Source organism: Oncorhynchus mykiss, chromosome 1 (assembly GCF_013265735.2).
Source record: "Oncorhynchus mykiss isolate Arlee chromosome 1, USDA_OmykA_1.1, whole genome shotgun sequence".
In the NCBI taxonomy this organism is placed as follows: domain Eukaryota; kingdom Metazoa; phylum Chordata; class Actinopteri; order Salmoniformes; family Salmonidae; genus Oncorhynchus; species Oncorhynchus mykiss.
The window spans coordinates 27,622,758-27,861,375 of NC_048565.1; the positions used below are offsets into that span (position 1 = coordinate 27,622,758).

Sequence of the window (238,618 nt, forward strand, 5' to 3'; positions counted from 1 at the left end):
CACCGAGCGCCTCCTGGCGCACTCGAGGAGGAAGCCTGGCGGCAACGGAGGAAATCATCGATCAGCGCACGGTCCAGCACGTCCCGAGAGGGAACCCAACTCCTCTCCTCAGGACCGTACCCCTCCCAATCTACTAGGTACTGATGACCACGGCCCCGAGGACGCATGTCCAAAATCCTACGGACCCTGTAGATGGGTGCGCCCTCGACAAGGATGGGGGGGGGGGGGGGGGAAGACGAGCGGGGGCGCGAAGAACGGGCTTGACACAGGAGACATGGAAGACCGGGTGGACGCGACGAAGATATCGCGGCAGAAGAAGTCGCACTGCGACAGGGTTAATGATTTGAGAGATACGGAATGGACCAATGAACCGCGGGGTCAACTTGCGAGAAGCCGTCTTAAGGGGAAGGTTCTGAGTGGAGAGCCAAACTCTCTGACCGCGACAATATCTAGGGCTCTTCGTTCTACGCTTATTAGCAGCTCTCACAGTCTGCGCCCTATAACGGCAAAGTGCAGACCTGACCCTCTTCCAGGTGCGCTCGCAACGTTGGACAAAAGCCTGAGCGGAGGGGACGCTGGACTCGGCGAACTGAGATGAGAACAACGGAGGCTGGTACCCGAGGCTACTCTGAAAAGGAGATAGCCCGGTCGCAGACGAAGGAAGCGAGTTGTGGGCGTATTCTGCCCAGGGGAGCTGTTCTGACCAAGACGCAGGGTTGCGAAAAGAAAGACTGCGTAAGATGCGACCAATAGTCTGATTGGCCCGTTCTGCTTGACCGTTAGACTGGGGGTGAAAGCCGGAAGAGAGACTGACGGAAGCCCCAATCAAACGGCAAAACTCCCTCCAAAATTGAGACGTGAATTGCGGACCTCTGTCCGAAACGACGTCTGACGGAAGGCCATGAATTCTGAAAACATTCTCGATGATGATTTGTGCCGTCTCTTTAGCAGAAGGAAGCTTAGCAAGGGGAATGAAATGAGCCGCCTTAGAGAACCTATCGACAACCGTAAGAATAACAGTCTTCCCCGCTGACGAAGGCAGTCCGGTGACAAAATCTAAGGCGATGTGAGACCACGGTCGAGAGGGAATAGGAAGCGGCCTGAGACGGCCGGCAGGAGGAGAGTTACCGGACTTAGTCTGCGCGCAGACCGAACAAGCAGCCACGAAACGACGCGTGTCATGCTCCCGGGTGGGCCACCAGAAACGCTGGCGAATGGAAGCAAGCGTACCCCGAACGCCAGGGTGACCGGCTAACTTGGCAGAGTGAGCCCACTGAAGAACGGCCAGACGAGTAGGAACGGGAACGAAAAGAAGGTTCCTAGGACAAGCGCGCGGCGACGGAGTTTGAGTGAGTGCTTGCTTTACCTGCCTCTCAATTCCCCAGACAGTCAACCCGACAACACGCCCCTCAGGGAGAATCCCCTCGGGGTCAGTGGAGGCTACTGAAGAACTGAAGAGACGAGACAAAGCATCAGGCTTGGTGTTCTTAGAGCCCGGACGATAAGAAATCACGAACTCGAAACGAGCGAAAAACAGCGCCCAACGCGCCTGACGCGCATTAAGTCGTTTGGCAGAACGGATGTACTCAAGGTTCCTATGGTCAGTCCAAACGACAAAAGGAACGGTCGCCCCCTCCAACCACTGTCGCCATTCGCCTAGGGCTAACCGGATGGCGAGCAGTTCGCGGTTACCCACATCATAGTTACGTTCCGACGGCGACAGGCGATGAGAAAAATACGCGCATGGGTGGACCTTGTCGTCAGAGAGGGAGCGCTGAGAAAGGATGGCTCCCACTCCCACCTCTGACGCGTCAACCTCGACAACGAACTGTCTAGAGACGTCAGGTGTAACAAGGATAGGAGCGGATGTAAAACGATTCTTGAGGAGATCAAAAGCTCCCTGGGCGGAAACGGACCACTTAAAGCACGTCTTGACAGAAGTAAGGGCTGTGAGAGGAGCTGCCACCTGACCGAAATTACGGATGAAACGACGATAGAAGTTCGCGAAGCCGAGAAAGCGCTGCAGCTCGACACGTGACTTAGGGACGGGCCAATCAATGACAGCTTGGACCTTAGCGGGATCCATCTTAATGCCTTCAGCGGAAATAACAGAACCGAGAAATGTGACGGAGGAGGCATGAAAAGTGCACTTCTCAGCCTTCACGAAAAGACAATTCTCTAAAAGGCGCTGGAGGACACGTCGAACGTGCTGAACATGAATCTGGAGTGACGGTGAAAAAATCAGGATATCGTCAAGGTAAACGAAAACAAAGATGTTCAGCATGTCTCTCAGGACATCATTGACTAATGCCTGAAAGACAGCTGGAGCGTTAGCGAGGCCGAAAGGAAGAACCCGGTATTCAAAGTGCCCTAACGGAGTGTTAAACGCCGTCTTCCACTCGTCCCCCTCCCTGATGCGCACGAGATGGTAAGCGTTACGAAGGTCCAACTTAGTGAAAAACCTGGCTCCCTGCAGGATCTCGAAGGCTGAAGACATAAGAGGAAGCGGATAACGATTCTTCACTGTTATGTCATTCAGCCCTCGATAATCTATGCAGGGGCGCAGAGACCCGTCCTTCTTCTTGACAAAAAAAAACCCCGCTCCGGCGGGAGAGGAGGAGGGGACTATGGTACCGGCGTCAAGAGCTACAGACAAATAATCTTCGAGAGCCTTACGTTCGGGAGCCGACAGAGAGTATAGTCTACCCCGGGGGGGGGTGGTTCCCGGAAGGAGATCAATACTACAATCATACGACCGGTGTGGAGGAAGAGAGGTGGCCCTGGACCGACTGAACACCGTGCGCAGATCGTGATATTCCTCCGGCACCCCTGTCAAATCACCAGGCTCCTCCTGTGAAGAAGAGACAGAGGAAACAGGAGGGATAGCAGACATTAAACATTTCACATGACAAGAGACGTTCCAGGAGAGGATAGAATTACTAGACCAATTAATGGAAGGATTATGACAAACTAGCCAGGGATGGCCCAAAACAACAGGTGTAAAAGGTGAACGAAAAATTAAAAAAGAAATGGTTTCACTATGATTACCAGAAACAGTGAGGGTTAAAGGTAGCGTCTCACGCTGAATCCTGGGGAGAGACAGGAGTAGTAGCGCTCACCAGTAGCCCTCCGCTTACTGACGAGCTCTGGCCTTTTACTGGACATGAAGTGGCAAAATGACCAGCGGAACCGCAATAGAGACAGAGGCGGTTGGTGATTCTCCGTTCCCTCTCCTTAGTCGAGATGCGGATACCTCCCAGCTGCATGGGCTCAGCACCCGAGCCGGCAGAGGAAGATGGTAGTGATGCGGAGAGGGAGGCGACGGAGAGCGCGAGCTCCTTTCCACGAGCTCGGTGACGAAGATCAACCCGTCGCTCAATGCGAATAGCGAGTTCAATCAAGGAATCCACGCTGGAAGGAACCTCCCGGGAGAGAATCTCATCCTTTACCTCTGCGCGGAGACCCTCCAGAAAACGAGCGAGCAAAGCCGGCTCGTTCCAGCCACTGGAGGCAGCAAGAGTGCGAAACTCAATAGAGTAGTCTGTTATGGATCGATTACCTTGACATAGGGAAGACAGGACCCTGGAAGCCTCCTCCCCAAAAACAGATCGATCAAAAACCCGTATCATCTCCTCCTTAAAGTCCTGATACTGGTTAGTACACTCAGCCCTTGCCTCCCAGATTGCCGTGCCCCACTCACGAGCCCGTCCAATAAGGAGAGATATGACGTAGGCGACACGAGCAGTGCTCCTGGAGTAAGTGTTGGGCTGGAGAGAAAACACAATATCACACTGGGTGAGGAACGAGCGGCATTCAGTGGGCTCCCCAGAGTAAAACGGCGGGTTATTGATTCTGGGCTCCGGAGATTCGAAAGCCCTGGAAGTGGCCGGTGGATCGAGGCGGAGATGGTGAACCTGTTCTGTGAGGTTGGAGACTTGGGTGGCCAGGGTCTCAACGGCATGTCGAGCAGCAGACAATTCCTGCTCGTGTCTGCCTAGCATCGCTCCCTGGATCTCGACGGCTGAGTGGAGAGGATCCGAAGTCGCTGGGTCCATTCTTGGTCGGATTCTTCTGTTATGGTGCGTGAATGAGGACCCAAAAGCGAATTAACAAACAGAGTACTTTAATGACGAACATACGTGGGCTCAGATGGACAGGTAGATTCCGACAGGACAGGACAAGGTTGCAGCACACACGATGATAGTCTGGTTCAGGCATGAGACACATAAACAAACAAACAAGAATCCGACAAGGACAGGAGCAGAAACAGAGACAGATATAGGGACCTAATCAGAGGGAAAAAGGGAACAGGTGGGGAACGGGGTGAATGGGTAATTAGGAGGAGACAAGGCACAGCTGGGGAAAAGAGGGGGAGAAAAGGTAACATAACAACGACCAGCAGAGGGAGACAGGGTGAAGGGAAAGGACAGAGACAAGACAACATGACACCGACGCAATAGCCATTCTACTGCCAATGTTTGTCTATGGAGATTGCATGGCTGTGTGCTCGATTTTAGACACCTGTCAGCAACTGGTGTGGCTGAAATAGCCGATACCACTAATTTGAAGGGGTGTCCACATACTTTGTATATATAGTGTATTTTCATTAAAACGTTATTTTGATAAGTCCTACAATTTAATTCTTCCACAAGAAGATATAGTCCGGACATAAATCAGGTTGCTACAGATTGCAACAGGTTGCTACAGATGCGACCCAGTTCTTCATTATCTTTGCATAGCTGCTATGCAAAATAACTTTCTAAACAAAATGGTTGCTACTTGGATATGTCCATGATTATGACGTTGATGCGTGATTTCGACTGGCTCAGAAAAAGTTGTCTCGTCTGGGAACTGTTCACTCTATGTGTAGTACTACAGACAGGCAGACAGCGAGGTTTATATTAACTAACCCCTGCTGTACCAAACTAAATGCTAGGCTGGAAACAACGGGAAATAATATGCAAGTTCAGATAAATACAAGAGATTATTTGGACAGCAACATGAACATGATATTCTTATGGAGGCACAGTGCTAATTTTAAGATGGAACTATTAGCAGGCATCGGTGTCTGTGATGGCCAATACAGCACAACTTGGAATGCTGCTCGTTCAATCAGCATCCAGGATCCAAATAACCAGTTATATAATTAATCAATAAGGCCTGAGAGGCAATGTTGCCAACTCCTCAGTAAGGAAAGTAGCTATTGGTTGTCCTAAAAGTCGCTAGAAGTTTCTAAATGACGGCATCACCTAATTTGCATAATTGGCCATGTGCATGTAATTGTGATGGACGCTGTAGGTCGTGGGAGAGACAAAAAGTGAGTAAAGAACACCCTAAATATGTTTAGAACTACAAATGAGCAAGCTGCTGGGTGTTGCACACACAGTGAATAAGAACCAGATATTTGAGGCCATACTCTTCCTTCAGCACTTTATGGACCCCATTGTTAATCCCCGTCATAACAGAGGCATTGTCAGTCCTTATTCCCAGGAGTTTCTCTTTTTTAAGACAACACTTCTCGAGGAAAGCCACAACAGCACGGGCTATAGATTTGGCATCTCCTCCTTCCAACTCAACAAGCCCCAGAAATGTTGTTACAATTGTCTGCTTGGTGTCACTAAAGTACCTTATCACAGCCCCCAGGTACTTAGAAACACTGAGAAAGCAGTCTGAGAAAGCAGCTGTACATGCTTCTCCAATGTGATCACATGCCAACATGGAACAGTGTTCAGCGATAGCTAATGCCATGGTGGCCTCAGCCTTTTCTGCAGAGTCAATTTTTTAACCATAAATGTCAGCTTGTTTTGGGTGGAACTGTTATAAGGCTTTGCCTTTTGAGTATGTTTTTGAGTTGTCATATGTTTTTTTACATCACTAAGTTTGGCGTAGAAATCAGCCTTACAATACAGGCAGTATGCCCGTATATCATCTCCAATAAACGGCTTCAACCAGCCTTTGAATTCAGGGTTTGATTCCCACTCCTTTCTGTATTTTTGAGAGTGCAGTTTAGACTGAGACATGATGAGTTAGCCAGCCAGATGTTTAGCTTATGTCACAGAGAGGCACACACAGTGGATAAGGTGAGTAAGTGACTGAGGCTGTGTGAGTCAAATGCAGTGATTTATTTTAGACAAAGAACATTTTACATTTACATCCCGCCCTGAATGTAAGTCAGGGCGGGATCAGCCAGCGGTGGCTTCCCGCATGCGCGATTCATTTTCAGTCTAGACACGGAGGGGTGAACATCTTCTGTTCTGACTGCTGCGCCGCCTGTGAGTGCTTTGGGGGTGGGGGTGGGGGTGGGGCCGTGGGTGGGGCCGTCGAGAAGAGTAAGAAGAAAGTCTCCAATAACACCAGAAAATGTCGCTAGATTTGTTGCTTGTCGATTTTTTTGAAAATGTGTCGCTAGAGGGGTCTGAATACTCGCTAAATATAGCGACGAAGTCGCTAAGTTGGCAACACTGCTGAGAGGGTGTGATATATTGCCAATATACCTCGGCTAAGGGCTGTTCTTAAGCACGACACATCGGAGTTGAAGGACTGATGGCAGGTTGACTTTTAAAAGATGCATCTCTCTTCTTGATCAATTAGACCTAACTGCATTATGAAAATGGCAGAGAGCTCATAGTGAGGATGACTACTGCTCTGGACTGATGTGTGGTGGGCTTTTTTGCGCTGTAGCAGCAGCAGAGGCATCACCCAAGTGGGTGCATGTTAGTTGTGGAGGAGTTGAAAGTCCAGGCTACAGAGAGACTGAGCTGAGGACGACATCAGGGCCAGCAAGCCAACCCCATCACCTGGCATCACAGGCTACAGAGAGACTGAGCTGAGGACGACATCAGGGCCAGCAAGCCAACCCCATCACCTGGCATCACAGGCTACATAGAGACTGAGCTGAGGACGACATCAGGGCCAGCAAGCCAACCCCATCACCTGGCATCACAGGCTACATAGAGACTGAGCTGAGGACGACATCAGGGCCAGCAAGCCAACCCCATCACCTGGCATCACAGGCTACATAGAGACTGAGCTGAGGACGACATCAGGGCCAGCAAGCCAACCCCATCACCTGGCATCACAGGCTACAGAGGCAGAGGATAACATCAGCTCCAGCAAGCTAACTGTAACACCATTATCTGGCATCAACTGCATCACCTTTATCTGGCATCACCATCATCAAACCATCATCTAACACCGTTTAGGAGCCTGAGATCGCTGATCTACTGTTCCAGGATGATTTTTGTGAAGTCAAGCATTTAAAATGAACGGCCTTCTGGTAAAACTATTAATGATCTTTAACTCTGCACTGTCTAAGCTCAAGTCTCTAATCAACAGATTAAGACACTCAACTGCAACTCAACACACCCCTGTATTTAATCTATCACTCAATCAATCACCCTGTCAATCTCCATCCCCGCTCACTTCCTATCTACCATCTCCCTCTTCTCAGCTACCATCATTTGCTCTCTCTCCATCTCTCTCTGTGCCATGGCTGAACCTACTGAACTTGCAGCCTCAGCAGTCTGCCCAATCAGAAACTGAGCCCCATTTATGGCATGTCTCTCTGGCTTATTCCACTAAATACTTCTCTGATTTGCCATGCTGTTTGTTCTTTTGCCCATCCATGAAAAATGGCAGAATTGATACTAGAATGTTGATGTGTTTTAAGTTACCATGTATGACCAGGGAACTCTGGGCTCATGGATAGTCTGTGTTTTAGTTTCATGGATGGTGTGTGTGTGTGTGTGTGCTCACATTGTGTGTGTATGTATGTGTGTGTGTGTGTGTGTGAGGGAGTCAGCGTAATGCATAGTGCGTGTAGCCTATGTGTGAGGTGTTGCTGCCCCCCCTAGGCTGAACCAGCTCCCTCTACTCCCATCCCAGCAGAGACGTCAGCTAGCAGCAGGACATCCTCCCTGCACGGGGCAGGAAGCAGGGGAATGGATGGCGGCGAAGTGATCATTTCATCCTCTCTCACCCTCCCTCCTCAGCCTACAAATATACTGCACTTAATATAGGCCACCATCACACACTCATTCTAACGTAAAATTCAGATCCAACCTAGTTTAACATTGTGGAATGATTGGTAGTTAGTTAGTTTCCTACATTCCTACTTTCCTCCCTTGTTCAGTTTGACAAGGTTTTGTATATCTTATTAGCTGTTTGTCAGTAGCCAGAAGATATCAGGTCTGTGAAGAAAAGGTGGTACTTATGAGTGACAATAAGAATCAGAAGGCCCCAAGTTGTAGTCATGAAAACTGTGGGTTTTAATGTAAACACTACATTCGATTGGTATTCCAGCACGAACATCCCACATGAAAGAACAACCATTCACTAAAAAGGAGTGAGAAAAAAGCAGCACAGAAAAGCATTCACTGGGATAAAAAGCCTGGATAATAAAACAGGAGGGGAACAAAGGAAAGGTAATGCCAAACTGGTTTGTGTAATACTACACAGTATTCTTTAAAAAAATGTAAATCAAGAAAGCAGACAGGTAGGAGAGATACATCTTTCCAAATCTTTGTGTGAAGTGAGAGCTGTGCTTTTCTATGAAGACCTGGAAAGTGTTTTGAGTACAATTCCCCAAAAGTAAAAGAAAGAGCTTGAATCTGTACAGCCGTGTGGACACCCTGCCCAGCAACGGGGCAGGATGTGCTCCAAAGTGGTTCTTCCAAAATAAAAATCAATTATATTATATATATATATATATATATATATATATATAAGTCAGGCTAAGTAAAGACACTGTACTGCATGGAGAACAGGCTAAAATAATCAGTACAGTTCATAAACATGGGTAAGTCAGTAAGAACAGCTCAAGAATGGATCACGGGAACCCTTGCCAACTGTTTTCTTTAAATGGAAAGAGAGAAATAAATGTTCTGTAGCTACAAAGCACAAGAAATATACTTTAATAATAATACAGAATCATCATTATCATTGATATTGTAATTATTATCATTGTCCTTTTCATTTTTGTTTTTATTGTCATAATCATACTTTTTTGTCGATTTTTTTTTTCTTGAATAGTTCTACATTGAAAAGATCCCAAGGATCTACAGATTTCTACCAAGACAACACAGCCAGCCCAATGACCCTTGACCTGAAATCTCCACATCACTGGTCAGCACGGCTGTTGGTTGGCCTCCCTAACTCCCTCCCGTCTCAGCCCTTCCCAGTCCATAAGATGGTTGTCTCTTTATGATGCTGTTGTCTTTAGATATTTTTCTTCTTCGGTTTTTCAATTTTCTTTGACCTTTGTTTTGGATAAAAAATAAAAAATCTCAACATTTTCTATGTGAAGCATTTAACTGTCTCTTTATACAAAGGCTGATGGGTCAATCATGCTATCTGTGTCAGGAGGAGTGACAGGGACACCACTACCAAGCAAGTGGACTACCCAAAACAAGAAAACCATGGGGGCGCTAGAAAAAAAATAAAGATGATAAAGTAGAGGAATAAAGTACAAGTGTGGTGTGTGGTGAGTGGTGTGGTGAGTACAAGGTGTGTGGTGAGTACAAGGTGTGTGGTGAGTACAAGGTGTGTGGTGTGTGGTGAGTACAAGGTGTGTGGTGAGTACAAGGTGTGTGGTGAGTGTGGGACAGATGATAAATGAATCAATGGTAATAAAAAAAGAAGTTCCTACATGCTAGTGTTAATAGGTATTCATTACAGTAACAAAGTGTTCCTAGGGCCATCTCCAAACCTGTCATTTTCAGGGGGTTGGCAGCTTTCAGATATCTGATTGGTTTAGAGGCTTGGGGTCACGTGCTGTGACTCACTGCTCCAAAATCCACACAGCCAATGGCAAAGGCCCACCGGAGTGACAGGAAGGGATTGGATAAAACAAAGAAAAAAGATGGGTGCTTCTGTTGATCTCAACGATCAAATAGCTGAACAGAATTTCTAGGATTACCATGACAACCAAGTCTGGTACATAAGAAAGTAAAGAGGACAGGAACACACAAACACATCAGCTTGTTTCAACTGATCTGGACTGTGGTACTCATGACCATCATACCTGTCATAGCCATTGTTAGAGCAAGAAATGTTTTTTAGCGTCATTACATCATTACTACAGTAACGCACTCAGGCAAACGTGTACAGGTCAGCCAATGGACTGAGATTCATGTAATAAATATACATATGATAAACAAAAACATACAAAAATGACAAAAAGAAAGACATTATGTAAAACAAGTGAGGGTTGTTTTGTTAAAAACAAAAAGACACAGTTGGGAAGTGGAGAAAACAAACATTAAACAAGTTCTCAACTTTGTTCTAAAACTTTAAAAGCTGGGTTTCTATAAGAAATCAGTTCTGTTGGCAGCTCTTTGAAGTCAAACTAAAAACATTATATATATATTGATATATACGTATGCCTATTTTAAAACAATCATTATTATTATTTACCAAGTTGCATTTTCAATTAGAATCATTTCCAGAGGTGAGGCGAGGGGCGGTCAGGGCTCAGTACAAACCACAGCCTCGCAGGTTGTTGGCGATGATGATGTCAGTGACAGCGTCAAACACCACCTGGATGTTCCCTGTATCCGTGGCACACGTCAGGTGACAGTAGATCTCCTTATTGGGCGAGCGGTTCTTGCTCTCAAATTGTGCTTGGATGTAGGCAGCTGCATCATCATAGGTGTTAGGACCTGTGCAGGGAGGCAGTGCAAAATGTGAAAGAGGGAAAAAAGAGGGAGGGAGGGAGGGAAGATAGGACGGAGAGAAAGGCAACAGGAAAAACTTTCAGGGCCTAAACTAATTCCATTGAATACGTTTTATATTCTCCTATGTAGATGATTACCTCTATTACAATCACATTCTGGTGTGGTAACCCATGTGACTTCAGTTAACATGAGGATACAGTCACAATGGCTTGGCTGTGTGTGTCAGATGTGGAAGGCAGAATAATGTGTCCCTGTGGGCAGCTCTCTAACGCCGGGAAAAGAAATGGTATGGTGACTGTCTGTCTGTCTGTCTGTGCCTAAGCGTACAGAGATGGGGACAGCTCTCACTGGTCATCCTTTCTCCATGACTGCTCAAGTGTGGCTGTGATTTTATTCTCTCTCGGGCTATGGTTGACCATCTCCCCTTGTCAGAGAGGGGAGGGAGGAGAGGCTGAAGGCTGAAGAAATTCGGCTTGTCACCAAAAGCACTCACAAACTTCTACAGATGCACAATCGAGAGCATCCTGTCGGGCTGTATCACCGCCTGGTACGGCAACTGCTCCGCCCACAACCGTAAGGCTCTCCAGAGGGTACTGAGGTCTGCACAACGCATCACCGGGGGCAAACTACCTGCCCTCCAGGACACCTATCCCACCGATGTCACAGGAAGGCCATAAAGATCATCAAGAACAACAACCACCCGAGCCATTGCCTGTTTACCCCGCTATCATCCAGAAGGCAAGGTCAGTACAGGTGCATCAATGCAGGGACCGAGAGACTGAAAAACAGCTTATATCTCAAGGCCATCAGACTGTTAAACAGCCACCACTAACATTGAGTGGCTGCTGCCAACACACTGACTCAACTCCAGCCACTTTAATAATGGGAATTGATGGGAATTGATGTAAAATATACCACTAGCCACTTTAAACAATGCTACTTAATATAATGTTTACATACCCTACATTATTCATCTCATATACTGTACTCAATACCATCTACTGCATCTTGCCTATGCCGTTCTGTACCATCACTCATTAATATATTTATGTACATATTCTTCATCCCTTTACACTTGTGTGTGTATAAGGTAGTAGTTTTGGAATTGTTAGGTTAGATTACTCGTTGGTTATTACTGCATTGTCGGAACTAGAAGCACAAGCATTTCGCTACACTCGCATTAACATCTGCTAACCATGTGTATGTGACAAATACATTTGATTTGATTTTGATATACTAAATACAGTATTTGTAATCCCCTCAGTTGTATGTACCACAATGTCAACTCACTTCAACATCACATGGTCAAGACCTAAGTGGATTTTGCAGACTAAAGAGCAGGCTTTCAGCTAGCAAATATATTTTGGCCAATTCTGACATTTACAAAGGTACAACATCTTACCTGTATACTCAGGGAAACAGATACTCAAGGCAGATTTCTTGATCTTTTCAGCAAATAGATCTTTCTTGTTGAGGAAGAGAATGATGGAAGTGTCAATGAAGAATTTGTTGTTACAGATGGAATCGAACAGCATAAGAGACTCGTGCATGCGATTCTGCAGTGGAGAGGAAAGGAGGATAGAAGCAGAGGGAGGAGGAAGAGAGAGCAAGGATGAAGAAGAGAGGGAGGGAGAGAGAAACAGAGAACGTGGAAAGGTTAGCCTCAGAGCAATAAAAACCAAGCAGGAATAGTTTAACCAAGCTTCATGACTTGAGGACAGTAAGCCGACAGTAGAGAGAGTGAGCATCGCAAAGCACCCGGATAGAGACTGCTACGTAGGAGAAGAAAGGGTCTATCGTGTGACTGAGTTGAACCAATCAGAACAATTGAGCTCTGCGATAAAGAACATGGAATAGTTAGAATCAGAATGTGGCATAATGAGAGGCAGCTGGCAGCTGCTGCTTTGGTCAGTGGATGTGTGTCTGACAATGATCCTGTTGACAGACAGGGGGCAGGGGAGAGAAAGAGACCAGACGACTTATCCATTCACTGCCATTCTTATCAAGATTCATACAGAGAGAGAGAAAGGAAGAGGATGGAGAGAAATAGTTAAATATTGTGTTTCTGTAAGTGTGCATGGTGTGTTACTGAATGAGGCATTGTGTGTTAGTGTAAAGTGTGTGTTACTGTGTGAGGCATTGTGTGTTAGTGTAAAGTGTGTGTTACTGTGTGAGGCATTGTGTGTTACTGTGTGAGTCATTGTGTGTTAGTGTAAAGTGTGTGTTACTGTGTGAGTCATTGTGTGTTAGTGTAAAGTGTGTGTTACTGTGTGAGGCATTGTGTGTTACTGTGTAAGGCATTGTGTGTTAGTGTAAAGTGTGTGTTACTGTGTGAATCATTGTGTGTTAGTGTAAAGTGTGTGTTACTGTGTGAGTGTGCTGTGCAAAGGACAGTAGTTCAGTAGCATTCCCATTAGACAAGAGAAAACAGAGAGCGAGAGAGTTTTTTAAATTATTTATTTCACTTCTGTTAATTATCTATTTCACTTGCTTTGGCAATGTAAGCATACATATCCCAAGCCAATAAAACACTTTGAATCGAAAGAAAGAAAATAAAGAAAGAAAGGAGAGACAGACAGACAGACAGAGACAGATAGACAGGAAGAGCAAAACATTCACTGCACAGTGCATACACAAACTTGATCAGAGAGGGGGAGGGGGAGGGGGAGGGAGGGTCAGACACAGTTTCATGGGCTGCTTTATCATTTCCTTCATATAAACACAGCCTTCAATAAATAATCACAACAACGAAAGAAGCGAATGAGCAAACAACAATAATTACAGCAGTGAGACACAAACAACACCTACTAGAAAACAGGTACTTCAATCATACCATGACGTACTGTACTGTCAGCATCCTAGTGCTGCTTGTGTGGGGTGTAAATTGAATTTCTTCATGGGGGTTGTGGTAAGCTCCAGAGAATAGTTTCCAATGTATTCCTCCCATGCTGATGCAGAGGCAGTCTTTGTGTAACACAAGGTGAAATGCATTCGGGGAAAGTCGAAGGAGGATTTAAGAATTCTGCTTTTCAAAGTTCTATTGTGCCGACTGTTTTATTATTTATGGCTGCAGTCAAAATACTGGTATGTTTTGCCTGCTGTGATAGGGAGCTTGTGTGTGTGTGTGTGTGTGTGTGTGTGTGTGAGAGAAAGAGAGGATTGGGACTCACAAACTGGGGACTCGGAGAGGCTGACACCCAATCAACTGTACTACAGCTACGTACCTGCGGTACATGAACTATCTCAGCCTTCACCAAGGTTGATCTCTATTACATCAGGGGACTTCACTGCTGTACATGATATTCACTACTATCTCTCTCTCTCAGTACCCACTAGACCTGAGATCCAGTTTAATCAGGGCAACATATTGTACCTCCCATCTGTTTCTCTCCAGCAGACAGACACACTTACAAATCTGTCTCTTTACCTTGGCCCTAAGACTTCATTATCCATCAGTCTCACTACTGTGGACATAAACTCTATTACCCAGCGTTCTCTCTGCCCTGGACATAGGCTTTATTTGCCATCAGTCAGGTTTAAGGCAATGCTATAAGATGAGCAGAGAGACAGACTGTCTGGGTGTGTGCTCTGGGACATACACATGCCCTCCAGAATCTGAATCTGATGGCTTCTGTCTTAGTTTAGTCTCTGGTAAAGAAGAGATTATAACTCCAGCTGGGAACCTGAGAGCTTGCTGACAGCGCAGCATGTACATGCTTCTTATCAATGAGTACGGTTACATCTACACAACAATTCCATTATCGTGGATAGTCAGATTCATATAATAGTTTGATTAAAACGTTTAAATGCTTTGCAAGAAGAACGATTTCCCTAATAAACCTTACATGAACAGATCTGAAATCAGGCTACCTGATGGCACTCTGATAAATGTAGAAAACCGCCAATCAAAACAAACATTCTACCACAGTGACCATGTCATTTTTGGGAAACATATTTTATTCTGATTTCAGTCATAAAAAGTTTGCATATGAAAACTACTTAAGGCGCTTACATTCAGTTGTTCCGCTCACTTCATTCGCGGAAGAAGGAGGCTCGCTTGGCAGGTGCTAGAACATGCACAGATCAAATACACAGCTGGAGCGCCGATTAAGATGTTTACATGTCCTAATAATTCAAAAGATTGCTCAGAAAACCAGGTGTTTTAATCAGCATATGCCTACTTTGATTTTGACCTGACACCGATTAAGATAAGCAGAGTAAGGTGTTTACATGACTATTGCAAAATCTGCCTACTGCCATAATCAGTTTAATATCTAATTATTAGTGTGCATGTAAACATACTCAATGACTGTATATATGAATGGACAAGGCCATTGATCATGTGACACCATTATTTAAGATATAGATATAACACAAGATATAACATGCGTAGTTTGAGCAACTCCAGGAAGTGGCATTGCAGGATAGCTCAGTGTTGCCCCCTCTCACTGAGTAACTCCAGTAGAAGGTCGACCGGGGTACTGCAGGCTGCAATTAGCAACTAAATTATACTTAGAACTTGTTCCGTGTGCGATTGTAAAAGAATCGGTTTAAGGACATACATCTGGTGTATTAGAAGCAATTATTGGTACCAAGATTGTCTTAAAAAATATGTTTCTTTACATGAAGATTCACCACAAGTACCACAGTAGGCCTTGAACTTCTGTGGCTTCAATGAGAGGGGGCAGTCATTCTCCCCTGCTTCTTATTGTTCATAAAATGTCAAATGTAGCACATGAACACTGTCTCAACAGATTTGGCACAGAATGAGAACTTGTCTGCTCATGACAATTTAGAGTTCATGTCCTGTTGTGGAGAACTAACTGGCCTGAGGGTTGGCACAAGCCTTTGCCTCCCATGTCCTGTGCATCTACCGAAGCAACACACAGTATCTTACTGCAATGACATTTTAGTGTACAGCAGTACAGTCAACAAATATTTGACAGAGCCCCTAGAATCACTGCAGTGACTAGAGTATCAGAGTCATCTAACACACGAGGCTGCACCTACCAGCTAAGGCAGGTGTGGTGCTAAGAACGATCATCATGGTAACATCTTCCCTACCCTCACTCACCCGGCACCTACATGGGTGTGATGCTGTGAGGCAGACAAATTAGTACTTTCTAAGAGATGGCGATTCCTACAGCCATGACAAGAAACGAGTACAGGTTTTTGTACAGCTAAACGAGGAGGGTGGTATCAGACCACCTCCCGATTTAGGAAGCGGCATATTATTTGGCAAGAAACCAAGAAGTTTTGACCCTTCTTAGAGTGGTTTGGCATTATTTGGCAGAAGAACAGGGAGGGTGTTGTGACATTTGGTGTCCTCCCTGAGGGTCTGTGTAATGGGGAATGGAACAGCTGTTTTCTGGATAATTATTCCACAGATACCTAATCCTCTCTCTTACAGTATACCACAAACAGATACTACTTTATCTGCTCTAACACACACAGAAACGTCCTGCTCCTTAGCCTATTCACTCTCCCATTAAATATGGCATTGGCACCAGTAAGATAAAATAGCTACTGACATAGCCAGGCCAATCACCATAAGGTAAACAACTCCAAGTGCTTGATTGAGACTGCTGAGGCACCTAAACTGCAACAGGAAATTATAGACTAAATATGACAGTTGAATATTTCTACATCTCTAACTATCAGCTCTAACTCAACTTCAGGCAGTGACTATGTTGATTGTCACTCCTGCCAATTTGCATTATAAATGGTCTCCATTTCTTACCCAATTACACTGTTTAGTAAAAATGTACCCTTCAGTAAGGCCACTACAGTGTAAATTAAATATTTGGTTGTACTTTCAAACCTTACACATTTCAAACCCAATCATTGAATCTCACAAAACTTCTAGTGACAAAAAAAAGCCTTCCAAGACTAAAATCTCAGAACCTACATGACATATAAGCAAAACAGAAGAAAAAAATCCACCCAAAAATTCACATTATTTATACAGTACCATCTTCCATTAGCCGCAAACAAATCCCCAACTCATCAACTCCAATTCCAACTTAAGTGTTTCACAAAACCTTCCAGGCACAAATTCCTTTCATATTAGATGACTATTACTCAATAAGCAAAATGCCAAATTACAATAGATACTTTGTTGGTAAAGATGAGCAGTTTTCCTTGTAACCTGTAGATGATAGTTTATCTCTGGTGGTGACCCAATGCCACTTACACACGGTTACACAACAGCAATAAATGCCTTAGTGTTTTAGTAAAACAGCATATCTTCTGAAATAACCTACCGCTAACACGACTTTGCTACAAATGTATCAAATGCATGTCTATAATCTCTGCATTCTTTCTTCGGAAATGTGATTCACCATGGATGTCCAGATTGTCTTGAACAGTTTTGCAGGTGAGTGATTGTCAAAATGTATATTCTTTATGACACTAAACTAATTGTTCCAGTCAAGGATTATATCTCTTTCCTGTATTCACTTCGACTGATGATGTTCAATGCCTGAGGCACAAAATACAGCTGTCTCTCTTTATACAACGGAATGTCTTAATATTTAACAAATCTAAAAGGTGAATTAATTTGATATGTGGGTGAGGGAAAAGTGGAGGAGAAGGGTCAATCCAGGGACACATTGGGTCTATCCTCGGGGTTAATACAGGCCACAACCACGCAGGTTGTTGGCGATGATGACGTCGGTGACAGCGTCAAACACAAACTGGATGTTGTTGGTGTCGGTGGCACAGGTGACGTGGGCATACACTTCCTTGTGGAGGGACTTGTTCCTGCTCTCGTACTGAGACTGAATGTGGCCCACTGCCTCTATGAAGGTGTCCGCGCCTGCAGAAAGGTTTGAAAGGGCAAGAGAAAGAGGAAATGGAGAAAATATATTTACAGGACCAGAGAGAGGCAGGATGTGGAAAGAAGGTGGGGTGAATAAAATAAAAGATAAATAGAAAGAGGAAAATAAAAGTGGAAGAAAAGCAGACAAAACAAAAGAAGGATATGAGGACAAGAAAAACTGAAGAATGGATTTAAAAAAATATATATAGTTTTTTCAAATATTTCACACCTAATGTAAAACCAAATGTCTTTCTAAGTGGCTGGATTATCGTGTAACTGTGGAGGGAGGCCTTGGTTTACACAGAGAGTACAGCAGGCCAGACAGACTCCTTGGCTGCTCTGCACTATAAGCCCTAAGATGATAACATGGAGTCATGCCAGGTAAGGGATGAGTAACTTCTGATTCCAAATGCTAATCATCCCTCTTCAAGCCTTTCTCCCTCCCACACTAGCCCTTCTTATATTTGTCCCTCCTGCTGCTACTACATCCCTCTCTTTTCTCCTAGCTCAGCAGCCTCCACTCTTCATCAATTACCTGTGTACTCCGAGAAGCAGATACTAAGGGGAGATTTCTTAATTTTCTGCTCGAATATGTCCTTCTTGTTGAGAAATAGAATGATGGAGGTGTCTGTGAACCATTTGTTGTTACAGATGCTGTCGAACAGCTTCATAGACTCATGCATGCGGTTCTGTGGGTAGAGAAAACAACATGTCAGTCAGTCTGCTGTGTGGCTCTCTTTCTAACTATGTCTCACACACACACACACAATAAGAGAAGAATCAAGTGAAGACAGGAAACTACAAAGCAGAACAGAAACTAAACTGTAGATGCCCTTTCCAGGAGTTTCCCGTAAGAGCCCAGAACATTCTAAAATACAGTGTCTACATTATTTCATTATCATTATCCTGTTTGTCACAGTGTCATGGTAATATGTTAAGTATGACAAGTACGCAGCATCCTGGGAGGTTAGCCAAGTTCATACACAATGTTATTAGGTGGGTCGTTCCACGAAAATAGTGCCTTTTGCGTCCCTTTAATATTTTAAGTAGAAATAGTGCACCAATATTGAATTTTAAAAGCCTATATATATTAAATTAAGTGCCCTTTTAATATAGACCACATGGAGAATTCAATGAATCGGGTTGTTTAAATATGAATAAAGGCTTGCCAAAGTGCCAAAATGTAACATCTTCACGTGTCCCTCCGTCAACACTGTGTCACTTCTAAGATTTTAACCCACGTCATCCTAAAATAAGTCACCATCACCCTACTTATTGTTGCTTTGAAAAAGTCATTTCTAAAGATGATGATTTATTTAATGTGATTAGTGATTATTTTCTGTCTGTCCCTCATTTTGAGGCCAACCCTTTTATGTGAACTGAACTTTCATTTTAATATGGTGAAACTTTTGAAATATATTAATCAAAAGAAACACTGAACATCTAATAGTCAAATCACAGTGTAAAAGCAGGTGAGCTGGTTCTACTCTTATTGGCAATTTTCAGGTGTTTTGTGGTGGAAAACTGTGCGGGTCAAGCATAACAGGTCAACCCTGTTACCCATAGATAGACAGCATAGAAACGTTTTACAAATAAAACATTTTGTGAAGCTTGCATTCAAGTAAATTAAGTGAAATCAAAAGTTTGTTTTGATCAAGTTATACTTCTCAAAAGACACAGAATTGGTGGAACGACCCAGGTAGCCTAAGTCTAGGACAAACCCTGTATGCTTCTCTCTAGAACAGAGATGGGAAGGCATGCAAATACATTTCTAGGTATTTTATGTTATTTCAAAATGGTGTTTGCCTGTTTAAATGTTAATTCAGAGTTGAAAGCAGACACTCTCTCTGATGTGAGTGAATTGTTGCCTTGTTCTCAATCACAGTGGAAAAGACAAAGAACACAGTCATGACGCCTCCTTCACAGCCAATCACAATCCACTTAGAGCACCAGAGAGGGCTCACACAGCCAATCAGATCAAGAGCAGAGGAAAGCCCTGAGACAGCCAATCAGATTAAATAGAGCAGAGGAAAGCCCTGAGAGAGCCAATCAGATTAAATAGAGCAGAGGGAATCACTGAAAGAGCCAATTACAGAACAACCCAAAAGAGTACATAAGATAAGTCAGAGACTTGAGTTCTTGTAGAAAATATAAGAGAAAGAAAGAGAGGAAATAAGAAAACTAATAACCATAATTAAACATGTATCTCATGAGGTGAATCAGCATCTGATGAGTAAAACTTTGAGAACAAGGCAACACATACATAAACCAGTGTCATATATACATTTTTACAAACACTGTTATCCAGAGCAACCTACAGGAGCAATTAGAGTTAAGTACCTTGCTCAAGGGCACATCCACAGATGTGTCACCTATGGCACAACGCTCTTAACAGTTAGGCTACCTGCCGCCCATTACATACAATCATATCCTCACAGTGACAATCCCAGGTAAACACACACACATGCTGAACACACACACATAATTACATCACAACCAAAAGGAGTGCTGCTTTCAACTCTTTCCAGATGATTTTGGATTCTTTGTCCTTGTGAAAGGTTTCATACCTGTGCATATGTTTGGTGGGAGGACCCTCTGTGGAACCAGGTGGGTTTTTAGCATTTGCCGATTGGTTAGAGAGGACAGCCGATGGCGAGAGATGACAGGAGAGGAGCTGAGACGAGAAGACGTTGAAGGAGAGACGAGAGCTGCTGGGGGGTTGGGGGAGCGCAGTGGAACAGAGATGGACATGCACGAGAGCCCAAATCAACTCATCTCCCCCCTCTCAAACACAAAGCATGTATGCACAAACAAAAACGCACGCACAGTCTTGTGCACGCACGCATGTACGCATGCTTGCACACACACACACACACACACACACACACACACACACACACACACACACACACACACACACACACACACACACACACACACACACACACACACACACACACACACACACACACACACACACACACACACACACACACACACACACACACACTCCCCCCAACGGTGAATGGAAAAAATTGTAGAGCAGGCAGGAAGAACCCAAACCAAACCTCACAGTCAAATTAATGGACAGAATTGCTGTAGAAAATCTGCACTGCTGTGCACATCTTTGAGGGTGTGCCAGTACTTGCATGAAGAGGAAAAACAGGAAAAGACAGCCAGAGAGCGAGAGATAAATGCAAATTTGTTTGTTGAAGTAGTGTGTGTGTGTGTGTGTGTGTGTGTGTGTGTGTGTGTGTAGTCGCACACGCGTGCGGGCCTGTGCATATGAGTCCAGGAGTAAACAAATATGACTTTGATTTAGGAGTCTGTCAATCTGTCAGAGGCATAGTTCAATAGAGACTGTCAGACGCATAGTTCATATTTCAATAGAGCCTTCCTTTTTTGGTATATCATGTCTGTAAATCTACTCTGATACATTTAGTTGTGTTTTCAAATAGGATTATCCTGACCTCGCTATATTAATATTTAAAAAATAAACCCATAAACGGACATCCCCATTCCAGTCAATCATGACATAATGGGTGGACTGGCGGCCATTGCCAGTGTACCGATAGCAGCAAAGCAGGAAGTAAAATATGAGCTGAAATATGTGCTGCGATTTCTTAATTCAACTCAACTGACATTACAAAAATACATTCAATTGTATGAGTCACATCAGTTAACATTTGAAAGAACATTGCATCGCAATACCAGGCAGCCATTGCAAGTGTACCCATGAGTTTACCTGTGAAATCAATAATGTCTATCTGCAGACAGTGGTTACTGCATGCTGTGCCCACAACATGCCGCGCCCACTGCTAGCGCTGTCTCTGGCCCACACTCCAGCACAGTAGGTGGCGGTAATGCACCAACCGCCCAAAAAACCCACAGAAGAAGAAGGAGGCTTCTAGCTAGCTAGGGGACACGGGTACGCCGTGTCTTTCACCCCGCCTGCAGAGCACTGCTTTCTGCAGTTCTGTTAACGTTACTGATAGGAAGGTAACGTTAGTTAGCTAGCTAGCGTAGCCAACCCAACTCTCGCATGGCACTACCCTCGCCTCAATCAATGGCAGTGGGCACGTGGTGGGCGTGGAATGTAGTTTTTATTTTTTTTTAAACATTTTTTTACCTTTATTTAACCAGGTAGGCTAGTTGAGAACAATTTCTCATTTACAACTGCGACCTGGCCAAGATAAAGCAAAGCAGTGCGACACATACAACAACACAGAGTTACTCATGGAGTAAATGTAACAGTTGTTAAAGTACTATGTGAATTTCACCAGGTTCATATATCAATATGTTGTGTTGATTTGTTATGCATGCCTGCATCCTGGGAGAAGGGGAGTGTGTACTTACGTTTTGCCCGGCGTGCTCGTGCTCAAATCATTTTGATGCACTGAGAGAGGTAGGCACGCTTTTTCTGTCTTCAGAAAAGTTTGATTATTTTAAGTACAAAGTCATACACACAATGTTTTGTTCATGAATAATGATGTATATTTAGAGGTTACTCATAAGTGGATGGTATTGTTAAGATGCACTTGTAATTGTACTTTTTAGGATGATATCAACATTCTGAATTCAACATGTGGTTAATAGCTAGCTAAGGTATTAGCAGGCTATTGTATGTGTGAACGATGGCTAGCTCCTCGAATGATCCCAGTCCCTCCTATTGTGCATCTGTTGTAGAAAGAGGCAACGATTCTCAGAACAGATGTGCTCTACAAATGTTTTATTTCCTTTTGGATGCAGGTATGTGGTTTTATCTATGTAAAATATGTTATGTATAATAAGGAGAGAGTGTATTCATTTTTGTATTCCAAAAATCATTTTGATGCACTGAGAGAGAAAGAGGCGACGATTCTCAGAACAGATGTGCTCTACAAATGTTTTATTTCCTTTTGGATGCAGGTATGTGGTTTTATCAATGTAAAATATGTTATGTATAATAAGGAGAGAGTGTATTCATTTTTGTATTCCAAAAATCATTTTGATGCACTGAGAGAGAAAGAGGCGACGATTCTCAGAACAGATGTGCTCTACAAATGTTTTATTTCCTTTTGGATGCAGATGCAAGATGCAGAGAGTCAGTTCTGCTTGATTAAAACTACCTGATCTCCAAAGTGCACGTTTATAGTCTCTATCAACCACACACAACGCAGAGTTACAGCGGTGCAGTATAGCACCGGCTACATAAACAAACATATAGTCAATAATACAATAGAAAAAGTCTATATACAGTGTGTGCAAATGAGGTAGGATAAGGGAGGTAAGGCAATAAACAGGTCATAGTGGCAAAATAATTACAATATAGCAATTAAACACTGGAGTGATAGATTTGCAGAAGATGAATGTGCAAGTAGAGATACTGGGGAGCAAAGGAGCAAAATAAATAAATAAATAACAGTATGGGGATGAGGTAGTTGGATGGCCTATTTATAGATGGGCTATGTACAGGTGCAGTGATCTGTGAGCTGCTCTGACAGCTGGTGCTTAAAGTTAGTGAGGGAGTCTCCAGCTTCAGTGATTTTTGCAGTTCGTTCCAGTCATTGGCAGCAGAGAACTGGAAGGAAAGGCAGCCAAAGGAGGAATTGGCTTTGAGGGTGGCCAGTGAAATATACCTGCTGGAGCACATGCTACAGGTGGGTGCTGCTATGGTGACCAGTGAGCTGAGATAAGGCAGGGCTTTACCTAGCAAAGACTTATAGATGACCTGGAGCCAGTGGGTTTGGCGACGAATATGAAGTGAGGGCCAGCCAGCGAGAGCATACAGGTCGCAGTGGTGGGTAGTATATGGGGCTTTGGTGACAAAACAGATGGCACTGTGATAGACCGCATCCAATTTGCTGAGTAGAGTGTTGGAGGCTATTTTGTAAATGACATCGCCGAAGTCAAGGATCGATAGGATAGTCAGTTTTACGAGAGTATGTTTGGCAGCATGAGTGAAGGAAGCTTTGTTGCGAAATAGGATGCTGATTCTAGACTTAATTTTGGATTGGAGATGCTTAATATGAGTCTGGAAGGAGAGTTTACAGTCTAACCAGACACCTTGGTATTTGTAGTTGTCCACATTTTCTAAGTCAGAACTGTCCAGAGTAGTGATGCTGGACGGGCGGGCAGGTGTGGGCAGCGATTTGTTGAAGAGCGTGCATTTAGTTTTACTTGCATTTAAGAGCAGTTGGAGGCCACGGAAGGAGAGTTGTATGGCATTGAAGCTGGTCTGGAGGTTAGTTAACACAGTGTCCAGAAAAGGGCCAGAGGTATACAGAATGGTGTCGTCTGCATAGAGGTGGATAAGAGAATCACCAGCAGCAAGAGCAACATCATTGATGTATACAGAGAAGAGAGCCGGCCCGAGAATTGTACCCTGTGGCAGCCCCATAGAGACTGCCAGAGGTATGGACAACAGGCCCTCCGATTTGACACGGCAGTCCGACCGCAGATAGACCCTACTCAGTCAAATTGCCAGGGTTAGAAGTTCCAAACCTGTTCTAGTCATTCTATTTCTATTTGTGATGCTGCTGCTTCATTCCGGGGGGAGTTGCCTAGGCAACCCAAGACTCATTTTCTTGTTTCAGCGAGGAGGAACAATTTCATCATCTCGAAAAGAGTCCATGTTACGACAGAAACGTACTCAAACGCATCGAATGCCCGGCCCTCCCGTCTTCAGTCAGCCCTTTGTTCCATACACACACAGCAAAAATGTTTTTTACAGTTATGACGGTTTATTTTATTTTAATGACGGTCTACACCATAACCGTCGGTTACAAGGTTATACGGTTATGCCAATCCTAGCACAAACACCAGCTGATACAACGAGAGGTTATGGTAGAGGACTGGGTGGAACCAGATGGGAAGTGTGACTGCTGTGTTTGCATGGAGAGAAATAAAGTAGCCTAACTGTGTGGTCTAATTTATAATGTTATGTTATGGACAGCACCTCACATATTTTACGTATCAAAAAATTGAAATTCAAAGTGAATCTACACTTACATGTAAATGGTCATAAGCTACTGTACATTTTCAATGCGTTTCATAGCAGAGCTAGCTAAACCTGTTTACAGTACAGGAAGGAGGATCCGCGGATAAAAGGCATGGTAATTGTGAACCCTAACCTCAACATGAGTAGCAGGAAACCAGGGATGTGTACAGTACAAAGCCCCTGCTGTTCATTATGTTGATGTCTTCAACGAAGGAAACATATATGACTAATATGCTGCACTACAGAGTGCTGTACGGAGATATGGACACAATTAATTAATGGTGTGTTTGCGTGTGTGACTTACCGTGGTCTCATCTTCATGCAGGACCTGGTCATACCCACTCAGTGCCACACAGAAGATAATGGCTGTCACGTCCTCAAAGCAGTGGATCCATTTCTTCCTCTCCGACCTCTGTCCTCCCACATCAAAGAGCCTACAGAACACACACCATACGTTACACGCTCACAGAAAAACACATTTGTATTTACAATACTAGGCCTACCCCAGCCAAACCCGGACAACATTGGGCGCCGCCCTATGGGACTCCCAATCGTGGCCAGATGTGATACAGCCCTGATTCGAACCAGGGACTGCAGTGACACCTCTTGCATTGAGATGCAGTGCCTTAGACCGCTGCACCACTTGGGAGCCCAATTTTGAGCCCCTCCCTACATCTGAAGAAACTTGGGGTTTCAAAGTGTTTGCAGTCACAGAAGGTCTCCTACTACTTATTATCTTTGCATTATTCGAGGTCTACAACACTACATATTTTTAGTTATATATGACCAGTTGTCATTTTCTGCAAATAAATGCTCTAAAAGACAATATTGTTATTTGGAATTTGGGAGAAATGTTGTCAGTAGTTTAAGGAATAAAACAACATTTTAATTTTACCCAAACACATACCTATAAATAGTAAAACCAGATAAACTGATCATTTTGCAGTGGTCTCAATGTTTTCCAGAGCTGTATATACAGTATTTAAGGTCAGGACAACCTCGAGCTGCTGGGGTAACTGGAAAAAGTCCTGGACCACTAAACTAAAACAGTCTTTCTTCAGTACCGGAACATTATGTTAGCGTTAGTAAAAAGCCTGTCAGAGAGACAGTCTTAGGATCAGGAATGAATGGAGCACTATAACCCGACAGCCCTGCAGCCGCTCTCTGCACACCACTGATTTAAACATATTATATTAACACGATATTTTCATCCTGTCTTTTATGTTCTCAATCAGCTGACTAAGTGAGGTGAAGGAGATAAACAAAGAGCTGCTTTGTGCTAGCACTTAGTAGGCAGTCAGGCAGGCCACTGTGAGGAACAGAGGAAAAATACAAGCTCTCTGTTTTGTGAGACATTTTTTTTATAGTAACATGATCGTGTTACACCAAGCTAAACAAGGTAAATTGCAGATTTATAAAAAAAATGTTTTATACATCCCACTTTTTTTTTATTGTACACCAGATAATACCGAATGATTTAAACTTGAATGTATCTCCAGATTTGGCAGTTCTAGAGTAATTAACTAGAGCATAGAATTAAAATGTAGATTCAGTCACAGCTTCTTTTCTCCCAGCGCACTGTACTGTTCCAGGTGCACATATATTTATAAAAAATAACATTTTAATTCCCATGGTACAATAATGGAAAAACCTATTAACGTAGGGTAGAATCCATGAATGTACAGTTGAAGTCAGAAGTTTCACGGTTGCGATGGTGTTCTTCGGCTTGCAAGCCACCCCCTTTAACATAACGATGGTCATTATGGCCAAACAGTTCTATTTTTGTTTCATCAGACCAGAGGACATTTCTCCAAAAAGAAAGATCTTTGTCCCCATGTGCAGTTGCAAACCTTAGTCTGGCTTTTTTTATGGCGGTATTGGAGCAGTGGCTTCTTCCTAATTTGCAAATAAATTCATAAAAAATCCTACAATGTGATTTTCTGGAATTTCTTTTCTCATTTTGTCTGTCATAGTTGAATTGTACCTATGATGAAAATGACAGGCCTCTCTCATATTTTTAAGTGGGAGAACTTGCACAATTGGTGGCTGACTAAATACTTTTTTGCCCCACTGTATTTTGATTTTCCCATGATATCAAGCAAAGAGGCACTGAGTTTGAAGGTAGGCCTTGAAATACATCCACAGGTACACCTCCAATTGACTCAAATTATGTCAATTAGCCTATCAGAAGCTTCTAAAGCCATGATATAATTTTATGGAATTTTCCAAGCTGTTTAAAGGCACAGTCAACTTAGTGTATGTAATATTCTGACCCACTGGAATTTTGATACAGTGCATTATAAGTGAAATAATCTGTCTGTAAGCAATTGTTGGAAAAATGACTTGTGTTATGCACAAAGTAGATGTCCTAAACTGACTTGCATAAAAATAAAGTTTGTTGACAAGACATTTGTGGAGTGGTTGAAAAACAAGTTTTAATGTTTCCAACCTAAGTGTATGTAAACCTCCGACTTCAACTGTATGGCAATCTCCATTTAAGCACACATACTGTATTTACCAAGTATTCCCTTTACATGGTTTCATGGAAAGATCAATGTAAATGCAGCATAACCAATGCATCTATTTTCTAAATACTGAAAGGAGTTGGAGTAGGGATCATCAACTAGATTCAGTCGAGGGCAGATTTCTTCTTGAGCAGATTGTCAGAACATAATTACAAATCATTTGTAGACTGCAGATTGACCGCAAGCACCCCAAACAGATATGTTTGACTAAAACAACAATTTGTATTGTATTTGTATATGCTGGGAGTCGGAAAGCAAGCGCAGGTGGTGAGTTTAATAACAACTGGAACATCGGACAATATAACAAACACGAGTAGCGTATAGACATGAAACACAAACAGAATCAATAATGCCCGGGGAAAGAATCAAAGGGAGTGACAGATATAGGGGAGGTAATCAGGAAGGTGATCGAGTCCAGGTGAGTCTCATGAGGTGCAGGTGCACATAACGATGGTGGTGTGTAATAATGAGTAAACAACGAATGCCAGAGAGGGGGAGTGGCTCCAGCCACAGGACGCTGGCCAAAGGGACGGTCCAGAAGGACCAGGAGCGGACCGGTCGCTTCTGCTGAGGTGCGGGAACCAGTCAACCCAGCTGAGGCGCAGGAACCAGTCGACCCGGCTGAGGCACTGGAACCAGTCGACCCGGCTGGGGCGCGGAAACCAGTTGAGCCGGCTGAGGCGCGGGAACCAGTTGAGTCGGCTGAGGCGCGGGAACCAGTCGAGCCGGCTGAGGCCCGGGAACTAGTCGAGCCGGGTGAGGCGCGGGAACCAGTCGAGCCGGGTGAGGCGCGGGAACCAGTCGAGCCGGGTGAGGCGCGGGAACCAGTCGAGCCGGCTGAGGCGCAGGAACCAGTCGAGCCGGCTGAGGCGCGGGAACCAGTCGAGCCGGCTGAGGCGCGGGAGCCTGACGAGGCGGCTGAGACGTCGGAGCCTGACGAGCCAACCAAGGCTTGAGAACCTGTCGAGCCAGCTGAGGAATGGAATCCTGACGAGCTAGCTGAGGCATCCCCGGTAGCTTCGGCAATGGAAGCCTGACGAGCCAACCGAAGCTTGAGAACCTGTCGACCAGAGGCTGGTGTTTTATGGGTACTATTTAATGAAGCTGCCAGTTGAGGACTTGTGAGGCATCTGTTTCTCAAACTAGACACTCTAATGTACTTGTCCTCTTGCTCAGTTGGGCACCGGGGCCTCTCACTCCTCTTTCTATTATGGTTAGATCCAGTTTGCGCTGTTCTGTGAAGGGAGTAGTACAAAGCGTTGTACGAGATCTTCAGTTTCTTGGAAATTTCTCGCATGGAATAGCCTTCATTTCTCAGAACAAGAATAGACTGATGAGTTTCAGAAGAAAGTTCTTTGTGTTCTAGCCATTTTGAGCCTGTAATCAAACCCACAAGTGCTGATGCTCCAGATACTCAGCTAGTCTAAAGAACGCCAGTTTTATTGCTTCTTTAATCAGGACAACAGTTTCAGCTGTGCTAACATAATTGCAAAATTATTTTCTAATGATCAATTGGCCTTTTAAAACTATAAACTTGGATTAGCTAACACAACGTGCCATTGGAACACAGGAGTGATGGTTGCTGATAATGGGCCTCTGTACGCCTAGCTACAATAGTCATTTACAACATAAACCATGTCTACACTGTATTTCTTTTCAATTTTATGTTATTTTAATGGACAAAAAAAAAAAAAATGCTTTTCTTTTAAAAAAAGGAAATTTCTAAGTGACCCAAACTTTTGAACGGTTGTGTATATATTTTTTTCTTTGCTAAGAAAACATGGGTGGCCAAATAAAATCCCCCATGGGCCACCAGTTGGGGAAACCTGCAGAATAAGAATATTTGAGAAGGAAGAGGAGCACTGAGCTAGTGTCTCACCTGAAGTGCAGGTTCTTGAAGACAAAGTGAGTTTCTACGATGCCAGTGGTCTTGACTCGGGTTCTGAGAATGTCCTGCTCTGTGGGCTGGTAGTCAGGAGCACCAATCCGGTCTAAACTGTCTAGGTAGCTGGGGAGAGAGATAGAGATGCCAGTTAGGATCAATGCATTGGACTCTGTTTTCAACCCTAAGCTCTGTGGACTGAGACAGGGGGTCTGAACTCTGTTCTTCTGGGGCCGCAAGTGCACAATGGTTTCATTCACCACAGAATTTAATGAATTTACTTAAATCATCGATTGGAGAAGGAGTAGTCTGCTCTGCTCCCCTGAGCCTGGATGAGGGACAGACAAAAAGCTTATAGCCTAATGACAACCTGGCATTGGAATCAGAAGAGCTGGAGCAGTGCACTACAGTTACGAGGGCCATCGTGGACATTTTGGATAGGAAATGTCGAAGACTATGCTACATTTGAGCTATGGGCCCACATCTGAGCTATGGGCCCACATCAGCTAGAGTAGCTGGGTTTGCTTAGGACTGTGTGCAAACCTGCTGCTCCACATGCAGGAGAGGTAACAATCAAGAGAGGGAAAATAGACAATGATGACATCCATCTTGCTAGGGGTCAACAAAACATTACAGTAAGTACCTCATGATGTTTCTCACACAAACGCACACACACACACGGAGACACATTTTTTACAAACATTTTCTATTTTCATTTTCTAATCACATAGGGATAATAACAAAACAATAACAATAACAATTCACAGAGTGCCTCACGTCGTTTCTCTCGCAACCACACACTCACTCACTCACTCACTCACTCACTCACTCACTCACTCACTCACTCACTCACTCATTCACTCAAATAGAAACATATTCTCTACCGCCATCTGTGTTTATGTGTAATGGTGTCATTCACTGATCTGAGTCCAGTTGAGAGCTGTGGGGCTTCGCTTGGCAGCTTCAGTATTCAGCAGCAGTGTGTGAACATTCCAACCTGGCCACAGCCTGGTGACACAACCAACCGAGGGGGGCATTTACACTGCATAACGCAACCATAAGCTGCATGGAACCACAGTGCAGTATGTTGCTGAATGGTTTTGAATGTATGTACACGTGAAATGAGTGATAAATGAGTGATAAATGATTAACAAGTCGATGTCCAGCGGTAGATGTGCTGCATCCGTTGCCAAGCTCTCAGTTCGGGTGGCAGGGTGCCAAGCACTAATGCAGCTCATTAACAGTAGTGCCTAAATACCTGGGCTGTGTCCACACTGTCTGCCTGTCTGTCCATGATATAGGGAGGGGGGCAGAGAGGATGACGCAGAGAGAAAAATAGGAAGAGGCCGAGGTCGGGGAGATAGAGGAAGATCAGTGGGGGAGACCTGTGATGTAACTGCTGGAGCTAGAATGAGATATGACATCTGTACAAAGTGTGTCCATAACTCACACTGACATGGTCATTTTAACCCAGATGAAACCACTCCAGAGAGTGGATTCACCCTGCCCTGCCATTACAGGCCAGCCAATCTGCTCAGAGAGATGTAGTAAACCTCAATGTCTTACAGGAGGCGACAATAAGACAACTGGGGTTATAGTCATTACTGCCGATGAATGTTTAATTCTGGCCAAATCATCCACATAGGGCTGGACGATATGGTCAAAATATCACATCACTGTATTTGACGTTTTTTAATAATAAAAGTTCTAAATGTGCTTCATGAGTATTGCGTGACCCTAGGGTGTCAACACATACATTCTAAGTGATTTCAATGGGTCTTTCTCCATTCTGATTGTTATATAGTGTTCATTTCAACCCCACAAATATTTCAGCATTTTCAATTCCTGCATTTCCTGCACTCATTTGAGATAATTTCCACTCTGCCACGTGGGGTTGCACTATATCTGCAAACAATCTAGGCCTTATTTTTAACCAAATGTTGACTTGCGATTTAGAGCAAAACTCTTGGGTGAACTGTTGGAATCATGGAAATATAATGATTATTTTAATTATATAGTTAGACTATAATAGTGAGCACTTTGAATACAGTATTGTTTGACATGACAACAAATTAAAATGCCAGGGAGGAGTTATTGTGACAGAGTAGGAACCAAAGTGTTGATAAGTGTTTCCTAGGGGATCCTATAATCTTTGGCTACATTGAATGTTTACTCTTAGCTACTTCATGTAGCTAACATGTTCTTGCTTTGTGTATTCCTCTTTGATTTAGAAGATACTGTTGCACAAACAACATGCTGATTTAAGCCTACACCATGTACCACTGGTATCATCAGGCTGTATAGCTAATTACGTTTGCTCTGACATTTATTAGCTAGCTAGCGAATAGCATTAGCGATTAGCATTAGGGGCTAACAGGATGTCGGCCCACCTTGCTAAGAAAATATAAACTAGCTGTTTGCAGATGTTGCTAAGAAACACAAACAAATAGTCAATTTATATTAAGAAGCAAAGTAAAAACAGCATCGTTGTCATCAACATTGTTGCATGTGCTGCATTGACCATGCAGATTGAACTCAATTGTTTTGTGGTCGAAGAACAACAAATGTGCTTCTTGAGGGGGCGGGGCTAGGTCTGTGTGAAAAGTGGCATGGTGAGAGATTAGGAACATTTTACATCTGGCTAGAATTGATTAAGGAAATTATTTCTCAACAGAGAACAATGTCCTCATGTATGCTACCTATATCCCCCCAATAGAATCCCCATACTTTAACAATGACAGCTTCTCCCTCCTAGAGGGGGAGAGCAAAAATGTCCAAGCTCAGGGACATGTACTAGTCTGTGGCGAACTAAATGCCAGAACTGGACAAGAACCCGACACCCTCAGCACACAGTGGGACAAACACCTACCTGGAGGTGAGAGCATTCCCTCCCGCATATGCCCCTCTAGACATAACTACGACAACATAACCAACAAAAACGGGTCACAACTTCTGCAGATCTGTCAGACGCTGGGTATGTACATAGTCAATGGTAGGCTTCGAGGGGACTCTTATGGTAGGTACACCTATAGCGCATCTCTTGGCAGTAGTACTGTAGACTAATTTATCACTGACCTCAACCCAGAGTCTCTTAGAGCGTTCACAGTCAGTCCACTAACACCCTATCAGATTACAGCAAAATCACACTCTACTTAAACAGAGCCACGCTCAATCACGAGGGATCAAAGCCAAAGGAACTGAATAATATTAAGAAATGCGATAGATGGAAGGAAAATAGGGTGGAAATCTACCAAAAAACAATTAGGCAACAACAAATTAAATTCCTTCTAGACAATTTCCTAGACAAAAGGTTTCACTGTAATAGTGAAGGTGTAAACTTGGCAGTAGAAAACCTAAACAGTATTTGACCTCTCAGCTTCCCTATCAAATCAAAAAAATCAAGCAGACAACCTATGACAATGAACAACAATGACAAATTGTTTGATGAAGAATGCATAAACCTAAGAAAGAAATTGAGAAACCTATCCTACCAAAAACATAGAGACCCAGAAAACCTGAGCCTACACCTTCACTATGGTGAATCACTAAAACAATACAGAAATACATTACGGAAAAAGATCAGTTCAAATCAGTTCACTTCTGGTCAAATTGGAAAACTCGAAACAAACAACAACACAAACAGTTATCAAAAACGGAGATGTATGGATAAACCACTTATCTAATCTTTTTGGCTCAATAACAAAGAACAAATAGTAAAAACATATACAGTGGGGCAAAAAAGTATTTAGTCAGCCACCAATTGTGAAAGTTCTCCCACTTAAAAAGATGAGAGAGGCCTGTAATTTTCATCATAGGTACACTTCAACTCTGACAGACCAAAAGAGAAAAAAAATTGAAAATAAGTATTGGGTCAATGACAAAAGTTTATCTCAATACTTTGTTATATACCCTTTGTTGGCAATGACAGAGGTCAAACGTTTTCTGTAAGTCTTCACGAGGTTTTCACACACTGTTGCTGGTATTTTGGCCCATTCGTCCATGCAGATCTCCTCTAGAGCAGTGATGTTTTGGGGCTGTTGCTGGGCAACACGGACTTTCAACTCCCTCCAAAGATTTTCTATGGGGTTGAGATCTGGAGACTGGCTAGGCCACTCCAGGACCTTGAAATGCTTCTTACGAAGCCACTCCTTCGTTGCCTGGGCAGTGTGTTTGGGATCATTATCATGCTGAAAGACCCAGCCACGTTTCATCTTCAATGCCCTTGCTGATGGAAGGAGGTTTTCACTCAAAATCTCACGATACATGGCCCCATTCATTCTTTCCTTTACACGGATCAGTCGTCCTGGTCTCTTTGCAGAAAAACAGCCGCAAAGCATGATGTTTCCACCCCCATGCTTCACAGTAGGTATGGTGTTCCTTGATGCAACTCAGCATTCTTTGTCCTCCAAACACGACAAGTTGAGTTTTTACCAAAAAGTTATATTTTGGTTTCATCTGACCATATGACATTCTCCCAATCTTCTTCTAGATCATCCAAATGCTCTCTAGCAAACTTCAGACGCGCCTGGACATGTACTGGCTTAAGCAGGGGGACACGTCTGGCACTGCAGGATTTGACTCCCTGGCGGCGTAGTGTGTTACTGATGGTAGGCTTTGTTACTTTGGTCCCCGCTCTCTGCAGGTCATTCACTAGGGTCCCCCTGTGTGGTTCTGGGATTTTTGCTCACCGTTATTGTGATCATTTTGACCCCACAGGGTGAGATCTTGCGTGGAGCCCCAGATCGAGGGAGATTATCAGTGGTCTTGTATGTCTTCCATTTCCTAATAATTGTTCCCACAGTTGATTTCTTCAAACCAAGCTGCTTACCTATTGCAGATTCAGTCTTCCCAGCCTGTTGCAGGTCTACAATTTTGTTTCTGGTGTCCTTTGACAGCTCTTTGGTCTTGGCCATAGTGGAGTTTGGAGTGTGCCTGTTTGAGGTTGTGGACAGGTGTCCTTTATATTGATAACAAGTTCAAACAGGTGCCATTAATAGAGGTAACGAGTGGAGGACAGAGGAGTTACAGGTCTGTGAGAGCCAGAAATCTTGCTTGTTTGTAGGTGACCAAATACTTATTTTCCACCATAATTTGTAAATAAATTAATTAAAAATCCTACAATGTGATTTTCTGGATTTTCTTTTCTTATTTTGTCTTTCATAGTTGAAGTGTACCTATGATGAAAATTACAGGCCTCTCTCATCTTTTTAAGTGGGAGAACTTGCACAATTGGTGGCTGACTAAATACTTTTTTTGCCCCACTGTACATGATCAAATACAAATCTTAGAATCAACTATTAAACTACCAGAACACACTGGATTCTCCAATTACATTGAATGAACTACAAGACAAAATACAAACCCTCCAACCCATAAAGGTCTGGGGGGTTGATAGTATCCCAAATTAAATGGTAAAATATACAGAACACAAATTCCAATTGGCTATACTTAAACTCTTTAACATCATCCTCAGCTCTTGCATCTTCCCCAATATTTGGAACCAAGGACTGATCACCCCAATCCACAAAAGTGGAGACAAATTTGACCTAGTTGGTATGTTGAATGTTACGTTCCTTTTGATGGCATAGAAGGCGAATCTTGCCTTGTCTCTCAGATCGTTCACAGCTTTGTGGAAGTCACCTGTGGCGCTGATGTTTAGGCCGAGGTATGTATCGTTTTTTGTGTGCTATAGGGCAACGGTGTCTAGATGGAATTTGTTTTCGTGGTCCTGGCAACTGGACCTTTTTTGGAACACCATTATTTTTGTCTTTCTGAGATTTACTGTCAGGTTCCAGGTCTGACAGAATCTGTATAGAATGTCTAGGTGCTGCTGTAGCTCCTCCTTGGTTGGGGACAGAAGCACCAGATCATCAGTAGACATTTGACTTTAGATTCTAGTTGGGTGAGACCGGGTGCTGCAGACTGTTCTAGTGCCATCGCAAATTCGTTGATATGTTGAAGAGGGTGGGGCTTAAGCTGCATCCCTGTTTCACCTCCCGGCCCTGTGGAAAGAAATTTGTATAGCAGACCCTCAAGCCAAATTGAATCGAAAGCTTTTTTGAAATCAATACAGTATGAGAAGACTTTGCCTTTATTTTGGTTTGTTTCTTTGTCAATTAGGTTGTGCAGGGTGAATATGTGGTCTGTCGTACAGTAATTTGGTAAAAAGCCAATTTGACATTTGCTCAGTACATTGTTTTGGCTGAGGAAATGTACGAGTCTACTGTTAATGATAATGCAGAGGATTTTCCCAAGGTTGCTATTGACACATATCCCCTGATAGTTATTTGAAAAACAGATGCTTCACAAGTCCTCAACTGGCAGCGTCATTAAATAGTACCCACAAAACACCAGTCTCAACGTCAACAGTGAAGAGGCGACTCCGGGATGCTAGCCTTCTAGGCAGAGTTGCAAAGAAAAAGCCATATCTCAGACTGGCCAATAAAAATAAAAGATTAAGATGGGCAAAATAACACAGACACTAGACAGAGCTCTGCCTAGAAGGCCAGCATCCCGGAGTTGCCTCTTCACTGTTGACGTTGAAACTGGTGTTTTGCGGGTACTATTTAATGAAACTGCAGGTTGAGGACATCTGAGGTGTCTGTTTCTCAAGCTAGACACTCTAATGTACTTGTCCTCTTGCTCAATTGTGCACCGGGGCCTCCCACTCCTCTTTCTATTATGGTTAGGGCCAGTTTGCGCTGTTCTGTGAAGGGAGTAGTACACAGCGTTGTACGAGATCTTCAGTTTCCTGGCAATTTCTCATGTGGGATAGCTTTCATTTCTCAGAACAAGAATAGACTGAAAAGTTTCAGAAGAAAGTTACTTGTTTCTGGCCATTTGGAGCATGTAATCGAACCCACAAATGCAGATTTTTTATTTCTTTTTTTATTTCACCTTTATTTAACCAGGTAGGCTAGTTGAGAACAAGTTCTCATTTGCAACTGCGACCTGGCCAAGATAAAGCATAGCAGTGTGAACAGACAACAACACAGAGTTACACATGGAGTAAACGATAAACAATAAACAAGTCAAATAACATAGTAGAAAAAAAATAATCTATATACATTGTGTACAAAAGGCATGAGGAGGTAGGCAATAAATAGGCCATAGGAGTGAATAATTACAATGTAGTAGATTAACACTGGAGTGATAACTGATCAGATGAACATGTGCAGGTAGAGATACTGGTGTGCAAAAGAGCAGAAACGTAAATAAAATAAAAACAGTATGGGGATGAGGTAAGTAAATTGGGTGGGCTATATACCGATGGACTATGTACAGCTGCAGCGATCGGTTAGCTGCTCAGATAGCAGATGTTTAAAGTTGTTGAGGGAGATAAAAGTCTTCAACTTCAGAGATTTTTGCAATTTGTTCCAGTCGCAAGCAGCACTGGAAGGAAAGGCGGCCAAATTAGGTTTTGGCTTTAGGGATGATCAGTGAGATACACCTGCTGGAGCGCGTGCTACGGGTGGGTGTTGCCATCGTGACCAGTGAACTGAGATAAGGCGGAGCTTTACCTAGCATAGACTTGTAGATGACCTGGAGCCAGTGGGTCTGGCGACGAACATGTAGCGAGGGCCAGCCGACGAGAGCATACAGGTCGCAGTGGTGGGTGGTATAAGGTGCTTTAGTAACAAAACGGATGACACTGTGATAAACTGCATCCAGTTTACTGAGTAGAGTATTGGAAGCTATTTTGTAGATGACATCGCCGAAGTCGAGGATCGGTGGGATAATCAGTTTTACTAGGGTAAGTTTGGCGGCGTGAGTGAAGGAGGATTTGTTGCGAAATAGAAAGCCGACTCTAGATTTGATTTTGGATTGGAGATGTTTGATATGAGTCTGGAAGGAGAGTTTGCAGTCTAGCTAGACAACTAGGTACTTATAGATGTCCACATATTCTAGGTCGGAACCATCCAGGGTGGCGATGCTAGTCGGGCGTGCGGGTGCAGGCAGCGAACGGTTGAAAAGCATGCATTTGGTTTTTACTAGCGTTTAAGAGCAGTTGGAGGCCACGGAAGGAGTGTTGTATGGCATTGAAGCTTGTTTGGAGGTCAGATAGTACAGTGTCCAAGGAAGAGCCAGAAGTATACAGAATGGTGTCATCTGCGTAGAGGTGGATCAGGGAATCGCCCACAGCAAGAGCAACATCATTGATATATACAGATAAAAGAGTCGGCCCAAGAATTGAACCCTGTGGTACCCCCATAGAGACTGCCAGAGGACCGGACAACATGCCCTCCGATTTGACACACTGAACTCTGTCTGCAAAGTAGTTGGTGAACCAGGCAAGGCAGTCATTAGAAAAACCGAGACTACTGAGTCTGCCGATAAGAATAAGGTGATTGACAGAGTCGAAAGCCTTGGCCAGGTCGATGAAGACGGCTGCACAGTACTGTCTTTTATCGATGGCGGTTATGATATCGTTTAGTACCTTGAGCGTAGCTGAGGTGCACCCGTGACCGGCTCGGAAACCGGATTGCACAGCGGAGAAGGTACGGTGGGATTCGAGATGGTCAGTGATCTGTTTGTTGACTTGGCTTTCGAAGACCTTAGATAGGCAGGGCAGGATGGATATAGGTCTGTAACAGTTTGGGTCTAGAGTGTCACCCAGGCTGGTAATAGGGGTTGCGACATTGGCGGCGGACAGTTTCAGAAATAGAGGGTCCAGATTGTCAAGCCCAGCTGATTTGTATGGGTCCAGGTTTTGCAGCTCTTTCAGAACATCTGCTATCTGGATTTGGGTAAAGGAGAAGCTGGGGAGGCTTGGGCGAGTAGCTGCGGGGGAGCTGTTGGCCGAGGTTGGAGTAGCCAGGAGGAATGGCCAGCCGTTGAGAAATGCTTGTTGAAGTTTTCGATTATCACAGATTTATCGGTGGTGACCATGTTACCTAGCCTCAGTGCAGTGGGCAGCTGGGAGGAGGTGCTCTTGTTCTCCATGGACTTTACAGTGTCCCAGAACCATTTGGAGTTAGAGCTACAGGATGCAAATTTCTGCTTGAAAAAGCTGACTGCGTGTATTGGTTCCTGACTTCCCTGAACAGTTGCATATCGCGGGGACTATTCGATGCTATTGCAGTCTAAAGAAGGCCAGTTGTATTGCCTCTTTAATCAGGACAACAGTTCTCAGCTGTGCTAACATAATTGCAAAAGGGTTTCTAATGATCAATTAGCCTTTTAAAATTAGCCTTTTACACAACGTGCCATTGGAACACAGGAGTGATGGTTGCTGATAATGGGCCTCTGTACGCCTATGTAGATATTCCATAAAAAAATCCAGCTACAATAGTAATTTACAACATTAACAATGTCTACACTGTATTTCTGATCAATTTGATGTTATTTTAATGTACCAAAAAAAAGGCTTTTCTTTCAAAAAGAAGGACTTCTAAGTGACCCCAAACTTTTGAACAGTAGTGTGTTTCCCATGTTAATAAAGCCCCTTAATTGAATTGAGAGCGGAGAGAGATGACCCAAGTAGCAAAGTAAACTATAAAAATGGACGTTACCCACGGCGTATCACATTTAACAAACTAAACATTCAAATACCGGTATAGAAGGTAAAGTAAAAACCCAAACCGTTCCGTGCATCAATACCGGCATATCGTAAAATACAGTATACCGCCCAGCCCTACATCCACATCATATTCACACAGCAATTTCCCCTCTGGAAGTTCAACTTGTAACCCCAAATCCAATAAACATGATGAGAATATAGGTTACAGCCTCCTGTGCCTCCTTGAATTTACTGTTTCATTATTCCAAGGTAGCACACTTTCCTCTCCAACCTCTCTGTATCTCTCCTTTCTGTCCATCACTGATATGTTCTCTCCTTTTCTGTTTTCCTCTCCCAGTTGACCATTCCTCTTATCTGTATTTGCCTTTCTCCCCCATTGGGATGTATTGTTTAACCTCAAATAGGAGCTGCCAATGCAAATTACAGCCGGCTGTAAGAGGGGGATTTCCATAAAGGACTGTGAGTGGTCTGTTGCAGTCTAGTCTCATACAGTGTCATAGTCTCAGTTCCAGCTACAGCAAGTGCTCTATGAAATTAAGTGTGAATCTCTGTTTACTTTGGAACAGAAAGGGCACAATCCAGTGAGGAGTAAGCAGCAGAAAGTGTGTTTATTCCTCTGCCATGACACAATTGACATGTTCTATCCAACTGGATATCAGTGTGCTCTTCAATGAAATACTATCTCTCCAGTGTCTTCCAGCCAAACCTCCCTTGAAATATCTACTGGAGTTCATGAAACCAACATCCATATTTTCCACCAGTAACTAATATGATGAATAAAATCCCAAGGGAAGTCTTGGGGATTTGAGGTCTGGTATTTTATGTCACAAAAATGTAGTTGCTCTGTGGCTCTGCAACCCAGTGGTGTTCTATAGAAATGAGGTTCTGTGCTGTTAGGATTAGGCTGGGTCATCTGGGGTCTGTTCAAGTGGTGTAGAGGTGGAGTGCAGAGGGAAGGGGGCTCTCTCTTTGGTATGGGGAACTCATATCTGTCCCTCACTACTTTGGCTCCCTGCCAGTAACATCCTCCCCCTCCCACACACCATCCCCCCTCTTCCCTCACTCTCCTCCCTCCTCTCCTACCCCTCCTCTTCATAATCCAGTTTGAGTGCTCTGCCTGGCAACACTTCTCAGCAACAAGCCTGCTGTCGGCTGCTTCCCTTACATAGCAGATCATTAATGTTGCAGGTTAGGATAATTAGGTTAAGGTTAGGGAAAGGGTTATGGTTAGCTAAAATGCCCAAAAATGCAACTTTTGACATCAATTTGACGTGACTCACAGACAGCGGGTAGAAACGAGGAAGATCAGAAAGTAGAGGACTTTAAGAGAAGAACAGAGAGAAAAGAGATCATTAAGTGTCCTGTGGTACACCACAGTGGCATGGTAGGGCTGGAGGTGGGGGTGGGCCACACATGGTTACAACTTATCTGATGGGTACCTCTGGTAAAGTTGAAAGTTGATGTGGTAAAACACAGCTCTGCTTCAGTGAAGCTGATGGGTGGTGAGCTCTGTAGCACAAAATGGCTGCCATGCATGATTTTGTTGGGAGCTATGATATGCTTGTTCTTTCAGTATCAGCTGATTGTTTTAGTTGATAAGATGAACACTGTATTATTAACTGGGAATCTTCAAATGGGTTATTTCTAATGAATATGCACATTGTGAATAAATGGGTCACAAATGAAGGGCATCCACGTGCCCGTACATGTCTGAGGACATATCCAGAGACATTCAGAGAGAGAGACAGAGAAGAGACAACTGTCATGTGGGCTACCTTCAGACATATACAACTCAATGAGTTATACAACGTTTTCATAAAGCAGACTGGGATAAAACAACCCAATCTAATCTGTACGATAACATAATCATGCCAGACATTGGCATATCAAAGTCTACATGGTGTGTCTTGAGTTTCATGTAAATGTGAAATAAATGTGTTTCATAAACATATTGTTGATTGAAAGAAAATGGAATGCGATACTATGGGCTTAAGCTACCCACCTCCTTTGAGAAGCTGAGCCACTCGCCACAATCATTGTCTCTCTCTCCTGCTCCGGTGTCACGGTGTATCGCTGGAGCTCTCCATACTAGTCCTCATGATGACTTACTGAACCACCACACTCACAAAGACAGCTGCCTTTAAATGTCTGATGTTTTGCACTTAATCAATGCAGCATTCATTGATGATTCAGATTGGGTTAGCTGGGATGGGAAAGGGGGATACCTAGTCAGTTGTACAACTGAAAACATTCAACTGAAATGTGTCTTCCGCATTTAACCCTCTGAATCAGAGAGGTGTGGGGGGCTGCCTTAATCAACATCCACGTCATCGGCGCCCGGGGTACAGTGACTCACAGATAGCACTGCCTTGCTCAGGGGTAGAACAGATTTTTACCTTGTCAGCTTGGGGATTCAATACAGCAACCTTTCGGTTACTGGCCCAACCCAATGCTCCTACCCACCAGGCTACCTGCCGCCCCAGGATAGGGTGGATGAGACGATGGACACACCTGGTGGTTGTTCTCTCTCTCTCATTTTGAGAGTTCACTAAAGTGTCATGAGAGAGAGCACCACAGGCTCCTAAATAAACTACATAATAGCTGATAGCTGATGCTAAATTCTCTCTAGGTCTTTCTCTCTCTCTCTTTCTTTCTCTCCCTCTCTCTCTCATTTTGAGAGTTCAATGAAGTGTCATGAGACGGATAATATCTCTCTGACTGACACACAAACACACACTGTTTAAGAAAATCCCAAATTCAAGCACTCAAGATCTCCCTCCAAAACCTACATGATTGTGTGTATGTGCACATATAAATACAAAATAAGTGTTTGATACAAATTCATATTTGTTGAATATGACTACAGTCACATGGACATAAATTAATGGAGTGAGTGGATGATGTTTATGTATGTGTGATCCACAAACAGGAGCATCATTTGAACAGAGTAATGAGAGTTGTATTGATCCTGTAGCACCCGGCCCTCCTGTAAGGGGCGGTAGAGGTAGAGCAGTACTCACTATTGGGCGGAGTCATTGAGCTGGTATTCTCGGGCGCGGCTGAAGCACTCCTGGATGCCGGAGTCGGACCACAGGTGGATCATAGCCCCCAGGAGCTCAGGAGAGTATGGCTCGGTGTCCTCCATACGACTCACCACGTCACACACCAGCTTAGCATCAGCCTGAGGAGGGAGAGGAACAACAGGTACATTACAGCACAACCTATAAACACTAGCCTGTAGAGAGGAAAAGGCAAAGCACTCACATTAAGTATTCATACCACAGAATAAAACCATAGAGGTATTTGTGCAGAGATAAAAAATACTCCTAAAATTACAGTGTAAATAGAAAATAGATACAGTTGTCGGAAGTCGGAAGTCGGAAGTTTACATACACCTTAGCCAAATACATTTAAACTCAGTTTTTCACAATTCTTGACATTTAATCCTAGTAAAAATTCACCGTCTTAGGTCAGGTAGGATCACCACTTTATTTTAAGAATGTGAAATGTCAGAATAATAGTAGAGAGAATTATTTATTTCAGCTTTTATTTCTTTCATCACATTCACGGTGGATCAGAAGTTTACATACACTCAATTATTATTTCGTAGCATTGCCTTTAAATTGTTTAACTTGGGTCAAACGTTTCGGGTAGCCTTCCACAAGCTTCCCACAATAAGTTGGGTGAATTTTGGCCCATTCCTGACAGAGCTGGTGTAACTGAGTCAGGTTTGTAGGTCTCCTTGCTCACACAAGCTTTTTCAGTTCTACCCACACATTTTCTATAGGATTGAGGTCAGGGCTTTGTGATGGCCACTCCAATACGTTGACTTTGTTGTCCTTAAGCCATTTTGCCACAACTTTGGAAGTATGCTTGGGGTCATTGTACATTTGGAAGACCCATTTGCAACCAAGCTTTAACTTCCTGACTGATGTTTTGAGATGTTGCTTCAATATATCCACATAATTTTCCTCCCTCATGATGCAATCTATTTTGTGAAGTGCACCAGTCCCTCCTGCAGCAAAGCACCGCCACAACATGATGCTGCCACCCCTGTGCTTCATGGTTGGGTGTTCTTCGGCTTGCAAGCCTCCTCCTTTTTCTTCCAAACATAACGATTGTCATTATGGCCAAACAGTTCTATGTTTGTTTCATCAGACCAGAGGATATTTCTCAGAAAAGTACAATCTTTGTCCCCATGTGCAGTTGCAAACCGTAGTCTATCTTTTTTATGTCGGTTTTGGAGCAGTGGCTTTTTCCTTGCTGAGCAGCCTTTCAGGTCATGTCAATATAGGACTGTTTTACTGTGGACATAGATACTTTTGTAACTGATTCCTCCAGCACCTTCACAAGGTCATTTGCTGTTGTTCTGGGATTTATTTGCACTTTTCGCACCAAAGTATGTTCATCTCTAGGAGACAGAACACGTCTCCTTCCTGAGTAGTATGACACGCTGCGTGGTCCCATGGTGTTTATACTTGCATAATATTGTTTGCACAGATGAAGGTAGCACCTTCAGGTGTTTGGAAATTGCTCCTAAGGATGAACCAGACTTGGGAGCAAGAGCTCTTGGCTGATTTATTTTGATTTTCCCATGATGTCAAGCAAAGAGGCACTGAGTTTGAAGGTAGGCCTTGAAATACATCCACAGGTACACCTCCAATTGACCTAAATAATGTCAATTAGCCTATCAGGAGAATCTAAAGCCATGACATAATTTTCTGGAATGTTCCAAGCTGTTTAAAGGCACAGTCAACTTAGCGTATGTAAATTTCTGACCCACTGGAATTGTGATACAGTGAAAAGTGAAGTGAAATAATCTGTCTGTAAACAATTGTTGGAATCACTTGTGTCATGCACAAAGTACATGTGCTAACCAACTTGCTAAAACTATAGTTTGTCAAGTGGAGTAGTTGAAAAACAAGTTTTGATGACTACAACCTAAGTGTATACAAACTTCCGACTTCAACTGTACATCCAATCTAGGCGCTGAAATTAAATAACTGTTTTCATTCCATTAGTGTCAACAAATGCAAGGGTCACAGTAGAGGATCATCCTGGAAGGAGTGACCAAACAGTAGTCACGATGCCCCGAACTACACACGGGTTCCGGGAAAGCTGAGAGTGTGTTAGCCCTTACTGCCGACTCTCCACTGCCTGGCCAGAGAGGCCTGCAACAGTAACTCAGTTACAGGCTGGGCATCATGTGTGTGTGTGTGTGTGTGTGTGTGTGTGTGTGTGTGTGTGTGTGTGTGTGTGTGTGTGTGTGTGTGTGTGTGTGTGTGCCCCACTACTCTGCCTCTCTCCTCTGCAGCTGCTAATCCCACCCGCTTCCTGTGGACTCGGACCCCTATTCCACACTAAAACCTGACACACACACACACACACACACACACACACACACACACACACGATACACAGATATAAAGGACACATGAAATAAAAATAAAAAATAGAGACACTGAGACAGTGGTCCTCTGTAGCTTAGTTGGTAGCGCATGGCGTTTGCTATACCAGGATAGTGAGGTCGATTCCTGGGACCGTCCATACTTAAAAAGTGTCTGCTAAACAGCATAAACAATATATACAGTGAGAGGGTCACCACGACAATAGAGTGCAGCTGTAATCTCTGTTCCTCTCCGAGGACAGAGTGAGAGAAGGCTGGAGGAGGGCAGACACTTGTTTCTCAAAGGCTTGAGATCAGAACCCAGTGGTTTCTCTGTAGTGAGTATTGGGGTGTGATAACATGGGAGTGTAGGGAGTCATTGACCTGTATGCCCTCTCTGAGTGACCATGTGCAGTTGACACTAGAGGTCGACCGATTAATCGGAATGGCCGATTAATTAGGGCCGGTTTCAAGTTTTCATAACAAACAAACATATTTTACATGGCACACATTTTTACATGGCACACATTTTTACATGGCACATGCATGGCACATATTGCATATTGGCACATATTACTTTCTTCTCCAACACTTAGTTTTTGCATTATTTAAACCAAATTGAACATGTTTCATTATTTATTTGATGCTAAATTGATTTTATTGATGTATTATATGAAGTTAAAATAAGTGTTCATTCAGTATTGTTGTAATTGTCATTATTACAAATAAAAAAAAAATAATCGTCCGATTAATCGGTATCGGCTTTTTTGGTCCTCCAATAACCGGTATCTGGCGTTGAAAAATCATAGTCGGTCGACCTCTAGTTGACACCAACCATAGTACTTGACTAACAGGCTCTAGTCTGTCCTGTGACATGCTCTCCAGCCTGTCTGCCACTCACAGCACCAATCAGGAGCGTAGTTACCAACAGAGCAAAGGTCATGGGGCATCACTAAGAAAAAAAGAAAACCCTCCTCAGCTTCTGTTTCACCACCTGCTCCTGCTCTGAAGCTGATCAATACCCAGTCATTGATAATGATCTACACACTGGATACACATGTTGTGTGCACACACACACCCACCTTCTAGCTGCAATCTCCTCTATAATGGTAGAGAGGATGAGGCAAGAGGATGTTACAGAAAAAAAAGATGGCAGGAGAAATGGCTCTTTCTCTCTTTTTCACTTCCTCTAATCTCCTCACTTGCTTAACACTTCCCCTCCTTACGTCATTTCACCAATGTCCTTCAGTCCTCTTTATGTAGCATCGATCCAAAGTTACACTCAAACACAAAGCCATGCAGTGTCTGCAGCCAAGGCACTGAAAAGAGGGTTTTGTTCCTTTAAGCAGGAGAGCCAGGCAGCTTAGCTTTGACAAAGCCCAGCATTTTAGGGTCAGACTCCCTCAGCAGTCCTAACCTGGGGGAGAGAGGCTAGGCCAGCCAACTGAGCAGGGATAGGGAGGAACACTTCAACCCAAATCAGCACAAAAACAAGTGTGAGAAATGGAAGATAGAGTGTTGATAGCAGAGAGAGAACTGAGAATCAGGTTGGAATCTGTGATCTCCGTAGATTCTCTACGCTATACAGTGTTATACCTGGTGGGAGAGTGAGACTGCATTGTTCACATCGGCATGAGAGCACTGGAGACATCTGGAGCCCAGCACAGGAGAAGTGACAGGAACTGCTATCACCAATTAAAGTCTGACACTAAAATACCTCTCACTGTGAGATGAACTGAGACTAGGAAACCAAGAAGCTGCTGTTGTAGCTTAAATGATTATACCACCTGTATTACCATATTACCTGTTCCAAGATGGCTGCTCAAATAAAGCTTGCCAATAGACATTCAGGACGTGTCTGAGAGCATCAAAACTGTGATGTATCATGGGTAAATTGTGACTGACTGACAAACAAATAATATTGATGAGTTATTTATGATGCAAGGTGATTTGACTCACCTTTAAAGTTGACTGCAATGTCGAAAGCGCCCAGTCTTTCGACAGATCAACATGGTGATTGATGACAGAGTTGGGTAAAATGTTTTTGATTGGACAGGGGAGACTCTCTCTCCTCCTTCCTAGTAATCCTAACCTTTAAGTACAGGACCTGTGAACTCTGTAGGTCGCACCTCTTCCACTATAGACGGTTTCAACAGTCAAAACAAAAACAAACCCACGCATGGCCTGAGAGGAACCAACTGCACTGACCCCTGACTGATATCAGCCTGAGTGGGCATTTATCCACATTCCTTACCCCAATCCTAAATGGATGTTTTCCAAAGTGAAGAGAAGAAACGTGAATAGCCCAATACAGGGAAAGGCTGATAGCACCTTCAAGCATAAACCTCATCCCACCTTTGCAGCATGGAAACCTAGGGACTGTGAAATGTAAAATTCTGGACTGTGAAATGTGGCGCATTATAAACTCCATGGGCCCAGTCTAGTCAAGATAGCCTCCATTGATTTAGTGTTAAGCAGTGGAGGCTGCTGAGGGGAGAACGGCTCATAATAAAGCTGGAATGGAGTGGTATCAAACACAAACAGGTGGTTTCCATGTGGTTGATGCCATTCCATTGACTCCATTCTAGCCATTATTATGAGCTGTCCTTTCCTCAGCAGCCTCCACTGGTGTTGAGGCAGCGACAGAGGCAACCTTTCCTTCCTAACTAGGGCAGGGCCATCAGAGACGATCTACTTACTGCTGAGATACTGTATATATGGTCCCTGGTCCCTTCCTGAGCCTGGCTGCTACCTGCACCCTGCCTGCCTCCTGGTCTTGTGTGGGCCCACATCAAACAGGTGCCTCCCTGCTTACCCTTCTCACCCAGCACCACTACACCCCAGCACCAGCACAGATTAGGATTAAAACAAGGCCGCAAAGTGCCTGTTTATTGGTATGATGATAATCCCTTCTCAGACTGTGTCATTACGATGCCTCGTGTCCTACTGTACTCCCATTCTAAGCTACTGCTACCTTGTTATCTTCAAGAATAAACCTTTTGACCACAGCTAAAAACAGAGGATTAGAATAGGGATGGGGATAAAGGGGTGCAGGTTAAACATAGTTTAGGATATGTTTAGGCTACATGCAATACTATACTAGCCTGGTCCCAGATCTGTTATGTTTGGCATAACAAGGACCATACTGTATGACTTGGCTATACAGCACAAAGAGATCTGTGATCAGGCTAGTAGGCTAGTACTTTACCCCTGGGTTACATAACTTCCTGTTCCACTGTAACAGTATGTGTGGTGGGTGAGCTGAACAGCACTCCATTCCATTGATGATCCTGAGAGGTTGTACAGTAATTATGGATGTGATGCTGTGATGACTGTGTGTGTGTGTGTGTATTTGTGCTTGGACATGGATCACTGGGCCTCATGGCCCTAAACAAGGTACAATATAGGGAGATACTGTGGCAGCCGCCTGCACTGAGCTCCTCAGAGGAGAGATGCTACTCTGATTACAGCACAACCACAGCAGAGGCTGTTAAAACCCCTGGAGCCTCCATTATTGGCCTGTAACAGATAAGGAAAACATTGATCACTTCAGTTTACGTCTCTCTCTTTACCACATGTTGTGTCCTGTACTGTACAGTAACTATACAAACATATGATTGGTCTGTGGACAAACCTTCATGACACATTACAATTAGACAGTGGGCTAATCAGAGCCAGAGAGATAGAGGGGTCAGCTATGGGCCATAGATGGGCTGGGAGCCTCTAAACCTAGAACATGCAGGAAACAGACAGACAGACACATACGCTTGGCAGGTCAAATGGCTGCTTCCCCTGCCTCTCCCAGGAGAGACCAGTGGCCTGATTCAATTTCCTGAGACCAAGCTCTGATACTACTGTTATTTACATAAACCTCTCCTTTCTCTGTCTTTTCCCTTTATTCCCCTCTCTGTGCTTGTGAATTTGGCCCCACAGCTGGAGTGTGAGGCCAATGAATGGATGTCTTTCTGTGAGCAGCACAGTTGAATTAGCCTTGGAGGAAAAGGTCAAAGATCAATGCTCAATAGCATTAGCTGTCCTGGGGCACAAAATGGGCCCCAAAATGGGCATTCTTCAGGAAGCTCCATATGAAAACAAAACTGCATTCGGTATCAACATCTATGATAATCACCTGGCCACACATAACTGTAGAGCATAATCCAGCAGAGAAGAACGTAGCTGAAGGTAAACCAGCATGAAGCCAGAGAAAGGCCACCCTGCCAGCATATTCAATAGAAAAGAACACAGTACATTAGAATACGGGTCATTCCATGTCATTTCAGCAAGCCATGACACCCACCATCTCAGATTGTTCTGAAATCGTTTCTGTAGTTAGAAACAGATAAGATTAGTATTCCTGCAACATTATTTTGTTGAAATATAATTGGATCTCTGAGAAATTAAGCTAATTGATTGCACACAAATTGGCATTTTTAATTTATAGGATTCATATAATATTCAATAAATATATTCCCTAACTTTTGATTTGGACCAAAGGTTTTTTCTAACAATGAGTAAGACGAGGAATCCAAAGAAATGGTCAAAAGTCCCCCATGGACTGATGAACCCATATACAGATAAGCATATGTTGGTCACAGTAGGGGCATGGAAGACCAGTCGGTATCAGAAAACCAGTCAGTATCTGGTGTGACCACCATTTATCATGCTGAAACATGAGGTGATGGTGGTGGATGAATGGCACGACAATGGGCCTCAGGATCTCATCACGGTATCTCTGTGCATTCAAACTGCCATCGATAAAATGCAATTGTGTTCGTTGTTCGTAGTTTATGCCTGCCCATACCATAACCCCACTGCCACCATGGAGCACTCTGTTCACAATGCTGACGTCAGCCAACCACACACCCACACATGACGCCATACACGCAATCAGCATGTCAATTGCACGCTCCCACAAAACTTGAGACATGTGGCATTGTGTTGTGTGACCAAATTGCACATTTTAGAGTGGCCTTCTATTGTCCCTAGCACAAGGTGCACTTGTGTAATGATCATGCTGTTTAATCAGTTTCTTGATATGCCACACCTGTCAGGTGGATGGATTATATTGGAAAATATAAATGCTCACTAACAGGGAGGTAAACAGATTTGCACAAAGAAATGTAGAGAAATACGCTTTTCGTGCATATGGAACATTTCTGGGATCTTTTATTTCAGCTCATGAAACATGGGATCCTAAATGATTTTCTAAATGAAATCGTTTTTTTCGGAACAGAACCATCAATGTTTTTGTTCCGTTCCACAGTTCCGACCAGCCAAATAAAGTTCTGAACCGGTTCGATCCCCCCAAAAAGTACATTTTGCATGACATTAAATGACATCACCAATCAGTGCAGATAGAGCAGCTTTCTATGGAGCGGGCAAGCTATAGTTGTTTACATGCATTGGACAAACAGAAGTGTAGGGTGCAAGATGCGACTAAAATTGTGTGGGTGGGGAGAGAGTGAGAGAAAGTGGTGGAGGAGGCTTTTCTTGAAGCGCCGGGCATCTTGTTATGACAAGCATTATCTGAATTAAAACCACACAATTATACCTAAGGAGGAGTGGCTTCTATGAAGGAACTTTGAATGTCTTTGAACTTCGGAGAGTTGACTTAACGTTGGACCAGAGCTAACTTGCTAGCTAGCTAACAAGCTTGTGTGTGCAGAGTGGCACCAGAAATGTAATATAAACACGTCTTACCTTTTTGTAGTTAATAAATCCAATGTGAAAAGTGATAACCATAGTATCCTTAACTAGTTAAGGTTTTCCTTCACTGGAACGAAGGGGCGTAGCCCAAACCATGGATAACAGCCCCAGGCCATTATTCTTCCTCTACCAAACTTTACATTTGGCACTATGCATTCTTGCAGGTAGCGTTCTTCAGGCTACCGCCAAACCCAGATTCGTCTGTCAGAGTGCCAGATGGTGAAGCTTGATTCATCACTCCAGAGAATGAGTTTCCACTGCTCCAGAGTCCAATGGCGGCGAGCTTTACACCACTCCAGGCGAAGCTTGTCATTGTGCAGCCATGGAAACAAATTTCAGGAAGCTCCCGACGAACAGTTCTAGTGCTGACTCTAGTGCTGATGTTGCTTCCAGGTGCAGTTTGGATCTTGGTACTGAGTGTTGCAACCAAGGACAGACGATTTTTGCACGCTACGTGCTTCAGCACTCGGCGGTCCCATTCTGTGAGCTTGCGGCTGAGCCTTTGTTACTCCTAGACGTTTCCACTTCACTTCACAGCTCTTACAGTTGACTGGGGCAGCTCTAGCAGGGCCGAAAGTTGACGAACTGACTTGTTGTAAAGGTGGCATCCTATGATGGTCACTGAGCTTGTCTATGGAGATTGCACGGCTGTGTGTTTGATTTTATACACCTGTCAGCAACAGGTGTGGCTGAAATAGCTGAATCCACTGTTTTGAAGGGGTGTCCACATACCTCTGAATATATAGTGTTCATATAGAGACAAGGACAAACCTCTTCTTCAACATGGATGGTACAGTATTGTGTGCTTTGAGAATAACTGTAGATACTGTATAGGTCATTCCACCTCAAAAAACACAAGAAAAAGGATTTCTACACCCACCATCTCAGATTGTTTTGAAATTGTTTCTGTTTTTGGAAACATAAGATTAGCACTCCTGTGATATTATTCAAACCAGAAAAATAACAAATATTTTTTTAAATCAGAACCGGGAACGAAAGTGATCTATACTGTTCCAGAACAGAACAGTTATTTAAAATCATGGGAACCGTTCTTTTAGGCTCCGGGCATTTTTTTCCAGCCCCCAAAAAGCGAGAAGGTCTATTTAAAGCCCTCACTCTGTCACTCAGAAACTTATTCCAGTGTCTGCCTGCCAGTTGGAAATCTTTACCAGTGTGTGTGCATGTGTAGGCTACCTGCTCCTCCCGCTCTGACGCATAGATTACTGTCGCCTACTGACATTACAAACATCATTCAGAAATTAGGGAGAGAGATTTTTAATTAGAGAAGAATGGATTAACAGCATACAATGACATTCTAGAAGATTCTCTGCTTCCAACTTTGTGGCAACAGTTTGGAGAAGGCCCGTTCCTGTTTCAGCAATGCCCCCGTGCACAAAGAGAGGTCCATACAGAAATGGTTTGTCGAGATCGGTATGGAAGAACTTGACTGACCTGCACAGAGCCATGACCTCAACCCCATCAAACACCTTTGGGATGAATTGGAACGCCGACTGCGAGCCAGGCTTAATCTCCCAACATCAGTGCCCGACCTCACTAATGCTCTTGTGGCTGAATGGAAGCAAGTCCCCGCAGCAATGTTCCAACATCTAGTGGAAAACCTTCATAGAAGAGTAGTGTTATAGCAGCAAAGGGTGGACCAACTCCATATTAATGCCCATGACTTTGGAATGAGATGTTCGACGAGCAGGTGTCCACATACTTTTGGTCATGTAGTGTATGTATGTATGGCGATAATGACATCACAGTAGGCTGTGTCCACTGAGACATGACTGGAATTCTGAAACAATACCAAGTGGCCTCCTTCATTCCCCATTTCTTCACCTTTCTCCCTCTATCGCTCTCTCTCTCTTCATCTCTATCCCTCATGTCCTTCTTCACCTGTCCCTTCTGCTTTCTTTCTTCACCCCTCCCTTTCCATGTGTGTTTTTTTCCATTTACCTCTCACCTCTCTCATCATCTTTGGATAGATTGTTATGTCATCACACTCCACGGGGCACTTCTGATTCACAGATAGGCGTCTTTTCTAAACGGACACTGAATTGAAACTCAGATATTTACTACCCCCCCTCGCTGCTGCCAGCCCTCCTCTTCACTTCATTATCGTGTCTCTCTTTCTCTGTCACTGGCTCACAGGTTCCACCCTCCATGCCTTCCTCTTCACTCCTCCGCATCATGTGACAGTCAGCTACAGTTGCCATGGTTACCAGGCCCTTCCTCTCTCTGTCTCTCTTGTCTTTCTCTCCCTCCCTCTCTGAATTATTGATCTGATAGAATATTTAACTGTTATTCTGCTTTCTTGCTGAATGGTCCAGTTGTGGCCTAATGGCTGCCAGCCAGGCCTTAAAGGCCCTGCCGTGTGGTAGGGTACTTGGCGTTGTGGCTCAGCCTCTGTTGCCACACTAAGTGGAGCCCATTGATCATGCCCACCATGGACGCCACTCATCTCACATACACAGAGCTGAGCTACAGAGCGCCAGAGCCACTGCCATCCCCGACCCCCACATTGCCTCACCATTAACCAGCCAGGGGTGGCTCCTTCTCCTGCCTCCCGCTGCTACGTCACCCAGCACAGGGAATACACACACTCCCCACACAATGTTCAAAAGGACATGTGGTGATGATACCTGTCTGCGTAGTGAGAAATGCCTGTGCATGCCTATGATAACAGGTATATATATCAAAGAGTGTCTCTAGCTAATTCAGGCACCAGATGATGTAGGGTTAGTAAAATGAGACACAGAAGCTAAATGGTGGAGAGAAACACATGAGCCAAATTAGTCTTCCATATGCCAGATGTTCACAATCAGAGCAATCCAGAAGCCAATATGACTGCAGACTGTTTTAGTGAAACATATCAAAGAAACATTAAGTTCATATTCAAACAGACCAGAACAAAACTAGAAACATCCTCAATGAAACGTCACAAGGCCAGGTGATGTGCTGTTTTTGTGCTGTTTGGTTTTCTGTTTCCATACTAACGTTAACCAAACGTTCATTCCACCATGCATGTCATGTCTTGTTTCACTTACTGTATGTACCAAGAGTTTGAACCTCTACTGTCAGATCTATGTCTCTTTCTCTCTGTAATAATAGAATCAGGGACATTATCCTCATTGTCAGAGACCTACAGTACATGCACACCACTGAGTGGCTGGAAACTAGATCTGGATCTGGGTCACACTGCCATGCTGCCTGCTCTGCTGCCCACTCTGCTGCCTGCTCTGCTGCCCGCTCTGCTGCCTGCTCTGCTGCCCGCTCTGCTGCCTGCTCTGCTGCCTGCTCTGCTGCCCGCTCTGTTGCCTGCTCTGCTGCTAGCTCCCTGACCTATGAGATGCCACAGAGAAACTTGTGGAACTCTGGACTTTTAGAGTTAAAGAGCGCTCCACTCTGCTCTGCTTGTCTGAGTCTCTCCACTCCACTGCTGTCTCCAACAACATCAGCCCGGCCCGCTCCTCCCCACTTCTCTCTGCTCAGTTTTCATTTCAGCTCCTCTCTGTCTCAGAGACTTCATAGACTTCACACAAGCTGCCACCTTCACCCCTCTGAAACACACCTCAGTGAGACTCCGGCCTTTTAGGTGTCAATCTTTCTCACCATTCTGCACAGGCAATAGGCTATGTGGTTAATATTACACCTACTAGTAGGCAGGTAGCTACATGGCTTCAGTAGGGTTGCTGGATGCACCATGAACATTACCAGAGGATCTCAGCTATCTCACTCCTCACTCTCTGTCTAGGCGCATGGCCAGAGTAGGTACAGCATGCAGGAAAAACACAACATCCTTTCTGTTGCACCCCCATACGGAGCTATCTCCAACCCTTAACCCCACCCATCTCAGGTGTCCCAGATAAATTTGAAGGGGGAAATCAAATTAAGCCTGCGAATAACAAACAACATGGGCGTTGGCTCATTGCTATGGCAGGCTGGCCAGTAATTAGACAGGCCTGTGTACCCAGCCAGGTGGAAATGACGTGCCCACAGGTGGGGGTGGAGTTGGCCCACAGTGGCGCCCGCCTGGCAGGACCCCCGGGACACCACACAGGGAGGGGTAATTAGACAGAGTGCAACAGGATCCATATCTTCTCCTGTCTTAACGTTACTGCTTTGTCATCATCCTGACCTATAACTTTTCATTTCATACTCAGGTTGTAGTAGTAGTGGTGGTCCATTAGTAAAGAATGGGTGAGAGACGAGTGCAACAATGGAGAAGGGATGTGTTCCCTCCCATATTCTCTCTATGTACAGTATGTAAGTATTGAGGTACCGATCACAGAGGATAAACCTTGGATTTAAAATGAATCCAATGCAATTCCACCCCTTAAACCACTTCAAATAGCACCAACAGGAAGCCATAGTATCCCCCCACTTAAGCCTCTGAGAGATATGGTGTTTTATAGGGAGAAGGAAAAATAAAAAAAAGCAGAGAAAATGTAAAAAGAAAGAAAGTCCGGGCCCTATTCAGAGCCATCCCGGCCAATGAAAGGCTGAGATCACATAGATGTACTGTTCCTGTTCCTCTTCAAGTGTCCGATGAGCTGTGTCTCTGTGGCAACCGCCTGTTTCCTAGCAGTACAGCACAGCTTATGGAAAAATGAATGAAAATCCACCCTGAGAGAGAGGGAAGGGAAGAGAGCAGGAAGGCCAGAAAACGAGATGTCCACAGTGTTACCGACAAACCAGGAAAAACAAGCTGGTGCTCCCTCTGTGTGGCGAGAGGAACATAATCACGCCCAAGACTAACAAACCACCAGTAGCCAGTGGTGTGGAAGAGAGGACTGGACACACAGCACACTTAAACTGGCACACACACACACATACACACACAGACAGCAGGGACGATTGCTGCTCATCAGCTAAATATACATCTCAGCTCTGAATGCATTAGTTTGATAGCTGTAAGATAAGAACTGTTGAATTAGATTCTTATTTTCTCAGTTTGTTAGATGAAAAAGTACACACAGTACCTTTACAGTAAGAATGCTAATGCGTCTATAAAACACTGAGAAAAGTAGTCACTCAAACCACCATTGTCCCAAGTGCTCTGTCTGTAACCCACACACAAACACACTAAAACACACATGCATATCTCAAATCAAATCAAAGTTTGTATGCATACCTGTGTGTATTTGTGTGTGTGTGTGTGTGTGTGTGTGTGTGTGTGTGTGTGTGTGTGTGTGTGTGTGTGTGTGTGTGTGTGTGTGTGTGTGTTTGTTTGTGCAAGCAGTGTATTCCTGCTGTCTTTGCGAAGCTCTCAGGCAGACAATTAAATACAGTATAAGCGGTTATTGCCACAACCACCCATCTCCCACACCAAGCCTAGCCTAGGCTACAGCTGCCTTTTCTGGAAGTAGCATTAGCCACACTGTGGCAGTCAATCACCAGTTGAACTGGAACATACTGTTGGGACCAGGGGAAACAGGACAGGATAGGACGTCTCCAGTGGACATCATCCATCTACTACTTTTAGCTACTACTGCTAATAGCCTACTGCTACTGTTACATCTGCCCTTGCCACGCCCTCTACTTCTCATCCTGTGTCTCCCTAATCTGCCCCCACTCCCCCAGTGCTCTCTCCCTCTCTGTGTGGGTGTATCTGATTGTGTGAGTGGAAACAGGTGTACTGGAGTCAGAGCAGATCACCACCAGCTGCAACATGTTCCATAATCAAGACCTCTACAAATACTCAGCCCTGCCACTTCCACGCTGCCAGATCGTAGCCTCTGCTCAGTCAGTCTGCATTTCAAGTCGTTTGTTCCTGCATAGATCTTGTTATCCTGTGGTGCCTGTTTTCCCTAGCCTGACGCTGCTTTTCTCTCCACTACAGTTTCGTCCACTCTGACTCTGGTCCCTGTCTCCAGTCCCTCGTCTCGTCAGTCCTGCTTCCTAGCCCTGGAACTCCGCTTTACTGCTTCCTTGGATTCCGCTCTGGACCTGCTTACCCTGCCCCTACTCCCCTCGCCCCGGCCGCAGACTCAGTTCCTGGTTCTCTGTTACCTGCCTGAGCTCCCCCTGCCTCCCCCCACTTGCAATAAATACCTTGGTTAACTTATCCCTGTCTCTGTCCCTTCACCAGCTACTATTACTACTATTACTAGTATTAATACTACTACTACTGCTAATAGACGATTACTACTACCACAACTGCTATTACTACTACTACTAATAGCCTACTAATAGCCTACTACTAGTACTACTATTACTTTGACTACTGCTAATAGCCTACTACAACTATGATTACTACTATTGCTACTACTACTACTATTACTACTACTACTACCATGACTAATAGTGCTACTAATAGCCTACTACTTTTACTACTACTACTACTAGCCTACCACTTTTACTACTACTACTACCACTAACTACTCGAGGTGCTAATACCCTACTACTACTACTACTGCTAATATCCTACAACTACTACTACTACTACTACTACTATGACTACAACTAACTACTCCTGCTAATAGCCTACTACAACTATGACTATAACTATGACTACTACGACTACTACTAACTACTACTGCTAATATCCTACTACCACTACCACTAATATTCTACTATTACTATTACTACTGCTTATAACTTATTTCTACTACTACTACTACTATAGTATTAGTAATCATAGTTGTAGTCATAGTAGGTTTGTTGTTAGGCAGGAAGGGTACCACATGAGGGAGGACGATGTCTTCCCTATAACGCACAGCATTGAGATTGCCTGCAATGACAACAAGCTCAGTCCGATGATGCTGTGACACACCACCCCAGACCATGATGGACCCTCCACCTCCAAATTGATCCCGCTCCAGAGTACAGGCCTTGTGTAACGCTCATTCCTTTGACGATAAACACAAATCCGACCATCACCCCTGGAGACAAAACCACGACTCGTCAGTGAAGAGCACTTTTGCCAGTCCTGTCTGGTCCAGCGACAGTGGGTTTGTGCCCATAGGCAGCATTGTTGCCGGTGATGTCTGGTGAGGACCTGCCTTACTCCCTGTAGCGCTGTCTTAGGCGTCTCACAGTATGAACATTGCAATTTCTTGCCCTGGCCACATCTGCAGTCCTCATGCCTCCTTGCAGCATGCCTAAGGCACGTTCACGCAGATGAGCAGGGACCCTGGGCATCTTTCTTTTGGTGTTTTTCCAGAGTCAGTAGAAAGGCCTCTTAGGTGTCCTAAGTTTTCATAACTGTGACCTTAATTGCCTACCGTCTGTAAGCTGTTAGTGTCTTAACGACTGTTCCACAGGTGCATGTTCATGAATTGTTTATGGTTCATTGAACAAGCATGGGAAACGGTGTTTAAACCCTTTACAATGAAGATCTGTGAAGTTATTGGGATTTTTACAAATGATCTTTGAAAGACAGGGTCCTGAAAAAGGGACTTTTCTTTTTTTGCTGAGTTTACTACTACTACTAATAATAATAACCTACTACTATTACTACTGCTAATAGCATACAACTATTTACTACTACTACTATTACTACTACTACTAGCCAACTACTAATAGCATACTACTACTACTACTATGACTACTACTATTTGCTTACTAATACTAATATCCTACAACTACAACAACAACTACTACTAGCCTACTGCTACTACTAATAGCATACTACTACTAACACTACTACTACTACTACTACTACTACTACTACTACTAACACTACTACTACTACTACTAGCCTACTACTACTACTTCTACTACTAATAGCATACTACTACTGCTACTACTACTACTACTACTACTACTAGCCTACTACTGCTACTTCTACTACTAATAGCATACTACTACTACTACCACTACTACTACTTCTACTACTAATAGCATACTACTACTACTAGCCTACTACTACTACTTCTACTACTAATAGCATATTACTACTACTACTACTACTACTAGCCTACTATTACTACTAATAGCATACTACTACTACGTCTACTACTAATAGCATACTACTACTACTAGCCTACTACTACTACGTCTACTACTAATAGCATACTACTACTAACACTACTACTACTACTACTACTACTAGCCTACTACTACTAATTGCATACTACTACTACTAACACTACTACTACTACTACTACTACTACTACTAGCCTACTACTACTACTACTAATAGCATACTACTACTACTGACACTACTACTACTACTACTACTAACACTACTACTACTACTACTACTACTACCCTACTACTACTACTAATAGCATACTACTACTACGAATACTACTACTACTACTACTACTACTAATAGCATACTACTACTACTATTACTACTACTACTACTACTACTACTACTAGCCTACTACTACTACTTCTATTACTAACAGCATACTACTACTACTACTATTAAGCTTACTAATACTAATAGCCTACAACTACAACACCAACTACTACTAGCCTACTACTACTACTAATAGCATACTACTACTACTAACACTACTACTACTACTAGCCTACTACTGCTATTTCTACTACTAATAGCATACTACTACTACTACTTCTACTACTAATAGCATACTACTACTACTACTACTACTACTACTACTAATAGCATACTACTACTACTAACACTACTACTACTACTAGCCTACTACTGCTATTTGTACTACTAATAGCATACTACTACTACTACTACTACTACTTCTACTACTAATAGCATACTACTACTACTACTACTACTACTACTGCTAGCCTACTACTACTACTTCTACTACTAATAGCATACTACTACTAGCCTACTATTACTACTAATAGCATACTACTACTACTACTAACACTACTACTACTACTACTACTACTAGCCTACTACTACTACTACTACTAATAGCATACTACTACTACTACTACTAGCATACTCCTACGTCTACTACTAATAGCATACTACTACTACTAACACTACTATTACTACTACTACTACTACTACTACTACTAGCCTACTACTACTACTACGTCTACTACTAATAGCATACTACTACTACTAACACTACTACTACTAACACTACTACTACTACTACTACTAGCCTACTACTACTACTAATAGCATACTACTACTACGAATACTACTACTACTAGCCTACTACTACTACTACTACTAGCATACTACTACTACTAACACTACTACTACTACTAGCCTACTACTACTATGTCTACTACTAATAGCTTACTACTACTACTACTACTACTAATAGCATACTACTACTACTACTACTAGCCTACTGCTACTACTAATACTCTACTACTACTACTACAAATACTACTACTACTGTCTGATCCTAAGTGTCTAATGGTAAGCCGAGCTGTCCCTTGATCATGGGCAATCCCATCCACATTTCATTGAATTCATTGTTCCCTTATGCTTATTTTAATCTGCAAACCATTTTGATTACACAGAGGCCAGATTTTTTGTGATGACAATTTCGATTTAATCTGGATGAAAGCATGGTTCGGCGATGGTATTTAACTGTTTAGGTTTAGCAATTGCTTTTTCATTTGGAGTGATTGTCATTGATTGCTGATGATGGCTTCTTTTCTCATCTGCCCATTGAGAGTTATGGTGCAGTAGAGCTGACCCTGGTAAGAATTTAGATATTGAATCTGCTGCTTTTCTAATGTTTCCATTGCATTTTCCATATTGAACATTACTAAACATGACTTTATTTGGAATACTGACAGAAAATGACTTAAACTGAATAAGTTAAGTGGGCTGAATAACATCTACTGTGGCTGCCAAACACAATGTAATTAATTGAAATAGTGGCACAATTTGGCTTGGTCAAAAACCCTCCAACAAAAACTATTGAGTGTGTCTGTCTCTGTGTGTGTTTACAGTATGTGTGTATGTGTGGTTTGCGCCCATGCATGTGGTTGTGTGTGTGTGCGTGCATGTCTGTGGCCGTGTGTGAGTGTGAGAGAGTGTATGTGTGTGTAGAACTCCTGGAAGACAGCCCAGGGGCTCAGCTCTCTGCAGCAAATGGTTAGAAAGCACCAGCTGGCCGGCTAGCTGGGCACTTTGAGACTACATCTAGCCCCACCCCTCCCAAACAAATTTCACATCTTCCATCCTTTTCTGTCCTTTTGCTTCCTTTCCTCTCCTCCCCATCCCCCGCTCCATTCCTCAGCCAACCCATTCACTCCAGCTCTATTCAGCCTGGGCCTCACACTAGCTACCCACACTCTCTATCCAGTCTGCTCTCAGCTGGGCTCTGCATGGAGCACTGCTGTCCGGGGCTAGATGGAGAAGATAAAAGAGTCATACATTAACCCATAGCTACTGGCAGGAACTGTTTTCACACACACACACACACACACACACACACACACACACACACACACACACACACACACACACACACACACACACACACACACACACACACACACACACACACACACACACACACCACACACACACACACACACACACACACAAATGCACACATTTGCAGAGCAGTGCTATTGTTCAATTCACTGGATGTGAGCACGAACAACTGACAAAGATAATGTTAAAATATTCGTTGAATAATGCAGAGAGATCATACTGCAGAGTGCCTGAGTTTTTCACCAGGGCCTAGGGTCTGGTTTTAAAATGATGGGTATGGCTGAGTTGATGTGGTGTTAGAACTGCTCTGCTCCTCTAGAAGTTTTAAATACAGCTTCTACATCAGCATAAACTGCACTTATCCTGATCTATAGTCAAAAAGCTGGCAGAGGGGATACATACTTACATAAATATTGTTGTCTTTTGGCGAGCAGTGGACAATTCAACCATGGCCGGCAGTATTGATGGCCCACTGAACCACAACTAGATCTGTATATCTATCACTATGCTGATGGATGGCTCGTATGGTTGACCAATTATTTCCATGTGTTTTAAATGGTACCCATGGGTGGCAACACGAGTCAGATTCTTTTCAGTTGCATATTTTCACGATCCTTTTCAGACTGGGCAAACTCCGTAAACCGTTTCAAGGAGACTGCTATTTGATTGTTTGCTCTTCCATAATTCAAACAGCATCTAAATAAGTAAACAAGTGGGGTCTAGCATCAGAAATCTGTGAATGGTGGCATGGATGTTCAGATAGGAGTGCAAACAGGTCAATGTAGGCCTGAAGGTTAGGAGCAGGTCACTGCCTGGTCTAGCTGCCTGTCATCAACACTGTCCAGAGCCTAATACCAGGGTGTGTGTGTGTGTGTGTGTGTGTGTGTGTGTGTGTGTGTGTGTGTGTGTGTGTGTGTGTGTGTGTGTGTGTGTGTGTGTGTGTGTGTGTGTGTGTGTGTGTGTGTGTGTGTGTGTGTGTGTGTGAGAGAGAGAGAGAGAGAGAGAGAGAGAGAGAGAGAGACAGAGAGAGAGAGAGAGAGAGAGACAGAGAGAGAGAGAGAGAGAGAGACAGAGAGAGAGAGAGAGAGAGAGAGAGAGAGAGAGAGAGAGAGAGAGAGAGAGAGAGAGAGAGAGAGAGAGAGAGAGACAGAGAGAGAGAGAGAGAGAGAGAGAGAGAGAGAGAGAGAGAGAGAAGAGAGAGAGAGAGAGAGAGAGAGAGAGAGAGAGAAGAGAGAGAGAGTGTGTGTGTGTGTACTAAAAAAAGCACAATGAGAAACAGAGAAAGAAAAATTGGAGAGAAAGTGAGAGAGAGAGGAAGAGGGTGAGAAAGTAAAAGGGAGGCGAAGTAGAGAGAAAGATACTTCTAGAAAAGCACTCCATTAAGAGTCCAGACATGTTGGGGCCATCTTCTTCTTATGTCATCTTACACTCCCCTTCATTCCCCCTTCAGCCTCTTCTCCTCCCCTTACACACCCCTTCCCTTCCTCCAGCCTTCCTCCAGCAGCACAGTACTCTACCATTTAACCAATAGCAACAGAAAAAGCAGCCAGGGAAAGGCCTAACTGCTCATTTTGCTCATAATGTAAGAGGTTTGGAAGGGAGGGATAGCTCTGAAGATGGAGTATGGAGGTGGAGTCCACACACCATCCTGAATGACGCTCCCACAGCTATTAAAAATTATTATTACCACTACTGAAAGGTCCATGATGATCCGGAGGGATACAAATATTGCCTACGATAGTGTAAATGCTGCTGAAGCATCATGATTATATTGGAGCATGTTTGTGTTGTTGTATACTGTCTATGCTGAGAAATTCTACTGACTATATTCAGTGGTAGTGTGTGAATCAGCAGCCAGCAGGTTTTCTAATTGTGAACAGCTCCACAGTTACACAGCATTGATATTATCTCAAACCACAACAATCAATAGCCTACCATTTATTATTCTGTTCCAAGGGCAATATCGGCTAATAGGCATTCTACTGGGTTCACTGGTTTAGATAAGCAAGCAAGGTCATTTATCTCAAACAGTAGGGTACTCAAATTAGCCAAATATCTGCCTTTGAATTATTCTGGAAAATGAGTCAGACTTAGAGCACAGATCTCTCTTGGTGTGGAGCTGTGGACTGGTGGTGAGAGCAGAACAGTAGAGCACCTATCTAAGAAGAATATTACTGGGCTCAGTAACGAAAGGCTGCAACATTCACACGTGTTTCTCCAGCCCTGTCGGCTCTGATCCGACCACCACTACCGCTAGATCTCCCTGTCTGCTGGGTGGAAGGATGGATGGAGATCCAGTATACAGTATATTCAGAAAGTATTCAGACCCCTTGACTTTTTCCACATTTTGTTATGTTACAGCCTTATTCTAAAATTTATAAAATGATTAATTTGTCTCATCAATCTACACACAATGACAAGATTTTGACAAATTTTGGAAAGAAATACCTTATTTACATAAGTATTCAGACTCTTTACAAAGAGACTAGAAATTGAGCTCACGTGCATCCTGTTTCCATAGATTGTCCTTGAGATGTTTCTACAACTTGATTGGAGTCCACCTGTGGTAAATTATATTGATTGGACATGATTTGGAAAGGCACACACCTGTCTATATAAGGTCCCACAGTTAACAGTGCATGTCAAAGCAAAAACCAAACCATGAGGTCAACGGGATTGTCCGTGGAGCTACAAGACAGGATTGTGTCAAGGCACAGATCTCAGGATGCGTACCAAAACATTTCTGCCGCATTGAACATCCCCAAGAACACAGTAGCCTCCATCATTCTTAAATGGAAGAAGTTTGGAACCACCAAGACTCTTCCTAGAGCTGGCCGCCCTTGGCCAAACTGAGCAATCGGGGGAGAACGGCCTTGGTCAGGGAGGTGACCAAGAACCTGGTGGTCACTCTGACAGAGCTCCAGAGTTCCTCTGTGGAGATGGGAGAACCTTCCAGAAGTACAACCATCTCTGCAGGACTCCACCAATCAGACCAGACGGAAGCCACTCCTCAGTAAAAAGCACACGACAGCCCGCTTGGAGTTTCCCAAAAGGCACCTAAAGGAGTCTGACCATGAGAAACAAGAATCTCTGGTTTGATGAAACCAAGATTGAACTCTTTGGCCTGATTGCCAAGTGTCACGTGTGCAGGAAACCTGGCACCATCCCTACTGTGGTGGAAGCATCATGCTGTGGGGATGTTTTCAGCGGCAGGGACTGGGAGACTAGTCAGGATCGAGGCAAAGATGAATGGAGCAAAGTACAGCAGATCCTCGATGAAAACCTACTTCAGAGCTCAGGACCTCAGACTGGGGCAAAGGTTCCCCTTCCAACAGGACAACGACCCTAAGCACACAGTCAAAACAACACGGGAGTGGCTTCGGGACAAGTCTCTGAATGTCCTTGAGTGGCCCAGCCAAAGCCCAGACTTCAACCCAATCTAAAAATCTCTGGAGACCTGAAAATAGCTGTGCAGCGATGGCCCTAATCCAACCTGACAGAGCTTGAGAGGATCTGCATAGAAGAATGGGAGAAACTCACCAAATACAGGTGTGCCAAACTTGTAGCGTCATACCCAAGAAGACTAAAGGCTGTAATCACTGCCAAAGATGCTTCAACAAAGTACTGAGTAAAGGGACTAGATACTTATGTAAATGTAATATTTCATTATTTTTTTATAAATCTGAAAAAAACTGTTGTTGCTTTGTCATTATGGTGTATTGTGTGTAGATTGAGGAGGGAAAAAACAAGATTATCCATTTTAGAATAATGCTGTAATGTAACAAAATGTGGAAGAAGTCAAAGGGTCTGAATACTTTCTGAATGCCCTGTATGTGGCTGGCTGATCCCCCTGGTACACCCTGCTCTTTTCTTCCTGCCACTCCTCCCCAGTGAAACACATTTTAAGAGTAAATAATTCATCTGCAGACAGATGTTGCTTTTTGTTGAGTTAATAATTCAAAGCCACTCCCACCAATGTAGATCTGTACTGCCTGAGCCTCGGCAGCAGCCCCCTATCCTAGTCTCTCCCTGGTGGGGCCTGCTCAGTGAGAGAGGGAATGCAGGCCTATTGTGCCTCAGAACTCACAACTCATAATGGTGCCCCTCCCTGGCTGCTGTTTCATTTCCCCTTTTAACTTCACTTGCTGCACGTAATGAACGAGAGGCTCCTCCACTTCTTTGTTACTCTGTGTTTCCCCTCATTTACTAGCTTATGCAAATACATCTGTGGCTTGTTATCGGACCAGAAAACACACACACACAGGCACAGGCACAGGCACACACACACACACACACACACACACACACACACACACACACACACACACACACACACACACACACACACACACACACACACACACACAAATGCATGCATAAACACACAGATACACAACAAGCATAATGCACCCATCTTGGTTAAGTCATGGTGAGCACCTGCATTTTTTTCACATAATACAACACTGTACAAGTGTGTGCATTTCCCAGCCATGATTCTGGGATGTGTCTATTGTGTCTATTGCTGACAAGCTAGTCAGATGGATGGGGGTATCACACACTGAAAGCTATGCATGAAACCAAATCTCAAGAGCAACTGCAGTCATTAACCAAATCCAATTATACAACACTGTAATGGTCCAATTCACAACTGCCATTTCCATGCAATTATGCACTGTCTCTCTTTTTCAATGTGGGAGTGTGTGAGTGAAGGAGTGTTTATTCTGACAGTGTGTGAGTGAGGGAGTGTTGACTCTGAAAGTGTGTGAGTGAAGGAGTGATGGAGTGTTTATTCTGACAGTATGAGAGTGTGTGAGTGGGAAAGTGAGGGAGTGTTGACTCTGATAATGTGTGAGTGAAGGAGTGAGGGCGTGTTGACTGACAGTATGTGTGGGAGAGTGAGGGAGGAAGTGTTGACTGACAGTTTGTGAGTGGGAGAGTGAGGGACTGACAGTTTGTGAGTGGGAGAGTGAAGGAGTGTTGACTGACAGTTTGTGAGTGGGAGAGGGAGGGAGTGTTGACTAGATTCTCACTGTAGTTGGTTGGATAAAATAATGAGAGATATACAGTTATTTATTCTTAAGCACCACTGACCTGGAATCGAAATGACAGCATGCTGACAATAGGTTGTCAGATTAACCTCACACAGTTAGACATATTGTGCCATAACTCTTAGTCACACAAAGACAAGGCCAGTCAGGTCCGTTCATTTGTCTTAACATCTCACCCTATGTCTCTATCTACATTTTGTCTATTCCTCTTCTCTCTCATTCCCTCCAATCTGAGACCCCCTCTAGAAGCGGAGGGCGAGAGAGAGAATGCTCCCAGGTGGTACGGTTGCCATGGAAACCACCAGCCATCAGAATGAATCATCAGTCACCTGCAGCAGGGTTTTTTTTATCCGTTTCTGTGCTGCTGCTGACACCGTGCAGCATAACAGTCCTATCACAGCCAGCAATCCTTATTCTCTGTGTTCTGCCCATTCCGTCAGCAGAGAATTGACAGCTCAAATTCATTTGTAAACCCCTGGATCACGTGACCAGCAGTGGTGAAGTAGCCCAGAAATAAATGGCTATGTAGCCTACACTGAGTGTACAAAACATAGAGGACACCGTCCTAATATTGAGTTGCACCGCCCTTTTTGCCCTCAGAAAAGCCTCAAAGCGTTCCACAGGGATGCTGGCCCATGTTGACTCCAATGTTTCCCACAGTTGTGTCAAGTTGGTTAGATGTCCTTTGGGTGGTGGACCATTCTTGAAACACACGGGAAACAGTTGAGTGTCAAAAACCCAGCAGCGTTGCAGTTCTTGACACAAACCGGTGTGCCAGGCACCTACTACCATACCCCGTCTTTTGTCCTGACCACTCACCCTCTGAATGGCACACATACACAATCCATGTCTCAATTGAGGCTTAAAAATCCTTCTTTAACCTGTCTCCTCCCCTTCATCTACACTGATTGAAGTGGAGTTAACAAGTGACATCAATAAGGGATCATAACTTTCACCTGGCTTCACCTGGTCAGTCTGTGTTATAGAAACAGCAGGTGTCGTTAATGTTTTATACACTCAGTATATGTATTGATTTCAAAGAGAAGGAAACATGTCATGGATATGAGTGTGTGAGGGAGAGGCTGTGGTTGGCAGTGTTCTGCTCTGTTCCACAGTGAGCACCGGCTCATGCTGCTGTTATATCTTAACCTTCCATTAGCAGCGCCAGGCAGCGCTGGGGAATGATTAGGTGCTAAATGCCAGCGCGCACCCGCACACCAGCTCTACACTCAGCCACACAGGCCATGCATTATTAAAGAGCAGCCACTAATTGCAGCGCCAGCGAGGAGAGCAGAGGCACGAACGCACACACACACAATAGCAAACAACAATACCAATACTAACATGCTCATCAACACATCATATCACATTCACATCTTTGAACATAACACAAAAAAATCACTTGCACTGTCAATCACAATACATGAATCACACAAACAAGCTGGCTTGAATGCGAGTGCTTGCGTGGCATTAGCCTCAGGCAAACAGGCAATGGATGTAAGAACCTTCCTTTTTACATTTATTATTTTTTGGTTTATTTTTTACTGTCATTTTACCCTTCACTCAGCAACTTCACTCCCACTCATCTACGGTTCCAAATTCCAACCCTCGGTTTCCCTCAGCCCATCCCACCTATTCCTGCTGGCTAGAAGATTCTTGTTTCTTTCTCCCTTACTTTAGAACCATCAAATGTGCTTCTATAATGATGTGTGAGGCGGATAGATAGCTAACTCTGGGGATGTACTGCATCTCATTCTGGACGTGAGCAGCGGGCCTTGGAAAGCACTGAGTCAGTTTGTTCATTACCTGCAGAAGCACAAGGCCAAGGATCATTAAACTGAATGTGCTGAATCAACTTTACACACACATGGTCTCACAAATGCAGGGACGAACACACACACACACACAAAACAGAAACAATACATACTAATGGTATCATCGGGGAAACTCTACAAACATCTTGATAACAATAAGTACAACAGAATATGCCTCATAAGACAGGCCCAAAGACTACAGAACCTGTGTTTAGATTCACTGAAGGCATCCTAGAAATGAATGATTCTGACATTGGAGAAATCCAGTGGAAGGTCGTATTAATAAAGCTGAAGTGTAAGTCAAGGCAGGCTGATCTGTTCAGAGGAAGAGCTCTAATCTCTGCCCTGTGGAAAGCTGGGAAAATGAACGTGTTTTCTTACCATGAAGGAAGTTTAACAAATGGTCACATGTTCAGTTCTCTTTTCCCCACAGAAGATGGTAAAGACCCCTCAATTTAGTCAAAAAACCAGACGCAGATGTTTCTACCGGTCCAATCTACAAAGACAGGATAGTGTCCCTTACTTGCCTACCTCCTACCCAGTGCAGTCAGACTGTTCAATATGCATATTGCTGCTGAGGTGTGTGTGTGTGTGTGTGTGTGTGTGTGTGTGTGTGTGTGTGTGTGTGTGTGTGTGTGTGTGTGTGTGTGTGTGTGTGTGTGTGTGTGTGTGTGTGTGTGTGTGTGTGTGTGTGTGTGTGTGTGTGTGAGTAGTTCTCAGGAGACTTGGAATGGCTTAGAATCCAAAGCAAAGACAAAAGAAAGAGCTAAGCGCAAAGAGTGTGGAGAAGTGGTACACAATGACTTATCCACTGTACTGCGGTTCAATAACAGTCAGGGTCTGAAAGTGATCCTGGCAAGATGCATTTGTTTGTCTTTGTCAAGGACGCTGATCTATCAATCAGTGTGGGAGTGGCAGAGGCGGTTCTAGCTTGTATGGCTCCCTGGGTGACCCCCCCCATTCTGCACTAATTGTCATTTTTATTCAGACATTTGGAACAACACAAATAAATAATCACAACATTTAAAACTACATAAATATATACAAAAATAAGACTCATTAATATCAAAAAGAAATAACAAAGACAAATAGAAACAAATGTGTGTTGATTTGGCACTGGAGCATCAATACATTACCCATCCTCCAACACTGTCAACCAAGAGTCAATACTACATTACCCATCCCCCAACACTGTCAACCAAGAGTCAATACTACATTACCCATCCCCCAACACAGTCAACCAAGAGTCAAGACTACATTACCCATCCCCCAACACTGTCAACCAAGAGTCAAGACTACATTACCCATCCTCCAACACTGTCAACCAAGAGTCAAGACTACATTACCCATCCTCCAACACTGTCAACCAAGAGTCAAGACTACATTACCCATCCTCCAACACTGTCAACCAAGAGTCAAGACTACATTACCCATCCCCCAACACAGTCAACCAAGAGTCAAGACTACATTACCCATCCCCCAACACTGTCAACCAAGAGTCAAGACTACATTACCCATCCTCCAACACTGTCAACCAAGAGTCAAGACTACATTACCCATCCCCCAACACTGTCAACCAAGAGTCAAGACTACATTACCCATCCCCCAACACTGTCCACCAAGAGTCAAGACTACATTACCCATCCTCCAACACTGTCAACCAAGAGTCAATACTACATTACCCATCCTCCAACACAGTCAACCAAGAGTCAAGCCTACATTACCCATCCCCCAACACTGTCAACCAAGAGTCAAGACTACATTACCCATCCCCCAACACTGTCAACCAAGAGTCAAGACTACATTACCCATCCCCCAACACTGTCAACCAAGAGTCAAGACTACATTACCCATCCTCCAACACTGTCAACCAAGAGTCAAGACTACATTACCCATCCCCCAACACAGTCAACCAAGAGTCAAGACTACATTACCCATCCTCCAACACAGTCAACCAAGAGTCAAGACTACATTACCCATCCTCCAACACTGTCAACCAAGAGTCAAGACTACATTACCCATCCCCCAACACTGTCAACCAAGAGTCAAGACTACATTACCCATCCCCCAACACTGTCAACCAAGAGTCAATACTACATTACCCATCCTCCAACACTGTCAACCAAGAGTCAAGACTACATTACCCATCCTCCAACACTGTCAACCAAGAGTCAAGACTACATTACCCATCCTCCAACACTGTCAACCAAGAGTCAAGACTACATTACCCATCCCCCAACACAGTCAACCAAGAGTCAAGACTACATTACCCATCCCCCAACACTGTCAACCAAGAGTCAAGACTACATTACCCATCCTCCAACACTGTCAACCAAGAGTCAAGACTACATTACCCATCCCCCAACACTGTCAACCAAGAGTCAAGACTACATTACCCATCCCCCAACACTGTCCACCAAGAGTCAAGACTACATTACCCATCCTCCAACACTGTCAACCAAGAGTCAAGACTACATTACCCATCCTCCAACACAGTCAACCAAGAGTCAAGACTACATTACCCATCCCCCAACACTGTCAACCAAGAGTCAAGACTACATTACCCATCCCCCAACACTGTCAACCAAGAGTCAAGACTACATTACCCATCCCCCAACACTGTCAACCAAGAGTCAAGACTACATTACCCATCCTCCAACACTGTCAACCAAGAGTCAAGACTACATTACCCATCCCCCAACACAGTCAACCAAGAGTCAAGACTACATTACCCATCCTCCAACACTGTCAACCAAGAGTCAATACTACATTACCCATCCTCCAACACAGTCAACCAAGAGTCAAGACTACATTACCCATCCTCCAACACTGTCAACCAAGAGTCAAGACTACATTACCCATCCCCCAACACTGTCAACCAAGAGTCAAGACTACATTACCCATCCCCCAACACTGTCAACCAAGAGTCAAGACTACATTACCCATCCCCCAACACTGTCAACCAAGAGTCAAGACTACATTACCCATCCCCCAACACTGTCAACCAAGAGTCAAGACTACATTACCCATCCTCCAACACTGTCAACCAAGAGTCAAGACTACATTACCCATCCCCCAACACAGTCAACCAAGAGTCAAGACTACATTACCCATCCTCCAACACTGTCAACCAAGAGTCAAGACTACATTACCCATCCCCCAACACAGTCAACCAAGAGTCAAGACTACATTACCCATCCTCCAACACTGTCAACCAAGAGTCAAGACTACATTACCCATCCCCCAACACTGTCAACCAAGAGTCAAGACTACATTACCCATCCCCCAACACAGTCAACCAAGAGTCAAGACTACATTACCCATCCCCCAACACAGTCAACCAAGAGTCAAGACTAAACCAATTCACCTTGGTGGTGTGTAGACTGGTTTTATATTATTCTTAACCATTTTGCACAAACCAGAAAAAAATGCAACAATATTTCTGTGAAACTATATATTCACAGTATTATGAATTAATTGTGGTTTATTTTTTACTTCCGAGAACACAGACACTCACATCTGTCATAGAGAACTAACGAGGGACGGAGAGAGAGGGGAGGGGCACAGTACAGACAGGTCGGCCACCGAGTCAGAACCGCAAATCTATCGGCAATCAAATGCTGTATTTTGTCATTTCTTGGCTTGCAATGTCAGTGAAGCAGAGTCTATCATCAATGAATAGGCTAGGATATTTTACACGCAACACACCGAAGACTTAACACATACTCGCATCATTAGCATAGAGAACGAGCAGGTGAGCAGAGGGATTTTTCTTAATGTTAAGGATCCCAATTTTGTTTAAATGGTCACACCCCTATTGTACACAGATACACGTACACATTAACACTCGTGCAAGTGTCTACATCCTGTATGGTTGAGGGCATTTCTTGGAAATTGTAGGTTACGGTAAATCATCTTCCATCATCATAATTTACATTTTTTATGCAATATTGGAACAGCTACTTAGTATTTAATATATTCAGCTCCTGTGAGTAACAATCCTCCTACTGTCATCCCCTGTACTGCATACCCTCTACACACTAATAATTCTACAGACATGTCATGGCACGAGAGGTGACAGCTAAGCATCATTTGGGAAAGACACTTCATACACTGGTTGTTGTTAGGTAGAAAGGCAGTCTAATCTGTGGGTCCGACAGAGATCATTGCAGCGCTGTCTGCATTTTATGCTGAGGTTGGGAGCAGGTGGTCAGAGTCAGACAGGATGAAAATACTTTTGTTGTCCCGCAGATGATTTGGAAACGGTTGTCCTTCTGCTTTGTACGCGTTAGCCTACCTATTGTATTAAATGCACATCTTCTGTCGCATTCTTCACACACTCAGAATTTGCTGCTTCAAGTTTGGTATCCTACCTTCCCTCCTCGTTGGGCGCGCCAGATCAAGAGCTCCTAATATATGTGTGGTCTCAATGAAATAGAGTATAGGCTGCCTATATGGGTGGAGAATCACATGGCATTTATCATTCCAAGGAAATGAACTTAAATATGATTAGACTATAGTTTACTACAGTGTCTGTAAATAAATACTGATAATGGAAAGGAGCGCTCAACATTTGGATCATCACTGAAAAGGAAAAGGCCTTCTCAATTTCAATAAATATTGATTGGCTACCCATTTGTTTGTCTCTGCCTGCAAATCCTCCCCATAAAAGGTAGGCAAGCTATATCCTACATGCAAAACGTAGCTAAAGAGAAAGTGCAAGTGTTCGCTCTCATCATTCTTGCTGCTTCAAGTTCACTAGCCTTAACATGCCACATCAGCTGTGCGTGTGGTCTCAATTAAATATAGTAGGTTATAGCATGGGCAGAGAAGCACGGGGCAGTTATCTTTCCAAAGAAATGTACTTCCTTAATATGATTAGGCTATAGTTTACTACATTGCCTAGAAATAAATATTGATCATCCATATTTGTCTCCTGAAAATCGTCCCACTCCTAAAAGGTTGGATATAAAACGTAGCTCAAGAGAAAGTGCAAGTCTCTCCAACTGTGCTCTCTTCAAACTAGGTCTAGCCTATTGGCTGATATAGTTCAGTAATACAGATAGCCTAATATAATGGTCTGCGTGAGAATCTTTGGTAGTTTAACCTACACTATATGTCCAAATGTATGTGACACCCCTTCAAATTTGTGGATTCGGCTATTTCAGCCACACCCGTTGCTGACAGGTATATAAAATCGAGCACACAGCCATGCAATCTCCATAGACAAACATGGGCAGTAGAATGGCCTTACTGAAGAGCTCAGTGACTTTCAACGTGGCACAGTCATAGGATGCCACCTTTCCAACTAGTCATCTCTGCCCTGCTAAATCTCCCTCTGGTCAACTGTAAGTGCTGTTATTGGGAAGTGGAAACATCTAGGATCAACAATGGCTCAGCCGCGAAGTGGTAGGCCACACACGCTCACAGAACGGGACCGCCAAGTGCTGAAGCGCGTAGTATGTAAAAATCGTCAGTCCCTCGGTTGCAGAAATCAGTCCCACGCAGACCTCTAGTCTGAGGCTCTCTGGAATAGGCTGGAGGGGAGAGCTACAATACATCACATACACATGCACTGTACACAATTGTTTACACATGCACAAAACCACATTGCCCAAAGTCCTTACTGTGTAGTGCATTTTGTGCCCGTAACAAATTAATCTTAGCCCCCACAAGAACACACAACATACTGACTGACAGAACACTCAGTCTGCCACCGTGACAGGGAGCCAACCTTCAGAGCAGAAACAGTACCTGACTGACAGAACACTCAGTCTGCCACCGTGACAGGGAGCCAACCTTCAGAGCAGAAACAGTACCTGACTGACAGAACACTCAGTCTGCCACCGTGACAGGGAGCCAACCTTCAGAGCAGAAACAGTACCTGACTGACAGAACACTCAGTCTGCCACCGTGACAGGGAGCCAACCTTCAGAGCAGAAACAGTACCTGACTGACAGAACACTCAGTCTGCCACCGTGACAGGGAGCCAACCTTCAGAGCAGAAACAGTACCTGACTGACAGAACACTCAGTCTGCCACCGTGACAGGGAGCCAACCTTCAGAGCAGAAACAGTAACTGACTGACAGAACACTCAGTCTGCCACCGTGACAGGGAGCCAACCTTCAGAGCAGAAACAGTACCTGACTGACAGAACACTCAGTCTGCCACCGTGACAGGGAGCCAACCTTCAGAGCAGAAACAGTAACTGACTGACAGAACACTCAGTCTGCCACCGTGACAGGGAGCCAACCTTCAGAGCAGAAACAGTACCTGACTGACAGAACACTCAGTCTGCCACCGTGACAGGGAGCCAACCTTCAGAGCAGAAACAGTACCTGACTGACAGAACACTCAGTCTGCCACCGTGACAGGGAGCCAACCTTCAGAGCAGAAACAGTAACTGACTGACAGAACACTCAGTCTGCCACCGTGACAGGGAGCCAACCTTCAGAGCAGAAACAGTACCTGACTGACAGAACACTCAGTCTGCCACCGTGACAGGGAGCCAACCTTCAGAGCAGAAACAGTAACTGACTGACAGAACACTCAGTCTGCCACCGTGACAGGGAGCCAACCTTCAGAGCAGAAACAGTACCTGACTGACAGAACACTCAGTCTGCCACCGTGACAGGGAGCCAACCTTCAGAGCAGAAACAGTAACTGACTGACAGAACACTCAGTCTGCCACCGTGACAGGGAGCCAACCTTCAGAGCAGAAACAGTACCTGACTGACAGAACACTCAGTCTGCCACCGTGACAGGGAGCCAACCTTCAGAGCAGAAACAGTAACTGACTGACAGAACACTCAGTCTGCCACCGTGACAGGGAGCCAACCTTCAGAGCAGAAACAGTACCTGACTGACAGAACACTCAGTCTGCCACCGTGACAGGGAGCCAACCTTCAGAGCAGAAACAGTAACTGACTGACAGAACACTCAGTCTGCCACCGTGACAGGGAGCCAACCTTCAGAGCAGAAACAGTACCTGACTGACAGAACACTCAGTCTGCCACCGTGACAGGGAGCCAACCTTCAGAGCAGAAACAGTAACTGACTGACAGAACACTCAGTCTGCCACCGTGACAGGGAGCCAACCTTCAGAGCAGAAACAGTACCTGACTGACAGAACACTCAGTCTGCCACCGTGACAGGGAGCCAACCTTCAGAGCAGAAACAGTACCTGACTGACAGAACACTCAGTCTGCCACCGTGACAGGGAGCCAACCTTCAGAGCAGAAACAGTACCTGACTGACAGAACACTCAGTCTGCCACCGTGACAGGGAGCCAACCTTCAGAGCAGAAACAGTACCTGACTGACAGAACACTCAGTCTGCCACCGTGACAGGGAGCCAACCTTCAGAGCAGAAACAGTACCTGACTGACAGAACACTCAGTCTGCCACCGTGACAGGGAGCCAACCTTCAGAGCAGAAACAGTAACTGACTGACAGAACACTCAGTCTGCCACCGTGACAGGGAGCCAACCTTCAGAGCAGAAACAGTACCTGACTGACAGAACACTCAGTCTGCCACCGTGACAGGGAGCCAACCTTCAGAGCAGAAACAGTAACTGACTGACAGAACACTCAGTCTGCCACCGTGACAGGGAGCCAACCTTCAGAGCAGAAACAGTACCTGACTGACAGAACACTCAGTCTGCCACCGTGACAGGGAGCCAACCTTCAGAGCAGAAACAGTAACTGACTGACAGAACACTCAGTCTGCCACCGTGACAGGGAGCCAACCTTCAGAGCAGAAACAGTAACTGACTAGGCACAGACGCACATGACTTTAACCTTGTCTCCTCTCATCCTCCTATTCAGATCCAAATGTATCAGCCAGTTATAAATAAGATGAAATCATTATAGAATTCTGTATTATTTAGTGCTACAAGAACAATCCTCTTCCATAGGCAGCTCAGTCGGGACACAAATTGGAGACAGGGGGAAAGGAGGAGTTTAGGTGGGATGGAGGCGGGGGATACGAGCGTCATGAAGTAGGAAACTAGGGTAACGGGACAAGCATTGCCAAAAAGCTCCTTCGCTCAGCGTGCTATCTCCTGGTCCCCATTTTCCCCATTCCAACTCTGGGTTTACTAGGCCCAGTCAGAGGGACGGGGGAGATTACTCGCCTCTCTAAACCCCTCCTTCCACCCCCCAATCCTTGCCTCAGTCTCAGTAATGGAGGAGAGCGGCTCTCTCCACTCGTCTTTTATCATTCCTCCCCACCTGCTGGGAGTTGCCTTCACTTCCTCTCTGTGATGTGTCGGCCGTCTCAGACTCCTCAGAGCTCCGGCCAACACCCCATCCCTGCCTCGCCCCGCTACCCCCTTCACCCCTCTCCTCAGCTTCCTAAACACCCCATCCCTGCCTCGCCCCGCTACCCCCTTCACCCCTCTCCTCAGCTTCCACAACACCCCATCCCTGCCTCGCCCCACTACCCCCTTCACCCCTCTCCTCAGCTTCCACAACACCCCATCCCTGCCTCGCCCCACTACCCCCTTCACCCCTCTCCTCAGCTTCCTAAACACCCCATCCCTGCCTCGCCCCGCTACCCCCTTCACCCCTCTCCTCAGCTTCCACAACACCCCATCCCTGCCTCGCCCCGCTACCCCCTTCACCCCTCTCCTCAGCTTCCACAAAACCCCATCCCTGCCTCGCCCCACTACCCCCTTCACCCCTCTCCTCAGCTTCCACAACACCCCATCCCTGCCTCGCCCCACTACCCCCTTCACCCCTCTCCTCAGCTTCCACAACACCCCATCCCTGCCTCGCCCCACTACCCCCTTCACCCCTCTCCTCAGCTTCCTAAACACCCCATCCCTGCCTCGCCCCACTACCCCCTTCACCCCTCTCCTCAGCTTCCACAACACCCCATCCCTGCCTCGCCCCACTACCCCCTTCCCCTCTCCTCAGCTTCCACAACACCCCATCCCTGCCTCGCCCCACTACCCCCTTCACCCCTCTCCTCAGCTTCCACAACACCCCATCCCTGCCTCGCCCCACTACCCCCTTCACCCCTCTCCTCAGCTTCCACAACACCCCATCCCTGCCTCGCCCCACTACACCCTTCACCCCTCTCCTCAGCTTCCTAAACACTCCATCCCTGCCTCGCCCCACTACCCCCTTCACCCCTCTCCTCAGCTTCCACAAAACCCCATCCCTGCCTCGCCCCACTACCCCCTTCACCCCTCTCCTCAGCTTCCTAAACACCCCATCCCTGCCTCGCCCCGCTACCCCCTTCACCCCTCTCCTCAGCTTCCACAACACCCCATCCCTGCCTCGCCCCACTACCCCCTTCACCCCTCTCCTCAGCTTCCACAACACCCCATCCCTGCCTCGCCCCACTACCCCCTTCACCCCTCTCCTCAGCTTCCACAACACCCCATCCCTGCCTCGCCCCACTACCCCTTCACCCCTCTCCTCAGCTTCCACAACACCCCATCCCTGCCTCGCCCCACTACCCCCTTCACCCCTCTCCTCAGGTTCCTAAACACCCCATCCCTGCCTCGCCCCACTACCCCCTTCACCCCTCTCCTCAGCTTCCTAAACACCCCATCCCTGCCTCGCCCCACTACCCCCTTCCCCCCTCTCCTCAGCTTCCACAACACCCCATACCTGCCTCGCCCCACTACCCCCTTCACCCCTCTCCTCAGCTTCCACAACACCCCATCCCTGCCTCGCCCCACTACACCCTTCACCCCTCTCCTCAGCTTCCTAAACACCCCATCCCTGCCTCGCCCCACTACCCCCTTCACCCCTCTCCTCAGCTTCCACAACACCCCATCCCTGCCTCGCCCCACTACCCCCTTCACCCCTCTCCTCAGCTTCCTAAACACCCCATCCCTGCCTCGCCCCACTACCCCCTTCACCCCTCTCCTCAGCTTCCACAACACCCCATCCCTGCCTCGCCCCACTACCCCCTTCCCCTCTCCTCAGCTTCCACAACACCCCATCCCTGCCTCGCCCCACTACCCCCTTCACCCCTCTTCTCAGCTTCCACAACACCCCATCCCTGCCTCGCCCCACTACCCCCTTCACCCCTCTCCTCAGCTTCCACAACACCCCATCCCTGCCTCTCCCCACTACACCCTTCACCCCTCTCCTCAGCTTCCTAAACACTCCATCCCTGCCTCGCCCCACTACCCCTTCACCCCTCTCCTCAGCTTCCACAACACCCCATCCCTGCCTCGCCCCACTACCCCCTTCACCCCTCTCCTCAGCTTCCTAAACACCCCATCCCTGCCTCGCCCCGCTACCCCCTTCACCCCTGTCCTCAGCTTCCACAACACCCCATCCCTGCCTCGCCCCACTACCCCCTTCACCCCTCTCCTCAGCTTCCACAACACCCCATCCCTGCCTCGCCCCACTACCCCCTTCACCCCTCTCCTCAGCTTCCACAACACCCCATCCCTGCCTCGCCCCACTACCTCTTCACCCCTCTCCTCAGCTTCCACAACACCCCATCCCTGCCTCGCTCCACTACCCCCTTCACCCCTCTCCTCAGGTTCCTAAACACCCCATCCCTGCCTCGCCCCACTACCCCCTTCACCCCTCTCCTCAGCTTCCACAACACCCCATCCCTGCCTCGCCCCACTACCCCCTTCACCCCTCTCCTCAGCTTCCACAACACCCCATCCCTGCCTCGCCCCACTACCCCCTTCACCCCTCTCCTCAGCTTCCACAACACCCCATCCCTGCCTCGCCCCACTACTCCCTTCACCCCTCTCCTCAGCTTCCACAACACCCCATCCCTGCCTCGCCCCACTACCCCCTTCACCCCTCTCCTCAGGTTCCTAAACACCCCATCCCTGCCTCGCCCCACTACCCCCTTCACCCCTCTCCTCAGCTTCCTAAACACCCCATCCCTGCCTCGCCCCACTACCCCCTTCCCCCCTCTCCTCAGCTTCCACAACACCCCATCCCTGCCTCGCCCCACTACCCCCTTCACCCCTCTCCTCAGCTTCCACAACACCCCATCCCTGCCTCGCCCCACTACACCCTTCACCCCTCTCCTCAGCTTCCACAACACCCCATCCCTGCCTCGCCCCACTACCCCCTTCACCCCTCTCCTCAGCTTCCACAACACCCCATCCCTGCCTCTCCCCACTACACCCTTCACCCCTCTCCTCAGCTTCCTAAACACTCCATCCCTGCCTCGCCCCACTACCCCTTCACCCCTCTCCTCAGCTTCCACAACACCCCATCCCTGCCTCGCCCCACTACCCCCTTCACCCCTCTCCTCAGCTTCCTAAACACCCCATCCCTGCCTCGCCCCGCTACCCCCTTCACCCCTGTCCTCAGCTTCCACAACACCCCATCCCTGCCTCGCCCCACTACCCCCTTCACCCCTCTCCTCAGCTTCCACAACACCCCATCCCTGCCTCGCCCCACTACCCCCTTCACCCCTCTCCTCAGGTTCCTAAACACCCCATCCCTGCCTCGCCCCACTACCCCCTTCACCCCTCTCCTCAGCTTCCTAAACACCCCATCCCTGCCTCGCCCCACTACCCCCTTCCCCCCTCTCCTCAGCTTCCACAACACCCCATCCCTGCCTCGCCCCACTACCCCCTTCACCCCTCTCCTCAGCTTCCTAAACACCCCATCCCTGCCTCGCCCCACTACCCCCTTCACCCCTCTCCTCAGCTTCCTAAACACCCCATCCCTGCCTCGCCCCACTACCCCCTTCCCCCCTCTCCTCAGCTTCCACAACACCCCATCCCTGCCTCGCCCCACTACCCCCTTCACCCTTCTCCTCAGCTTCCACAACACCCCATCCCTGCCTCGCCCCACTACCCCCTTCACCCCTCTCCTCAGCTTCCACAACACCACACTGTTTAAAATCTTAATATTTAGCAGGAATTCAGTTAGAGAGGTTTCATATCTTAATTATATTCCAGTTAGAGTTATCTTTAGGCTCTTTAATTAACGGCAGGCATTCAGATTCATTAACGACACACTGGTTTTATATTTAGATCGGCTGCTGGCTGGTTGAGGGCTAATGCATTATTAAAAATACATTTCTCTGTTGCCGGATTCTGGAAAATCCACTCTTTTCTGTTCTCCCCCCCCCCCCCCCCCCCCACACACACACACACACACACACACAACAAACACAGTTAGGCACTTAAGAGATCACAATGATCCATCTCTGTTTTGTTCTCTAGTCTTCTGTACTGTATTTTTCTCTCTCGTTTTTCTCTCATCCATCATCTCTTTCCCTCTCTCTCCCTTCACTATCTTCCTCTGCTTGCTCTCATCTTCTCTCACCCCCCCCCCCCCCCCCCCCCCCTCCTCTGTCCCTCTCTGTAACTCTCCTCTCTGTGTGTCTCATGGCTTCTCATGGCTGAGGCTGAGGGAGACAGAAGCGGGGCCCTGTAGTCCCCGGTGTGTGGAGCCGAGCGTGTAGATCCATTGAGAAAGCACTGTGGCCCCCTTGTCCTGACAGCTCTGGTTAACAGTGGGAGCCATGGAGGCTCAGCTGTTTTTTAGGGGGATTAATCCAGTTCAGCAGACAGCTCTGTTTCCCCCTGACCTCCTTGATATGACAGAGCCAGTCAGCAGCGTTGTGCGGAGCAGAGTTGTGTGATGAGGAACTGTTCGCCGGGCGCACTTAATTCTGGGACACCTGCCGCAGCCCAACCAAAGGCCTTACTCTTCAGAGGAATGGCCAATTGGGTTCTGAGCTCCATGTCTCATGGGAGAGAGCAATGTTCATCTTTCCCTGACTGTCGTCAACTACGACCATCCCTGATGGCATGTTATTCCCCATAGGTATCTTACCTGACATACACTAACACACACTGACGTCAAGACCCCACCACACATATGAAACAGACATGGGATACAAACCGGAGATGCTGTGTGCATGCCTTCTATGAATGACCAGAATACTAGAACTGACCACGTCTGACTTGCTACATCGACTGTTCAGAGCCAGAGACATTGAATAAATAATGAGGGTATCATGTTCTGTATAGATCTGGACCAACCTTAAAAGCTTGGCCACTACTATACACTACAACTCCATAGTGGGTTGGCGCCTGCGGCACTTTAATAACTCATGATAATGTGGATCATTTGGAAAGTCCTTCAAATTTCCAGTCTAATGAGTGACAGGGTGAAGGAAGGAGTGCCAGGCAGTGTCTCCTCCTACTTCTCCTCCTCCTGATCTCCCAGAGGTCCCAGCAGTAGTGATGTGGTGACAGAGAGGCCCCAGCACGCAGCGGGCAGAACTGGGCCTTGATCCACAAAGCGTCTCAGAGTAGGAGTGCTGATCTAGGATCAGTTTTACTTTTTAGATCATAATGACAAAATCCCAGATCAGCACTCATACTCTGAGATACTTAGTGGATACGGGCCCATCAATCTGTTGAGGAAAGGAGCTGAGGTGTACATCCTGGAAACAAAAATGTGTCATTAGGACGTCCCTGGAATGTCAAGAGGTTGTCCCCTGGATATCCTTAGGACGTCCCCTGCTTGCTGGGCAGTCACACTTCCACAGCCAGATCCTCTCTGATTGGGTCCTCTAAAGGTGATGATGAATCTTGTCTAATGGTTTGACTGAGCTGTGAGCCCACTGAGCCATGGGAGAGCTCTTCAGAGACTGAGCCACAGCACTGCCTCCAACAAACCCACCGCCACAGAGTAAACAAGGAAATAAAAAAGAACCAACTGGGATAAGAAGGAAAACAGGCGGTATCTGACAGTTAGTCCACACCCCCGCTCTACTCTGCCGCCCCCTCCCACAGTCTACCTCCTCTCCTCCCTCATCCCATCGCTCTGCTGTCCATTAGGATGCAGCTCTTCAGCTCACTCAGGCCACATGACTGATAGATGGCATGCAATAAACACAGGAGAGGCTCAGAGACCCTGAACACAGGGAACCAATCACATGGACATGAAGGCCAAGGTGGCTAATGAATGGAATCCATCACCTGGGGGATAAGCCGTCAAAGGAGGAAAGGGAAAGGGGGATACCTAGTCAGTTGTACAACTAAACGCATTCAACTGAAATGTGTCTTCCACATTTAACCCAATAAGGAAAAAGTGCCTTAAGGGAAACGTGCCTTAAGGAAAACGTGCCTTAAGGGAAACGTGCCTTAAGGGAAACGTGCCTAGATTAACTAAAAACTAACACAGTCACAACAAAGCAGTGGTGAAAAGGGGCTTGATTTACAGTGGGCTGAGGTACAGTACTGAGAGGGTTTGGAGCTTTGCATACCCCTCCTTATAAGGTGTGGAGAGTGACTGTGGCTCACATAAACATGTAGAGTGATGTAGAGCAGAACATCCACCATCTGCGGCACTAACCCATCTCCAAAACTTCCCTTCCTCTCATCTCCTCTCCAAAAAAACACCTCCTGTTTCTCCTCTGTGAACTCCAGCTAATTTCACCACCTTGTGATTGTGTCTGGCAAACAAGGAGAGACAGGAGAAAAGCATCAGGGGTCTGTTTTTAGCAGGAATGTCCACATTGGCTTGGGATGTACTTTTCATGAGTAGATCATATGATGTGAGCGGTCGTTCCTGGCAACAAAAACAAAGATGTCTCTCAGGCAGCTCCAAAGAATAATCCTAAAAAATAAGTCAGAGTTGATTCAACTCAACCTGGCCTCCAGCCGGAGGGATTGTTCTTACAGGATAAGTGTACATTGATTTCTGAATGAGGGCTGAACCCACCACAACCCAACACTCAAAACCTGTCACGATACTGACACTCAGCAGACACACAGGAGCAGATCTATGACCCAGACTGTCCATGACTTCAGCTACACCTGAGTTAATAACACCACAACCACAACCAAGGTGCTGCTGACTGATGAAGGTAACAAATCACTGTTTTTTCTTATTTGCATGGTATCTGTGCAGTGGTGGAAAAAGTACCCAACTGTCATACTTGAGTAAAAGTAAGAAACCTTAATAGAAAATGACTCAAGTAAAAAAAAGTCACCCAGTAAAATATTACTTCAGTAAAAGTCTAAATATATTTGATTTTTAAATATACTTAAGTATCAAAAGTACATGAAATTGCTAAAATATACTTAAGTATCAAAAGTAAAAGTATAAATATTTTCAAATTCCTTATATTAAGCAAACCAGACGTCACCATTTTTTAATTTTTTTTTACAGATTGCCAGGGGAACACTCAAACACTTAAACATAATTTACAAATTAAGCATTTGTGTTTAGTGAGTCTGCCAGATCAGAGGCACTAGGGATGACCAGGGATGTTCTCTGTTTAGTGAGTCTGCCAGATCAGAGGCACTAGGGATGACCAGGGATGTTCTCTGTTTAGTGAGTCTGCCAGATCAGAGGCACTAGGGATGACCAGGGATGTTCTCTGTTTAGTGAGTCTGCCAGATCAGAGGCACTAGGGATGACCAGGGATGTTCTCTGTTTAGTGAGTCTGCCAGATCAGAGACAGTAGGGATGACCAGGGATGTTCTCTGTTTAGTGAGTCTGCCAGATCAGAGGCACTAGGGATGACCAGGGATGTTCTCTGTTTAGTGAGTCTGCCAGATCAGAGGCACTAGGGATGACCAGGGATGTTCTCTGTTTAGTGAGTCTGCCAGATCAGAGACAGTAGGGATGACCAGGGATGTTCTCTGTTTAGTGAGTCTGCCAGATCAGAGACAGTAGGGATGACCAGGGATGTTCTCTGTTTAGTGAGTCTGCCAGATCAGAGACAGTAGGGATGACCAGGGATGTTCTCTGTTTAGTGAGTCTGCCAGATCAGAGGCACTAGGGATGACCAGGGATGTTCTCTGTTTAGTGAGTCTGCCAGATCAGAGGCAGTAGGGATGTTCTCTTGATAAGTGTGTGAATTGGACCCTTTTACTGTCCTGCTAAGCATTTAAAATGTAGCGAGTACTTTTGGGTGAATATATGGAGTAAAAAGTACATCATTTTCTTTAGGAATCCAGTGAAGTAAAAGCTGTCAAAAATATCAATAGTAAAGTAAAGTACAGATACAAAAAAAATGAAGTCATATTTTTACTTGTACTTTACACCACTGCACCTGTGGATACAAGGTACTGAATCCTGCAATCTTGTAGGTGTAGAGTTAGGCAGTATAAACTACCATGTCCAAGATGCTTCCATCCTACCCTGTCTGTCTGCCTTTCCCACAGCCTCTTCAGCGACTGACAAGACTCTAGTGGATGTTGACACGACCAGTGAAGAAGGTCTTGTAAAAACAAGAGAAATTCTCTCCTGTCATGTCCTTGGAGCACTAAAATGGCGAGCTCACGCCTACATCTATCGACTTCTTATTACCAGCAATTTTTTCTCATTTGTGTCATTCTGCTTTTGAAGCTGGGCCAGCTCTTGCCCACTCTCCATGACAGATGTATTTAATGCAGAACGTTGGTTAGCCTGGGGAAGGATGGAAGAAAGACCCTGGCCCTCGTCTACCACTAGGGCTGAGAATTTCCAGGGACCTCACGATACGATATTATCACGATACTTAGGTCCCGATAAGCTATGAATTGCAAATCTCACGATTCTCAAGATTCTATGTATTACGATTTGATACTGCGATTTTATTGCGATTTGATGTTCCAAACATATTGTTCACTGCATGTCTGATGCAGAGAGACGAGAGAGCATGAGAACATTTGTTTTGATCAGTCATGGAAATAAAAGTCCTGAAAACATGTTGGCTCACTTCTTTTTTAAAGTTGGAGAACAATCTATAGGACGAAAAATTCTGGCATTTTGGCGCAGGTACAGACAACAAGCGCAAGCTAACGCCACATTGCAAAGTTCTTACACGTTTTTTAAAACAAATTATTTCACCTTTATTTAACCAGGTAGGACAGTTGAGAACAAGTTCTCATTTACAACTGCGACCTGGCCAAGACAAAACAAAGTAGTGCGACAAAAAGAACAACACAGAGTTACACATAAACAAACGTACAGTCAGTAACACAATAGAAAAATCTATGTACAGTGTGTGCAAATATAGAGGAGTAGGGAGGTAGGCAATAAATAGGCCATGGAGGCGAAATAATTAGAATTTAGCATTAACACTGGAGTGAGAGATGTGCAGATGATAATCTGCAAGTGGAGATACTGGGGTGCAAAAGAGCAAAAGGGTAGGTAATAATATCAAATCAAATCAAATTTTATTTGTCACATACACATGGTTAGCAGATGCTGATGCGAGTGTAGCGAAATGCTTGTGCTTCTAGTTCCGACAATGCAGTAATAACCAACGAGTAATCTAACCTAACAATTCCACAACTACTACCTTATACACACAAGTGTAAAGGAATGAAGAACATGTACATAAAAATATATGAATGAGTGATGGTACAGAACGGCATAGGCAATATGCAGTAGATGGTATAGAGTACAGTATATACAGTGCCTTGCGAAAGTATTCGGCCCCCTTGAACTTTGCGACCTTTTGCCACATTTCAGGCTTCAAACATAAAGATATAAAACTGTATTTTTTTGTGAAGAATCAACAACAAGTGGGACACAATCATGAAGTGGAACGACATTTATTGGATATTTCAAACTTTTTTAACAAATCAAAAACTGAAAAATTGGGCGTGCAAAATTATTCAGCCCCTTTACTTTCAGTGCAGCAAACTCTCTCCAGAAGTTCAGTGAGTTGTAGCGATGAGACAAGATAGTTGCTTGGATTGGATACCACGAAATTGGGGAGAAAAAGGGGTAAAAATATATATTTTTTAAAAAGAATAACAATGATCCAGGGTTTTACCAGCCCTGGTTGCACAATCGATATGCTGATAGAATTTAGGGAGTCTTGTTTTCAGATTATCCTTGTTAAAATCCCCAGCTACAATGAATGCAGCCTCGGGATATGTGGTTTCCAGTTTACATAGAGTCAAATGAAGTTCGTTCAGGGCCATCAATGTGTCTGCTTGGGGGGGAATATATGCGGCTGTGATTATAATCGAAGAGAATTCTCTTGGTAGATAATGCGGTCGACATTTGATAGTGAGGAATTCTAAGTCAGGTGAACAGAAGGACTTGACTTCCTGTATGTTGTTATGATCACACCACGTCTCGTTAATCATACTATCCCTTATATCCAATAGCTCCTCCCGACTGTATGTAATAAAACCTAAGATTACCTGGGGTACCAATGTAAGATATAATACGTTAAAAAAACTAAATACTGCATAGTTTCCTAGGAACGCGAAGCGAGGCGGCCATCTCTGTCGCCGCCGGAAGTAGTATGGGGATGAGGAAGTTGGGTGTGCTATTTACAGATTGGCTGTGTACAGGTACAGTGATCGGTAAGATGCTCTGACAGCTGATGCTTAAAGTTAGAGAGGGAGATATAAGACTCCAGCTTCAGTGATTTTTTGCAATTCGTTCCAGTCATTGGCAGCAGAGAACTGGAAGGAAGGCGGCCAAAGGAATTGTTGGCTTTGGGGATGATCAGTGAAATATACCTGCTGGAGCACAATGGTGACCAGTGAGCTGAGAGCGGGGCTTTACCTAGCAGAGACTTATTGATGATCTGGAGACAGTGGGTTTGGCGACGAATATGTAGTAAGGGCCAGCCAACGAGAGCATACAGGTCACAGTGGTGGGTAGTATATGGGGCTTTGGTGACAAAACGGATGGCACTGTGATAGACTACATCCAATTTGCTGATTAGAGTGATGGAGGCTTTTTCGTAAATGACATCGCCAAAGTCAAGGATGGATAGTCAGTGTTACGAGGGTATGTTTTGCAGCATGAGTGAAGGAAGCTTTGTTGCGATATAGGAAGCCGATTCTAGGTTTAATTTTGGAATGGAGATGCTTGATGTGAGTCTGGAAGGAGAGTTTACAGTCTAAACAGACACCTTGGTATTTGTAGTTGTCCACATATTCTAGGTCAGAACCGTCCAGAGCATTTAAGAGCAGTTGGAGGCCACGGAAGGAGTTGTATTGCGTTGAAACTCGTTTGGAAGTTTATTAGCACAGTTTTCATAGAAGGTCCAGATGTATACAGAATGGTGTCGTCTGCGTAGAGGTGGATCAGAGAATCACCAGCAGCAAGAGCGACATCATTGATCTATACAGAGAAAAGAGTCGGCCTGAGAATTGAACCCTGTGGCACCCCCATAGAGACTGCCAGAGGTCCGGACAACAGGCCCTCCAATTTGACACCCTGAACTCTATCTGAGAAGTAGTTGGTGAACCAGGTGAGGCAGTCATTTGAGAAGCCAAGGCTATTGAGTCTGCCGATAAGAATGCGGTGATTGACAGAGTCGAAAGCCTTGGACATGTTGATGAAGGCGGCTGCACAGTACTGTCTTTTATCGATGTCGGTTATGATTAGGACTAGGTTATGATTAGGACCTTGAGCGTGGCTGAGGTGCACCCATGACCAGCCCGGAAACCAGATTGCATAGTGGAAAAGGTACGGTGGGATTCTAAATGGTTGGTGATCTGTTTTGTTAACTTGGCTTTCGAAGATTTTAGAAAGGCAGGGCCGGATGGATATAGGTCTATAACAGTTTGGGTGTAGAGTGTCTTCCCCTTTGAAGAGGGGGATGACCATGGCAGCTTTCCAATCCTTGGGGATCTCAGACGATACGAAAGAGAGTTGAAAAGGCTAGTAATAGGGGTTGCAACAATTTTGGCAGATCATTTTAGAAAGAGAGGGTCCAGATTGTAGCCCAGCTGATTTGTAGGGATCCAGATTTTGCAGCTCTTTCAGAACATCAGCTTTCTGGATTTGGGTGGAGAAGCGAGGGGTAGGGGTAGCCAGGTGGAAAGCATGGCCAGCCGTAGAAAAATGTTTATTGAAATTATCGATTATCGTAGATTTATCGGTGGTGAAAGTGTTTCCTATCCTCAGTGCAGTGGGCAGCTGGGAGGAGGTGCTCTTATTCTCCATGGACTTTACAGTGTCCCAAAACATTTTGGAATTCGTGCTACAGGAAACAAATTTCTGTTTGAAAAAGCTAGCCTTTGCTTTCCTAACTGACTGTGTATATTGGTTCCTGACTTCCCTGAAAAGTTGTATATCGCGGGGGCTATTTGATGCTAATGCAGAACGCCACAGGATGTTTTTGTGCTGGTCAAGGGAGGTCAAGTCTGGGGTGAACCAAGGGCTATATCTGTTCTTAGTTCTACATTTTCTGAATGGGGCATCCTTATTTAAGATGGTGAGGAAAGCACTTTTGAAGAGCAACCAGGCATCCTCTACTGACGGGATAAGGTCAATATCCTTCCAGGATACATGGGCCAGGTCGATTAGAAAGGCCTGCTGCTGAAGTGTTTTAAGGAGCGTTTGACAGTGATGAGGGGTGGTTTGACCGCGGACCCATTACGCATGCAGGCAATAAGGCATTGATCGCTGAGACCCTGGTTGAAGACAGCAGAGGTGTATTTAGAGGGTAAGTTGGTCAGGATGATATCTAAGATGATGCCCATGGTTACGGATTTAGGGTTGTACCTGGTAGGTTCCTTGATAATTTGTGTGAGATTGAGGGCATCTAGCTTAGATTGTAGGACGGCCAGGGTGTTAAGCATGTACCAGTTTAGGTCACCTAACAGTATGAACTCTGAAGATAGATGGGGGGCGATCAATTCACATATGGTGTCCAGGGAACAGCTGGGGGCTGAGGGGGGTCTATAAGCAAGCAGCAACAGTGAGAGACTTGTTTCTGGAAAGGTTGATTTTTAAAAGTAGAAGCTCGAATTGTTTGGGCACAGACCTGGATAGTAATGACAGAACTCTGCAGGCTATCTCTGCAGTAGATTGCAACTCCGCCCCCTTTGGGAGTTATATATTGTCGGAAAATGTTATAGTTAGGAATGGAAATTTCAGGATTTTTGGTGGCCTTCCTAAGCCAGGATTCAGACACGGCTAGGACATCCGGGTTGGGAGAGTGTGCTAAAGCAGTGAATAAAACAAACTTATAGGGAGGAGGCTTCTAATGTTAACATGCATGAAACCAAGGCTTTTACGGTTACAGAAGTCAACAAATGAGAGCGCCTGGGCAATGGGAATGATGCTGGGGGCAAAGGTCCTGGGTTAAACCTCTACATCACCAGAGGAACAGAGGAGGAGTAGGATAAAGGTACGTCTAAAGGCTATAAGAACTGGTCGTCTAGTGCGTTCGAAACAGAGAGTAAAAGGAGCAGATTTCTGGGCACGGAAGAATAGTTTCAAGGCATAATGTACAGACAAAGGTATGGTAGGAAGAGAGTACATTGGAGGTAAACCTAGACATTGAGTGACGAAGAGAGGCACCATTTAAGCCAGGTGAAATCACTGTATGAGCGGGGGGGTGGAACAAAAGGCATATTGAGCAGGGCTGGAGGCTATACAGTGAAATAAGACAATAATCACTAACCAAAACCGCAATAGACAAGGCATAATGACATTAGGGAGGGCATGTGTAGCCGAGTGATCATAGGGTCCAGTGAGTAGCTAGGCGAGCTGGAGACACAGCGATTCAGACAGCTAGCAGGCCGGGGAGAGCAGGCTAGCAGATGGGCTTCAGGGGGACGTCGCAACGGGAGAGGCTGTTGAAAACCCCTCAAACGGTTATGTCGGCAGACCAGTCGTGAGGGATCGGTGGGGCTCCGTGTCGGCAGCAAAGGATCCAGGCCAATTGGCAAAAGAGGTATTGAAGCCAAGGAAATGTCTGATTTGATTTCTTTGGCTAGCCGGGAGATGGGCCTAGCTTGAGGCTAGCTCCAGGCTAACTGGTGCTTGCTTCGGGACAGAGACTTGAAGTCAAAGTATTGATACAATTTCGAAAGGCCAAACAAAATGAAGAGATTCAAAAGGCCTCCAATAATGGAAGCAATCCAATGTTGAATGAATGCAGAGTAACCTTTACAGTAATTCCTGCTCCATAATTCCCATCACAAAGGCTCTACATCAGAGGTGGGCAAACTACGGCCACATCCGACCCGCAAGCGGATTGAACACGGCCACACTTGAACGTTTAAAACTAGATAGAAAGTATGTAAAATGATAATTGACCTATATATTTTCAAATAACTGCCTTTTTTCTGGCCCGCAAATTGTTTTTGACTAACAAATCGGTAAAAAATATACATCTGTGCGACCCACCGTTGAATCCTGAAGCCAAAAAGTTTGCCCACCTCTGCTTTACATTAACCCCATACCACAGAGGTGAATAAGCACCTGCCCTCTGATTGGTTGAAACGGTTAGATGTAGACCTAAGCCTGGGATGGTGGTTGCCTGGTGATAGCGCTAGTCTCTGTGAAGAAGGGAGGCCAACAGGAAATATTCTACAGAGTCTACTGGAGATATCAAACAGCTGCAGAAATAAGGTATTTCTTTCTTTAAAGCTACCTGTGTGCTTCTCCCTCGCTCCCTTCCTCTATCTCTCTCTCTTGCTCAGACATCTGAGAGAGAGAAAACTCTTCCTAAATGAAGCAAAACCGCACCCTCCATTTCATAGAGTGGTTGCTACAGTGGTACCATGACAAACACACACACACACACACACACACACACACACACACACACACTCGTCAGCACTCAGAAGACCATCTGGACGAGGTACCGTTTGTTGCTCTGACCGCTTTATTTTTGTCCCTCCAATTAAAATCCCCATGGCAGCAGCATCATCACTGGCAGAGTCCCATGAAAATCACTGAAGGTGCCTGATACCTAGCTGAGAAAATCACTGAAGGTGCCTGATACCTAGCTGAGAAAATCACTGAAGGTGCCTGATACCTAGCTGAGAAAATCACTGAAGGTGCCTGATACCTAGCTGAGAAAATCACTGAAGGTGCCTGATACCTAGCTGAGAAAATCACTGAAGGTGCCTGATACCTAGCTGAGAAAATCACTGAAGGTGCCTGATACCTAGCTGAGAAAATCACTGAAGGTGCCTGATACCTAGCTGAGAAAATCACTGAAGGTGCCTGATACCTAGCTGAGAAAATCACTGAAGGTGCCTGATACCTAGCTGAGAAAATCACTGAAGGTGCCTGATACCTAGCTGAGAAAATCACTGAAGGTGCCTGATACCTAGCTGAGAAAATCACTGAAGGTGCCTGATACCTAGCTGAGAAAATCACTGAAGGTGCCTGATACCTAGCTGAGAAAATCACTGAAGGTGCCTGATACCTAGCTGAGAAAATCACTGAAGGTTAATCTGTCGTTCTGCCCCTGAACAGGCAGTTCACCCACTGTTCCTAGGCCGTCATTGAAAATAATAATTTTTTCTTAACTGACTTGCGTAGTTAAATAAAAAAATACAATGTGTAAAGTCGGGCCTGTCTTTGTTTGCCGAACTGTATTATTTTTAATAAAACTTTCATCAAATCAACCACAAATGTTTTCTTGTTTCTGTTGTAAAATGTCAACTCAGCCTGAATGTGCATGTGCTAATTGAATCTGATTACGTAGAATCTGATTACTCTACATTTTAGAGACATTTTAGAGCAACAGAAACTAGGTAACGGTCGGTGGTTGTATTTGATGAACGTTTTGTTAAAAAGCATTGATTACTTAATAAATATGAATAGATCTAATGTAGGGTTAGGATAAAGGATTCTAGAATTAAAAACCTGCCTAGGCTCTCAATTGGTGTAGGCCTATACGATCCTAAAATAATTTGTGTCATTATCCTTTTACATTTAAAAAAATACATCTAAATAATAAAAATGTCAAGGAAATATTATTATTCCGATACACAATGGCAAATGGTTAGGTATTGTCAACGGGGTTATTGTCTCTATAAGTGTGTTTAACTGGTTAACTGGCTGGTTAACACTGGGATAAACTGATTAAAGTTAACGGTAGAACCAACACAATAACTGGCTTATGGAAGCACTTCTCTAAGCGAGAGGTATATTATATATTTCTATACAAGCTATTTAACACTACCTTTCTAAATGATCGATCCTAATGATATAGACCCAGGTGTAAAACAACCCAGGTGATAGAGCAACGACCCTGGAATATAAACAAGATGTGTGTGGGTGGAGAGAGGGTTGGTTTTTACAGATTTACTCGCTCTGGATTGTCAGTACTGCATGTATTCTTGGCTATCGTGCCATAGCTGTGTCAGAGTCGATTGTAAGTTCAACTTAGGTATTCCTTTATGGGTAGTGTGATGCCTAAGACACATTTTTACTGGTAGTCATTAGCGGCCGGGAGAATCTATGTTCCTTTTTCCTTCTACCTTTTTTGTCGGAATAAAACAGGATATAATGAGGACTACATGAAATATGTCTTGCATGTAATGGACATAAAGAACTGGTCTTGCGATATACAGTACCAGTCAAATGTTGGGACACACCTACTCATTCAAGGGTTTTTCTTTATTTGGACTATTTCCAACATTGTAGGATAATAGTGAAGAGATCAAAACTATGAAATAACACATATGGAATCATGTAGTAGACAAAGTGTTAAACAAATCAAAATACATTTTATATTTGAGATTCTTCAAAGTAGCCACCCTTTGCCTTGATGACAGCTTTGTACACTCTTATTATCTCTAATTATGACAATAACATATTAGGTATTGGATCGTAAAAAGACACAGTGTTTACACTACCTTGTAGTTTACCAGTAAAATAGGCGGATGGTGAAGACATACTTGGTATTCACATCTCAAAAAATATAAATGAACTTACCACAATCCATTTCAGTAGAAAGTTAAGATAGATAAGATTCTGCAACCATGGAGAGGTAAATACTTGTCTATTTATGGAAAAATCACATTGATTAACTCTTTGTTCCTATCACAGTTTACTTACTTACTAATGGCACTGCCTACTCCAGACAACTCATATTTTAAATCATATGAGCAAAAAGTATTTCATTTTATTTGGAATGCTTAGCCAGACAAAATTAAACGTGCCTATTTATATAATGAAAACGAGTTTGGTGGCTCACTCATACATAAGTTATACTTAAACCCAAAATGTTTCTTTAGTAGATTATTAAGAAAGGCTCATCCTTAAGGATCCACTCATTTCTTTCATTGTAGCTCAGGCCCTGAAGCAAGGATATGCATATTCTTGATACCATTTTGAAAGGAAACACTTTGAAGTTTGTGGAAATGTGAAAGGAATGTAGGAGAATATAACACATTAGATCTGGTAAAAGATAATACAAAGGAAAAAATAACCGTTCTTTTATTTTTTTGTACCATCATCTTTGAAATGCAAGAGAAAGGCCATAATGTATTATTCCAGCCCAGGTGCAATTTAGATTATGGCCACTAGATGGCAACAGTGTATGTGCAAAGTTATAGACTGATCCAATGAACCATTGCATTTCTGTTCAAAATGTTGTATCAAGACTGCCCAAATGTGCCTAATTGGTTTATTAATAACTTTTCAAGTTCATAACTGTGCACTCCCCTCAAACAATAGCATGGTATTATTTCACTGTAATAGCTACTGTAAATTGGACAGTGCAGTTAGATTAACAAGAATTTAAGCATTCTGCCAATATCTGATATGTCTATGTCCTGGGGAATTTTCTTGTTACTTACAACCTTATGCTAATCGCATTAGCCTACGTTAGCTCAACCGTCCCATGGATGGGACACCGATCTGTAGAGATTCTTATTAAGTAAATAAATGGCCTTTTTGCCTTCATACAGATTACAAATGACAATTTCCGACTAATTGAAAATGACATTTTGTTTAAAGTATCGCCCTTTCTTAATTAAACAAGCCAACCTGTACAAAGCTGGTTAAAATGTCAGTTTTATCCTCCAGAAAAGATAGAACAAATATTACAACAAATGTTATGGTTAAGCTCAAATATACTGACTAATAAAAAAACATTATTAATGATTTTTTTAAATTTATTGTATTATATTTCTGAATTATATTATGAATAGATACGGTGGAGTTATGTCACATATGCAGCTATAGAAAATATATGGGAATGTCTGCTCAATTCAAACTTACAACCAACTGATTACAGCATTACCACAAGTGGAAAAGGAAGAAGGTAGGGAACTTGTTTGCCTGCCATATATTAAAGATACAAATTGGCTGAAAGGAATTAGCATAAATAGACAAATATACCAGTTTCATTTGAGGACAAAAATGCTGGCAGCAAAATAAATGGGAGGAAATTTTCGATGTTCAGATTCTATGGCACATTGTTTATGAACTGGTATAAAAACACACCACTTGATTCAACATTTAGAGTTTTTCCATTTAAATTATTATACAAAATTCTTGCCACCAACAGAATGCTATATATATGGGGCATACAACAATCTCAGCTCTGTAGATTCTGCTGCGAAGAGACAGAATCAAGAGATATTCTGGTATTGCCCCTTTGTAGCTTGCTTCTGGTCACAGGTACAGGAATGGTTAAAAAATCACAACATTTACTGAGCAGTGTTTGGCCATTTGGATAGCCAGAGTCAGTCAATAAATAATATAATAATAATACTCGTAGGAAAGGTTTTCCTCTTTAGCTCACAATCTGTGTATACTATACGATTAGAAAGGTTCAACATTTATGTAAAACATTATAGCACAATTGAAAAATATATTGCACATGGTAACCAAACGAGGGTGGTCTATGGTGATAGGTGGGGTGGCTGAGGGGTGGGGTTAAAGAGCTTATGTTTGGTAATTAATTTTTTTTTTGTAATTGCTTTTTATAAAAGTATGTCAAATGTGTATGCAAAATGTAACTTTTTTTTTCAAGCAATGATTTCAGCAAATAAAGACCGGCCCGGCTTTACACAGGACAAATAGGTACATGGTAGGAATTGAAGATTTTAGTATCGACTGACAGCGACTCGATATAGTCGGAGCACCAGGGAACAGATGACCATACAGAAACTCAACACCAGTCATCCCCTGGAGGAATATTACGAGGGTCTGTGCAGCACCGGCTTAGCTAGCTGAGCTCCATACATTGGTAGGAATTGAACTCAACACCAGTCATCCCCTGGAGGAATATTACGAGGGTCTGTGCAGCACCGGCTTCGCTAGCTGAGCTCCATACATTGGATGAAACTATTCTGATAATTAGAGGATCTGTGGATTTCCCTCTCAACCCTCTTTTCATAGCTATTATAGCTATTATTATTTTACAACATTGTTGAGGGAGATGGCACAAGCATTCCACTGCACCTTTAATACCTGCTGTAAACTGTGTGTGACGATTTGATTCGAAATAAAACATCTAGAAGCAGTGGAAGGCAGGAACCTGCTCTAAACACCAGAGGTGATGGATTGATAATTGACTGATTGTTTAAAATACTATTGGATGAATGTAGGGACTGTGTGCTACTGTGGACATCTGGAACCTTCTCTGGCAGATAGCTGCGGAAGAGTAGAGGGGAGGAGAGGAGGAAATAGGAAGGCAGAGGAGCGAAAGGGAGAAGAGGGGAGGGAAGAAGGGAAGGATGGGAGGGAAAGGACAGATGAATGGTTCCCACCTCTGCTGGACTACAGCAGGTAGCACCACACACTTAATTTTAAAACAAACATGAGCTCCCTCAAAATGTGGAGGGCTTTTTCTTAAAAAATTACCTTCATTACCTGGTTAGAGAATCCATACTGCTTTCTAGGGATGTGCATCTCTCATTTCATGAATAATTCGATAAGTATCTAGATACACGGGCTCCGATACACTACAGGAACGATACGTTTTTTAGTTTGAAATGATTCGGTGCAATTCGGTCTGAATAGGGGAACAAATTGATGCGATTCGATTCACACATTAATTTTGCATGAACACATTGACTTTCTATTTTAAATGAATATCTGCTGCTAATTGGAGTTCAGGAGCTGGGCCTCTCTGAGCTGGGTCTGTCTTAGATTACTTCTCTAAACTGAGTGGCCCTCTTACTGTCAAATCTAATTTTAAATACAATTATTTTGTTGTCTCATGCTTCGTAAACAACAGGTGTAGAATAACAGTGAAATGCTTTTGTATGGGCCCTTCTCAACAATGCAGAGAAAACGATAAGCGACAGACACATATCAGTTTGCTACTAGCAAATTTTGCAGTCTGGTCGACATGGATCGATTTATTGTAAAAAATAAACATAAATCTATTGGCAATAGAACAACGTGACAGCTATGAACATACAACCACCGGAGAACCAGGAAAAATCAGGAAGATGGCGGAGGGGAAATGTAGCTATCTAACGTAGCTAACATGGCTCCAGTGGCTAAGAGAAGGATACGGTCGATTCAGGAAGAACACAGAAAAGTTCCAAGAGAAATGGACAGAAGTATTTTGTTGTAATGCATGATGGGACTTGATCACTGTCTTGTTTGTTTAGAACGAGAACATTTAGAGCAATTTCCAGTCACACCATGCCCACTTTGACAAAACATATCCAGCTCAAAGCAACCTCAGAAACAACTAAATAGCTCAACTCAAAGGACAGTTGAAAGGACAAATACCAATGATGGTATGACAGGTCTAGCACTGTTGCAGAGAAAACAACAGAGGAAACATGAGATTGCTTGGATACTCGCGAGAAACAAGGCCTTCACTGACGCAGAGATGGTCAAATAATATTTTTTGGCCTCAGCCGAAATATTGTATGCTGATTTCACAAACAAGGAAGCTATTTTAAATCAAATTAAGGGACTGCAACTCTCAGACTCGACCATAACAAAACGCATAGAACACATTGGCGAGGACGTCGATAAGCATATCCGTGGCGCCTGCTTTAGTATTGCGCATGACGAAAGCAGTGATGTAAGTGACATTGCCCAATTATGTGTTTGTGTCCTCTTCCCTCAAAACTAGCTGTTCAGAGAGGAACTTTTATGTTTACTGCCCCTTCAAGGACAAACACGAGAAGAGGCTATTCTGAAAGCCCTTGTTACATTTTTTGCTGATAATAATATTGACTGGTCAAATCTGGTATCTGTCTGCACTGACGGCGCCCCAAACATACGAGGGAAGGAGAAGCGACTAATAGGCCTGATGAGAAAGGGAGAGGATATTCCCGAATTTGTTACTTTTCATTTTATCATTCATCAGGAAGCACTTATGGCTAAACTCAAAGATTGTGACTTACAGAATGGACATTTTCGCTCATCCAACTACTGAGGTAACCCTTAATATGGGTCTTTATACATGTGATGTAGCCTATTTGATGTGTGTATGTATATATTTGTGAGGACCGGGCTGATGTCATGACCAGGCTGATGGAAAAGGGATATGCCGGTACAATTTCACAAATGCCGACAATTTGGCCGTTTGACATGGTGCGATCTTTTTGTGTCGGTAAAATTAATTATGCAAGAAACAGCAATGGCTTTATGCACAAATATTGATACAATAACCATCATATTGAAGTAAACTTGGAGTATGTTGTGTGGTCCTCCCACTACGACTCGGGAAACCATGTAGTTTATTAGGCTACAGATGGAATAAAATATGATGAACTTCAAAGGGTGTTGAAAGTGCACTTGATGAGCTTGATGCTTCTTTAAATATCAAGGGTCTTATTCTGTTGACATGGTCAATGCTTGGCTACCTTTTGACAAATAAAAATAATATTGCTCTAATCCATAACAATCTCATAATGTAGGTAGCCTACCCGCACTGTATCTGTGAGCTGTTGCCTGGAGTGCACGAGCCAAGACCAGAGTGGGGTCGTTTACTATATAATGCAACACTTTTTGTGACAAAACCATCAATTGCATTGAAAATACGATGGAAACCCATTTAACTTGTATTTTTCACTTGGTACATTGGAATTTAACCGCAGATTGATGGAAACACATATCTGGTGGGAAAATGTGCGTATTGTTTTAGACACATTTTTGAATATTCACATGAAAATCTATCGCAAATTGGATGGAAACTTAGCTAGTGACATAGCAAATTATGTTGATTGCCACTCAACTAATAACGCCGATGATTTGACATTGCGAAAGCCATTTGGCAAGCATCTGAATGCTGAAGGTACCGTGCAGATGCAGGAATAGCTTAGAACAGGGACAGGCCTACCTCTTGTTGGCCTGAGCAGCTGTCTCCTGCAATGAGCGAACACTTGCTATCTGGCAGTCATACGCAGTTACATGCCTAAATGTTTGATGGGCTACTGAACTGAAGGAGAGGACGCATCATTTCAGTCACAACAGATAAGAGGTATTTCCGGAATAAAACAATATGAGTAAGAAACATTAGTGAACCAACAATTCGTAACACATCTAACCAATGCGTTCTTAATTTCTTGGTGACAGGGGGGCAGTATTGAGTAGCTTGGATGAATAAGGTGCCCAGAGTAAACTGCCCGCTACTCTGTCTCAGATGCTAATATATGCATATTATTAGTAGTGTTGGATAGAAAACACTCTGAAGTCTCTAAAACTGTTTGAATGATGTCTGTGAGTATAACAGAACTCATATGGCAGGCGAAAACCTGAGACAAATCCAACCAGGAAGTGGGAAATCTGAGGTTTGTAGTTTCATTTAAGTGATTGCCTATCCAATATGCTGTGTCTATGGGGCCAGATTGCACTTTCCAAGGCTTCCAACAGATGTCAACAATCTTTAGAAAGTTGTTTGAGGCTTCTGTTGTGGAAGGGTGTCAACAAGTGGACTAGGCTGAGCCGCCGTTCCTTCTTTTTCCTCTGTAATGAATACGCTATTGTCCGGTTGGAATATTATTGAAGATTTATTATAAAAAGACCCTAAGGATTGATTGTTAACATCATTTGACATGTTTCTACAAACTGTAATGGAACTCTTTTGACTCTTCGTCTGGATTCTGCGCTCGTGCATTGTGCCTTTGGAATAGTGAACTAAATGCGGAGGTATTTGGACATAAATATGGACGTAATCGAACAAAACAAACATTTCTTGTGGCAGTGGGAGTTCTGGGAGTGCATTCCGACGAAGATCAGCAAAGGTAAGTGAAGATTTATAATGCTATTTATGACCTTTGTTGACTCCACAATTTGGCGGGTAACTGTATGGCTTACTTTTGTGGCTGAACGCTGTTCTCAGATGATTGTGCTTTTGCCCTAAAGCTTTTTTGAAATCTGACACAGCGGTTGCATTAAGAACAAGATTATCTTTAATTCTATATAAAACATGTATCTTTCATCAAAGTTTATGATGAGTATTTATGTTATTTGATGTGGCTCTCTGCAATTTCTCTGGATGTTTTGGAGGCATTTCTGCACATGGCGCCAATGTAAACTGAGGTTTTTGGATATAAATATGAACTTGATCGAACAAAACATACATGTATTGTGTAACATTGAGTCCTGGGAGTGTCATCTGATGAAGATCGTCAAAGGTTAGTGATTCATTTTATCTATATTTCTACTTTTTGTGACACCTCTCTTTGGTTGGAAAATGGCTCAATGCTTTCTGTGACTAGTTGCTGACCTAACATAATGAATGATATGTTGTGGTTTCGCCGAAAAGCCTTTTTGAAATCGGACACGGTGGTTGGATTAATAAGAAGTGTATCTTTAAAATGGTGTAAAATACTTGTATGGTTGAGGAATTTTAATTATGAGAATTCTGTTGTTTTGAATTTGGCGCCCTGCAATTTCACTGGCTGTTGGCGAGGTGGGACGATCCCAGAGAGGTTAATTTGGATCGGTTTGGGCTCCTTAAACATATCATGAACATTTGAACCTGGGACCGATGCGTAATGGTGAATAGCTACATCCCTACTATTTTCACTCCCACAGGGGGCCTTCAAAGCACCACACACACTCATCAATAGCCTCCACTGTCTGTCACACACACGCAGGCACGCACTCACACCAGGAGGACATTTTCCAGGTGAAAACTTGACTAATAATTCAACTCCTACAATGCAATTGGCACGAAGCATGGGTTTTCAGTAGGAGGCAGGATGTCAACAGAACAGTGATATATGAACCAATAAACACAAATTGGCTGTGTTCCCAGGGGAGGGACAAAAGTCTGGCTATACCAGGGAATTATATTTTGACAGGTTTTGCAGTATATGCACAAACAAAGCCTTGGTGATAACGGAAAAGCGAAGCTCTCATAACAAATAATAACACATAAAACAAATGTTTGCAAAATACAAAAGATATGGGGGCCATCTTTCAGGCTGAGCATGCAGTTGCTCTCAAAATGAAGACTGGGTTTGGTTGCTCTGACAGAGCGAGTTGTGTGTGTGTTTTTACCTCACCCTTTGTCTCTCTGTCTGTGGTTGTTTCCTCTAATGAGGAGTGGGATCATTATCAGCACCACGGTGTCCCTGTGACATGTGGGAATAGACAGCCTCCCCAGGCATGGCACCCAATCTGCCCTCCACCCACCTAAAACACGGGGGGGGGGGGGGGGGGGGGGGGGGGCAATGACAAGGAGGGGCCAGGAGCTAAAAGTCAGCAGCCAAGAGGGCAAGCAGGATCCAGGGGCAGGATCCAGGGGCAGTGGGGAGAAGAATCCAGGGGCAGTGGAGAGCAGGATCCAGGGGCAGTGGGGAGCAGGATCCAGGGGCAGTGGGGAGCAGGATCCAGGGGCAGTGGGGAGCAGGATCCAGGGGCAGGGGGGAGCAGGGTGGATTCTGCTCCAGATTCTCCAACCCCATAGCGCTGTAAGGTAACCTAGGCAGAGACCTCTGTAAATGTTGTACATATGGGGGGGTTTGGCTGCTCTAGGGTTTGATCACTATACGCTTGACACAGAGTTGCATGATCGTGATGGGAAAAGTCTAGTTTTGGCTTGATAGCTTTTGGATTCAAATAATGTTGCTTTTCGTTTCATCTGTTCGGAAGTATTACACCAAGGACTGCATGCCGTGTCCAGAGGTAGCAGAGGAAGTGCTATACATGTTCAAAACGGTATGAATGATTATTAGATCTGTTACCCAGTATAACTATTAGGCTAGGTCTACTGTGTCATCCTCGATGACTTTAAATGCATTATCCACTTCTGTGGTTGAATTGTGCTTTAAATGGTCAGATAAATCTATCTCTTCAATGTGTGTTTGTGTGTATGTCTGTGTATATCGGCAGGGGGGATAAAAGCAGAAGACACATTTCCATCTCACATGGACTAATAAACTATTGTTTATCTTACTATACCATTTAACCATCACACCACTCCCCCTTCCAGACCTCCACCCTAGACCACAACACCACTCGTCTCCAAAACAACAGCAGACACCCAGACTCCCTGGCTGGATGAGCCACTGGGGACGTCTGCCACCCCCTCTCCTCACTGGAGAGGCCACCTCTCCTCCCTCTGTTCACCTGTCCACAGGGTAAAGTGTATAAACAAGATAATAAATGGTGCCATGAGCAATTGCATGTTTCAGTCAGAGCCAGTGACTCTACTGGGGGAATTATTTAGATGGTGACTCTCTCTGAGTCAAACTCACAATTCAAGAACCGTTCCTATTATAATGTCAGTGCTGCCAGGTCTATTTCAGATCCCTTCTGCATATATTTGCATGTGGAGCACACAGTCTGGAGCTTCCCAGATGGGGGTGTTGGTCAAGTTAACCCCGTTTCCAGTGAAATGAAAGGCCATATGGATGCCATCGGATGGCCAGCAGTCGTGACCAGTGCCAGAGACTGGCTTTCTGACTAGGTTATCATGGCATGGCACCAGGCCACTACCACCAACGCAGGCAGACCACGCTCCAGGAATACAGAGTGAAAGTATAGGGGTTTGCCTCTCCTTAACTTAACCTTCCAGGGCAGATTTGCAGTCTTGAATGCTCCAGTATGGCTGCTTGAGTGAGCAGAGCCAGAACAGAGATGAGATGAATGTGAGACATAGTCAGTTGGCTGGACAGAGGCAGCGAGCCAAGGAGGAAATAGATGGAGGCTGGCTCATTGGGGTTTTATTATGTGTGGTGAGCACAGGGAAATGGATCATAAAGAGTGAAGCGCTCCGGAAGGTAGAACAATGGAGAGAGCTCGGCCAGCTATTGGACTTGAGCTATCCACAATCTCTAATGAGCAGGGAGAGGACAAACTGGCAGCCCACTGGGCAAAAACTGGTTGAATCAACGTTGTTTCCACGTCATTTCAACCAAAAAATGTCATGTGATGACGTTGAATCTATGTGGAAAACTGATTGGATATGCAAAAAGTCATCAACTTTTAACCTAAATCCAATGACACAGTGACAGTTTTGGTGGATTTCACATTGAATTCATGTTAATTAATGTAAATCAAAATTAGACATTGAACTGACGTCTGTGCCCAGTGGGCTCAAGAGTCAGAACATCATGACATCATGCTGATCGAAACACATCCAAGTATGTATGGCTGCATACATAGAGGAGTGGGTGTGTCATGGCTGCATACATAGAGGAGTGGGTGTGACATGGCTGCATACATAGAGGAGTGGGTGTGTCATGGCTGCATACATAGAGGAGTGGGTGTGACATGGGTGCATACATAGAGGAGTGGGTGTGTCATGGCTGCATACATAGAGGAGTGGGTGTGACATGGGTGCATACATAGAGGAGTGGGTGTGTCATGGCTGCATACATAGAGGAGTGGGTGTGTCATGGCTGCATACATAGAGGAGTGGGTGTGACATGGGTGCATACATAGAGGAGTGGGTGTGACATGGGTGCATTCATAGAGGAGTGGGTGTGTCATAGCTGCATACATAGAGGAGTGGGTGTGGCATGAATGCATACATAGAGGAGTGGGTGTGGCATGGCTGCATACATAGAGGAGTGGGTGTGGCATGAATGCATACATAGAGGAGTGGGTGTGTCATAGCTGCATACATAGAGGAGTGGGTGTGGCATGAATGCATACATAGAGGAGTGGGTGTGTCATAGCTGCATACATAGAGGAGTGGGTGTGGCATGCATGCATACATAGAGGAGTGGGTGTGGCATGAATGCTTACATAGAGGAGTGGGTGTGTCATAGCTGCATACATAGAGGAGTGGGTGTGGCATGAATGCATACATAGAGGAGTGGATGTGGCATGGCTGCATACATAGAGGAGTGGGTGTGGCATGAATGCATACATTGAGGAGTGGATGTGGCATGAATGCATACATAGAGGAGTGGATGTGGCATGAATGCATACATAGAGGAGTGGGTGTGGCATGGCTGCATACATAGAGGTGGGTGTGGCATAAATGCCAAAATAGATGGATGAGATACGCTTGTTCAAGCAGCACGAAGTGACTGCATGGCCTGCCTCCACAGTTTCAGGCCCGATTTTTTTTAGTGTTTTCTCCCTTCATGTGAGTGACATTGCCTTTGGACACGGACTTGCAGAATGTGTTGAGAGGAAGGCAAAACACAGGGTAGTCATGGCAACAGGCTTGGACCCAGAGAAAGGATAGGTTGAGAGATACTAATGAGGGAGGGAGACAATCAGAGATGATTAGTGAGAGGACGGGAGAGAGAGAGAGGCAAAGGATGAGGATCGCAGGAGGGGAAAAAAGAGGAGAGAAGGAAAGGCAGAGAGAGAGAGTGAGAGAGAGAGAGGCCAACCAAGGAGGGCCTACAGCAGCACCTAGATCTTCTGCACAGATTCTGTCAGACCAGGGTCCTGACAGTAAATGTCAGTAAGACAAAATAATGGTGTTCCAAAAAAGGTCCAGTCCCCATTCCATCTAGACACACCATTGCCCTAGAGCACACAAAGAAACTATACATACCTCGGCCTAAACATCAGCACCAGAGGTAACTTCCACAAAGCTGTGAACCATCTGAGAGACAAGGCAAGAAGGGCCTTCTATGCCATCAAAAGGAACATAAATTCAACATAGCAATGAGGATCTGGCAAAAAAATACTTGAATCGGTTATACAACCCATTGGCCTTTTTGATTGTGAGGTCTGGGGTCTGGTCACCTACCAAGAATTCACAAAATGTGACAAACACCAAATTGAGACTCTGCATGCAGAATTCTGCAAAAAATATCCTCTATGTACAAAGTAAAACACGAAAAAATGCATGCAGAGCATAATAAGATCTCGATAATTATCCAAATCCAGAAAAGAGCCGTTAAATTCTACAACAACCTAAAAGGAAACAATTCCCAAAACCTTCCATAACAAAGCCATCACCTACAGAGAAATAAACCTAGAGAAGAGTCCCCTAAGCAAGCTGGTCCTGAGGCTCTGTTCACAAACACAAACACACCCAGAGAGCCCCAGGACAGCAACACAATTAGACCAACCAAATTGTGAGAAAAAAAAAGATAATTACTTGACACATTGAAAAGAATATACCAAAAAACAGAGCGAACTAGAATGCAAACTAGAATGCAGAATACCTTACCACTGTGACTGACCCAAAATTAAGGACATCTTTGACTATGTATAGACTCAGTGAGCATAGCCTTGCTATTGAGAAAGAAGGCAGACCTGGCTTTTAAGAGAAGACAGGTTATCTGCACACTGCCCACAAAATGAGGTGGAAACTGAGCTGCACTTCCTAACCTCCTGACAAATGTATGACCATATTAGAGACACATATTTCCCTCAGATTACACAGACCCACAAAGAATTTGAAAACAAATCCAATTTTGATAAACTCCCATATCTATTGGGTGAAATACCACAGTGTGCCATCACAGCAGCAAGATCTGTGACCTGTTGCCACAAGAAAAGGAAATAAACGTAAACATACGTTTCCTATGCCAACAAAGCCCTTGAATTGAAATTGAATTGAAATTGAATTGAGAGAGACAGAAGGAGTGAGAGTGGCTGCTTGGCTGTTGAGAGAGCAGCTCCAATAAAAGCTTCACACTTCAGATTAAAGAGGTGTGAGCCAGCTGGCCAGCCCAGTAAGGAGCAGAGAGATAGGGAGAGAGACACAGAGAGATAGGGAGAGAGAGACACTGAGAGATAGGGAGAGAGAGACACAGAGAGATAGGGAGTGAGAGACACAGAGAGATAGGGAGTGAGAGACACAGAGAGATAGGGAGTGAGAGACACAGAGAGATAGGAAGAGAGAGACACAGAGAGAATGAGAGAGAGAAACAGTGAGAAAGAGAGAGAGAAACAGAGAAAGAAGGAGGGAAAGAGATAGCGAAAGAAGGGGCACTCTGTTCCATGCTGCCACACCCGTCTGCACATACAGGCTATATCCACACGCTGGAGAAACATTCACACTAGGCTTGGGCGGTATACCGTATACCGAGGTATTTGGAAATAGCCACAGGAAGGTTTTTCAATATTGTTAATACCGTTTAAACTACTTATTTGAAGTTTAAAAAATATATATATTTGTAGCTTTTTAGTAAATAACTGCAGACAACTTGTGCGATACGTTAGGAGATAAAAACAGATTGCCATCTTCATTTCTGTCACGCCCTGACCTTAGAGAGCTTTTTATGTCTCTATTTTGGTTTGGTCATGGTGTGATTTGGGTAGGCATTCTATGTTCCTTTTTCTATGTTTTGTATTTCTTTGTTTTGGCCGGGTATGGTTCTCAATCAGGGACAGCTGACTATCGTTGTCTCTGATCGGGAACCATACTTAGGTAGCTTTTCCCCACCTATGCTTTGTGGGTAGTTATTTTCTGTTTAGTGTTTTCTGCACCTTACAGGACTGTTTCGGTTTCATTCATTCTCTTTGTTATTTTGTTATTAGTGTTCAGTTTAAATAAAAAGCATGAACACTTACCACGCTGCGCTTTGGTCCGATTATTCTTCATCAGACGAGCGTTACAATTTCACCTGTCACATTATTTTACATTGTGAAGCTCATGGTAGTTCCCCTGAACAGTCAAGTGTTTGTTTGTAAATAGCACAACAAGTTAAAGTGGGAGCAGGTGGGTCCAGCTGTGTATTGACAGGGGTTGTGCTTTACATTGAAAGTCAACAGTGTTTTTTTGCTTCAATAGAGTGATCAGGGACGTGCAACTATAGTTATTCTTCACAGAATATACATTAGTGCAACACATTCGGCAGAAAACAGCTTCCTTTTCATCATATGACAACAGAAGCGCAACACTTTTGGCTGGCAGCCACACAAGTAAATAAGCTTACAATGAAAAAGCATTGTAATTGTAAGTATTTTTGGCGAAAGGATGCATGGCCATCATATTTCTATATTTCTAGAAAATAATGTAGCCAACTACATTTCCTAATGTTTTTCTTAAAGTTAATCTTGCATTTTACTGGAGAAAAGTAGGCTGGCTACACTGAGAAAACCGGAGTAGCTACACATCAGTTAGAGGGTTGTCTGCTGATAGAATGCCATTGGTGAATTCTCATCTGAGTGGAGAAGTTCAACTGAAGCACAAAATGTGTCTGATGCCGAGCAGAAATTACAATAAGAAGAATTTTAGATGCGTGTTTACAAAAGGCAGCAATATATTTCTTGTTTCTTTCCTGTGTGAAAAATGAAGAATTGTGCATTAACGCGACCCCTAAGTTTAACTTGCTAGGTATCTAACTAAGTGGCGAGATTAATAAGGTTAAGGGGTATCATATTGTGATAGCTTTCTGCTGTGTTTGAGAAGTCAAAGCCCTTTGGATGAGTTAGTTATTTGTACAGCTGCCACTGCTATCTTGATTTCCTTGCATTCTTTCTCCTTTCTGTTCTCGGCCTGTCTGCTCCTCCCCCATCTTTTCAGAGCAGAGCAGGAAGGCCCGTTGCCCTAGCGACTCCAGACTCCACACAGACACAGCATGTACACATGCTGCTCCAGAGCCAGCACTGTTCTTACTTCAGACAAGCATGAGTCAAAACTTTGTTCACTTTGTTCAATGTCTCTCGTTCACATTTGCTTGGAAATGTCCAAACGCACTAAAAATGACATTTGGTAGCTCCTATCTATATACAGTGCCTTGCGAAAGTATTCGCCCCCCTTGAATTTGCGACCTTTTGCCACATTTCAGGCTTCAAACATAAAGATATAAAACTGTATTTTTTTGTGAAGAATCAACAACAAGTGGGACACAATCATGAAGTGGAACGACATTTATTGGATATTTCAAACTTTTTTAACAAATCAAAAACTGAAAAATTGGGCGTGCAAAATTACTGGGTCGCATGCACAGACGCACACACGCACACACACTGAAGCACTCTAAATTATTTATCTGAGAATGACACAACCATAGAGTTTGTACACAACCCCTGCGGCTGTCAACTCTCAAGCACTCCAGTTTATTGGGACAGAAATACAGTTATTGTCTAAAGAAGCACTCTGGTTCTAGCAGAAGAAAGAGATAATATAACAATCAATAGCAGCTGGGTGTTTCAGACGACTTGTCCCAGGGTATTGATAGCATTGGTTTGATTAAAATATAAAGACCTTCCTGGAAAGGTCAGAGTCAGTGGTGTGCCTCCTGTTTTAGAAAGGGAACAGAACACAGCAGGGGAACGGATACCAACACAACACATGAGAGGAGGCATTAGGACAGCAGCTCACATATCCTACTGTACACCTTCCTTCACCCTGTTTGTCCTCTTAAGGTCACTCTGAGGCCATGTACTGACACAGCTGATGACCCATGACCCCTGAAAGAGGCATGACTCACACTCCAATCCAGCCTGTCAGCAGTTTGACATTGTGGACTGAACCAATAACCAATGCCAAACTATTCCCATCATCTTCATCATTCATCATCATCATTATTGTTGGCACCACCATCATTTAACAATGCTGTTATATACAGGGTACATGTATGTATCATCAACACTATGAATGTCATGTCTACTAAACGCATTCACCATCTCCACTGGAGCAGGGGGGTTCATTCATCATGGTCTGAATACAGTATTCCAAACCTGTCTGATTCCCTCCTTGGTACAGGATCTACATGTCCTGCTGCTCCCCTCCTCTCAGTGGGTGATTTATAGAAGCCAGTCAACAAGCTGAGACTAATGTGCTCTGTTCCACATCCTTTCAGAGCCTTGTGGCCAATTACCTGTTACAACACTGGGGTTATGGATTTTCATAGATGGATAAGGATGAATGGGTATGTTTGTGAACACTAGAACTCTAGAACCGCTGAGGCTCGAGGGTCCCGCCTTCAAGCTAATGAGCAGTCATTTTGACTGCAACATTCTAATGAATGTCATATATGCTACTGCAAAAATGATAATTTGGTTATGTTTATGAAGGCCTTAGGTAACATTAGAATAATACAAAAAATGTCATTAGTTTATGTTACTGTAGGCTTTATGTAAAAACAAAAAAACACAAATTAAGTTGAACCAACGTGGAATAGACATTGAATTGATGTCTGTGCCCAGTGGGATGTGTTGGAACACGGTAAAAACGTATTTTATAACCACAAAATAATACAAATTCCCTAACCCCAAAGACGAATGGTCAGCGAGGTCAAATTATGAAAATATCAGTAGCCTAAACATAATTATAAGCGCCAAGTGTGAAAATTAGCAGAAAAGCAATAATGCCATTATAATGAATATAAGTGTCGATATGACAGCTGTCAAAAATAGTACATTATTGTCAGCTCGTGCTGACATTGTGTACGTTTTCATGCAATGGCATCAGTTGGATTTAATTTAGCAGCGATCCCTTGTCCAAACAATGGACACAAATCTTTGCCACTTTCACTCGAATGACACACTTCCCACAAACACGTAGCTTGCAGGTGACACAGGTGTCTTGGGTTCTGTTCTTAGCTCATCTGTCCACCTGACACTGTCTCCTCCCCGGGAGCTGTGCGCAATTTGCCTCGCACAGAGGCTCGCGTGGAATCTTTGCTGCTGCCTTGGACCTCATATCTCTCATGCACTGCTGCCATATACCTCATATCTCTCATGCACTGCTGTCATATACCTCATGTCTCTCATGCACTGCTGCCATATACCTCATATCTCTCATGCACTGCTGCCATATACCTCATGCAACACGTGTGCATTGATAGCAACCAAGTCAAGCATGCTGTAGAACACAGCAACAGGCCAGCAGCGGGTGCCTCCTTTCACTGAGTACAGCCGTGCCATCTGATCCAAAACATTCACACCGACCAGAAATACGCTCTTTCCACTGAATGCTCCACGGAGATACAGGATTGAAATGAACGCTTCCAGCTCAAAAATTACACAGCTATCACTGTGTACTCCAAGTAGGCCAGAGTAGACTGATAAGATGTGTTGGACTGATACAGGGTACATACCATTTTGAGATTATGATAAGAATGTAGAATACCCCTTCTTCTTCTTCATTCACAATTGGTGATTACATAATTATAAATCATTCGCTTCCCCTCTCCAATCAACTCACCCATTCTCCCCCATCATGCTTTACTTCATCTGTTATATACTGTATGTGTGAAATTAATTTCAGTATAGTTTTGGTTCAGTTTCGAGGCAATTATCGAGGTGATTATCAACTGGGAACAGCACCTTCCACTGTCGGGAAAAAGAGTGGAGCTGGCCCTACAGTCGGGAGAAAGAGTGGAGCAGGCCATACAGTCGGGAGAAGGAGTGGAGCAGGCCATACAGTCGGGAGAAAGAGTGGAGCAGGCCCTACAGTCGGGAGAAAGAGTGGAGCAGGCCCTACAGTCGAGAGAAAGAGTGGAGCAGGCCCTACAGTCGGGAGAAAGAGTGGAGCAGGCCATACAGTCGGGAGAAAGAGTGAAGCAGGCCATACAGTCGGGAGAAAGAGTGGAACAGGCCATACAGTCGGGAGAAAGAGTGGAGCAGGCCATACAGTCGGGAGAAAGAGTGGAGCAGGCCCTACAGTCGAGAGAAGGAGTGAAGCAGGCCATACAGTCGGGAGAAAGAGTGGAGCAGGCCATACAGTCGGGAGAAAGAGTGGAGCAGGCCATACAATCGGGAGAAAGAGTGGAGCAGGCCATACAGTCGAGAGAAGGAGTGGAGCAGGCCATACAGTCGAGAGAAGGAGTGGGGCAAGCCATACAGTCGGGAGAAAAAGTGGAGCAGGCCATACAGTCGGGAGAAAGAGTGAAGCAGGCCCTACAGTCGAGAGAAGGAGTGGAGCAGGCCCTACAGTCGAGAGAAGGAGTGGAGCAGGCCATACAGTCGGGAGAAAGAGTGGAGCAGGCCATACAGTCGGGAGAAAGAGTGAAGCAGGCCCTACAGTCGAGAGAAGGAGTGGAGCAGGCCCTACAGTCGAGAGAAGGAGTGGAGCAGGCCATACAGTCGGGAGAAAGAGTGGAGCAGGCCATACAGTCGGGAGAAAGAGTGAAGCAGGCCCTACAGTCAAGAGAAAGAGTGGAGCAGGCTCTACAGTCGAGAGAAGGAGTGGAGCAGGCCATACAGTCGGGAGAAAGAGTGGAGCAGGCCCTACAGTCGGGAAAAAGAGTGGAGCAGGCCCTACAGTCAGGAGAAAGAGTGGAGCAGGCCCTACAGTCGGGAGAAAGAGTAGAGCAGGCCCTACAGTCAGGAGAAAGAGTGGAGCAGGCCCTACAGTTGGGAGAAAGAGTGGAGCAGGCCCTACAGTCAAGAGAAAGAATGGAGCAGGCCCTACAGTCGAGAGGAAGAGTGGAGCAGGCCCTACAGTCGAGAGAAGGAGTGGAGCAGGCCCTAAAGTCAGGAGAAGGAGTGGAGCAGGCCCTACAGTCGAGAGACGGAGTGGAGCAGGCCCTACAGTCAGGAGAAGGAGTGGAGCCGGCTCTACAGTCGAGAGAAGGAGTGGAGCAGGCCCTACAGTCGAGAGAAGGAGTGGAGCAGGCCCTACAGTCAGGAGGAGTGGAGCAGGCGCTACAATCAAGAGAAGGAGTGGAGCAGGCCCTACAATCAAGAGAAGGAATGGAGCAGGCCCTACAGTCAGGAGAAGGAGTGGAGCAGGCCCTACAGTCGGGAGAAAGAGTGGAGCAGGCCCTACAGTCGAGAGAAGGAGTGGAGCAGGCCCTACACTCGAGAGAAGGAGTGGAGCAGGCCCTAAAGTCGGGAGAAAGAGTGGAGCAGGCCCTACAGTCAGGAGAAAGAGTGGAGCAGGCCCTACAGTCGGGAGAAAGAGTAGAGCAGGTCCTACAGTCAAGAGAAAGAGTGGAGCAGGCCCTACAGTTGAGAGAAAGAGTGGAGCAGGCCCTATAGTTGAGAGAAGGAGTGGAGCAGGCCCTAAAGTCAAGAGAAGGAGTGGAGCAGGCCTTACAGTCAGGAGAAGGAGTGGAGCAGGCTTTACAGTCGAGAGAAGGAGTGGAGCAGGCCCTACAGTCGAGAGAAGGAGTGGAGCAGGCCCTACAGTCGGGAGAAGGAGTGGAGCAGGCCCTACAGTCAGGAGAAGGAGTGGAGCAGGCCCTACAGTCGGGAGAAGGGGCATGAATGACATGCCCTCCTAAAACTGGATATTATTCCAGTTCTGTTTGTGATATTACGATTCTAACAACGGCAGTGTGCTATATAGACTTATTTAGGAAAAGTCAAGGACAAAGGGGAGCATGACTTTAAAAATGGCAGTTATAAATAAAATACAATTATGAGCAATAAAAATAACTGCTTTAGCAGTTCTTGTGTTAAAATTCAGTGGTTGAATATATGGGTGTCTGTCGGTGTGACAGTTTGTGTATTTCTTTCAATAAATGCGTTTGGGAGGCCATCGCTACAGTAGAGTGGCAGGAGCACGCAATGCTCTGCTTACTAATGTGTGTGACTGTGTGTGTGTGTGTGTGTGTGTGTGTGTGTGTGTGTGTGTGTGTGTGTCCATGCTTCTGTCTGCCTGTCTGTGCCTGTGTGTGTGCAGTTGTAGTCCATTCCCACAGTGCTATACTCTACAGGGTGGTAGAGAGACTCACTTTTCTCTCCTTGTCTCCGTACTCCAGGCCAAGGGTGTCCATGGCACGGACGATGGCAGCCAGAGACTGGATTGTGTTGCTGTAGACCACAGGCTTGTACTGCTTCACATCATCACCAGAGAAGCCATCCTCATGGATAATCCTGCAAACATGAACATGATTCATAGGTCAAATAGGCATTTACCTAAACAGGGACATCATGTCCATGGCACACACTGTCGACAGGCACGCAGAGGCACACATGCTGTATCACACAAAAAGCACGCAGGCACAACCACATGCATGCCCCCCCCCCCCCCACACACACACACACAACCCTGAGCTCCTCTCCCTTCCTCAGCCTGGCTCCATTTTAATTCTGTTTTCCTTTCTTTTGCTCCGTTGCTGCTGTAACTGGCCGGGGGAGAAAGGGGCAGATCTGAGAGTTTCTCCCCCACCCAGCAGACAGAGACAGAACCAGTCCAGGACCAGATGTAGAGAGTGTGCCCCATTAGGCAGAGACACATTGACCCCAGGCCTGAGATCTCCTCTTCATGACACAAACAGCACAGCAGGGAGAGGCTCAGCCTATTAAACCTCGGCTCCACCAGAACACTACAGGCACCATTAACACCTGAGCCCCACCCTCCCATTGGCCCTGATATCCAGCCTCCCATTGGCCCTGATATCCAGCCTCCCATTGGCCCTGATATCCAGCCTCCCATTGGCCCTGATATCCAGCCTCCAGTCCATTCAATGGGTCAGATAGAGCATGATCTCCTATCAAGAAAGAGTAAAGTCTGAGCATTGTGTTTGTAAAAGTGAGTGTGAACTTTGTAGCAGGCCAAGCATATAAAAAGAAAGAGCAGAGAAATGTCAGTGCCCCAAGCCATGACTTACTGCGTGAGAGAGAGGGAGAGCGGCCCAGCTGTGGAGCCTGCCACTGCACACAGATACTGTTTGTGATCCTCCGACAGCAACCTGCTTGCTCTGCAGTGGCCTTTCCTGAGACTCTTTCCAATGACTTCCAATGAATCACTACTCTCTCAATACACTGACAAGCCTAAACGTGCCCTGTTCCCCTATTGCTGTGTGTGGGTGAGTATGTGTGTGTGCGTGTTCGTACGCGCATGTGTTTAGTGACAGCGACTTATCTACAGCTCAGTAGTAATGCTGCTGTGACTCAGACAGGTGTGTGTCAACGGCAAGGGGATACTGCCTCTTATCTCCCCTGTGCTTTCCCTTTCGTCTCTGTCTCTCTCTCATTCAATAATAATCACCCCATCATGAAGGCTTTATCTCTGGGTGTAATAAACAGCAGGGCACACACTGATCCTGCACTGCTGGGACCTGGGGACCTGAGAGGGGAGAGGGTTCCTACTCTTCCCAGCACAGAGCACATGTGGAAGGGGTGAGTAGAGAACAGGTGGGATGGGAGCCTATTGTCAACTGTGTTTAGTTGTGACTCATTACTTTGACATCACATAATGCTGTGGTCAATGACTCTGGTATCGATCGCATGAGCTTAGGTCCTCTCCAGGAGAAATGAAAGCTATGTAGGTTGGACAAACTGTTTTCCTTCCTCCTCAATATACAGTGGGGCAAAAAAGTATTTAGTCAGCCACCAATTGTGCAAGTTCTCCCACTTAAAAAAATGAGAGAGGCCTGTAATTTTCATCATAGGTACACTTCAACTATGACAGACAAAATGAGAAAAAAAATCCAGAAAATCACAGACACTGCTGGCACAGTGTCTGGTAGACCAGGTGTGCCCTGGCAGAGATAGGTGTGTGCCAGCCAAGCCTCTGTGCCAGGGGCAGGTGCAATGGTTTTCTTTTCGGAGGCTGTATTGAGCCATGCTGCACAAAGACACCCCTCCCTCCTATCGTTCCACTGGGGGAACTAAGAGGCAGGTTAACACCAACCAACCCTGAGTCTGTATACTCTGCTCTGAACAACATGTTCCAATGGACCACCATCACCCTGGACATTACATTTACTAAACAAACACTGCTCCTCAATGTTTTAACCACAGAAACAACAGAAAGCAGAATATACATCTCTTCACACTGACCCATTGGGGTGACCCATACTGACCACAACTCTACTTGGACCATGAACCCACACAACCACATGTCTCTAAATCACCATTAAAACAACCCTCTACAGCTGCCACCGTGCCAACTTTCAGTCAATATCAGGTTATATAGTCAATATTACCCAGCACTGCTGCCAGCTGTGCCTCTGTTTACCAACATGCTGAAACTGAAGTCAGCACACCATCTCAGGTGACTGATAAATGATTCAGTTAATAAAAATAAGACATGTTTAAGTCATCTGTAAGTCACAATAAAGCGAAGGACACGTCCCAGAGGTTTCTGATTCCCACAAGGGTTGACTGGCTCATTGATCTGTTTCTGATAGGAGACAATGAAAGGACTGCAAGGCCTTAAGGCGTCTTCATACTAGGTTGGTTTGCTCCTAACAGAACACGGCTAGGCGTAAGCCAACGTCTGTGCTTCCAAACTCCCTTAAAAGACCTCCCTCTTGAGACACAGTAGCAACAACATAGCCAGTAACACTTCCTCAAAATAGTCTGAATTAATGTAAGATAAATCAAGAAATCTATTTTTGCCGAGGTCTTGGTCACGCAATTTTACATGTAACTAAGATATTTGGTGCAGTATTTCGCAAGCAAAACATTTGCATGAAAACTAGTCATCTCTCGTTGAATGACAACAAACAATGAATTGAAGAATCTTCTCCGTAGTTCCTAACCCCTCTACTGTTGACCAATCACAAACGAAGAGTCGTAGACTTTGGCTACCAAACTTCGACTTGCCTCAAGAAAATCATGTGTGTGCGAACAGCTGAAAAAAAACCCTGCTGAACAACAAAACAAACAAAAACGTAACAAAATGTAATTCTAATATATGTCTGAACTGGCGCTCCCCGTTTCGACTGGGAAGCTTTATACCAGGCCACCTGAAAGAGCAGGCCCAGGCCCACACAGGAGAGCATCCTGACTGGTTGCATCACTGCCTGGTATGGCAACTGCTCGGCCTCTGACCGCAAGGCACTGCAGAGGGTAGTGCGTACAGCCCAGTACATCACTGGGGCCAAGCTTCCTGCCATCCAGGACCTCTATATCAGACCGCACAGCAAGCGGTACCGGAGCGCCAAGTCGAGGTTCAAAAGGCTTCCTAACAGCTTCTACCCCCAAGTCATAAGACTCCTGAACAGCTAATCAAAGGGCTACCCAGACCCCCCTTTTACGCTGCTGCTACTCTCTGTTTATAATCTATGCAGAGTAACTTTAACTCTACCTACATGTACATATTACCTCAATTACCTCAACTAGCAGAAGTGGCCTCGCTTGTTATTTTACTGCTGCTGTTTAATTATTTGTTACTTTTATTTTCTATTTTTTACTTATCTATTTTTTTTACATAAGACTTATTTTTATCGATATTTTCTTAACTTCTTAAAGCATTGTTGGCTAAGGGCTAACACCTGTTGTATTCGGCGCAGGTGACGAATAAAATCTGATCTGATTTGAAAGGTCAGCTAGCTGCAACACACAGTGCAGTCTGCAGAGAGCATGTCAGGAGCTGATACAAGGGTGATAACATGTTGCTCTACAAGGGTGATTACAGGTATTGTTTTTACCCCTGCGTCCCCTCACCCATCACTCCTGTTACAGATGTTTTTGTTTTGTTTCCGTTTTCACTGTTGTTGTTTTGTTTGAGTTTTTTTAGTTTTTTTTGGGGGGGGGGGGGGGGTTGCTATTAAAACCACACTTTTTAAATAGAAAAACAACTAAATAGGATGTTTTAAGCCCACAACAATGCTTAAACCACATCAGGAGACCACTTTTGAGGTCAGGAAACATTTTTAGAAATCAAGATTTTTGGGTGTAGCCACCCTTTAATTCCAGTGTGCACCAACCAAGCAAGAGGTTGTTGTTCAGCGATGTTTCTGTAGCAGACATTTTGAGAGCCTTTGTGGCTTTCATTAGAAACACCACAAGAGAGCTCAAATCATTATTACTGTCTTCCCTTCTCACCAAGTATATAAAGGAATCCTCATTAAGTCACGGATAGAGAGCGAGAGAGTGGGAGGAAGGAGGGAGTGGGAGAGAAAGAGAGGGAATATATGTACAGAGTAATGGCAGCGAAATAGCAAATTTTGGGGGTCATTAGGGCTGGCACGGTAATTGTATAATAGTGCAACCAATGATTACGGATGAGAACCGCCCTGAAAATGTACTATTTTAATAAAAATTATATATATATATATATATATATATATATATATATATACAGTGGGGAGAACAAGTATTTGATACACTGCCGATTTTGCAGGTTTCCCTACTTACAAAGCATGTAGAGGTCTGTAATTTTCATCATAGGTACACTTCAACTGTGAGAGACGGAATCTAAAACAAAAATCCAGAAAATCACATTGTATGATGTTTAAGAAATTAATTTTCATTTTATTGCATGACATAAGTATTTGATCACCTACCAACCAATTCCTGACATTTAATCCAAGTAAAAATTCCCTGTCTTAGGTCAGTTAGGATCACCACTTTATTTTAAGGATGTGAAATGTCAGAATAATTCCCAGTGGGTCAGAAGTGTACATACACTCTATTAGTATTTGGTAGCATTGCCTTTAAATTGTTCAACTTGGGTCAAATGTTTCAGTTAGCCTTCCACAAGCTTCCCACAATAAGTTGGGTGAATTTTGGCCCATTCCTCCCGACAGAGCTGGTGTAACTGTCAGGTTTGTAGGCCTCCTTGCTCACACACGCTTTTTCAGTTCTGCCCACACATTTTCTATGGGATTGAGGTCAGGGCTTTGTGATGACCACTCCAATACCTTGACTTTGTTGTCCTTAAGCCATTTTACCACAACTTTGGAAGTATGCTTGGGGTCATTGTCCATTTGGAAGACCCATTTGCGACCAAGCTTGAACTTCCTGACTGATGTCTTGAGATGTTGCTTCAATTTAGCCACATCATTTTCCTCCCTCATGATGCCATCTATTTTGTGAAGTGCACCAGTCCCTCCTGCAGCAAAGCACCACAACATGATGTTGCCACCCCCTTGCATCATGGTTGGGATGGTGTTCTTCGGCTTGCAAGTCCCCCCCTTTTTCCTCCAAACATAACTATGGCAATTATGGCCAAACAGTTATATTTTTGTTTCATCAGACCAGAAGACATTCCTCCAAAGTATGATCTTTGTCCCCATGTGCAGTTGCAAACAGTAGTCTGGCTTTTTTATGGGGGTTTTGGAGTAGTGTCTTCTTCCTTGCTGAGCGGCCTTTCAGATTATGTCGATATAGGATTTGTTTTACTGTGGATATTGATACTTTTGTACCTGTTTCCTCCAGCATCTTCACAAGGTCCTTTGCTGTTGTTCTGGGATTGATTTGCACTTTTCGCACCAAAGTACGTTCATCTCTAGGAGACAGAATGCGTCTCCATCCTGAGCGGTATGACGGCTGCGTGGTCCCATGGTGTTGATACTTGCGTACTATTGTTTGTACAGATGAACGTGGTACCTTCAGACGTTTGGAAATTGCTCCCAAGGATGAACCAGACTTGTGGAGGTTTTGGCTGATTTCATTTGATTTTCCCATGATGTCAAGCAAAGATGCACTGAGTTTGAAGGTAGGCCTTGAAATACATCCACAGGTACACCTCCAATTGACTAAAATGATGTCAATTAGCCTATCAGAAGCTTCTAAAGCCATGACATCATTTTCTGGAATTTTCCAAGCTGTTTAAAGGCACAGTCAATTTAGTGTATGTAAACTTCTGACCCACTGGAATTGTGATACAGTGAATTATAAATTAAACAATCTGTCTGTAAACAATTGTTGGAAAAATTACTTGTGTCATGCAGGGGAGGACAGAACAAAGCACATTAATCCCTCCTGTGTCTCTGACACGTGGAGATCTGTGACCTGTTACCTCTACAGTACCACCACATTACTCTCACTGCCTTTCACCAAACACGGAGGGAGGGAGGGAGGGAAAACTAAGGCTGAGGAAGTGATAAGAGTTCTTCCAGGAAGTGGTGGTGATTTTGCATTCTAGCCATGTACTGTACTGACTGACTAAACGCTATACTTGTTTTCCCCACAGGAAAAACTGTTTACATATTGCTTTTTGTCTTGCAGTAAATTAGAGCTTTGCATTCTGTTCAGGTTCCTTCGACCCATTTCACTGTTGGGAGAAGTACGAGGGGAGGAGTGTGGATTTTTGAGCCAGAAATGTTGAGTTTGCAAATCATCATGCCACACAAATATGCAGTATGCATGAACACACAAACACACCCACCGACACCCATTCAAGGGTACACACACACCCTCCCTGTTAGTCGTTATCAATCTTAGTGCCATGTGGTTTCCGTGCTGCTCACTAAGAAGACCCTTTGTCCTCACAGCGCGCTCGAGTGCTGTTGCTGTCATCAGCCCCAGGACACAGCTACTTATCCCCTGTTTCATTCCCTACCAGCGTGGGGGGGGGCTATTTATAACCTCTGCAATCAGAGGAGCGCTACCTCCCTAGCATCAGCTGCTCCAGCCTTTAGCACCAATCTGTCCCCCACACCCTGAGGTCGACCCACAGACACACACACAATGGCACCCTATTTCCCATTAAGTGCACTACTTTTGATCAGGGCCCATAGGGGTCTGATTAAAAGTAGTGCGCTATATGGGGAATACGGTGCCATTTGGGATGCACAACAGACACAGCCAGGCCTACGACAGCACCACACTAATCCCACGACAGGAACAGGCACACAGCATCACTCCCTCTCTGCTGTCAACTTCCATCTCACATTGACTTTCTGCTATATTCATACAAACACACAACACTAATTGTGTTTCGGGTGTTCCTAAGGACCCACTGTATTTTCTCCTTCCCCCATCTCTATCACTCACTCTCCCTCTCCATGACTGTGTCTGCTGATCCCTCCTCTCACCTCCCAGTCATCCACTTACACCACTTTGACAACACATATCAGTCCCAGGTAATGTACTTTTGTAGAAAATAAAATACAAATCTTCCCACGAGTGAATCTAGCTGATCACTGCTCTAGTCTCTCCCTAGATTTAAATTTCTCTTTGAGAGATGTCTTCCAGCCTACCTCCGGAGGTAGTGTTGGAGACATCTACACCACATACCCCCCTCTGAGTGGTATAGTGTAAAGACCATGGGGGTTTCTCGTTTGGGCAAAAGACCGTCCTCCGTCCTCTCTCCTCCGTGACCCAGGAAAAAAAGTGCATGAGTGGTCGAGGAGTGTGTCAATTCGTTAGTAGGCAAGCGGTAGTGTCATCCCCTTCTCGACAGCCACCTTCCATCAAGGATACTCATGTGTATCCTACTGCAGATCCGCCCCCCCCTTTGAATCAGCTTTTGTTTTGTCAGAGGAGAAAAACATGCACACATTTAAGAACAATATGCTACTTATCATTTTATCTATAAATGTCTTGCACAACTAATTTGTTTTGATCACTTTACACATTTATTTTGGGATAAGTGTTACAAATCTGTTGTTGAACAGAGATAGATCTTCCTACACATATTTTACTAATGTAAATCCACCCTAAGAGACAAATCCTGCAATTGAGATGATGAAGTGTCCTCCATCAGTTGGGACGTGGAAGCAGGGTGCTGGGTGCTAGAGAGGGTGACAGTGATTTGGAGTTTGCTTCACACTCGGCCTTGAACAGTCACAAACACTGAATAATTAGTCAGAGGTCTGCATGTGTACAGCTATCATTAAATACTTCTATCTCCCCAGCCCCTCCCTAAACAGCAGCTACTTGTTCCCTCATTCACAGTCCTCTGCCTCAACCTCTCCTCCTCTCCTCTCCTCCTTTCCCTCCTGGCTGTTTGTCATCCTGTAATTATATCTGCCATTGTCATCTCTCCTGGAACCCAAGGAGGAGGAGGAGCAGGGGGAGCAGGAGGAGAAATAGTCTGTGTATTGCTGAGACAGCAGAATGTCACCCTAGAGGCCTGCAGAGTTTTGGGCTCCAACCCACCAGCCTGTTCTAATCACAGCCATATTTAACCAGCGTGGAAGATCCAGGGTTCCATCTCAGCCCTGCAGACACCAGAGACCACACTGCCACATAGGAGGAGGATGAGGAGGAGGGAGCTGTTCACACCTACTCTGATGCCCATAAACAGGACATACCAGGCCTGGGGTGTAGAGGTGCTGGTACAGGGCAAAGCACTGTGACTCCACATAGAATTGACTGCCTCTGCTCTGCCCCTCACCACGCCCTCCTCTCCTCTAGGCTGTTCCACCTGCATCTGCAATTAACAATTAAATCAAAACAGCCAGAGCTAATTATAGCCCTCTCCCCTGGAGGCTAGGCGCTGCTGGGAGGGTGTCGCCTTCCACACAGGCCAATTTATCTCCCCCACACCCAGTAAACACAGTCACAACCTCCTCCAATTAACGCTTCTCACAGCAACACCAACACAGACCAGAACAACTAAGTAACTGACTATTACTCAGAGCAGCTACAGAAGCCTGTCAACACAAACATTTACACCATTCTGATTAGTCCACACCTGGAATGTCAACAATGTCAAACAGCTGTTAAAATTCACACAGTGATATAACAGCCCCGTGTTGTAATGTACCTCACTGTGTACAGCATATAATTAGACTATTCACAGTGACAGTAGGTATGTCCAGGCTAAGTTCAAACATCAGACATTACACAGCCATGTTCCGGATCACCTGACCTCAGATCAGCTGAGGGGCCCAACACAAACAGACATTCCAACAAGGCCCCTTTGTCTGGCCTGCACAGGACCTGACCTGGGATCTGCTGCGTGCTGCTTCCCAACACAAACACATCCCAGACCACAGACAAAGGCCCTTTATTCCCCTGCAGGGACCTGACCAGCACATGGACTCACTGACTGGCCGGTCGGTCAGCTCTGGCTCTGCCGTGTCGGCACTCTGCAAGCTACCACTGCATGTGGACTTACTGGACCCACCACAGTGAGAAAGGGAGGGAGGAAGGGAGAGAGGGAGAGAGGGAGAGAGATTTAACCATTTGTACATGGTTACAACACTGTATATATACATAATGACATTTGCAATATCTTTATTATTTTGGAACATCTGTGAGTGTAATGTTGACTGTTAATTTGTATTGTTTATTTCACTTTTGTATATTACCTACCTCACTTACTTTGGCAATGAGGGAGGGAGGGAGGGAGGGAGGGAGGGAGGGAGGGAGGGAGGGAGGGAGGGAGGGAGGGAGGGAGGGAGAGAAAGAGGAGAGAGATGTGAGGGGATCAGAGAGAGGAGAGAGCAGGAGAGAGGAGAGAGAGAGAGAGAGAGAGAGAGATAGGAGAGAGGAAGAGAGAGAGTGAGGGAGAGACTGAGAGGGAGAGAGAGAGAGAGAGAGAGAGAGAGAGAGAGAGAGAGGAGAGGGGGAGAGAGAGGATAGAGAGAAAGAGAAGGGTAGATACTGTAAGGGTAGACACAGGAAAACCTGGCTCCCTATAGAGGAAAGGCTGTGCAACCACTGCACAACAGCGGAACCTGAGACAGAGCTGCCTTTCCTGACAAAATATAAAAAATATAAAACAATTAGTGTCATATCCCCAAATTTGAAACCCTCATTCAAGGTTTCAAAGACCTCTCTGATGAGGATAGGCTACCCGTCCTGTTGGGGGAGGACACAGAGAGCTGTGGGTTGGCAGCGCACTACATTGTTGCCTGCCATAAGATGAGGGACAGTGTCTGACAGAAAAATCAACCTGCACATGTCCTCTACTGTATGCTTATTATTATTATTCAATGTAAGGTTATTGTTGTTACTGTTGTCCTTTTGGCAATTTTGATTCTTATTATTTTAATATTGTAAATATCCAAAGTAAGCTTTGGCAATATGTACATTGTTATGTCATGCAAATAAAGCAAATTGGATTGAATTGAATTGATTCACAGATTAGACCATGTTTATACAGTATGATCCACATTCAAACAACCCCATCTTTAACTATTTCTTGTCGGAATTCACCTTTTATATAGCTATTACATAGGCAGCAAGTGAGCAAGAGACATTCAACTTTGACCTTGTTGTTGCGACCATTGTCATGGTAACCTGACAGAGCAAGCAGCATTAATCAAGTTCTAAATTCCTCCGATAGGACAGAATGCAATGCACTGCTTTCATTTCTGCACATTCACAAACAGTAAGTCAGCAGCTCGAGATACTTCATTTGTAAATAATTACCTTGTAATGGGTTTTAAATTAAACTTATGGGTTTATTGCTATTTGGGCCAGGCTTCTGCATGCAGACTGCCATTTTGATTATACTTTTTCATAATGACAAGGACAAGTTTGATGTTGGAGAACAACTATAGAATGTTCCGGATTGAATGCATGCCAAAGCCGGTAAGATGATAGGGGTCATTTTGTACTGAGAGGTTAGCGGGATGTTTAAACATACAATATTACTGCAATCAGGACAAGGTCAGTTTGGCGGAAATAAATGTAAAGGTTTTATACCTTTCAGATATAAAGAAAAGTAATCAAAAGTTGGCGGCATGCTAATGTTGACGACAAAACATCTTGGTTTGAAAGATGTATGAGAGTGACACCCCACAGACACAGAGAGAGACAGTGAGAGTAGCAGAGATATGGGGAATATGACACATGCCTCTTGACCTTTCCAGGTACTAATCATATCCTCCAGGCAGCCTTCCCGACAGTAGCAGCAGCAACAGAGCCAGCCAGAAGTGAGTCCCCCGGCCCGGCCCAGACTTCAACACCCTGTCCCACTCCATCCTGTTACCAGCGCCTTGATTTACACACTGATAAATGAACTGTGATACGCTGTAGTGGAGATCAGTGGGGAAAGAGCATGGCCACTTAGCTAAACCCTCACAAGCAGTGTATCTCCTCACTCCGTTTAACCTATAGATGAGCGAGAGCATAATTATGAGCCTGATGAGGTAAAGCAACAGAGTGCAGGACTAAGCCTATATTGTACTGTAGCTCCTGGCTACAAATCTCACGTGAACTACAGAGGAAAACATTTGTCCACAGAATGAACGCTGATGATTATTGTGAGTTATCATGCAGTGCAGATAAGGGAAAACTCTTCAAGCGAATCTCAGATGAATATCTGGCTGAGGTGCAGTGAGGCCATGAGTGGCTCAACAGTTTAAGATTCCTTTGAAGCAGGGGTTCTCCACCTTCTTCTCTCTCAGACCTAATGACATTCCTCCAGAAACCTGGGGCCCCATTACGGACAACATCTTAATCCAAATTCTATGAATGCTATAAAGTGCTAGTTGAATTCATTGTTGGCCCAAAATGTGAGCAAAGATTGTGTTATTGTGATTTTCACTGACCCATTGAAACCCCAATCAGGTCCCTTAGGGATCTCTAGCCATCTGAGAAAAGGTTAAGAGGACAGGTGGCTGGAAAAAGTCCAGGTCTGAAGTGATGATGTGAGGTCTGGCGTGTTTCTGGTTCCACTATGGTTAGAATTAGTTCTAAACCAAACATTTATTGCACTGCGTTTTGCATGACTCTCTCTATGACAGTAGTTAATGCAAAGTGGATGCAAATAGGGTATGATACGGCAACACAAGGACAGCTATCTAGAAATACTGTATCTTACCATGAGGTCAGTGTTCTGTAGCCCTGGTGTCTGTTACTGAATCAGCAAACAAACACACACCTATGGGAGAACTGTGTGACGAGCATGGGACTGGTGACTCTGTAGATGCAGGGTGTGAGACAAGCATGTAGGCTACGTTCAATTTGTGACTTCCCTTTATGTAACACTGGAGTTAATGTGGCCATCCTGGCATACCATCACCCCACCCCCTCGCCTTCTTCCTGCCGTTAACCCAAATTTTGGAAAGAGGACAGACCCTCAGTGCCAGAGCGGATCAGCACCCGCTAACCCCCCACCGCTCCAGGCCTCACTGTGGGAAAATTACAGTACAGGGATGGGAATGGTGCAGCCGGGCCGGTCGGCTCTTGTTTGTTCTTGCTCCGGTAAGTCGCCTCCAATCACGTCATCAGAGGTGGTTGGACGGGCCCTCTTAACACGATTAGCATCCCCACACTGAGTGTGTGAGCGGCACGGAATGAGGAACAGAGAGAGACTACAAAAAGACACGGCCAGGAGCAGGGTTGGGGAGTAACGGAACCCTTTACATGTAACTGATTATCAAAAAACTGTAACTGTAATCATTTATGTTACCAGCAAAAATATTGCATTCAGATTACAGATACTAAACTAGATGATTACTTCTAGAATTATGTTTAAATACAGAAAGGATGTTTACGAAAAAGACGCTGTTTCTGTTTTCTCAATGACATTCAAATCGGCATTGAAAAAAGGCTCAATTGCTTGTTCCAACTGAGTGTAACAGTTTAGCTTCCGTCCCTCTCATTGCCCCTACCTTGGCTCAAACCAGGGACCCTCTGCACACATCGACAACAGCCACCCTCGAAGTATCGTTACCCATCGCTCCACAAAAGCCGCAAGGGGAACAAATACTTCAAGGTCACAGAGCGAGTGACGTCACCGATTGAAACGCTATTAGCGCACACCCCGCTAACTAGCTCGCCATTTCAGATCGGTTACATGAGCACCTGAGAACACTATGGATGGATCGCGGGAAAAGAGCAGGAATAGGCTTTTGTAGGCTACAGTCCAAGCTATGTCTTCCAATGGTATGACTGCTGTTGACATCCAAAGATTATCCAACTTGAATAAACGCTTGGAGGTAACGACGACAACACTGGTGTTGTGCCAGGACAACAACCTCTCCCTCAACATCAGCAAGACAAAGGAGCTGATAGTGGACTACAGGAAACTGAGGGCCCAACACGCCCCCATTCACATCAACGGGGCCGTAGTGGAGCAGGTCAAGAGCTTCAACACCATTCAACACCATTGAGAGCATCTTGACTGACTACATCACCACTTGGTATAGCAACTGCTTAGGTATTGTGTACGGCCCAGTACAACACTTGGGCCGAGCTTCCTGACATCCAGGACCTCTATACCAGGCGGTGTCAGAGGAAGGCCCTAAAAATTATCAAAGACTCCAGCAACCCAAGTTATAGACTGTTATTTTTACTGCAAGGCAAGCACTACATATGCACCAAGTCTGGAACCAACAGGACCCTGAAGAGCATCTACCACCATAGGAGCCATAAGACTGCTAAATAGTTAGTCAAATGGATACCCAGATTGGTAGCACCATTGCTTGTTTGCAAACTTTTTTTGTACTGCTTTGACAGTACTACTGATAGTAGTGGTGGTGCTTGGCTTGCACGTGCAAATTCAGCACACAACATTCTATAATGGAATTGTGTTATTTGACATGTCAAATTAAAAGCTTATAGAGTTATATGACGTGTATCTTTTTTGACACGCAAAGACCCAAACAGCGTTCAATGTGCCTCACCCTAATATTTTGGTCTATTTTCACCTCCTAATTTCGCCTACTGTTCTAACTTGGTGGTCCACATGTAGCTTATAACCTGTTTTAGGTAAATGGAATCATTGAATATTGTAAGAGCTTTCATTGTCTGTTTACATGCCCCCTTTATTTATCCTACAGTTCTGACTTGTTGTACAGAGAGTACTCTGTAAGAACGACCCATGTTCTGAATTCTGTCACTGTACATTTCAAAACTGCTGAACACATGCTATAGTTATATTGACTACGTCTGTCATGGCTCATTAATGTCTTAATGGGGACAAAAATCGTACTTTTTGGAGAAATGTCCTCTGATCTGGTGAAACAAAAATAGAACTGTTTGGCCATAATGACCATCGTTATGTTTGAAGGAAAAAGGGGGAGGCTTGCAAGCCGAAGAACACCATCCCAACCATGAAGCACGGGTTGGCAGCATCATGTTGTGGGGGTGCTTTGCTACCGGAGGGACTGGTGCACTTCACAAAATAAATGGCATCATGAGTAAGGAAATTTACGTGGATATATTGAGGCAACATCTCAAGACATCAGTCAGGAAGTTAAAGCTTGGTCACAAATGGGTCTAAAGCTTGGTCGCAAATCACAAAGCCCTGACCTCAATCCCAAAGCGTGTGTGAACAAGGAGGCCTACAAACCTGACTCAGTTACACCAGCTCTGTCAGGAGGAATGGACCAAAATTCACCCAATTTATCGTGGGAAGATTGTGGAAGGCTACCCAAAACATTTGACCCAAGTTAAACAATGTAAAGGCAATGCTACCAAATACTAATTGAGTGTATGTAAACTTCTGACCCACTGGGAATTAAATGAAAGAAATAAAAGCGGAATAAATCATACTCTCTATTAATATTCTGACATTTCACATTCTTCAAGTAAAGTGGTGATCCTAACTGACCTACAACAGGGAATTTTTACTATGATTAAATGTGAGGAATTGTGAAAAACTGAGTTTAAATGTATTTGGCTACGGTGTATGTAAACTTCCGACTTCAATTGTATGTTTTTTTAAAAGGCACTACATGAGGCTGAATGAACTGTTTGGCTGCCAGACAAGGCTCAGCTGAAAGCCAGGTGTCGCAGTGGTAAGGTGATGGGACTGCGTGGGGCCTCTGATGTTGAGCCTTAGGAGAATGGAAGAGTGACCGTAGAGAAACAGGAGGAAGAGAGGGAACAGAGGGAGTGAACGAGAGCAGAGCGAGTGCGTAATGAGAGCGAATAAAGCGCCAGGGAGAAAAGATAGGCGTTCAAGAGATGAGAGAGGTAGAGTAGGCATGGGGGAGTGGCCAGTGCTTAGTGACAGAGATAGCAGTGGCGTAGAAAATGCAATACAGACTTTACAGAACAGAGTATCCCAAACCAGCAGTATGCCACGCTGCATCTCTCTGCTTCCTTCTCATTCTGTATGTCAGCTCAGCTCAGTGAGTCAGAATTTCCTCTGAAGGCAGAAAGAGGGAGTGTTCCTACCGCCCAACCACAGCACCACCCCCCTCTCAACCCTCCACCCTTCACCCAGTAACTCTACCCAACCCAGGGCAGCTAGGCCACCCAGCCTGGCCACACACTGGTCCTCCTAGCCCTCTTTTTACACAGGGTCATCCAGATGAGAACACACACATTTTATGGTGTCTATTTGTTTTGTCCCTTGCACATTTCCCCATAGAAATGAGAAATGAGCTCCTGCTAAAGCATGCTGGTTCCACACTCCCACACGTCTTCACACAGTCTGCTCTCCACACAGTGTTCCAAAGCTTTTCATCTCGGCACTGCATTGTGGAAGGATTTCAATTCACATTTGGGACTGTCCTCTGGGACATACTAAAAAAGGGCAATTCCACGGTAACAAAGTGATGGCTTGTGCGGTTCGTGCCGGCATTCTGTTACCAAACTTTGTATCTGCACTGTTCTTCAACTAAATGTATTTTTGTAAACCTTTCAGGTTAAATTGTTAAAAGTCGTCCTTGTGCATTGAGTTGTATGGTTTGTTTAACTTTGCAATCATTGTTTTTTGTTTGGCATTCATTTTACAGTGAAAAATCTGAGTCTCAACATTACTCTGTTATTGTGGAATTTCCCAGAATCCACTCATTCCACAGTTCTCCTTTTTATACTCAAGAAAAGGGAACCATCCCCATTGTGTTCAATGAACTGATTCTTCAACTAGACTTTCTATTAGACAATAGGCAAACTAAAGTGGGCGAGTGAACAGAAGTGAGAGGATCGACAGGAGTGCGTATATGGAAAGCGAATCAGCTAATTGGGCAGATTTGTTGCCACTCAAGAACGTTTTTCTTTGCTGATTGTGCTGCACGACGAGTCGATTGTTGACAACTGTAGAATTTTAGCTAAGCCTAACTCTAACCCTTTTCCTAATTCTCCTAACCTGCCACGTTAATTATCCTAACCTGCTACGCATTTTAGCTAACCCTAACCCTAACCCTAAGCCTAACCCTAACCCTAACCCTAAGCCTAACCCTAACCCTAAACCTAACCCTAAGCATAACCCTAACCCTAAAAAACTCCAGCACGATGCACAGCCAACTATGGTTTGCATGCCCTGCCGAGGACTATATCATGAGGAATAGGCGGTTGGAGTTTATTGGTCCCCAGTGGTGGCGAGTATAAACCGCTAGACCATAGACCGCTGGTTATGTATCTGGTTAAGAATATTTTGATAATTATTATCCCTATCATCGCAAGCATACTTTGCTCTAGCTAGCCACCACCTAGCTAGCTGGCTAACGTTGGCAAACCTCAATACAATTCAGATTTGGGTTAGAAAACGATATAAACATGGTATTATCTTAGTCAGCTAACTAACATTGAGGGGACCACCGTATTTTAGCTTGCTAACATTAGCATTACTAGCTATATTTGACAAACTTAGCTACTAACAGTAATCAAAAAGTAAATTTGATGATATCTCAATATGGCCAAGTTGTTTAGCAGGCTTCCGGCGGGTTCAGGCACCGACAGAGATGGCAGCCTCGCTTCGCCTTCCTAGGAAACTATGCAGCATTTAGTTTTTTATATGTGTTATTTCTTACATTGGTACCCCAGGTAATCTTAGGTTTTATTACATACAGTCGGGAGGAACTATTGGATATAAGAGCAACGTCAACTCACCAACATTACGACCAGGAATACGACTTTCCCGAAGCGGATCCTCTGTTTGGTCTACCACCCAGGACAATGGATCGAATCCCAGCCGGCGACCCAAAACAACGACGCCGTAGAAGGGGCAGACGGAGCGGTCTTCTGGTCAGGCTCCGTAGACGGGCACATTGCTCACCGCTCCCGAGTATAGTACTCGCCAATGTTCAGTCTCTTGACAACAAGGTAGATGGAATCCGAGCAAGGGTTGCCTTCCAGAGAGACATCAGAGATTGTAACGTTCTTTGTTTCACGGAAACATGGCTCACTCGAGGCACGCTATCTGAGTCGGTACAGCCACCTGGTTTCTTCACGCTTCACGCTGACAGAAACAAGCATCTCTCTGGTAAGAAGAAGGGTGGGGGTGTATGCCTTATGATTAACGAGACGTGGTGTGATCATAACAACATACAGGAACTCAAGTCCTTTTGTTCACCTGACTTAGATTATAATCACAGTCGTGTATATCCACCCCAAGCAGACACATCGACGGCCATGAAAGAATTTCATTGGACTCTATGTAAACTGGAAACCACATATCCTGAGGCTGCATTTATTGTATCAGCATATCGATTGTGCTACCAGGGCTGGTAAAACCCTAGGCCACTGTTATTCTAACTTCCGCGACGCATATAAGGCCCTCCCCCGCCCTCCCTTCGGAAAAGCTGACCACGACTCCATTTTGTTGCTACCAGCCTATAGACAGAAACTAAAACAGGAAGCACCCGTGCTCAGGTCTGTTCAACGCTGGTCCGACCAATCGGATTCCACGCTTCAAGATTGCTTCGATCACGTGGACTGGGATATGTTTAGCATTGCGGCAAACAACAACGCTGTTGTACCCACAGCGTCTATTAAAACATTCCCCAACCAGAAACCGTGGATTGATGGCAGCATTCGCGCAAAACTGAACGCGTGAACCACTGCTTTTAATCAGGGCAAGATGACCGGAAACATGACCGAATACAAACAGTGTAGCTATTCCCTCCGCAAGGCAATCAAACAAGCTAAGCGTCAGTATAGAGACAAAGTGGAGTCACCATTCAACGGCTCAGACACGAGAGGTATGTGGCAGGGTGTACAGCCAATCACGGACTACAAAAGGAAAATCAGCCTCGTCGTGGATCACGATGCCTTGCTCCCAGACAGACTAAAAAACTTTTTTGCTCGCTTTGAGGACAATACAGCACCTGCGGGCTATCCTTCATTGTAGCCAACGTGAGTAAAACATTTAAACGTGTTAACCCTCACAAGGCTGCAGGCCCAGAAGGCATCCCCGGCCGTGTCCTCAGAGCATGCGCAGACCAGCTGGCTGGTGTGTTTACAGACATATTCAATCAATCCTTATCCCAGTCTGCTGTCCCCACATGCTTCAAGAGGGCCACCATTATTCCTGTTCCCAAGAAAGCTAAAGTAACTGAGCTAAATGTCTACCGCCCCATAGCACTTATTTCTGTCATCATGAAGTGCTTTGAGAGACTAGTCAAGGACCATATCACCTCCACCCTACCTGACACCCTAAACTCACTCCAAATTGCTTACCGCCCCAATAGGTCCACAGACGACGCAATCGCGATCACACTGCACACTGCCTAACCCATCTGGACAAGAGGAATACCTTTGTAAGAATGCTGTTCATCGATTACAGCTCAACATTTAACACCATAGTACCCTCCAAACTCGTCATTAAGGTTGAGACCCTGGGTCTCTACCCCGCCCTGTGCAACTGGGTCCTGGACTTCCTGACGGGCCGCCCCCAGGTGGTGAGGATAGGTAACAACATCTCCACCCCGCTGATCCTCAACACTGGGTCCCCACAAGGGTGGGTTCTCAGCCCTCTCCTGTACTCCCTGTTCACATACGACTGCGTGGCCATGCATTCCTCCAAATCAATCATCAAGTTTGCAGATGACACTACAGTTGTAGGCTTTATTACCAACAACGAGATGGCCTACAGGGAGGAGGTGATGGCCCTCAGAGTGTGGTGTCAGGAAAATAACCTCACACTCAACGTCAACAAAACTAAGGAGATAATCGTGGACTTCAGGAAACAGCAGAGGGAGCAGTCCCCTATCTACATTGACGGGACAGTAGTGGAGAGGGTGGAGAGTTTTAAGTTCCTCGGCGTACACATCACGGACAAACTGAAATGGTCCACCCACACAGACAGCATGATGAAGAATGCGCAGCAGCGCCTCTTCAACCTCAGGAGGCTGAAGAAATTTGGCTTGTCACCAAAAACACTCACAAACTTTTACAGATGCACCATCGAGAGCATCCTGTCGGGCTGTATCACCGCCTGGTACGGCAGCTGCTCCGCCCATGACCGGAAGGCTCTCCAGAGGGTAGTGAGGTCTGCACAACGCATCACAGGGTGCAAACTACCTGCCCTCCAGGACACCTACAGCACCCGATGTCACAGGAAGGCCAAAAATATCATCAAGGAACAACAACCACCCGAGCCACTGCCTGTTCACCCCGCTATCATCCAGAAGGCGAGCTCAGTACAGGTGCATCAAACCGGGGACCGAGAGACTGAAAAACAGCTTCTATCTCAAGGCCATCAGACTGTTAAACAGACACCACTAACATTGAGTGGCTGCTGCCAACATACTGACTCAACTCCAGCCACTTTAATAATGGACAAATTTATGTAATCAATTTATCACTAGCCACTTTATATCATATAATGTTTACTTATCTTACATTACTCATCTCATATGTATATACTGTACGCTATACCATCTACTGCATCTTGCCATCTTGATGTAATGTATCACCAGCCACTTTAAACAATGCCACTTTATACAATGTTCTCATACCCTACATTACTCATCTCATATGTATATACTGTACTCTATATTATCTACTGCATCTTGCCATCTTTATGTAATACATGTATCAACAGCCACTTTAAACAATGCCACTTTATATAATGTTTACATACCCTACATTACTCATCTCATATGTACAGTGTCTTGCGAAAGTATTCGGCCCCCTTGAACTTTGTGACCTTTTGCCACATTTCAGGCTTCAAACATAAAGATATAAAACTGTATTTTTTTGTGAAGAATCAACAACAAGTGGGACACAATCATGAAGTGGAACGACATTTATTGGATATTTCCAACTTTTTTAACAAATCAAAAACTGAAAAATTGGGCGTGCAAAATTATTCAGCCCCCTTAAGTTAATACTTTGTAGCGCCACCTTTTGCTGCGATTACAGCTGTAAGTCGCTTGGGGTATGTCTCTATCAGTTTTGCACATCGAGAGACTGACATTTTTTCCCATTCCTCCTTGCAAAACAGCTCGAGCTCAGTGAGGTTGGATGGAGAGCATTTGTGAACAGCAGTTTTCAGTTCTTTCCACAGATTCTCGATTGGATTCAGGTCTGGACTTTGACTTGGCCATTCTAACACCTGGATATGTTTATTTTTGAACCATTCCATTGTAGATTTTGCTTTATGTTTTGGATCATTGTCTTGTTGGAAGACAAATCTCCGTCCCAGTCTCAGGTCTTTTGCAGACTCCATCAGGTTTTCTTCCAGAATGGTCCTGTATTTGGCTCCATCCATCTTCCCATCAATTTTAACCATCTTCCCTGTCCCTGCTGAAGAAAAGCAGGCCCAAACCATGATGCTGCCACCACCATGGTGGTGACAGTGGGGATGGTGTGTTCAGCTGTGTTGCTTTTACGCCAAACATAACGTTTTGCATTGTTGCCAAAAAGTTCAATTTTGGTTTCATCTGACCAGAGCACCTTCTTCCACATGTTTGGTGTGTCTCCCAGGTGGCTTGTGGCAAACTTTAAACAACACTTTTTATGGATATCTTTAAGAAATGGCTTTCTTCTTGCCACTCTTCCATAAAGGCCAGATTTGTGCAATATACGACTGATTGTTGTCCTATGGACAGGGTCTCCCACCTCAGCTGTAGATCTCTGCAGTTCATCCAGAGTGATCATGGGCCTCTTGGCTGCATCTCTGATCAGTCTTCTCCTTGTATGAGCTGAAAGTTTAGAGGGACGGCCAGGTCTTGGTAGATTTGCAGTGGTCTGATACTCCTTCCATTTCAATATTATCTCTTGCACAGTGCTCCTTGGGATGTTTAAAGCTTGGGAAATCTTTTTGTATCCAAATCCGGCTTTAAACTTCTTCACAACAGTATCTCGGACCTGCCTGGTGTGTTCCTTGTTCTTCATGATGCTCTCTGCGCTTTTAACGGACCTCTGAGACTATCACAGTGCAGGTGCATTTATACGGAGACTTGATTACACACAGGTGGATTGTATTTATCATCATTAGTCATTTAGGTCAACATTGGATCATTCAGAGATCCTCACTGAACTTCTGGAGAGAGTTTGCTGCACTGAAAGTAAAGGGGTTGAATAATTTTGCACGCCCAATTTTTCAGTTTTTGATTTGTTAAAAAAGTTTGAAATATCCAATAAATGTCGTTCCACTTCAAGATATTGTCCCACTTGTTGTTGATTCTTCACAAAAAAATACAGTTTTATATCTTTATGTTTGAAGCCTGAAATGTGGCAAAAGGTCGCAAAGTTCAAGGGGGCCGAATACTTTCGCAAGGCACTGTATATACTGTACTCTATACCATCTAATGCATCTTGCCTATGCCGTCCGGCCATCACTCATTCATATATTTTTATGTACATATTCGTATTCATTCCTTTACACTTGTGTGTATACGGTAGTTGTTGGTGAAACTGTTAGGTTATATTACTTGTTAGATATTAGATATTGCTGCATTACTGCATGGTCGAAACTAGAAACACAAGCATTTCACTACCCACCTGCTAACCATGTGTATGTGACAAATACATTTTATTTGATTTGTTTCCTGCTAATTATCTGCCTACTTTAGAAATGTAATCGTATTTCCATGCCACTCTAAGTTAGTTTCATTTAGATGAAACAATCAAATTAGCCACCGATGTGCAACCCATGCCTAGAGCACACATAAATATAGAATGCAGCTATGGTGGTACTAGCTAACTCATGTCTGACTACAACAGTGTACTAACTACAGACTTCCCAGGCTGCATCACACCCGGCTGGGACTGGGAGTCCCGTAGGGCGGCACACAATTGGCCCAGCATCGTTTGGGTTTGGCCGTGGTAGGCCGTCATTGTAAATAAGAATTTGTTCTTAACTGACTTGCCTAGTTAAATAAAGGTAAATATATATATATATATATATGTGTGTATATATACAAAATAGCAGCAAAAAAATCAAACCAACCCAGGGCCGTAGCAAAAAACATGTCACAGTTGGTTGCATATTAAAAACAACGTCACCGGCCTGAATCTAACCCAATCTGGAGCCAGTTAGTCTACATCGGTAAAGCAGAGTTAGCTTCCAAATGAGATTAAGTTCTATCTTAAACTATGTTAATAATTGAGGGATGATGACAATCGTTGACCCTGTTTTTCTGTTCGACAAAGTGCAGTCTGGGTGCCAGACTGATCCCCTGGTTATGAGCGGATGCGGGACCTAGGAGCAAAGGTGGGTATCATAACATGTCCAGCAATGTGATTGCAGTGGTTTAGCAACCTCCAAAAATGATTTAATTCACTGTTCACTTGCTATTTTCACAGCTTGTCAGGCAAGACCTCAGAACAAAAGTGGGTCATGCGACACAAGTACCCTTGTGACACCTATTCCATCATTGCCAGAGTCTCCCTTGACTCCTATGAAAAGGACACGCCATCATGAGGCCTCTGATAGTGACCAGAGTTACTGCTCTGATTGCACAGACTGCTTCATCAACAATGACAAGTAATGTGTGTTATGTGAAATGTGAAAAGTTGTATTAAAAAATACCCCCCCTTGATAAACTAGTAGGCTAATTCCCCAGCCAAGCAGATACAACTAGTAGTAATGTTGGTTAAGTGCATTAGCAAAAAGCTTGGTCCTTTCTTTAGAACAAAATGCTATTTACCACTTGGCTGTCTATTATATCCCCCTGTCACAGGCCCTCCCAGTCAATACCACCTCACAAGATTGCCTGCTGCAGTTGTTCGAGAGATGTCCAGTTTGCAGCTGAACATACAGCATAGAGAAGACCAGCATGGAGGCCCCCATCAGCATCATGCAGACATCCCCTCACTGTGAACATTCCAATGAATGGAACAGTCATTGGACGTTGGCAAATATCCGGTCAGCAACCTTCACCTGCCAGCGGCAACAGCTTTCACAGGCTCATAATTTGTACAAATACAGAAGGTAACCCACTTCATTACTTTTGATACATTTAACAGGTGATCTACGCTGCTATGCCCATCAATGGGGCTCTGGCAAAGACCTCACCTCCAACCTCCAACCTCTGCCCAAGAAATGGGCAAAATAACATTTCGATTTAGAGAAATAAAGAAATTGAATAAATTAACTGAGCAAACTAGAAACCTTTCAATATATAAGTTTAAACATGATTTAAAAACAATTTAAATATAGTATATAGAAATGTTGTGGGACTATAGTAGATGAAGAATCAATATTTTTTTTAGATTGAGTATTTATTGGGTCATTATGCTAGTGTATTATGTATGTTTGTAATAGTGTGTTATATGTGAATGTCACACCCTGGTCAAAGTATTTTGTGTTTATCTTTATTTATTTGGTCAGGCCAGGGTGTGGCATGGGTTTTTGTATGTGGTGTGTATTTATGGGGATTGTAGCTAGTGGGGTGTTCTTGCTAAGTCTATGGCTGTCTGAAGTGGTTCTCAATCAGAGGCAGGTGTTTATCGTTGTCTCTGATTGGGAACCATATTTAGGCAGCCATATTCTTTGAGTTTGTCGTGGGTGATTGTCCTTAGTGTCATTGTTCTGTGTTAGGTTACACAAGTATAGGCTGTTTCGGTTTTCGTTAAGTTTATTGTTTTGATAGTGTTTGTGTTTAGTGTGTTACTTCATTAAACATGGATTGCAATAGACATGCCGCATTTTGGTCCGACTCTCCTTCACATACAGAAAACCGTTACAGAATCACCCACCACAAAGGGACCAAGCAGCGTGTCAACAGGCAAGAACAGCCCAAAGTGGAGTACAGTATGGACTATACTTCTTGGGAGGAGATAGACAGGTGGGCGGTCGACCCAGGGAGAGTGCCGGAGCCCGCCTGGGATTCGATGGAGCAGTGCGCGGAAGGATATAGGAGAATGGAGTTTGCGAAGCAAGCAAGGCGGCACGGACGGAGGCCCCATAGTCAGCCCCAAAAATTTCTTGGGGGGGGGCTCAGGGAGAGTGTGGCAGAGTCAGGAGCCAGACCTGAGCCAACTCTCCCTGTTTATCGTGAGGAGCCAAGGAGGAGACCAGAGCCGGTGTTGGAAGTGAGCGAAACAGAGACTGTGAAGGAGTTAATGGGGAAATTGGAGGAGAGAGAAATGAGGGAGTTGCTGTGTTGGTGTTTTAAACATGGAATTCGCCCGACGGAGCGTGTCGGGGATTTGATGGCACCTGGGTCAGCGCTCCATACTCGTCCTGAGGTGCGTGTTAGTCGGCTGGTGAAGATGGTGCCAGTCTCACGTACCAGGCCTCCTGTGCACCTCCCTAGCCTTGCACGTCCTGTGCCAGCACCGCTCTCAAGATCTCCAGTACGCCTTCACGGTCTAACCCATCCTGTGCCACCTCCACACCCCAGCCCTCCGGTAGCAGCTCCCCGCACCAGGCTTCCTGTGCGTGTCCTCGGCCCAGTACCACCAGTGCCAGCACCACGCATCAGGCCTACAGTGCGCCTCGCCTGTCCAGCGCTGTCGGAGCCCTCCTCTCCAGCGCTGTCGGAGTCTCCCGCCTGTTTAGCGCTGTTAGAGCCTTCCTTCTCTACAGCGCTGCTGGAGTCTCCCGCCTGTTCAGAACTGCCAGTTAGCATAGAGCTGTCAGTTAGCATAGAGCTGTCAGTTAGCATAGAGCTGCCAGTTAGCAAGGAGCTGTCAGTCTGCAAGGAGCTGCCAGTCTGCAAGGAGCTGCCAGTCTGCAAGGAGCTGCCAGTCTGCATAGAGCTGCCAGAGCTGCCTGTCTGCAGGATGCCGCCAGAGCTGCCAGTCTGCAAGGAGCCGCCAGAGCTGCCAGTCTGCAAGGAGCCGCCAGAGCTGCCAGTCTGCAAGGAGCCGCCAGAGCTGCCAGTCTGCAAGGAGCCGCCAGAGCTGCCAGTCTGCAAGGAGCCGCCAGAGCTGCCAGTTAGCGTGGAGCAGCCAGGGCCGCCAGTCAGCGTGGAGCAGCCAGGGCCGCCAGTCAGCATGGAGCAGCCAGGGCCGCCAGTCAGCATGGAGCAGCCAGTCAGCATGGAGCAGCCAGTCAGCATGGAGCAGCCAGAGCAGCCAGTCAGCATGGAGCAGCCAGAGCTGCCAGTCAGCATGGAGCAGCCAGTCAGCATGGAGCAGCCAGAGCTGCCAGTCAGCATGGAGCAGCCAGTCAGCATGGAGCAGCCAGAGCTGCCAGTCATCATGGAGCAGCCAGTCAGCATGGAGCAGCCAGAGCTGCCAGTCGACCAGACTCTCCCAGATCGGCCAGTCGACCAGACTCTTCCAGATCGGCCAGTCGACCAGACTCTTCCAGATCGGCCAGTCGACCAGACTCTTCCAGATCGGCCAGTCGACCAGACTCTTCCAGATCGGCCAGTCGACCAGACTCTTCCAGATCGGCCAGTCGACCAGACTCTTCCAGATCGGCCAGTCGACCAGACTCTTCCAGATCGGCCAGTCGACCAGACTCTTCCAGATCGGCCAGTCGACCAGACTCTTCCAGATCGGCCAGTCGACCAGACTCTTCCAGATCTGCCAGTCGACCAGACTCTTCCAGATCTGCCAGTCGACCAGACTCTTCCAGATCTGCCAGTCGACCAGACTCTTCCAGATCTGCCAGTCGACCAGGATCTGCCAGTCAGCCAGGATCTGGTAGATTCATCAACCTGCCTGAGCTTCCTCTCACTCCTGAGCTTCCTCTCACTCCTGAGCTTCCCCTCAGTCCCGAGCTGCCTCAGTCCTGAGCTGCCCCTCAGTCCCGATCTGCTCCTCAGTCCAGTGGGGTTCTGGGTGAGGACTACTAGGCCATGGTCGGCGGCGAGGGTGGACTATCCAGGGACGCGAGGAGAAGGGACTAAGACATTGATTGAGTGGGGTCCACGTCCCGCGCCGGAGCCGCCACCATGGACAGACGCCCACCCGGACCCTCCCTATTGTTTTGAGGTGCGTTCGGGAGTCTGCACCTTAGGGGGGGGGTTCTGTCACACCCTGGTCAAAGTATTTTGTGTTTATCTTTATTTATTTGGTCAGGCCAGGGTGTGGCATGGGTTTTTGTATGTGGTGTGTATTTATGGGGATTGTAGCTAGTGGGGTGTTCTAGCTAAGTCTATGGCTGTCTGAAGTGGTTCTCAATCAGAGGCAGGTGTTTATCGTTGTCTCTGATTGGGAACCATATTTAGGCAGCCATATTCTTTGAGTTTGTCGTGGGTGATTGTCCTCAGTGTCCTGATGTCATTGTTCTGTGTTAGGTTACACAAGTATAGGCTGTTTCGGTTTTCGTTAAGTTTATTGTTTTGATAGTGTTTGTGTTTAGTGTGTTACTTCATTAAACATGGATTGCAATACACGCCGCATTTTGGTCCGACTCTCCTTCACATACAGAAAACCGTTACAGTGAAAGTGTGTTTGTATTATAAATTGTATTTTAATGTTAAGGACTCTTGGAAGATTAGTCCAAATGGGGACTAAAAGAGATCCCAATCAAATCAAACCTCACCTCTTGCCTGCTCACCAAAGGTCATCGAATGGGAGAACAGAATAAGGTAGGTTTAGTCTGACTTGTTCAAACTTTAACATAATATATGTTCGTGTATCAGAAATCACCTATCCCTAACTGCCTTTGGTAATAAAACAGGGACTGTGCGTGTGTGTTGACAGATGCATGAGATGCAGAGACACCTGACACTCAACACATCCACTTAACACATCCACAATGAGCTGAATGCTAATAATACAGTACAGCACAAATGTCCAGTAATAGCAACACCCTTTTCATTCCATGTGTCCCTGATGAACTCTGCCTTAACTTTGCCTATTTCTACAGATTGACTGGAGATGCTTTTGCCAGACTGCAGCCTCAGTCATTTGATGGGGAAACCATCATTTTACCTGACCTGTTCACACTTCAACATAGTACCTGTTTGTGTGTCAGATATTGTGTGTCACAGCCTCACAGTAGCAACATAACTTGGTGAACTACAAGATAATATATTTCAGGCATTCACAGCTTATATTTGTAAATGCATTTAGTCTTATTTTACTGTTAAATGAATCTTGCATTCTTATACATAGATGCCATTTTTGTAAATTTGACATTTATCTCAAGTGGGCTTAAAGGGTACAGTAGCAGAAAAATCACTCCCTCTATACAGAATGTGAATGACAATACATATCCAATGAACATGAGCATAAATACATGGTCACATTTAAGTTGATTCAAACACAAAATGCAAACAAATGAGAGACAAGAAGATGACTATTGGGCACTTTTGGGTGGGGACATTGTCATATTGTTGTCTTTCATTCATCCAGGTGATTCTTTTTTGGGGTCCACCTTTTTAATACAGTAGAGAGGGAGATGTGAACCTGTCCTCAAATATATTTTAGGAAGACATGTTGAACTAATTAAAAAGAATAGCAGTACAACAAATGTGAATCAGCTTTCAGATAACTCACTGAAAGATGTGTGTATTGTGGTCTTTGTTGCATGTCTTTTTATCCACAGGGGGCCCGTGTGGGTGCAGGTTTGGGTTGTAAACCAAGCAATAACACACCTGATTCAACTAATCATGTCTTAATTGAAGTCTATGATTAGTTGAATCAGGTCTGTACTGGTCTGCAAAGAAAAGTCCACATTGATCTCCGTGGATACGATTGGACACCCACCTGTTATGAGTGCTACTTACATGATGAATAGTAATGATCCAAATTAGGCCAGTATATGTTAGAAATGTTTAAACTTAGATTTTTAGTGGGCTTAATAGGTATATTTACATATTCAAAGCTTCCTTAGGCATCTCACCATACATCTGCCTGTAGTTACTGAACTCAACCTACAGGAGATTTGTTTGTTGTGATTGAATGGGGGAAACAGCTGCGGGCAAAGTTTTGACAGGTGGGTGTTTCTTGGGTGTGTCCTTGCCAGCCCCAAGACACACCCAAGAAACACCCACATCAAACCACACCCCCAAGCTAACTCATGCTTGGCTTCTGTCATGGCCGCCAGCATTTCTTGAAGAGCAAGTCAAAAAACAAGGCCAAATCAAAAGGTGCAGTTCCCATTTAATTGTTGTTCAGAAATGATTTGATATTGAGATAAAACAGCTGCATTGGACCTTTCACTTCTTAAAAATATGAACTGCCCATGTTGGTGCTCATGGGTCCTTTTACATGGAAATGGCCAACATGAACACACAATCTCTTTTTCTGATATGGTGACAGTCGGCTCAGAAAGCTTGAGTTATGAAGTGTGTTCTACACCGAGATGGTGGACACTATGGTACACTGATGATGTTTTAGGATGACAGACAAGACACTAGTGGCGTGTGTGTGCATGCATATGAGAGAGAGAGAGAGAGAGAGAGAGAGAGAGAGAGAGAGAGAGAGAGAGAGAGAGAGAGAGAGAGAGAGAGAGAGAGAGAGAGAGAGAGAGAGAGAGAGAGAGAGAGAGAGAGAGAGAGAGAGAGAGAGAGAGAGAGAGAGAGAGAGAGAGAGAGAGAGAGAGAGAGAGAGAGAGAGAGAGAGAGAGAGAGAGAGAGAGAGAGAGAGAGAGAGAGAGAGAGAGAGAGAGAGAGAGAGAGAGAGAGAGAGAGAGAGAGAGAGAGAGAGAGAGAGAGAGAGAGAGAGAGAGAGAGAGAGAGAGAGAGAGAGAGAGAGAGACTGGACCACAAATGGAGGATACCTCAAACAACAGAGCTTGCTAATGAGCAGAACAGAGAACCATGGTGACTAATACAGATAGATAGGCTGAGGAGATGTCAAACCTCTCCTACTGTTCTTACTGTTTTCACTAACAAACGAGGGCTGGGCGATATATCATATTAATTCAAATGCATGTTTTAGCGCAATGTTCCAAATGCCTGTGTCGCAAGAATCTAGGGTTTTATTCGTTTTATTGTTTTTATGAGCGTTCTGGGTCTTTTTGGTCTTGCCTCCTTCGCTCCTTCTGTGCTGTGCACCTTCCCACTCGTACACAGACACCAGGCCCCCTCCCCTGCCACTCACAAAAACAACAAGCAGTTTAAACTCACTATTTGCATTTGAGGTTTAGTCTAACAGAATCTGTCATATGGACACCGAATCCTTACAGATATTAATTTACTGTAATAGATGAGAACATAACCTTTCTAACCATACCCGTTTTATATCTCAACTCCCAAAATGTAGAACAGAGCAGGTCCTACTAAAACAAGAGCATCAATGACCATGATTGTGGAAACTGAATGCTCAGTTTCTGTCAGACCTGCATTGCGGTACAATGTACCGCTAGCAGCATTTTTGCCACAGACTGTTCTGTGCTAGCGTTCTAGTCTGTGTTTTATAAATGTGCAATGAGCATAAAAATACGTATTTCTATAAGGAATTGCCAACTCGTTGAAATCCAGAGGCTTATTTCTCAGAATGAGAACATCTAAACTAAGTCAACAGGCTACACAGTTGGAGACGGACAAGAAGGTGTGTTCATAACAGTTCAACTGTTCTACCTTCTTAGCAAGCAAATAGATCCATTTGGCTAGACTTTAAATATAAAGATTAGCTGGCTACTCACTAGCTTGTGGGATTGTTAATTTTCTATAATGCCTGCTACAATAAGTGTGTCATTATTAGTGGATGTGCATTGTGCACGATTCTGTTTAAATTTGTAACAAAAAAGCATTTTCATTGACAGATTTGAAAGCCAGATCAGTGATTATTGCAAAAAAAAAAGCATGTTAAACTAATTTGATGAATTAATTAAATTATTAGTGGGTCTTATAGTTGTGGAAAGTTTATATTTTTCCTAGGTATAATTTTACAAGCCTTAAATTCATCTGGTTATTCCTGACTGTTTGAAATGCAGTGTACAATGGAAAGACTTGAGAATGTCTGAAGAGATACAATTGAGCACACAGGCTGTGGGGGATGTCCACCACCAAAACCACCTGAAATTGTGACTTGTTTCAGGAAACTAGGCGTATGTTGTGGGTCACTACTTCACAGGAGAGCCGTTTGAACGTAAACTTTCTTTTTTTTCAGGTTGCGTGATCCTCCTAATGTTACGTGGAAAACACAACTAATGGGACGCAGAATTAAATGTATATCACACTCGCACAAATGTGACCAGTTATTTTTTGTATTTGAATTTCATTTCATTCACTAGCAAATGCGAGTGAACTGCTGGCACTTTAGAACCCACTGAATGTCCATCTTATGTTCGCTAACGTTAGCTTGAAACAATTAGTTTACCTTTCCACAACACACGGAGTCGAAAAGGATTTGTCCATGTGTTTACGTACAGCTGACAGTCGACAAACTCACAACAAACAGGAGGGGCAGACACGGGGTAGCTACGTTGAATAATGATGTATTCATCTCCATGTCCGTGTGTTGCAGCTCGAGAATCGGGATGTTAGATTTACTCAGTGGATTTATTTTTTTATTAAAAAAATAATAATAATAAATTTTAAAAAATCAGCCCTATTCATTTCTGCGTACTTTTAACTCGGATCTCATACCTGCGTACATGGACAGAGAATTGCATAGTTGGTACGCAAAATGCGTACATGTTGGCAGGTCTGGAACTTGCTTTGTCAGGGATGAAGAAGAATTTCCATGCTTCAGTACATTAACTGTTTTCAAAAATGTAGACAGATCACCAGTAGTCAGATATAGAGCTTAGAAAGTAGCTTGATTTAGGGCAAGGGGATAACTAGTCAGTTGTCCAACTGAATGTATTCAACTGAAATGTGTCCTCTGCATTTAACCCAACCTCTGAATCAGAGAGGTGTAGGGGGCTGCCTTAATCAACATCTACAGCACCCAAGGAACAGTGGGTTAACTGCCTTGCTCAGGGGCAGAACAACATATTTTTACATTGTCAGCTGGGGGATTCAATCCAGCAACCTTTTGGTTATGGCCCAATGCTCTAACCACTAGGCTGTTAAAGCTGCAATATGTAGCTTTTTGGGTGACCTGACCAAATTGACATAGAAATGTGTGTTATAGATCTGTCAATCATATTGAAAGCAAGTCTAAGAAGCGGTAGATCTGTTCTATGTGCACTATTTATATGCTTCCTGTTCTTAAGTCTTTTACTTTTGGTTTTGTACACCAGCTTCAAACAGCTGAAAATACAATATTTTTGGTTATGGAAAATATGTTTAGATGGTACAATGATTCTCTAAATTATACTTGCTTTTTGCATAGTTCATCTTCAAGGAAAGGCACCACCAACTTATCAATTCTGAGATTTTGGGGTATTTTGGTCCTTTAATATCAGTACTTTCAAAACGTTCACATACAAATTACAAAAACTTGATGTGAATATATATTTTCCAAATTTCATGAATTTTAACCACATTAAAACTAACATAAATTGATAATTTCATAGCTCACTACATTTAATCATCTATCATTCAAAAGCCCAGCTTATAGAGAATGTTACAAACTGGACAAAATGTAGTAACTTACTTTGAAAATATTGTGTTTGGGTCTAAATAGGCATTTGGCAATTGGCCTTTTACTGAGTAGTGGCTTCCATCTGGCCACTCTACCATAAAGGCCTGATTGGTGGAGTGCTGAAGAGATGGTTGTCTTTCTGGAAGGTTCTCCCATCTTAACAGAGGAACTCTAGAGCACTGTCAGAGTGACCATCAGGTTCTTGGTCACCTCCCTGACCAAGGCCCTTCACCCCCGATTGCTGTTTGTCCGGGTGGAAGTGTATTGGTGGTTGCAAACATCTTCCATTTAAGAAAGATGGATGCCGTCAATGCTGCAGAAACGTTTTGGTACCCTTCCCCAGATCTGTGACACAATCCTGTCTCGGAGCTCTACGGACAATAGCTTGGTTTTTTCTCTGACATGCACTGTCAACTGTGGGATCTTATATAGACAAGTGTTCCTTTCCAAATAATGTCCAATCAATTGGACTCCAATTAAGTTGTAGAAACATCTCAAGGATGATCAATGTAAACAGAATGCACCTGAGCTCAATTTTGAGTCTCATAGCAAAGGGGCTGAATAGTTATGTAAATAAGATATTTATGTTTTTAATTTTTACTAAATTTGAATATTTTGGAGATTTCGTTTTTCATTTAACTTAGAGCGAGAAAAAGGCAAAAACGCAGACATCACTTCCTTATATTCAGTCAACACATATCTCAAGAATATCATGGCATATTTGAACAAGTAACTAAATAAACATCAGAATTTTGAAATAGTAGTTTTAGATATTTTATTAACGAAACATAGCATGGTGCTACCCTGGAACGGGTAGCACCATAGAAAGAAGCTGGTGGTTACAGTAGTAAACATGGGAAAGTGCCTAATTCCTTACATAAGGGAGAGCAGGCCATGTCCAGACTTTCTCTGTGAACTCAAGTACTCATTAACTCCGTCTTTAATTATTTTTCGGGTTGCATCAGTCATGGACGGAAACTCCTGAGACACTGTATTAATGATGAACATCCGGAGGTTCACTGGTAAGCCACATTTGCCTCGGGATCCATCCCAGTTTGTATTCTGTGCCCACTCGTGGTATCTCTCTTCGGTTACACATCTCCACCTGACTCTCCGCTAATGAGGAGTGACTCTCCTCCAATACCACCTGGCTCTGGACCTTCTGCTGGTCTCCCTTCAATGACTCGATCTCGGTCTTCAAAGTTTGAATCTCACCCATGAGCACCTTCATAAGATAAGCAGAATGGTACCGCCCTGAGCCCCCATCGATTACAGTGGCCTATGATAGAAACAGTAGATCAATTAAGAATTAAAAGTGACTCCAACACACAAATGCTGCCTACACATTTTAAGAATCTAGCTTAACTAACTGCTTTCTCGGCTACCATGCGTTTTTTCGGTGCGGCCCGTTGTCCAGCCCTTTGTCCACTGATCTCCACGGATCGTTGTACGCATGGTTGAAGCTCTGCAAAAACACATTCATGTTTTTAATACATAATTATCGATTTTATTATACAGTACGCCTACACATTGATAGGCTATATACCTTCTCTTTTTTTATATAAAATGCTCTGAAACCAAAATACCTTTAGTTTTGGTGATCCTCTCAGCTCCGGCTCATTTTCAAGTCATCTGGTGGTTACAGTCCTAACCCTGGAACGGGTAGCACCATAGAAAGAAGCAGGTGGTTACAGTCCTAACCCTGGAATGGGTAGCACCATAGAAAGAAGCTGGTGGTTACAGTCCTAACCCTGGAACGGGTAGCACCATAGAAAGAAGCTGGTGGTTACAGTCCTAACCCTGGAATGGGTAGCACCATAGAAAGAAGCTGGTGGTTACAGTTCTAACCCTGGAACGGGTAGCACCATAGAAAGAATCTGGTGGTTACAGTCCTAACCCTGGAACGGGTAGCACCATAGAAAGAAGCTGGTGGTTACAGTCCTAACCCTGGAACGGGTAGCACCATAGAAAGAAGCTTTTGGTTACAGTCCTAGACATGACACTGTGGCCATTGAGAAATTTGCTCAAAGGTAAACTGGTCAATGCCATCAAGATGTTTTGACTAGAGAAATTGACAATACAACAATACAACAAATACATTGATCATCTCAGTAAGGTTTTACCTGTGGTCGTGGAGCTGGGTGAAAGTGCGACTAAAATGTAGTTTATATAAACATCCGCATTTCAATGTCTTTTTCTCAATATTTTATTTTATTAACAAAAGCATAAAGATGTTGCTGAATAAATATTGTACTGCTGTTTTGAGTTAGAAATGTAACACTTTAGAGTACTTAAGCATCGAATACTTTGCAAGTTGAGAGATTTTTCCCAACAGTAGCCGGGTTATAAAAAGTATATTGTCCTGCTAATAGGAAACATTTGCATGATGGGCTACACCTGCTACAGTTGTGAAAAACAAGTGTTTGAAAACCTGTTTTCAAAATGCCTCCAGTTGTCACTACTGTAAATAAAAACACAGCATCTTGTTTACATCTTGTTTACATTCTGCATTGTGTCACACATAATTTGCCTTTTCAATACTTTTAGAGTTTGCGATTTACAAATGTGCGCTTTTAATTATTAGTTCCATTGTTTAGATCTAACATGCATTTTTCTTTAAATGATTATGTAGCATGCTCCATTTTTGACCAGTTGCAGTTGTAAGTTGTCCTAATGAAGCCTCATAGCCTGCCTAAGCCAGTTAAGTTCATTTATATAGGTCTAGGCCCTGAAGAAATAGACTCCAATTAAGCCCTCTTATTGTTTGTAAAGTCAAATTAAAATGAAGATTATTGTTGAAATTAATTTCTCAACTGGTGTAGGTTTTCTCCATCTGTTGGTGTGCAACACTTGCATAACAAGTTAGCTATATTTTCAGCACCAGCCTACCCCAGCACCAGCCGACCCCGGCCAAACCTGCTGGCCAATTGTGCGCCGCCCTATGGCACTCCCAATTACGGTCGGATGTGATACAGCCTGAATTCATACCCTAGATATATATTTTTTTTCCAGAACATTAACCGTGTGTAGGTAGATATGTGTGTAGGTAGATGTGGAAAGATAGATACAAATGTTTTGTTGCAAGTTGGGGGGGTCACACCTAGCGTGCCTATTAGACAAGTCTTTAGTAAAGGTTGAATAGTCTATTGTTCAGCTAACAGGCCATCCTGCTACGCTAATGATAATACTTTTCCTCTTTCCACATGTTAAAGATTCCAATAGATAAAGTGTTTTATCCACAATCGGCCCCAACCCCAATTAATACATTTGGGCACAGTCAATAGCGTGCTGGACTTCGGGCTAGAATGTTGAGGGTTCGAAACCTGCTCCCTGCTTGTTTCATTACATTATTATGCCGGTCTCAGACAAATAGCCTGGATTGTTACTCCTATCTCATTCCTCACTCTCTTTTCCACGCGTCATTCAGCACGCTTGTGGGCGTGCTGGCAGGATGTACTGTTTTTTATTCTGTATATGAATTACAAAATAATGTTTCTAGTCTATTGCATAGCTACAATGTGTAATCATTGATGTCCCAGGAGCAGGAGTGGTAAACACTGTTGAAGTGTATAATTGTAATACATACTGTACATACAGACACAGCATCATTCACAGAATGGAGTTTGATACACCTGGTTTTGGATATGACAGAAGAAAAACTTGCAGAATAGCGATTTCGTAAATTAACTTTATGACAAAAAAATATGCACAATCGTTTGTTTCTACATTAACTAACATATGTTGTCCTCTCAATTGTACATTTTTTGCTTGACTCGTTATGACGTTATAACTACTTACATTTGCCAACGCGTAATGTTTTGTCAGCCATCTTTGCTGAAGAAACTCACCAGAGAGGGGTGGCTCAGTGTCAAATTCGTCATTGGAACCACTCGATATGATTGGTCATATAAAAACCTTGGGACCCAAATGCGTAATGAGTGCTCTAACTCCCCCTTGTGGTGGTCTGGAGCAATGAAGCCGTGACGCTGGGTACCTCTAAGTCCTGCGGTGTAAGTTCGCAACTTTTGTAGGAGGAACCACTGTAGCTGGAAACGGCTGATTTTTTATGGAATATCTACAATTGCGAAGAAACTGAAGATCTCGTACAATGCTGTGTACTACTCCCTTCACAGAACAGCACAAACTGGCTCTAACTAGAATAGAGAGAGGAGTGGGAGGCCACATCTAATCAAGAGGACAAGTACATTAGTGTGTCTAGTTTGAGAAACAAACGCCTCATAAGTCCTCAACTGGTAGCTTCATTAAATAGTACCCGCAAAACACCAGTCTCAACGTCAACAGTGAAGAGGCGACTCCGGGATGCTGGCCTTCTAGGCAGAGTTCCTCTGTCCAGTGTCTGTGTTCTTTTGCCCATCTTAATCTTTTCTTTTTATTGGCCAGTATGAGATATGGCTTTTTCTTTGCAACCTTGCCTAGAAGGCCAGCATCCTGGAGTCACCTCTTCACTGTTGACGTAGAGACTGTTTTTTTGCGGGTACTATTTGATGAAGAACACAGACACTGGACAAAGGAACTCTGCCTAGAAGGCCAGCATCCACTTGCAAATTTAAGGGAAGTTGGTGGGTGCACAGTGCACTGTTCGGATGCTGAATTATTTTGGATGAATGTGCGAAAGTAACCTTTTTTTAAGTGATTTGCTTGACAATCAACATGTGTTCATGGCACACTAAAAGTGAATAGATTGTTACAATTAAAGCATGTAAAGACATAAGACGAGCTGGGGGGGTTGCTTGCATGCTGGCTGTGTGGGAGTGCTTGACGCATTTGCTGAGGCAACAAGTCGGGCGAGAGGCAGCGCTGCATGGTACTGGCTGTATTATGCCAGCTGCGAATTTTGTAAGTGATGGTTTTATTCTTTCAAGTAAAAACTACCAATATTCAGTGGCTAAAGCCCTACAATCGCAATTCAAATATTGCTAAATACCAGTAAATTGAAAATGTGTCCTATCTATCTTTCTGTGCAGCTGGCTAGCAGGTAGCTACTCAGTCTATTCTGTGCCTAGGCTAATTATTTTCTGCAGTTTATTCTCCCATCACTATAGCAACTCATCAACACCAAAAATAACCCTACAATGTAACCTAACCAAAGAGGTTCTTCTCCAGCGAGGAATTTTTGTATGGAGGTCAATGAGAGTATCAAATTTGGTTAACAAAAAATGTAATGGCTTATTTGGTACGTGTGGCTTATTTGATAGAATAGTTGTTTCATAATGATTAGGTTGTTACAAGTGTACTGATATAAGTAGAACACGTGACATCCCGGCAACTTTGAGAAAAAACACTTTATATTAGAGTTGTGCCTGGTCGTCACTTTACCACAGCCACAAAGTCATAAACCGTGCCTATTTCTAGAATTTCTCTTCTTAAAATGTGATTTTAAACCTAACCCTAAACTTGTATTTATTTTTGTATATGTTTTTATATGACCCTAACCTTAACCACACTGCTACCTTATACCAAACCCTAACTTTAAATTAAAACCCTTAAATAATTTTTACGACATAGCTAACGTTGTGGCTGAGGTAACTACTGCACCAGTTGTTCAAGTGCATATCTACCCTCTCATTGGTTAGGACAGACCTACCTGATCTTGCCTCCTCCCGACTGCCTCCATTTTTTTTTTAAATTTATTTTTATTGTCACAGCGGCCACTAGAGTATCTGATCAATACCATGGATAATCTGTGACCCAACCCAGGTGTAGGCCTACTTTAAAAGTAATCTATACTATTAGACTAGTAGCCTTCTGTGTTACAGTTCAGATTTAGTGAGAAAAGTTAGGCTGTGTGTGTCAGTGTTATGCTTTGTGTGTGTGTGTGTGTGTGGGGGGGGGGGTGCTGTGTGTGACTGTTGGTGGGGGTAGTGTGTGAGTGTGTGGGGATGCATAACATAGCATATTTTTTCAATTCTAATTTCATAAATTATTTAAAATTGTTATAAACTCTCAGTTTTTCACAAAGCATGAAGATATGTTAATAATATGACCACCATATCTTAAATGATTGGGTTTAAATTATTGTAATTATGCATCCTGTACTGCTTAAATTGCATATTAAGTGCACAATTTGCATAATATAGCATTTTCATTTAAGAATTTTTACTTTTATTTGAATCATCTCTGTGTTCTACATCAGCCCTGAAAATGTAATAACAATAATACCACATGTATTAAACGTGTTGAATTTAAGAATCCAGACAGGTGATTTGGTGCCATTTGGTGCCATTATTGACTAGGGCTTAACATTGAACTGTCCGTGACCTTTTTGACGTTTTCTGATCACTTACAGATTAGATATTGAAGCAATGGTAAGTCCTATCCTCATGAATTGAAAGGGTCTGTTCCTGAGAAGCTTCTCTGTAACACCAGAGCCACAGTTTAATTTTGTCCCCTAACACGTCAGTATGCAAAATCCAGACAAGAGATTGCAGCAAAAGAAACAAAGCACCAACACAGGAGATGTTTTCAATGCAATTTGTTTTGCTTCATTGGATACATAAATGATGCTGGACGATTTCCCATAGGTAGTTAACTAGCTAATGTTTGCCAGCTAGCTTAGTGTTAGACTTTCCATGCAACTAGTATGTGATGTTTTGTGATTAGCTAGCACGCTAGCTAGTTTTCTAACCAGGGCCGTTTCTAGCTCTTTGGGGGCCCTAAGAGAGATTTGGTTGCCCCCCGATTTTAGTGACCCCCTCTTGACGGTGGAGAGAAACATTTTAGTTTTCATGCAATTCTACTCATTTTGCCATGGGGCAGGGAGAAGGGAAAAAACAGTTTTACAGCTTATTTCCTACCATTCTACCCATTTTGCCATGGGGTGGAGAGAAATTTGCAGTTTTAAAGCAAATATCCTTAAATGTTACACATTTTGTAATGACATATGCCATGTTAATATGACTAATATTAGTGAGAATGATTAATGGGGCCCCCTGGAGGTCAGGGCCCCTGGGCACGTTTGGCACAGAAACGTTTGGTGATCGACTACGAATGTCTCGGAGATCGACCATTCGATTGCAATTGACCGGTTGACAACCACTGTTATAAGGTTAGATAGCTAGCTACTTTTTGTCAACAAACCTATGAGTAAGGTTAGTTCATTTTCAATATAAACACTCGCTACCTTAATGTTAGCAAGTACTATTATTGCTAGCTGTATAACACAACATCTAGTTAAGTAGCTAGGCCTAGCTATAGGCCTAAACTATAGAAATCATTATAATGATAACTAGTATAAGTAGGTTAATGTAGAGTGTCTATACTAAATTGTCATACATTCTTCTTCTCTACCGCAGATTCACATAAGGTTTTTTTGTAAACATTTTATTTAACCTTTATTTAACTTGGCAAGTCAGTTAAGAACAAATTCGTATTTACAATAACGGCCTACCCCAGACAACACTGGGCCAATTATGCGCCGCCCTATGGGACTCCCAATCACAGCCGGATGTGATTCAGCCTGGATTCAAACCAGGGACTGTAGTGACACCTCTTGCACTGAGCCCAAGTTCTCAGACTCCAGAATGGGAAAATGCTTAGAAGAAAGAAACAGATGAAGACAGAGACATTATTGATTTCCATTGTTACTTGTAATGTTAAAAAGGAGATAAAAAGAAGGGCTGTCCCCGACTAAAAATAATCTTGGTCGACCGAGAGTCGTCTGTTCTTTCGACCAATCGATTGATCAAAACTTTAAAATGTGTATTTTTCCATATATAGACACACCCTAGGTTTGAGTAAAATCAACTGCTGAGCTTGTTAAATGCTTTAAGACACGCAAATTACTAGAGAGGGAGCTAGAGATCAAAAACCAGAAGAAAGAAACCTGTTCCCACCCTCCTCCTCCTGCTGCCCGCTGCTGGCCTTCGCAGATTCTGCCTTTAAGCTCCTGAAGTTGCCGGTAATAGGCCACACCAGCGGTCGGCAACCTTTTCCATTTGGAATGCCAAGTTATCTTAACATTTCGACTGATCTGTGTGCCAGTTATGATTTTCATATGCACATTTTCATGGAACAGTTTTATTTCATTTATAATAAGGTCTTCATATCTCAAAATCAATGTAATGTGGTTAAACAAAACTCTATCTAAATGAAAATGATACAAATATAAAACTAACTTCTATTTCCATTGCCAGTATGTAAAAATAGCCTATATAAAGCAAAAAATAAAAATATTGCAGCCTGCAAATTTCCTGATAAAAATAAATATCTTACAAATCACATTGGCTACGCATGGCCTGTCTGCAAGGAACTTGAAACATTGTATCAACTATTAACTTCGTCAGCCCCAAAGCTCATGCTAGCAAACCTTCAACATTGTATAAAATATTCTTGGCCTTCAGAGTTTCCTGCCCCAGTGAGCTCCAGACAGGCAGACACAGCTGTAGGCTATTTGCGCAAGGGATAAGAAGTAATCAGGAAGGCCAATTTTATGACGTTTCCACCCGACCAGAGTATAACATTTTTACCCCTTTCATGCTGAGTGGTTATTGAAAGGGAGAGAGCTGTAAAGATTTTTCAAATTGGCTACTTGAGGAACTATTTTCATTCTTAATGGATGTAAAAGCAGACTTTGTTTACTTACAGTTTGAGGCGAAGAAAAAAGCCTAAGCCAAGTTTTATGTGTAATCAAGTGCGTGTCCTTACTCAAGATTGACAGAAGCCCAAATTGACAACTTGTAAATGGAATTAAATAAACCCCCCCCCCAATTCTCCACTGCCTCTGCAATGAATGAGTCCACTCAGACAGGCGTGAATCAGACAGATTTCTCGTGTGCCATCATTTTTTTATATACAGTGGGGAGAACAAGTATTTGATACACTGCCGATTTTGCAGGTTTTCCTACTTACAAAGCATGTAGAGGTCTGTAATTTTTTATCATAGGTACACTTCAACTGTGAGAGACGGAATCTAAAACAATAATCCAGAAAATCACATTGTATGATTTTTAAGTAATTAATTTGCATTTTATTGCATGACATAAGTATTTGATCACCTACCAACCAGTAAGAATTCCGACTCTCACAGACCTATTAGTTTTTCTTTGAGAAGCCCTCCTGTTCTCCACTCATTACCTGTATTAACTACACCTGTTTGAACTCGTTACCTGTATAAAAGACACCTGTCCACACACTCAATCAAACAGACTCCAACCTCTCCACAATGGCCAAGTCCAGAGAGCTGTGTAAGGACATCAGGGATAAAATTGTAGCCCTGCACAAGGCTGGGATGGGCTACAGGACAATAGGCAAGAAGCTTGGTGAGAAGGCAACAACTGTTGGCGCAATTATTAGAAACTGGAAGAAGTTCAAGATGACGGTCAATCACCCTCGGTCTGGTGCTCCATGCAAGATCTCACCTCGTGGGGCATCAATGATCATGAGGAAGGTGAGGATTCAGCCCAGAACTACACGGCAGGACCTGGTCAATGACCTGAAGAGAGCTGGGACCACAGTCTCAAAGAAAACCATTAGTAACACATCCAGCGCATGTCCAGGCCCGTCTGAAGTTTGCCAATGACCATCTGGATAATCCAGAGGAGGAATGGGAGAAGGTCATGTGGTCTGATGAGACAAAAATATAGCTTTTTGGTCTAAATTCCACTCGCCGTGTTTGGAGGAAGAAGAAGGATGAGTACAACCCCAAGAACACCATCCCAACCGTGAAGCACGGAGGTGGAAACATCATTCTTTGGGGATACTTTTCTGCAAAGGGGACAGGACGACTGCACCGTATTGAGGGGAGGATGGATGGGGCAACCTCCTTCCCTCAGTAAGAGCATTGAAGATGGGTCGTGGCTGGGTCTTCCAGCATGACAACGACCCGAAACACACAGCCAGGGCAACTAAGGAGTGGCTCCGTAAGAAGCATCTCAAGGTCCTGGAGTGGCCTAGCCAGTCTCCAGACCTGAACCCAATAGAACATCTTTGGAGGGAGCTGAAAGTCTGTATTGCCCAGCGACAGCCCCGAAACCTGAAGGATCTGGGGAAGGTCTGTATGGAGGAGTGGGCCAAAATCCCTGCTGCAGTGTGTGCAGACCTGGTCAAGAACTACAGGAAACGTATGATCTCTGTAATTGCAAACAAAGGTTTCTGTACCAAATATTAAGTTCTGCTTTTCTGATGTATCAAATACTTATGTCATGCAATAACATGCAAATTAATTTCTTAAAAATCATACAATGTTATTTTCTGGATTTTTGTTTTAGATTCCGTCTCTCACAGTTGAAGTGTACCTATGATAAAAATTACAGACATGCTTTGTAAGTAGGAAAACCTGCAAAATCGTCAGTGTATCAAATACTTGTTCTCCCCACTGTAGCCTATATTTGCCACTGCTCGACTAAAACAATCTCGGTCGACTAACAGCTTATTGACCCAACAATCGACCAGTCGACTAAATGGGGTCAGCCCTAATATTTTTTAGGTATTAGGTATTTTCACTTGGTAATGAGTAGTAATTATATGGTAATTATAAAAGTAACTAACTATAAACTTAGTTTAAATAGCTAAATCCTGTGTAACAACTAGCGATAGCATTGTACTTATGCAGATATGTAGTCTGTGGTCCATTAGTGAGTTTACCTTACCACTTGGGCGGCGCTTTCAGAACCTGATGATTGGATTGTCAGGATGGGTAACATACTATGTAGGTACACAATAATTACAAGTAAGTGTTCCTCAAGATACACTTCAATTTAACTAGCTAAATCCTGTATAACATATTGTAATTACATAGTACTTATGCAGAAATCAAATGTAATCTGTGGTGTACTACTGTATTATTTTCTCACTTGTGTGGTGCTTCTAGAAGCCTCAAAATTAGGTCCAGGTTGTCAGGATGGGTAATCCACTAATAGGTAAGAATAATAGATACACATAAATTACTAGTTGTTTTGAATAAAGTATAATGCCATTCACTTGGTATAAGTTTATAGTGAATGCCATTCCCAAATCTTCAAAACATTTATTATAGAGGCATACTAAGTATGGTAAGTACAGTCTATAAATTACAGTATATTCATCCATCCTCAACAGTAAATTAATTACCTTTTTGGAGGATCAAAACATTCTGGTGGATGAACAAATTGTGTTTTGTAAATCCAGAACATGTATCGATCATATCTTCTCGGTCTGCACAATAGTCAGAAATAGACTACAGGAAAATAAGCCTACTTTTGCATGTTTCATTGATTTCCAGAAAGCTTTTGATTTCGTAAATAGGGATCTTTTAGCCTATAGTTTGATAAAAACAGGGGTTGTCCATCATCAATGTTCAGCTATGCCACTGATCCACAGAGTGAAGGAGACACCGGGTAAAGTGGGAATGAAGAAACAAATAAAAGAGTGTCTGATGGACATTTTATCACGCAATCCAGTCCCTCTACCAAGCACCAACTGCCTGTGTGTGAGTTAATGAATTTCGTACAGATTGGTTTCCCACACCCTCGGGTGTAAAACAAGAAAGAAAATGTTATCGGTGCAATAAGATGGAGACTCATGATCAATCAGAAAATAACACAGACAATGCATTTTCGAAAATCCGGTACTAAGAAAAGTGTTTTTCAGTTTTGTTTTGGTGAAGAAATGATTGAGTTCACTAGCAATTATAAATATTTGGGTCTTTATTTTGATGAACATATGACCTTTATATACGTCACATCTGCCCTGGCCGACTCAGCAAGTAGAGCTCTTTTTTTTAACCTTTACTTAACTAGGCAAGTCAGTTAAGAACAAATTCTTATTTACAATGACGGCCTACCCCAGCCAAACCCGGACGACGCTGGGTCAATTGTGCACCGCCCTATGGGACTCCCAACTCGAATCAGGGACTACAGTGACGCCTCTTGCACTGAGATGCAGTGCCTTAGTTGGATATGCCAATTGCCAGAATAGCCAGCAAAGTTTTTCAATGGCAATTTCAATAAAACACACACACAATACACACACACACAATAACATACGCACTATACATATTGGCCAGTCTGAGATAACTCTGCCTAGAAGGCCAGCATCCCGGAGTTTCCTCTTCACTGTTGACTTTGAGACTGGTGTTTTGCGGGTACTATTTAATTAACCTGCCAGTTGAGGACTTGTGAGAGGTCTGTTTCTCAAACTAGACAGTCTAATGTACTTGTCCTCTTGCTCAGTTGTGCACCGGGGCCTCCCACTCCTCTTTCTATTCTGGTTAGCGCCAGCTTGCGCTGTTCTGTGAAGGGAGTAGTACACAGTGTTGTACCAGATCTCTAGTTTCTTGGCAATTTCTCGCAAGGGATAGCCTTCATTTCTCAGAACAAGAATAGACTGACGAGTTTGGAAGAAAGTTATTTGTTTCTGGCCATTTTGGGCCTGTAATCGAACTCACAAATGCTGATGCTCCAGATACTCAACTATTCTAAAGAAGGCCAGTTTATGGCTTCTTTATCAGCCCAAAGGTTTTCAGCTGTGCTAACATGATTGCAAAAGGGTTTTCTAATGATCAATTAGCCTTTAAAAATGATAAACTTGGATTAGTTAACACAACGTGCCATTGGAACACAGGAGTGATGGTTGCTGATAATGGGCCTCTGTACGCCTATGTAGATATTCCATTAAAAAAATCGGCCGTTTCCAGCTATAATAGTAATTACAACATTACATTACAACATTAACAATGTCTACACTGTATTTCTGATCAATGTTATGTTATTTTAATGGACAAAACAAAAAAAATCTTTAAAAAACAAGGACATTTCTAAGTGACCCCAAACTTTTGAATGGTAGTGTATGTAAATAAGGTATTCCTGTTTTTTTGTTTTATACATTTGAAAACAATTCTAAAACCTGTTTTTGCTTTGTCATTATGGGGTATTGTGTGTAGATTGCTGAGGATTTGTATTTATTTAATACATTTTAGAATAAGGCTGTAACATAACAAAATGTTGACATTTTCAAGGGGTCTGAATACTTTCCGAAGGCACTGTACCTGCAGTACCTGTACCTGCATATGCAATGGTTAGGAGATGAAGCAGATGACATTTTTCATTTCACCTGTCAACTAACTTTACATTATGAAGCTGAAGTAGTTCCCCAGAACAGTTGAGCAAGTCACGTGTTTGTTTGTAAATGGCACAGTGGGAGAAAGCGGGAGCAGGTGAGTCCAGTTGTGTATTGACAGGGTTGGGTTTTTTGTTGTTGAATAGAGTGATCAGGGACGTGCAACTATAGTTTTTCTTCACAGAATATACATTAGTGCAACACATTAGGCAGAAAACAGCTTCCTTTTCATCATATGACAACAGAAGTGCAAGACTATTTGGATGGCAGACACATAAGTAAGGTATTTTGTTATGCATGGCTATCATATTTTGAATGTTTAGGCCTCTCATATAAAGAATGTAGCCAGCTACAATTACCAATGTATAGCTTAAAGTTAATCTAGCATTTTACTGGAGAAAAATAGGCTGGGTACACCGAGAAAAGTACCAGAGTAAAGTAGCTACATATCAGTCAGAGCGCTGTCTGCTGAGAGAATGCAGTTTGTGAATTCTCATTAGAATTTAAAAATGAAACACAAAATTAGTCTGATGCTGAGCAGAAATTCCAATAAGCATTTTAGATCTACGTTTACAAAATGCAGCAAGATATTTTCTTATGCATTTGATCTTTTTTTTAAGTGGCTGAATTAATAAGGTGACGGGGCATCATATTGTGTTAGCTTTCTGCCGTGTTTGAGAAGTGCTATCTTGATTTCCTTGCGTTTTTTCTTTACTCCATTCTCGGCCCATCTACTCCTCCCCCTCTTCTCCGAGCTTAGCAGGCAGGCCCATTGCCCTAGCGACGCCACACAGAAACAACGGTAGACATGCTGCTGGAGAGCCAGTACTGTTCTTCCTTCAGACAAGCATGCGTCAAAACTTTGTTCATTTGCACAATGTCTCTCGTTCACATACGCTTGTAAATGTCTGAACTCACCAAAAATTACATTTGGTATCACCTTCCTATACTTGGTATCACCCATCTATACTTGTATAACTTCATGAGCTGGATTGCCTGTCTTTGCAATTTGTTTATTTTCGTTTGCGCTCATTAGCATATTTAGCTAGCAGCCTCTATGGAAATTCGCTATTACCTGTGCTAATTTTCAGAGCATTTTTGATAATAGATGCCCAATGGGCTTTTTTGCTGTTCTTTTGGCACCCCCTTGTGTACCAAGTCGGTAATACCTTAAATCTCGGGATTAGAGAAGGATGGTATAACGATATGAAAATCTGGATACCGCCCAACCCTATCACCTAGTAATTACTTATGCAGATAGTACATGTACTCCGTGGTGTACTAGTGGATTTATCCTCCCACTTCAATGGCAAGGAGGTTCAGGTTGTCATAATGGGCAACATACACATTATTTATAAGTATTTTTTTATATATATAATCTTGGATGACACCCGCATGGTAGACCCCAGTCAGTGAGGTAGACCTAAATCTGATCTGTTTTTCAAACTCAACCGAGTTAACCAAGATGGTACACTTTTGGGGGGCAACGGCTAGCAACAACACTGAGTGGAGATTTTGTAGAGTGCGCATTCATGGGTTGGTAATTAGAGCCTATCCAACCTTTCTAATCTTGGACAGCCAGCGCATCTGTCCACAAGAGATTACAACCTTGCAACAGTTGTTACTGAATCGGATGTTGCTGATAGGAAACAAAACACTAAAATGGTGAATGTAGTGGAACTTGCCTATTTGTAACAAGCATTTTAATATGGAATTACAGACTGCAATTACCACTAGTTATGAGTTATTACAACTAACTATAACAATGTAATGAGGACCCCTTAAAATGACAGTCATCATAACATTAATCTGAATTCTTAATTAGTCGACTATCTGAAATGGCATGATTGATTGATTAATTGATTGATTAAAGGCAAGAAAGGGTGTTGGCTATAAGGCAGGCAATTAAATTGCAGTGTGAAGTTCCCACCCAATTATTCGCTCAGATAGCTTACATAAATGTGTTTGAGAAAAAAATGATTTAATCTTTAACATTCATCAATTACAGTAGGCTCCAAAAGTATTGGGACAGTGACACCTTTTTTGTTGTTTTGGCTGTGTACTCCAGCACTTTGAATTGATACAATGACTATGGGGTTAAACTGCACTCTGTCAGCTTTAATTTGAGGGTATTGTCATCCATATTGGGTGAACCGTTTAGAAATTATAGCACTTTTTGTACATAGTCTCCCCATATTAGGGGACCAAAAGTATTGGGTCAAATGTACTTATATGTGTATTAAAGTAGTCAAAAGTTTAGTATTTGGTCCCATATTCCTAGCAATCAATGATTAAATCAAGCTTGTGACTCTACAAAATTGCTGGATGCATTTGCTGTTTGTTTTGGTTGTGTTTCAGATTATTTTGTTTACAATAGAAACTAATGGTCAATAATGTCATTTTGGAGTCACTTTTATTGTAAAGAAGAATCGAATATGTTTCTCAAGACATGCTAACCTCTCCCTATTACAATAACAGGCGAGGTTAGCATTTTTTTTTTTTTTTTGCGTCTGTAACTTTCTCACTCATCATTATTCATAATTAATTCAGGATTATCCATAATCATGGTAGCATCCACATTAATGTAGAGGTGTTTATACACATATTATATTCTTATTTACAATAAAAGTGACTCCAAAATTGCACAATACATTATTTACCATTGACTTTTATTGGACAGAAAATAATCTGAAACTAGCTTGAGTGCCTGTTTATCGTTGCCTGCTAGGAATAGTTTAATACACATATAAGTGAATTTGACCCAATACTATGTACAAAAAGTGCTGACATTTCTAAACGGTTCACGATGTGGTAAACAAAAATCTAAAATGAAATCTAACAGTCTGCATTTAAACCTCATAGTCATTGTATCATTTTAAATCCAAAGTGCTGGAGTACAGAGCCAAAACAACAACATGTGTCACTGTCCCAAAACCTTTGGAGCTCACTGTAGCCTGTACCACTTGGGTTGACTTCACAAAATCAACTCATTTTCCATTGACAGCAGTCAAACGTTAAAACCAGCAGATATCTCCCACAAAAGCTAACCAGTCTTAATATACCCCGGTTACATGTATAGCCTATAACATTCATATTTCTCTAAATTATGAAGCAGTTTGCTTGCCCGATCAAACATTGAAGGGACAGGAGACATATCTGGGAGATACAACATGCCGAATTGAGAGAGGTGTATTCTCGGGAACTGGCCATTGCACGGTTTATTAATTTAATAATACAGACTGACACAAGCTGTCAGTGAAAGCTAACGTGCATTAGCTGTATAGGCAAAACAGGTTTCGATTTCAGCACCATTATTGGTGCTCAAAGATATTTCCCTTAACCCGCAACGCTGTCGGTTTAAGCTCTTCTCACCAGAAAAGGTCAAACATATTTGGAAATGTCGAGGACCAAATAAACCTTTCTCAAGCTACTACTGTGTGTGTGTGTGTGTGTGTGTGTGTGTGTGTGTGTGTGTGTGTGTGTGTGTGTGTGTGTGTGTGTGTGTGTGTGTGTGTGTGTGTGTGTGTGTGTGTTTCATGAGCCTTTCATGAGTATACATCACACACATTCAATGCAAACAATTATTAGACCGTGGCACTTACTTCATCTGTTTCACGATGGTACTTTTTCCTGACTCCCCAGCCCCTGAAGGGATGAAAAGAGATAAGGGGGTATTAAGAAACGTTACATCAATGCTGTGGTTTTAATTTATATTCATAGTCTAACCAGAAAGCAGGTGTGTGATTTGGACACTTCAGACTATGGACAAGCAACCAGGAAGCCGATCGACAGGGTCCGGACACCCCTCCTTCCGAAAAATCTTACCGAGCAGGAGTAGTTTTACGTCTTTCGCGGCTGTGACTCCATCTTCTTTGAGGTTTTTCTCGATAGCCTTGCTCCTGTCCAAAGCCGCTCTCTCCTCGGCGCTCAGTGTACATCCCATGGCTACACAACCTCTGATCTTCTTGATATCCAAAGTAACGGTTGGCGAGGACCGAAATATACGAGCAATTCTTTCCCCCCTATTCCTTCCTTATCCGTCTCTAGGCTGACTCGCTCTCGTTCTCCCCTCTCGCTCGCGCTCTGCCGATGACTGGTTAAAGCATGAATAAATTCGCCACGACAACGTTTGACACTTGTTTGAAAAAAGGACTTGTCTTCGTATCTTGCTCTCACGCTCTCTTTGTCAGTGTCGTTGTGCTTGGTCCTCGGGCGGGGAAACTCTACTGGGCGGCGGCAACAGCTACGAGCGCTCGCATCGTTTAGCTTGCCACTCACAATGAACGGAGCAAGGAGTGCGTTTAGATCCGCACTACACTTGCTGACGTCAGGACCAAAGCGAGCATGCTCGAGCAACCATCCTGGTGGCAGAGTACCGTTATACCTGTTTGGCAGTCTCAAGTCAAAATAATTGTATTTATTCTACAGGGGTTTCGTTTTCGGATGGGCCGCAAGCCAGGTTGTCTGTTAGACGTTGGGTTAGATGTGATCTTATTAAATCATAACTGGCTTGCAATTAACTTATTATGCAAATATCACACAGTTTATCTAATTATTGGTCAATCACCATCATAAGTCCATCATCATCATCATAAAAACATAATTAGGCCTATCCTCTTTGATATACATTTTTTAACTGATTCTTTTCAGGAAAAATAGCTAACTTCCTGCATTTCAACACATGTTGTGATTGGGCACGAAGCGAAATGTGCTGTTTTATAATGCTATTTTTGTCATGCGTCTGAGAGAAGATTTTGCCATTTTAAAACTAATTTGCTGCAATTCTACACATTTTGCCATGTGGATGAGAGAATAGTTTGCTGTTTTAATGCTGATTTCATGCTACTCAACACATTTTGCTTTGAGGCTGAGAGAAAATGTTCCAGTTTTAAATCTCACTTTTAAAAGTGCTTATTCTGTTAACTCATAAATAAATAATGTTGTTGACTCATCCTATACTCCCGGGTGGCATAGCAGTCTAAGGCATTGCATCTCAGTGCAAGAGGTGTCACTACAGTCCCTGGTTTGAATCCACGCTGTATCACACCCGGCTGTGATTGGGAGTCCCATAGGGCATATTGGCTCAGCGTTGGCCGGGGGAGGCAGTCATTGTAAATAATAATTTGTTATTTTGTTCTTAACTGACTTGCCTAGTTAAACAAAGGAAAATAATATATACTTGTATTTGTGACCAAAGCATGAAGTGGAGAAAAAAATAACCTTAAAAAATGCTTGCTATTTCCTCATAGAGGATGATGTCATCCTCCTGTGGATGATGAGCTGGCTAATGAGCGGTCTACTCGCATTAATATTTTCAATGACCGGTATACACCCACACCATTCTATTGTTGGGGTACGCCCACACCATTCGCCCGGCTCAAACCACCACTCTTCCAGTCAGATGCAGAGAAAATCGTCCACGGTTTCATCTTCTCCCGGATCAATTATGGTAACACTCTGTTCGGGGCCTTCCAGCCAAGTCACTTCAGAGGCTACAACTTCTCCAGAATAGTGCTGCCAGAGTCCTGACCAGGACCAATAAGTCAGCCCACATCTCCCCATCCTTGCTGAACTCTCCTCCTAGTAATTAAAGCCTTGAATGGAATGAGTCAGCGACCTCATATCTTGCTTCAAGTCCGCAAGACACGTTTGTGTACTATGGGGAACCAAACATACTGCTCCATTGCCCCTCAACTATGGAATGTTCTCCCTGACCATCTGAGAGCTGCTGCATCAATCGGGAAACATTTACAACGGTCCCAAAACACATTTTTACAGACTGTCTTTCTTATAGTCCTAATCTGGAAACTCCTTTTAGCACCTAGCCTACTATTGCTATTTCCTGCCTTGATAGTAAATGTATGATGGTTTTATTGTATTTTGTATTTTATAATGTTTTTCTATGTAGCGCTTTGAGATAACACAGTGATGAAAGGCACAATACGAATTAAATGTATCATTATTTATTATTATTCCAACACAGAAATTGTCACGATCGTCGTATGGAGTAGACCAAAGCGCAGTGTGGTTAGAATACATTCTTCTTTATTACTGAAGAACACAAAGAACACTTAAACAAAAAAACGACTAAGACAAACGTGACCGCTATATAAACAATGTGCTAACGTGCAACATAACATAGACAATAACCCACGAAATACCCAAAGAAGATGGCTGCCTAAATATGGTTCCCAATCAGAGACAACGATAAACACCTGCCTCTAGTTGAGAACCAATCTAGGCAACCATAGACCAACATAAACAACTAGATGAAAACAACCCCATAAATCTACAAAAAACCCTAGACAGTACAAACACACATGTCTCACCCTGACCTAACCAAAATAATAAAGAAAACAAAGAATACTAAGGTCAGGGCGTGACAGAAATGCTGCTTTTTATATATTTAATCAACTTTTTTTTTAAGGAAAACACTGGACAGTTACTTTAAAGGTCGGCAAAAAAGCAAAAATAACATATTTAACTGTATAACTGATGTTCCATTATACCGGGTCATTTAATGCTTAAAAAATGGATGAATAAAAGATTTGGCTGCAGAAGTGCCATTTGCTACCGATCTCTACAGCTTCCGTCCCAAACAAAAACCCAGTGAAATGAAGTCAACATATACCGGAGGAGTTACTGGCTAGCTTCAAGTGGCTAGTTTAGCTAATTAACTTGCTACGTCAGCTGCAGCGCGCATGACCAGAATTACAACTAATTTCCTGCAATTCTACAGATTTTGCCAATGCTTATGAATGATTTGTATTTTATTTTAAATAAATTATTTGGGGGGACGAATCAACCTGTATATTGGGGGGACATGTCTCCACATCCCCAGTGGCAATTTCGCCAATGATCAACATGTTTTGCATACAGTGTACAGTCGTGGCCAAAAATTTTGAGAATGACACAAATATACATTTTCACAAAGTCTGCTGCCTCAGTTTGTATGATGGCAATTTGCATATACTCCAGAATGTTATGAAGAGTGATCAGATGAATTGCAATTAATTACAAAGTCCCTTTTTGCCATGCAAATGAACTGAAACCCCCCCCCCCCCAAACAAAAATTCCACTGCATTTCAGCCCTGCCACAAAAGGACCAGCTGACATCAGTGATTTTCTCGTTAACACAGGTGTGATTGTTGAGGAGGACAAGGCTGGAGATCATTCTGTCATGCTGATTGAGTTCAAACAACAGACTGGAAGCTTCAAAAGGAGGGTGGTGCTTGGAATCATTGTTCTTCCTCTGTCAATCATGGTTACCTGCAAGGAAACACGTGCCGTCATCATTGCTTTGCACAAAAAGAGCTTCAAAGGCAAGGATATTGCTGCTAGTAAGATTGCACCTAAATCATCAATTTATCGGATCATCAAGAACGTCAAGGAGAGCGGTTCAATTGTTGTGAAGAAGGCTTCAAGGCGCCCAAGAAAGTCCAGCAAGCGCCAGGACCGTCTCCTAAAGTTGATTCAGCTGCGGGATCGGAGCATCGCCAGTACAGAGCTTGCTCAGGAATGGCAGCAGGCAGGTGTGAGTGCATCTGCACGCACAGTGAGGCAAATACTTTTGGAGGGTGGCCTGGTGTCAAGAAGGGCAGCAAAGAAGCCACTTCTCTCCAGGAAAAAACATCAGGGATAGACTGATATTCTGCAAAAGGTACAGAGATTGGACTGCTGAGGACTGGGGTAAAGTCCTTTTCTCTGATGAATCCCCTTTCCGATTGTTTGGGGCATCCGGAAAAAAGCTTGTCCGGAGAAGACAAGGTGAGCGGTACCATCAGTCCTGTGTCATGCCAACAGTGAAGCATTCTCCCAACCATCCAGGAACAGTTTGGTGACGAACAATGCCTTTTCCGGCATGATGGAACACCTTGCCATATGGCAAAAATGATAACTAAGTGGCTTGGGATCAAAACATCGATATTTTGGGTCCATGGCCAGGAAACTCCCCAGACCTTAATCCCATTGAGAACTTGTGGTCAATTCTCAAGAGGCGGGTGGACAAACAAAAACACACAAACTCTGACAAACTCCAAGCATTGATTATGCAAGAATGGGCTGCCATCAGTCAGGACGTGGCCCAGAAGTTAATTGACAGCATGCCAGGGCGAATTGCAGAGGTCTTGAAAAAGAAGGGTCAACACTGTAAATATTGACTCTTTGCAGCAACTTCATGTAATTGTCAATAAAAGCCTTTGACACTTATGAAATGCTTGTAATTATACTTCAGTATTCCATAGTAACATTTGACAAAAATATCTAAAGACAGAGAAGTAGCAAACTTTGTGGAAATTAATATTTGTGTCATTCTCAAAACTTTCGGCCACGACTGTAGTCAATCAATCAATCAATCAAATGTATTTATAAAGCCCTTTTTACATCAGCAGATCTGTCACGCCCTGGCCTTAGTTATCTTTGTTTTCTTTATTATTTCGGTTAGGCCAGGGTGTGACATGGGTGATTTATGTGTTTTGTCTTGTCTAGGGGTTTTTGTAGTTTTATGGGGTTGTATTCTTTTAGGTGTCTAGGTAAGTCTATGGTTGACTGGATTGGTTCTCAGAGGCAGGTGTTTATCGTTGTCTCTGATTGGGAGCCATATTTAGGCAGTCATATTCTTTGGGTATTTTGTGGGTGATTGTGCCACACGGGACTGTTTCGGTTAGTTAACGGTTATTGTTTTTTTGTATTTGTGTTCATGTGGAGTTTTTCTTATTAAAAACCATGGACACCTACCACGCTGCGTATTGGTCCGATCCTTGTTTCACCTCTTCAGAGGAAGAGGAGGAAATCTGCCGTGACAAGATCATCAGATCAGCAGAAACCCAGCCTAAAACTACAAACAGCAAGCAATGCAGCAGAAGTAGTACAGTAGAAGCATAGTGGCTAGGAAAAACTCCCCAGAAAAGCAGGGACCTAGAAAGAAACCTAGAGTGGAATCAGGTTCTGAGGGGTGGCCAGTCCTCTTCTGGCTGTCACGGGTGGAGATTATAACAGTACATGACCATTAAAGCTAGATTTTTCTCCAAGATGTTCATATATGACCAGCAGGGTTAAATAATAATCACAGTGGTTGTAGACATGCAACAGGTCAGTAAATCATGAGTAAATGTCACTTGGCTTTTCATAGTCGGGCATTCAGAGGTTGAAACATCAGGTGTGGTAGAGAGAGTTGAAAACAGCAGGTCTGGGACAAGGTAGCACGTCCGGTGAACAGGTCAGGGGGTTCCATAGCTGCAGTCGGTTCATTCTTTGATTTATTTGTTGTGACAATTAAGTAATTTTACAAGACCATTGAATGTATGTCACATGATAGCCATTATCCAATACAGTGGCATGTAATTCATTATTGAGGGCTGTCACCCAGTGCACATGAAGCCAGTTGGCCTGTTGTGCAGTTTGCAAAAACCAGCCTCTTCAAAGGCTGTATGTGCAGGGCAGATCCTTGCAGACCGCCCACAGTGCTCCTTACAGCACACACAGTCATCTGAATGACTGAAAATAACTTCCTATAGTGGCCTCCTATATTACTTTAGTCTAGTGCCCTCCTTTATCATTAAGTCTCTGAAGAAGGACACCTGTGCTCCAAATTGATGCATCAACATGCTCACTACATACTACAATTTGCTAGTTCTCATGTGGCAAATTTAGCCATAGATTTCTGGTCTATGTTCTCCAGTATGACATTGAGTGTTCCTTTCATGATGATAGAGAGAACTGAAACAACACATGCTGGCTGTGGGATGATTGTGGATGTCCGCCCACACACCATTACATAGAAGTCAGCCAGCACTTGTCTTCTGTCAGCCTATGCAGATTACAATGCATTCAATCATATCAGTACATCCGCTTAACAATGACATACACACAAATACAGTCACACAAGCATTCTTAATTATAAACATGTCAGGTTCTCTTTTACACTCTCTCTTTCTGAAACAGATGTTTCCTTTCCCATTACCTTATTTTCATGTCATTTACTTTAATCCCCTGTGATCATTCAGGGATTTCAGCAGCTATTTCATGGTGATCTCAACAATTGGCTGACCTATAACCTGCTCTGCGATCCTGTGGAACAAATTAGCAGGTGATAGGTCCATGAGAGGGGAAATAAAGGCTTTGTCTATTGTATTGCTTTCTTTATACACCATTACTGAAGTTACCATTAACAACCTCAATACTTCTATGGAACACCATTAATTTTTGTGTGGATATTGTAGATAATATGCTGATGACAGCATCTTCCTTAAATCAATTACTAGATGCTATTAAGATTACTGTCAGAAAAAATGAAAATGAGCAGTCATTCTAAAATATGATTTTATAATAAACTGTGAAACGTGATGGATATGGGGTTCCAAGTTCAGAGAGTAGATGATGATGAATAGATTGGTGAAGGGGTATGATTACTAAAAAATCATGTTGGCTGTGAGTGAATGCCAGTCATCTTCCTCTATAAATTATAAACAACAATTAGCAAGAGAAAGAGTTCTTGTGAAAAATCCCCCTCTCCAAAGTCACTTGTCTAAGTAACAAGCTGTGATAATATATTTGCTTCTGTTGTACAATGAATACATATGATATACTGCAAGGTTCCCAGGAACCGTGTAAGAGGCAGCCATGAGGGAGATAAACAACACTGGATGAAACTGATTCAGTCCATTAGATGAAAATGATTCTTTATTCTAATATGATATGCCTTTTTCATAAGTAATCAATTATCAACATTATATTAAATGTTTTGCGATAAAAAATATTATTCCCTAGGGGTGAAGGTCTTTGTGTGTTTGAATGTGTGAGTGTGTGTGTGTGTGCGTGTGTGGTATGGAAGGATATTGGTCAACATTCAGAACATGTCAAGTTCATGTGTCATCATCGTCACCACAAATGTAGCCTTTTCGTAATATCGGGTCCTCAATAAAGTTCTATACAAAATAATTCACTCTCAACAAGTTCATCACGTACTGTTCTCAGCAGCAGCCAAATCCAAAATAATGATACCCTAACAGTCACTCATTTGACTAATTCACTGGGAAAGTGCCAGAGGTCAGATTTTATCACAGATATCTCCATCTCTATTTTCAAACTTGATGGAAATGCTGACTCACGACAGTTGACTTTTTCAATATCCAGTCTTGACCTACTTGTTCAATGTCTGGAAATTAAATAAGGACAGTGTCACGCGGGACTAGGTGGATGAGGAAGGAATCAGGAGCAGAGAGTTCCACTGGGAAAAAGTGCTCTTTAATATGGCACAAAAATAGACAAGCACAACAACACAGGGCGCGGACAGTAAACGTGACTACCCAAAACACAGGGTGCCAAGTCCAGAAAATTATACACCTCTACCTAAACACACACACGTAACACAAAGACAATCCCGCACAAAACATTGCGGGTACACATACTTTAAATAAGGAAGCTCATTAAGCACATACAACAGGACACAGGTGAAACTAATAACACAAAACAAATAAGACAAACAAAAAAGGGATCGGTGGCGGCTAGTAGGACGGTGACGACGACCGCCGAGCACCGCCTGAACAGGCAGGGGAGCCAACTTCAGCGGAAGTCGTGACAGACAGAGGATTGTAACTTCAGCAGCAGTGTCTGAAGGTGCTCTGTGACAGATCTCTGGGACATGATGAGCAACATTCAGCCCTTGCCAGATGAGCAGTGTCCCTGAGAGTGGGGTGGCCATGGAGTGCCGTGGCCATGGAGTCCCTGCCGTAAGAGGCAGTATAATTCTCTCCAGACCACTGAGGCTTCTCCCAGCGCAGCTTTTTAATGAATTGTCAGAAAGCTCCAGTATGAACATTCATAATTCTAGTCCTTTTTTAAATTCTCCAACCTCCTCTGTAAACCTCTCTCCTCGAACCTCATTCTGTAGCCTAATGGACAATTAAAAGCAGCCTGAATATACGGCTGGGCTGGCCCCCTTCAGAATGAACATGATAAATCATTGTCAACTAGTGCAGTGATATAACATTTAAGCTGTGCAACTGATCTGGTTGAAGTGAGTTAGTGGTATAATACTTATTATAAACTTGGCAGTTTGGGCCTGGATGCTGATTGCCTGAAGTGAGTTAGTGGTATAATACTTATTATAAACTTGGCAGTTTGGGCCTGGATGCTGATTGCCTGAAGTGAGTTAGTGGTATAATACTTATTATAAACTTGGCAGTTTGGGCCTGGATGCTGATTGCCTGAAGTGAGTTAGTGGTATAATACTTATTATAAACTTGGCAGTTTGGGTCCTGGATGCTGATTGCCTGAAGTGAGTTAGTGGTATAATACTTATTATAAACTTGGCAGTTTGGGCCTGGATGCTGATTGCCTGAAGTGAGTTAGTGGTATAATACTTATTATAAACTTGGCAGTTTGGGTCCTGGATGCTGATTGCCTGAAGTAAGTTAGTGGTATAATCAAATTGTATTAGTCACATGCGCCTAATACAACAAGTGTAGACTTTACAGTGAAATCCTTACTTACAAGCCCCTAACCAACAATACAGTTTTAAAAATATGAATAAGAATAAGGAATAAAAAGTAACAAGAGCAGCAGTAAAATAACAATAGCGAGACTATATACAGGGGGTACAGGGACAGAGTCAATGTGCGGGGGCACCGGTTAGTCGAGGTAATTGAGGTAATACTTAGAGTACACAAGCAGTTCAGGTCCCTTACATACAGTGGGAGGAATGACAAGAAATAATTAAGATAACGGAGAAAAGAGAATGAGAGTAGAGGACAGGAAGTGAGGCATAGATATTGTAACACTGGCTGATGTGAAAGGATTTAATTCACACTCGTCTGCTGCATTCTCAAGAGGGCAAAGCAATATTAACAGCTTTTCTTACCTTCACAAGTCACAGCTGTGGTGAGGAAGGTGGAGAGAGAAAAGGAGCTCTGAGCAGCTACAGAGAGAATCAAGCTGTACAGAAGAGTAACTTCATTAGCATATCTAGACAGACAGAAAGAGAGGTGTAAGAAATTAAGAGACAAACATAGAATTACAGTTAGCAGCAGTCATTGAGTTACTTTTCAGAACATCTGATGAAATTCATATTTTTTTTATTTTTTTTAATTGTAAATTCTTATTTGCAATGACGGCTTACCCCAGCCAAACCTGGACGACACTAGACCAAATGTACACTGCCCAATGGGACTCCCAATCACAGCTGGATGTGATACAGCCTGGAATTGAACCAGGGACTGTAGTGACAGTCATGCACTGAGATGCAGTGCCTTAGACCACTGCGCCACTCGGGAGCCCCGAGTTAATTCATTAAGTTATCAAATGTCAAATGTATTAGCCCTCCTTACAACTCAGCCAAAGCATCACACCACATAATGGAACTGTAACCTAAAGACCAAGGTCCGTTCTAAGGCCAAAACTGTACAGGGCATCTCTGCACGACCAAACTCATTTAACTTAGCTTCCTAAAAATATGCTTACATTTTCAAAGAGTATTAATAACTAAGCCCTGTATTTCGCCAAATATCAAAAATAATTTAATAAAATGTCTCAAAGGAATGCAAAGCACTGAACTGATTTGACAGCACAATTTTAAATAGCAAACTAATCCATCCACCACAGCTTTACATGGGCATGCTGCTTATGAGTGGATGGTTGAATGTGAAAAGGGGGAGACGGGGAAGAGGGGGGAGGGACAGAAAAAGTGACTTTACTTTTATGTTAATGTGTTACAGATATTTTCTACATAAATTATAACCATGGGATAATTCAATGTCACTTTCAATATTTGCTAAATTAAATACAGTGATGTTGTGGAAATCATATTGGGTTCTGTTGATGTAACAAGACAGGTTCTAGATAGGGCAGTGTCATGACTGTCCTGTGAGGATCCAAATAGGTCAGATCAGGTTTGCAATGAATGACTTCAACCAGACCCCCTCTCACCCACATAGGGGGGGGGGGGGGTTGAGAGAACGGGTGGGGGTTAACAATTCACACCCTGTTGTAAATAAAACGGAGAAGATTTAGGTCTCCCTCTCCAAATTCACCAAAGGAATGTATCTTTGTTTCAAGAGACCTTTCCCTGCCGAAACTCTAGCACATTCAAAAGCAACTACTGGAACAATATTTCTAACGTAGGAAGTGGGGAATGGTTAGCAGTGATCTATAGAACCCTAATATCATTTCATTAGTTCTTTTGTGATGTCATTAAAAATGTTAGACAGGAAACACTGTAATTTGGAAAGTATACCCACTGCATGTACAACGTTTCCATCCGATGCATTGTGCATAAAATAGGAAAAATTATGTGTTTTTGTTAAGAGATGGGCATAATTTTAGGAGCCATAAGAGACAATTGTTTTACATGAACTTTGCACAGTGACAAGTCACGCCCGTTAGTGAGGTCAGAGAGCGTGACAGCCTTACGGAACCGCCCTTTTGAACAAACTGTATAAAATGATGGGTCAAGAATTAGCATATTGACATGCCACCAGAGGTCTCTTCACAGTCCCCAAGTCCAGAACAGACTATGGGAGGCGCACAGTACTACACACAGTCATGACTACATGGAACTCTATTCTATGTCAGCAACTGATGCAAGCCGTAGAATCAGATATAAAAAGCAGGTAAAAGTCAAACTTATGGAACAGTGGGGACTGTGAAGTAAGACAAACATAGGCACATACACATGTATACAGACACATGATAACATACTATACACTATGCACTATACACAACACATGGATTTTGCATTGTAGATATGTGGTAGTGGAGTATGGGTCTTGTGCACAGACCTAGTGTGTTGTGAATTCTGTAATGAATGTATTGTAATATTTTAAAAATGATATAATTTTTGCCAGACCCCAGGAAGGGTGAATTGGCAGCAACTAATGGGGATACATAATAAATACAAATATCAGACCAGAGAGACGTAACGCTGCAGTTTTACGTTTAAAGTGGTTTGAACTCTGAATCTTAACACGAGGTAGAGAGGATAAACTCACCTCCCGGACAATCACTGGTATGACTGATTCATTAATTAAGCCCTAATCTATGGATTTCACATTGCTGGGCAGAGGCCCCACCCACTTGGCAGCCAGTTCCACCCACTGGGGAGCCAGGCACAGCCAATCAGAATGATCCCGCAGGTGAAGAAGCTGGATGTGGAGGTCCTGGGCTGGTGTGGTTACATGTGGTCTGCGGTTGTGAGGCCAGTTGGATGTACTGACAAATTCTGTAAAACAAAGTTGGAGGCAGTTTATGACAGAGAAATGAACATTCAATTCTCCGGAAACAGCTGTGGTGGACATTCCTGCAGTCAGCATGCCAAGTGCATGCTCCCTCATAACTTGCGACATCTGTGGCATTGTGTTGTGTGTCAAAACTGCACCTGTGTAATGATCATGCTGATTAATCAGCTTCTTGATATGCCACACCTGGCATGTGGATGGATTATATTGGCAAAGGAGAAAGGCTCGCTAACAGGAATGTAAGCAAATTTGTGCACAACATTTGAGAGAAATAATATTTTTGTGCGTATTGAAAATGTAGGGGATTTTGTATTTTAGGTCATGAAACATGGGACCAAAAATTTACATGTTGCATTTATATTTTTTGTTCAGTACAGTTCTGGGGCCTGGCCAGGTTGCAACATAATTGATTACACAGAAATAGTATTGAGTACAGTACACAAATCTGAAAGATGTCTCTCATTTAAAAGATGTATATACAGGTGATCACACTTCCATTTAATGGTATTGTGGCAACAATATTGGATTTTGGACACCATAATGGATTTGGAGCAGAGGGGGCTAGTGGAAGGAGATATAAGAGGATGGGCTCATTGTAAATGGCTGGAATGGAATATTTGGAACGGAACCATACGTTTGATGTGTGTGACACCATTCCATTAATTCCATTCCAGCCATTACAACAAGCCCATCCTCATATAGCTCTTCCCACCAGCCTCCTCTGGTTTGGAGTCAAATCTTAGGAGCACCCCCTAACATAATTGCAAGAGGCTGAACATACAGTATACAATCTACGGAGGAACCTTTGACTGAAAAGCAATGACAGTTTTCACTGACTCAGCCCAATTGTTCTCCTCAAAAAAAATTGTAACTTTACGTATTTTTGTCAGACATTACTATACAGCACCGAATGACATTAAATTGGACTTGGAATGTTGTCTATTAATCAGCTATCAAAAAGTATAGCTTACATTCATTATAAATATTCCTGGATGATATTTCTGCCTATTGTATCTATGTGTATACAATTATATATTTCCAAGATGCATTACAAGGGCAGATAACTGACTACTTGTATTCCACATTTTAGCCATATCAGAGCGTACGATATTGGGCTCCATGAGCTTATGTGGCCCACTCCCCCTCCAGCCAGGCATTGTTCTGCGTTTAGGGACTGTGTCTCAATGTCTATAAATTGACTCACCATGCAGAAAAAGGAAAAAAATCACAACCATCCATTTCATAAATGGGAGACATTAGAGATGTGAAAAAAACATGGTTGTGTATTGTTCTACCTCCGGTAGGAGCATCTCTAAAACTAAAGCACTTTTTGAAGACTGGCCACTAAGCCTATCCTGTTACATATAAATACAAAAGCAAAACAAGAAAAGGTCCATCTTCATGTGTTACGTTCCCCAGTTTCTGTGTTGTGGTTTGCATGTATGTGTTTCAGGAAGATGGCTTCCTGGAATCCCCCAAGCAGCTGATTGGTCAAATTGGATCTGACCCCGCCCTATCGACAGAGGACGCGGCTGTTTTCAATTACCAACTCCTTCTCCAGCTATATAAGCCAGTGCTCTGTTGCTCAAGAGACAGATGATTGCTGAGAGAAGAGAGTTGAGGGTGATATTCTGTGTTGGTTGTTGTTAGGAGAGAGATGATTAGTGTGTCCTGTGTTGGTTGAGTGAGAGAGCTGATTGGTTGTGTCTGTTGTGTGTCAATGGTTTGATTATTGAAATTGTTTGGGCTTTCCCCAACATTACCGTGTGATGGAATAAATTCCTAGTAAACGGTAAATTCTCTGCCTTTTGTCATCCTTACTCGCACCTACAGTCCCATACCTCTTTCACTCCACGGGGAGTTGAGTTGTAGGAGGGTGTCGTGTTCCCTCTTCCTAGAGGTGTACGTAACATAATGGGGGCTCACCCAGGATTCCATTAAACCCACCGGACCCTGCTGCTCTGAGCTCTTTGACCTTTATGGTTAGTGACCTCTCTGTTGTTAGTGATTGAGGTGTGATGGTAGGTTGTGAGTTTGGATGACTTGTTTAGTTTGTGTGTTCAGTAGACTGCAGTGTACAAGATGTCTGCCTCAGCCATCTCCAAGTTTTGAAGCGCCCTCTGTTGATCAGTTGGTGGGGTTGCGGAAAGTAGACCTTTTCGCTATAGCTGACCATTATGGACTCTCCATCCCCGAGAAAGCCCTGAAGGCTCAGTTTTTGGTGCTAATCAGGGAGGGTTTAGTGAGAGTTAGTTGAAGGATGAGAGGGTTTAGTTAGTTGAAAGATGAGAGGGAGGCTTCAGGAGAGGAGACGGGTAGACCTTCTGATGCGAAGTCGGAGGACAGGGCAGAGGAAGGGGTTGCTCGTACCCCCTTTACATTAACCCGATTTGACCCTTTATCTTCTGCTTTGGGTCGTTCAGACGGGACCGCTAGGCTGAAGGTGAGGCTGGCCCGTTTAGAAATGCAGCAAAAAGATAGACAGATGAATTTGGTTTTAGAAATGAGGAGAATGGAAATCAACAAGGAGGTGAGGATCCGACAACTGGAGTTAGATGCTAGCTCCAGTGCGACTCCACAACCTGCTCATTATCAAGCCCACTTAGATGTGAGTAGAAATATAGCTTTAGTACCTTCATTCCGAGAGTCGGAAGTTGATTCCTATTTCTCTGCATTTGAGTGTGTGGCCGCTGCGCTGCATTGGCCACTCGAGGATTGGCAACTCCTGTTGCAATGTAAATTGTCTTGGAAAGCCCAGGAAGTAGTAGCTGCTCTCTCCCTGGAAGACAGTTTACACTATGATACAGTTAAAACTACCGTGTTGCGGGCTTATGAGTTGGTGCCTGACGCTTATAGGCAGCGCTTCAGGAACCTCAAACTCTCTCACTGTGCTTTTGTTGAGTTTGCAAGGGACAAAGAGTCTCTGTTTTAGGTGTTCAGCCAGCAAAGCTAACACCTTTGCTGATATTTGGGAGTTGATGCTGTTGGGGGATTTTAAAAGCAACCTCCCTGATAGAATTGTAGTTAATTTTAAATGAACCGAAAGTGGCGACATTGGCCCAGGCAGCAGTGTTGGCAGATGAGTACGCATTGACACACAAGACTGTCTTTGGTGCACCTTGTTTTGAAGGACGTAAGATTGTCTTCAGTGCCTTGTTCAGGTCGCTTTTCCTCTGACAACCCTAAGCGTTTTCATGAAATCCGTGAATGTTTTTACTGTCATCACGTGATTGCGGACTGCCCAGTTGTGAAAAATAAACTGAAACTGTCCCTGTCACGTCTCCAAAAATGAAAAGTGTGGGTTTAGTCACGTCTTTGGCTCATCCGTTGGACCGAGTTATTGATTCAGCAGTTGGGAAACCGGATCCTATCTATGCTCCATTTATCTCTGCTGGTTGTGTTTCCTTAACTGGAGAACAAGCGGATCAAAAGCTCATTCAAATCTTTCGAGACACCAGGAAGGCGCAGTCAGTTATCGTTACTGATGCTTTACCCTGGTCTCCTGAAACGTATTGTGGCTCGCATGTCATGTTACAGGGTATAGAGACAAGAAATGTACCTGTACCATTACACTGGGTCCACTTAGTGTCAGACTTGGTATCAGGACGTTTCCGTGTTGGTGTAGTGTCTACACTGCCAGTATCAGGAGTCACATTGCTACTAGGGAATGATATCACCGGCGGTAACATCACTCCTGTGTTAGCGGTAATAGACAACCCAGAAATCAGAACTACAGATGAGAAATTGGTTCAAGCATTTCCACATGTTTTTCCTGCTTGTGTGTTAACGAGGGCACAATCTCGGAAGCTAGGAGATGTGGTGGATTTGTCTAGTCCCATTTTTGAGAATGTTGAGGTAGAAGACAATGCCCCGAGTATTCCTTCTGCAATGCTGACAGTTTTTACCCCCGTAAAAACTAAGGCAGGGGAAAGCGAAATCGCGCCCCCCATTACATTCTTTTGTCTGTCACCCCCGAAAAGGTGATTGAATGTCAAAAAGGAGACACCAGTCTTAAGTGTTTTGCTTCTGTAATTTCCATTGAGGAAGCTAAAACCAGAGAGACCGCGTACTTTATGGAAGCAGGAGTTTTGATACGTAAATGGGCAGCTCATGACACCGTTAGTGACTGGAGTGAAGTGTGTCAAGTGGTTGATCCTTCACCGTTCAGGTGCTGTCACTCGCCCATGACCAGGCGTGGTCCGGACATTTGGGGATCACGAAGACATATAACCGAGTCCTTCAACATTTTTTTCTGGCCAGGTTTAAAGTCTGATGTTTTTAAATTTTGTAAAACATGTCATGTATGTCAACTCACTGGGAAAGTGAATCAAACAGTTCCTTGAGTGTCGCGCTGTCCGATTCCTGTGATGGGGGAACCGTTTGAAAGAGTGATAATCGATTGTGTAGGTCCGTTGCCGAAAACCAGGTCAGGTAACCAGTTCCTACTAACAATGTGCAGTGCTACTCGATACCCAGAGGCTATTCCTCTCCGTACTATAATGACTAAGACTGTGGTGAAGGCACTAGTGAAGTTCTTCTCTACGTTTGGACTCCCTAAAGTTATCCAAACTGATCAGGTAACCAACTTTAAGTCAAAACTGTTCTCAAATGTGTTAAAGACGCTGAAGGCAATGCTACGCAACTATTGCATGGATACCAGTACCGCTTGGGATGAGGGGTTGCCCTTTGTCCTATTTGCCATAAGGGAAACAATACAAGAGTCCTTAGGGTTCAGCCCTGCTGACCTTGTGTTTGGACACACCCCAAGGGGTACGCTAAAAGTTTTGAAGGAGCATATCTTAACTCCTACACCCAGAAGCGCCCCTAAAAATGTGTTGGATTATGTCAGTAAGATACCGGGAGAGACTGCACGCTGCATGTGCGTTAGCCCAAAAGTCTCTCTCCTTGTCTCAAACGCATGCATTATGACAAAAAAGGCTGTTGGCCGTTCTTTTGCACCAGGAGATCAAGTTTTAGTTTTGTTGCCAATCCCTGGCTCATCCCTGTCGGCACATTTTTCTGGGCCATATCTTGTGGAAAAGAAACGGTGACACCAATTATGTGATAAAGACCCCAGATCGAAGGCGTTCTTCATGTTAACATGCTGAAAGCATATTATGAGCGTGATTCTCCCAACAGTTCCTCAGGTAAGCCGGTCCAGCCTGCTGTCTCCAGTGTGGCTGCGGTGGTGCTGAAGCCTGGCTGGGACCTAGAGGAGGATAAGGAGGACGGGTTGGAGTTACGCCATACGTTACAGCAGTGTGAACGCTTATGTAATTCGGAGATGCTGAAAAAGTTGCCCACTCAAATGGAACATTTGGATAACGATCAAACTAATGATCTTATCCTATTGATAAATAGTTTTCTCAATGTGTTCCAAGTCGCACGTCCATCTTGGAACATGATGTGGATGTGGGCAACGCTGCTCCTTAACGTCAGCATCTGTACCAGGTTAATGCAAAGAAAAGGGAGGTAATGAAAAGTGAGGGACCTTGTTTATTACATAATGTCATGGCAAAACCCAGTAACAGCTCCTGGAGTTGCCCGTGTATTCTTGTTCCTAAGCCTGACGGTACTTCCCGCTTATGTATGGACTATCGTCACATAAATGCAGTTACAAAGTCTGATTCTTTCCTCTACCTCGTTTAGATGACTGCATTGATAGAATTGGCTCTGCTGCTTACGTAAGTTAGATTTGCTAAAAGGTTATTGGCAGGTGCCTCTGACCTCTCGCACTTCGGACATCTCGGCTTTTGTTACGCCTGATAACTTCGTACAATACACTGTGATGCCCTTTGGCATGTGTAATGCACCTGCTACTTTTCAGCGCCTAGTGAACATTGTGTTCGCGGATGTGCCAAATTGTACTGCTTATCTTGACAATGTGGTGATACATTCATCTACTTGGTCTGATCATCTCGCCACCTTAGTGTTTCAGCGGTTGGAGAATGCTTCTTTATCCCTCAATTTGGCCAAGTGTGAGTTTGGGAAGGCTACTGTGACTGACTTAGGGAAACAAGTGGGACAAGGTCAAGTGCGCCCAGTAACTGGCAAAGTGGAAGCAATTGCTGCTTTTCCTGCTCCCACGACGCGCCACCAGTTGCGCCGATTCCTGGGGATGGTAGGGTACTATAGTACGCTCTGTAAGAATTTTTCAACGGTAATAGCTCCCCTTACATCTCTGCTTAGTCCCAAGGTACCATTTAATTAAGTGGTCCCAGGACTGTAACTATGCTTTTGAGTCTGCTAAAGCCTACTTTGTAGTGCCCCAGTGCTTGCCTCCCCCAACTTTGACAAACCTTTTAAGTTGGAGGTAGATGCTAGTATAGTGGGCGTGGGTGCGGTTCTCTTACAGGAAGATGAAGATGGAGTGGATCGGTCTGTCAGTTTCTTCTCCCGTAAGTTCAACTCGTGTCAGTCAAGATGCTCCACTATTGAACAAGAGACGCCGGCTTTATTGTTGGCCTTAAAGTTCTTTGAAGTACAGTATGTGGGCTCCAGTGCCTTGCCTATACTGGTCTTCTCGGACCATAATCCTTTGTTTTTGAAGCAAATGTACAATCAGAGCCCGCCGCCTTATGTGGTGGGCTCTGATTGTACAAGGATACAATGTACAAATAGCCTGTGACAGGGTCTGCGCATGTGGTTGCCGACACGCTATCACAGGTTTAATAACTGGGGATACGTTTGGTGTTATTGCAAACTATATGTTTGCATGTTTTGTGGTGGGTGTGTTACGTTCCCCAGTTTCTATTGTGGTTTGCATGTATGCGTTTCCGGAAAATGGCTTCCTGGAATCCCCCAAGCAGCTGATTGGTCGACTCCATGGCAAATTGGATCTGACCCTGCCCTCTCGTCAGAGGACGCAGCTGTCTTCAATTACCAACTCCTTCTCCAGCTATATAAGCCAGTGCTCTGTTGCTCAGAAGACAGATTGCTGAGAGATGAGGGTGATATCCTGTGTTGGTTGTTAGGAGAGATATTAGTGTGTCCTGTGTTGGTTGAGTGAGAAAGCTGATTGGTTGTGTATGTTGCGTGTCAATAGGATGCAGTTGTTTGATTACTGAAATGGTTTTTGTTATTCTGTTCCCAGGGGGAAAGGGGAAGGCACCTTGTGAGTGCTTAGGCAAGAGGCCTGCGGGCATACATATACCCGTAGTATATACTCTGTCTATGCACACTAGGTAAGACCTGGGCTGACCATCCCCTATATTTTGGTTAGTGCACCAGGTGGTGCTAGTTAGGTAAGTAGTGGTTAGGCAGGTGAGGGGGCTTTGACATTTACTTTCTTAGCTTTGGTTCCATTCAGCCACTTTTCCCCAACATTACCGCGTGATGGAATAAATTCCTGGTAAAAGGTAAATTCTCTGCCTTTTGTCATCCTCACTCGCACCTACATTCCAATACCTCTTTCACTCCACGGGGAGTTGAGTTGTAGCAGGGTGTTGTGTTCCCTCTTCCTAGAGGCGTACGTAACATGTTACATAATCCTATGCCAGTTTGCATGATGAAAATATTATCAGATCACATATCCTATGCTACTAATGTGAAGATGTAGTTAGCTATGTTTTTCTATTTTACTACTGAAAAGTGGTTATAATACATAGATGTACACTAAATTAATATTTTGTTATAATAGACCTGTTTACATTTATTACAGCATCAGAGGACTCAATCATCCACAGGTAATTGAACCCTCGCAGAACCCAGAACCCTCACAGAACCCAGAACCCTCACAGAACCCAGAACCCTCACAGAACTACAATGTGACTAAGTCATCTTCCATTTACAAGTTGTACATTTCTCTCCCTGACATTATAGGAAAAATACTTATTCTAATAGAGGATGATAACATTCTCAACAGTCACCAGAACACACTGTGTAATCCACCAAACACTGTAAAAACACGGCCATCAAATCCCTCATTGTCCATTGAAACAGACCATGCTGTATGAAAGAGTTAAGGGAAAGTGAGGAGGGAGGGGTGGCTGTGTGTTGGGTAATCTGCATGTCTCAATGAGAACATACACTACCGTTCAAAAATTTGGGGTCACTTCGAGATGTCCTTGTTTTTGAAAGAAACACAAATGTTTTGTCCATTAAAATAACATTTATCAAAAATACAGTGTAGACATTGTTAATGTTGTAAATTACTGTTGTAGCTGGAAAAGGCAGATATTTTATGGAATATCTATATAGGCGTACAGAGGCCCATTATCAGCAACCATCACTCCTGTGTTCCAATGGCACGTTGTGTTAGCTAATCCAAGTTTATAATTTTAAAAGGCTAATTGATAATTAGAAACCCCTTTTGCAATCATGTTAGCACAGATGAAAACTGTTCTGATTAAAGAAGAAAAAAAACTGGCCTTCTTTAGACTAGTTGAGTATCTGGAGAATCAGCATTTGTGGGTTCGATTACAGGCTCAAAATGGCCAGAAACAAAGGACTTTCTTCTTAAACTTGTTAGCCTTCATTTCTCAGACCAAGAATAGACTATTTCATGCAACAAATTGCCAAGAAAATTAAGATCTCGTACAACGCTGTATACTACTCCCTTCACAGAACAGCGCAAACTGGCCCTAACCAGAATAGAAAGAGGAGTGGGAGGCCCTGGTGCACAACTGAGCAAGAGGACAAGTACATTAGTGTGTAGTTGGAGAAACAGACTCCTCACAAGTCCTCAACGGGCAGCTTCATTAAATTAATGAATTAATAAAACACCAGTCTCTACGTCAACAGTGAAGAGGCGACTCCAGGATGCTGGCCTTCTAGGCAAGGTTGCAAAGAAAAAGCCTTATCTCAGACTGGCCAATAAAAAGAAAGATTAAGATGGGCAAAAGAACACAGACACTGGACAGAGGAACTCTGACTAGAAGGCCAGCATCCCGGAGTCACCTCTATTGTACATACACCTCATAACTAACAGCATACACAAATCGGTCAATGAGGTCATTACTACATTGGGCCAGTAACCGAAAGGTTGCTCGATCAAATCCCCGAGCTGACGAGGTAAAAATCTGCCGTTCTGCCCCTGAGGGAGGTAGTTAACCCACTGTTCTCCGGACGCCAAAGACTTGGATGTCGATTAAGGCAGCCCCCCGCACCTCTCTGATTCAGAGGGGTTGTGTTAAATGCGGAAGACACATTTCATTTGAATGCATTCAGTTACACAACTCACACCCTTTCCCTTACATTCAACTTAATCTCATTGAACCATAAACATTTGTCTCTCATGGGCTAATCCTTTATTATTCTAAATCGCCAACCTTTAGCTAATAGCATTGTTAACTATTATTAAACTACAAACACCCAGACAAATACTGCTCACCAGCAGAGATTTCAAAGTTTCAGGGGCCTATTATTGGTCAAGTAGATATAGGACCAAGCACCATATATGTACAGTATCTCAGGCTGCAGAGTGCTTTTTAATGGCACATGCAGCCCCTGGAAATGGAGACTCATGATGTTTGAGAAGGTTTCATAACAACTACAATGAAAATGTTGACCTTTGAATGGACACCATTGACTGGACTGGACCTAAGCACCTTCAGATCAGATGTTTATGAAGGATGTCTGTTGTTGTTTCTCCTTTCTTTGTTTTCATGGCTTTCATGGCATGTTTAACCACACACCAAGCTTAGCTTGCTCCAGATGTTCCAGGAACAACTCATGCTTGGCCTTTCCCTGACACCCTTAGTGCCGGTTGTAACCCAGAAAAGATACAATCAGAATCCTATCTTGTCTATAAAAAGCAACTTCACAAAAAATGCAACTTTATAAGTCACAGTACCAGTCATGCTTCCTTTCCAGGAAAATGTAGTGAGGGTATGGTTGTGTTTTTACTCTAGTCTGGAATGATGTTTTATGATGTACTGTTTTATTAAACATTTGTATTTGTTTATTTTGTGATGTGTCTTAATTTGTCTGGACCCCAGGAAGCGTAGCTGTTGCCTTGGCAGCAGCTAATGGGGATCCATAATAAACCCCAGGAAGAGTAGCTGTTGTCTTGGCAGCAGCTAATGGGGATCCATCATAAACCCCAGGAAGAGTAGCTGTTGCCTTGGCAGCAGCTAATGGGGATCCATCATAAACCCCAGGAAGAGTAGCTGTTGCCTTGGCAGCAGCTAATGGGGATCCATAATAAACCCCAGGAAGAGTAGCTGTTGTCTTGGCAGCAGCTAATGGGGATCCATAATAAACCCCAGGAAGAGTAGCTGTTGTCTTGGCAGCAGCTAATGGGGATCCATAATAAACCCCAGGAAGAGTAGCTGTTGTCTTGGCAGCAGCTAATGGGGATCCATAATAAACCCCAGGAAGAGTAGCTGTTGTCTTGGCAGCAGCTAATGGGGATCCATAATAAACCCCAGGAAGAGTAGCTGTTGTCTTGGCAGCAGCTAATGGGGATCCATAATAAACCCCAGGAAGAGTAGCTGTTGTCTTGGCAGCAGCTAATGGGGATCCATAATAAACCCCAGGAAGAGTAGCTGTTGTCTTGGCAGCAGCTAATGGGGATCCATCATAAACCCCAGGAAGAGTAGCTGTTGCCTTGGCAGCAGCTAATGGGGATCCATCATAAACCCCAGGAAGAGTAGCTGTTGCCTTGGCAGCAGCTAATGGGGATCCATAATAAACCCCAGGAAGAGTAGCTGTTGTCTTGGCAGCAGCTAATGGGGATCCATCATAAACCCCAGGAAGAGTAGCTGTTGCCTTGGCAGCAGCTAATGGGGATCCATAATAAACCCCAGGAAGAGTAGCTGTTGCCTTGGCAGCAGCTAATGGGGATCCATAATAAACCCCAGGAAGAGTAGCTGTTGCCTTGGCAGCAGCTAATGGGGATCCATAATAAACCCCAGGAAGAGTAGCTGTTGCCTTGGCAGCAGCTAATGGGGATCCTTAATAAACCCCAGGAAGAGTAGCTGTTGCCTTGGCAGCAGCTAATGGGGATCCATAATAAACCCCAGGAAGAGTAGCTGTTGCCTTGGCAGCAGCTAATGGGGATCCATAATAAACCCCAGGAAGAGTAGCTGTTGTCTTGGCAGCAGCTAATGGGGATCCATAATAAACCCCAGGAAGAGTAGCTGTTGCCTTGGCAGCAGCTAATGGGGATCCATAATAAACCCCAGGAAGAGTAGCTGTTGTCTTGGCAGCAGCTAATGGGGATCCATAATAAACCCCAGGAAGAGTAGCTGTTGTCTTGGCAGCAGCTAATGGGGATCCATAATAAACCCCAGGAAGAGTAGCTGTTGTCTTGGCAGCAGCTAATGGGGATCCATAATAAACCCCAGGAAGAGTAGCTGTTGTCTTGGCAGCAGCTAATGGGGATCCATAATAAACCCCAGGAAGAGTAGCTGTTGTCTTGGCAGCAGCTAATGGGGATCCATAATAAACCCCAGGAAGAGTAGCTGTTGTCTTGGCAGCAGCTAATGGGGATCCATCATAAACCCCAGGAAGAGTAGCTGTTGCCTTGGCAGCAGCTAATGGGGATCCATAATAAACCCCAGGAAGAGTAGCTGTTGTCTTGGCAGCAGCTAATGGGGATCCATCATAAATACAAAATCTGGTCCCAATTAAAGTAACTGTCCAGTGGTTCCATATTTCTATGAATAATGATCTATAATTAATTACAACATGAGTGAAATAGTTTTCCTTAAAAAAAAAGGTAATTAAGTATGTTGAAAAGCATATTTTCTATGTTGGAATGGTGTGAGCGTACACAAACAACCGAATTGTTGAGAGTAAAAAACTATTAATGAGGGTTGACCACTGATTGACCAGTTTATCCTCCTCAGGAGGACGACATGATCCTCTATGAGGAAATAGCAAGCATTTTTTAACGGTCTGCCTGAAGTGTTTTTTCTCCAATGTTGCTTTAGCCACAAATATGAGTATAGGATGAGATGAAAAAACATTATTTAGGTATGAGTTAACAGAATATAAACGTTTAAAAGATACTTTAACAATATATCATGCATCACTATGAGTTGACATGGTAATTACATATGAAGGTACTGTGAAAGCCCAACATAACAATGTTTCCCTGCATTGCCATTGTACCTTTATAAATAGTTTTAGTGACACGATGTAATTGGAAGGACCAGCAACCCTGTTGCTATCAAAATGTTGGATATTTACTAGAAATGACTTTCAATTTAGACCACAATGTGTCTTGTGTCGTATTGTGTCCAGCATCTCTTGTTCTGCACCCTCTGCAGCTCCCAGCTATAAATAAAAGAGAGGTTCTCTGTTGTAGTCTGTGCTTCTGCTTCTTAAGTGATCTCGGAGGACACCATGCTGTGTTTCCAGCCTCCCGTATTTGGGGAGAGTCTGTGGGGATGGGGGAGGGTGACGGGAGGGGTTCCGGGAGGGGGGAGCTCCTTGAGCAGCTCTGTGGAGCATGAGGAAAGGAAAGGCATTTTGGGGCCCTCACTCTTAAAAGCACTGTCTCTGAATAATGTAGAGAGCTGGGAGGAAGAGGGAAGGAGAGTATAGAACTGCCTCTTCCAGCTTTCTTCTGAATTAAACACTGAAATGACATTCATCTACAGTGGGGGAGAAATCAGGGACGGAACAAAGTGGATGAGTGAAGGAGAGACCTGAAAGAAAAAGGGAAAAATATCCGATACTGTACATTAATTTAATGTGCACAAATATGAACATATAAACAGTCACATAATGCAATAACCACCATCGTAAAAAGACACAAAACACATTTATGTAAATGTTGGTTTGCTGAAGAGCTTTCATACTGTCAACATATTGTCTTAGAACGCAATTATAAAACTATCATTTTCTTCATCAGTAGGACACTGTAGGTGTGTAACACAAAAGCTGGTCGTTTCAATGTATAAAATCCACAGGAAATCTCTCAGACCAATATCTGGATAAAAGGGTTTAAATCAAATTAAAAGTCCACCTACATCGAATGCCAGCTCCATAAAGATAATAATGGAGGAAAGTGGGGTACGATTTCACTAAATAAAGAAGGGAAAAGTATAATCGGAAGAACACCTGACTCAATGCGAACAGGAGCAGAAGCAATCCTCTTAACAGACTCTGTTTCAATTTCTGCTGGCTCCAATATCTTCCCACCCTACAACAATACTGTACCTGTGGGACCAGTATCTCTCTCATCCCCTCTGGTCTTTGGCATTCTGTAGAGTAACAGCCTGGTGAGGGTCCAGAATCAACTGTAAAAGCTAATAGTCAGCAGCTGGACCTTAGTCTACTGTATCTTATTGGAGTGTCAGGGCAGGAGAGGATCCTATCAATCAATCAAGGGCCAGTCCAATAGTGCTTATCCTACCCATGAGCACCCCATCTGACTCAGCTGTCTAGCTCAGGCTTTGTCTGACTCGAGCTCCAAATAGGATCTATGCTAGCTTGATGAGCGCAATGCAATTGGCCATCGACTGGATGGCTGTTAGGTCTATGAAGCTTGGTTCCAGGGACATTGATTCCTGAATGGTGTGACTCATGAATCACTCTGGCAGAGTTTGACATTTTCACAAAGTTGACTCTTTCGCCTCTTCCATGCTGATGAAGGAGACTCTCTCCCCTCTATTGCTCTCTCTCCCTGCCCCTCCTCGCTCTATTGCTCTCTCTCCCTGCCCCCTCTCCCCTCTATTGCTCTCTCTCACTGCCCCCTCCCCTCTGTTGCTCTCTCTCTGCCCCCTCTCCCCTCTATTGCTCTCTCTCACTGCCCCCTCTCCCCTCTATTGCTCTCTCTCACTGCCCCCTCCCCTCTATTGCTCTCTCTCCCTGCCCCCTCCCCTCTATTGCTCGCTCTCCCTGCCCCCTCTTCCCTAAATTGCTCTCTCTCTCTCCCTGCCCCCCCTCCCCTCTATTGGTCTCTCCCCCTGCCCCCTCTTCCCTCTATTGCTCTCTCTCCCTGCCCCTCCTCGCTCTATTGCTCTCTCTCCCTGCCCCCTACCCTCTATTGCTCTCTCTCCCTGCCCCCTCCCCTCTATTGCTCTCTCTCCCTGCCCCCTCCCCTCTATTGCTCTCTCTCCCTGCCCCCTCCCCTCTATTGCTCTCTCTCCCTGCCCCCTTCCCTCTATTGCCTCTATTGCTCTCTCTCCCTGCCCCCTTCCCTCTATTGCTCTCTCTCCCTGCCCCCCTCCCTCTATTGCCTCTATTGCTCTCTCTCTCTCCCTGCCGCCTCTCCCCTCTATTGCTCTCTCTCCCTGCCCCTCTCCCTCTATTGCTCTCTCTCCCTGCCCCCTCCCTCTATTGATCTCTCTCCCTGCCCCCTTCCCTCTATTGCGTCTATTGCTCTCTCTCCCTGCCCCCTCTCCCCTCTATTGCTCTCTCTCCCTGCCCCCTCTCCCCTCTATTGCTCTCTCTCCCTGCCCCCTCTCCCCTCTATTGCTCTCTCTCCCTGCCCTCTCCCCTCTATTGCTCTCTCCCTTTCCCCCTCTCCCCTCTATTGCTCTCTCTCCCTGCCCCCTCTCCCCTCTATTGCTCTCTCTCCCTGCCCCCTCTCCCCTCTATTGCTCTCTCTCCCTGCCCCCTCTCCCCTCTATTGCTCTCTCTCCCTGTCCCCCTCCCCTCTATTGCCCTCTCTCCCTCTCTCCCTGCCCCCTCTCCCCTCTATTGCTCTCTCTCCATGCCCCCTCTCCCCTCTATTGCTCTCTCTCTAAAAACAGCTTAGAAAATTCCAGAAAATGATGTCATGTCTTTAGAAGCTTCTGATAGGCTAATTGACATAATTTGAGTCAATTGGAGGTGTAACTGTGGATGTATTTCAAGGTCTACCTTCAAACTCAGTGCCTCTTTGTTTGACATCATGGGAAAATCAAAAGAAATCAGCCAAGACCTCAGAAGAAAAATGGTAGACCTCCACAAGTCTGGATCATCCTTGGGAGCAATTTCCAAACGCCTGAAGGTCCCACGTTCATCTGTACAAACAATAGTACGCAAGTATAAACACCATGGGACCACGCAGCCGTCATACCACTCAGGAAGGAGACGCATTCTGTCTCCTAGAGATAGATGAACGTACTTTGGTGCGAAAAGTGAAAATCAATCCCAGAATAACAGCAAAGCACCCTGTGAAGATGCTGGAGGAAACAGGTACAAAAGTATCTATTTCGGCCATGTTCTGTTATAATCTCCACCCGGCACAGCCAGAAGAGGACTGGCCACCCCTCATAGCCTGGTTCCTCTCTAGGTTTCTTCCTAGGTTCTGGCCTTTCTAGGGAGTTTTTCCTAGCCACCGTGCTTCTACACCTGTATTGCTTGCTGTTTGGGGTTTTAGGCTGGGTTTCTGTACAGCATTTTGAGATATCAGCTGATGTAAGAAGGGCTATATAAATACATTTGATTTGATATCCACAGTAAAAAAAAGTAATATATCGACACTACCAGAAAGGCCGCTCAGCAAGAAGAAGCCACCGCTCCAAAACCGCCATAAAAAAGCCAGACTAAGGTTTGCAACTGCACATGGGGACAAAGATCGTACTTTTTGGAGAAATGTCCTCTGGTCTGATGAAACAAAAATAGAACTGTTTGGCCATAATGACCATCGTTATGTTAGGAGGAAAAAGGGGGAGGCTTGCAAGCCGAAGAACACCATCCCAACCATATACTTCCAAAGTTGTGGCAAAATGGCTTAAGGACAACAAAGTCAAGGTATTGGAGTGGCCATTACAAAGCCCTGACCTCAATCCTATAGAAAATGTGTGGGCAGAACTGAAAAAGCGTGTGCGAACAAGGAGGCCTACAAACCTGACTCAGTTACTCCAGCTCTGTCAGGAGGAATGGGCCAAAATTCACCCAACTTATTGTGGGAAGCTTGTGGAAGGCTACCCAAAATGTTTGGCCCAAGTTAAACAATTTAAAGGAAATGCTACCAAATACTAATGGAGTGTATGTAAACTTCTGACCCACTGGGAATGTGATGAAAGAAATAAAAGCTAAAATAAATAATTCTCTCTACTATTATTCTGACATTTCACATTCATAAAATAAAGTGGTGATCCTAACTGACCTAAGACAGTGAATTTTTACTAGGATTAAATGTCAGGAATTGTGAAAAACCTTTGTTTAAATGTATTTGGCTAAGGTGTATGTAAACCTCCGACTTCAACTGCATGTTTACATGGCCAATGTAAGTGAAATAGATCATGAAAAAAAGTGAAATAAACAATAAAAATGAAGAGTAAATATAACTCAAAAGCTCCAAAAGAATAAAGACATTTGAACTGTCATATGTATATAAACAGTGTTGTAACGATGTGCAAATAGTTAAAGTACAAAAGGGAAAATAAATAAACATAAATATGGGTTGTATTTACAATGGTGTTTGTTCTTCACTGGTTGCCCTTTTCTCGTGGCAACAGGTCACACATCTTGCTGCTGGGATTGCACATTGTGGTATTTCAACCATGGGAGTATGGGAGTATATCAAAATGAGATTTTTTTCTAATTCTGTGTGGGTCTGTGTAATGTGAGGGAAATATGTGTCTCTAATATGGTCATACATTTGGCAGGAGGTTAGGAAGTACAGCTCAGTTTCCACCTTATTTTGTGGGCAGTGTGCAGATAACCTGTCTTCTCTTGAGAGCCAGGTCTTTGACGGCAGTCAAAGCTTTCCTTAATTTTGGGTCTCTGTTTAGGGCCAAATAGCATTCTAGTTTGCTCTGGTTTTTTTTGTTAATTCTCTCCTATGTGTCAAGTAATTATCTTTTTGTTTTCTCATGATTTGGTTGGGTGTAATTGTGTTGCTGTCCTGGGGCTCGGTGGGGTCTGTTTGTGTTTGTGAACAGAGCCCCAGGACCAACTTGCTTAGGGGACCCTTCTCCAGGTTAATCTCTGGGTGAAGGCTTTGTTATGGAAGGTTTGGGAATCACTTCCTTTTAGGCAGTGGTGGTAATACTTGAAAAGCATAGATACCTTAACAGAAAAAGACTCAAGTAAAAGTGAAAGTCACCCAGTAAAATACTACTTGAGTAAAAGTCTAAAAGTGTTTGGTTTTAAATATACTTAAGTATCAAAAGTAAAAGTAGAAATAATTTAAAATTCCTTATATTAAGCAAACCAGACGGCACCATTTTCTTGTTTTTTAATTTACGAATAGCCAGGGGCAAACTCCAACACTCATATATAATTTACAAACAAAGCATGTGTTTAGAGAGTCCGCCAGATCAGAGGCAGCCAGGATGGCCAGGGATAATTGCGTGAATTGGACCATTTTCCTGTCCTGCTAAGCATTCAAAATGTAACAAGTACTTCTGGGTGTCAGGGAATATGTATGGAGTTTAAAATACATTATTTTCTTTTGGAATATAGTGAAGTAAAAGTAAAAGTTGTAAAAAATATACTTTACACCACTGCTTTTAGGTGGTTGTAGAATTTAACGGCTCTTTTCTGGATTTGAATAATTAGCGGGTATCGGCCTAATTATGCTCTGCATGCATTATTTGGGGTTTTACGTTGTACACAGAGGATATTTTTGCTGAATTCTGTATGTAGTCTCAATTTGGTGTTTTGTTCATTCTTGGTTGGTAAGCAGACCCCAGACCTCACAACCATAAAGGGCAATGGCTTCTATAACTGATTCAAGTGTTTTTAGCCAGATCCTAATTGGTATGTCTTATTTTATGTTCCTTTTGATGGCATAGAATGCCCTTCTTGCCTTGTCTCTCAGATCGTTCACAGCTTTGTTGAAGATACCTGTGGTGCTGATATTTAGGCCGAGGTATGTATTGTTGACTTCCACTGAAGCTCCTCCCTCTGTTCGGGCGGCGTTCGGAGGTCATAGTCACTGGTCTACTAGCTGCCACGATCCCTTTTTCTTTTCTATTGGTTTTGTCTTGATTGTTTTCACCTGTTGCTTACTTTGGTTCATCAGTAGTCTATTTAAACTTCTAGTGCCCGCTTGCTTTTGTACGCGCTTCTCCTTACTGTCAGTGGTGAAGTTGTTTTTTGCCAGCGCATTTTGTTGTGTGTTCTTTTCATGGGTTTTGGAGACATACTTGATTTAAGGTCATTGCCTGATTGTTGGCTGGACCAAGCGCAATAAACGCATTAATTTGGAAGTATTGCTCTCTGCGCCTGACTCTACACCCACCACTCCTAGAAATCTTTGACAATTGTTTTTTGTGTGCTCTACGGCAACGGTATCTAGATGGAGTGTGTATTTCTGGTCCTGGCAACTGGACCTTTTTTGGAACACCATTATTTTTGTATACTGAGATTTACTGTCAGGTTCCAGGTCTGATAGAATCTGTGCAGAATATCTAGGTGCTGCTGTAGGCCCTCCTTGGTTGGGGACAGAATCCCCAGGTCATCAGCAAATTTGACTTCAGATTCTAGTAGGGTGAGGCCGGGTGCTGCAGACTGTTCTAGTGCCCTCGCCAAATTCGCTGATATATATGTTGTAGAGGGTGGGGCTTAAGCTGCATCCCTGTCTCACCCCACGGCCCTGTGGAAAGAAATGCTTGTGTTCTTTTGCTAATTTTAACCGCACATTTGTTGTTAGAGTACATGGATTTTATAATGGCATGTTTTACCCCCAACACCACTTTCCATCAATTTGTATAGCAGACCCTCATGCCAACTTGAGTCAAAAGTTTTTTTGAAATCAACAAAGCATGAGATGATACTCTCTCTCCCTGCCCCTCCCCTCTATTGCTCGCTCTCCTTGCCACCCCACCCCTTGTTTTTACCTTCTTCATTACTCACCACAGGATTCCTATTTCCCTTCATCTTTGAGTATTTGTCCTCTCTTACTATTCTGTATCTCTATCCATGCCACTACTCTCTATTTATTCTTCTGAAAAAAGAAAAACACTAACATTTGCAACTGATTTACTGTTGGTGAAAATACACTTTCAATATAGATACAAGTAAAACCACTGGCTGAATAAGACGTCATTTTCTAATGGAGAATCTGCTAATTGAGATTTGCATGAGCGTAATGCTATATAAATGGTGAGGCACTACACTGGGTAGTGCTGCTGGGGGACACCATGTTTACGCCAAGCTTTTTACTAGATCATGACCCAGAGGCTGCACTGGCAACCACAGACTGTTTTAGGTCCTTCATCTTATTTGAGTAATTCCAGGGCCTTTCTGAGGTTGACAAACCCAGGGTTGAGTCATTCCAGGGCCTTTCTGAGGCTTGACAAACCCAGGCTTGAGTAATTCCAGGGCCTTTCTGAGGCTTGACAAACCCAGGCTTGAGTAATTCCAGGGCCTTTCTGAGGTTTGACAAACCCAGGCTTGAATAATTCCAGGGCCTTTCTGAGGTTGACAAACCTAGGATTGAGTTATTCCAGGGCCTTTCTGAGGTTGACAAACCCAGGCTTGAGTAATTCCAGGGCCTTTCTGAGGTTGACAAACCCAGGTTTGAGTAATTCCAGGGCCTTTCTGAGGCTTGACAAACACAGGCTTGAGTAATTCCAGGGCCTTTCTGAGGCTTGACAAACCCAGGCTTGAGTAATTCCAGGGCCTTTCTGAGAATTGACAAACCCAGACTTGAGTAATTCCAGGGCCTTTCTGAGGTTGACAAACCCAAGGTTGAGTAATTCCAGGGCATTTCTGAGGTTGACAAACCCAAGGTTGAGTAATTCCAGGGCCTTTCTGAGGTTGACAAACCCAGGTTTGAGTAATTCCAGGGCCTTTCTGAGGATTGACAAACCCAGGATTGAGTAATTCCAGGGCCTTTGTGAGGATTGACAAACCCAGGATTGAGTAACCCATGTTAAGTAACTGCCTGCCACAGATTTAGAAAACTTCACAGAAAGATGGATTTCACTGGATTCAATTAGGTGAAACAGATATGTCTGATATAACAGTGTAATAAGCAGTAAAAAGCATGACAGGTGTAAATCCAAACTGTACAGAGCAAACAGAATTTGGATTTGCAAGTCAGCTTATACATCCTCTAATGCCCACGCTAGAATTGACCATGGTGTGACCTTCAACCTTCCCCTGGTATAAAGAAGTACTTACTTTGTGTGTTTAGGGAGGAAGGAGATAAGCGAAATCCAAACAAATCCTCCGCCTGAGAAAAAAAAACAGGACATTAAAAAGCACGTCAATGCATGGGCTTCATTATGGATAGATTTATACTAGACCTTCACTGATGGATTCCATTGTTCTGTCAACACCCACTGGGCACACACTGGTTGAATCAACAATGTTTCCACGTCATTTCAATGACGTGTTTGGGGAGTAATCAGTCTGTAATCTGATTACAAAAAACTGTAACTGTAATCAAATACTTTACCAGCTAAAATATTCTAATCAGGTTACTTTTGAAAAACTATGATTACTTATTGGATTACTTTTGAATTCAGAAAGGATCTTCACCTTTCTGTTTTCTCAATGACATTTAAGTCCGCATTGATAAAAGGCGAAAGTTTACGTTTGTTCCACCTGAGCAAGTCTGACCAATAGTCAGAGACCATTATGTTGACACACTAATTGCGTTTGATGGATCATTTTTGTCCAAAAGTAACGGAAAATAATTTAACAGGTAACTGTAACTGGCTACATTTAAAAAAAGAAACATACCCAAACCTAAATAGGCCCTATAGTCTAGCATGCCCATGATATCACGAGAATGAACATCAATGCAATGCATTTTTGATTCTGCTTAGGTATTTCAGCCGGATCTCTCCCAGGCACATGGGGGGTCAAATGCATCTAAATGCAAATACATGTGATTTGGGAAAAAAAGACTAAGAGTTGCTTTGTAGTTGCTCGCAGCATGTAAATGTCTTTTTTATATCAATAAATTATCAGGATAAGTATCTAAACTATTTCCTGTTTTTCAGAAAGCAAAAGATAAATGTTGCTTTGAGATATTAGACAGACTGTATCTTTGACAGGTTGCTTACATTATGTAGCAGCCCTGTATGTTTCTCTACCATCCATTTCCTCCAAAGCCCTTCTCTACAGAATGGCCTGCCAGACAGGAATATAATCAATCCTATCTCTATACCTGAGTAGGTTGTAACTCCTTTGGCAACTCGCGTAAATTGGAAATACTCTGACAATAGTAGGGTATAAGAGCATGCATTGCATCACCTAACTCTCCCTTAAGAAACTATTTATTAACCCAAAAGGAGGCGCTTGACTTAAATTCTGTCTGAAGGGCTCTATTTCAGTCATGCAAAGTTCTGTTTCTAATTGCTATAAAACAAATCTACTTTTGACCTCTGGGACCAGTGCAGCTCAATTCATCTCCATTTGACCCAGAGCACAGTGCACTCTGGAAATGGAATATACCAGCGCTGCTCAAGTTTCATCCTCCCAGGGCAGAGAGGGCATCTTTGGCCTGCATGAAGACTCTGATCCTGGCTAGCTGTTGGAGACATCCTGTTGGTCCACCTGGAAGTCATTGTGAAGATCACATTCAAATGTAAGAGGATATCAGACACCTTGTTATTGCAGTACTGACCTTCTCTATGAAGTATGAACTGACTACGAACTGGCCATCTGTATTAAATGTGATATTGGAATCCATAAAGATCGAAGCACTAGATGGCGCCACAATACATAAAAAGACAAAAAATTAAACTTCCATTATTTTAAAGTTGTCGGCCAGAACAAAGTGAAATATCCCTGTTGTGCCATGAAAAAAGTGTTGGGTGAAGGGCTCTTTAAATGGAGACTTTGTATCAGATAAGAGCTTAAGCCACTTTTTATAAAAATGTGTTTCACAGATTATTGAAAGAAAAATAGGTCTGTAATGCCACCTTAAAATGAAACATTGATGTATGATCCAAATAATCTATCAAAATACTGTCAGTTTTCTCTGTTGGATGAAAAAGTCTATCAATACTCATTTACATTTCCCTTCACCATTGAACTCAGACGACTAGTTTCAGAGGAAGCTACTGAACTCTTAGAAAAAAAGAATTTAACTGGAAAGGGTTATATTTTTTCTTTTTATTTCACCTTTTTTTAACCAGGTAAGCTAGTTGAGAAGAAGTTCCCATTTACAACTGCAACCTGGCCAAGATAAAGCAAAGCAGTGCGACATAAACAACAACACAGAGTTACACATGGAATAAACAAGCGTACAGTCAAAAACACAATAGAAGAAAAAAAGAACAGGCGTGAGGAGGTAAGGCAATAAATAGGCCATCGTAGCGAAGTAATTACAATGTAGCAAATTAACACGGGAGTGATAGATGAGCAGATGGTGATGTGCAAGTAGAGATACTGGTGTGCAAAAGAGCAGAAAAGTAAATCAAAACAATATAGGGATGAGGTAGGTAGATTGGGTGGGCTATTTACAGATGGACTATGTACAGCTCCAGCAATCGGTTAGCTGCTCAGATAGCTGATGTTTAAAGTTAGCGAGGGAAATATAAGTCTCCATATTGCTTGCTTCATATATGGATCCATAAAGGTCATGTACACTGTGTGAACACTTTACTAATATTGAGTTGCAACCCCTTTTGCCCTCAGAACAGCCTCAATTCGTCGAAGCATGGACTCTACAAGGTGTTGAAAGCATTTCAAAAGGGATGCTGGCCCATGTTGACTCCAATGCTTCCCACAGTTGTGTAAAGTTGGCTGGATGTCATTTGGGTGGTGGACCATTGTTGATACACACTGGAAACTGTTGAGCGTGAAAAACCCAGCAGCGTTGCAGTTCTTGACACCTAATACCATACCCTGTTTTGTCGTGCCCATTCATCCGCAGAATGGCACACATACACAATCCATGTCTCAATTGTCTCATGGCTTAAACATCCTTCTTTAACCTGTCTTCTCCCCTTCATCTACACCATTTTGAAGTGGATTTAACAGGTGACATCAATAAGGGATCATAGCTTTCACCTGGATTTACCTGGTCAGTATTGCGAAGAGTGTTCCTAATGTTTTGTGCGGTGAGTGTATAGAACCCTTTGTAGGGTTCTTCTTTACTGAACCAAAACTATTTCCATATAGAACCCTTGGGTTCCATTCAGGGTTCTGTATGGAAATCAATTTTGGTTCTATATAAAACCTTAAGGGGTGCCATGTATGAAGAAAGAATGGAACTATTTTGGTTAAATCCAGAACCTTTTTTTCGAAGCATGCTGTACAAAGGTTGCTGCTCGTTTTGAACATAGCCTATATGTCAGCCTTGAATACAAGCTATATTTTTCAGTTTCACTATTTTTGCATTTATGTTTTGTACTTTGGTGTTTCTTTTTCAGTGTTGTTCATCACATCACAATTGTAGGCCCTACTTCTATTTCTATTTATGTTTCCGTTTCTGTTTAGTGCCTAAGGAGCTTAATTATTTGTCATGTGACTAAACACAGATCAAGATACATAAAAAGGAGCATTCTTCAGAGATGCAAACAAGAATTCCAATTACATGGTCACAAATAAGAACTAATTTGTATTTCTGACCGGGATTTGGAAATTATCCTTATCAGATTTGATCAAACAGTCAGTTAAAATAACTTTAGATTTTTTGGGGGAAATCAATAACTTTTGTGACGCAAAACCAGTGTGCATTGATACACAATTCATGCAAAGCACATACTGTACTATGTACTCTTTCTAAGGGTTAGATGATGTTGTTATATGATATTTAGGTGTTTTTCTATGATCTGTGAAGATAAGTAATTGAGGAGTCTCAGTATACACACGTATTCACCAGCGCTCCTGTGCTGTATTGTCTGGCATGACAGTGTGCTATTATTCTAGGCTTTGTGATGGCCTGTATTGTTTTCCAGTGGGGTCTTTTGTTGTGTTGGAGGGCTATGGTGATGCTGCAGGGGCAGGTTTGTGCTGACGATGGCCTGTAGGGATGACAGGGCCTGATATGGCCGAATAACTGGTCCAGAGAGAGTCAGCAGCAAAGCAGCTCAGAGATGGAGTAGGACCTGTGCACATACACACTCTTACACATATTCTTAATAACACCACCTAGCTCCAACTGAAGCGCAGCCATGCAGGAATCTCCTGGCTCTATTGGTGTGGATGGAGGTTATGCCAGTAATGTGCCTGCCTTCCTCACCAAACTGTGGACCCTGGTCGAGGACCCGGACACCAACCACCTCATCTGCTGGAGTGCTGTGAGTACCTGAAGTACTGACTCTTCTGATTGGTTAAGTTGGTTAAAGAGAGTCGGAGGTCTTTCATAGAGTTGACAATATTGAATGTGTTTTATATAAATCACAAGAATGAGAAGATAAGTAATGGTTAGGGGCAGTGGCAAGATAGAACTATGAGTAATAGACAAGTACTATGTTTGACTATCAACTTAATTGAATATCATGACTGTTTATACTCGGGTTGACTGAAAAGTGAATGTGTTTAAACCTTTGGTTAACCCAAAACATGTGCCTTGCATTCACCGGCAGCATTAGATAGATCTGGAGGGTAACTGAGTAAATGTCTTCCAGTGTTCCCTTTATACTAAGCAACCCTTTATCTTTGTTCCTGTTTGTGTTTGTGTTACTGTTATGCCCAAGACTCCACAATCTGGCTTACAGAGTCCTCAAAATGTAAGTGAGTAACCATCTTTGAGAGAATCATGGCTTCATCATGTTCATTAACTGATGTTTGCTTACTGGACACATATAGGGATAGAAATGTTGACTTTAACAACATTTTCAAAATCATGTAGCCAACCTGTTTAACACTTAAAGAATGTGCTGTAGCCAACCTGTTTAACACTTAAAGAATGTGCTATTGGACTATGATGAAGTGACAGAAGTCCATAACCTTGGCATTGATTTAGTGTCTAAGAGGTGTGGGTACAGTTTGCTGGTACATAGTGTTTCCCTCAACCTTCATTTTAGCACATAGAATTTTTAGAACATAGAATATATATATTTTTTAATGTAAGTGGCTAAGCTTCCCCTGTTCCGTTTTAATCCGGTTAGCCTGTAAAAAATTAACTAGGAGATACACATTTTTCAGAACAGATTTTATATGGACAGATTTTATATGATTTTATATGCTATAAAGCAAAAAATACACTTCCTACTTGATCAACCTTCACAGGATTTATAGGACTGAGCATTATATGTTTTTGACATTGGTCTGGTTTCCCGGACAGCCTAGTCCTGGACTAAAAAGCATGCTCAATGAAGAATCTCCATTAAAACTGCCTTTTGGTCCCTTTAACTTTTCTGGGAAACTGGCCCCAAATGTTGAATTGAGGTATTCAATGTCTAACCAGTTTCATAGAACTTAAACACAAACCCCTATTTTGGTTCTGTCCCTCAGACTGGGACCAGCTTCCATGTGTTCGACCAGGGCAGGTTTGCTAAAGAGGTGCTGCCAAAATACTTCAAACATAACAACATGGCCAGCTTTGTTCGTCAGCTCAACATGTGTGAGTACCTCTCCTCAGCTCTAGAGAATAGAGAAGTACCCTGTCAGATATTTAGCAGTATTTAGAAGTCAATTGTGTAGGAGTGACTTTTGTATTGTTTATGTGTAGGTAGGCTATGCATTCATTTATGTATTTGAGTGTGTGTGCCTCTGGATGTGTGTTAGTGTGTGGTAGTGTGTGTGTGTGTGTGTGTGTGTGTGTGTGTGTGTGTGTGTGTGTGTGTGTGTGTGTGTGTGTGTGTGTGTGTGTGTGTGTGTGTGTGTGTGTGTGTGTGTGTGTTGTGTGTTGTGTGTTGTGTGTTGTGTGTTGCTGTGTGCCGCTAACCTCTGGCCGGATGTACAGATGGCTTCAGGAAGGTGGTGAACATAGAGCAGAGTGGTCTGGTGAAGCCAGAGAGAGACGACACAGAGTTTCAGCACCTCTACTTCCTGAAAGGCCACGAACACCTGCTGGAGCACATCAAGAGGAAGGTGAGACAGAAACCAAGGAAATAAAACTCACACACACCAACAAAGTTCACATAGTGAGACCTCTGTGTCTGTTTGTCTGTGTGTTTAGGTCTCCATCGTGAAGAGTGAAGAGACCAAAGTACGGCAGGAGGACTTGAGTAAGCTGCTGTATGAAGTGCAGGTACTGCGCAGCCAACAAGAGAACATGGAGTGTCAGATGCAAGACATGAAACAGTAAGTAGGAATATGTGCTGGTACATGGCATCAATCATAATTACAACAACAATTTGCTAAATTAATACAATTACTATAATCAGTACTGTAGTTGGTTTAATGCTATAAAAAATGTGGTTTAAGGCCACTGAACTGGGACAAAACGTATTACTAACCATACTAAGCCATACTGTATGTAACAGACTCATAGTCCATCCTCAGTAGCCCATGCATTGTCCCTAGCCTCATTATATGTTTTAATGGTTTGGTCTATTGTCTCCATTGGTTTAAGAGAACATTCAGCTGCTCACCTGACTGTTGCGCCCTATAATAGCATCAGGTGTGCTGGTCAGGTGGTGCATGTGTCAGGTAGTAGAACAGGTAGTCTTGTCACGTGTCTCTATCTGATCTGGAATCAGTGGTGGTGAGCCCTCAGATAGGACACATCAGGCTGAAATCAGAGCATCGCCCAGTAATCACACATATAGATCACACACGTGTGGGACGTGCGGGGTGGTGAGTGAAGGGGTGATAGTAAACTGGGGAATGTCACAGTGGTCTGTCTTACTCCTCCAGGCAGAATGAGGTGCTGTGGAGAGAGGTGGTCTCACTGAGACAGAACCACACCCAGCAGCAGAAAGTCATGAACAAGGTGAGAAATTCTCAGTTAACATGACTATGCCGTGTGTGTGAATTGGAGAGAGAGGAAAAGAGAGGGAGAATGGGGAGTCAGAGTGTGTTACTTTGGTGCTGAATCATTCTGTTTTTTGCTCCTTTACAGCTGATTCAGTTCCTTTTCAGCCAGATGCAGTCAAACACAACAAGCACTGTAGGAATGAAGAGAAAGCTGTGAGTACACTGCCTCGCTTTGTTGTGCGTGCACACACACACACACACACACACACACACACACACACACACACACACACACATACACACACACACACACACACACACAAAGGCTAAGATTCACAATACATGCACTCAAAACACACACACACATACACACTTGTATGTACATACACTTGTTAACACACCGTACTAACAAATCGACAATAGTAACACAACACACAAACACAGCAGTGGGAATGGCCAACTCAGCTGTATGTGGTCAGCTGATGCGCAACACAATCCCAGCTTGGATGAATGGAGCTGAATGCTGAATCAGACCTACTGAGCCCTAAGCCCCTCACACACACACACACACACACAATCACTCACCCATCCCTCCCATCCTCTCACACCCACACCACCCCACTGAACCAGGGCGCATGACCCTCTACCCTCTATTGGAAATGCACCATCAGCGTGTGTGACCCGTGTGAACAAATCGGTCAAAGTCAAAGAACAAGGGACAGTGACATAAAAGACTCATATTTTCCATCATTTCATCTGTCACATCCATACCGCCAGAAGACTTAGAACTGACATCCCTTTAACTGGACATTTTCAGATCTGTTTATACCGTTTCCAATAACATTCATAACACTGTGCCATAGCTGGCTTCTACAATGCAATTTATGCTGTTGGTGGTTAGTAATGGAACACTCTTAGAAAAAAGATGTATGCTGTTGGTGGTTAGTAATGGAACACTCTTAGAAAAAAGATGTATGCTGTCGGTGGTTAGTAATGGAACACTCTTAGAAAAAAGATGTATGCTGTTGGTGGTTAGTAATGGAACACTCTTAGAAAAAAGATGTATGCTGTTGGTGGTTAGTAATGGAACACTCTTAGAAAAAAGATGAATGCTGTTGGTGGTTAGTAATGGAACACTCTTAGAAAAAAGATGAATGCTGTTGGTGGTTAGTAATGGAACACTCTTAGAAAAAAGATGAATGCTGTTGGTGGTTAGTAATGGAACACTCTTAGAAAAAAGATGTATGCTGTTGGTGGTTAGTAATGGAACACTCTTAGAAAAAAGATGTATGCTGTTGGTGGTTAGTAATGGAACACTCTTAGAAAAAAGATGAATGCTGTTGGTGGTTAGTAATGGAACACTCTTAGAAAAAAGATGTATGCTGTTGGTGGTTAGTAATGGAACACTCTTAGAAAAAAAGATGTATGCTGTTGGTGGTTAGTAATGGAACACTCTTAGAAAAAAGATGAATGCTGTTGGTGGTTAGTAATGGAACACTCTTAGAAAAAAGATGTATGCTGTTGGTGGTTAGTAATGGAACACTCTTAGAAAAAGATGTATGCTGTTGGTGGTTAGTAATGGAACACTCTTAGAAAAAAGGATTTCAAAAGGGTTATTCGACTGTCCCCATGGGCCAGTGGTCACCAACCGGCTTGTCGATCTCCACGGCATTTCTAGTCGATCGATCTAGCCAAACATTTCTGTAAAAAAACAACGATAAAGCCTTGTGTTCCTATTTTTTTATTAGTCTCGAGCTGTTGGTGTTAGGTGCAGCCAATTCAGCTGTCCTGCGCGCCGGATAGGTAAACTGTTGCCATTTTATGTGCCTGAAGGTACAAACTCTGCCTTCCCGTTGGGCCTGGAGAGGAAATCAAGTGCACTATGCCAAAACTGGCCAATCAGATTGCTCAGATGACCGAGTCTGCAGTGACGTAGCAGGTCATGAAAATAAAGCTTCAGCAATATTGGTACTTTTGAGATTTCAAAACGTTTAAAACCATGAATAGAGAGAGACTGTCAACAAATACAGCAAAGAGCTGCTGTTTTTATGAGTGAGTTCATGTTTAAGTTCTCACTCAGCACTGTCAACACTTTGCATCAAACACTTTTATAACCCATAAAATGCGCGTTCTTCCTATTTCCACTCAGCGCTGCAACAAGCAGTGCAGCAGTAATGAATAAGCAGGAAAGTGTATCGATAGGCTTGCGTTGTTATTATTATTAGCGGCTTGGGTCTTTTTTAATATCGAGGAATATTTCACTTTCTCTGTTCATATGAGTAACTACATGAATTTGTGCATGAAGCAGAAATAATGCGGTGCGAATCAAGTTTCGCCATCAGCTGGAAGACGGTGTCCCTTTTTGGTCAGTGTGCAGGAAAGGGAGAGCGGAGGGATGTTGAGAGACAGACCCTCAGTCTGCTGCTCTCTCCCTCCGCAGAGACTGACCATCAGATGCATGCACCATCAGCCCAGTAAAATAAAAAGCAAATTATTTAAATGTATGCTCACTCAGCTGTGCCTCACAAGTAATACAACAGTGGATCTATTACCGTTGTGATCATATAGCCTACCTCAAATGTTGAAATATATATATTTTTTAAATGTCCCGAACAACAATGCATTAGCAGGTAAATTCAAGCAAAGCCAGTATGCGGTGATAATGTATTGGGCCTATAGCTTACTGCACAAACCACATTACTACAGAACTGTTTTTAATTGGTTAATGTTGCATAGGCTTACATTTTTTAAGTCATGTTAATAAAAAATCAGAGAGGTAGATCTCTGCAATTTTGACTCAGAAAGTGATCTTGACTCAGAAAGTGATCTTGACTCAGAAAGTGATCTTGACTCAGAAAAGGTTGATGACCACTGCCATAGGATAACCCTTTTTGGTTCCAGGTAGAACCCTGTTTGGAAAGTGTTCTACATGGAACCCAAAAGAGTTCTACCTGGAACCAAAAGGGTTCTACCCAGAACCAAAAAGGGTTCTTCAAAGGGTTCTCCTGTGGGGACAGCCAAAGAACCCTTCTAGGTTCTAGAGAGCACCTTTTTTTTTAGATATATTACTGATTGAGATATTACATTATGTGCACACTGCCTTTGCAAAATAGAAACAGCAGTGGTTGATATAAGATGAATAAAATAACATTATCAGAGAAGTCAATGACATAATGTAATTTATAACTTTTCTCTGTTGTCAAAAAGCAAGTGGGTTTTTCAGTGTTTTAAGGCCTACATGTTCGATACAAGCGTAGCTTTATTAAAAATGTAGTTTCTCAAAACTACCACTGTTGCATTTATGCACTGAAGGTAGGTGAGGAGTAAAACGCAGGAGAGCAGAGATGTCAGTGTAGCGTATATTTTAATAAGGGCAAGTCCAAAAACACGGTACAGTACAATACCCAAAAACAATGCCCAACACAATGGGAACTAACAGGACTCCCGTAATGTGTAAAAACACAACGCACCTTACTATAATAACCACCCGCGAAATACACTGAGGAAAGCCTCCACAAGCAACAAGAAAATAATCCCGCACAAACCTAAGCGGGGAAACAGGGGTAAATATACACACAAAGACAAAACAAACTGAAAAGGAAACATGGATTGGTGATGGCTAGTAGGCCGGCGATGCCAACCGCAGAGCCCTGTCTGAACAGGGAGAGGAACCACCTTCGGTGGAAGTCGTGACAACCACTGCTTTCTCGACTCACCCTTCCAATCCATCAGAAGGGTTACAGTTATTTCCCCTTATCCTCGGCTCTCATCCAGTAAGGCTATGCAGACACAGCTGTCTATGGCTCTCAGTCTATAAATTATGAGTTAACAGTTCCAAGGCATTTCATTGCAGAAGTGAAGAGAGTACTTCCATTGATTCACTATTGATTTCTCTATATTCCCCATCATGGTGATGCTTGGCCCTCCTAGTCCCCTTATGTTGGACGATGGCTCAACCACGCCCTCAGCCTCCAAGTTCAGCCATAACCACCAAATGGAGCCCCTGCATGAACCGTTCTATATCCAGTCGGTATGAACCCACTCTACCTTTCACCATTACACTATTTATACAAAGTATGGTGCTAGATGTACTGTGTTTATAGTTTCCAGCATTGGGACATCATGACTATCATATAAAACATGTTCTATTTTTAACTGCATAGTGTCTGTCAGGCTATGAGCTTCACAAACCTTTAATTCAACTATTTTACTGTTCCTTCTCCACAGCCATCCACAGAAACAGCCTCTTGCTCCAATAGTGCAATGACAGGAGGACCAATCATATCAGACGTTACTGAAATGTCACAACCCAGCAACATGCAAATGCAAACAGATGAGACAAGGTAAGTGTCAAAGAACAAAAGCAAAGACACATTTTATCCTGTAGTGGCTTCCAAAGCATCAAAATATAGTATGTAGTCGAGATTGGAAGAAATCTGTTGTTGAGAAGCCTTTTTCAGCAGGACTGATATAAACCTCTGCTGTTTTCAACCAAGATCTCAGCGATCACTGCCTCATTGCCTGCATCCGTAACGGGTCTGCAGTCAAACACCGCCCCTCATCACTGTCAAACGCTCCCTAAAACACTTCAGCGAGCAGGCCTTCCTAATCGACCTGGCCCAGGTATCCTGGAAGGATATTGACCTCATCCCGTCAGTAGAGGATGCCTGGTCATTCTTTAAAAGTGCCTTGCTCACCATCTTAAATAAGCATGCCCATTTCAAAAAATGTTGAACCAGGAACAGATATAGCTCTTGGTTCTCTCCAGACTTAACTGCCCTTGACCAGCACAAAAACATAATATAGCGTTCTGCATTAGCATCGAATAGCCCCTGTGATATGCAACTTTTCAGGGAAGTTAGTAACCAATATACACAGGCAGTTAGGAAAGCTAAGGCTAGCTTTTTCAAACAGAAATTTGCATCCTGTAGCACAAGCTCAAAAAAGTTCTGGGACACTGTAAAGTCCATGGAGAATAAGAGCACCTCCTCCCAGCTGCCACTGCACTGAGGCTAGGAAACACTGTTACCGGCCGATAAATCCACTATAAATGAGAATTTCAATAAGCATTATTCTATTGCTGGCCATGCTTTCTACCTGGCTACCCCTACCCCGGTCAACAGCCCTGCACTCCCCACAGCAACTCGCCCAAGCCTCCCCCATTTCTCCTTCACCCAAATCCAAATAGCTGATGTTCTTAAAGAACTGCAAAACCTGGACCCCTACAAATCAGCCGGGCTAGACAATCTGGACCCTCTCTTTTTAAAATGATCTGCCAAAATTGTTGCAACCCCTATTACTAGACTGTTCAACCTCTCTTTCTTATCGTCTGAGATTCCCAAAGATTGGAAAGATGCCGCGGTCATCCCCCTCTTCAAAGGGGGAGACACTCTAGACCCAAATTGCTACAGACCCATATCTATCCTACCCTGCTTTTCCAAGATCTTCAAAAGCCAAGTCAACAAACAGATTACCAACCATTTCGAACTCCATTACTATGCAATCTGGTTTCAGAGCTGGTCTCAGAGCTGGTCATGGGTGCACTTAGCCACGCTCAAGGTCCAAAACGATATCATAACCGCCATCGATAAGAGACGTTACTGTGCAGCCGTATTCATCGACCTGGCCAAGGCTTTCGACTCTGTCAATCACCACATTCTTATTGGCAGACTCGACAGCCTTGGATTCTCAAATGATTGCCTCGCCTGGTTCACCAACTACTTCTCTGATAGTTCAGTGTGTCAAATCGGAGGGCCTGTTGTCCGGACCTCTGGCAGTCTCTATGGGGGTTCCACAGGGTTCAATTCTCGGGCCGACTCTCTTCTCTGTATAACATCAATGATGTTGCTCTCGCTGCTGGTGATTCTCTGATCCTCCTCTACACAGATGACACCATTCTGTATACTTCTGGCCCTTCTTTGGACACTGTGTTAACTAATCTCCAGACAAGCGTCAATCCCATACAACTCTCCTTCTGTGGACTCCAACTGCTCTTAAATGCAAGTAAAACTAAATGCATGCTATTCAACCGATCACTGCCCTGCACCTGCCCGCCCGTCTAGCATCACTACTCTGGACAGCTCTGACTTAGAATACGTGGACAACTACAAATACCTAGGTGTCTGGTTAGACTGTAAACTCTCCTTCCAGGCTCACATTATGCATCTCCAATCCAAAGTTAAATCTAGAATTGGCTTCCTATATCGCAACAAAGCATCCTTCACTCATGCTGCCAAACATACCCTTGTAAAACTGACTATCCTACCGATCCTCGACTTCGGTGATGTCATCTATAAAATAACCTCCAACACTCTACTCAACAAATTGGATGCAGTCTATCACAGTGCCATCCGTTTTGTCACCAAAGCCCCATATACTACCCACCACTGCGACCTGTACTCTCTTGTTGGCTGGCCATCGCTTCATACTCGTCGCCAAACACACTGGCTCCAGGTCATCTACAAGTCTCTGCTACGTAAAGCCCCGCCTTATCTCAGCTCACTGGTCACCATAGCAGCACCCACCCGTAGCACGCACTCCAGCAGGTATATCTCACTGATCACCCCCAAAGCCAATTCCTCCTTTGGCCGCCTTTCCTTCCAGTTCTCTGCTGCCAATGACTGGAACGAACTGCAAAAATCACTGAAGCTGGAGACCCATATCTCCCTCACTAGCTTTAAGCACCAGCTGTCAGAGCAGCTCACAGATCACTGCACCTGTACATAGCCCATCTGTAAACAGCCCATCCAACTACTTCATCCCCATACTGTATTTATTTATTTTATCTTGCTCCTTTGCACCCCAGTATCTCTACTTGCACGTTCATCTTCTGCACATCTACCATTCCAGTGTCTAATTGCTATATGGTAATTACTTCGCCACCATGGCCTACTTATTGCCCTCATCTTACCTCATTTACACTCACAGTATATAGATTTTTCTTTTTTCTACTGTATGTTTGTTAATTCCATGTGTAACTCTGTGTTGTTGTATGTGTCGAACTGCTGTGCTTTATCTTGGCCAGGTCGCAGTTGTAAATGAGAACTTGTTCTCAACTAGCCTATCTGGTTAAATAAAGGTGAAATAAATCAAATAAATAAAAACTTAAGACTGCTGGTTTTCTGTGCCCACACAGGGATAAGTGTTTGATGCTGATCAAAGAGGAGCCAGGGAGCCCAGGGGTGCGAGGCCGGGGGGAGGGGGTCCCACTGGGCTCCTGTGATGTGTGTTCTGAACCCCCCGTCCTCCCTGTTGCCATGGTACAATCCGTCCTGGAGGGCCGAGGGTCTGGAGCAGACAGGCGGCTCAAGAGACCTGCTCTGGAGAGGTAGAGACACACACGCAAACAAACAAACAAACAAACAAACATGTCCATCAGTTTTCCAAGCTCAATAATAAGTTTTACATATGTTTTTTATTGTTACATATGAATGTATTGTTTTCCAGTGAAGCCCTAGTAGTGTGACATGATGATATGTGTTGTAGGCCTGAGGTACCTGATGCTGAAGAGAATGTGGACATGAGTCTGGAGGACCTGCAGCTTCTCCTGAGGACCCACCAGCAGAATGTGGAGCCCACCACTGCTGTCATGGATGTGAGTAATACCCTCCAAAACTTGGCAGACACAGAGTTTGTTCCAGGAATTGTGTCACAAAGGCATGGGACACAAAATGACTGCAGGAACAGATATACTACCTTTGAATGTCTCTAGTTTCTCTTCACTAGGTAGGAGTGAGTCAGACAGTGCTCACAGCAGCTCAGATTGATATGATGCTGTTCTGTCTTTACAGCCATTCAATTTCAACCTGCCCTTGAGTGAGTGGAACTTTACTGATATGGATTCCAACCTGAAATCAGTGAGTAGAATGTGTTTATGGTGTTTGAATTAGCTCTGCATATATTTTCTTAAAGTCTAGTTATATTAAGTGAAATCAACCCACCAGTAAAGTCAGTGCAAGTTGTCAGTTACTTGTCAGCCGTACATTTCTATGGCTTTAGTCAGACAAGGGCGGGTAATGGTCGAAAAATGTGTCAACAATATGCCTTCTTGCTTATTGGGTAGATTAATCAGTGTGTGCTATGCAGGTAGCATCTCTGCAGTTGATTGAAAGTACTGGCCAGTGTTATCTTCAGGTGTATCCCACTCTGCTGTGTTCCAGTACATGTTTCAGAGCCAGGAGGCAGAGGCTTACCCCAACGCTGGTTGTGAGGAACAATGATGGCTTGACAGATCCGCTGGCACATGCTTGTCCTGACAAGGCAGGTAAAGTATATATATGGCACACACTCAGCTACATCATTCATTTCATCAGATGGCTCATTCATCACAAAACCCACTAATATTGGCAATTACGTTAATGGCAAGATTAGTAAACTTAGTGATGACATGCCAGCAACAAATGCTGACTACACATCCAAGTATAACTGACCAAGTTATGAAAGACAAACTTTTGAATTCCTTAAAGTGAGTGTGGAAGATGTCGAAAAATTATTGTTGTCGATGAACAATGACATGCCACCGAGGTCTGACAACTTGGATGGAAAATTACTGATGATAATAGCAGACGATAATGCCACTCCTATTTGCCATATAGTCCATTTAAGCCTACTAGAAAGTGTGTGTAATTCTGTTCACAAAATAATAGTAAAGCCCCCTTTACTGGCTCAAATAGCTGACCAATCAGCCTGTTACCAACCTTTAAGATTTTTTTTTAACAGATACAATGATATTATACTGTAAACAAATCGACAACAGACTTTCAGCACGCTTATATGGAAGGACATTCAACAAGCACGGCACTTACACAAATGACTGATGATTGGCCGAGAGAAATTGATGATAAAAGATTGTGGGAAATATTTTGTTAGACTTTAGTGTGACTTTTGACATTATCGATCCTAGTCTGCTGATGGAAAAACGTATGTGTTATGGCTTTACACCCCCTGCTATATTATGGATAAAGAGTTACCTGTCTAACAGAACATGGAGGGTTTTCTTTAATGGAAGCCTCTCCAACATTCCCCAGGGCAGCTGTCTAGGCCCCTTACTTTTTTCATTCTTTAATAATGACATGCCAGTAAAGTAAGGCTAGTAGAGGAAAGCCAGTGTGTCTATGTATGCGGTTGACTCAACACTATACACGTCAGCTACTACAGCGACTGAAATCACTGCAACAATTAAGAAAGAGCTGCAGTTATTTTCAGAATGGGTGGCAAGGAATAAGTTAGTCCTAAATATTTCCAAAACTAAAAGCATTGTATTTGGGACAAATCATTCACTAAACCCTACACCTCAACTAAATCTTGTAATAAATAATGGGCAAATTGAGAAAGTTGAGGTGACTAAACTGCTTAGAGTAACCCTGGATTGTAAACTGTCATATACACACAGCCATATCTCTTACTGGATTTGTGCATAGTTGAATGACGATGATTCTATGGACAGCTCAGTTCGTGTGTAATAATAACAGCAAATATTGACTTGTATTTTTTTTGCATGTCCTTTTCAGGCCAGAAAACAAGACATTCCTCAAGGCTCTCAGATTTGTTCCATCCCCTGTCGTCATGTCTTAGATCCAGCCTACCTGACCCAATGTGAGCAGAGCAGGAGGGGTTCTTGTCACTCAGAGCTCTGTGGGCCTATCTTCCATCCACTAGGATGTCCGTTCTGGGGAGTTTTCTTTAGAAGCACTGTATAGCTTTTCAGAGAACCAGAGTTGAATCTATTTGGAATTATTCAGACTTCTTTCACTGATGTTCAACAGTTTTACTGGTGGGGACCCTGGCAGTTGTCACTTCAAAGGCTGACCGCAGGACATCCTAACATAAGCAATGGCTTCTCTCCTAAAGCTGGACTGATCTACAGTCAGAGAGCCTGACTGAGGGATCTCAATTCATAACAGACCAACCGACCAGTTGACATTTCAAGGATCAATTCCGAGTCCAAAAGTGGAGTTTGGAGTATAACCGGCACTATTACGAAGTTCCAATATTCTCTGCCATCGTGCCAGCGGTAGTATGAAAAGTTGCATTATACCACGGTGGCCCTGGTTTGTAAGCACTTTAGTCTGTGTGAGAGTTTCTGCTTGTGGAGCTGTTTTTTTCCTAAATAGCATATTTGGTTCTATAAAAATATTCTCATGGCAAATATTATATTTGTATTTAAAAATTATATTCATAAGATAACAGAAATAGTGTTAATTCTCTTCTGTATGTTTTAATGTGAGAAGTCTAGGAAATATTTGATGATAGACTTCCCATTTGAAAAAACAATGAAGACACCATACCTTGCTTTTTTGCACAATTTGTATCAGTATTTATTCTTAATCACAATCTATATATTTCTCTTGAAACACTCAGTGCTTTTCCTGTGCACAAGAGCAACTTTGATTTTCATCAAGTTGTCTATGATGACTACTAGGCTGTGTATAATATAATGCATACATTAGTAAAATTAGAACAATAGGTAGATGATCCAACTTCATCTGAACTCGCTAAACAGAGAGGATAAGATCAACATGTAGACTCGCTAAACAGAGAGGATAAGATCAACATGTAGACTCGCTAAACAGAGAGGATAAGATCAACATGTAGACTCGCTAAACAGAGAGGATAAGATCAACATGTAGACTCGCTAAACAGAGAGGACAAGATCAACATGTAGACTCGCTAAACAGAGAGGATAAGATCAACATGTAGACTCACTAAACAGAGAGGACAAGATCAACATGTAGACTCGCTAAACAGAGAGGATAAGATCAACATGTAGACTCGCTAAACAGAGAGGATAAGATCAACATGTAGACTCGCTAAACAGGGAGGAAGGAGAAGTTCTAGTGTCTCTAAATCCGTGTCCATCTATTTAAGTGACTTTATTCTTCCATCCATCTAGCTTTCTACCACATCCCTCTTTTCAACTTTTCTGACTAGTATAAGATGAATTATTATAGATAAACATTCTGTCCTTCCATTGATTTTAGTGGTGGTTAAGGGGAAAGTAAGGTTTGATTTCAGGACAGACGAAGAGCCTCTCTAGAGCCTCCATTTGTTTCAGAGACAGGCCAAATTGGGATTATATCGATTTTATTCAAACTCCAGAGGAATGATGATGTAGGAGATGGGAAATAACCCCCACCCGCTTTCTCAATGATCTGAGCAGGTTCATATGATTTTGTTAGACATCAAACTGGTCGGACACATCAATGGAAGACACAAGTTGCTTTAAAATGTCACCTGCATCAAGAACTGTCTACCAATGTGTGACCTTCACACATTACCCAAATGCAAAAAAAAAAAAAAAGATCAGTAGACCTGGCCGCCTAACAGCTGTTGTCACACCACAATTTTAGTGTTTTTCAAAACCTTGTAAAAACCTTGTTTGTTGGAGGCAGCTGCTGACATATTCCAATATTCCTCAGATAATATGGGATTTCTTGGAATCCATTAGAATCTGAAGAAACATCAATGCACTGCCTTTGACTGTGGAGGACACATCCACATGGAAAACAGCCCAGGTCTTTGCCAATCTTCCTTTTGAACTGATAATACTATACTGTGCAATATTACAGTTGTGAGAATTCACAAGGGTGCAATACATCAATGACCATTGGAATGTAGAAAGTAACTGTGTCATAGGCTGCATCATGGTAAGTAACACCTGTAGCTATAACTACAAGAGGAAAACATACGGTGGTGTATAAATGAAATTGCACTAAGAATGATCTTTGTACTAGATTTAGCAGTATTCATTTAGAATTCTTTTTTTATCAGTGTTTTCTTTATTACTGAAATATGAGTGTTTCTCTGATTTGCTAGGAGTGATACTTTCATTCAATTGCTATTGTATATATTATTTTTTTATTCATTTGCACTGGTAAAGATCGGATGTTTGAAATATACATAATGGTTGTCAGGATTGCAGACTTATCAACATATGTTTGTTTTTTGAGGAATCATATCTGCTGTAACAAAATAAATCCATGGTCATAATGCATCGTTGTCTATGGCTTTGCAATGGCAATGTTGTATATGGGTAGAACTGGACAAAAGTCACAATGAAACAAAACATTTATTCTGTGTATGCAATGACAATGCAAATTGTAAAAAAAAATAAAAGTTAGCATTGTACAAGCGCTCTTGTTTGCATGTGGGAATGAGGCGGGGGTGGAGTATTTAACTAAAAAGAGGCCTTTCATCAAATTATCGTATTTAGGGCCTCTCGGGTGGCGCAGTGGTTAAGGGCACTGTACTGCAGAGCCAGCTGGGTTCGTGCCCAGGCTCTGTCGCAACCGGCCGCGACCGTGAGGTCCGTGGGACGACGCACAATTGGCCTAGCGTTGTCCGGGTTAGGGAGGGCTCGCGCACCAGCGACTCCTGTGGCGGGCCGGGCGCAGTGCACGCAAACCAAGGTTGCCAGGTGCACGGTGCTTCCTCCGGCACATTGGTGCGGCTGGCTTCTGGGTTGGATGCACGCTGTGTTAAGAAGCAGTGCGGCTTGGTTGGGTTGTGTATCGGAGGACGCATGACTTTCAACCTTCGTCTCTCCCGAGCCCGTACGGGAGTTGTAGCGATGAGACAAGATAGTAGCTACTAAAAACAATTGGATAACACGAAATTGGGGAGAAAAAGGGGTAAAAAAAAGAAGAAAAAAAAGAAATTGCAGCCCAAATAAATGCGTCACAGAGTTCAAGTAACAGACACATCCAATCACCAACTGTTCAGAGGAGACTGCATTAATCAGGCCTTCATGGTTGAATTGCTGCAAAGAATCCACTACCACAGGACACCAATGAGAAGAAGAGATTTGCTTGGGCCAAGAAACATGAGCAATGGACATTAGACTGGTGGAAATCTGCCCTTTGGTCTGGTGAGTCCAAATTTAAGATTGTTGGTTCCAACCACGTGTCTTTGTGAGACGCAGAGTAGGTGAACGGATGATCTCCGCATGTGTGGTTCCCACCGTGAAATATGCAGGAAGAGGTGTGATGGTGTGGAGGTGCCTTAGGTGCCTGTCAGTGATTTATTTAGAATTCAAGGCACACAGTACCATGGCTGCCACAGCATTCTGCAGCGATACGCCATCCCATCTGGTTTGCGCTTAATGGGACTATCATTTGTTTTTCAACATACCTTTAGGCTGTGTATTGGCTATTTTACCAAGAAGGAGAGAGATGGAGTGCTGCATCAGATGACCTGGCCGCCACAATCACCCAACCTCAACCCAATTGAGATGGTTTGGCATGAGTTGGACCACAGAGTGAAGGAAAAGCAGCCAACAAGTGCTCAGCATATGTGGAAACTCCTTCAAGACTGTTGGAAAAGCATTTCAGGTGAAGCTGGTTGAGAGAATGCCAAGAGTGTGCAAAGCTGTCATCAAGGCAAAGGGTGGCTACATTAAGAATCTCAAATATAAAATATATTTGGATTTGTTTAACACCTTTTGGTTACTACATGATTCCATATGCATTATTTCATAGTTAAATCTAGAATCGGCTTCCGATATCGCAACAAAGCATCCTTCGCTCATGCTGCCGAACATACCCTCATAAAACTGACCATACTACCGATCCTCAACTCCGGCAATGTCATCTATAAAATAGCCTCCAACACTCTAATCAACAAATTGGATGTAGTCTATCACAGTGCCATCCGTTTTGTCACCAAAGCCCCATATACTACCAACCACTGCGACCTGTACGCTCTCGTTGGTTGGCCCTTGCTTCATACTCGTCGCCAAACCCACTGGCTACAGGTCATCTACAAGTCTCTGCTAGGTAAAGCCCCACCTTACTGGTCACCATAGCAGCACCCACACGTAGCACACGCTCCAGCAGCTTTATCTCACTGGTCACCCCCAAAGCCAATTCCTCCTTTGGTTGCCTCTCCTTCCAGTTCTCTGCTGCCAATGACTGGAACGAACTGCAAAAATCACTGAAGTTGGAGACTCATATCTCCCTCACTAGCTTTAAGCACCAGCTGTCAGAGCAGCTCACAGATCACTACACCTGTACATAGCCCATCTGTAAACAGCACATCTATCTACTTCATACCCATACTTTATTTTTTATTTATCTTGCTCCTTTACACCCCAGTATCTCTACTTGCACGTTCATCTTCTGCACATCTACCATTCCAGTGTTTAATTGCCATATTGTAATTACTTCGCCACCATGGCCTATTTATTGCCTTAACTCCCTCATCTTACCCCATTTGCACTCACTGTATATAGACTTTTTGTTTTATTTTTTGTACTGTATTATTGACTGTATGTTTTGTTTATTCCATGTGTAACTCTGTGTTGTTGTATGTGTCGAATTGATATGCTTTATCTTGGCCAGGTTGCAGTTGAATATGATAACTTGTTGTCAACTAGCTTACCTGGTTAAATAAAGGTGAAATAAAAAAATACAATAAAAGGTGGAGGTGTTGGGGGTGTCCTATTGAGGGCGAAGGGACCTATTGGTGAGGGCATTCTTCTTGGAGGTACGTTCAGTCATAGTTTTGTTTATTTTATTTTTATACATTGATTTATTTTTTTCTTATTTTTTTTCTTATTATAAAAGTTTACTGTGATTATGGATATGCACTCATGTTGACTTGTATATTTGAACTTTCTTTTTCGCCCAGAGTACACATTTTTTATTTATTATTGTTATTGCTATTTTATTATTGCTACTGTACCTACACTCTTAAAAACTGAACCAGAAAAAGTGTCAAATAAAACGTAGGAAAAGCCATAAAAGGGAAAAGCACGATGGGATGTGGGATTGAGGGATGGGCAGAGAGAACAGTAGAGGGCTCTGAAAACTATTATTGCTGAAATAACCACTTCCTTTTGTGACTAGAGTCTATTACTTCCTGTGGCACACATCAGATGTCATGATAGGTCACCAAAAAGTATTCTGAAGGCCTTGCAGGGCCTTGCAGTCCCAAGATAGAACGGGGGAGAACTTTGGCAGGCAATAAAATATTCTTGCCGAAATCCCCCCCTTCTTATTTCCTTAATTTTGTGGCTAGAGTCAAATACTTTCTGTGGCACATACTACTGGTCAACATGATCTGCCAAAATTATTCATTATTTATTATTATCCCAAGGTAGAAGGGAGGGGGAGGTTCGACAGGGAAGAAATTAGCCTTGCCGAACCCCCCCCCCCCCCCCCCCCCCCCTTATTTCCTTAATTTTGCGTCACACATCAGAGTCAAATACTTTCTATAGAACAAACTTCTCGTCAGGATAGTCAACCGAAATTAATAATTAATGTATGTGTGTTATATTAAACATAGAGGGAGTAAAATGTAGGCAAGCAATAAACATTTCAGAACTACTAGTCGAATATGACATGGAAAAGATGACGAATTTTGGAAAAGAGATTTATTTATAGACTAATACACTTGAAACACATATCCACACTTAAAACTGTAGACAATACTAGTGCCTCCCCCGCGATCAAACCGATATATAAAAAGAAACGCAGCCTAACGTGATCAGAAATCTTAACTACAAAGGTAGCCGCAGCAATAAAGAATTGAGTGCGTGCGTGTTCACGCGAAGGGGGAGAACACCGGAAATATATTTTTTTGCGGAAAGAGTAGTGTGTTGAATTTTGGATCAGTTATCTAATGTTTTCTCTTCATTCGTGTTTTTGACATATCCTGCTTATTTGGTGGAACGATGTCGGTTGTACCTCCCAACCGACCTTCAACCGGTTGGCCACGCCGTGGACTGAACCAGTTCGAAAATAAATACATCAGCCCGCCTTCCAAACCTGTCACGCTGGAGAGAGCCATCAACTTGTACGTCGCTAGCTATGAAGTGCACTTGTTATTTAACTGTCTAACTAGATAGCGGAATTTCATTTTCGGTTTTTTAACTAGTAAGCTATAGTGTTTCTGAATATGTGATGTAGTAGGCTAAACAAACAGGCCCACCTAGCTCGTTACGACGCACAGTGCTCTTGCATGTTGCAAACACAAAAAAACATTCCCTACTTGTGGAGTAAAGCCTAATTATTGTACAATACACACAATTACGTAGCTAGTTAGTTACATAGCAAGCAAACACATTAAGAGTTTACCTAACTAAGCTGCTAACATTTAATTGGGATTGGCCCTCGCAGATATCCCCTCACGAATTACACGTTTGGCACAAAGGAACCTCTCTACGAGAAGGATAGCTCGGTAGCGGCTCGGTTCCAGAGGATGCGCGAGGAGTTCGAAAAAGTAGGCATGAGGCGGGCAGTGGAGGGTGTTCTGATCGTACACGAGCACAGGCTACCACACGTTCTACTGCTGCAGTTGGGGACAACCTTTTTCAAACTGTGAGTTGGTTCTCATCCCACCTCTGCAACAATGTTGCATGGTGCCAGTTACTAATGTGTAAGCAACTAAGCATTTACAAGGAAACGCTTGACACTTCTGTAACTAGCAGGAGCGTATAGTCCAGTTTTTAAAGTCAACAAAAAGTGCCCCAACTGTATTTTTGAAACGTAATTGTGTGCAGTCCTGGTGGAGAATTGAATGCAGGGGAGGACGAAGTGGATGGACTGAAGCGATTGATGACAGAGGTAGGCAGGCTACATGGTCTTCATTCGGAATAGTATCATGAAACGTGACCTGACAGGGTCATCATTCAGATTATTATCATGAAACGTGACCTGATCATCTGGAAAGGTTTGCTTAGTGACATCAAAACCATTCCATTTACTTTGGTGGAAAACTGGGAGTGGCATAGAGGTTGGAAACAATTGGTCAGCTCTGACAAGTTGGAAGTGGCTTATCACTGGCAACAATGGACAAAATAACCACTTTGACATCACGCTGCAGACCATTCTAGGTAAAGGGTTACGTATTTTTCAAAATGTCTCATGTTGAGCACTATTGAAGGGTAACATTGATCAGAATTTGATTTTAAAAATCTTCCACACAGTAAAACTACGAGTGTTGGATTCCAGGGCAGATGGAGCAGCTGATTATTTCAGTTTCATTTGAGCTGGTTAACTATACCATGACTACCTAGACTTCCCATTTGCTTGTCTACTGGATAATTATTTTCTGACATAGCATGCATAGTTGTCAGAGACTGAAACTTGATTTTAGTTTTGATATTAGTTAAACATATGTGTTTTTCCCACATCCGTGTCCAGATCCTGGGGCGTCAGGATGGAGTGAAGCAGGACTGGGTGATCGATGACTCTATTGGAAACTGGTGGAGACCCAACTTTGAGCCCCCACAGGTGGGTTACCAAGGAGTTATCCTTCCTGTCCTGTTACGCGAAAGGCCTCAGCATGCTTCGGTTCGGCTGGCTAAACTAGAAAAAAGCTGCAATGGTACTTTGTCCATCTTGAGATGCCGTAGCCAGTATACCTCAAAATATAAATAATTAATATAAGTTAACTCAGGAAATCTGTCATTAACTTTGACGTTTTGGCTGAGGATATCTTAGTTGTACAATTTTACATCAAAGATGTTTGGTGCCATATTTCTCAAGTGTAAAAATGTGCATGAAAATGATTAGTCACTCGTTGAATGACAACAAACACTAAATTGAAGAATCCCTACTGTTGACCAATCACCGATGAAGGGGTTACCAACTTCGGCTTACCCCCAAAAATGTGTGCACCAACAGCCCAAAAAAACCTTGCTGAAGGCTAAAACAAACAAAAACGTCACAATGTTGTCATAATATATGCACAAACTGTTTTGGAAGGGAAGTATGCAGGGACCCCTTAAAGAACCCATGGTTCATACTATAGTTCTCAGACGAGTCACCTGACCTGTCCCAGGTCTCTTTATTTTTCATTGGCTTTCACACTTTCACACTTTCACGCTTGCCATTTGAATTCAGTGCCTTCTGAAAGTATTCAGATCCCTTTACTTTTCCCACATTTTGCTACGTTACAGCCTTATTCTAAAATGTATTAAGAAAAAGAAAAATCCTACCAAATAAAAAAAAAATATTACAAAAATACATATTTACATAAGTATTCAGACCCTTTGCTATGAGACTTGAAATTGAGCTCTGGTGCATCCTATTTCCATTGATCATCCTTCAGATGTTTCTTCAACTTGATTGGAGTCCACCTGTGGTACATTCAATTGATTGGACATTATATAAATGGAAGAAGTTTGTAACCACCAAGACTCTGACAGAGCTTTGGAGTCCCTCTGTGGAGGTGGGAGAACCTTCCAGAAGGGCAACCATTTCTGCAGCACTCCCCCAATCAGGCTTTTATGGTAGTGGCCAGACGGAAGCCACGGTAAAAGGCAAATTACAGCCTGCTTGGAGTTTTCCAAAAGGCACCTTAAGACTTTCAGACCATGAGAAACAAGATTATCTGGTCTGATGAAACCAAGATTCAACTCTTTGGCCTGAATGCCGAGTGTCATGTCAGGAGGAAACCTGGCACCATCCCTACCGTGAAGCTGTGGGTATGTTTTTCAGCGGCAAGGACTGGGAGACTAGTCAGGATCGAGGCAAAGATGAACGGAGCAAAGTACAGCGAGATCCTTGACGAAATCAAATTTATTTATAAAGCCCTTCTTACATCAGCTGATATCTCAAAGTGCTGTACAGAAACCCAGCATAAAACCCCAAACAGCAAGCAATGCAGGTATAGAAGCACGGTGGCTAGGAAAAACTGCCTAGAAAGGCCAGAACCTAGGAAGAAACCTAGAGAGGAACCAGGCTATGAGGGGTGGCCAGTCCTCTTCTGGCTGTGCCGGGTGGAAATTATAACAGAACATGGCCAAGATGTTTAAATGTTCATAGATGACCAGCAGGGTCAAATAATAATAATCACAGTGGTTGTCGAGGATGCAACAGGTCAGCACCTCAGGAGTAAATGTCAGTTGGCTTTTCATAGTCGATCATTCGGAGTATCTCCACCGCTCCTGCTGTCTCTAGAGAGTTGAAAACAGCACGTCTGGGACAGGTAGCACGTCCGGTGAACAGGTCAGGGTTCCATAGCCGCAAGCAGAACAGTTGAAACTGGAGCAGCAGCACGGCCAGGTAGACTGGGGACAGCAAGGAGTCATAAGGCCAGGTAGTCCTGAGGTATGGTCCTAGGGCTCAGGTCCTCCAAGAGGGAGAGAAAGAAAGAGAGAGAATTAGAGAAAGCATACTTCATTTCACACAGGATACCAGATAAGACAGGAGAAATACTCCCGATATAAGAGTCTGACCCTAGCCCCCCGACACACAAACTACTGCAGCATAAATACTGGAGGCTGAGACAGGAGGGATCGGGAGACACTGTGGCCCCATCCAACGATACCCCCGGACAGGGCCAAACAGGCAGGATATAACCCCACCCACTTTGCCAAAGCACAGCTCCCACACCACTAGAGGGATATCTTCAACCACCAACTTACCATCCTGAGACAAGGCTGAGTACAGCCCACAAAGATCTCCGCCACAGCACAACCCAAGGGGGGACGCCAACACATGCAGGGAGATCACGTCAGTGACTCAACCCACTCAAGTGACACCCTTCCTAGGGACGGCATGGAAGAGCACCACTAAGGCAGAGAATCCCAGTGGAGAGAGGGGAACCGGCCAGGAAGAGACAGCAAGGGCAGTTTGTTGCTCCAGTGCCTTTCCGTTCACCTTCACACTCCTGGGCCAGACTACACTCAATCATAGGACCTACTGAAGAGATGAGTCTTCAATAAAAACTTCAAGAAAACCTGGTCCAGAACGCTCAGGACCTTTCACCTTCCAACAGGACAACGACCCTAAGCACACAGCCAAGACAACGCAGGAGTGACTTCGGGACAAGTCTTTGAATGTCCTCCGGATTTGAACCTGATCGAACATCTCTGGTGCGACCTGAAAATCGCTGTGCAGCAACACTCCCCATCCAACCTGACAGAGCTTGAAAGGAACTGCAGAGAATATTTTTTTTTTTGGGGGGGGGGGGTTAATGAAGTTTTGAATAAGGCTGTAACCTAACAAAATGTGGAAAAAGTCAAGGGGTTTGAATACTTTCCGAAGTCCATGTCATGAGAATCCATTAAGTTAGGGTTTTCTGTTTTATCTACAGTACCCCTACATCCCAGCACACATTACCAAACCCAAAGAGCACAAGAAGCTCTTTTTGGTTCAGTTGCAGGAAAAAGGTAAGTTGACCAGCCTGTAATGTTTAAATGTGACAGTTCATATCAATTGATTGATGATGATCGCTGTGGTTTTCACCTGTATATAAGAGCTTTAAGAAGGTTAACATATTTTGATGTGTAGTTATGTTGGTGTGTCTGAGTGGATGTGGAAATTGACCGGTTGTCTGTCTCCCAGCACTGTTTGCAGTGCCCAAGAACTATAAGCTGGTGGCTGCCCCTCTCTTTGAGCTGTATGACAATGCCCCAGGCTACGGGCCAATCATATCCAGTCTCCCACAACTGCTGAGTAGGTAAGGTATTCACCATATTGCTGTATATTCACCATAATATGAAGTACCTTACTTGATAAGACTCAAATCAGAGTACAACTGGCATTTTAAAGATGGACAAATGTGCATTATAGATTAGTTGTTCTATTTGTGTTGCAGGTTCAACTTCATATACAATTAAATCCTACTACTTGAATGTGGCGACACAAGGACTGTCTCTGTGAGTTCAGCCTGGGCAGAAGAGAATGGGCAAGCAGGATTTCACTACACTTCTCTTAAAACAGAGTCCCCAGTGATACTACACATTTAAATATTGATCTGGATGTTTAGAAAATAAGAGAATGTATTAATCTTTCTGTGTCAACTCTTACAGAACTATTACTTTGTGACTACAAAATGTTTCATGTCACAAAGTATTGATTTTCTATGTTTGTAGATGGGAGTTGACTGTTTTTAGAACAGTGCTTGTTTTTTTTAAATCATTGTAACATACTACTTTGTCATCTTCATTACTTTTTAAGGAATTACCAAGGAGTTATCTTTTATTTTCAATTAAAGATGGCTTTAAAACATAACTAAGAAACTGTTTCCCCTCTGACCATATAGCTGTTTCAATACCAATGGTAGGGTAACTATCACACCAGTCTAAACAAGATGCAATTGTTTGTCTATTCCCTATTATCTACGCATGTTCCTATTTTCATCAATAGTGGTGTATAGAATGCTTTTCATTGACATTCAGAAGAGCAGAAGGATATCAAGGATTCTGTATGGAGGAATGGTCCAAGATCCCTCCCAACATGTTCTCCAATCTCATAAAAATACTGTTGTTATCCTCTCAAGGGGAGGGTGCTAGAGTATTCAAAACAGGGGTGCCAATAATTTAGACCCGTATCTTTAAAAAAAGATCTATTTGTTAAACAATCTGTTAAAGCATTTTATATTAGTGTAAAATATTTCACCAACAAATCACATTTTATTGGTCATGTACACATGTTTAGCAGATGTTATTGCGGGTGTAGCGAAATGCTTGTGTTCCTTGCTATAACAGTGCAGTAGTATCTAAAAACAATTCACAACAAAACACATCTAAAAGTAAAAGAATGCAATTAAGAAATATATACATTAGTTTGAGCGATGTCGGAGTGGCATTGAATAGAATACAGTATATGCATATGAGATGAGTTAACGGTATGTAAACATTAACGTGGCCAGTGATTCCAAGTCTATGTATATTGGGCAGCAGCCTCTAAGGTGTCAGGTTGCGTAACCGGGTGGAAGCCGGCTAGTGATGGCTATTTAAGTCTGATGGCCTTAAGAGAGAAGGTGTTTTTCAATCTCTCGGTCCCAGCTTTGATGCACCCTCACTGACCTCGCCTTCTGGATGATGGAGGGGTGAACAGGCAGTGCTTGATGTCCTTGATTTTCTTGGCCTTCTTGTGACATTGGGTGCTGTAGGTGTCATTGGGTGCTGTAGGGCAGGTAGTTTGCCCCCGGTGATGCGTTGGGCAGAACGCACCACCCTCTGGAAAGCCCTACGGTTGCGGGCGGTGCAGTTGCTGTACCAGGCAGTGATACAGCCCGATAGGATGCTCTCGATTGTGCATCTGTAAAAGTCTGAGGGTTTTAGGGGCCAAGCCAAATTTCTTCAGCCTCCTGAGGTTGAAGAGGCGCTGTTGCGCCGCCTTCACCACACTGTCTGTGGGTGGACCATTTCAGTTTGTCAGGGATGTGTACGCAGAGGAACTTGAAGCTTTCCACCTTCTCCACTGCTGTCCCGTCTGTGGATAGGGGTGTGCTGTTTCCTGAAAACCACGATCAGCTCCTTTGTTTTGTTGACGTTGAGTGAGCGGTTATTTTCCTGGTATCACTCTCCCAGTGTCCTCACCTCCTCCCTGTAGGCTGTCTCATCATTGTTGGTAATCAGGCCTACTACTGTTGTCGTCTGTAAACTTGATGATTGAGGTGGAGGCGTGCGTGGCCACGCAGTCATGGGTGAACAGGGAATACAGGAGGGGGCTGAGCACAAACCCTTGTGGGGCCCCAGTGTTGAGGATCAGTGAAGTGGAGGTGTTTCCTACCTTCACCACTTGGGTGTCAGGAAGTCCAGGACCTAGTTTCACAGGGTGGGATTCAGACCCAGGGTCCGAGCTTAGTGATTGATGAGCAATCTTACATAGGTATTCCTCTAGTCCAGATGGGATAGGGCAGTGTGATGGTGATTGCATCATCTGTGGATCTATCAGGGGGGTAAGTGAATTGAAGTGGGTCTAGGGTGTAAGGTAGAGGTGATATGATCCTTAACTAGCTTCTCAAAGAACTTTAGGATGACAGAAGTGAGTGCTATGGGGCGATAGTCATTTTGTTCAGTTACCTTTGCTTTCTTGGGTACAGGAACAATGGTGGCCATCTTGATGCAAGTGGGGACAGCAGACTGGGATAGCGAGAGATTGAAAATGTCCGTAAACACTCCAGCCAGCTGGTCTGCGAATGCTCTGAGGATGTGGCTAGTGATGCCGTCTGGGCCGGTAACCTTGTGAGGGTTAATAAGCTTAAATGTCTTACATTGGCTACGGAGGAGGAGAGCCCACAGTCCTTGGTAGCGGGCCACGTTGGTGGCACTGTGTTAGCGGGCGAAGAAGGTGTTTTGCTTGTCCGGAAGCAAGACGTCGGTGTCCACGACGTGGCTTGTTTTCCCTTTGTTGTCCGTGATTGTCGGTAGACCCTGCCACATACGTCTCGTGTCTGAGCCGTTGAATTGCAACTACACTTTGTCTCTGTACTGACGTTTTGCCTGTTTGATTGCCTTACTGAGCAATATTGCCTTACGGCCATATTTCGTCACCTTGCCATGGTTAAATGCAGTGGTTCACACTTTCAGTATTGTGTGACTGCTGCCATATGTCCACCGTTTCTGGGTAGGGTAGGTTATAATTGTCACAGTGGATACATCTCCTATACACATCCTGATGACCTCAGTCACTGTGTCTGTGTATTCATAAATGTTATTCTGAGGCTACCCAGAACATATTCCAATCCGCGTGATAAAACTATCTTGAAGCATGGATTCTGATTGGTCAGACCAGCGTTGAAAAGACCCTAGCGCGGATACTTCCTGTTTGAGTTTCTGCCTATAGGAAGAGAGGAACAAAATGGATTCTTCAGTAGATTTGCTGAAGGGAGGGCGATGGAGGGCCTTGTAGGCATTTTGAAAAGTTGAATAGCAGTGGTCCAATGTTTTACCAGGGCGAGTACTATAGTCAATGTGTTGGTAGAACTAAGGTAGTCTTTTCCTCAAATTTTCTTTGTAAAAACCCCTAGCTACAATAAATGCAGCCTCAGGATATGTGGTTTCCAGTTTGCATAAAGTCCAGTGTAGTTCTTTGAGTGCCATCGTGGTATCTGCTTGAGGGGGAATATACACAACTGTGGCTATAACCAAAGATGTAATACGGTCGGCATTTGTTTGAGGTATTCTAGGTTGGGTGAACAAAAGGACTTTCTGGATGTTATCACAATCACACCATGAGTGGTTAATCATGAAACATACACCCCCGCCTTTCTTCCCGGAGAAGTCTTTATTCCTGTCTAGGCGATGTACTGAGAACCCAGATGGCTGAATGGAGGGGGATAGTATATCCCGAGTGAGCCATGTTTCCGTGAAACAGAGTATGTTACAATCCCTAATGTTTCTCTCGAAGGAGATACTTACCCTGAGCTCCTTTACTTTTTATCCAGAGATTAAACATTAGCGAGTAATATACTCCGAAGCGGTGGAGAGTGTGCACGCCTCCTGACTCGGACTAGAAGTCCACTCTGAATACCTCTTTTCTGTCGGCGGTGTTTTGGAGCAGCCTCTGGAATAAGTTAAATTGCCCTGGGGGGGGGGGGGGCGAACAAAGGATCCAATTCGGGAAAGTCGTATTGCTGGTCGTAATGCTTGTGAGTTACCGCCGCTCTGATATCCAAAAGTTTTGAGGGAGCGGTTGTTGTCCTGGCACCACACGGCCAGGTCTCTGACGACCTTCCTATAGGCTGTCTCGTCGTTATCGGTAATCAGGCCTTCCACTGTTGTGTCATCGGCAAACTTAATGATGGTGTTGGAGTCGTGCCTGGCAGTGCAGTCATGAGTGAACATGGAGTGCAGGAGGGGACTGAGCATACACCACTGAGGGGCCCCTGTGTTGAAGATCAGCATGGCGGATGTGTTGTTACCTACCCTTACCACCTGGGGGCGGCCAGAGCTGGGCGATATGGCCAAAATATCATATATATATAGAAATATATACATATATGTGTATATATATATATGTGTATGTATGTATGTATGTACAGTGCCTTGCGAAAGTATTCGGCCCCCTTGAACTTTGCGACCTTTTGCCACATTTCAGGCTTCAAACATAAAGATATAAAACTGTATTTTTTTGTGAAGAATCAACAACAAGTGGGACACAATCATGAAGTGGAACGACATTTATTGGATATTTCAAACTTTTTTAACAAATCAAAAACTGAAAAATTGGGCGTGCAAAATTATTCAGCCCCTTTACTTTCAGTGCAGCAAACTCTCTCCAGAAGTTCAGTGAGGATCTCTGAATGATCCAATGTTGACCTAAATGACTAATGATGATAAATACAATCCACCTGTGTGTAATCAAGTCTCCGTATAAATGCACCTGCACTGTGATAGTCTCAGAGGTCTGTTAAAAGCGCAGAGAGCATCATGAAGAACAAGGAACACACCAGGCAGGTCCGAGATACTGTTGTGAAGAAGTTCAAAGCCGGATTTGGATACAAAAATATTTCCCAAGCTTTAAACTTCCCAAGGAGCACTGTGCAAGCGATAATATTGAAATGGAAGGAGTATCAGACCACTGCAAATCTACCAAGACCTGGCCATCCCTCTAAACTTTCAGCTCATACAAGGAGAAGACTGATCAGAGATGCAGCCAAGATGCGGCCCATGATCACTCTGGATGAACTGCAGAGATCTACAGCTGAGGTGGGAGACTCTGTCCATAGGACAACAATCAGTCGTATATTGCACAAATCTGGCCTTTATGGAAGAGTGGCAAGAAGAAAGCCATTTCTTAAAGATATCCATAAAAAGTGTTGTTTAAAGTTTGCCACAAGCCACCTGGGAGACACACCAAACATGTGGAAGAAGGTGCTCTGGTCAGATGAAACCAAAATTGAACTTTTTGGCAATAATGCAAAACGTTATGTTTGGCGTAAAAGCAACACAGCTCATCACCCTGAACACACCATCCCCACTGTCAAACATGGTGGTGGCAGCATCATGGTTTGGGCCTGCTTTTCTTCAGCAGGGACAGGGAAGATGGTTAAAATTGATGGGAAGATGGATGGAGCCAAATACAGGACTATTCTGGAAGAAAACCTGATGGAGTCTGCAAAAGATCTGAGACTAGGACGGAGATTTGTCTTCCAACAAGACAATGATCCAAAACATAAAGCAAAATCTACAATCGAATGGTTCAAAAATAAACATATCCAGGTGTTAGAATGGCCAAGTCAAAGTCCAGACCTGAATCCAATCGAGAATCTGTGGAAAGAACTGAAAACTGCTGTTCACAAATGCTCTCCATCCAACCCCACTGAGCTCGAGCTGTTTTGCAAGGAGGAATGGGAAAAAATTTCAGTCTCTCGATGTGCAAAACTGATCGAGACATACCCCAAGCGACTTACAGCTGTAATCACAGCAAAAGGTGGCGCTACAAAGTATTAACTTAAGGGGGCTGAATAATTTTGCAAGCCCAATTTTTCAGTTTTTGATTTGTTAAAGTTTGAAATATCCAATAAATGTTGTTCCACTTCATGATTGTGTCCCACTTGTTGTTGATTCTTCACAAAAAAATACAGTTTTATATCTTTATGTTTGAAGCCTGAAATGTGGCAAAAGGTCGCAAAGTTCAAGGGGGCCGAATACTTTCGCAAGGCACTGTACGTATGGTCACGACGTCATGAAGGCACTTATTTATGAAGCCTGTGACTGATGTGGTGTACTCCTCAATGCCATTGGAAGAATCCTGGAACATATTCCAGTCTGTGCTAGCAAACAGTCCTGTAGCTTAGCATCTTCTTCATCTGACCACTTTTTTTATTGACCGAGTCACTGGTGCTTCCTGCTTTAATTTTTTCTTGTAAGCAGGAATCAGGAGGATAGAATTATGGTCCGATTTGCCAAATTAAGAGTGATTGAGAGCTTTGTATTTGTCTCTGTGTGCGGAGTAAAGGTGGTCTAGAGTTTTTTTTCCCCCTCTTGTTGCACATTTAACATGCTGATAGAAATTTGGTGAAACGGATTTAAGTTTCCCTGCATTAAAGTCCCCGGCCACTAAGAGCGGCGCCTTTGGATGAGCGTTTTCCTGTTTGCTTATGGTGGAATACAGCTCATTGAGTGCGGTCTTAGTGCCAGCATCGGTTTGTGATGGTTAATAGACAGCTACAAAGAATATAGATGAAAACTATCTTGGTAAATAGTGTGGTCTACAGCTTATCATGAGATACTCTACCTCAGGCGAGCAAAACCTTGAGACTTCCTTATCGGGCACCAGCTGTTGTTTACAAATATACATAGTCCGCCCCCTTTGTCTTAACAGACGCCACTGTTCTATCCTTCCGATACAGCGTATATCCAGCCAGCTGTATGTTGATAATGTCGTTGTTCAGCCAAGACTCCGTGAAGAATAAGATTTTTATATAAGATTTGTACGTTTTTAATGTCCCGTTGGTAGTTTAATCTTCAATTTTATTTTCCAATGATTGCATGTTCGCTAGTAGAACGGAAGGCATTGGGGGTTTATTTGATCGCCTACGAATTCTCAGAATGCAGTCTGACCTCCGTCCTCTTTTTCTTGGGCTTATCTTCACGCAAATGACAGGGATTTGGGCCTGTTCCCGGGAAAGCAGTATGTCCTTCACGTCGGGCTCGTCAGACTCGTTAAAGGGAGAAAAAAAGCTTCTGCCAGTTCGTGGTGAGTAATTGCTGTTCTGATGTCCAGACGTTATTCATAAGAGACGGTAGCAGCAACATTATGTACAGAATAAGTTTAAAAAGAAGAAGAAAAAAAGACCACGCAAAAAAAACGAAGAAAAGAAAAACTGTTGGTTAGGAGCACTTCAAACGTCAGCCATCTTTTCCATCGCCATGATACCATCAAGACACAGAATCAAGGCAAAGCATAATCAAGACAAGGAATCAGAGTCAACCCAACTTCACAAATGCAACTTCAGATCTCCATTGCAGTTCAACTCATCAGATTAGTGTGAGCATTGCAGTAGCTTCTTGCGGTGCATGTGATGATCAGACAGGTTCTTTGGCAGAATACATGTGTGTTTGGTTTTTTGTGTTATAAATTAGTGTTATTACTTACACATCTTCAACATGCGTTGGAGATGTCGTTCCCATAGCAACGATTAAAACATTCCCAAACCAGAAACCGTGGATTGATGGCAGCATTCGGGTGAAACTGAAAGCGCGAACCACTGCTTTTAATCAGGGCAAGGTGACCGGAAACATGACCGAATACAAACAGTGTAACTATTCCCTCCGCAAGGCAATCAAACAAGCTAAGCGTCAGTATAGAGACAAAGTAGAATCGCAATTCAACGGCTCAGACACGAGGTATGTGGCAGGGTCTACAGTCAATCACGGATTACAAAAAGAAAACCAGCCCAGTCACGGACCAGGATGCCTTGCTCCCAGGCAGACTAAATTACTTTTTTGCCGGCTTTGAGGACAATACAGTGCCACTGACACGGCCCGCAACCAAAACATGCGGACTCTCCTTCACTGCAGCCGAGGTGAGTAAAACATTTAAAGGTGTTAACCCTCGCAAGGCTGCAGGCCCAGACGGCATCCCCAGCAGCCACATACAAACAGCATGATCACTTTGCTCCTTGTATAATTCCTTCTTGCATCTACGCACTCGGTTTTCCCTTCATGCCAAACCATAAATCAAATAACAGCTAACCTCTACACACAGCCTACATTGTTGTCACCATATTAGCTAATGTCATAGTCAACATACCTACTAGAACTAACGTGATTGTAAACCCGCTACAATCATGCAGTACAGTGTTGTCAGCAAGCAGTTTAGCAGTTACACCGGCAGTCCTGGTGGCAATAAATTAATAAAACCAAAAGCTTACCTTGAATTGGAAGAGTTCCAGCCAGCTAACTAACATAGCATCTTTCTCTGTTTGAGCTGGGTGTTTGAGTAGGCTAAAATAGCTAGCTGCATTCGCTAAAGTGAAAGAAAATACAACGTAATATAGTTAGCTCTCTCTTGCTTCTTCTTCACTTTTGAATTTGTTCAAAACTGTTCAACTACTGTCTTTCTCTCTCTTTGAGTCAACTACTCACCACAGTTTATGCACTGCAGTCTTAGCTAGCTGTATCTTATGCTTTCAGTACTAGATTAATTCTCTGATCCTTTGATTGGGTGGACAACATGCCAGTTCATGCTGCAAGAGCTCTGATAGGTTGGAGGACGTCCTCTTCAAATCGTCATAATTACTGTATAAGTCTATGGAAGGGGTCGAGAACCACGAGCCTCCTAGGTTTTGTATTGAAGTCAATGTACCCAGAGGTGGATGGAAACTAGCTGTCCTCCAGCTACACCTGATGCTACCCTACAGAGTGATGTTGAGGCTACTGTAGACCTTCATTGCAGAAAAGTGTGTTTTAATAAATTATTTGGTGACGTGAATATATTTAGCTTTATCTAAAAATGATAATCTTGAATGTTTCACTTTAGGAGGATGGTCCTCCCCTTTCTTTTGAGGAGCCTCCACTGTGGGTATATTGAGCACTTGATTTATGAATTTACTAAATAACTAACAAAAACTGCTGGTTCTTTGGCAGAATAAATGTGTGTATGCATTTTGTTACATTTTTATTACTTTGTAATATGGTATTTTAGTATTTTTATTAGTAAGCAAGCAGGACTGCTCTTTTACTTGTCCGAAAGCTGAAGTCTGAAGTCTGTAACACCATCGAAAGTGTGACTGAAAATGAGTGAAGTACATACAGTACATTCAGATAGTTTTCAGACCCCTTGACTTTTTCCACATTTTGTTCTGTAACAGCGTTATTCTAAAATGTTTGAACCCCCCCCCCCCCGCCCCCCCACCACACTTGGGGCGGCAGGGTAGCCTAGTGGTTAGGGTGTTGGACTAGTAACCGAAAGGTTGCAAGTTCAAATCCCCGAGCTGACAAGGTACAAATCTGTCGTTCTTCCCCTGAACAGGCAGTTAACCCACTGTTCCTAGGCCATCATTGAAAATAAGAATTTGTTCTTAACTGACTTGCCTAGTTAAATAAAGGTAAAATACATTTAAAAAACTTATCAATCTACACACAATACCCCATAATGACAAAGCTAAAACAGAAATACCTTACTTGCATAACTATTCAGACCCTTTGCTATGAGACTTGAAATTTAGCTCAGGTGCATCCTGTTTCCATTGATCATCCTTGAGACGTTTCCACAACTTGATTGGACATGATTTGGAAGGGCACACACATGTCTGTATAAGGTCCCACAGTTGACAATGCATGTCAGAGCAAAAACCAAGTCATGAGGTTGAAGGAATTGTCCATAGAGCTCTGAGACAGGATCGTGTCGAGGTCTGGGGAAGGTTAGCAAAAAATGTCTGCAGCTTTGAAGGTCCCCAAGAACACAGTGGCCTCCATCATTCTTAAATGGAAGAAGTTTGGAACCACCAAGAGAGCTGGCCACCCGGCCAAACTGAGCAATCGGGGGAGAAGGGCCTTGGTCAGGGAGGTGACCAAGAACCTGATAGTCATCTCTGTGGAGATGGGAAAACCTTCCAGAAGGACTACCATCTCTGCAGCACTCCACCAATCAAGCCTTTATGGTAGAGTGGCCAGAGGGAAGCCACTCTTCAGTAAAAGGCACATGACAGCCAGCTTAGAGTTTGCCAAACGGCACCTAAGACTCTCAGACGGTGAGAAACAAGATTCTCTGGTCTGATGAAACCAATATTGAACTTTTTGGCCTGAATGCCAAGAGTCACATCTGGAAGAAACCTTGCACCATCCCTACTGTGAAGTATGTTGGTGGCAGCATCATGCTGTGGGGATGTTTTTCAGTGGCAGGGACTGGGAGACTAGTCAGGATCAAGGGAAAGATGAACGGAGCAAAGTACAGAGAGATCCTAATGAAAACCTGATCCAGAGTGCTCAGGACCTGAGACTGGGTCGAAGGTTCCCCTTCCAACAGGACAATGACCATAAGCACACAGCCAAGACAGAGCAGGAGTGGCTTCGGGACAAGTCTCAATGTCCTTGAGTGGCCCAGCTAGAGGCCAGACTTGAACCCGTTCAAACATCTCTGGAGAGATCGGAAAATAGCCGTGCATCAATACTCTCCATCCAACCTGACAGATCTTAAGAGGATCTGCAGAGAAAAATGGGAGAATCTCCCCAAATACAGGTGTGCCAAGCTTGTAGCATCATACCCAAGAGGACTCGAGGCGGTAATCGCTTCCAAAGGTGCTTCAACAAAGTACTGAGTAAAGGGTCTGAATACTTATGTAAATGTCATATCAGTTTTTTTATTTGTTATAAATTTGGAAAGATTTCTAAAAACCTGTTTTTGCTTTGTCATTATGGGGTATTATGTGTAGATTGATCAGAAGGAAAAACACGATTGAATCAATTTTAGAATAAGGCTGTAACGTAACAAAAAGTCAAGGGGCCTGAATACTTTCCGAAGCACTGTATTTTCCAGTTATGCAATGTACAGCAGAAGTATGTTCTTAACATATATATTTCAAATCTTAAAACACAGATTTGAGACCAGAATAACATTACCAGTCAGCTTAGTTTTCAATGTATTATTTCTTTACTTCATAGGGGTTTCAACTATATCCACAACAACATGTTGCAGTGCTTTATAATACAATATGTTGCATTGAACTTCCCCCTCTGACATAATCTGATACTTAGAATACAACCAGTCAGGTTTTAGAAAACAGGTCAATGGAAACTAGAGTGTTAGCAGATTCCTCTGCTTTGTTTGGAGATTTCTCCAGGACTGAAGAAATAGTAAAACACACCCCCTGACCAAGCTAACTCACATCCCTCTGGTACAGCTATTGAAGTGGGATATGATACAGCTGCTGCAATGTGATTTGAATAGTGTCAAGAATGGTTCATGTTAGGCTAACAGATATTACCGTCAATATCTTACGTGTGTGTGTGTGTGTGTACATCCATTTGGTAAAAAGCAGAGGTGGAGCTCATAAACAACCACTCCTTAATATGCTCATCAATTTACAAGGGGGTTGAGTGCATGCTAATGAAAACAAATGCACTTTTCACACCAATTATATCCTCACAAACAGTACACCTAACCATTACAGGTTCCCCTGGCCTGCAGGGTGCAGCAGTGCTGTCCAGGAAGTGCTAGGGGGAGGACAGGCAGAGTTCCACCTCTGGGAGGTGAGCAGAGAGCCTGGTATGGAGCACAGGAGACTTCTAGAACAGACTTCTAGAACAGAGTCACAAGAGTCCAAAGCAACCCTATAGACCACAGAGCATGCAGGCCTAGGAGAGTCTGGGAGAGTGTGGTGAATACTAGCACTCTAGTGGCAGCAGACAGACGGACAAAGCTTTGTGCTTTTGACGAACAAGGGAAGTAGAAATGCTGACCATAAAATTATTTTCATTCTTCCTTCAATCTCAAAGGAAGAGATGGTACTAAAATACAGTATTCTAATTGGGACATTTTAATTAGCATGTAGAGCTACTCAAATGAAACCTGTCCCATGACAGCAGTGAGAACTTTATTAACTGTCTGTCATGGAAACCTCTCTCTCCCAGGTCCTACCCAGAATGCCTTGCACTCACAACACGATGCCTAGCCTCCTTTGACAGCTCTAAGGAAAGCTATTTATTTTCTGTCAACATATCCTCCACCTCACCTAAGTACATGACTTTTACAAAATCCACCATTATTGATAATCTAGGATGAAAAACAGCATTAAGTACTACATACATTTTGTTTGAAATGTAAACATCCTTAATCAACGTATTATAACAATAATAATAACAATTATAATAATCAGAGCAATAATTACAGTTTAGCAATAATAATAATAATGGACATTGCCTAAAAACTACATCCTGTTGAGTTTTTCCAGAAGGTCTCAAAAACATATATATAGTGGAAGTACATTTTCTTTCTGGCTAATAGTAACTTAAATATTTACAATGATTCATTTACAACCTATGGCCCAGCCCAGTCAGATAGTTGTCCTTTTTAAAAATAAAAAGCACAAGAGGAGGATGAAGGGTCCATGTGTCTGTGATAGTGGCCCACTAGGTGTGTGGGTGCTGTGTGTCCCAGTGTGGACTCCCCATGTCAGTGTCTCAGGACCGGAGGTTCACATGGCCACCAGCTGACCCAGAGCCATGCGGAACTGCTGTGTGCAGCCGGCCAGCTCCCTCACCCTCTCCGTCATGTCTCGCGCCGCACCGGGGGAAGGATACTGCAGCGCTGCAGTCTTGGTGCTCACCACAATGTCCTTGAGTTTGTCACACAGAGCATTACTGTGCTGGGCCACATGCGCCCGCACCTCTGGGGACTTGGCCTGTCGAGAGAGCGTGTCCCCGATGAACACCAGCTTGTGTGCGCTGAGGATGACAAATTTGCTGTGAGCCACGAAGATCTTGGGCGGCTGGTTGTTGTTGATGGAGGAGTAGAAGGCGTCGATGGCGTTGGTGAGGGTGGTGACGTTGGCCTCACACTGCTCCGAGTAGAAGAGCAGCAGCTGTCGGTCGCCCATGCTCAGCTTGCTCCGCTGGGCCGCTGGATAGTGGGGAGGCGGGGTCCAGCCTGAGATGTCATTGTTGATTGGCTGGCTGACTTCCTGCTCCAGTCGCTCAAACTGTTTCAGCTGCAGTAGATGGGAACACAAAGAGAGTAAATAAATACCTGCCTGATCTGTAAAACATCCCATGTGAACTGACTGAACCCTCAACCACTAAGACAACAATGGAACAGCACAGTCACACATAATGTTCTTTCAAACACTCCCTTATTAATTACTAAGATACACATCCACTCTCACTGACTGACAGACCCACAGGTCCTCACCTGCTGCCGTTCCAGTGTGGTTTTGTTGTGTCTGGTCCCTTTCTCTAATAATTGCCTCTGATTCTTCTCAAACTCTTCCTTACCCTGGAAATCAAACGACAGAAAGAAGCTGTATTTACTGCTCCAAACACATAGACACAAACACACTAAGACAATGCTGGGATGGGATTTTAATTCAACTGGCTCAAGGGAGGATCACCCATATAAAATAATGTCTGACACCACGTGTGATAATCCTCCTAATCAGTAGAGGGCAGTATGAGCTCATATCACACCAGACCAGACTGCAGCTCTGCCACTGCACTGAGAGAAAGTGACACATGACATCGAGATTTGAATGTTAGTGTGCCAAACACACATATAGCACTGAAACATATTTAAGATATGGTTGTTGTATTTTAAATAAGATCATATCATCTTAACATAATCTGTTCTCCTTGCATTTTCATAACAACAACACTGCTGCACATGAGGGATACAACAGCAGCAATGGACAGCGAAAGCGGTGACATATGATGGGTAGAGAAACACGCCTGTACATGCAGTAATGGTGACTGATGATGACACCTGAAGCAGTGCGTTGGGGGAGTATGTGTACCCCACATGACGAAGCCTTGTATGGGAAATTGATCAATCTACTGGTGTATCATCATCTCTATCTTCTCTTTCATCTGAAATACTGTACCAGCGTATCATTAAACACAGACAGACACTATGGTTTACATGCTTAACATAATCCATGGGTTAATGTAGAGTGCTGCTGATTGCTCCAAACCACCATGCTGTTATAAGTACCAGTGCTGTCACTGACAGTACCAACACACTCCAACCTTATTCTCCACTGATAATTGAGGATGTAAACGCGTATGTGATGATCTGTTTTGTTCTTTCATATGAGGAGGGATATTACCTGTAAATGCACATAGTCATAGTCCTCCATCCAGCCCTCCTCTGTAGTCTCGTAGGGCCGGTCATGGGTCTCCTCCTCGGCCGTGAACTTGGGCGGGGACGGCAGGGGCCGGGACTGGATGTTGGCCCTGCCGTCTCCTGTCTGATAAGCTGAGATGTTGTTATTGGTCATCTGACCCATGAGGTCAGTAGTGTGGGGGACGTGGGGCAGAGGAAGCTGCTGCTGCTTGTTTGTCCTTTTAAAGAGCAGCGAGGCGTTGCCATGGAGAAAGGAAGCCAGCTGTTTAGTGTCGTCGGGCACGCCCCGGGCACACATGACCAGCCGGTCCAAGTCATCCCCACCATTGCCTGCTAAGGGTGCCATTTGAGCAGAGGGGGCCCAGCCCACCGCGTCCAGAGCCTGGCTGTACTTGACCAGGCCCTGGAAGGCCTCCTCCATCTTCTGCACCTGCTTGCCCAGCTTGGCCTGCAGCGTGCGGTCAGTGGCCTGGGCAGAGTTGGCCACGGCCCCCCGTGCAAACTCGAGCAGGTCCCTGACGGCCGCCCTCATCCTGTCCACCGCCTTCCTGATGGCTGGCAGGTTGGCCTCCATCTGGGTGGGGCTGCGCCAGTTCCCACTGATGAAAGACATGAGGAGGGAGACGGAGCCCTCCACCTCCTGCTGTAGGTGGGAGAGGCACTCCATGGCCTGCTCCAGGTCTAGGATCAACAGCTTCCCCGGGCCGGCCTGGCTGGGCACCGCCGACTCCCTGACTGGCACCATGTCCAGAGAGGAGGTGGACAGGTTGCTGCGGGTGCTGCCCGTGCTGGAGGCAGACAGGCGTTTGAAGCTGACAGTCATCTCCTCTGTGGCACCCGCGTCTCTCACCACCTGAGGGGGGACGTCATAGATGGAGTCCTCACACGCAGGCCGCTCACGTGGGAAATCGTACACATCCTGGGGGTTGTGGTGTCCGCCCTTCCTCAGACTGGCAGGGATGTCGTAGATCTCCTGGCCCAGGGGGGCGTGATAGGCGTCTGGGTGGCGCTTGCCGGTGAGGGGAGGGGGAGGGACGTCGTACACATCTTCAGGGATGGGGGGCTCAGGCCCCCCGGGGATCAGATAGCCCTGGCTCTGGCTCTCCAGACTCTTCAGCTTGGCAAAGTGGGGGGGGACATCATAGGTCTCCTCCCTGATAGGAGCATCTGGAACATCCTTACTGACGGAGGGGGGGAAGTCGTACACCTGGGAGGGAGACAGAGGCAACATCAAACACACATACTGTACTGCCATAGGACTTCATAATGATGTATAACACATTCTGACTCATGATAAGGAGGAGGGATGGTTACTTTAAGACCCCACATATCCAGCACACAAGGACAGATGGTAAAGTACACTGGGATTGATGAGTCTACCACTGTCTTCCTCCTCTCCTACAACAACAGAGAGGACACCCTATTGGTGCAGCAGCAGCCTCTCACCGTTTGCTGGGAGAACAGCTGGCTCTTGTCCACACTGGGGGGCGTGTCATAGACGTCTTGGCCACTGGGGGGGCCTTTCACCACCATGGGTGGCGTGTCATACACCTGGGGGGAAGAGAGAAGGCACAGTGAGATAAAACACCCCAAGCAATAAAGATACATTTACAGACACACTATCAGAGATATACATACACACATTAAAAGAGACGTGCACACATACAGACACACACAGTGCGGCAGGTAGCCTAGCGGTTAGAGCGTTGGGCCAGTAACTGAAAGGCTGGTAGTTCACATGCCTGAGCTGACAAAGTGAAAAATCTGTTGATGTGCCCTTGAGCAAGGTACTTAACCCTAATTGCTTGAAGGTCACCGTTGATAATGGCTGAGCCTGGCCGTGACCCCACTCTGAGGGTATCTCAGAGGGAGTTGGGATATGCAAAGAACACATTTCCAATTCACATGTGTATTAATATACACTTACATAAACATCCACCAAATTATTAGTATTTCATAAAAAGGCAATCAGGAGTAAGAGCTCAATTACAGCTGCAGCAGACTCAATTGAGGAGCATATTAAAAAGGGAGGGACTAATGAAATCATGCTTCTGAGGGAGTGTTGGATTAATCCAGTTGAATGTGGAGAAGGTGGGAGGGACACTTAGCCCACTTTGTCCTCTAATCTCTCCTCTTTCTGGGCCTCCTCTCTTCTCCACTGCCTTCCTACCATTTTTTGTATGCTTTCTTTTAACCTCTCTCCTCTTCCCCATTAGTTAGGGTGCATAATGTCAGGGAAGGGGAGACAAACAGAGGCATTATTAAGGCTGCAGACAGAGGGGGTTAGTGATGGCGTTGATACACACAGTAGGACCATCTCTCCCACTCCTACACAGAGGATACACATCCCAACTGGGACTGGCCCTGACACACACACAGGAGCAGGACTGACTGGAGCAGGACGGACTGGAGCAGGACTGACTGGAGTAGGACTGACTGGAGTAGGACTGACTGGATCAGGACTGACTGGAGCAGGACTGACTGGACCAGGACTGACTGGAGTAGGACTGACTGGAGTAGGACTGACTGGATCAGGACTGACTGGAGTAGGACTGACTGGATCAGGACTGACTGGACCAGGACTGACTGGACCAGGACTGACTGGAGCAGGACTGACTGGAGCAGGACTGACTGGACCAGGACTGACTGGAGCAGGACTGACTGGAGCAGGACTGACTGGACCAGGACTGACTGGAGCAGGACTGACTGGACCAGGACTGACTGGAGCAGGACTGACTGGAGCAGGACTTACTGGACCAGGACTGACTGGACCAGGACTGACTGGAGCAGGACTGACTGGAGCAGGACTAACTGGAGCAGAACTGACCGGAGCAGGACTGACTGGAGCAGGATTCAAGTTGGAAACAGCTGGAGAAAATATTTTATACAGCAGAGACCATAACCTTAGTGCTAACTCTGCTCTCATAAAACCTCAGTGCTACTGGTCAGTTGTGCCTGCATTGGAGGTTTTAGTGCAACAATGATACGGAATGTGTTTGAGAGGATGCCTATTGCCTAACCTCTTTTCTAAAGCACTGTCAAATTCAATCCCACAATGCACTTGAGCCTGGAGCAGCGGCGAGGGAATTAACTTTGCTGTCAGTCTTGTGTGAGTAAACTTCTGGAACATACCGCCATGCAGCAGCCAATGTCTTGTCTCTGTCTGTCTGCCTCCAGCCTATGAAGGGTCTGATGTTGATGAACAGACTATTTCAGAACTACAGTGGGGCAAAAAAGTATTTAGTCAGCCACCAATTGTGCAAGTTCTCCCACTTAAAAAGATGAGAGAGGCCTGTAATTTTCATCATAGGTACACTTCAACTATGACAGACAAAATGAGAAAAAAAATCCAGAAAATCACATTGTAGGATTTTTAATGAATTTATTTGCAAATTATGGTGGAAAATAAGTATTTGGTCACCTACAAACAAGCAAGATTTCTGGCTCTCACAGACCTGTAACTTCTTCTTTAAGAGGCTCCTCAGTCCTCCACTCGTTACCTGTATTAATGGCACCTGTTTTAACTTGTTATCAGTATAAAAGACACCTGTCCACAACCTCAAACAGTCACACTCCAAACTCCACTATGGCCAAGACCAAAGAGCTGTCAAAGGACACCAGAAACAAAATTGTAGACCTGCACCAGGCTGGGAAGACTGAATCTGCAATAGGTAAGCAGCTTGGTTTGAAGAAATCAACTGTGGGAGCAATTATTAGGAAATGGAAGACATACAAGACCACTGATAATCTCCCTCGATCTGGGGCTCCACGCAAGATCTCACCCCATGGGGTCAAAATGATCACAAGAACAGCAACACACTACGCCGCCAGGGACTCAAATCCTGTGGTGCCAGACGTGTCCCCCTGCTTAAGCCAGTACATGTCCAGGCCCGTCTGAAGTTTGCTAGAGAGCATTTGGATGATCCAGAAGAAGATTGGGAGAATGTCATATGGTCAGATGAAACCAAAATAGTAAAAACTCAACTCGTCGTGTTTGGAGTTGCATCCAAAGAACACCATACCTACTGGGGCTGTTTTTCTGCAAAGGACCAGGACGACTGATCTGTGTAAAGGAAAGAATGAATTGGGCCATGTATCGTGATATTTTGAGTGAAAACCTCTTTCCATCAGCAAGGGCATTGAAGATGAAACGTGGCTTGGTCTTTCAGCATGACAATGGTCACAAACACACCGCCCGGGCAACGAAGGAGTGGCTTCGTAAGAAGCATTTCAAAGTCCTGGAGTGGCCTAGCCAGTCTCCAGATCTCAACCCCATAGAAAATCTTTGGAGGGAGTTGAAAGTCCGTGTTGCCCAGCAACAGCCCCAAAACATCACTGCTCTAGAGGAGATCTGCATGGAGGAATGGGCCAAAATACCAGCAACAGTGTGTGAAAACCTTGTGAAGACTTACAGAAAACGTTTGACCTCTGTCATTGCCAACAAAGGGTATATAACAAAGTATTGAGATATACTTTTGTTATTGACCAAATACTTATTTTCCACCATAATTTGCAAATAAATTCATTCAAAATCCTACAATGTGGCCTCCCGGGTGGCGCAGTGGTTAAGGGCGCTGTACTGCAGCGCCAGCTGTGCCATCAGAGTCCCTGGGTTCGCGCCCAGGCTCTGTCGTAACCGGCCGCGACTGGGAGGTCCGTGGGGCGACGCACAATTGGCCTAGCGTCGTCCGGGTTAGGGAGGGCTTGGTCGGTAGGGATGTCCTTGTCTCATCACGCACCAGCGACTCCTGTGGCGGGCCAGGCGCAGTGCGCGCTAACCGAGGTTGCCAGGTGCACGGTGTAGCCTCCGACACATTGGTGCGGCTGGCTTCCGGGTTGGATGCGCGCTGTGTTAAGAAGCAGTGCGGCTGGTTGGGTTGTGTATCGGAGGACGCATGACTTTCAACCTTCGTCTCTCACGAGCCCGTACGGGAGTTGTAGCGATGAGACAAGATAGTAGCTACTACAACAATTGGATACCACGAAATTGGGGAGAAAAAGGGGTAAAAATAAAAAAATCCTATGTGATTTTCTGGATTTTTTTCTCATTTTGTCTGTCATAGTTGAACATTTCAGGCCTCTCATCTTTTTAAGTGGGAGAACTTGCACTAAATACTTTTTTTGCCCCACTGTATGTCATGCAATAAATTGCAAATTAATTACTTAAAAATCATACAATGTGATTTTCTGGATTTTTGTTTTAGATTCCGTCTCTCACAGTTGAAGTGTAGCTATGATAAAAAAATTACAGACCTCTACATGCTTTGTGAGTAGGAAAACCTGCAAAATCGGCAGTGTATCAAATACTTGTTCTCCCCACTGTAGGTAATGTTTGTCACCAAGTTAAGGAGCTTGGTAATGAGTTTTAGAGGGCAGTGGTTCATCGTTTAGGTTAATGGCTGTATTAAACAGCACTTTGTTGATCATAAACATCAGATTGACGCTCCATGTGTGACAAATGCACACTCACAAACACACAACCCAATCTACTGCCAGTGTCTGACAATCTACTGCCAGGGTCTGACAATCTACTGCCAGGGTCTGACAATCTACTGCCAGGGTCTGACAATCTACTGCCAGGGTCTGACAATCTACTGCCAGGGTCTGACAATCTGCTGCCAGGGTCTGACAATCTACTGCCAGGGTCTGACAATCTACTGCCAGGGTCTGACAATCTACTGCCAGGGTCTGACAATCTACTGCCAGGGTCTGACAATCTACTGCCAGGGTCTGACAATCTACTGCCAGGGTCTGACAATCTACTGCCAGGGTCTGACAATCTGCTGCCAGGGTCTGACAATCTGCTGCCAGGGTCTGACAAAGGACCTCCTCTAAAGTTGATGATGCTGAGGAAGGATTATCTGCAGGCTGGGTGTCAATAAGCGTTGCACCTGAGGAGGAATAGAGTATGTGGTATCTAAGACTCAACTTCCTCCCTGTTTCTCTACAACCTGACAGCAAACAGCAGCAGACTGACAAGCCAACTTCTCCCTCCTTCTAAACACTTATAACACACAGCAAATTGCACTCCCATCACTTGAATTGCTGCTGTCCCCAAACAAGCAGATTAGCAATTATAATTTGGCCCAAACAGTGTGATACAATCTGTTCTCCAGGCCTTTGGGGGATGAGACTGACAGAGAGAGGAGGCAAGAGGGACTACAGTATGAATAACTAATCCACCCCCCCAACCATTGGGCACCTTGAGAAAACACTTGATCAGAATCTTGAATTCAGCCGATGCAATTTGTTTGGAGTTGGTATTCAACGTGGGTACACTGATCTGATAGCAGACAGGTTGGAGTGAAAAATAGATGTTTGTGTTACTCCTCTCAGCAGAAAACCAAAACCAGGGCTCAATAGATTGTCCAGTGAACCTGGGCTGCTATCTGAGCTTGAATGCAATGATATCCCTACAATGATATCCCTACAATGATATCCCTACAGGCCCTATATTTGAAGGATCACATTGCCTCTCTAAAAGGCTGTATGTCTACTCCTTTCAGATTCCTCTTATTCATTTTTGTTTCTACTCTCTGTTTGTCTTCCAACTGCTTTTCTCCCTCTCTGATGCAGTCAAACAGCTTTTCCTCTTTTCCCCTCATTCTCTCCTCCTTCCAACTGCTTTTCTCCCTCTCTGATGCAGTCAAACAGCTTTTCCTCTTTTCCCCTCATTCTCTCCTCCTTCCAACTGCTTTTCTCCCTCTCTGATGCAGTCAAACAGCTTTTCCTCTTTTCCCCTCATTCTCTCCTCCTTCCAACTGCTTTTCTCCCTCTCTGATGCAGTCAAACAGCTTTTCCTCTTTTCCCCTCATTCTCTCCTCCTTCCAACTGCTTTTCACCCTCTCTGATGCAGTCAAACAGCTTTTCCTCTTTTCCCCTCATTCTCTCCTCCTTCCAACTGCTTTTCTCCCTCTCTGATGCATTCAAACAGCTTTTCCTCTTTTCCCCTCATTCTCTCCTCCTTCCAACTGCTTTTCACCCTCTCTGATGCAGTCAAACAGCTTTTCCTCTTTTCCCCTCATTCTCTCCTCCTTCCAACTGTTTTTCTCCCTCTCTGATGCAGTCAAACAGCTTTTCCTCTTTTCCCCTCATTCTCTCCTCCATCCAACTGCTTTTCACCCTCTCTGATGCAGTCAAACAGCTTTTCCTCTTTTCCCCTCATTCTCTCCTCCTTCCAACTGCTTTTCTCCCTCTCTGATGCAGTCAAACAGCTTTTCCTCTTTTCCCCTCATTCTCTCCTCCTTCCAACTGTTTTTCACCCTCTCTGATGCAGTCAAACAGCTTTTCCTCTTTTCCCCTCATTCTCTCCTCCTTCCAACTGCTTTTCTCCCTCTCTGATGCAGTCAAACAGCTTTTCCTCTTTTCCCCTCATTCTCTCCTCCTTCCAACTGCTTTTCTCCCTCTCTGATGCATTCAAACAGGTTTTCCCCTCATTCTCTCCTCCTTCCAACTGTTTTTCACCCTCTCTGATGCAGTCAAACAGCTTTTCCTCTTTTCCCCTCATTCTCTCCTCCTTCCAACTGCTTTTCTCCCTCTCTGATGCAGTCAAACAGCTTTTCCTCTTTTCCCCTCATTCTCTCCTCCTTCCAGCTAGTTCTTTACCCCTCTCTACTGC

At 43.8% G+C, this 238,618-nt stretch overlaps 4 protein-coding genes across 8 annotated transcripts in view; 2 read left to right on the plus strand and 2 right to left on the minus strand.

The window, feature by feature from the left end:
- Nucleotides 1-8,243: 8,243 nt before the first annotated feature.
- On the minus strand, nucleotides 8,244-159,011 carry LOC110520292 (guanine nucleotide-binding protein G(o) subunit alpha). Of its 2 annotated transcripts, none has more exons than XM_036974922.1 (8): nucleotides 158,535-159,010; nucleotides 158,312-158,354; nucleotides 110,306-110,447; nucleotides 41,420-41,580; nucleotides 28,877-29,005; nucleotides 24,777-24,906; nucleotides 12,076-12,229; nucleotides 8,244-10,658 (listed from the first exon to the last, which is right to left on the minus strand). In XM_036974922.1, exons 1-8 carry the CDS (start codon nucleotides 158,650-158,652, stop codon nucleotides 10,471-10,473), a joined length of 1,065 nt encoding a protein of 354 aa, XP_036830817.1. In that variant the 5' UTR covers nucleotides 158,653-159,010; the 3' UTR covers nucleotides 8,244-10,470. The 2 variants fall into 2 exon arrangements, with proteins under 2 accessions (XP_036830817.1, XP_036830820.1); XM_036974925.1 differs by lacking the exons at nucleotides 8,244-10,658; nucleotides 12,076-12,229 and adding exons at nucleotides 13,123-17,490; nucleotides 18,029-18,182 and having other exon boundaries at nucleotides 158,535-159,011.
- A 34,710-nt stretch (nucleotides 159,012-193,721) lies between these two features.
- On the plus strand, nucleotides 193,722-207,821 carry LOC110532139 (heat shock factor protein 1-like). Of its 2 annotated transcripts, none has more exons than XM_036974932.1 (14): nucleotides 193,722-193,974; nucleotides 194,374-194,406; nucleotides 195,134-195,242; nucleotides 195,585-195,712; nucleotides 195,801-195,925; nucleotides 196,481-196,556; nucleotides 196,686-196,753; nucleotides 200,471-200,570; nucleotides 200,768-200,883; nucleotides 203,676-203,867; nucleotides 204,026-204,134; nucleotides 204,331-204,396; nucleotides 204,700-204,803; nucleotides 206,050-207,821. In XM_036974932.1, exons 1-13 carry the CDS (start codon nucleotides 193,849-193,851, stop codon nucleotides 204,757-204,759), a joined length of 1,308 nt encoding a protein of 435 aa, XP_036830827.1. In that variant the 5' UTR covers nucleotides 193,722-193,848; the 3' UTR covers nucleotides 204,760-204,803; nucleotides 206,050-207,821. The 2 variants fall into 2 exon arrangements, with proteins under 2 accessions (XP_036830827.1, XP_036830838.1); XM_036974943.1 differs by having other exon boundaries at nucleotides 193,875-193,974; nucleotides 194,374-194,410.
- A 4,219-nt stretch (nucleotides 207,822-212,040) lies between these two features.
- Nucleotides 212,041-217,500, plus strand: LOC110520308 (cleavage and polyadenylation specificity factor subunit 5). Its single transcript, XM_021597536.2, has 7 exons — nucleotides 212,041-212,332; nucleotides 212,656-212,856; nucleotides 213,039-213,102; nucleotides 213,682-213,771; nucleotides 216,581-216,656; nucleotides 216,832-216,946; nucleotides 217,085-217,500. Exons 1-7 carry the CDS (start codon nucleotides 212,211-212,213, stop codon nucleotides 217,104-217,106), a joined length of 690 nt encoding a protein of 229 aa, XP_021453211.1. The 5' UTR covers nucleotides 212,041-212,210; the 3' UTR covers nucleotides 217,107-217,500.
- A 10,294-nt stretch (nucleotides 217,501-227,794) lies between these two features.
- LOC110520323 (breast cancer anti-estrogen resistance protein 1) overlaps nucleotides 227,795-238,618 on the minus strand; it is a 128,109-nt gene continuing 117,285 nt past the window's right edge. For 2 of the 3 annotated variants that reach the window (XM_036974957.1, XM_036974953.1), the window contains exons 4-7: nucleotides 232,447-232,551; nucleotides 230,984-232,207; nucleotides 230,074-230,157; nucleotides 227,795-229,876 (exon numbers count right to left, since the gene is read on the minus strand). In XM_036974957.1, coding sequence (XP_036830852.1) covers nucleotides 229,361-229,876; nucleotides 230,074-230,157; nucleotides 230,984-232,207; nucleotides 232,447-232,551 — 1,929 coding nt within the window. In that variant the 3' untranslated portion in view covers nucleotides 227,795-229,360. The remainder of the gene's footprint in view (nucleotides 229,877-230,073; nucleotides 230,158-230,983; nucleotides 232,208-232,446; nucleotides 232,552-238,618) is intronic. The other variant, XM_036974963.1, reaches the window with a different exon arrangement.

Excerpts from the sequence above, each read along its gene's own strand:
- LOC110520292 (XM_036974922.1), bottom strand. The coding sequence starts at position 158,652 with ATGGGATGTACACTGAGCGCCGAGGAGAGAGCGGCTTTGGACAGGAGC. Across the intron at positions 110,448-158,311 it reads ACCATCGTGAAACAGATGAA|GATTATCCATGAGGATGGCT; the intron begins GTAAGTGCCACG and ends TCATGTTTGCAG. Across the intron at positions 12,230-24,776 it reads TGCATGAAGATGAGACCACG|AATCGCATGCACGAGTCTCT; the intron begins GTAAGTCACACA and ends TCTCCACTGCAG.
- LOC110532139 (XM_036974932.1), top strand. The coding sequence starts at position 193,849 with ATGCAGGAATCTCCTGGCTCTATTGGTGTGGATGGAGGTTATGCCAGT. Across the intron at positions 195,713-195,800 it reads TGGAGCACATCAAGAGGAAG|GTCTCCATCGTGAAGAGTGA; the intron begins GTGAGACAGAAA and ends CTGTGTGTTTAG. Across the intron at positions 196,557-196,685 it reads AGCAGAAAGTCATGAACAAG|CTGATTCAGTTCCTTTTCAG; the intron begins GTGAGAAATTCT and ends GCTCCTTTACAG.
- LOC110520308 (XM_021597536.2), top strand. The coding sequence starts at position 212,211 with ATGTCGGTTGTACCTCCCAACCGACCTTCAACCGGTTGGCCACGCCGT. Across the intron at positions 212,857-213,038 it reads GGGACAACCTTTTTCAAACT|TCCTGGTGGAGAATTGAATG; the intron begins GTGAGTTGGTTC and ends AATTGTGTGCAG. Across the intron at positions 213,772-216,580 it reads CCAACTTTGAGCCCCCACAG|TACCCCTACATCCCAGCACA; the intron begins GTGGGTTACCAA and ends TTTTATCTACAG.